Below are 252,059 nucleotides of genomic sequence, written 5' to 3' on the forward strand. Positions count from 1 at the left end.
ACAGCTAACATCATGCTTAATGCAAGGCTCACCTCCTATTATTATTACTTCTAGTCAACATAACATGGGAAGCATTGTTAAGATGCCATTTCTTCCTTATTTGATCTATACATTCAATCCAATCCCAGTCAAAATTCAGGTGAGCCAGTTTATGTATGTTGAATACTAATCCTAAGGTTTATACAGAAAGGCAAATGACCTAGAAGTTTGAAACTGACAGTACCAAACTTAAAAACTTAGTGTAAAACAATAATAGTCAAGACTGTGTTATCAACAAAAGAACAGACATATAGATCAACGGGACAGAATCAAGAATCCAGAAACATATCCACATAAATATAGTGAACTGATCTTTGACAAAGGAGCAAAGGTAAGGCAACAGAAGAAGGATAGGCTTTTCAACAAATGGTGCTGGAATAATCTAGAAAAAAAAATCTAGATATACAGACTTTACCCCTTTAACACAATTTATCTCAAAATGATCTCAGACTTAAATGTATGATGCTATAAACATCTAGAAGGAAACATCAGTGAAAATTTATATGATCCTGGATTTGGTGATGAGGTTTTAGTGTAAAATGTGTGATTATGAAATAAAAATCAATAACTCAGACTTTATCAACATTTAAAACAGCACTGATAAGAGAATGAGAAGACAAATCACAGTCTAGGAGGAAATATTTGCAAAACCTATTTCTGATAAATGACTTGGATCCAAAATATACAAAGAACTCTTCCAAACTCAACCATAAGAAAACAAACATCCCAATTTTAAAATGGTCAAAAGATCTGAAAGAAGACTTCCCAGATGTGATTAAATAAACATTTTTTTATTTTTGTTTTTTCTTTCAAGTTAAGTATTTTGGAGGGAAGATTATCTTAGATTATCCAGATGAGCAGAATAATCACTAAGGTCTTTATAAAAGGTAAACAGAAGTCAATGTCAGAGAAAGCAATGTGATAATAGATACAGAAAGATAAGGAGACCTGAGGATGAATGCAGTGCGCAGAGTTGGAGATCTTAAGATGTTAAGCTGCTGGGTTTTGAAGTGGAGGAAGGGGCTGTGGGCCAAGGCAAGCAGACAGCCTGTAGAAGCTGGAAAAGGAGGGAATGGGTTCTCCCCTAGAGCCCACAGAAGGAACACAGCTTTATCTACACCTTGACTTTATTCAGCCCACTGAAGCCCATTTTTAGACTTGCGGCCTCCAGAAAGATAAAATAATAAGCTTGTTATTTAAAGTTACTAATTTGTTATATTCTCCCAAATCCCATGCCAGCCTCCTTCTAGGAGGGACCCTTTGCTTGGTCTAATTTGAGCAGCTCTGACATGCTACAGTGTTCTAATTTTACCATACTTTGTAACTACACAATAGGAAACTGATACAGTCCCGCAAAACTGCTACACTGTGGACTTAGCCTACTTGAAGAAGGCAGTCGCCTGCCACTCACCTAGGTGAAAGGCACGTTTCTTTGCTCCTTGGTCAGGTGAAGGGCAGAGTATAGGCAGGACAGACTTTTGAGCACAAAGCTCAGTTCCAACTTTCAAACTGTCCTGATCAAGGCCATTAATCCTGGATTTTAAAACCTTAGCATAGGGCTGGGGATGTGGCTCAAGCGGTAACACGCTCCTTGGCCTGCGCGGGGCGCTGGGTTCGACCCTCAGCACCTCATAAAAATAAAATAAAAGATGTTGTGTCCACCGAAAACTGAAAAATAAATATTGAAAAATTCTCTCTCTCTCTAAAAAAATAAAAAATAATAATAATAATAAAAAAAAACCTTAGCCGGCTTGTCTTTTAGGCCCTTTTCCCATCAGCTGTCTCATGGACAGGCAGGGCATCCTCCCCACTTATTTAAAATATCTCACTCTATTTCCAGCTTCTAGAGTCTTCTTTTCCATTTTAGCTGAGCTATTTATTGAAAACATTTTTGTTATATTTTGACCTTTATTTCCAAATAATTGCTATGTTCAAAAGATTGAAAAGGAAACTACAAACTACTTAGAAAAGGGCAAAAATAAAATTTTAAAATGAGTGCAGGCAAAGTGGTACTTAGAGAATCATTTAAAGACACAAAGGTGGATATTAAAAGAGATTAAAAATAAACAAAATATCTAATCATTTAGCTCAAGAATCTAGAAAATGAATTAGTTAAGAGATGTAAAATCTAAAATTAAAGATATAGGAAAATGAGCCAAACGAATAAATTTTATCAATAAAACTTCCTTTTGAAAAAGAAGAATAAAACAAAGAAAGAAAAAACAACAACTGGAATTTTGGCGAATAAGATCAAGAAAAAACAGAAAATATAATTCAAAGCATTAGTAATAGAAAATTGTTTATAACTGTTGGTGCAAACAATATTAATTTTCAGGAAAATGCCACATAGTAATTTATAACCATAAAACATGAAATCTAAATGGCTAATTTTCTAGAAACATATATTATAGTAATTGACTAGATATAAACAGGTTAAATAACAGCCCTCAAACTCAGAAAGTGACATTATGTAAAGAGGACTTTATGAGTGGGTTCTACTCTACCTTTAAAGAACAGATGACTCACGTCTTATTTAAATAGTTCCTTCGACAGAAAAAAATATGTAAAGTTTCCCAATTTATCTTTACTAAAACCAAATAAAATGTATTAATAAATACATTATTATTAACCAAACACAACAAAATGCTAGCCCTCAAACCTAGACAGTTTAATGCATAATATCACATCATTGGAATAAAAGAAACATTCCCATTGATAAAAAGGGCCAGGGAACACAATACATGGAACCAAACCTAACAAGAAATGTGTGAGGTCTATGTGAATGAAATGATAAAGATCTACTGAAGACCATAGAGGAAATACTTCAAAAATGAACAACTCTATCATTAGATAAGAAGTCCCAATGTTGTCATATTGTAATATCTAATTTAGTCTGTGAATTTAATGCAATCTCAATGTCATCTTCAAGTTTACAAGAAAGAGAAAATGCCATGGGGTGTAGTGGCACACCTGTAATCCCAGCAGCTCTGGAGACTGAGGTAGGAGGACTGCAAGTTTAAAGCCAGTCTTAGCAACTAAGCAAGACCTTTTCTCAAAATAAGAATAAATAAATGAAAAGGGCTGGGGATGTGGCTTAGTGGTTAAGCACCCCTGAGTTCTATTTCTGTTGCCAAAAAGACAGTGAGAAAATATCTAAGTATTATCTATTTTTTCTAAATTAAGTAGCAATGGTCAACTGGATACCAAAATATATAAATTCAGTGATTTTAAAGTGAGATATTAAGAGAAAAATAGACAATACACTGCTAGAAATCAGAAATAAAAAAATGTTCCCATCTAAATTAAAATTTTAATTCTGGTTAGTATGCTCTTTTACATTAATCTATAAAGAATAACCTATTAAATGTATGGTCTATTACTTCATATCATGAATAAAAAATTAACTTCTGAGGAATTAAAGAGCTAGACATTAAAAAATAAATAAAAACATGGACGTATTCAAAGAAAATATGAGAGGCCTGGAGTTGTGGCTCAGTAGTAGAATGCTTGCCTAGCATGTGTGAAGCCCTGGGTTTGATCCTCAGCACCACATAAAAATAAATAAGGGTATTGTGTCCAACTACAACTAAAAAAATAAATATTAAAAAAAGAAAATATGAGATATTTTATAACCTTGGAGAAGGGAAATGAACAAATTTGAATACATAGAAACAACTAGTTTTTAAAAATAAATGACCCTTTAACAAAAAGGCCAATGATAGACTCAAAATATTTGCAGCACATATAATATACAAAGGATCTGTATCCAGGGTAAAGCCTCAGTACAAAGCAATAAGGAAACAGGAAGCCTTTAAACAAACAATTCACAAATTCTGAATATACTGAGCATAATGTCTGCTATGCTGTGCTCTGGTACTGAATGAAGGGTTTATTTCTCCAGTGCCTAAACTGTTGCTGGCTGACAGCCCTCTTTGGGAATTGCTATCAGTGGAAAAGACTCGCCTCACCCAAGAGCATGCACTTCCCAGGTACCCCTCATCCAACAACTGGAGGATCTGGGGCTCGGACCACCATGCTTTATCTTGGGCAATTTAAAAAGCCATCTTACCTTCAGAGATCACCAGGGGTCAGCTGAGACCTTAGTTGTGACAAGTGGAAGCAGAACTTCTCCCTCTGCCCATCTTGCTTACTCCCATCTCTCAGATGTTAATGAAGAGAGTACTCCCTAGTAGCTTCCTGCACTTTAATTCATTTATTTCTTAATTTTTATTGCTTAATTCTTCCTTTCAGCCTCTGCTTCCCAGAACTTGAACTATAAGAGTCTGTGAGTATGAAAAGGTGGCTTATCTTCATCCTTTAATTAGGAAAATGTAGATTTTTAAAAACCCAAAGGTCCTATTTTGTCCACTAAATTGGCAATATTTTCTTTCTTCTTCTTCTTTTTTAATCTTTTTCTTAGTTCTTTGTTTTTTATTTTTTTTTTTGTTGTAACTGGACATAATATCTTTATTTTATTTAGTTATTTTTTATGTGGTTCTAAGGATTGAACCCAGGGCCTCCCACTTGCTAGGCGAGCGCTCTAATGCTGAGCCACAATCCCAGCCCAGATTGGTAATATTTTCAAAGACTGGCAATACTAAGGGCTGGTGAGAGTGAGAAAAAACTGCATTTTCACACACTACCATAAAGTAAATTTCCATAATCCATCAATTTCACCTCTAGGTACTTAGATAAATCTAGTATATCTGTATAAAAAAAATCCATAAAACAGTACATTGAAATTTTTTTCTTAGTTGTAAAAAACAAAAACAAAACTGCAAACAATAGTATATGTGCTGTTTTGTAATCTGCTCAGAATTTTTTCCTCTGTGAAACCAATCCTTTCTATATACTTCAAAATGAGATGGTAGGGCTGTCAATCACAATAGCTCCTCCCTTTATCTTGGTATGATGGTGAGCACAGGACCAAATCTTGATCAATTAGAGCATTGGGCTGATTATGGACACAATCCCAAGAGGCCCAATCTCAGACCTGCTGTAGAACTGATAAAGGGATGCTGGAATAAGGAAGCTCTGTGCAGAAGTTTTGATAAGCCAGGGCTTCTTGGCGGCCACCTTCCCTGGCTTGTGAAGTATCAATGGCCAACTGGATAGCAGTTTTAATGTCTGTGAAATGAACTCAATACACACAGAGAGAGAGAGAGAGAGAGAGAGAGAGAGAGAGAGAGAGAGAGAGAGAGAGAGAACACCTGATCTAGAGCTGGAAACATTGCTACCTGAAGCAATCATCCAGTTTCTACAAAACACGACTGGTGTAGCAGGAGATTTCTAAGAATGGGAGAACAGCGGAATGGGCTCTGGTGTGGGCCAGGAGGCATCTCAAAGCAGAGAAGACCTAGGCCCCTCTTATTAGGAGTGTCCCAGAAGGCTGAAAGCTTGACAGAAAAGAATCAGGCAGGACCAAAGCATTTAATAGTGCTGATCAATTGAGGGTCCAGGGGAGAAGCCCCAGGGAATCCCAAACCACGTGACTCTCTCAGGGTGGCAATGGTGGCTAAGGAGAAAGAGCAGCTCTGTCTGGCTGATAAGTTCCAGGAGCACCAGGCCTGAGAGAAGAGAACGGATTGTGATGGGGACACATTTGTAGAGACAAGCAGACCAACAATCCAACAGTGATCTCCATTCCAAAGCCAGAGCATACAGTCCTTCTACCCCCATCTTATGTCACCAGAAAAAGAGAGAAGGATTAACTTTCACCAAATATTCTCTACTGGAGACTGAGAGAAACTCAGAATTTGCCTGAGTTTAAACTAGCGGAGACTCAATCAAGGTTTCTGTAATTTAGCTAGCAACTGAGCTAAATGCCAAATTAAGTTCAGGATAAATAAAGGAAATTACAAAAATTGTGTATACATGACATTTGTGATAAAGAAAGTCATTCTTGTTATTATAATATGGAAAGATCTTCAAGGCATAAGGTTAAATAGAAAGGAATACATATGGTTTCCCTCTTTTTTTATTAATAATATGTACAATACATTCTCATTTTTATAAAAGCAAACATATACTAGTGCATGTACATATATGTGCACAGAAAGGACCTTGGAGGACCTACTAAGAGAGCAGGGGAGCACAGGGAATAGGGGAAAGTGGGAAGCAGGGGTGGAGGAGTAGAAGAGGGACTTTCCCTTTTTAGTCCATGCACTTTCATACTGTTTGTGCTTTTTAAAGGAATGTACTTAATTTTGTGTAAATAAAAAATGAATGACTGTGATCTTTTCCCTATAAGCCACCTTAGGCAATGAAGCCTAGTTTGCACTTTCTCTACCTACAGCCACTGCTGCCCCTTGTAGATAAATTTGCCTATTTCCCCCCTTTATCTTTATTGCCAAGACTTAATGATATTATTTTGCTGAATATAACTTTTTCTTTTTTTAACTCAAGTACCATCATCTCAGGATCTCCTTCTTTGAATGTGCCCACTCTACTTTCCCTCTTTCTCCTACCCCCACAGTTGATCAAGTGGTTCTTCCTTCCTTGGGGCATCCAGAGAACCAACCCTAGGGCCTTGCTATAGCATGTTCTGAAAATGGTTGGCTTATGGGTTTAGCTTCCCCACTACTCTGTGACCCCCCTCAAGAATTAGAGATATGTCTTCTTCATCTTTGTGCTGAGATTCTTCTAGGATTTCAATCTACATGGGATAAATCAATGAAGAAAAAATTATAATAAGCCTATTTCTGACTTCAGTCCCTGAGTTCTATTTTATCAAGTTTTAAAATACCAGTACTATGACCTACTTAAATTTTGATTTTGAAAGCCAAGATAAAAAAGCCTCAATTAACAAAGGCAAAAACAGCATCCTTCATGGAAAGTAAATTTTATAACATCTACCAACTCTCCAAGGGAGAATCATGCCATATTTAAAGATGAAAGCACAAATAAATTACATGAATATGATAAATGATCAACAGTCCCATATCTTTAAAATTCAGGCCTGGATCTTTATGTAACAATGATTTCATCTGTAGCTTCCTTTTAGTTTGACACTTGAATGCTAGCTAGCACTAAAACTATGTAAGGGAATTACAAGGTGGGTTTTTGTTTGTTTGTTTGTTTGTTTGTTTTGAATCTTAAAGCCCATAGAGCCCAACTTCATCTCTCTTGAGATTTTACAAGTCTTGAGAAAGTGGCTGGTGGGAGAGGTCTGAGGTGACAGGAGGAACATTAGATTAGATACATGAAAGTAGATAGCACTTTGCACCAGGCACCCAAATCTGAAATGGTGAGAAAGCTCAGGGACAGAATTCTGAGATCTGACCAGACATGACACAGAAGTTGCAGGGGATTTGTAGGCTCCAGCACAATCAGCTGGGGGTAAGGCCTATAGGTTCCCCAGGTTTGGGAGCAAAGGCTTGAGGGTTTAGATGGGTTTGGGGTCCCATTAAAGCACATCTCCTGACTGATGGTTCTGGGGGCTGCTTCTGCTTCTGCTTCTGCAGGAGGTGGCAGTGACTAACTTCAGGAACTGAGAGCAGTAAGGAGGAAGTGGAAACAGCTTGCGTAGCAGTGAGAATCTCTCTGGGACTCCTGGTTCCTCTTCAACTCTTCACTTCTTACCCCTGGGGTGATGGCCAGGAACGGCAGGGGCGAATCACCGCAGGCACTTTGTTGTACTAGAGGGACAGGCAGACGTTCTTCCTTCACGGACGTTGCTTTGTATCTTCTATTCAGTTCACAAATGGCAGTGAGTCTACAGATCACCCCATCTCTGATTATTAGACACGACAGCACAAAGACGGCTGTGATACTTCTCCTTATGGTGATCTCAAGATACATTTCTTTGGATGTATTTCAAATATATACTTGAATCATTTCTCTAGATTTTCTTTAGTGAAGCATCAGTGTGGTGTATACCATATTTTAAAATAAAAATACCTCCATTAAAGCAGTCTTTAGGGGGGATTTCACCCTCATAAAGAGCAGGGTACCCCTCGGTAGCAGGCATGTTAACAGCACAAAGAAGGAGTGACTGCGATCTTTTCCCTATGAGCCACCTTAGGCAATGAAGCCTAGTTTGTACTTTCTCTACCTGCAGCCACTGCTGCCCCTTGTAGATAAATTTGCCTATTTCCCCCCCCCCCATTATCTTTATTGCCAAGACTTAAGTCCATTCTGCCATCATCTCTTATCTGGATTTCTGTAATCATTTTCTTATTTATCTCCCTATTTTGACATTTAAATCTCTTCAATCTGTTTTCCACATAGGAAGGAGTCACTGACATTCTTTTTGAATATATATCTATATCTATATCCATATCTATCTCTCTCTCTCTCTCTCTCTCCATATATATATATATATATATATATATATATATATATATATATATATATATATATCTTCAGTTTCCTGTTGTACTGAGAATAAAATCCAAATTCCTTGCCAGGGTTTCGGTGACCTGACGCCTGCCTGCTTAGCCAGCATAGGCCTCCTTTGGGTCCTGGTACAAGCTCTCATGATTGGTGACACCTCTGTCCAGGCATCTCTCATTTCATTCCAATTACAAGCAACTCCTTTTCCTTCAGACTTCTAGAGGTCTTCCTTGGAGGGGCTCTTCTTGATCGTTTTACCTATTTTCTCCTACTACCTTTAGAACCTTTATTCCTATTTGCAAACATATGGTTGTTTGCTAGCTGGTAGTCTTTTTCTTCTTAGACTGTAAACTGTATGAAGGAAGAAATCATATGTAGCACCTAGCATATTATCTGGCACATAGTAGGAATAATAAACAAATATTAACTGCACAAATTCATTTTTATTTTAAGTGTAAATGAAAAATAGCTCTGAGAGCAAAAAAGTAAAAACACCCTCCTTCATGGTTGTCACACTTAACTCTTGCTATAGTCAGGAGTTTGGGCAAACTCACAGGTGTTTTCAGGGCTTCCTCAGTTCCTAGTATAATCCTTACCAGCTTTCACAAAGCTGAGGGCCTCTTGCTTCTGGCTTCTAAACAACATGGTCTCTTTCCTAGACCAGGACAAACAACTCAGGCTAAGATTGAATTCCTCTGCTCTTATGCACCATTGACTTCTGGCCTGAAGGTCATACCAATTTGTATGGACATTGTTGATCAACAAAGAATAGATTCTTCTGTCATAGTCAATTTTCTGGTGCTATAACAAAATGCCTGAAAACAGGTAATTTATAAAGAATAGAGGTTTATTTGGCTCACTGTTCTAGGCTGGGAAGTCTAAGAACATGGTGCCTACATCTGCTCAGCATCTGGTGAGTGCCTTTCCGCTGTACCATGAATATGGCAGAGGATATCATCTGGTGAGACAGAGCAAGTGTGCTGGCTTGATGAGCCATTAATCCATGAGTGGATTGATCCATCTATGAGGGCTGAACCCTTATAACTCAATCACCTCCCAAATGTCTCACCTCGCAAATATTAACCTATAACTTGGGGGATTCAATTTTAAATACATGAAATTTAACAGACACATTCCAACCATAGCAACCCCCTTTTCCCCAGGGCATTTAAAAACTACCTCAAGTGATGGGCATTCTTATTTCCACAGGTTCATCCATTTGTTGTATCAAACATATTAAAATACATTCATAACCTACATTTAATGTAAAACTTTTGCTATAAAATACATTAGAAAAGATTTTTGTAATTTTTCTCATGGAATTTTTAGTTATGATTAACTACAATTGGCTGTTAACTTTATCAATTGCTATGTGTACTTATCAAAGAAGAAAAACTATCTTGCAAATTGCTTATAAATATTGTCACTTTTGTATTCTAAATTTGGATTTAATAAACAGCATTATGCTTTGCAGACATTAACTCAAGTGATTATTATTGGTATCGACCTTGAAGTCCTCTTTTGAAGTCAATATTTTTGTTTCTCACATTTTGAACTTTTCCCAGGTCCCTGAAAAACTCAGACCCTCTCTGCACTGGGCAGATGATATCCAATAGTAAAATGATGCTTCTTCTGTTTTCCTGTTTGCAGCCTTCTTTTTTCTTAAGAATTCTTTGCAAACTCAGAGGAGTTCTCCTCCCTCCCACAGAGAGGATAATGGTCTGTTCTGTTACAGGCTTTCTTTGCCTTTACCTAATCGTAATAATAAACAACAAGGAGCACCGAAAAGTCTGTCTTGTACAGAAATTGGGTTAGTATGTTGAGTGCCATTACCATGTTGCTTATTTAATGATGGAAGATGGTTGCATTTTTAAAATTTATTATTATAAAAGTAACATATATTCACCTTATAAAAAATGGAAAATGAAGACAAATATGTTTTAAAAATCATCTATAATCCAAACTTCACCCCTGATATAGCCAACATATATAATCAACACTATGATGTATTTTTAGTGTATTTTTTTAGTGTTTCATATTACACACATATCAAAACAATATCATACATACAATTGTATTCTATTTTCACTTATATTACTATTACTGACTCTTAATAATTAGCAATCAATAATGATTAATGATTATGGCATCACATTTTCTGTGAAAGATAAATTTGGTTTTGATGCACTGGATTGAACTCAGGCCCTCACACATGATAAACACACTCTACACCCCTAGCCTAAGAATACCATTTTTATTGGGTGCCACAGTCTACCATATGGATCTACTGGAATCCTGCACTTAATTTTCTAATGTTGGAATTTTCTGTTTTTATTATGAAAGTGCATGTAATAAAAATATAATGCACTGGAAATTGACTCGTATCTTCCATATAGCTTCCTGACTTTCAAGGGACTAGCTTTAGTTCTTGGGCTCTGCTTAGATGGTGGAGAAGAGGAAACAGGCTGGAAAAAATACACAGACTGGTGTATTTGTGAGCCCCTCATACCAGATCTTTTCCAAGTCCAGCTTCTCAATATCAGACTAACCAAATAGGTGCCAACTAACTGGTAGATTCCTGGAATTGCTACCAAAATTGCTGCCACAAGTCCCAGCCAGCTACCAAAGCCAGAAGAGTCACCATTAATATTTTAATTGAAGTGGAAAACCCCAACCAGCTGGTGCCATGCCCCAGTCAGTCCAGAAGGTGTTTGGATAGCATAGCATTTCCTGGGAACTCCCAGATAGTAAGCTCTGTCACACCTGTTAATATCTCTCCCCAAAGAGTAATTCACATATCATAATTGAATTTTTGAAGTCCACTTACTGTATTTGGATCCCACTTATAGCCTTTTGGCTAAGTCTGACTCTCTCTCTCTCTCTCTCTCTCTCTCTCTCTCTCTCTCTCTATATATATATATATATATATATATATATATATATATATATATATACTTTAAAAATGGTCTTCCAAAATAATAACAATTTCAAATATGAAGGTTCTGGATGACACCACAGAAGACTGAAGAATTATCCCACATCTTGCTCTGTTTTCTACATAAAGCAATGAAAAGCAGAAATGTGTCCAAATAACACTAAATCAAGGGAATTAGTGATTTCCTTTCTTGATAAAGAATTCTAGGTGGAATTCTTCAATTGAGGAAGTATTTTTTGATAAAAGGGTAATATAATAACAATATCATAGTATCTATACTTTTTCAAGCTCCATTTCTGGCTTTATACCTTAGTCATCCTATGACTTTGAGCATTCTGTTTATTTATTATTGTTGTTTTGATGCTAGGGATTCATACTGTTTTATGATATAGTAAGTAAGTTGACTATAGTTAAACAACAACAACAACAACAACAAACAAGAACAAAACAACAGCAACATGAAGCATAATGAATCCAGTACTGGTAACCTTTGCCTTTGGATCTTCCCATTTTCTTTTTTCTTCTTAATGAACTTTGCTGCTGGGGCATTTCTTGCAACTTTGATGACTTTGGTGACTGGGGGAACAACCAAACAGTTCAAATGCAAAAGGGTGTGGCCTGGGGGAGTCAGGGACACAGAGAGCAGGTTCTTGACTGACACAACCACGTGCTTTTCTTGAGGCCCCACTTGCTCTTGTCTCTAATCACAATTCTTTTCAAGACCTTTGGTAAATGCTGGTGGTCTGGGTTCTCTAATCCTTGACAATGTAAGCAAACTGAACCAGATGCATAGTCAAGTACAAGCAGGACACACCAATCGTTTCAATATCATGCAAACATCAAAGGAAAACAGCGATCAAATTGTTAGATTGTTAAATCCATATAGTATTTAGCCATGGATCTGAAACATTATGCCTAACTAGCCTATTTCCCAATTAAGTATTTATAAATCTTGCACAAACATTTCCTGACTGTGGAAACTTCACCTAAAAATGTGAGAGATGAAATTTTCCTTTTCATTTATTCATCACAACTTTGCTTTAGGTGCTATGGGAAGGGGATATACCAGGTTCATGAGGAGGCTCTAGAAATGGGTACATCCTGGACTTACTGAAAAAAGTTTCTTGGGCTGGGGTTGTAGCTCAGTGTTACAGCACTTGCCTAGCATGTCCCTGGTAAGACTGAAATCTCCTGCATCACCAAAAAAGTTAGGTGCAGCAGCACAGCCCTATAATACAGTTGGCTCAGGAGACTGAGGCAGGAAGGTGACAAGCCGGAGACCAGACTTGGCAATTTAATGAGATCCTCTCAAAATAAAAAAATAAAAATAAAAAATAAAAGGACTGGGGGTGTAACTTAGTGGTAGAGGGGTTCTGGGAGTAGGAAGAAAAGTGTCAGTTTCTTGCCTCCCAACAAGTCACATTTCTCTAGAGTTCAGTTGTCTATATAATGTATATAATTTGAGAATTGCATTAGGTATATTTTGAAGTCATTTTTGTGATTCTATAACTCCTGCATTGCATGCCCTCCACAGAACACAAAGATAACACAAAAGATTATTGGCAAAATCATTTAATGATGTATTTGTGAATGACATCATGTTAAATATCATTCAAAACAAGTTAAATCACCCAGAATTATGCCCTTTAAAAACTACCAGTCTCTTTCTATCTAAAAATACCACCCGGATTTTCACTTCCGAGGATTTGCCCCTTTGCCTTTCATAGGAATGACATCAGTCTGTGCTCCCTCTCCATAGATTGCCACTCTCCTGTATGAAACCTTGCCTGACAATGCCACAGGTATCCATTTCCTCTTCCTGTAGGCTCATTCCGCACTTTGTCATCACTAAATTCATTTTTCAGCATTTGCAAAAAGCCCATTGTCTTGCATTATTAATATACAATTAAGTATAATATAGCTATTATGAAACAAATAAAGTGCTATAGAAGCACTGAAGTGGAAAGATTAATTTCAACTAGGAGGATCAGGAAAGCACCAGGGAAGAAAAGATTTGAGCATAATTGTTTTCAAGAGCAGGATCTGGTAAGGGGGTTATATGGAGTGGTGATGAAAAGCAATAATTGATAATGATGTGACACTTTCAAGCCTGGGTCAATGAAAATTTGTTAAATAAATGAACTTCTCATTGGGGTGACTGAATGGTGTGAATACCATTTCCAATATAATACAAGAGATGAAGCAACGTGCTTGATGCAGATGATAAACTTGGTTTTAGATGCCGCAGTCCGGCTGCAGCAAAATAACCGGGGGGGTGACGAACAACTTGTGAACGTTGATACAGCAGGAGTAGGAGCCATTTATTGCAGGACAGGAGCAGTATTTATACATTCCACATAGCTTATCTAATTAGCATAAACTAGATACAGCAGTCAACCAATCAGGAATCTCCACACTTAATGGCTTGCTTTTGTTACTTCTCAAACCACTCCCTCTGGCATTTTGCCAGGTACCATCCAGACTTGTTTAAGAACTCTAACATTCCCCTGGCTAAATGCCAGGTGTTATTTTGACTTGTTTACAGACTCTAACATTTCCCCCTTTTGTTTAATTTAAATAACGACCATAGTGGTTTTTACAGAAACACCAAAAATAACCTGCTACAAACAGAAAGGGAGGATACAAAATGCCACAATACCAAGCCACTTGATGGCTCCATGCAAGAAGCCCTTGGAAAAATTATACCAGCAATGACACTGTTAGCAAAGATACCGAGTAACAATTTGTTGTACATTACAGTTTGTTGTCTCAGTCCAGGTAAAGCAATGTCTCAATAGATTAACTCACAGTCCAGGTAAGTTCTGCAGGCAGCTAGCTTAAATCACAGTCCAGGTAAGTTCTGCAGGCATCTAGCTTAAATCACAGTCCAGGTAAGTTCTGTAGGCAGCTAGCTTAAGTTGTAGCAGCAGAAACAGCAATAGCTCTGAAGTCTCCTCCAGTTTTCAGCAACACTGGAAATTCTTCCACCTTGGTCTTTACCGGCACTGGGATGAAGGCAGGAACTCTGGATGGCTAAAGAAATTCCTGTAGCATTCTACTAAGAAAACAACCTTCTGAACAATTTAGTACATTATCTCAAGGTTTTTTTACATTTGAAATAGGCCTTAATAGTGCTCATTACTCATTAGCTTCCAGGTGTGGGAGAACCATTGTAGTTACTGGTCTTGGAAATGACCAAACATCAGCTGTAGCGTCCTGGGCAGCCCCAGATGGCCCTGGGGAGTGTCCCGGACTCAAACTGCTACTGGGCACAGGGAGCAAGAGCCTGCGAGACTGTGCCTCCAGGTCAGGTCTAGATTTGGGCTCCGGCAGTGGAAGAGTTAGCTCCCAGGCCAGGAGGCGGGGAAGAGCCAGTCGCCGCTGCCTCTTGGAAAATCCTTGCTGCGCTGTGACCAGCTTGCACACTCGGTAGCTGCCTCTCCGCTTCATGCACCCTCCGGTAACGAAAAGTATTTAGTAATAGCCTTTTGTTGCAACTTTTTTCCTGATAATCCTTCCTCCTCTGATAATCTTTCTTCTTCTGAACTTTGTTTTTCTTTCTGACTAGAGTTCCTGGGCTCTTATCGACACATGCCCTAACTATTCTTGGTTCCACTGGGGTGCCTTCTTCCCTTAGTAATTTACTTCTCACCCCTTCCATATTTTCATCATAAAGACAATACAATACACTGAGACAAAACAAGACACAAACATACTGTATCAATCTTATCCATTTTCTTGAAATGGCCATTTTTCCTCTCGCCTTATCTGCCTAGGGACGAGCAGATTTGCTCCCTTCCTATCTATGGACAGGCAGCTTTTTTTCGTCATTTACCCCCGAGTGTCCCGGGGTTCCCCGTACGGGCCACCATCTGCCACAGTCCGGCTGCAGCAAAATAACCGGGGGGGTGACGAACAACTTGTGAACGTTGATACAGCAGGAGTAGGAGCCATTTATTGCAGGACAGGAGCAGTATTTATACATTCCACATAGCTTATCTAATTAGCATAAACTAGATACAGCAGTCAACCAATCAGGAATCTCCACACTTAATGGCTTGCTTTTGTTACTTCTCAAACCACTCCCTCTGGCATTTTGCCAGGTACCATCCAGACTTGTTTAAGAACTCTAACATTCCCCTGGCTAAATGCCAGGTGTTATTTTGACTTGTTTACAGACTCTAACATTTAGACACCTTTATAAAGGTGCCTGAGGACAAATGATGCAGACATGTTCAACCAGGCATTTCTCTGAGCTCAGGGGAGAGTTTGTGGGTTATCTGTGAGTACTCTACATTTTACCTTGTGTTGTATGGTTTACAAAGGGCTTTCATGGCCATTAGCTAATATTGACTTTTATTCTAACAAACATCCTATAAAGTAGTCCCTAACATGATATTTATGTCTAATTATACCCATTAATGCAAAGAACCTGAGGCTCAGAGACGTTAATTTGATTAACCAAATAAAAGCGCTGCACATGAAGCACAGTGGTCTTACTAGAAATTTAGAATTTTTTTTTCTTTAAACCATGAAGGGGGGTGATGAATGATTCCAAGGAAGTAGATATTATTTTGGACAATAGTATGAAGGAAGCCAGAAAGAACATGAGGCCTTCCGGCAACCAAGAACCAAGGAAGAAAGGACACAACCGAAGGTGACCACAGGATCTGCTGCCTCTCCCCTGAACCATGGCCCCCACGAGGGACAATGTTCTGACTTCCTTTGTCTCTCTGATATAACCAAGCAAAACACCAGGGGCGCAGAAGTTATTCACTATATTTGAGTGGAGTAATAATAAGAAATAACACACCTTTTGGTGTATGGGTAGGCTGGGAATTACTGGGAAGCCACGTTTTAGACATGCTTGGAATGGCAGCTTCCTGGGGGTAACCAGGTATTCCTATAATGAGGATGAAGAGAGCAAAGAGATTTCCATCAAAGGTGAGTGTACTGGGAAGAGAGAACGGTTGGCAAGAAGCACGGTGATGCATTCGAAGCATAAGGTACAGCTTGGGGCATGATTCTCTTGGCCAAAGGACTTTCCATGAGGAACCCAGGGGTGGGGTGGGAATAGTAGTTCAGTGTATTAGGTAGGAGTCTCCCTTCTGCATAACGCGCAGTGTGGGAATGCCTGACAGTTAAAAGTCACAAAGGGATTAAGAAGTCCATTTCAGGGTCGTTCTGGGAGGCGGCAGACCACGTGCCAAGATCCTTTCCCTAGGTGCTAGGGAAGCTCTTGTCTCGGTGCAGCATTTCAGGTCTCCCTAGCTCTCCTGGCCCTTGGCACTGGTAAGTCGCGGTTCCCAGGGCCAGCTTCCTTCCGCTGACCCACGCCTCTAGGGACTCCCCTTCTTAGACCTCCCACCCCCACAAACCCATCCTTTTCTCTTTTCTTCCCGGGGAGCGGACGGCAATGTTCCCCCGGAGTCTTCGTGCCACCGCGCGGCTTCCCAAGCGGGCCAGGAGCTGCGGGCCAAGCTCGCCTGAGCACAGGGGGCCGCCTGGAAGCCACCGAGCGGGAGCCCAACCGGGAGGCGGAGGCGGAGGGCGCAGCCTAACGGTCCAGCCGCCGCGCCGCGCCCCGCCCGGCGGCGCCGCAGCTGCTGCCCGCCCGCCCCCTGCGTCATGACGCCGGCGCCCAACGCGGAAGCCCTCGCGGCGCGCCTGGTCCAGCCGCGGGCAGAGCGCGGAGCCGCGGCGGGCGCGGGAGTCGGTCCGGGCGCGAGCTGAGCGCAGCCTCCTGCCCCAGCCGGGCCGAGCGGGCGGAGCGGGCACACGAGCCTCACCGGGCTGAGCACTCGAGCAGCGGCAGCGGCGGCGGGCGGAGCGGGACACTGCGCGCCGGGGCCGCCGCCGAGGGGATGCGGCTGCCTCCCCGGGCCGGTGTGTAGAGAGGGCGGGTCCCCGGCCTCGGGAGCGCGGCGGTGGAGGGGACGGAGGAGGCGGCCATGGCGACCCCTGGCAACCTGGGGTCCTCCGTCCTGGCGAGCAAGACCAAGACCAAGAAGAAGCACTTCGTAGCGCAGAAAGTGAAGCTGTTTCGGGCCAGCGACCCGCTGCTCAGCGTCCTGATGTGGGGGGTAAATCACTCGGTAAGGGCTTGGCTGCAGCGCGCAGTCCCCTTCCTTCTCCTCTTCCTTCGCGCCCCCCTACGTCTCCCGCTGCAGCTGTTGGCGGGGCGGGGAGCGCCGGGTCAGCGGGTCCCCAGCCCTTTGGCTGCTCGCCTTCGGAGCTGCCCGCCCGCCTTGGTGTCCCTAGCCCCACGACCTGCGCCCGCTCCTCCGGGCAGCCCCGAGCCACTTGCGCCCTCTTTGGACATAGGGCCGGGTGCGGAATGAGAGGTCTTCTCTGAATCAGAGCCCTGCATCTGGTGCCTGTGCCGACCCCCTTCCGTCCACCCGCGGGTCGGTCCCAGCAGCTGGGGAAGTGGGAAGTTTGTGTGGGGCACAGCTCCGCCTCGTCTGTGAGCCCCAGCGGGGACCGCTTGGGGTCCGGGCGATCGCTCACTTGCTGGGGGAGGGGGGCGGTGCGGTGTGGCCGCCGGTGTCCTCCACGGGAGGGCAGGTGTAGGTATTCCTGGCTGGGCAGGTTCAGAACCTCCTGCGAGAGGACAGAGGTGAGACTACTGGAGAGCTAGGAGATTTAGGGCAACAGCTTTAGTGCTTAGAACCTTTTTTCCTTTAAAGGCTATATTAGTGGACACGAGGAGTCTTTTGGGCAAAGAAAAAGCCAGTGTGAATATGGCACTAGCGTTGAGCATCTTCTCTGCTCCTCTCCTGAATCGCGCTGCCGCTGTGCAGGCTAAAGAGCTCTTGACGGGGAGTCTTCCTCCCCACACCTCCTCCCTCTCCTTGGGGAACCAGGCAGAAGTCACCTACTGCAGAAGGGCGGCTGGGGTGGTGACAGCTGGAGGGGTCCCGGCGGACGCGGATGAAAGGTGGTCTTGAGTTGATTACATCCGCTTTTGGGGTTTGTTTAAAAGGCCGGAGGAGAACGCTTTGGAAAGGCTAGCTTAACACCACAGCCAGGAGTGGAGGAAGATGCGCCGCTGCGGGCTATGCGGACTGCGGTTTGAGGGTCTGAAATAGCCTCCTGCTGATCTTACAGCAAGAAACTCCTGCAGTTTTAATCTACTTAGATATAGGATCAGGAAACATGATAGGCAGTTTTTGACAGAGCCATGAAAGTTTAAATGAGCTTGTGAATTTTGACCATGACCTTATCCACTGCAGTTAGCATCTGAGGAAAAAGTGTAAGCCTGCTTTCTGTGCTTTTGATTTCTCTGGGTGCCGATGTGTCCTTTTCAGCATAAAGGAAATGACAGAATACCGTCTTGGTTTTTTTTTTTCTCACTCTCAAATTAACAAAGTTGCTGAAAATGGCTCATAAGCATTTTAAAAAATATATTCCTTCCCTGAGTTGTGGAAAAGGATAAACAATATTAGCATTGATACTGTTTGTATGGAGTGACTTTTTTTTAAGTTGATAAATTATTATTTTCTGTCAGATTAATTCCTGTCCCACTAAGTTCATTTTAAGGTCCTGACAATTTAAGTATTAGGAATGTGAGCTAAACCCTTAAGACAGTATAGATTACTGCACCAGGAACTCCCCCAAGTTTTATAACAGGAAACGAAATGAAAGTTTACCTACATAATGTCTACAATTTAGTTATGTTTACTTTTGGTAAGTTTTTGTTGTTGTTGTTTTGCTTTGTTTTTGTTAGTTGAAGGTCTCTTCACTAGAATAGGACCTAATAATAAAAATAGGATGTGTACTGTAGTGCTTACTCATATTTATGGGTCCTTTTTATCTCCTTTGGAGTTCTAGTGTTTTAGTCCAGAGAGTATTTGTGTCTCTGGATTGAATCTAGAAAAGTTAAGTGTCAACAATATGCTGCTGAGGGCTGGGGATTGTGGCTCAGTGGTAAAGCACTTGCCTAGCAAGTGTGAGCTCTGGGTTCGATCCTCAGCACCACATAAAAATAAATAAATAAAATAAAGGTATTATGTCCAACCACAACTAAAAATATTTTTTTAAAAAACAATATGCTGCTGAAAAAAAATGTGTGTGTACTCTCTGGGAATTAGTCTGGACTTCCATGTTACTTTAGAAAAGCCTATAACTGAGCATAATTTGCTGTAATCATTTATGTTGTTACCTTATATTTATGAGTTGCTACATTTGTTTTTTGAGTTTCTTTCTAACTGGAAACATTTTGAAACTACTTAAACATTATAAAAATAATGTCTGATTACCAGATAGTACATTTAGTGTTATTTTCTTTTGCTTAAGTTAGCATTCCTAAGTATACATAGCCAGAGTACTGGAGATTCCATAGTGTACAATGTAAGCATGTTATCCATTCAATAAATATGTATTGGGCACATATAGTGCCAGCCACTGTAGGAAAAGTTGCTAAAATGCATCTCATATTTTTGTCCAGTTATCTTTATTTTGAAGGCTCTGAGTTGACATAAGAAAGGTCTGTTTCAGATGTCTATTTTCTCATATATATATATATATATATATATATATATATATATATATATATTTTAAAGAATGCAGTTGTATATAGAGATGAAATCCAGATTGATGAAATCTGGTTGATTTCATTTTAGGTGGCAAAGTGTGGTACCAGATAGATGTTTTATCATGACCTTCTGTGCACCAAAGTTTACAGAATAATGTGGAGAAAATATGTCCAAAGTATTAAGAATCTGCAAGCTCAAAGGGGAATGAAGGGAAGGGAAGGGGGATAGGAATAGGAAAGACAGTAAATGAATTGGATGTAACTTTTCTGTGTTCATATATGAATACACGACCAGTATAACTCCACATCATGTTCAGCCACAAGAATGGAATCCTAATTAGGATAAGTTATATTTCATGTATATATAATATGTCAAAATACAGTTACTGACATGTGTATCTAAAAAGAACAAATAAAAAAAAAGACTGAAAATCTCAAAACAACAACAAAGAATCAGAGAGCCGAGTGTAGTTTATTAATGGGAACATTTGAGAAAGCATAGTAGAGAAGGAATAGATAATCATATCAGACAGAATATTTTCCCTACAATTCTTCTTCTTGTTTTTTTTTTTTTTTTTTTTTTGTACCAGGGATTGCTTAAACACAGAGCAAAATCCCCATCCCTTTTTATTTTGAGAGGTCTCACTGAGTTACTGAGGATAACTTTGAACTTGTGATCCTTCCCAGTAAATCGCTGGGATTATAAGCATGGGTCACTGTGTCTGGCCCTATATTTCTAATGTGATCAGAATTAATGAAAAATGTTTCATCATGAATATAGCATGATAAATTTTAAAGTTTCTTTGGACTTTTTATATAATATTTAGAAATAACCATAAATTTGGAGCTCTAAACTACATGTTTATTTTATCATGTAGGCATCTTATGATTGGGCATCTTTCCATTGCTATGGTGAAAATCTCACTGGATCTGTGTTTTAATTCTTTCTTTAATTCTAATTGTTGACCTTGGTGTGCTAAGGTCAAAGATCTGAGCTAACCTGTTTTTGCATCAGTGTTTATATCTGTTAACTGAGGTTGTTTGAATGATTTCCAAGCTTTTTTTTTTTTTTCTAATTTCATATTCAACCATTTTTATAGTCCAGTAGGTGCCTGATATTATATTCAAACCCACAGAAGTAGTAATAGAATATAGTAGAAGTTGCATTACTGTTATAAACTGGCAAATGCAGCAGCATTCAGTGAGTTTCCAAGCCTTGACTAGAGGTGAAGGAAATCTATGAAGATTTTAAGAGATTATGAAGTAAGAGTTTGCTAGATTGATTGCAGTTGGACTGTGTTACAGTCTATTAAGTCAAAGTCTATTCGATTGAAATGTAAAAACTTGCAATTAAGGTGAAAATGTTCAAGTCCATTGTAGTGGTAATGAAAATCTTGATTTGGGCAATGCTCAGTGTCGACAATAAGCCTGCCATTGTGTGGTTAATTTGATATGTTACTGCTTTCTAACTTAAAAATACCCATCAGTGAATGGACCAGTGCCAATTTTTATTTTAAGTATTTTAAGCTGAGAATATAATTGAATACATAAAGGAAAAGATGACTTAAGAAGGCAGTTTTATCTTGTTACTTTTGGAATTAAACTAAAAATGATCAGGCGGTTAGCTTCTTAAAATGATATTTTAATAGTGTGTGGAATATGTTGAATGATCTGAGCCAAGACTTGTTTTAAATAGATATTGCAAAAGATTTTTATACACTGAAATATGAGACTTTTAGAAATTAGTATTTAAAACCTTATTTAAATAGCTGAAGAAAGACGTTATTTATCTCTATAGAGAAATTGTGAAGGATGTTATTCGTCACATACTACTTCTATTCTTATTTAAGTATATTGTATATTTAAGTAATATGTACATATTCTTCTAAACTTATTTAAATCAAACAAGTATTTGTGGTTCTATCACGGTAGAAGGGCAGATTGGTAATCAAACCATGAGAAGAAACAGGTACTTGGGCTCTGTTGGGACTTTCCTGTCCATTTTGGCTTCATTCTTCATAGGCCAAGGAACTAATAGTTTCTGAATTTCCCATTTTGTCATTTCTACCCCATAGAAATATTCTGTGTGGTCTGATTTGGGTTAGTTATAGCCTCCTTCTGGAAAAGCAGATATGAAAACCTGGCAGCATCTGCCAGGTAGAGTTGGGAAAGAGCCAACAGGCAGTTTTTATCTTATGTCTCTGGGTCCTGCCTTTGGAGATCTATAAGGGCCAGCCTTCTAACATCGTGCTTAGTTTTGTGTAAATTGAGAATATACAGTTTTCCAGGTATAGTATCCGTAGCTTGTGTTGTATTCCCAGAAAAGATGGGGATTCTAATAGGGTTTGGAGAAATAGTGATTTCTTTTAGGTTCATAGATTCATATCTGGGCTCTGAAAAAAGATGAAAGAAGAAAACTAGGTTTTAAAATGATGTAAATAACTATAAAATTATATCGACTGAATATAAAACAATAAGGCAATTAAAATAAAAAATAGCTTGATGAAATTCATTGAAGGGAATCCAATCAACCATTCATTCAAGAACTTGTCTCCTCACACTATTTTTTTTTCTTTCTTTTCAGAGGAAAGAAGCACACTAAACAGACATGTTTTGTAGTATTTTTGGGAGAAATTGCTTAATGCTCTAAAACATGGGGTTATATCTGGAGAACAGAATACAGTTTCTTTTCTCTTATTAGATACCTTAGCATGAACTTTAGTAATTAGAATGCTCCCCAAAGCTGAAGGATCTGCTGTGCTTTTAGAAAGATTGTCAGCAAGAATTGTGATAAACCAACAAAATGTACTTTCAGTTGATAGAAAATGCACTCAACCAGAGTAATTAATTCAACTAGCATACACTTTGAAATACAAATTTTGGAATTCAAAGGAATTTTTAATGCAGTTTGTAGGATGGTTTGTGGTCAGATTAGGTTCAAATCCTGGCTCCATCATTTATGGGCTCTTTGAAAAAGGTTTTTAGCTGCTTGAGCCTTGATTTACATATTCTTAAAATGGAGACAATAATGATATTGAGGATTAAATGAGATAATGTATTTCAGACCTAGTCCTATAATTGACCCATAATAAGGATTCAGTAGATGATGCCTAAAATGATAGAATTTGGATGCATGTAGGATGGTAGCATGTTAATAAGCACTAGACCAGTGCTTCTCCAAATTTAATATGCATGTAAATTACACAAGTCATATGGGGCTTTTAAAATTACCATCAGTCTGATGGGGGTGTTTTAATATATTCTCAGGTGATGCTAATGCTGTTGGTCCATGGGCTGTACTTTGAGTAGCCAAGCAGGAGAAGGAATAGCTTTAAAAGTAAGGAGAAATGTTCAGAATTTGTCCCCTGACTGGTATGCGACGAGTCTTTAGAAGAACAGGGACCACATGATGGAGTTAGGAAAGTTAGGAGAAGGTATTGTGTATTGGAAAGGTATTAACTTTTTATTATTTTTTTTTAAAGAAATGTTGACTTGCAGGTGATGGTGGGTGGAAAGTCCAATTATAATATGCCATGGGATGTTGGAAAGATGGAATTCAAACTCAGGAGCAAGATGAGGGCTGGAATAAAGAATTGAGAATTATTCATACAGAATTGATAGTTAAAGCTACGGGGGTTAATTAGAACTCTGAGGGAGAGGTTGGGGCCAACTCTGAGGGAAGATCAAAGAAGGAAGAAGAATCAAGAGAAAACCCAGCAAGGAAACTGGAGAAATAGGTGCTCCCGAGAGCTTGCTGTTTGTGGATGTATTCTTCAGAGTGGTTGATTCAGAGGGGTGTGTGTGTGTGTGTGTAATTCTTAAGGAGTGAATAAGTGAAATAGAGGCAGCTCCTCTTTTAGAAGGTTAGAAGTAGAGAGTGAAAGGTGTCATTTAATTTAGGAATTCCCAGGGTTCTCCTTGACCCCGTCTCTTGTCTGTCTTTCTCACCTCTACTTTTCCTAGCCAGATTCATTTTCTGTCCTAGACTGCCATCAGAGCCTCTGAGCTAAGGCTGCTATAGCCACCTTTATCTACCTTTCCTTTCCTTTTTGGTGTTGTGGAGTCTCATGGATGTGTGAAGGTCAGGATTCTATTCTCAGAGTAATGCTCTAAAACAAAGGAAACAGGTTTCATCCTGTCAAGTTCACAGACCCCTCAAGTTCTATCCAGTGACTATTTGGGAGCTCTAAGAACTTGGTGGAGCAGTTAAGAACCGTTGAAAGAATAATATGGGGGTGGAATGGGGTAGGAAATGGGGGAGAGCATGCCACAGCCAGGGAGAATACTATGCAGACCGAACATGCTCAGGTTGAATTCATCCCTTCTGGACTCACAGTGCCTAGTTCGTGGTGGGGATCAGGCCTATGCCTTTAGCCACTATTGGGCTGCCTGTGTCAGTCACATCTTTCAGATCTTTTCGTCCCTATTCTTAGTCTTAAAAGCTGTAATTGGATGGACACATTATTAGCTATTAATATGGGGGGAGGGGCTGTTTGAAAACACTTTTTTTTCCTTTACAGAAAGAAAATCATAGTTATGTACAAAGCAGGTGATAGAGAATAAATATGTAATTTATTCATGAAAAGTGTTTTTAAGAGTTTTAAAACAGTAACTTACCTACAGACAGGCTTTTAAATGCTATGTTATACTTTTCCACTGGAAGTGGTTAAGATCTGAGCTCTGAGGTCAGTGCTTGGTTGGCTGTGTGACCTGCGGCAAGTTATTTATATAGCCTCTTGGTTCCTTGCTTGTGAAACGATGCAAAAGAGTACCTACTCCAGAGGGTTGTTAGGTGGATTAAATGAGCACAGGGGCTCCACTACTCAAAGTGGGGTTACATCCTGATAACCCACCATGAGTTGAAAATATTGTTAGTGCATTTAATGCACCTAACCTATCAGGCATCACAGCCTAGCCTCGCCTTCCTTAGACCTGCTCAGAGCACTTACATTAGCCTACACCTGGGTAGAATCATCTCACACAAAGCCTGTTTCATAATAAAGTTGAACAGCTCATGTAATTTATTGATAGTGTACTGAAAGTGAAAAACTGTATGTTGGGGACTGATTGTATTTCTGAGACGCCTAAATAGTTGCTGGAACATGGAAAGTTCTGATAGATACATGCACAGTTAACTAGGGAATCAAGACTGCTGGGGGTGAGTGGTATGAAATAGGGTAGATAGTGTATAGGCCTAGATTAAGAAGACATTGAGTGGCTGGGAGTGGTGGCACATGCCTGTAATCCCAGTGGCTCCGGAGGCTTAGGCAGGCAGATTGCAAGTTAAAGGACAGCATCATCAATTTAGTGAGGCCCTAAACAACTCGGCGAGACCCTGTCTCTAAATAAAATCGTAAAAAGAGCTCGCAACGTGGCTCAGCACTCTGGGTTCAATCCCTGGTACCCGCCCCCCTGCCAAAAAAAAATGAAGAGAATCTCAGGCAGAGGGATCAGGAGGGATCAGCCCATGCAAAGGTCCTGAGGCTATCTCTTGCTTGGCATGTCCAGGGAAATATAAGGAAGGCTGTGTAGCTGAAGCAGAGTGAGAGAGGGCTAAAGGTAGGAATGAGGACCAAGTGGTAACAGTGGCTGGATCTTGCTTACTTCCACTTGGGAGACTTGGAGAAGACTTGAGGGGAGGTGACACTGAGGAGAACATTGAAGATTAAGTAGAATCTCCCAGGTGCAGAAGACAGGGAAAGATAGGTATTATGAGGTAAAGGGTTGACCACTGGCAAAAGCTAGTGGAGTAGAGTGAGTCCTCTACGGTGGCTGTGGCCATCGCTGTAGTCCAGAGAACAGTAACATCATCGGTCACCCAGGAAGCTGCTAGGAATGCAGGGTCTTGGGCCTCCCTGCAGATTACTGGAACAGAATGCAGTTTAACTAGATGGGCAATTTGTAAGCACCTGCAGTTTGGACAGGCACTGGTTAGGGCAGTCTTTGGTTTCAAGCCCCAGGGTTCTTTGGATGTGCCCCAGAGGCAGGTGGGAGGGAGGCTGAGCTGCTGGGGGAGGGCAGCTGCAAACTCAGCTTCATCCAGAGCAGCTTGTTTTTGTCCTTGTTGTTGTCTTTGGGTTTTTGTTGTTGTTGTTTGTTTGTTTGTTCCTTTAATTAGAGCACTGAACATAATATGTACCAGGAAATGAAAGTTCTAAAGACAAGAAGATTGAGAGCCACAGAGGTAAATTGTGGGGAATGTCAAGGAAATGGTTGAAAAAATAGTTTGAGGCCAGATTGGAAGGGCTAAGTAGCCTTTGCAGGGAAGAGCTATCAGCAGTTATGACAAGTGTTGCTTTACAATTTACCCCAAGGGGGCTCCAGTCCTTTACCTTTGCCTCCTAGTGTGTTCTGTACTCTCTGAAATCATTTGCTTTTCTCCCTCTCCTTAAACTTCTGTTTACTGTCTTGTCCCTTTGTCCTCCTTTGGCTGATTCCTCCCTTAGAAAGCACTGGACAAGTACAGGCTTTCAACTTCTGCAATTCCCACCCTGCAGTCTGCCAACTTCTGGGCTATTGAATTCATCAGTCCACAGACATCTGGTTAGGGAGGTACTAACCACACAGGGCTACTTTGATTTCACTTAGTGGAACTTAAGTTCATTTTCTCATATCAAGTGACCCATACACGTGAGGTTAGTGGCTACTGAATTTGGACAGTGCCACCATAGTCGATTTCCATTGTTACAGCACCTTCTACTGCTGCTCCCTGCTCTAAGACCTCCTATCTTGAAACAAAGTAAAATGCACCTCTTCTCACTATTGCTTCCGCGCAGTCTCTTGGTCTCTCTGCTGTCACCTCTTACCTTTTACCCCACTCACCTGCCCTGTTCTCCTTAACCTGTCCCAATCTAGCTTCCAACCCCCTCATTCCCAGGAAGCTGTTCTTCTCAACATCAGTAGTGACACCAGGTGTTCTAATCCAGGTGGTTCCTTTGTTTTTGGCTTTTCTTGTTTTCCTTCTGCCTTGCTGACCTTCCCTTCTTAGGTGCCTTATCAAACTCTTCTTCCTCTATTCAGTCCCCACATGTTGAAATGCCCCAGGACTGTGGCTGGGGTGGGCCGTCCGTGACTCCACGTGTTTTACCTGCATGATCTTAGTCTCAGAGCTTTTGATAACATTTTATGCTGATTGAGACATTTATATCTTCCGCTCTTACTTCTCTCTCTGACTCTGTATTCGGTTTATTACTACATGTCTTCATGTGAATCTCTGGTGGACATCACAGATGTCGCAAACAGAACTCTTGGTTTCTTCCGCCTCCTCTACTCCCCGCCACCATATACCCTAAACCAGTGTCTTCCTCCTCTCAGTAAATGGACCACCATCTCCCCATGTGCTCCAGACAGAAACTTGGGTACCAGCCTGGGTTCCTCTTTTCCTTACCACTGTGTCTTGAATCTGCATACTTCTCTCTTCCCACTTAAACCCTGTCCTCAACACTCTCACTCAGTAGATTGGTCTACAGTATTTACCCTTGCTCTGCTTCCATCCAGATTCTGCACGGCAGTGACAGAATGACTTTTCTGAAATGTATATATACTGGGTCACTTCCCCAGTTAGACCTTCTGAAGGCTTCCCATTGCGCTTAAAATAAAACCCAAACTCTTTTCTGTGGCTCACAAGATTTGACTAACCTGGCCCTGCTTCCCTCTTTTCCCTCATTAACATCTTCATTACTCCTACTTTCCAGCCACACTGGTCTTTTTTCTGGTCTTTAAATAAATAAACAAACTCAGAACAGCCGCAGAGCTTCTGCATTTACCTTTCTCTTGGTCTAGAATGTTCTTCCTTCAGATTTTTGAACGGTTGGACCCCTCTCTGGTATTTTAATCTCAGCTAAATGGCTCCCTTCTCTGACCTGTTCATCTAAGGTAGTTCCTCTGTTCTCACAGTCTCCCTGTATTTTCCCATGGCACTTAATGTCATCTGAAACTGAGCTGTTTCCATGTTTATTATTTTTTTCTCCCAACTAGAATGGTAAGTTCCACACAACTAACTGTATCCCCACACCTAGAACAGTGCTTCTCCATGGTTGGTGCTCAGTAAATATTAACAAATGAGCTGGACTGCGCACAGTAGGCCATTAGTGCGCAGCTGGTACATGATGAGCCCTTTGTTTTAGTCAGCATTTTTCACTGCTGTGACTAAAAGACCCAACCAGCACAACTGTAGGAGAAAAAGTTCATTTGAGGGCTCACAGTTTCAGAGGTCTCAGTCCATAGAAGTCTGGCACCATGCCTTGGGGCTCCAGGTGAGGCTGAACATCACCATAGGCAGAAGGAAGCTCACATGATAATCAGAAAGCAGAGAGACTCCACTTGCCAAATGTAAATATATCCTAAAACCACACCCCCAATGCCCTACTCCTGCCAGCCGCACACCCAGTTAATCCCATCAGGGGATTAATTCACTGATGGGGTTAAGGCTCTTACAACCCAGTCTTTTCCCCTCTGAAATGTCTCACATTGTCTCACACATGAGCTTTTCAGGGACACCTCACATCCAAACCATAACACCCTTCCACCTTAAATTTTCACCAACACATAAAGTTTATTGTTGTTATGATTGAGCATGGTATTTAGAGCGTTTTGATAAGCAAGTTGTGCAGTGCATTGGAGAGTGGGAAAAACTTGCTGCACGTTGATGATAAGAGATGTGGGATAACCGCAGGCCCCTGCCAAAGAAGGAGCTTATGTTTATAGACCATGTAGGACCTTTGCCTTGTGAACAGAACAGGGAAGGTTCAGAGAATAAGCAGCTTCTCTCAGATGGTGTCAGAATGCCCAAGGGCCATCAGCCAAACTGTGTGAAGACTGTGAATGATTTCTAAACAGTCTGTTATTATGTACAGAAGTGCACTGTGGCTGTTGCTCCTGACTTGCTCCCAGTAGCTAGGGGTCTTTCAATGGCTTAGGATGCCTCTAGAAATTCCAGTATGCAGAAGTGTGCCATAAGCTAAATTTAAAATTCATAAGCATTGAGAGAACAGTGATAATTCTAGTGTCTCAAATCCTTGTGGGTCTTTGTGTATTATTTCTGCTGGTTCTTTCTCATGGTGCCTCATTGCTACGTATGGCATGTTTGGTTCATTTTGGCTATGAGCTGTTCACTGCCCTTGGACAATTATTTGCACAGGAGTCCTCAAGTCTTAGGGCAATAGTGTGAACCTTTCAAGAGGTCTGCTTATTTATGTCAGGTGTCTAGGGGCACTATAGACCTCAATCTCATGTTTTACACTAAATTCACAGCTTAGAGGTTTCTGGACTGCATAGGGATATGAATTTGGGCTTTAGGTCTCTGGTGGGTGGTTTGGGTTTATTTTTGGTTCATCCTTACTCTAGGGTGTCACCCTTTCCAATGTAGTCTTATGGAGAAAGGATTTCCTGTTGGACCCCACATCTTGGGTGGATCCCAAATTCTGACTTCTGTTTTTTTCAACCCACAGGACCATCAGGTCTCTCAGAGCCAAAGTGACGTCCCTCACTAACTTTCAGCTCTCTCATGGAGCTTTCACTTCAGTTTTGACAGGGTGACGCTCTCCTGCTGTTTCAGCTCTTTGATGCCTTTTTTTTTAAATACATTTTTTTTGGTCATAGGTAGACACAATACCTTTATTTATTTTTATGTGGTGCTGAGGATCGAGCCTAGTGCCTCACACATGCCAGTTGAGCGTTCTACCACTGAGCACCAGCCCCAGCCCCTCTTTGATGCCTTTAGGATGTTAAACGCGCGCGCGCGCACACACACACACACACACACACACACACACGTACGTATATAAAATTCAGGATGTATTATGGTTTGATTATGAGGTATCCCCCTAATGCTCCTGTTAATGTGTTTCAGAAGTGAAACAATTAAATTGTGAGAGCTCTAACCTGATCAGTCCACCCTAGATGCAGTGGGCTGGGTGGTTAATCTAGGCAGATTGCCTGGAGGAGGTGACGGGGACATGCCCTAGAAGGGTGCATCTTCCCTGTGGCCCCTTCCCTCCCTCCTCTCTTCTGCTCCCAGCCGTGAGCTGAACAGCTTTCTTCCTCTGGGCCTTTCCCCTTGATGTGTTTCCTTAGGGTGGGCCCAGAGCAGTGGAGGCAGTGGTCTATGGACAAAGAGTTCTGAAACTGGGCCCAAAATAAACTTCTTCTCTAAGTTGTTCTTTTCAGATATTTTGGTCACAGTGACAAAAAGCTAACTAAAACCCAAATCAAAGCTGACAAAAAACAAATGTTTACTTGTTTTCAGTGGCAGTGTTGATCTGAATAACCCTATTAGCAGCATTGGGAATTAGCACCAAAGTTTCTTCTCTTTAATTTTATTATTATTACTATTATATTATTTTGTGGTGCTGAGGATCGAACCCAGAGTTTCATATATGCTAAGCAAGTGTTCTATCACTGCCTTTAAACCTACCCAGCACTGAAGTTTCTTGGGAAAAGGGATGACATGCAGTAATTAAGGGTGACATGTCAGAGCCCTGGAACAGTTCTGGGGCCTTCCCCAGGTTGGGTTAGTGAGGGAAATCCATGGGGCAGAAGGGAGGACTGAAGGAAGGAAGGAAGCCATGCCATCAATTGAGTAGAGATAGGAGAACCTGAGCATGGGCTGTGTGGCAAACAGAAAGAAAGGTGTTCCCAGAGGTATTTCAGAAGTAGAATCAACTGCATTTGGTGACTACTTGAAAGAATAGATAGGAAGGTGTGTCTGTAAGATTTCTGTTACATAACAAAATACCTGGGATAATAAACTTATAAATAGAAAAGGTTTCTTTTGGATCACAATCTTGGAGGTTTCAGACCTTGATCAACTGGCCCTGCTGCCTTCAGCCTATGGTGAGGAGGTGTACTCTAGCTTTATAACCCACTGCCCACCGCATTGGCCAAAGACAGGAAAGAAGGGACTGGAGTCCCCAAACCCCTTTGAGGATACACCACCGGTGACCTGCAAACCTCCCACAAGGCTGCACCTCTCAAAGGTCCCACCACCTCTCAGTAGCCCCACCCTGGAGACCAAGCTTCTAACACACGGGCCTTTGGGGGACATTCAGCATCCAAATTGTAGCAGAGGAGTTGAGGTGACCCAGGTTTTCTAGTTTGAGTCCCTAAGTAGGTTTCTTACCATTCATACTCTACACTAATATGCAGAAATGATTATACTTTCTATTTTTGAAATTTTCACAAATATTAGATTATAAACAGCATTTGATGGGTAATTCAGCATTTGAGATCACCAATCTTAAAAGATCCCTGAGATGTGGTTTAACGATCCAGACTTATCTCGTACTGCATTTTAATTTTGTTTTTAGTTCTAGATGGTCACAATGCCTTTGCTTTATTTGGTTATTTTTTATGTGGTGCTGAGGATCAAACCCAGTGCCTCACATGTGCTAGGCAAGTGCTCTACCACTGAGCTACACCCCCAGGCCCTAGTACCTCATTTTATAAGGTGTGATTTTTAATATCTAAAGTCTACCGATGACCTATAACTTTTTTTAAAAGATATTTTCCAATAGTGTGACTAGTTTGTGATGATCCACATGTAATTCTCAACTAGCTCTTCTACTTCTTGTGTGCTCTCATACACTGTCAGGAGAAGTCAAGAATGGAGTTTGTGGGAGTGTTTTTTTTTTTTTTGTCACACTAACTATTCTGGTGAGGAGGTGTACTCTAGCTTTATAACCATTAGCATGGATAATTAGATTTATAGGGATAGTTATCTCCAAAGACTGGAGATTTTGTCTTAAAGTATTCTTATACATTAGCTTATTTCATTTTCCTATAAAACCGTTTTAAAAAAATCTTAAAATCAAACTAAGACCTTCTCTTTTTTTTCCCTTAGATATGTTTAAGAATAGGCTCCCCTGCCATGTTATTTAATGATCATATATTAGAGGATCATTAAGTCACCTTTAGTCTATCAATGTTGAGACAAAATTAATCTCAGTTTCTTTAGGTATAATGTTTTCTATTTCCAAGTAATTTATAACTCACTTTCTACATGCTTTTTAACTGACAAAACACAAAATTACATATAGTATTTTATAGAATCTGTGCCTACCTGAAAAATCCAGTTTTAGGATATATATATGTTCTAGTTGGCTCATTAAAAATTTTTTTTGACATGTGATATTAAATAAAGATTTTTAATGAATGCATATATGCATTTGCATGAAAATTTCTATAATGAAATAACTATAGATTACGTTAGAATTATTCTTAACTAATAACCTGTACTGATAAGATTGAAATTATTTAAGTATATAAGATGATCTTGGATATAAGGTCTCTGTGTGTATAGTTTAGTGTACAGTCCCTTACATTCCCTCCCCTCAACCCAGCTGGCTGTGTCTGGGTGGGTTGTTGTGGGGGGGGGGGGGCACTGTGAGGGAGCTGGGTAAACCCAGTACTGGTTTTGCATAGCTCTTCTCAAAACTGACTTGAAGCTTCCCATCAGATACATAAAGAGAATTTTTATTACCTCTCCAAAGAAATTTTATTATTCTCCAAAGAATTTTTATTACCTCAAGTAAAGTCACACTGGTCAGATTAGCTAAAGATCTTATGGATGCAGTTGTTATTATTGAATGAGCAAAAATTTATTGACCATTTACTAAATATTAGATATTGGTCAAGGCTTTAGAGAAAGACAAATGAGAAAATAGCCTGTAAGGAAAGAGATCACAGTCTTAACCGGGATATAGGCATGGAATTACCCACATAGGTGATAAATTGGTGTAGTTAACAGAAGTGCTTCATTCAAAGTTTATTTGGTTTCAAGTCAAGTCACACTGGTCAGATTAGCTAAAGGAAAGCACCTGGGGAGACGGTATTGGATAGGAACTTCAACTGAGCTTGACTGTGAGATAATGAGAGGATCCAAAGCAGCTCCACCCTCACTTTCTCTTGGGGCAGCATCGTCTCCAATCTTTGCATCACTTTTCAAGAATCTTTTCTCTGAGAATATTGGTTTTTATGGCACATTTGTACAAGTAGACCCCTTGGAGCTCCTGCGTTTATTTGCCCCCATATCCAGGTACATTCAGGTCATAGTTTAGCTCCCTTGAATACTAATTTCACAGTGAGACAAAAGGTTGGTGACACACAGATCCAACTAATTGTGGTTTTAGGAATGGGTCTCCTGTAGTGCAAGTTGGCTGCTGAGCACCACCTCCATGGACAGAAGCCTTGAAGTCTTCCTGGGCAAGGTGTCCACTCCACACAGACTCCCAAGATTATATAGGTTATACAGATGGTGTGAGACAGCAGAGAACTAATAAACTGGGAATAGTGACTGGCATTTGAGTGGAATCTTGGAATTCTTTAGAAATTGAGTTGGAATTAACCTGGTGAAGAAGCTGGAGAAAGTAGATCATAGATTATAGACAGGGGCTGAAATCAGTATTGCCAGCCGTACACCATGGCAAGGGGCTGCATTGGCCATGGACAGTCACCCTTCTTGTTAACTTGCCCACAAAGAAGAGGCTCTTTTTGTGATGTGCATGCTAGCAGCTGCCCCTCTTGCTCCTGCTTTAGGAAGGTGTTTAGGCTAGAAAGAAGAAAAGAAAGCGGGATTTCTCAAGTCCTCTTGCAGATTTGACTTGACTTTAGGAAATGCACCATTGGGCAATCTTTTCTGCTGCATGCCTGTTTCTGAATTTAAACGTAAGAATGGTAAATGAAAAATGTCACATATGATGCAGGAATTGGACCATATTCAGTCTTCCTTGAGTACATCACTGTTGGTAAACCAGGTCAGAAACCCGACTGTGCACCTTGTTCATCATTGCCGGTCTTCCACTTGACTTCAGTGCCAGGTGCTTTCTTGGAAGTCCTAATTTCAGTGTTCTCTTCAATATTGGGTCATTTTGTTCTAATCTGTATAACTTAGAAATTTAGTTATTCCTTACATTCCTTCCTTCAAGTGATCTTCATTCATCTCACCTTTGTGTTTTTAAAGCCCATCTACTTTATTAGAAATCAAACAATTTTGAGAACTGGTATGTGTATTTTTAGGCTTTTAATATTTTTAGGTTTTTAAAATTTTATTTTAATGATCTGCTTGAAATCTGGGTTTTAGTTTACCTGAGAACTTAAAGTGTTCGGGAATATATACATCACATCACAATAGGAACTTTTTGCATTTGCAGTTTATTTCAAACAACTGTGTGCTCATGCTGGAACCCTCCCAGAGAAACTGTAATCATTGTTGGTTATTTGCTCTAGGGATAAGAAGGTGTAGAGGTGGGGAAGTGGTGTAGAGGTGACCAAGTGGTCTATAGCCTAAAAGAGTAAAAAGATGCTACTGTAAACAGCAGAAAATTTATTTTTATTTTATTTAGTTTTTCAGTGCTAGAGACCAAACCCAGGGCCTCAGTATGCTAGGGAGGTACTCTACCACTGGCCTACACCCTGAAAGTGGATTTCTTGATGGACCCTTTAAATTTCCTTGATTTTTCCTGCCGGACCTCATTATTCTTCCAATTTTCTCACGCCTGGTATGTTCAGATCTTTCACAGATGTGCCTTGACCCTTAAGTTTCCAGGCTCCCAGATTAACCTGGCTGTGTGTTAGTAAGCAACTACCTTTTTCCAAAATTTGCCTCTGTGCCCAGGAATGTTAGAAGAAAGTCTCTTTTCAGCCGGCCCTTTCTCAGAGGCAAGACCTCAGGCTTTTGCCACAGCATTAGAACTTGGAATACATTTCCCACCGAAATAAACAGCCAATTTACCAATGCGTATTTGGAACACAACCCATTTATAAATTAGGTACTGCCTGCACCCAGGTGAGAAGTTCAAATGCTTTGGCATAGAAAGATCTGTTCAGTGATGATTATGATAAAGCCATAAGGCACTTTTTTTTCTTTTTTCTTTTCTTTTTTCTTTCTTTTTTTTTTTTTTGGTGCATTGAGCCAAATAGGAGACAAGAGCAAATTTAATTGACATTTAAAAAAAAGATTGGGGGAAGCTACTGTATTTTTTTTCTTACTTTTCTCTTGCAGTTTGGTATCAGATATTCACAGCTTTAAAACATTCCAATGAATATTTGATCTCGTAAATAGCAAATAATGAATATTTTATGTTTTATAAAACTTCTTTTTCTGTGTATTTAAGTGAACTTTAAGTTCTCATGACTTCAGTGGAATTTAAACTCTAATAAGTACAAATATGTAGCACATTATCTGGAAAATTTGAAAAATAAACATTTTTTTCAATACCTTTTTTTTATTCCATCGAGATTATATTGTCTACATATTTTCTCATATTTTTAGGTATCCTTCACAATGATAATTTTAAACTCTTAATTGCTGCCCTGATAATCTAAAGAAGTTTTAATGGTCTATACATTGGTTCTGATTTTTTGCTGTCATTAATAATGCTCCTCTCAACATCTTTCTGTATGAAACTGTTTCTCATTTTGGATGATTTCCCTAGAACATATTCTCCTTTTGGGGAATTACTTGGTCAAAGTGTATGAATATTTTAAGGCTCTTGGTACATGCTGCCAAGTTCCTTTCAAACAGGGTTATAACAATTTACAATCCCAGTAGTGTGGTGATCACTTCACCCAATCTCCTGCTTTGAGTATTTATTTTTTTTACCAAGGGGGGGTGGTTACCAGGGATTGAACTCGGGGGCACTTGGCCACTAAGCCACAACCCCAGCCCTATTTTGCTTTTTATTTTGAGACAGGATCTCTCTGAGTTGCTTGGTACATTGCCATTGCTGAGGTTGGCTTTGAACTCATGATCCTCCTGCCTCAACTCTCGAGCTGGTGTAATTACAGGCTTGCCCCACAGCGCCCGACTGTTTTGAGTATTTCTAAGTTGAATAAGAAAAATCAAAATAAATAGGTATTATTTCCAAATATATGCTCTTTACTGTATTTTGGAACTTGAATGTCTTCCCAAGGCCCTGTGTTGAACTTGGTCGCCATCTTGTGTCACTCCTGCAAGATGGGGGAACGTTTGGGGGGGCTAGTAGAAGGAAGTTAAGTCATTGGGGGGGTGCCCTTGGCGGAGGTTCAAGACCTTGTCTGCCCCCCATTTTATTCCCTTCCACCAGGAGGTGAACAGCCTCTTCCTCCACGTGCTCCCACTGTGATAGACTGGGCTGCCACAGGCCCAAATCAAAGGGCCAAGCAGCCGTGGACTGAAACCTCTGAAACCACAAGCCAAAATAAGCCTTTCCTCCTTTGAGTATCTCAGGTATTTCGTCACAGTGAGGGAGAGCTGAGGAACAGACCCTTAAACCCTGTTTAGAGGGTGTTACCAGTTCAACAAAAAGAGGTGGTGAGGGGTGTTGGCTGGAGGCTGGCCTGGCTCCCAGGTAGGTGGCCTGGCCAGGGAGGCTGCCCTTGAAGGGGAGCAGCTTTCACCTGACCTGCTTCTACTGTACCCAGCCCAAAGTGCTTGACGGCAGGCAGAATTCCTCAAGTATATGTAGGTAGCGACTGGTCAGCAGTTTGTAGCTGGCTATCCAGTCTGACTGCTTAACATTAGGTTTAATCTGTGGATGATTCAGCTGAAACCATTCAGAAAATGTACTGTGCCCTGCTGTCCACCCAGAGCCGTGTTTCTTTCTAGAGGTTATCACCCTTTTGTGGTCCTGTAGTTGGGCTTGGAGCTTGATTCCATGTGTGTCCACTGTTGTTCAGCATTATCTGATATAAATGTCAGTCACCTCCACTGACCTCAGAGCCCTCCTGAAGCCCAGCATGGCCAGGTAGGAGAGGGAGATGCTTTCCCCAGGTCACTCATGCCCAGGCTTAGGTCTGTGTAGGTAAGAGATCTCTGAAGGGAGAAAGTGCTTGTGGATTTTAATTCTAATATACTATGAAAAGAACAATTTCTTTTTTTTTTTGCTGAAGAAAATGAACCTCCTGAGAACACTGAAAAAAAAAAAAAAAGAACAAAAGCAGAGCTCTCTTAGAAAGAAAGGAAAGGTTATGCATATAAACCAAAGCTACCGCAGCAATCGTTACTCGCTGTATGTGGATGTATTTTATTGTGACAGTAGTAACTATAGCTGCCAATTTCAGAGGGCCTAAATTATTTAGAGGATGCAGGCTTTAAAATTAGCCCTTGGATAATAATTCCTTTTAAAATGAATCCCAATTGATTATCATTTTTTCAAGCTCAAATTAAGTAGGAAATTTAAGGACTCTTTGTAAAAGATGATAATATACACTTAATTTGGATGATTGCCTAACAGAGAATTATTTCTTATTTTCTTACTACTTAAAAATATTGAGTGTTTGACAAAGCCAGATCATTTTGAATAGGTGTTGGGAAGTAGAAGACTTTTTAGTATGAATGAACTATGTGTAATCTTTCACTAATTTAAAATTGAAAACAAAATTATGGATATGACTCTTTCATGTCCCTTCTACTTTTGAAAAAGTGCATTGTTTCCTTGTGTGAAAAAATTTCTGCAAGAGTTGCAAGAATCTTCAGTATAGAGTGATATTTTGAATGGAATTGCTTTCCTGTTAAACAATATTAATAAATACTGTTTTAAAATAATTTTTTATAGTTTTGAACCCACAAAGCAAAGGTCTATTTAAGAACTCATTTCAGTTTGGGTATTTATAAGAGGAAAGGGCTTTCCAATGGCACGTGAAATTGTCTTAATTTATGAGCTAAGCTAAAAACATTTACTTGTAACTGTTTGGTACAATTGAATGGGACCCACATAATTCGATTCCTTTCAAAAACCCAAACAAAAACCTGAACTCAGTTCTTACATAATGATAAACAAGTTGAAAATGATATAAAATATCTATCAGTAGGATATTTGGGCTAATATGATTTATCTGTACGTTGACACACTGTTCATTGCACATTGACAGGGGTTGGTGTGAAGAAATGAAGTGACTAATTCATATGTTAAGTGAGAACCTAGTGTAGATTCAAAATGTTATATGTCTCAGGAGGGAGAAGGGATTGCAGAAGATTTTTCACTTCCTACTTATCTTTTTATAGGTTGAATTTTTAAAATGTCCTTTCATAAATAGCAAAAAAGGTTATAAGGTAAAACAGGTAGTTGGAAGAAATGTTTTGTATGTTGAATTTACTGAGGCAGAAATAACTCATATTTTGGCTTGTGAAATGGGTATATCTGCTTGATATAAAGTATCTGCTCTCAGGAAATCCCTTGATTAAAAGAAAAATTGTTTGCATTTGGAGAAGTAATTAGGTATTAAGTTTTTCTGAGAGTGTCATTTTTGTAAGTTTGGAAAAAACAAAGACATACTCTGATAACCACTAATTTAACTACAGGTGTCCATTTTTATTGCGCATGTCATCAGAGAGAAATTTGAGCATGTACTTTCAATATATGAATGTTTATTAATAATGGATTATTTTATTTGGTTCACAATATACACATTTGTAAAGGAATGACTAAAGATAAATATTAACTAAGTACTTGCTCTCATTAAAAACCGTCATTGAGGTTATAAAAAATTATCATTAAAATATATGGGCCAGGCATGGTGGCAGACACCTGTAATCCCCACAGCTCAGGAGGCTGAGGCAGGAGGATCACAAGTTCAAGGCCAGCCTCAACAACTTAGCAAGGCCCTGTCTCAAAATACAAAAAAAATAAAAAAGGGCTGGGAGTGTGGCACTCGTGGGTAGTTCAACCCCCAGTATCCAAAAAACAAAAATAAAAAAAGTTATAATAGCTAAAAAAGTTATCTCACAGAGCTATACTCATATAGATGAAGTATATTATTGACTATTCTTATTAATTACTGGTTTTCATTTTCAAACTACTCTCCAGCTATGCAAAAATTTTGGTTAAAATTTATCTGGCCAATTTTCCCTAAGATCATTAAATTCTCACAAAATGTGTTTCAGTTTGTATTAATAAGGATGGAGGTGGTTAAAAGTGAAAAACCTTTTTACATTCATTGAAAAGTTTAAGGTAGTTTAGAAAAGTGCTTCTAAGTCCTCTATAAATACAAAAGCACATTTCTTTTCAAAGTGCTTTCTCTGTAGAATAAATTTCCCAGAAAAAGCCATTATTTTCTTGCACTTGATGAAGTGAGCTCATTAAAAAGAAAAAAAAAAGTACCTGATGGGTAGTGTATTATTTGTTTTAATGTTTAGTGTATAAATTTGGAACAAACTGTACTCATGTAAAGAAAAATGTGTTAATCATTCATTTTGTTTTGTTTAATTTTTGGTACCAGTGATTGAAACCAGGGGTGCTTTACCACTAAGCCACATCCCAAGCTCTTTTTTTTTGGTATTTTTTACAAAAAATACAACAGGGTCTCGCTGAGTTGCTTAGGGCCTTGCTAAATTGCTGAGGCTGGCTTTGAACTCGAGATCCTCCTGCCTCAACTTCCAGAGCCATTGGGATCACAGGTGTGTGCCAATGCACCCAGCAGCGCTAATCATACTTAAAATAATTCCATTTTATTCTGCCCTAAGAGAAATAGCTAGAACACCTCTGTATAGTACAAAATATTTTTGTGTCCCACCCTACCTCATTGGGTAAAGGTTTTGTTTTTTTGTACCATGTCCCTAGCATCCTCCTGTAAATGAACCAAAGAATTATGATCTATTTTAAGTTAGGAGTGAGGTGTGGCCATCTAACATATGAATCCAAGTATGTGTGGCCCTTATTGATAAAAGCTGCATTTTTGCCTTTTGAGGTCAGACTGACTGCAGGTAGATGGTCTAGACTTTCCTGGTGCTGTTTCTCGCCCCCTGAGATGGTTTCTCTTACTCCTCCCCTGTACACAGGCCTTTGGAGATTCCCAAGCACATCATGTAAATGAAGGAGAGCGCGCGTGACTCCAGAGTCACACTTCTTCCATCAAGTTCTCTTCTGTTTCTTGGATCCCATTTCCAGAATTATAAAATGTTAGAACCAGATGGTTCTTGTGATCCCCTACTCCCAGTCCCTTCATTTTATAGATGAGAAAACTGAGACAGAGAAATAGAGGAATAGCACTGGGTGGTAGAGCCAGCACTAGAATTCTGTCCCTACGGGGCACAAGGCTTGTGTCTATTAAGTTCATCTGTGAACAGCATGTAGATGACCAGCAGCTCCCAGATGCAAGCCACGGGGGATCTGTTGACGTCTGACTTCCTGAAGACTAATTTCCTTTTCAGATCTCTCTGCTCTTTTCCTTTGCCTCCCAGAACATATGGCCTTGAAATCATCAATAGTGTTTTCTCTTTTTGCTTCCTTCTTATAGACACATGCTCTGTCTAGCTATGACTGAAATGTGAAGCAGGCTCATAAATAGATTCTCATTTCCTGAGAAGTAGCCTTCTAAGTGGATCAAGATGCAATGCAGCATCAATGAATGGCTCTTTGACTTTCAGTGATGAAGGTGAAATCCTTATCATGTGTCTATTCTCAGAATCCTTCAAGACTTAACAAATGAAAGCATAGGTTAGAAGAAACTGCATCCCCGCCCCTCCCCCCCCGAAATCCCTTGATTAAAAGAAATATTGATTGCAAACAAACAAAATGAAAGAAAAGGAAAAAGCATTTAGTTAAATATCGAGTTGTTAAGAGAGGGAGGAAAAAATATCGAGTTGTAAAGAGAGGGAGGAAAAAAATATGTTTTTCCATTTCACTTTTCACAGTCCTGGTGAAGAAAACTGACATTTGACCATGAAACTTAGGTCTCAGTTTCTTAGCTTCCTTGACAAAACTGTGATATAACTATTCTTGTCTTATGTGAGGACAAATACTGTTTTCTTTTCATTCCTGGGTTCTGAGGGAAATTTGTTATGAAGGGTATTAAACAACAAAACAAATGACCTCAGCAAACTAAGAGAGGGCTGAGGTAGTTGGGTAGGCAGGACTATTTAATATCAAGTTCAGTGAAAGCCAAGGCAAAATGTGACACCATGTATCAGGGTGACACAACCCAGGTGTGTGGCTTTACCCCAGTCTGACTTTCTACAGAGATCAGTAAATGATTCCTGCAAGAATCAAGTTTTCCAGCCTGGCTTGGTGACAAATTGAGGTCACCAGCGAGTGCTGAAAGGACATGTTTTCTGAATTGTTGACTGAATTGTCCCTACACTATGGAGGTAATAAAGACGGTATCTTTTTAGGTTGAGAACCTGATTCTTGGCCTCAAATGAGGGGCTGGTCCATCTCTAGGGAAGGCTACTGGTAGGACCTGGGTATTTATGAGAAAGCATTCAACACAGACCTCAGTGGAAGCCCCCAGATTCTAAGTGTCAAAGCACAGAAGATACCAAATGCTTGTCCTTAGTTAGACAAACAGCTCCGTGCAGCCTCTGGCTCTTCTGTCAGAGTCACCTGCTGTCCTGCCCTCTTCCTCACAGGATCTGGTGTGGACTTTAGACTCTTTTCCGTCATCAGAGACACTGACAGACCACCAGTGACAACTAGAGTTCAAAGACGTTTTCAGGAGGGAGCTCTTACTTAGAATTTCTGGAAATGTGTTCTTAAGGGCACTGGCTTTTGAGAAGTCAGGGTTGTGCTTCTTTGGAGTGTATCCCTGAGGCGTTGGCAAAGCCCCCGTGGGTCAGCATTTGGCTGAGAGCCAGGTTTTCTTTTTGTTGAGAATTCATGACTGAAAACACAAAATGAAAACCAAAAGTAGCAATAATGGAAGTGCCGTCTCATCATTTGTGGAATCAGATAGGCCAGATGTAGAGAATGAATGATTTTAAGTGTTTTACACAAATGATGGTGTAGAGACCTCTCTCTTTTTTTTTTTTTTTTTTTTTGGTGCTGGGGATTGAACCCAGGGCCTTGTGCATGCTGAAGCTCATGCTCCACAGAGCCCCAGCCCGGGACTTTTGTTTTATAAAGAAAGAAAAGGAAGGAGTAAAATTTGAAACAAAACAAGAAAAAAACTCCTCAGGAAGGAAAGACTTTTGCTAGAACTTCTGGAGGAAAACAACAGAAATCTCTTGTGCAAAGATGCCTGTACAAAGAAACACAGGCTGGAAACCAATCATCATGAGAGGTGAAGGAGTGAGGGAGGGGGAAGGAATCTCTCTATTGCACATGGAGGAGAAAAAAAATTGATGGGTATGGAAAGCATCTCAGGCTGACTTGCTTTGTTTATTATCTTATCCATTTGTTTGTTTATGTTGTGAGATAGGATCTCACCATACTGCCCAGACTAGTCCCAAACTCCTGGGTTCAAGCATCCTCCTGCCTCAGCCTCCTGAGTAGCTGGGACCTCTGCAGGAGCCACAGCACCCAGTGGAGGCTTTTCACCTTATTAAGGTCCTGGTAGACAATTGGGGTACTTTGGAGGTGGGATGACAAAGACAAGGGAGGATTCCAGCCCGCTCTAGCCAGACTGATAGGAAATCAGCCAGGGGGAAACAGCTCAGCACAACATGGGTCCTGGGAGCAGAATGGAGTGCTCCCCCATTCACCCCCCACAGGGCACAGGTGACAGCAGAGGTTGAGTCCAGAGTTTCTTATAGCTTTGCTTTCTCATTTGTGAAGCAAGGATCCTACAGCTTCTGCATTCCTGTGGGGGACCAGGGACACAAGAGCCCAAGGGGCCCTGCCGCCCAGCAGGTGCCGGGGTGGGGAGGGGAGTGAAGCATTTGCTCAGGGGCCACAGCTAACTGTATGCCACTGCTCTTGTGTTGGATCCCTTTGTTAGTATTTTTCCTTGTTTAGAGGAAGTACATTTCACTAATTTCACAATCGAGGCTGCATTGCATGGGAGGCGCGGGGCTGACATTGGAGCCTGACTATTTAAAATTCTAGTCTATTTTGCCTTTGACTAAGTTACTTGTCTTCCCAAGCTCAGTTTTCTCCTCTGTGAAATGGATGCTATTTCTTGCCATGTGGTTGTGAGGACAAAATGAGGTAAGACTCAAGTGCCTGGTGGTGTTAATGTAGTCACAGGACACCCAGTGAGCACTAGTGACCCTCCCACCCCCTTCTGTGATATTTGTGCTCCTTGAAACATTCTCTTGAAAAAGGAAACACTTTAGTTTTGTATCACTGTCTTCCTCTGGGCAGAGATGAAAATCTTTCAAAACATTATTTAAAATGTTCCAACTTGTGAAAAACACCTTAAGAGAGTAAACAAGATTAAAGATATTAGTGGAGATAGTGATTTCCAAGGAGGGGGAACCCTAATGATTTAAATGTGACCTGATGCTGTTTTGACTTTGGGAGGCAGTTCAGCATAGTACCTGACAATTTAAACTTAGCTGATCGGGCTCAAATCTTGGCCCCAGCATTTATGAGCTGTGTGATATTGGGCAAGCTAATTAACCTCTCTTTGCCTCAGAGGCATACTGTTTTTCTCACCCTCACCACCTACCCCCAAATGAAGTAGTTTTGAGGTTTAGATAAGTTAATATACATGAAACCCTTAGAATCCATGAATAGTTAACTGCCATTTATTGTTATGCTGCTGCTGCTGCTGCTGTAATACGAGTGAGATCAAGATTAATGCAAGTTTAAAGAAATAATTAGAATAAAATGCCTTTTTGGATTAAGCAGTTACAATTTTTCCCCGCTTTCTGCAGGACTCAAGCTTTGAAAAGAGTAAGCAAATTCTGGCCTTATTCAGTGAGGTATTTACAGTGATCCTGCTTTGTGCCTCAGTCTTTTTTGACATGAAAACATTGCTACAGAAAAGCTGGAGCGGTCAGTGGATACTGCAGGGCGTGGTAGCCACAGCGGTCAGTTTGCAGTGGCCGTGCTTTGTTGGGTGGCTCTCACATGCTTCTACTTTTTCCGAGGTAATACCTTTAGGCATTGTTTGTTTCCAAATTGAAGCGATGTATTCCTTTCCTGCTATGCCCCTTGAAATGCACATGTGCATTTCATCTAGGGGATTAGTGTAATGTGCAAAGCACAAAGCATTGCCTTTTCTTTTAACCTTTAAAAAAATACCTTTATATATAGGGAATTTGGTTAACTGAACACTCAGGAGTTAGCTCAGGATGTGTTATAAGCATGTTAAAGAGGGCTTTCTGTAAGGGGAAGAAAGGGACTGGTTCCAGGGCTGCCTGGGCAGTGTGGAGGGGCAGAGGAAGGGCAGGCAGCTCAGGGCCTGCTGTGGAGGAGCCACTCCCACGAAACCACTTCACACCTGTCCAGGAGGAAGAAAAAGATGGCTCAGTGTTTTCTAAAGCTACAGACAAATGAATCTTTAAATGACTGCTTTCAGGAATCTAGTTGTTATATTTTGGTCTTGCTAAGTTGTTTAGGACCTCACTAAACTGCTGAGGCTAGCCTGGGACTTGGTATCCTCCTGTCTCGGCCTCCTGAGTCACTGGGATTATTGCACCCAGCTGTGAATCTAATTCATGAGAATCCATTATTTTGAGATGTGTGATACATTATAAAAGCCCTGGGTATGCGTGTATGTAAGGAATTCACTAGGTATAGGGGTGCCTCTTTATTCAGTCTAATAATAAACAAATGACTAGATTGTACCAGATTTAAAATACTAACCCTCTGACTAGTGTTAAGGGTGAATTGAATACTTACCTTTTAACATGGTTGCCGATGTTACACTTCAGTAAAATATTTCAAGCACTTGGAGCACATGTAGTTTTCCCATCATGTTCCTTCATTGCTCTTAATCTCGAGAAACAAACACAACTTCATCCATCCTGGAGTGAGCCTCGATGTTGTGCTGTGCTCAGTACCTGCAGGGTGGGAGGCAGACATGTGCCCTGTTCCATTGTGGGATGCCTCTCAAACACAGGCCCTGAATGTGATTCCAGGATTTTAAGACATATAAAAATCAAAGTGGGCTAATTTATCTGTGTCAACATGAGAAACTTAAAATATTGAACTATATCCCATTTTATTCATAGAGATTAAAGCAGAAAGTAGGGTTTGCTTTCTTCAGTAGTTGAGCTGCTCCTCAACCAAGAATAACTAAGGAGAAGAAGATAGTCTTTTTGATATCCACTAGAAACCTAGTAACAGTTGTCAGCCCTCTGAAAGCAATCCAGAGATTGAACGTCCCTCCCTCAATTCATTTGTGGAGTTTAATTAAGATGAAATTTGTGGAAATTCTTGGGAGATTAGTGGATAGGAACAGATTTCTACAAGTTCAGTTTGTCCAAGGACGCAGTCAACTCTTCGGGGATAATGACTTTCCTGTTCCTGAAATTTTCTGAGTACGTGCCGGCTCAGCACGTTTCATAGTTGTTTTCCACAGTGACAGAAAAGTTGGATAAACATTCACAAGCAGAGAGGACTCATGGACAGAGTCAGGTTTGTGCACCATTCTTGACCACAGCTGTGGTTCCATCCCTGTCCCATTCACTCAAGAAAGAGATATGATGGCATAGAATCTACTTGGTTCATGTATAAACAGCAAGCGATTAGGAAAGTCTGTTATTAGTACCAAATTACAGGTTGAGTATCTCTTAGCCTAAATGCTTGGGACCAGAAGTGTTAGGCTTTTACCTCCTTTCAGAGATGAAAATACTTTCTTATTTGGGAAGTATTTTGGGAATGGAACCTAAGTCAGTGTATGGAATTCACTTACGTTTCATTTACATCTTGTACACATCGCCTGAAGGAACCTTCATGCAGTATTTTAAGTTCACCTGCATTTTGACTATGACCATTGCATGATGTCAACCTTGGAATTTTTTATTTGTGGTGTCATGTTGGTGCTCAAAGTTTCAGATTTTGAAGCATTTTAAAGTTTTGGATTTCCAGCTTAGAAATGCTTAATCTTTACAAAAACAAAATAGATAATTGAGTACTGTACGGTCACCAATATGTGTGATTGGAGTTGATGTCTGTTGACTTTATACTCTGCCATTGTTGAAGGACATCAGCACCAGGTGGGTGGCAGGATTTGGTAGCTTTAAATTTTTTTCTTTTAAACCCCGAGACTTTGATTTTGCCATGACCAAAATTTTATAAGGAACATTTTAACAATTCATTTTCTTCTGAAATTTATTATTATTGATATTGTGGCATATTGAGAAATGGAGACTTTGATTCTTATGTACTAGTCCCCCTCTCTTTATTTTGTAGCAGGTACTTGACCTGATACTAAATATCAAAAACCTTGGTTCAAAAAACAAAAGAGCAGTTGAAGAGCATACAGCTGTACTTTGTTAAACCCCTCTTAGAAATTATCCACATATAATCTCTTATGCTATGTAATTAGAAGTCACAGTATATATAGTTTCGCACCCTTAGCTTTAAACACTCTCAAATTAAAGCAGAACCATTTTTCAAATCAAAGTTCTATTGAAAATATAAACATCAGAATTCTTGAGAAAAATATATATTTGTGGCAGCTGTGCCATAGTTGAAGATAAATAATATTGTCACCAATAATGAGGTCTCTTTTCATTGCATCTGTTCCACAAGTATAACTATAATCCTCACGGACCCAGTGTTTTACTAGGCTGGACACTTGCCGAAATAGCCATGAATGTGAAGGCTAAGCAGCTCTATGGGGGGGCTTCAGTGGGGCGCACGGGCAAGATGGGCAGGAGCAGCACCCCGAGGACCTGCTAAAGCACAGCTTCAGAGGACGTGGCAGGGCAGCGAGCTGCTCAGGGGCAACCATGGCAGACTGTGCATCTTGCCAGAAATTTTCAACAAATCAAAGGTACCTTATGCTGGTGGTCATCTCCCTTACATTTGAACAGGTTTTTTTTGCAGGTGACTCTGCTTATATGGAGGACTCCCATGGTGACTCTGGCATCCTACAGAAAAGGGCTCCTTTTGATAACAGGCAGCTCTAGCCAGTACTGAGGGAGCTTTAGGTTCTCTGAAAAAACAAATCAGGTTTCAGTGATAAAATTTTTTGTTTGTGCTTGGAAATATTCTCAAGAGGACAAGGTGAACCAGTTGAAATAATTTTTTAAATTATGAAAATATATGTATAAGAGAGAATATAATGAAATGCGGCACACAGGGCAAAGAATATGATAAAACACTTTAGATGGGAGCTGTCGTGGGCAGATAGGCTTCAGCATTTTTTTAAGTGATTTCCCTTGGCCACAGGAGTAGAGGAATGGGCTGTAAGAGAACAAACAGTGGAGCAAGACAGAGGGCACTTACTGTTGCTCAACAGTGCTGGTTTTTAATTAAAAAAAAAAATCACTTATATCTTTTTTTTTTTTAAATACTTATTTATTTTTTAGTTTTCGGTGCACACAACATCTTTTGTTTGTATGTGGTGCTGAGGATCGAACCCGGGCCGCACGCATGCCAGGCGAGCACGCTACCGCTTGAGCCACATCCCCAGCCCATCACTTATATCTTTGAGGTTGCCTAATAATTGTACATTTTGATATTAGGTAGTAAAGCAGCAAATTAACGTGGAAAGTAAACTAAAAGATGGTTTGCCACAGACCCAAAACTGTGAAAGTAGAGAAACTAGCATACTGTGTATAGGAAAATGTGAAATAATGCATTTGGGTTCAACATTGTATTTATCATATATTGGGCTCTGAGCTACTTGGTAGACAGGGAGCATTCAGACCGGTTTCTAATGTTTGTTGGGCCAGTACTCTGCTTATTACAGCCAATAATAGTGAGGAAGTGCTAGGCAGTTCCAGAACAGGTACAAAGAAACTACTCTAGGAGCTTATATTTTTAATTGTGTGTATGTGTGTATGTGTATGTGTGTGCTACTTTACTGTTGGGTAGGAGAGCTGGGAAATTTTAAGAAGAGGCAGCTGGTAGAGGTACCAAACTACAAGAAGAAATTACAGTCAAATAGTCCTTCCTTCTTGAAAGATGAAGCTGTGATTAAGAAACAAAACCAACGGGCTCCACAGGCTTCTTTATCAAGCCCTGCAGAACTGAACAGAAGACAGCTGCTGTTGCTGGAGGAGGAGAGTTCATGGAAGAAGAAGATAGCTTCATCTGCTTCATGGTTTGCAAGGCAGTTCTGCCTTTGTCATCTGAGCTGTCCCATACTGGGGGTGGGGACACATTGTTATTCTGATCTGACGGATGAGAATGCCGCAGTCTGGCTGGGCACAAATGCCGCAGTCTGGCTGGGCACACATGCCGCAGTCTGGCTGGGCACACAATCACGAGCCACCACACAGCTTGTAGATTCAAACAGCAACTCTTTATTCCCGAACTCACACCAGCCGTCTACGATCACGTTCTGGGGAAATCCACGTTCTCTGCCCAAATCCACGTTCTCTGCCCAAATCCACGTCCACTGGGCTTCTATCTCCAAAATATACTGTCTGAATCCCGTGAGAACTCAAGGGGAACTCAGGCAGCAGGATACGCCCTATTCCCAGCAGGAATAATCTTAAACCTTAAACCTGGAACCTAAACTGGGAACGCCCTAAACAAGATTATCTTAAAACCGGGAACACCCTAATCTGCCTTGGTCCTTGAGCAAGGTTAAGTACATTCAATGTCACTGCAACATGGGGTACGCTGGCAAGGAAATTGTCATACTTACTTGGCTAATGGCTCCCAGCATCTCCCCCCTTCTGATTAATTAAACAACAAGCAATGTGGCTTAAGGACCGTGCCTGGTAGGTTGTCCAATTCAACATATGGTTCTTACCCGTCATCGGAAAACTGACCTTTAGGCGTCAGCCTCCTGTCTTAGGTTGATACCACTGCAATTGAATCATACCCGTCACTGACTACCGGTCCAGCATACAGCCATACTTGTGGATAGGTCTATGCACCAGTGGGGGGGAGGTTCTTTGCCTCACCTCTGTTGGCCCCCAAATTTGGCCTTGGTGCCAGTGGGGGAGTGAGGTTAATGTGGCTTATGGACCGTGCCTGGTAGGTTGTCCAATTCAACATATGGTTCTTACCCGTCATTGGAAAACTGACTTTTAGGCGTCAGCCTCCTGTCTTAGGTTGATACCACTGCAATTGGATCATACCCGTCACTGACTACCGGTCTAGCATAAGCCATTGGCCCCCAAATTTTAGACCATCACTAGCAGAAGGGAGGAGGATACAGAAATGCCACGACACCAAGCCAATTGACGGCTCCTTGGGAAAAATTGCATCACTGGTGACACCATCAGCAAAGATATGCCAGCACTACCACAATTAACATGGGGTGCGCTGGCAAGGAAATAAAAATTGCATCACTGGTTAATCACTGTCGCAGATGTAAGAATGGCCAAGCTGGAGTTCTGGATATCAGCTGTTATGGATTTGAGTCAAATCATCTTCTTTTCGATCTGTAGAAATTGTTTTAGTTAATCTCTCTGGAATCCAAATCTGCTGCTGTTCTCCCTGTGGAAACACACAAACAAAACCCCGACTCCAGACAATCACTGGGTCAGGACCTTTCCATTGTCCTGTTAGAATATCTTTCCAAAGTACCTTAGGCTTATGTACATTTTTTGGATACATATGCCTTTCCGCAGCACTAAGTCCTGATGAATCTAAATTTAAAAAGTTTAGAGTAAAAAGGGTTATTTTAAGTTTATCTTTGGGGGGGTATATACCCCTTTCCAATTCCCTCTTTTTGCTTTAATAAGTATATGTCTGTATCTAATAGTTGTCTTAGCTTTTTGCATTTTCTATCTGTGTAATACCTTACTTAAGATTTTCAACCATTTTTTATCTTGTTTCTATCTTCTAGGGTTTGTACATTCACCCTTAGTTGCTTTTTTCCTCCTAGTTTTCCTTTGTTTCCTACTTTGTGGGTTTAAAATTCTTGTCTTCCTACATCTTTTTTATCTTCCTACATCTTTTCTATCTTTTTTTGTTTTTAACTTTCTATACTTCTGTCTTTAAAGTTTTTCACTTCAAATTTTTAATTTTCTTTATCTAAGTATATTTTATCCTATTATCTTCCCATTTTTTTTTAAGTAATGTCTTTACGATTAACTAGGCTTCGAATCACGCAATCTTTTCTCCGTCATGAAGGCATTTTAACCACCTTCAATTTAACCTTTTAAAGCCTTCCAATTATCATCTATACTGTACTTTTAAATGTACTTTTCACCACCTACAGCTTCACTCTTTTAAATGAGGCTTAGATTTTGTTTAAATCGCTTCAATGTTAGTTTACATGGCTGCCCTTCAACCAAAGGCATTTTTTTTTAACTCCATTGAGAAGCTTTGTCTCAATCTGCCATGTACAAATACCTTTTTCTTCTTTCTTCCTTTCTCAAGCTTTTAAAGTAAGTCTAGTTTCCTCAAAATCTTTTAAAATGGCATTTTACACCTTTTTACTTTACCACACACAGATTATCTCATCTAGAAACATTTCTTTTTCCTTTAACCTTTTATATTAAAATATATTTCCACATCTTGAATCTTTTTCTATCTCTTTTTTAACCGTTAACCCTTTTTATAAATTCATATTTTGAAACAACTCTTATAAAATTTCTGATTTAGACAAATTACTCCACTTTAATAAGATGAAAGACTTTCATGTTTTTTGATACTATAATACTACAATTGAAACCCAACTGAAAATTCTTATACTCTTTGTATATAAATTACACATGATAGAATCTTAACACTTAGTAACCTTGTTTCAGCAAAGACATAGACCAAAGCAATATTAAACCTTTTTTCCATTCACCAATTTATGAAAACACACATAATGTTTAAATATATTACCTTATGGAACTTAATAAGTAAAGAGTACTTGATCTTATATTTAGTGGTTGATTTAACACTTTACCTTTGTAAATTAATCAGATGTCTGTAAAAACCAAGATCTTAGACAAGTGTAGTAAACAGAACTAGCCATCTCTTTCTTGTTGAAGAAAAATCCTTCTACAGGATACCATGATGGTCTCATTAATATACTTAATAACTCATCTTTAAAAAGCCATGGGCTACATTTTTGTATTGTATCAACTTATGCCCTAATTGTTCTTGGTCTCACTGGGGCGCCTCCTTCCTCTAACAATTTATCTTGCTCGGAGGCGAACAACTTCAAACCTTGAGTCAACCATTTTCCCCAGTTTGCCTGAGAAAGTTCTAGGAACAGGCAACTTGAAATAAAAACAAAATAAATCAAAACAATAACACATTGTTTTTTGAGTTGGTCACCCATTCTTTCGCTCTTCCTCAGGGGCAAGCAATTTCACTTACCTCTAAGCTTCAGAAGTTCCCCGTACGAGCCGCCAAATGCCACAGTCTGGCTGGGCACAAATGCCGCAGTCTGGCTGGGCACACAATCACGAGCCACCACACAGCTTGTAGATTCAAACAGCAACTCTTTATTCCCGAACTCACACCAGCCGTCTACGATCACGTTCTGGGGAAATCCACGTTCTCTGCCCAAATCCACGTTCTCTGCCCAAATCCACGTCCACTGGGCTTCTATCTCCAAAATATACTGTCTGAATCCCGTGAGAACTCAAGGGGAACTCAGGCAGCAGGATACGCCCTATTCCCAGCAGGAATAATCTTAAACCTTAAACCTGGAACCTAAACTGGGAACGCCCTAAACAAGATTATCTTAAAACCGGGAACACCCTAATCTGCCTTGGTCCTTGAGCAAGGTTAAGTACATGAGAAGATGCTTGAAATTAGTGAGTTGGGTAGTAAATAAGCAGTGGACTGGGATCATACCCAGCTGACCTGGGGCCCTTACACCTGTGCCACTGTGTTAAACACTGCACATTGCACACTCCATTTTGTCTATACCCCAGGGTGGAAGACTCAGAATCTGTATATACCATGTGTCAAGTCTGTCTCTGGTGTCTTTATTCTATAGAATAAAGTAAAAAATGTAAAATGTGGTCATTATTAAGACCCTAAAGAAAAGCTTTGACTTGGGGTTGAGTCCAGGAGAGCAATGTGTCATGTTATAGCTTTCCTTGGCTGACAGCGGTTGACAGGCATAAGCTGATTGACTTGGTCCAGTATAAAGTCCCTTCATGTTTATCTGCCCTGTTTTGTGATGTAAAATAAGCTCCTTGTTTCCTCATTTGTATCAGAGATGGCTTCTGCTGGGCAAAAAGCAGAAGGATCCAAAAGATCAGTCTCGTGTGAAAAAAGGACCACAGGTAACGTGGTAGATGATTGCACATTGCTCACTTCCTCAGTTGCTGGGGGTGCCAGGTTTATCAGACACACACGATGCATATTTAAGGGCTATTGGACCATCTGTGCCTCTTCAGATGCCTGGTGAGAATACCAAGTGTTCCCAACAAGAGTTAATGTGGCTTGTTCCCCCTCGCTAACCCTGTAGTTATCCCTTCTTGAATAAAGGCGTAGGTACCAAATTCAGATCTGGAGGAATTCACAGTTAAGGCAGGTTTAGTGGAAGAACAGATACCTTCATTATTTTAGAAGCCCTTTCATCGTTTATATGCTTTATCAACTTGTTCGTGCTTCTGCCACCTCCAGTACCGATAGTGCTACTTGTTCCTTTTGTGTATTAGCAAAACCAGGAAGTGTCAAATTGTCAGCACTTTTTTTTTTTTTTAAAGTTCGTTGAAGACTGTTAATGGCATAGTCCTAGTAATTCGTTAGGAATAGGGTGATCAGATCAGGGTGCTCTCCTTGTGCCTAGGTTGTTGACATTTTCTAACAGTAAAGGCAAGGTATCTGTATTTGAATTTGAGAACATTTATGGCTTCCTAGCCAAGAAGATGAACACTAAGAAATGATCAAATGGATTGAAAAAAAATAGTAGTTGAAGCACGATACAAGTTTAATGAAAGGTAAAATTGCCTCTTTGACAAACAGTTGAAGAACACTGAAAAATTTAGCTAAGATGGTCAGGCGTAGAACGTGCTTACTGAGGACCTGGATTCCATTTTCTTTTTTGGTTCAGGGTGGTGTACTCTACATAGGAAATGTGTGGATGTGTGTATTTCCTGTTTAGGTATTTGCGTTTCACCTTTTAGATTAACTATAGCCAGGAATTAGCAACCCATGGCATGTGGCCCAGATCTGGCTCTGTTTTTGTCTGGCTCATGAGGTAAGAATGGTTTGTATGTATGTTTTATGACACGTGAAAATTACGTGAAATTCAAACGACAGTGTCTATAAATAAGTTTTATTGGAACTTGGCCACACTCATTTATTTGCCTATTTATAGCAGTTTTTGCCCTGAACTAGCAGAGTTGAATAGTCATGATAGTGTTTGTATTTTTGCATTCTCCCCAGCAGTGTATGAAGTTTATAATTTCACTACATCCTTGCCAACACTTGATGTTGTCTTTTTGATTATAGCCATTTAGTGGGTTTGAAAGTGGTGTCTCATTGTGGTCTTGATTCACATTTTCCAAATAACTGATGGTGTTGAGCCTCTTTTCATATGCTTATTGGCCATGTTTCTCTTTGGAGAAACATCAATTTTTTTTTCTTCAATTTTAATTGGGTTGTCTTTTTTATTGAGTTGTAAGAGTTCTTCGTATATTTTGAATACAGATCCTATATCAGAAATGAAATTTCCAAACATTCTCTCATTTTGTTGGCTTTTCTTTTTACTTTCTTTCTATTGTTTGTAGCATTAAAGTTCTGAGTTTTGATATACTTCAGTGTTTCTGTTTCCTTGTTGTGGTTGCTTCTTCCTTCAGTGCTGTATCTAAGAAACCATTGGCCTAACCCAAGGCCAGAAAGACTTTAGAGAATTTCAAACATATGTCATTTTATTCACTTATTCTTACCTTACATTCCTTATAGCTAGTACTGCATGGGATTTTTTTTTTTTTTTTTAATGGAGATCCTTCAAAAACTACATGTGAAGCACCCTCTTTTAATAGTTTGTGACTATTCTATGGTTTAAGTATACTTTATCCCAGCATTACCTGTTGATGGGCATAAAGTCTTTCTATTTCAGTTTTTGCCACAAACAAAACTTCAAAACTTGTACAATAATTTCAAGACCACAAGTCTTGCAGGATATGTTACCTAGGGTGGAATGGGAAGGTTACCTTAAAATCCAAGTCGCTAAGCTTTGCCTCCCAGGAGAATATGAACACTGATCAGCTGGTTAAGAAGAAAGAATAAGAACCCCCTGTCTAAGAGTTTTCCATGCTGTAAATTCTTTTGGTAGGGCTGGGCTGCCTTCACTGTCTGCTGGGCTTCAAGCAGCTGATTCTCTTAACTTCCTTTATGGTGGGAGAAAAGACTGTTTCCCATCGAGCAAGAGTGAGACAGAAAATTGTGCCAGTGCCCCTGTCCTCCTGGAAATAGAGAGAGAGAGAGAGAGAGAGAGAGAGAGAGAGATTTATCAGGCCCTACTAAAAAGAGTGGAGACTGTATAAAGATAGGCGCATGCGTGGATTCACGTGTGGAGATGTGCAAGCCGATGGGCTCGCGAGGAAAGTGGGGCCTGTGTGCCTCTTCAGTCTGGTCCTTGGCATTCAGTTTCTTGTGTGTTGTTGAAAAGGAGATTGGCAGGGCTGAAACTGGAGCAACTGACGTTTTCAAACAATTATGACAAAATACAGACATTTAAAGAGGAAAAGTCCAACAACTAAAATTTGAGTCTGATTTTTAGATCACTTATTCATAATGGTTTAAAAGAAGTAAAGCCTTACCGGAGCTGTAAGTGATGCCCTGGCCCTGTGAAATCAGTGTTAACATAATTAATGGTCAGCTTCTCATTTAGAAGAACCAGGGTAGCAGATGAGGGTTTTAGTATTTTTAGATTCTTTTAAGAGCCCACAGAGGCCTATCATATTGACTCTCGTTAGAGTACACTTAGCCTCCTTTTAATAAACCTTCAAATTGTTGCCATTATTTAGACTTCAGTGAGAGGACTGCTTTAGGGCCGTAGCAACTGATTGAGATGCTAACCTATATTTTAGCTCTTTTAAAAACATTTTCTGAGGTTTTAGGATCTGTTATTGCTTGACATGAGCTAAACTAAGGCAAATAATTTGTAGGAAAATTGTCAAGAGAAGTGGCTTTGAGGGTATTGTCCCCCTTTTCCCTTTTTATTAATGGAAACCTTAAAGCATTTCAAAGTACAGAAAATAGTCATACCCCACCACCACCCACGGACCCATGACCTAGCTTCTCAGAGCCCTCTTCATTTCATCATTCCATGTGGTCCACAAGGCAGAGGCTAGCTGCTTGTGGCTGCGAGCACTTGCTTGGTGGCTAGCCCCTATCTAGGTGGGTTGCAAATGTCAAACGCTGCCTCAGGGCTACTCTAGCAGTGCTCTTTGTCCTCTGGGGCTTGCTCTTCCCTGGCCCTCATAGCTAAACAACCTCCCCCCATCCTACCTCTGTGGAAGTCCCTTGTTTTCTTCCTTTATATTACTTTGACAAATTATAGTTGTTTCATGTACCTGTTAAGTTTCAGTCTGACTCCCTGAGTCCACACACAGAAGGCCCTGGCATGAGATTGGTGCCAGTGATGACCTAGTGAACAAACACACCCCAGCAGGAGTGAATTCTCAACTCTGGCAGACCCAGTACCTCTTTTGCATAAAACCTATATATTGTAATATTGTTTGTACATGCGCTCGCGCTCTCTCACGCTCGCTCTCTCTCTCTCTCTCTCTCTCTCTCTCTCTCTCTCTCTCGTCTCTGTCTCTCTCTTTCTCTTTCATAGTATTGGGGATTGAACCCAGGGCCTTGTGCACACTAGGCAAAGCACTCTACCATTGGGCTACATCCCAGGTTATAGATTATTTCTGGGGGGATACTGGGTATTGAATTCAGGGGCATGCAACCACTGGGCCACATCCCCAGTCCCATTTTGTATTTTATTTAGAGACAGGGTCTCCCTGAGTTGCTTAGTGCCTTGCTGTTGCTGAGGCTCACTTTCAACTTGCGATCCCTCTGCCTCATTATCCCGAGCCACTGGGATTATAGGCGAGCACCACCTCGCCAGGCTGATTATTTCTTTAAATGAATATAATACCCTAACTGTAACATAAAAGAGACATAGGGAAAGTAATTTGCAATAAGATAATATGCTTTTTTCCCTTTCCTCCTTCTAGTACTGGGAGTATAGATTGTGTAAGACTAACCCACCAGTAAATAATAGTTCTAAACTCTGGCTAATGTCTTTATAACACTAATAAACACACACACAAACAGACACACACACAGAAATGCAGACATTTAAAAGGGAAAAGTCCTGAATGGCTTGCTTCCTTGGTTTCTTCGGGTGTCTGACAGAGATACCAAGGAGGCCTTTCCTTAGACAAAACAACAATCTGTTAATGTCCAATGCTCAACCCCCACACCCCACCAGCTAAGCCTTTGCCTCACAGCACTTGCTATCACTGGCCACTGGTTTTTATCCTCTGTCTCCTCCACTGAGAATTTCCATAAGGGCAAGAAATGTTTTTTTCTCTTCTGTTGGGCACTTACAACAGTGCTCAGAATCTTGTTCATGAGTGACTGCTTTACTTCTTGCTCTCTCGCTTTGATTCTTCAGCAAGAAGGGCCTATAAAAAGCTGGACTGGGGACAACTATCAAAGAAATGTTTGCCATATCAGCCCATCACGAAGTTCAAACATCCCCCTCGTTAGACTGTTGACCTTGTTCCTCTGTGTTGGAAAATTTATATTAAAGAACGATGGTCTAGTAGAGGAAGAAACACACCCCCATAACTTGGTCATCTCTTCATCTGGTCACCATACATTAAATATTAAATGCTATTTTCTTTAGGCAGAAAACAGAGATGATTGGTTTAAAGGCTGAATAAAAGGTTCTGATGGAGAGCTGACTGATTTGAAGTTGGGAGATACATCTTCACTGTGAAGTTCTGTTGATATTAATTCTTAAAGAAGGAGAATACATGTGGGTTGATTTTAATGAGATTAAATCAAATCCAAGCTTTGCTGTTACTGCTACTTGGTGTAAAGCATCTTAACAAGCAAAAGAAAACAGTTTGTTTTTCTAACAGGGTCTCTGTTTCTCAGGCTGGTTTGAACTCCTGGGCTTAATCAATCCTCCTGCCTCAACCTCCAGAGTAACTGCAGGTGCATGCCACTGCATCAGGCCAGAGCAGGAGTTTTTAAGCTTGAGATGTCAAAACAATAGTACATTTGAAAAATGCTCTATATTGAACTTTAGGAAGAGATGAAGAAAAGGAGCCAACCTGCTCACTGCCATCACAGAGCATGGACTTGGAGCAGGCCCACTTTCCTGTGAAGAGAAATACTAGCTGGCATCCCAAAAGCATTTCAGGAAGAGATAACATACAATAAATTGTTATTTTCCAAAAATGTAGTTCGTTTTCTTTTTTTTTTCCAAGTCAGGAAATATCAAAGAAATAGTGTTCAAAGATGAAGACCAAGCATTAGTGAGGCTTTGAAATTTGTGGCATTGCTTGTGTCTCCTCTCACATTTCTTATTTACTATTTTCTTCTCAGTGGTATTCTAAAAGTTAAATCAAAGATGTCAGGTCATGGTGATGCCTATGATAGAAGAATTTCATTTGCTCACCACTGTCTCTGCACTTCTATTATTTGTATTAATACAGATGTTCCCAACACTCAATGTACCATTCAAGTTTGTAAAACAATATCAATAATAAGAAAAATTTCAGGAGGATGTCACATACCGATAATAACCATTCTGAGCTATGTTCTTTTAAGGCAATTAAGTAAGTTCTCTGACTAATGGCTATATTAGCTACCTTCTGGCTGCCCATGAAAAGTATATTTGGAAATTTCTTAGTAAAACAAAACTGTTTGGTAATCCATACACTTTTAAAAAATGCTATAAAGGAGAAAAGCAACAGAAAGACAAAGGTTGTGTATAAAACCAAGAGGATGGTTTATGCTGTGCATAGAAGCATTCTTGCATAGCAAATTTCTGAAGAAAATAAGTCAGTATTTCAATTGGTAAAATAACTTTTCATCTGACTGTAATATTCCTCTGGGATGGTTCTGTGAATTCATTAAAACAAGGCTAAAGAAAAATCTATTCTGTTTGCAGGAATATATAATTAACCCATAGAAATTAGTGCCATCTAGTATATTACTGAGGAAAAGGATTAAATACTGGTATGAATAAAAATAGTCTCTCTTATTGTTCTTCCTAGGATAAAATTATAAGGACTGTCAGTCATCTAGTGTTAAGGTCTAGTTTATCATTGGCTAGGTTGGGAACAGTGCTTTCTATGTCCCTGTTACATAATGGGGCACAGTTACAGGAGAGTGGGATTATTTTTTGTGTTTTCACCTCTTCACAGAAGGGTCTAGTGTGAGGAGCTACAGGAACAGAGAAGGAAGGAGTTATTTTGGAATTACAATGTGTTAGAATAACTTTTATGCTCTCTAAGATTGTATACCCTTTAAGATTTCTTTCTGAATATCACATCCTACTTGGAATTTAGAACAAGACCTGGGACCAGAGCTGGGGCAACTGGTTTTAACCCCAGGTCTTCCTTTCACTGTTGTGGTCATTTCAATGAATTGATTCATAAATATTTATTTTATTCTCCTGCATTAAGTTTTGGACCTATAGAAATATATAAAATCCAGTTCCTACCCATAGGAATCAGTTTAGTTGGAGGATCACAGAGATCAGCAGCCAAGATAGACATGAATATGGACTGTTCTGTGACCTAATGTAAGGAACCCAGGCCATCCTTGGTGGGGAGCAGGGAGGAAGACTCCCTGGAGGATGTGAGACCTGAAGTAGCCCCTCTGGGGGTGGGAGTGGGTCAAGGGCTTTGCAGGTCATCCAGAGCAGAAGCAATCTCATAGCAAGTAACATGGTACCTGGCAGGCATGTAGGAGAGGAGGCTGCAGGGATGAGATCTCTGGGTCCTGGTTTCCTCACTCGAAAAATGCAGCTGTGTCAGTAGTAGAACTCACTGATTTCTCTCAAAAAAGTTTCATTCTGTGGCTTCTGATGATGACCTATTAACTTGCTGGGCAACATTTTTAGGATGTCGAGGGCTGAGTATTGACCTGGCAACATTTTAAACAAGGACATCCTAAATCAAGGTTTGTATGACTCAGGTTTGTTACAAGACTCTTAGGTTTCTCCCTGTGTTGTCTGTTGGTCCTTATCTCCTTTCCTTCTTATCTAGGCTTTGGTGTCTTTCTGTCCCTTTTTAATCTGCCCTGCTGGGATTTATCTCTGCATCCATCTCCTCCAAACTTAAAACATTCATCTTGATTTTCTCTGGCCCTTCCCTATTCCTACCCCTTATGTGTGGATATCCCATGGATTTGGCTGGATTGGTTTCTATCTCACACACATTCTCATGTGCCCCTTTTGGCAGACATGTATTTTCAAAAGTTGGCATTGGTAAGAAATATGCATCTAAAAGATACCAAAATAAGCATGCTTTTAAGGTTAAATCACTTGGATAAGGAATCTATCCATTTTATAATTCTCTGGAGCTAGCTATGAAGGTTCACTGTTCAGGGCAGTGTGTTGAATTCCAACTGTTAGTCCCATCCCTCCTGTAAGGGCTGCTGGAACAGCCAGAAGAGCTGATTCCAGAGGGCTGGTGCTGGTAGATGACTCAGGACATAGTGGCATTAAGTGTGCTAAGTGGCTATGCTTTCTGCTTTAAATAATAACTGCATGCTGTTGACTGCTTTCTACTGAAATAAAAATTAGAAGAAGTCTTTTTGGAGGAATAATATTTGCTTTAGGTTGAGACATACCTTACATGGGTTTTGTCAGGGAGTGACAGTGGGTAAAGCTGCATATTATTGTAATAGTTTTGATATACCTGGAAATATAAACTGTCAGAAGAATTTATTGCACATTAACAAATGTTATTAGTTATTTGACAATTTACTACTTACAGCAGGTGCTAATCCAAAACATTTTTTAATGGTAACGGGTCTGCCTACTTTATGAAAGAACAACAGCTTCTCTATATTTAGCTAGACAATATTATTGGAGGTGAGTCCTGGATCACCTATGTATGTATGTGCATGTGCATAAATGTGTGTGTGTGTGTGTGTGTGTGTGTGTTCGTTCCAACTAAATTCAGAAAATCAGGCAATTAATATTGAGAACATTTGTTAAGAGGGCCTTTATCAAGCCTTCTTGATCTGACCCTACCCACGCACCCCACATACACATCTTTCTGCTGTAGCACCCAGCATGCCTGTCAGAACCCATACAACTCTGTGTGTATTGCTATTTCCCCAGCAGGGTCATGCTGAGGCCTCCATTACCTGCAGCACCCATAGTCTGGTGGGAGAATTCAGTGAAATGGTTTAGGTAAGCCTCTCAAAATGGAGACTGACCAGATTCAGTAATCTTTCAATACCAGCTCATATTAAAAATTAATCAGGTGTGCTGTCTCCATTCAGAAGAGACCAGTAGTTAAGTTTCATTGGGTCTTTCTTCCTTCTTTATTTATTCATAGTTCTTTCTCTAATTGTCTGTAGCCAAAGGCATTCAGTAGTTTTAAAATTAGCCATTGTGATATTTTAGACTAATGTTTACTTCGTATATAGTTGTACATAATACGTGTATAAATAAGCATATGTGCGTACATGTGTGCATGTATGTATGTTTCCCCCAGATCTTCACTAAGAAATGACTTGTATACACTAGTATTCACCACAGTGTCTGCTGGGTGCTTGTAGAGGGAGGGGCATCACATGTCAGCCTGCAGTTACTGGGTGTCCTGTGTGAAGATTTGAGTATCATGGCTTCCTTGCTCTATCACACTTTGAGCCAATTTGTTTCAGAAACTTTGTAATCACTACAGCTATGACTATAATTGCACTCAAATAATAGTTTCCAGTGTCACACACGTACATTGCCATTTTTTAAAATTTAAAACTAGAATTATGTCATTATCCTTAGCAAGAATTTTTAGGGGAAAATTTATTTCGTTTTGGTACTGGAGATTGAACCCAGGGGCACTTTACCACTGAGCTACATCCCCAGTCTTTGTTTTATTATTTTTTATTTTGAGGTAGGTTCTTACTAAGTTGCCAGGACTGGCCTCAACCTTGTCATCCTCCTGCCTCAGCCTCCCAAGTTGCAGGGATTAGAGGCATGCACCAGCACACCCAACAAGAGTTTGAAAGTTAATAATAAACATCAGTTTGTGGCAATGTCAGATAACAAGCAGTATTTTTCAGATTTCTTTGATGTATAGTGAACTAACTTCTTGAGATACTATGGAGAAGTAGAAAAGTAAGTTTTTACTAATTTGTTTTCAAATTATGTAAACAATATAGTCTCACAGAAGATGAAGAATATATGAATGAGAAAAAAACTTTAATTATAACCATTGCTAGTTATACTACTTACCCCCTAGAATAGATCTGGTACCCAGTATGTATGCAATAATAATTGTTGAATAAGAGGAAATGTTGAACAAATGGACCCATGGGCTTTCTAGTGGACACCCTGCAGAATTAAGGGCACAGCTATTGACATGCCAGAGAAATTCATCAGTCAAATAGAACTTAGAAGAGTGGGTATGCAATCGTAGTTTTTTAAATTGTCAAATGAGTTTCAAATTATGTGTGCTATTTTTGATTACTTTCTTTAAAAGTCTTTAATTAATGGAAGCACTAAGAAAGACCACAAGACGTTGTTATGTTAGACAGTAATTTGTAATTGGATACTTCCTGAGATCCCATTTAATAGCATTGAGATCAAGCAGGTCTGCTTCTAGTGACTACCACAGCCTCCCTTTTGGCAGTAAGGATGTGCACTGTGTTCATTCATTCTTACTGCACTTCTGCAAACAATGAAATGTGCAGATTACAAACCAGAAAGCCAAATGTATTTGCAAGTAAAGATTATTTGGTAAACATTTCAAAAGTGAATGTGCTGGGTCTTCCAAGCTTACACTGCCCTAGCACCTGTTTCCAGAACTTGCCAAGTGGAAAACCACCTGTCTGAGCATGAGCTGCCTCTGCTGGGGGCACACTAGGTGTGAGCTTCTATGTCTACATGTGGCTTCTTTGCATCACCAGCCTTGCTCTTTTTGCCATGCACAGGAGTTTTGAGGGAATGGTGCTCCTTTTCACTCTTCCTTTCATAACTTAGTTTGTTGTTATTTATACTTATTTTTTTTATTGGTTCTTCTTAGTTATACATGACAGAATCTATTTTGATATATTTAAACCAGCATGAAATATATTTTATGAAGCTGGGTTTGTTGGTTGTCTAGGGTTTTTGTTTGTTTCCTTTTATATACACACCCATGCCTTTCCTCCCTTGTGTTTTGATCTTCAGCTTCTCTTATTTTCCTTTACACTCATTCTCTTTGTGTCCCCAAGGTCTCCTCTGATTAAAGTTGAAAAATACATGGTTTGTTTATTTGACACTTACTCATTAAAGAATTTCAGAACCGTCTAATTTGAAGTAAAATGGGACTTAAACATACTGTTTTGGGGCTCTGGAGCTCTTGAAACTTCATAGTTGTCTGTCCTCAACAATTTTAAACTAATCCTTGTGTATGGTGTCTTGTTATCAACAGTAACAAGAGGGGTATCAAAGCTAGGCCTACTCTATTAAAAATGAAACACATTAAGACAAACAATTGGATAGCAGACGTGAGATATAAAGATACATCCCTGATCTTTGCTACTAAATTATATTGTGTTTTTTTTAAAATCAAACTGATTTTCTTCAAGCACCAGCCATCAAGAGAAGTAAATGTTTCATAGATAATTTCTTTTATGTATTGTTTAATGTCTCATGTTACAAAGGAAATTATTTATATTTTCTGCATTGATCCACATAGAATTTCTTTTATTTTATGAACGATAATGAATTTTGTGGACTGGTTTAGAAAAACAACTTCTGTTTTTAACATTGAATTTTCAGGAAAATGCATTCTGAGTTTCAAGTAATGAGCTTAGAAATTCCCTTTTGCAACAACAGTCCAGTTTATTATGGGGAGCTATAAACCTTGGGAACTAACAAAGGGCTTTTACTTGGTAACTTTTTGAAATATAGTCCAGCAATTTCTAGTTCATCCAGCATTGCTTTTTGCTAATTACCCCAGAAAGGTCTTAATTTTGCTTTGAAATCAACTTAGTGTCTTTTTAGTGATAGTCTGGGATGAAAAGGCCTACCAAGAAGCTGTTCCAGAGCTGGGCTATAGCTCAATGGAAGAGCGCTTGCCTACTTGTGTGAGGCATGAGTTCGATCCTTAGCACCATGTACAAATAAAGGTGTTCTGTCCAGCTACAACTACAAAAAAAAAAAAAAAAAAAAATCTGTTCCAGAATCTTAAAATTTTAGTGCAGGGATTTTAAAAGACTGATTTTAAAAATACTACATAGAAGTCCACAGAAAACTTTTAAGACTTTTCCGTGGCTCAGAGCCATTATCAATTCTGAAAGTATAACCTAGTTCTGAGCAAATACAAAAGAGTTTTAAACTGCTGTTCAAAGTTTTTCTCAAATACCCTTTTTGCAAGTATTAGTCTCTGAGCAAAACTGTCTGGAAGATATATTTTCTAGTTATTATTTGCAGTGCTGGGGGTTAAATCCAGGGCCTTGTGCAAGCATTCTATCATTGAACTACATGCCCAGCCCCCCCCCCCCCCCCCCCCGCCTGCCCTTTTTAGGTATGCACCATAGATTGACATGCATCAGCTAGTGATTTAAGATTCTACCAGAAACACAAATGTTGGCTATTCTGATGCTGTGCTGGCATATTATTATTTACATAGGATTTTTTTTCTTTTTTTTTTCCTGCAAATGTAATAGAAAATTCTATGTTAGGAGATCAAAGGGGTCAGAGGACTTACCAAATACAAGTGATTACTTGAAGAGCTGTTTCCAAAGGGCCTATAAAGAAAAAAGTAGGTCCCTGAAAACAGTGTGCAAAGTACGTGAGAACAATGGAAACAGTGCTGGAGGACTTGAGAACACCTGCAGTTGGGTTTTGTGCAGGCCAAGAACCAGCTGCAAGATGTTGACAGAATGGCTGTGCTAGGTGTTTGGCATTGTCTTCTGAGTAGGATTTCAGAGCTGCTCTGGTTTTCTTTAAGTATTTGATTATAGCCTTTTGGATTGATAATGTTCCAAAGCGGCTTCCTAAATTAATACCTTCATTCTGCCTAAGAGACCGCTCTTTTTTGGTAAATTGCGGAAAAAGGCATTAAAATATTCTGGTTTCACTTCTGACTTTTATACATAAGTTTCCTACCCCCATATTTAGATGACCAATTTAAAGATGTCTCAGTGTTTTTTGGTTGTTTATTTTAAAATTTATGGTGTAAAAAATTGTGTAATCTTTTCTGTGCTTCACTATGTAATACTAATAAATAGGTAAGAAAGAGTTATTGGAAAACAGTGGAGTAATGAAAGTGGCACAGAACCAGATCATTGGAATTTGGAGAGAATAATTAAAATGTGTTCCATGGGTATTTAATTTCTTTTTCCTGAAGATTTTTGACCAACCTTTACTTGGTCAAATTTATTAGAAACATATCTTAGAGGCTAGGATTGTGGCTCAGTGGTAGAGAACTTGCCTAGCACGCATGTGGCACTGGGTTCAATCCTCAGCACCACATTAAGAGAGAGAGGAGAGAGAGAGAGAGAGAGCGAGCGCGAGCTATCTCAGATGTTGTGGAGGATGTTTGTCTTTCAGGAAAGCTATCTGAAAATTGCTATCAGAATTTTAAAACTATATAGTTTTTGATCTCACAGCCCTCCTGAAAGCCCATCCCATAGGAATTGAAACACTGCTTAGTAAGTACGCACAGACACACGTTTATTTCATCCTTATGTATATTTGAAAACAGTGAATGACCTTCAGTAGTGAAATTGCCAAATAAATTATACTGCATTCATATTCTGGAATACTTAAAAGTGAGTTAGACCAGTTAAGTTGAAGTGATCTATATGATATAACTCATGAAATGCAAGGTTTAGACAGTGTATCTTAAGATTTACAATTTTTAAAAAGAGATATTTTTCATTATAGATGGACACTATGCCTTTGTTTGTTTGTTTGTTTGTTTATTTATATGTGGTCCTGAGGATCGAACCCAGAGCCTCACATGCTAGGCAAGCACTCTGCCACTGAGCCACAACCCTAGCCCCAAATTTAGAATTTTTAAAACACAAAGCATTTCTCTCTCTCTCTGTCTCTCTCTCTCCCTCCCTCCCTCTCTCTCTCTTCCTCTGTCTCTCTCTCTCTCTTGTTTTTAAATCATCATATAAACCAACCAAATACCCACATTGGCTGTGAGGTTGAAGAGTGAGATGAGTTTTGGGGAGAAAAGTAAAGTAATAAAGATGGATATTATAAAACCAATTATTTGCTTATGTAAAAGTTAATGCTTATTTGTATATGAGTATTAAATATATGCATAAATATATACATACAAAAATGATCAGAATATTAATGGTTACCATTAGGTATTGTGGTTACAGGAATATTTCATGTTTTTCCTCAGTTTTCTTTATTTGAATTTATTTTCAAGAACTCCATATTCAAAGGAAGAACCCTATATTTATATAATGTGAAAGAAAAATAAAACTTGATGGAGCAGTGCATGAAAGGAAAATTATGTCTAATTTACAACTTTGTGTTATTAACCTTCTGATATAAACCTCAAACTTCTAATGAAGTGTGCCGTCATGTCTTCATACCTAGAAAAATATTTGTGGCTCTTTGATAGTAATTTGTATTGAAGTCACAAAGCTAAATGTTTCTTTTGTATTAAATCCCTAAAATATTATTTATAGGTGTCAAAAAGTTAAAGTTCAGGATTGTTGAATTTTTGCTTGTGAGCACATAGATACTGAACTGAAAATGCAGAGGGAAAGACTGATAAATTTAACCTCAATTCTTAATATAAGTGAACTGAAAAGAAAAACATGGAGAAAAATTGGCAACATGAAGACATACTATCTGTGTGTGATCAACAAGACAAAACAATTCTTTTTAAAGAAATATAAATAACCAATGAGCCATAGTAATAATCAGTATAAATTAAAACAATAGTTATGCATGGCTTATGATATCTGAACAGCAGTTAAGAAATATACCCACAGTTACACACACAAATCCTTGATCTTAGTTAAAAATTCCTTTTCTAGGAATTTATCATGATTTGTCTAATTAGGGCCTTCTTTGAAAGATGTATGCACAGTGAATTTTATTACGCAACTATGGTCATAATGGCCACATGAGAAAAAACAAATAATATTAAATTATGGTATAGCTATGTAATTTTAGTCATGTTATAAATCATGATGTGACTGTTTATTTATATGGAAAATGAGTGAACAAAATAATATATATAGTATGATTTCAATTTCTGTACAAAATTCTTATGTACACTGCACAAAAAAAAAAAAAAAGGCGAGGGGCCTGTGTATCAAAACATATAGTTTCAGTCCCTGGATGATGGAGTGAGTTTTAGTTTCTTCTTTTAGTATTGCTTTAACATTTTGATAACCCCAGATCTATAATGAAATATGCTACCAACACACAGTACATTTCTCAGCTTACAAATATAATATGCAATTTTTTCACTGTTATAATGAACATGTATTAGTTTATAATAATAAAAAAATTATAATAAGAAAAAAATTTTCTTTAGCCATGTGATAAACTAAAAGAAAGCCAACCTCCCCCACCCAATCACATGGAAATTATATATGAAAGATTTCTTTGAAGTTAGAGGGGAAGAGGAAGGTCACGATAGTGAATATTTGGTATTAATTATATGCCAGTTCTTCATATATATTATTTCAACTAAGTATTCATTTATTTACTAATTTAGCAAATATATATTGGACATCTATTACTGTGTTACAGTCATAACAAATAGTTCTTTTCAGACAAGGAAATAGTCTTAGGAATAGGTCCTTTGAAAACACACAAAGGACCTAGTTCAGAGGAAAGCCAAGGATTTAAATCCAGCCAGGATTGTCAGGATCCTCTCAATTTACTTCTGACATGAAGGTCAAATGGTTGATCTACTAGCAGTCAGTAGGAAGAGCAGAACCTAAGAGAATATGTACCCTAATTCCAGGAATTTGGAGTTTTTCCATCAACTGCCTCTTCTCTCTGTTCATCCTAGGCCAGTTGATGGTGCTGAACTGCATGGGGGCTACATTGCTCATACCCAGCCCATGTAGAGTTTCCTAGCTTTCTCCTAGCTTGGTTAGGTATTTTCTCTATTTCCTAATGGGTGCCTGTGAGTTTTTAAGCCATGCAAGTGGTCATCCAGCTAAAGGCTCATTTTATATTATTAGACTTCATATCTTGTCAAATGAGCTTTTAGCTAACATGGGTATTATATATCTCTCTATATTGAAAATTAATGTGCCCTGCATATTAAAGGGCAGAGCTGAATACTGAAGGCAAGGACCTCTAATTACGTGTAAAATGCTTTCAGTTGAATCTGTTGGTGTGCACACAAATGTCAAATTGAGGTTGCCCTTTGGAAACTTCACAGCACAACATTCCAGAAACCATCTTCAGCATTCAGCAAACCTCCCTGAAATATGAAACCCAAACCAGAGGGAAAACTCTTCTGATCTTACAGAAGGTTTTGAATCATATTTAGGAAGAGAAGAGGATTTGGAGTATGGGGAGATAGATATAACTTATGAAGGAATGTAGTCTGATAAAGGGTTGTAGATTCTTCTGTTTATTAAGCAATTGAGATTTGGGGACATCAAAATATTTTGGGATAGGAAAGTAGCATGTAGTAAGAAAGGTGGTGCAGAATCTAGTATTAAAGGTAGTAAGGCTTTTGCCTCTACTTCCTACAACATAGGTAATGAGTATTATTTATGTTTTCTTATCATTCTTTGCCACCAGCTTTTCAGAATTGGATTTATAATAAACTGTCAAGGCTGTTATTTCTCCTAGGTAAGGAATTTCAGTTCTCACAAATCATGAAGTCCACTTTGTGGTTTCTGGCTAAATTTTACTGAATTCTTTCCATATCAACTTTCTTCATTTTTCACATTTTCTATATTTTCTTTCCTTAGTGAGACTGGTTCTCTAATTTTCAACCTCCTCTTTCTGATCCTCCACCCTAGGATCTGCATCTAGTATCTGTAACTCCCTGTTCTGAAACAATGAAAATAGTATATTTGTTTATTGGTTCATTCATTCAAACATCATTCATTGGGTGCATATACCACATATCAGGGGAATGAATATAAAGCAATAAAAATCAAGTCCTCTGTTTTCAAAGAGCTGATACTTTAATTTTTAAAAGCATATACTTTCTTAGACCACACTATTAGCATGTGGTATAAAGAAAGTGCTGCAGAATATAGAGAGATCATGAGCTGTAATGTGATTGTGGCTTGCAGGGGAGCACGGGTGCACATGATAGATGGAAGGGTTGGGAGGGCCTGGCAGCAAGAGGGTGGTCCGTGAGCTTGTGGCTGCTCTCCAGCCATCTTCTAGTTACCCTGGAGGGAGGATTGCCTGTATCTGGATTTCTCCCCTTTGCTGTCCCTCACACACTGTCCTTCCACACCCTTTCTTTTCTCCTGTGTATTTCATTATTAGGAAACATCCCTTCTTTAGTCTGTGTTCACTCTTCTCTTTCAAACTCCATTTAACATGGGGTCCCTCTGTTGAAGCCTGCTTGACTGTTATCACCTGGCTCTGAGGCTTCATTTCAGAACAAGTGTCACTTCCTGTCTTGGTTCTCCTATAGAAAAAGCACTTGTACAGATAAGTGTAGCCTAATATACACAGTCTGAATTAAAAACAAGATGAATTTGGAGGATAAATTGTTGTGTTTTCATGGGGAAATTCAAAGCAATTAATTTTTAGGTGCTTGCAGGTAATAATGGTTTTGCCTTAATGTGTTTTGCAGCTGTCAGGATGAATAAGTGGTCTGAGTTAAAATACTAACTCTAACAATTTAGATTAACTGATGTGGTTCAGGTTCCTTAATCCTTTTAAATCAGCCTTGTTTTTCAGAGCCATTTAGGTTCATGGCAAAACTGATCAGAAGAATTTCGAGATCCATATGCCTGCTAAACCTTCATATGCATAGTAACCTCCCTCACTGTTGACATCCCACACCATAGTGGTATATGTTATAATTGATGAACCTACATTCATTTTCACCCAGAGTCCATAGTTTACATTAGGGTTCACTCTTAATGTTGTATATCCTATGGGTTTGGGCAGATATTTAATAACAGATATCCACCTTACACAACTTTTTGCTTTAAAAAGTCTCATAAATTTTCTTAAGTTACAAAGGTTCAGTGTATTGAAATATTTATTGGTATCAGGAAGTAGGGAGGATATACAGATTATTCAAGAAAATCTAAGGAGGCACTATATTTGAAATTAAGATAAGAATCTTAGAAGTTGTTAGCAAGATGAATCAACTTTTGAATCTCCTTACCTTTCAGGAATACATCTTTTGTGTAAAATGAGATGGGCCCGTACTTTGTATTTTTTTTTAAATGGGATCCAGATCATAAAGCACATAGATCACCAAGATCTTTTCTTTCATTTAATTTCCTACCTGCCTTTCAAAAAAAGAAAATTAGGATTCAGTAAGCATTTTTTGAAAACCTGTGTGTGTCAGGCATTGTAGCAAGGAGGTGTTGGAGTTAGAGACATGTGAGATGTATTCATGCCCTGCGACTCAGTCTAGCAAGGCAGGAGTCCTGGAAATAATCCAGTTGTGTGTGGGGCTTAAGGACAGACATAGTGTCTGTGCCTCACAGTCAGGAGGGACTGAGTTCTGCTGTCAGTAAGCGGGGTGAGGTCCAGCAGGGATAGCTTCATAAGACATGTTGTTTAAATTAAAGATAACCAACTCTGCCACAGTCATCGTGTCCACAAGAACAACCTCTAGACAGCCCCAGTAGATCTGTCTTTTATGGCTATTAAATAAGAGCCTCTAGTTAATCTTCTTGGTGCTTGCATCATCTTGTGGCTAAAAGGACATGCATTATGAGTATATGGTGTGGTATGTGCTTAGGGAAAGAAAAAGAAAACCATTGGAGACTGGGATGGGGGGAGCTAGAATTTTCATATGGAATCCAATTGTTAAAGCCCCAAGGAGCCAGGACCCATCCATACTACACTGTCTGAATTGCAGGGAAGCTGAGGCCAGTCTCCAGATTTCTTGGATTCTGGTTTGTGTATATTCCCCAGTGTTGAGCTGTCCCAAGAAGGTTGAAGGAGCCTAAAGACTTGCTTAGGGATGCTTAAGAGTTTTTTTCAAGAGGATGTGACAAGCTCTAGGCTTTCTTGTCCAATATCTGTGGGATTAAAGATGACCTTGTGACCTTGGGTGAGTTATTTAACTTCTCTGAATTCAATTTTGTCATCTTTAAAATGGAATAAAAATCCATAACTAATGGAATCACTCTGCAGACTTTATAGGATAATATATGTAAAATGCCTGTGTTATTACTGGACTTAAGATAACTACTTAGTTAAAAAGGAGGGATGCCCTCAATGTCATTTCTGAGATCTTTCCTACATAAGCAACTACATAATCCCAGTGGATTTATGAAATGGAGGAAATTTGGAGAAAATCTGGTTACAGAGGCTAATTTATTTTAAGTTTTTTTTTTATTAAATGTGCACTTTTTTCTAATTCCATTTTCTTAACTCTCTCTGTATTTTGACTGCTTGCTAATTTAAATCTGTTACTCTTCCTATTTTTCTTTTTAATTTATTTGTTTCACTTTAATGTGCATTTTTAGAAGTCTTCAGATTCCTATGTGTACATAAAACATTAATATGCTATGGTTGGATTCTATATCAGAGATGGCATTATTTTGCATAGTGTTTCACTTCTTTCCAGGAATAACCTAGCTGTCCCCAAATCTCTTCCATCTTGGTTTATGTCACACTCAACACTTTTCATTCACTTTCTGTAACTATCATGTTTTCTAATTAGCAATATTTTTCTGAAATGGTGTATATTATGGCATGACATTTTGCTGCCACATAGTCAAAGTAAAGTCAACCTTCAAACATGTAATTCTGAGAAAATCAACAAAGGAAGTTTTTAGAAAACATTTTTCCGGTGGGGTAAGTAAAGTACTTGTGCATTTTATTCATAGCTGATTGCTTAGAAAAAAATTACACGTTTCTTTTCCTGTCTGTACTTCTGGCGCCACATATTTTTGTAGTAGTGACCTCAGTGGAGGTTGTAACCCCCCGAAATAGGAAGGTCCCATTTTATAAGTCCAACTGAAAAATGACTTCCAATTGTACCAGCTTATGTCCATTCCCCCTGCAAATACTGAATCTGAAATTAATGAGCATATCCATTTTAAATATTGGTAGTGTAAATAACAATCTTCCCAGCTAGTATCTCTCATCCCATACATAGAAAGTTGGACATTAGCTTTCCAGCTGAACAAGCTGGCTATACTGTCTACCTTTTCAAGAGTCTTGAATGTGGTGTTTACCAGAGTATAATCAAAATTTGATTTTAGCCTATATTTTTTATTGACAAAGCAGTCTGTCTTTTTCTTTCCTTTGGATTGGGAAGACTAAAGGCATCCTTTTGGAGATCCTTCAGGTGACGAGCAAAATCTGAAATTGCTCTTGGAGAAATTGTTCCAGATCCACAATGGTAAAAAGTAAAATTTATGAAGTTTCTCGAAAAGACAAATATTAGTCCCTTGAAATATGGAAGTGCTGATGGAAGATTGGTGCTTTGTTCCTAAAAATCATTCGCTGCCTGAGTGATTTTGGATGATTCCCAGCTATTCTCTGGGGATGTCTGGAGGTGGATACATCCTGTGGCAGAGGCAGGAAGCACTGTGTTGCCAACAGAGTTGTCTGCACCAGCAGGCTGCAATGTAGCTGATGTTTATGAGGGTGTTTTGTTCCAATTGGATACCTGAAGTCTACAGAATAACAAACAGGTGTTTAATATGTCAATCATAGTATTAGGTGTTGGGACAGTTACAGAGCAAAATAAACCATGGACCCAACATGTGTATTAAATACTGAGCACTCTTCTTGGTACTGTTGGAAACCAGGGGATGCTTAATCAAGCTTCGGGTGTTTAAAATCTAATTAAATCATCTAGGACCTAGTTTGTTAAATCAGTTTTGCAAGTAGCTTAATTGGAAAGAGCGCTCACACAGTTTTCCACTGCCTGTCTCTTGTTTTATTCCTTGTTTTTGCATTATCTTTACCCTTGTGGTGGCAAGACAGCCTTAACATCCCCAGCCTGACTTTTCTCATCACTGAGTGCAGCAAGATAGTGTCTCTTAAAGTCTAACAGTGTGATTAAAGTCTCAAGCCTGGCTGTCACTGATCCACATTAGGGTTTATATCCGCCGGGAAGGTTGCCATGTCCGCAACCAGAAAGTGCTTATTTCCTGGGCACAATTCATCTTCTACTTCTGGAGTTGGATGAGGTGTCAGAAGGGGGCTGGTATACAGGTGAGAACGTGAGAAACTGTTAGCAGAAGGAGATGAGTAGATGCCCAGCAGCAAGAACCACCAGGGACTATCAGTGGGAGACAGACTAATCCAAAAGAAAAAAAAAATATGACATTAAATATACAGGTATATATGATTTCATTGTATGTGGCATAAGGCTGTAGACATTGAGACATAAAAGAGACACTGGAGAAGAGGGATATGAACTTGGCCCTTATGGATGGGTAAAATTCTTGGTTCTACTCTCCGAAGGTGCTAATAAGGGAATGCCTTGTGTCAGAATTGAAGATGTCCACTCCAACCCCTTGTGACCCTCCAGTGGAACAGTGCAGCCCTACATAATAGACCCAGCCCTGAAGGCCAACAAAGGAATCAAGAAACTAAACTCTAGACTTGAAAAAATAATGCATATTGTGAAACTCTGGGGAGTGGCCCAGGACATACATAAATGAGTTACGGTACAGATGCATGTTGGAATGTTTTCTAGCCATCTAGTTATATTTACATTTCAGGAAAAAGTTATTGAGCACCTACTCATTAAACTATTTTGAGTAATTTTTCTAATGAGATAAACTAGTCTATAGGATTGTTTGCAGTACAAGCTCAGCCATCTGTAGACTTCTTAGAACACAAAAGCCTAGAAGAAAGTGCATCAAAAAGATAACACAGTTGCCTCTGTTCTTTATACTTTGAAAAGAAAAGATCACACAGCTGTGAAGGAGTGGAATCAAGAGACAGCAGTTGAAATATGGGGCATCAGGTTTCTGCAGAGAGAACATGAATTGCCACAGTTCTGAAAGCTGTAGCCTTCAGCTCCTACCAAGGGTTGGTCCCCAGAAGACCCTACCCATGTCTGCATGCGCAGGCAGCCAGTACATTGGTTTAAGAACATATCTGTCTTGGAGTCCTTAGAAGTGTGTCTTCCCAGCCTTGGGTCCAGTCATTGCTTTCCACCTGGACGTGCTAGAGGACCTCCTTCAGCTTCCTTGGGTACATCCTTCTCTCTGTACAACACAGTCTGCTTTCCTCCCTCTCTTGAGGCACTGGATCTTTTATCCACTCTTTTTGTGTCCCAGGCATTTTTATCTGTCAGGCCCCATGTCCTCTTTAGCCATAGCCTTTATCACTGACCTTTCATTTGAAGTTTCACAGGCATAACCTTCATAGTTGTCAAAAACATTCTTCTTATATCTCACTTGATGTCTTGTGACAGGTGAATGATGCTGAAGTCCCCATTTAAAATGGGAGAAGAGGATCCAGAGATTTTGCATGCTTGTTTTGGGTTTTTTGTTTGTTTTGATACCCAGAATTGAACCTGGGGACACTTAATCACTGAGCCACATCCCCAGTTCTTTTTGTTTTTTTATTTAGAGACAGGGTCTCACTAGGTTGCTTAGGACCTTGCTAAGTTGCTGAGTCTGGCTTTGAACTCATGATCCTCCTGCCTCAGCTTCCTGATCCACTGGATTACAGGTTTACACCATTGCACCTGGTGCAGAGGTCTTAAAACACACCCAGAATTCCACAGCCTGGGTTTGTGCTTCCAGAGCTGCTGCTTACTGTGGTCCTGTGTTGCTTCATATCTGTGGGAATGCTTGGCCAGAACCAGCTGGAAGGCCAGGTCCTTGGTTAGGAATTACACACATCACCACCTTATGTGGCTTTAAAACTTACTTATCTTTGAAGACTTTGCTTTTCAGACACAACTAGCACCGTTTGGTCTAGTTAACCACCGCGTGTCCTGACACCTTTTTTATTTTAAGGTCTTAGCCCATGTTAAGAATGCCTGTCACAGGTGTCATGGTTAATCGGGCTCTTGAACTCTTAACTTTTTATATCTTGTAATTTGGATCATTTGTCTGCTCTCAAATGTCTAGTTTGTACTTTTTTTTTTCTCTCTCTCTCTTTGCACAGTAAATTCTTGGAAAGTGAGAGCTGTGTTTTCCATTTCCTTGACGTTGATTTTTCTCCTAGGGGAACATTCAGTAAGTGCTGAGTGACTGACTGACCAATCCTGAGGAAAGAAAATAATTCATCCTCAAGGAAATTTTTCATAGCATTTCTGGAAATAATAATGAGATTAAATTTTCCTGAAAAAAATTACTGAGACATCTGTTTCTCCAATTTAAATTGGAAATATTAATGGCCCTGGGCATCTGTGCCGAGCAAAATTATTTATCAGTCCAGAATCCCTAACTGCAGGGTTTCCTTTCCTCTTTTGCATTAAATCTGTCCCGGTAGCAAGCGAGGCCAGTGCAGCACTCACCAACAAGCCACTGTTTACAAAATGCGGGGTCACTTCAAAGGCAACAGCTGTTTTCCTCTTGGTATTAATACTGACCTGCAGATTGTCCAATATTCAGAACACAAACCTTTACCAAAATCTTCACGGACTTTAATTTCCCCAGGCATGGTGGCTCATGGCTGTAGTCCCAGCTACTTGGAAGGCTGAGACAGGAGGATCACTTGAGCCCAGAACTCCGAGACCAACTGGGAAACACAGCAAACTCCTCCCCTCAAAAGGGATAAAAAGGGTACCAATGAAAATCCTGAAGTACCATCTAGCGATGGGATTACCCCAGCAATTTTTTTTTTTTCTGGTACTAGAACCCAGAACCTTCCACATGCTGGGCAAGCACTCTACCACTGAGCTACACCCCAGGGTGTTCCTTAATAGGCCAAACTATAGCTGCTAAAAGGCAGGGACTATTTTACTCTTTTTTGTTTCACACTCCAGTGTTCCCAGTGTGCATCTGTTGAATAGAGACCTCTAGAGAAAGATTAATATGGTGGATGGAGTGACTGTTCTTGCTGAGAGCTCACTTCCCCCACTGAAACTGCCTCAGTAGAGAAGAAGAGATTTAGAAGTTTCAGAGGAATTTTTTTTTTTTTTTTTTTAATTACCGTGGCCCAGGGACTTAGGTGGCCGTCAGTGTGGCTAGGTAGAAGAAGGGCTGGGAGAACAGGAAGGAAATGGCTTCAGTTTGCAGTGGAACATACTCAGCCTCCTTCATTTTCTTATCCCCCACACCCTCCACATGGGAGACCAGAGGGAGGACTTTTCCTTCTTTTCTATAGGTTTCTCCTTATCTGTTCTTGAAAATGATTTTCTTCCTCATAGTTGTCCTTGGAATGTCCCTGAACTTACACTATGATTCATACCCCAGGGATGGCCCTTTCTTTAAAGCATTTTAAAGCAGTATTGAAGTAGAACAAGAAGCAGCATTTTTCAGTGGGGAATTATTTATATAGTGTTCGTTGAATAAATATCATTTCCCACTTCCCTGTGTTGCACACATTAACCATAACCTGAGTTGTAAGACTGAATTTATCCCACAGTGACAGACTTTTTCAGTTTTTAGTTTTCATACACATTTGACTATTTTAAAAGCAAATGTTACCTTCAGTTCATGAAATGCTTATTTTTAACAGTGATGTTTAAACTTTACTGTTTCAGTTATTTCTTAGATTCACTACAACCACAGTTTTGGTTATGGTGAGGACATCGCTTTGCGATAGGAGTCATCCCCCCCATGTCACAGCTCGGGGGTTCACTGTGGGACAGTTACTAAAGTAGATTGAGAATTTAGTATGTGGTTTATAAATTCATTAATATTAGTTAGTGATTATCCAACATGTATTGAGCAGAGTATCAGAGCTCAGTTATAGAAAACAGGATACATTGTAGCTGATTTTGATGGTGAGGAATTAATTGTATTAGTTCATATGAACATTGGTTCAGAGAATCTTTGCAAATGCCAAAGAATGACTGTGGGCTGAGCTGGTGGGTAGGGAATTGTGATGCTGTATCCAGATCACTCAGGTCCTTGCTCGCCACTTGTATGAGAACTATATAACTTTTAGCTCCTCAGCTGAGCAGTACAGGAAGGCACCCAAGGAAGAGCACATCTGCTGTTGGCACCAAGGCAGCAGCCACTGAGTCACAGTCATGCTCTCTGGCTGTCTAGAGGAGACAGACTTCAGACACCTCAAACAAGTAGCAAAGATTCCCATGGTATGAGGCTGCAGAGGACAGTTCTGCAGTGTTTAGAAATAGGTAATAAGGGGATCTAACCCAAACTGGAGGCAGGGTGGGATGCTAGGAAGGCCTTGGAAGTGGAGATGCGATGGTTGCATTGAGTTTGGCAAGTCAAGCAGATTTGGGGCAGGCAAGAGAATGCCAGGGAAATCAAATTAGAGGCCTGAGTTTGTTGGGAGGGCAGAGTCAAACTCAGTGTGACTCAAGTGAGAGGCAGCAGGGCCCAGAGCTGGCATGGGTAGTTCTGGTGAAAACTTGAGGTCACCATAAGGATGTTTTCTAATAGCACTTGTAAGTTAACTTTTTAATTCAAGAATGATAGCAAATGAGTGTTTTAAACTATCAGTGGCTGCACTTGAAGAATAGCTTGGAGGAGGGATGGAGGGACTGGAGGAGATCAGTTAAGATTGCTGTGGAAAATCTCGACAGATGATGGTAGCTTTTATTTAGGGTGGTGGCAGAGGAGCTGTACTCAGAGTGATAGGCAATGGACACTAGAGCAAAAGACTTGCAGGAAAAAGAAAGCCCTTGTTTCTGGCATAATTCACTGGGTGATGAGAGTGCTTTTGAGCCCTCTGAAAGGAGACACCAAGACAGTCATTGGATATGGAGGTCTGGAGCTCAGAGGGCATCAGCAAGCAGAAGCAAGAGCATAGAGAGATGAGGCTAAGAGTCATGTAGTGGGGAAAAGGAGGGTGGCATGAGAGGCCGAGCCAGAGCAAGGACAGCCTGCACAAAGTAGAAAGACATTCAGGTAAAATTGGTATATTCCCCAAGAGGAAAGTATCTAATTTAGCAGGTAATATTTTTATTCTTGAAAACAGACCATTTCTAGAGAGTGTAGAGGTTGATTCATGCATCCAGTCCTGCTGGCATCTGGGCCATGGCTGGGAAAAGCTGATTTAAAATAAATAATGAATTTCTGTAAAGATTATTAACTCTCTTGATATACCACAAATGACACCTAAACGTGAGACTATATGTTTGAGGCCAGAAGTCCAGTTTATTAGCAATAAAATTGAGCTGAAATATACTCTCTCTCTATAGTGCTATTTTATTGTGCTCTGATAGTTCATGGCAAGATATGTAGGACAAATATTCTTGTTTTCATTTTATAGTTCAGAAAACTGAGGCTAAAAAAGTGTGACAAGACAACAAGGCGTTTGTACCCACTTGTAAATTCCTCTGATGGATTGTCAGGTCATCTGTCACCTGAGACATCCCTAAGGGAGTGGGACACAGGGCATATCACTTATGATGGAGCAACAGCCTAGAAGGGTCTTGGGCACAGTCTGGAAGCATGTTAGTTAAGTACAAATGTTTGTTGAGCCAAACCCAGGGATTGGTTCCGGGCCGAAACTTAATCTCTGACTAGGGAGTTTATGGGTTGATGGGAGAAGATAAAACAGGTACAGATGAAGTTTAAACACTGAGATGGGTGTTCCTGAAGTTCTCCTGCAGGGTGTACAAGGGACATTTTGTGACCAGATGGGACAGCAGGGGAGGATGGAATGAATGGCCTTAGGGGAAACAAACAAAATAAGCAAAGCTTGTGGTAATTTACTGACCAATGATTCTATTTAACGTTTTTCTCAGGGTCAGTCCATCCGTATGAGGTCACCAAGGGGATGCTGTGGTTATGGTCTATTCTACCTGGGGAGTTTGTACTATCTGGCTGCCCACCCTGTTCCTGGTGTACTACTCATGTAGCACGCTCACACCGCAGAGGCCAGCTAGATTGGTGTATTCATGTTAACCATCAGCCCACAGACAGGTGCTTGCAAGCCTTTTCCTTCCTTGTGCGTAGAGGTCACCTCTCTAGTCACTTTATTAACTAACTCCTGGAGGACAGGGAGCATGTTTCCTTATGCTTTCTGGCTACCAGCTCTGTGCTGGGTGCAACACGGCACATCCCTGAACAAGAAATGATAGTTGGCCTGTACTTTGGCCCAGGCTGGTGTCTGGAATTCCACAGTGGCTCCAATCACTGCCCATTTATGTGAAAGACAATGCATTTGGCAGCCAAGTTAATAGTTTCAAAATGAGAACTTTAATAAAGGAACTTGTTTTTTAGTGGAAAAAATACAGTTGAAGGAAAAAGAATCTGAGACACATTATAGATCCATCTGATAGTGGAATACCGGAAAACATTAAATTATTCATAAGTTGCCTGATAACTGGTAAATAAATGCATGATGGAACATTTAGAATTTGGCAAGGCCTTTTAGAGAAGCCATTAAACAAATACGCCATGCAGCCCTAAAAGTTTTTGGAGAAATCTTTATTCAGACAAATTGGATGAAAGATGGCCCAATTCAAATTAGAGCTATGAATTAAAATATTACAAAGCCCTAATTAGTGAATTATGAATTATTTTTATTAGGGCTTTTGGACTTATAAAAATGACATTTTGAGGGAAATCAGAGGATTAATTCTTGAAAGTAAGATATTGGTGTGTAGAGGCAAACGGTACCTCTTTGGGCTATATTCTGGTGATCACAAATACCTCTTTGTGGAATTGCTTTCATTTTGTTTGAGGAATGTTTGTAGTCTCCAGCCTTTATTGGCCAAATTGATCTCTCAAAGACATTATGGTCTGGCACAGCTGCTTCTTGCTCATTAGGCTTGGAGTAGGTTTTAAATAGTTACATTCAATTATATTTGTTGCCTTGAAGCATGCAAAGAAAATGTGCCTGTTTCAGACCACAAGAGCAAGGGAAGTTTTTATGTTTGATTGTGGTTAATCTGTTTTCTGTTCTTCCTGGAGAGAAACTGCATACAGAAAAGGTCACGTGTATCAGGGTCCCTCCCATAATATCAGAGAGATGTATGAAATAACAGGAAAAAGTCAAATATTAATGAGGGGTTTTCAGTCTGAGTGAAAATACTTGGAAAAGACTAACTGCTCATTGTCCTGGAACAAGTGGTTAAATACTTTCAAAGATGTTCATAAAAATTTCAATGAAAGGAATAAAGAATAAGAAGTTGTCCCATGGAAGAAACCTCCTTCACGTGATTTTTCTTCTTCGGTACAGTAATAACCTGAGGGTCATTTAATGTCAGCCAACAGAGTATTAACAGAGCCACTGTACCATGAAGACTTGAGGAATTAATTGCTTCCTCCACTTTTTTAACTGTTAGTTTTTTTTAGCTCTCTGAGTAATTTCTACACATAATGGCACTTTTCCCCTCTTTTTACTTAGTATGTTGTAAGATATAACCTTTGCAGAAAAGAAGAAAGAAAACTATGCAGATAAACACACTGAATTGTGTGGCAAGTAACTCTGGAGGGAAAGAGACTGGCAGGAAGATCAATCAGGGGTAGAATGTTCCAGGAAGCCTTTGAGGAGGAAGGAAATCAAACTTGAATGGCCTTTATGGATGAGTAGATTTAGGAAAGGATTCAGGAGAACCTTTAGATAAGGGTGGCCCGTCATAAGTGATATGGCTGAGATGTTCTCCTTGATATTTTGTTTTAATCTTCTAGATTCTTTTCTCAGAACATGGTTTATATTTCTTTTCACACATTGTTTTTGTTTTGTTTTTCTCAGCTCTCTGCTTTCAGGGCTTATAATGCTGAGTTCTCCTGCAATTCGCTGGAGATTTTGTTTTCAAAATCCCAAAGGGTCACTTGCCCGTACTTGTTGTCAGTAGCATATTTTCATTGGGTCATTTACTATAGATTGATCTGGAAGCTCCCTCAATGAACCATGCTGCCTGTCTGCTGTCATCTGTGGGGCATTTCCTTTGCTACTTGTGACAAAGATGAGACAGGCTGATGATCAAAAGAAGTGTTCTGTGCCGACCATCACACCAGTCACTTTGTCTTCTCCATGTTGTTGAATGCAGACTGCGTTATTGTCATCATTTTTTTGCTGTTCTGTCTTCTACACTGTGTAGATCATACAACTCTCAGATGAGGTGTAAGAGGGGACCTCAGCCTTCAAATCCTAGGAGCATGTTTATCTCTCCCAGCTACCTCCCCAGCGCTTTTCATTTTCTTATCTGTATCCCTGCCTGCACCTCTGTCCCAAAAGCCTTGCATGCAAGAGCAATGTGTTTACTTTAAGACAAAGCAGGAAAACCCAGACACACACAGTACTATTTAGATCCTGAATTATCTGGAAAGACTTAGAATTTGATTCTCCTGTCCTGGGTAGCACTACTGAAAGTGGTGTGTGGATACACACATACTTTCTCTCAAGAGGCTTCTAAGAGCCCATGAAATAATGAGAGTAATTATTATTAATAATAGTACTTATGAGGCCTTGTGTTTCTTATCCTGTTTTTACCAGAGAGCAATAAAGCTACTTTTGGTAAAGCAGGATAAAGCAGTTTTTGCTCCTTGTTTGAAAAAGCTTTGTAGTGTGTATAAATGATACATTTTGTTTATCATAATGAGAGAAAACACCCATGTGTCAGGCTGATGCTCTTGTCAGTTTGCATTCTGCGTTTTATTTTTCCTGCTGATTCTGTTCTATGTGAAGAGTCCAAGTTCCACTTAATTTACATAGAATTGAAAGCAGCAATTACAGAAAAGTATGTATTGGCTAGCAGATCTAAGGAATGACTGAACTAGATACCTTTGTCTCTTCTCATAAGCCTGCTTAGATCCCTGGGTAGGTCCTTACCATCTTGCACTGCAGGGTGCTGAGAACAGGCCCTGCCTCCACAAATGTTCCTAGGTGGATCCACCTTGGCTTCCTACCCTGCCTGGGCCAAGGAGGGAAGGAAAAGTGTCCTTCACAGTTAGAAATGCAGTTTAAGTACTATAGCTTTTACTCTCTGATAAACTGATCAACGTTCCAGACAATTATTCTCAGCAGAACTTAAGGGTTGTCTTGATTCTTTGCCATTCAAACCAGTGGGCTTCCTGTCTCTCAGAGCTCCAGGCTGTTTGTTAGAAAAAATATATGTACTGAAAACCACCGCCCCGCTGCCATCTAACACATGAGTGCTAGGTAATCAGGAACTACAAAATGAAGTGCTGGAGCAGTGACAAATTATTTTATGTGAGACAAAAGAGGAAGAAAAATGCCATGAAAGGCTATCCGAATTATTTAAGTAAGAATGCAAACAAAAGCCTGTGGAAATCTTAACCTTCCCTTCCCCCTCCTCTTGGCTCATTCTCAGGCCACATTTGGGGACAAGCAGTGTCTTCAGTGAGAGGCACATCACATGCAGAGTGGTCCTTTCAGGACCAAAGCACCAAAGCAGGACACTGTTTCCTTCCTGTGTCTCTAGGAAAGCTGGCCCTCAGAGGTAGTCTCTTTGTTGACTGGTTACACGTACTGCCAGTCTTATTGGTTTTCACAGGGACTTTGTTCATGAAATTAGAAATGGTTCACCTGGGTTGATTACATTATTAAAACTATACCATATGGGCTAATTGTTTCAAGATATTTTCCACTTCTTACCTATAGCAAAGTTTGCAGCTTCTTGTTTGTATTCTTCTTCTTGTTTGTATTCCTGCAAAACTAATTTATTTTTAATAACTCACAAAATGCATTTGCAGTATTGTAGGTTACTGCTTTTTGTAATCCTCACCCATTTTCCTGAAACAATGAAAATACTGAATTTTCAAAAATGAGTTTCTTTAGCCTAGTATGAAGACTATGCAATATAAAGAAATTGAATAACTAGCTCTCTTTAGGGAATTTGATCATCCAAAAGTAAATTCTGACCAATTGTAATGACTTTGATTACATCAGATATTTTGATATTTCTTTGCCCTTTTAGTAAGTGCCCAGCAGAGGAAGAACAGACAGACAGTAAACCCTGAGAACCAGAATCATGAAATTTACTGATTATAGATCTGAAATTTTGTTCCTTCTGCAATTAGGGGAAGCTGCTGCTAAATATATCATGGGGACTTGGCTGGTTAGTTCATTGAATTCCTTCATTTATCAAATACTTATGGGCTGCCTACTACCTAACTGGCGCTAGTATAGGTCCAGGGGATAATATACACTAGGGAAGTCTCACATTCTAGGATGGGAGATAAAACATGAAAATAAACTAATGGGGCTGGGGCTAGGGCTCAGCAGTAGCACACTTGCCTGGCATATGTGAGGTGCTGGGTTCTATTCTCAGCACCACATATAAATAAAATAAAATAAAATAAAAATATAAAATAAAATAAATTTTAAAAAATTAAACCAATGAAGAATAATGTCAGGCATAGCCAGTACTCAGGAGGAAAGTAACGCTGGGAAAGGAGGTTGGAGTGATGGGTTATGGGGTCAGGGGAGCCTCGGTGAAGAGGACATCTGAGCAGAGACTCATGGTAGGAGGTTGAGGATTGCTCCAAACAAAGGGACTGTCCAGTGCAAAGTGGTGGGGGAGGAACATGTTTGAGAGACTTCAGAGAATGGAGGGAAGACTGAAAGTCTAAGGGACTAACTAGCAAGGTTGTGGGGGCAGGGGGACCAGGCAGGGACTTGGCCAAGGTAAGGACTTTTAGGGGAGTTGAGGCAAGGGTGAAAAATAACCTGATATTAAATTCCTAAAAGATGAGTTGGGTTTGCTGGTCATGGTGGCACATGCCTTTAATCCCTGCAACTCAGGAGGCTGAGGCAGGAGGATCTTAAGTTTGAGGATAGTCTCAGCAACTTAGTGAGACCCTGACTCAAAATAAACAATAAAAAGGGCTGGAAATGTAGCTCAGTGGTGAACTGTTCCCCCCCCCACCCCCGCCCCCGTTAAATTCTCAGTACAAAACAAAACAAAAACAAACACAAAAAAGAGTTCAAAGTGGAGGGCTGACTGATAGAGAGCCAGGACCTCCTAGGGAGCTTTGCAGTATTCTGAGGAGACATGTTGGTGGCTTAGAGGAGAAGCAATGGCAGTGAGAAGTAGTTGGCTTGGAGCCTGTTCTTAATAAGGAGCCCCAAGATTTGCTGGTGATTTGGATGCAGGTGAGAAAGGAGCCAAGCTGGACTGCAGGGCTTGGGACCAGAGCCCTCATGTGTGTGGAAGTGCTACTCAGAGATGAAGAAACAGCAGGAGAGCTTGGAGGAGAAAGCAAGACTCAGATTTGTGTGAGTTGTTTGTTCTTTGAGATGAGTGTTAGATACCCAGCTGGCAATGCTGATTAGGCAGAATATTAGAGTCTAGAATTCAGAGGAGAGATGGGAGCGAGGGTAACAACAAGAAAGCCAGTGCATCATAGAGGGCTTGCTGGCTTTTCTAGAACGATGAGCATTTCCAGGGCAGGGGAGGGTGGCCAGGAGCTTTGTAGGAGGCAGAGGGGGTGTTGTATAATCTGACAATGATACTTCAAAGGAGATGGTGAGTGAGGGAGGAGGGGGAAGGGGGGTCTGGAATGGACAAAGAGGGATACAGAGCCCCAGCCCCACCTCTTGGCCCAGTGATTCCTGGCCATGAAGGAAACACTTGAGAGGGCTGCAAGGAAGCATGGGCCTTGAGAACAGTCAGAATTTGGCTGCAAGATCAAAGAAAGCCTCAGTGGAGAGGTTAATTTTTGCCGGTGCAAATCATGACTTTTGAGAAGTCCAGGGAAGGATTTGGAGATCTGTGATGTAGGGTTCAGCTAGATCAGGTTAGGAGATCTTTGGAGCTAACTCAGTGGGGGTAGGGGCTGTGATTCTTGTAACAACTGAATTAACCAGGGGTAGAAGGTCTGATAGGGTTTGCCTTTCTTCCTAAGCCAGATTCATAGGTAAACTTTTTCTGTCACAACATAATAAATATTTTAGACCCTCAACCCATCCATCCTTTCTCAATTACTCAGCTCTGCCCTTATACCATGAACACAGCCACGGATAACACAGGAATAGACGATCATGACTCTGTTCCAATAAAAACTTTTTATTTACACTAGCAGGAGTTTGCCAAATTGCTCAAAAGTTATAGTTTTCCAACCCTAAACTAGGGCAGTTTGTGGCTGGGAATGAGGAGGTGGTGGGAAGAAGTGGCTTGAGACCTGGAGTTAGGAAAACTAGAGCTTCAGAATCCAAGTCCTTGCCCTGGCTGCATCCTGATGAGGGGCCCACTCCCTCTGGAAGTAGTTGTCATTTCCACCCCTCCTCCCTGTGGCAGCAGCCTTTGGGAAATGGCTTAATGAAAGAGGCAGGTAATCTCGGGCCTAATAGGATTTGTTGACCTTCCTCAATACCTTAAGAAAATGGACTAAAGATTAACAGGAGACACATTATGTATAAAGGAAAATTCTTGGCAGTGAAAATGGTAAAATATACAATTAACCATCTATGAAGATTTGAAGGTTGTAGGAGTTTAATGAACAAGACCAATTTTCTTCTCTAACTTAAACCGCATAATCTTTGCTAGTCTTTTCCCAGCTCTAGATGTTTTCATGTGAATGTGCTGTTTTCTAAATCAGTAAGAAGCAGACCTGTCAAGCACTGTCATAAGTACTCATAATTTTGAGTATGTAATACCATATATTTAAATTTCTCAAGTTATTTATTGTTTGTCTTAGTAAATTGTATATTTAGGTAGATTTTGAGTGACAAACTTGATTTTGCCAGCCCATCCTCATATTCTTTTTTATTAGTATACTTTTGTTTGCCTAAATAATGCTATTTTGCCTGAAAACATACATTAGATGTTAAGTATCTTCAAAGCAAAGTTCAGTGAAATTTGAAGGCGCTGTCTGACTGAGGTAACTGACAGAAACCCAATTCAAGCTAAGCAGAAAGAGGAGTTTGCCTCCAGGTTCCTGGGATGGTTCTGGAGCCCGCAGTTAGGGATGTGGCCGAGCCTGCAGCAAGCTTGAACCAGGGGTGCAGACACTGCCAGGACTGCTCTTTTCCTCTGCGTCCTGCAGTTCAAACTGTGTTGGACACTGACCACCTCTGTACATCTATCTCAGCATTGAGTCAGGAGAAGCTGGCATGAAGGTTCCCTGTTGAGACCCTGAAAAAGAAGACTCATTGTCCCTGCTTGGGTCTGGTCAACCCTGGACTGCGCAGTTATGGCCAGGGAGCAGGGTTACAATCATACAGAATTATTACTCCCATGGGAACCAGGTATTTTTGGAGTCCAGGGAGGGTAGGATATGGGTGGTGAGCTGGGCATTCCAAAGAGGGTGGAATATACATTAAATAAGCAAATATGAAGTCTCTTTAGGAGAACCATAATTCACTCCTCATGTTAAATTCTGTTTTAGTGTCGTCAATGAAAGACCTGTTTTCCAAGATAGACTCTTAGTAGCAGAGTGGCCTTGGTCAGTTCAAGACTATGTCACTCAGACTATGGGTAAAATAGAGGCCTCTGGCTAGGCAGCCCCTGGAGTTTTACCCAGCTTTTCCATGAGTGACCTCGGGTCTCAGTCTCTTCATTTATAAAGCAAGGGGATAGATGAGGTGGTCTCTAGAGTCCCCTCGAGGTGGAAAACTGCTGTGTCTGTCTGCAGCACCATGTGTCATAAAATATAATCGAATTTACAATAAGATTTATGATGATTAAAAAAATACTGCTACCATACAAGCATATATTGTCATTTATCCGATTGATAAGACATGATCATAAAAGATACTTATAGGCATTAAAATATTTTTTCAAGGTGGAACAATAATAAAATTATATTTTGTCTCCAAATCTTTCTCACAGCTCTTAGAACCATTGATTACTTTTTGGCTTGATAATTTTCCCCTAGATCTTACTAGGCTCCACATCCTTGCTGTGTGTTTCTAGAGAATATTAAACCTCATTTCCTTTCATCCACTGCAACTGCTTCTGCTCTGTTGCAGCTGCACTTCATTTCCACTTCACATTAGGGAATACAAAACCGAGCCATGTTTAAGCAACTTAGTGTCAATCACTGAGTCCAGAATCCATTTTCCCAGGCCAAGGAAAGGGTAAATAAATTGGATCTAGTAAGAAGCCTGAATATTAGGATGTGCCCATCATTGTCTCTTTCAGCAGAACTCCATGAAGAGGGCAGGCAATCCCCGAGGCTCTGCACGGGTCACTGGGCGTGTGGCCTTATTACACAACATCAGCATAATCCACTCCCCAAGTCCTTTGTGGGGCAGTGGGTCTTGGCCAGCCTGTTTTCCTGCCCCAGCTGCTGCCCTGCCAGCCAATTCTGCTGCTCCTTAGGCCCTTTCATGCTTCATTCCCATGAACAGGACTTGGCTAAGAGGTGTTCTTTCTTGGATGCTAAAATACCTGGTGCCACCAAAGGAGCCATTGAAGGAGGGATTTTCCCAGGATGCAATTCTATCACCATTCCTCCATGATTTATGAGTTCCTAATAGGCTACGTCAAATACATTTTCTTTCAATATTCTAGAATTAATTTTAAAAATCTAGTGAGATTCATGTAAAGGATTGTGTTTTAATAAAAGTCATAATTCAAAACACTTATTTAACTCATGACTTTCAATTCTAATCAAAGCTCTGTTAATCTTTTGCTTGGGAAAACCTGATTTTTCTTTTGCCTTTTCTCTAAAAAAGGAGAAAAAAAGATGGTATACCCATTTGATTGAAATTTGATTCTTCTTAGTAAAACTGCCAGTTTTAATTAAGTTTGAAAATTGAAATACGGCTGGATATTGGATGAAAATCAGCTTAGTAATTTCCTTCACATGTTCTCCGTGTTTTAAAGCAGGGACTGTGAGTTTGTGTAGATAAAGACCTTACATGACTTTAATTGTGCCTGCTTCTATGAATTAAATACAACCTTTTATTTTCGTTGCTGCTCACAAAAATTCTTTTATGCATATTGAAGGGAAGTGATCACTAAAACAGATAATTCAGATTTTTATATATATTTTTTTAGTTTTAGATGGACACAGTACATTATTTTATTTATTTATTTTTAATGTGGTGCTGAGGATCTAACCCAGTTCCTTACATTGCTAGGCAAGTGCTCTACCCCTGAGCTATAACCCCAACCCCTCAGATTTTTTGTAATTAATTTTTTTTTAAGTACTGAGGATTAAACCCAGTGGCACTTTACCACTGAGCTACATACCCAGCCCTTTTGTTTTGAAACAGGGCCCTGCTAAGTTGTATAGGTTGGCCTCAAACTTGTGATCTTCCTGCCTGCCTTCCAGAGTCAATGGAATAAGTTTGTGCCACTAAGCCAGCAACAATTCATTTTTAAGCTTTGGCTACTTTCTATTAACTGTCCACTTGAATGTTTAACTTTAATTTTATTTTTAATCAACAAATAATAATTACATACTTATGTAGTACAATGTGATGCTTTGATACATGTATACTTTGTGGAATGACCAAATCAGACAAATTAGCATACCATCACCTCAAAGATTTTGTCATTTCTTCAATGTGAGAACACTTCAAATTTTTTCTTTCAACTATTTTTTATTAGTTAATTTTAGTAATACATGATATTAGGGTTCATTCTGCATGATTACAAAAGCATGGAATATAATTTGCTCTAATTCAGTCCCCAGTACTTTCACTTTCCCTCTCTTCCTCCCTCTTGCCATTCTCTTCCCTCTACTGATCTTTCTGTTATTTATTTATAGTTTTTTTAAATTAGTGCCTTGTGGATGTGCATAAGGTGAGATTCACTATGGTTCATTCATATAAGTATAGGAAAATTAAGTCAGCTCTATCCCACCATTCTTCCCTTGGGAGGTCCTTCCTCCTTTGCCTTCAATCCCCTTCCTCCACTCCACTTATCATAGAAAATATTCGACCTTTGACTTCCTGGGTCTGGCTTCTTTCATGTAGCATAATGAGCTCCAGTTCCATCCATTTACCAGCAAATGCCATAATTTCCTTCTTCTATATGTCTGAGTAAAACTCCACCACATTTTCTTTACCCTATGGAGGGGCACCTACATTGGTTCCACAGCTTGACTGTAATGAACTGTGCTAACAACAGTGATGTGCCTGCATTCCTACAGTATGCTTTTTTTTTTTTTTTTTTTAGATCTTTTGAATATATACTGAGAAGTATAGATACTGAGTCATAAGGTGGTCTTATTCCTATTTTTTTGAGGAATCTCCATACTGCTATCCAAAGTGGTTGCACTAATATGCAGTCCCACCAGCAATGTATGAGTGTGCTTATTCCCCACATCTTCACCAACGTTTATTTTAATTTTTTTGTATTTTTGATAACTGCCATTCTGACTAAAGTGAGATGAAATCTCAGTGTAGTTTTCATATGCATTCATATGACTTGAGATGTTTAACATTTTTTTAAATATTGTTCATTTGTAATTCTTCTTTTGAGAAGTATCTATTTGTTTGTCTTTTGCCCATTTATTAATGTGGTTACTTGGGTGTTTTTTGCAGGGGGTATTTTATGAGTTTTTTATGTATTCTGGATATTAATCCCCTGAGGAGTATGTCGAAAAGATCTTCCATTCTATAGGCTCTCTGTTCAAGCTCTTAATTGTTTCTTTATGCCATGCAAAGCTTTTTAATTTGATACCATTCTACTTATTGATTCTTGGTTTTATTTCTTGCATTTTAGGAGTCTTGTTACGGAAGTCAGTGTTTGCACCAATATGTTGTCATACTGGGCCTATATTTTCTTCTAGCAGCTGCAGAGTTTCTAGTCCAATTCCTAAGTCTTTTTTTAAAAAATGTTTTTTAAATTGTCAGTGGATCTTTTTTATTTATATGCGGTGCTGAGAATCGAACCTTGTGCCTCACACATTCTAGGCAAGCTCTCTACCGCTGAGCTACCCCCTCAACCCTCCTAAGTCTTCGATACACTTTGTGTTGACTTTTGTGTCAGGTTAGAGATAGGGGTTGTCTTCTGCTACATGTGATTGTCCAGTCTTCCCAGCACCTTTTTTTTTTTTTTTTTTTAAAGGCTATCTTTTCTCCAGTGTATGCTCTTGGCACCTTTGTCAAGTATTACATGATTATATCTATGTGAGGTTTGTCTCTTGTCTTCTATTCCATTGGTCTTCATATCTGTTTTGGTGTCATTATCAAGCTGTTTTTGTTACTATAGCTCTTTCAGATATTTTGAAATGTACATTATAATTCATGATATTCATCTTGCTATACAATAGAATGTAAGAATTTATTTCTCATAGCTAAATAGAATTTTATATCCATTGACCAGTGTTCCCCTTTGTTTGGGGATTTTAATTAAGACAATTAGAGATATTTTATATTGTGAGAAATTGTGCTCTAATTTTAAGAAAATTTTATAGTTGGGTATTCTGTGAATTGTGCATGCTCTGTGTTCTTACCAATTTGCATTCTTGCATGTATTATCCACTTTTTCTCCTGCTCATTTGCAAATCAATTAGGACCTTAAAAAAGTTGAGAATCGGGCTGGGGCTGTAGCTCAGTGGCAAAGTGCTCACCTAGCATGTACGGGGCCCTGATAAATAAATATATAAAGATATTATGTACAACTACAACTAAAAAATAAATATTAAAAAAAATTTTAAAAAAAAGTTGAGAATGTGCATACCTTTAAAATCACTCACTCACACACACACATACCCCTACACCTATTAATCCTAACTCTTGAATGAAAACATGAGGAAAAATTTTTGTGTCTCTATCTTAATTAAAATATTCATATTTTAAAAATTTCCTTTAATTTCTATTAAGTATAAATAAATGCTCTTGGCGAACTCCACTGGTGTCTTCTCTGCACACTTTTTGGTTTTATCACGTGCCTAGTAAAAGTTGACAGTTACCTAAGTATCTTGTTATTCATTCTTGGCTTCCATCTAACCTGTATTTGTCCTTTTTTGGACTAATTGATAGGCCTTGAACTTTCTCTTTGTTATCTCTTTTTTAAAACATTTTTTAGTCATAGATGGACACAATACCTTTATTTTATTTGTTTATTTATATGTAGTGCTGAGGATCGAACCCAGAGCCTCATACATGGGAGGCAAGCTCTCTACCACTGAGCCACAACCCCAGTCCCCTCTGTGTTATCTTTATTTGATGGATGCTCTTGTTCTTCTCCCACTTCCTGGCCACAGTGTTTGATCATGAATAATTGTGTTTCCTGTCAATATAATCTAACTAATTTGATTTTGCTGCCACCACTGAAGGAGTGAGCCAGTGCTACTGTCTGTGGCCTTCAGAAGACATCTTCCAGCTAAACTCCCATGGTCTTGTTAGTCAAGCACATCCCCAGGCTGGTGTTAACAAAGTAAATGTTTTTAAAATTTTTGAAACATGTGAGGATTAAAAATGAATAGTTACTACATGGGTTAATATTTTTAGTCTTTTAGAAAATCTATAATAAATATTCCGTGGCACCCTAAATTTTAAACCTCCTGCTTCATTAAATTTCAAGGACAACATATTTCTCATAAAACAAAAGCTAATAAAGTGTGTCTTTCAATTGAACATAGAACAATAATAGAAAAGTGGTTTCTTTCCTCCTTTTTTAAAAATTGATCCCAGTTTAATAGAGGAATAGTAAAAAGTTTTCACTCAAAATGTTTAATAAATGAAATAAAAAATGAAAGATAATAAAAAATGAAAGATAAGAATCAAGAGAAAGTAGGGGAAAAGAAGAAAGGGGGAACATAATAATTATGCTAGCTTCTTCCTGCCCCCTTTCTTTGGCTTTATACTTAGGTAGAAATACTTTGAAACATATTTTAGAGAATAAATGAAGACAGGAAATCAGGAAGAATGATTCTGTGTAGAGGGCAGGTAAAGAGTTATTGAGAAAAGCTGCAAGTTTACATCAAACTAACCAAAGAATATGACTATGTGCATGTAGGAACTTAATAAGGAGACATAAAGGAAAGATCTTTCAAAGAAAGGAGGCAGCATGGCAGTGGAGGTCATTTAATATGATGTGCTTTTAATGTTCCCAACTCTAGTTTTATATAGGATGTTTTTTAATCAAAACAGAATACTTTCTATTTTAATTTTGTTCATTCTATGCAAGTATAGTCCACCAGGAAGATGAAACCTGCTTCAAAGTGCAAATTATTATCCAAAATGCAACCCTCCTAGAGCCCCACTAGGGATCATTAGTTTAAATTCCACTGTAGGCCAAGATCCTGGGGGACTGCTCAGGAAGAGGGGTGATGGGAATAAGCTGATCAAACTGCAAAACGAAGGATTTCTAAAGGGCAGATTTTCAGAGATGGCACTCATTTCCAGATCCATTACAGAACTGTCTTCACACTTATTTTCAAATTATCCATTCGAATTTTTTTCTGCAAATTAGAAATATCTGTTTCAAAGTATACTCGTGAGACCCTTTTGGTATGCAAGTACTGTACTTCTTGCAACTTTGTGTACATCAGGATTCAGTGTCAAATAAGTTCTATGGGAGTGTAAGGCTCTTTGTGCCTGAGCTAAGTTGGTGGGGATGGGTCTGAATTCTGATTTTGTCTTAGCAGTGTGATTGTCATGACCTGTTAGCAGGTGTACTTGACACTGTGTGTTCACCCCCTGGATGATTCCATCCAGCCATTAAGCTTCACTCACGGTGCAAGAAATAAAAGACCAAATGCCCGATGTGCATTATGGCAGGAGAAAGACCAGTTTTCTTGAAGATGACAGATCTATAAATAGAGTTTGTAGCAGCCTAAATCATGCAGGGTGTGTAGTTATGACTGGGCATTTTCACAGTCCAGAGTGCACCAGATTCAGTGGTAGCAGGTCCAGAATCTGTTCTTGACACCATAAGTAATTTGTTATGTTACTTTAGAAATGAGTCACTTTTTAAAATTTTATTTCTTCATTTCTTGGTCATCTCTACATTCTTTCTACTCTTAAAATCTTGACTACATATCTATAAATCATTGTGGATGAATCAATAGATGAGGCTATGACAATTTTATAGGATCCAACTGGGAATGTTGCTTCGTGCCAAGGGGACCAGCTTAGGTTTCCAATCATGGGGCCATTTTCAATCTCTGTGGGTTTTTGAATTCCAAATCTAAAACTTGTTTTACTTTTACTCATCTTTGCCTCTCTACTTATATACACTTTACCCCTAACTTTAAATATTATTTATTGTGATATAATAAATCACCCCAAAACTTAGTGGCTTAAAATTACCCCTCTCGGTTGATGATGCAAGGCAATTTGACCTCAGCTTGGTGGGGCAGTTCTTGATCTCATTCACATGGCTGTGGTCACCTGGGGAATCCACAGGATGAATGATCCAGGATGGCCCCACTCACATGTCTGGTGGTCAGCTGGGACTATTGCAGAAGCAACATTTTAGAGAAGTCCAGATCTCAGGCATTGAGACTCATCTGCTGATGTCCCACTGGCCAAAGCCAGGCTCACAGGGAAGATCAGGGTCAGTGTGGGAGGGGGCTGTGGGAGGGTGTGGACACCAAGAGGCCTGACTTGTTGGGATTAATATGTAGTTGGCCACATATTTATACCCTCAACTTGTATGCTGTATGTCTGTCCTTCCAACTTAAAGTACAGGTCTATGTGCCCTGCCGTAGTTTGTAAACACCCAGAAATGAACAGGGTGACTTCCACTTAACAATATCTGTGCCCCTGTAATGAAAGAGGAGAGCATAATAAATGGCCTGTGGTAATATAAGGAGATAGTGTACTTCCCTGAGTGTGCTAGAGAGAGCCTGTTCCCTCCTGGTTCTTCTTTCGATAAAACTTAGTTTCATTCTCCTATATGGCATTGTCTTCTAGAGATTCTGGCTTTTTTTTTTTTTTTTTTTTGTACAGGGATTGAACAAAGGGGCACGTTACTGCTGAGAATACCCCCAGTTATTTTTATTTTTATTTTGAAACAAAGTCTTTCTAAGTTGCTGCGGCTGGCCTGGAACTTGTGGTCCTCCTGCCTCAGCCTCCCTGGTCACTGGTGTTATGGGTATGTGCCACCATGTCCTGCTTCTGGCCATCTTCTTTTTCCATTCTAAATCCCTCTCTGACATCATCATTTCCTACAGCCACAGCTCTTCCAAGTTTAGGTTTGCAGATTACTTCTCTGTATTTATAGCCTCAGAATTACATTTGTAACTTCATGGTAGACATATCTGCATGGATCTGTGCACACTCCAAAATAATGCATCCTCTGTATGCCCTAAACCAACTTCTCTTCTTGCATTTCCTATTTTAGGCAATAGTATAACTGTTCTAGTTTCAAAGGCTTGAAACCTCTCACGCATTCTGAGGCCCTGCCATCCCTTGCCTCTTCCCCCTTTATACTCGCCCTCTGTCCTGTGCCTGGCAGGTGCTCAAGACTGTACTGTGATTCCTGGCCTCCAGTCTTCATCCTTCTTCCAAATTCAGTTCCACACACTGAGCTAAACACCTCAGAGATCCTCATCCCACAATCTCCTATGATCCCCCAGTTCAAAACCTTCCATAACTCCCAAATGTCAAAGAACAGAAACCAGGTTCCTCAGCCTGACAGAGTCTGGTTTGTTTTGAGTTTCTCTCTACTCCCTAAGTAGTCCCCTAGCCCTACTTCTTTAAGTAGTTGAGAGCGTTTTTTATTTGTTTTGTTTTTGTTCTTTTTATTTGTTTATGTGAATATAAATCAGAAGGCTGTTGAAAGCCATGGCTGAGAGCCCAGGTTCTGGAGCTGCAGTGGTAGATCTAGAACCCAGGACACCACCCAGAGGGCTTCATGACTCTGAGCTGGCCACTTAGCCACTTGTAGCCCAGTTTCCTTATCTATAAAGGGGAGGGGTGTGTAATCGCTGTGCCCAGTTCACAGGGCTGCTAAAATGATTTTATGAGACACTATAAAGCAGTTAGCAAATATGTAATAAGCCCTGAATAAATGTTAGCTCTGGTGTTGTGTTGTTATTGTCAGTTTTTAGAAGTGATCAATTTTCAGATGAAAAAGTGATGCACAAATAGAATACAAAACAAAGTATAAGACTGAACTACTTTCTGAAAGTCAAGTTTATGTTTTTCTCCTCCTTGATGGGAAATTACGTATAAAACTTGACGATGTGACAGAATCCAGAATGTTTTATGTCCTGTTCCCCTGCCTTTGTTTCCATAATTTTTATTTTAAAATAAATGTTAGGAATTCATTTATTTATTCATTCAAAGATGAGCTAGGCACTGATCTAGGTGCCTGGAATGGGTGTGTTTTACCCCTGAGTTACATGTTTCCTGCTCATGGAATAGGGCAAATGATATTGCTCATCCCAGTGGGACATGGGAGAAATATTCCAATATGTAAGATGAACTGTGTAGGTGAAAACTGCAAATTGAGCTAAGACCAAGCTGTTAACTTGTGTAAGCACAGTGCAGTTTACTAGGGAGAGAAACGGCGGTACGTGTGCTATAGTAAAAGTACCACTTCAGTGTTCTTACTTTTCATTTTGAAATAATTTCAAACATACAAAAATGTTGCAAAAAATAATATGAAGAGCACCCGCATCCCCGCCATCCAGATGCTCACATCACATATAACCAGCAGTACTTCGTTATGGTGGTGTCCACTTCCTGCACTCTGAAGTTAATTGTCTTTCCCACTATTCTGAAGTGTTGTGAGGAGTTACTTGGAGATTATGTGAATGTTCTATTTCTCATGCTGTGGGTCACCAATTTTAGTGTGCATTGTTAACTGTTGTTAACCAGCAACAGTTATTACTGTAGTATTTACATATAATGGTTTTTAATTTTCATCAATTTGTCTACATTTATTAGTTGGAATTCTATAAGGAAGAGCTTGCCTTTCTTCCCCATTTAATCACCTATAGTTTTAAAAATCAGCATGTACTTCAGATCAGAATTTGGGGATACAGAAAAAGTTAGATAGACTAAATTTCAAAAGATAAGCTCCCATGAGCCACTGCAATGCAGGAAATGCCCATGAGCCTTTGAAATGCAAAATAAGCACTCCCCCCACCCCCACACACACCCACACCCACACCCACCCCTCCCCTGAAAGCCTTGGCCCATGACCTTGCCTGCAAAAAGTAACCAGAGGGCAATACACAAACAAGCCCAGGGAAAACTGGCACAGGACGGTAACTCCATCTCACTCTAGTTCAGCCCCTAGCAACTGTCCCTCTGTAAGTATGAACACCCTACCCAAAGAGGTTGCCGTCTCTCCTTCTGGAGATGGCCCACATTCTCCCTTGCATGTCTATCTGCTTTCTTAAATAAGTGTGTCTCTCTAACTGCTATGTGCTGAAATTCTTTTCTGTCACAGAAGCCAATGACCCCTTTTGTCAGGTTTCTCCTCTCTGGGAACTCCTCCGGTGACAAACTCATTTCTGCAGTATTAGTCTTCTTGGGCTGTCATAACAAAATGCCATAAACTGGGTGACTCAAACCACAGGTATTTATTGTCTCGTGGTCCTGGGGTCTGGAAAGCCCAAGATTCTGATGAGGCCTCTCTCCCTGGCTTGTAGATGGCCACCTCTGGCTGTATGCTCACATAACCTTTCATGTGGCTGTGTCCTTACATAGGTTTGCAGGGGTGGAGGTAAAGGGGACAGTGAGCTCTCTGGTGTCTCTTCCTCTTAAGGATGCTGGGCCCCAACTCTGATGTCCTCATTTAACCTCAAACCTCCTAAAAGTTCCATCCCCAAATAAAGGCACATTGGCAGTTAGGGTTTCTACAATATGAATTTGAGGGGGCACAAACATTAAGGCCAGAACAGTCACAACCCATTATTATTATTTACTTTTAGAAATTATTTAGAAGAGGGAATCTTTGTGAAGCATAGAGTCTGTTTATTGACTTACGGTGCGTTGGTGTACTGTGGCCATACTGTGCTGCTTTCTGGGCAGTGTGCACGACTTGATCCCAATGTGTGAGGCTGTTGTTGCAGTTCTTTCCCACCTTCCTCACCCCCCATTTCCACATTACTATCCATTAGCATTTACTCTTGTAGGAAGAAAAAGAGAGTTGGTGTATCCAAACTTAGGCGCCTGAGTTTGCTGGCTTAATTGGGATGGAGGGCAATGAAAAGTGAAAAGACTCAGACCCCAGCTACTTTGTAGTCATACCTCAAATTTGCATATTCTTTCTGAGCTTTAGGTGGGTGTGGGGTTCCTGAAACCAAGACTTACAAAACATGAGGGTCTTTTTTTGTTTTTGTTTTTTTCTTATTCTCTGTGGCTCATTCTAGTGTTTTGCTGATAATCATATATTTGCTAATGTCCCAAAACAGAACAGTAGGGTCATTGCTGTAAAGCTAACAAACACAACAGTTCTAGAAGCTGCTGAGTTGGTGGATTCACATCGACAAGGGGAAGCAGTTTTTGTTGCCAAATCTCCATTGCATATGTTATAAGGATCATTTCTGTCCAGTCATATTTTAACAGCCATTCAATAATTCTGTATCTTAATATCTAACTATTTAAACACATTCTAACTATCTACAAAGTAGGGCATTTTAAACAATCATTATAACATCTATAGTATATAATAAACACAATCCAGACTCTCCATCTCAGTGTTCTGTGCCCTAAGGTCAGAGCAAAGAGTGTAAACCACAGGGAGAAACTTATTGTGATCATTAGAGGTAGTGTAAGTCATTGTTGGAATTAAAAATTGGGTAGAGGGGGGCTGGGGATATGGCTCAAGCAGTAGCGCGCTCGCCTGGCATGCGTGCAGCCCGGGTTCGATCCTCAGCACCACATACAAACAAAGATGTGTCCACCGAAAACTTAAAAATAAATAAATAAATAAACATTAAAAAAAATTGGGTAGAGGAAGTGGCATGGTAACACTGACAACTTCATATCAAACAAGATGACAGTTGGAAATATGTCCTTATAGACACAGGTTTGTAGCCAGGTGGAGCCCGCTGACCACACACACAGAGTATCAAGTAGATAATGCAAGTTGTGTTGTCAGCCACTAATATAACATCTCTTTGTTTTTTTCCATTAGCTAGTGAAGTTTACATATCATTTGTTAATCGATTTTGAAGGAAAAAAAAAAAAACTTTTAGAAAGGAAGGCTCCCTGCCCCCTACCCTCTGCCTCCTTTAGAATTGAACACATTTATTGTCATAAATAACTATGGACTCTGTTGTCCTTGACTACTTCGAATTAGGAAGTATATTCCTCCTAGAGTATTCAAAAAGAAGAACACTAGGGAGACTGAAGTTAACTGTATCATCAAATTTGGAAATGACATTTCCTAAAGCTCTGATAAGGTTATACCTAGCTCAGTCAAAGTAGTAAACCTCTTTAAATTTAATTTTGGGTAGTTTAGTTTTTGTATTTTAAATTTATCTCCAAGTATTATTTAAAAGTCACTCGGTTTTTGAAATATAATATAGAATTTGTATTTTCATAAATGGATAACCTGATTTTATAATTGACTCAGTGGAGAGATTGCTTTCCTCAAAATAAAAAATGTTATCGTCTTCTAGCATCCTACACCAGTCGGGGTATAACTGCAGTTGTTTTAGAATAACTGTAGGTCCAGGGACCTGTTTATGCATCCACATTTTTGAAGAATGCAAGTAGTTAATTTAACCAGATGTAAGTAAAATAGTAAATAAAACATACTGTTAATTGCTGTTGTCTTTTTCAAGATTTCAATAGTCTATGTTTAGAGTTTGCTAAATTTAAAGGTACTTGTATATCAAGGCTGAACACATCCTTCAGCATTATTAACCCAAGTTCTGGTAAGTGTTCTGCTTTGTTTGATCAGCTGTCAACAGACTGTATGGCAGTAAGAGAGGAAGTTGTCTGTTGTTTTGATTAATGTTTGATTAATAATTTAATATGGAGAACTACTGTTTCCTTAGTATACAGTAACTTTTTAAAGCATTTATCATTTTTCTATGAATTCCCAGACCTGCAGATGGTGACAAAGGTTTATAATATTAAAAAGATCATCCCAGTAATGGCCGTGAATATCTTTTTAAATTAAAAATACTATATAAATGTATAATAATAAACCTTCCCCGAGAATTACTATGCTGATAGAATTAGTGTTTGATAAATACTTTATTTCATTTATTTTATGCAACTAAAATAATTTTTATAAGTTGTCTTGCATTTAAGCAGAACAAACTCTACATACTGGGGAAATAGGAATTTAATCATTGACATTGTAGTTTTTGGTTTTCTGAGAGATCAATATGAGTATCCAGGTTGATCTTTGCTAGATGTAATAGTAAAGTCACTTTTGTAGTTTATAAGTGAAAGAAGTAATTAAAATTTTTTTCAGCAACTCTTTTTTGTAGTTTGTCCCTGGAGATGAGCAGGAACATAGAAAGATGAATAGATCTGTCCCCACCTTCAGAGAAAAAAGACATCTGTAGGCCCACTTTTCTCTCATTATGAAAAATTTTGCTTTATCCTGCTGTTACAGCTAATGATGCTTCTATTCTTGCATTTTCCTTAGACTGTCTTTACATGAGAAATCATTACAATCCTCAAATAATTGCTGTCACTAAATATCATGGGAATTCTTAAATTCACACAGGCAAAACTATCGAATAGTTAGATGGCAGCAAAGAAAAGTGTCATTTGTCGCGTGTCAAGGCAGGTTTTACAAAGCCACAGTGAGAGGCTTTCCTTATCTTTCTTTACATATTAGATTTCTGGTTTAACAAATGCAAGTTTATTTCAAGCATTAGATTTCACATCCTTGATGAGCAGGGAAAATTGATGCTGTCACCTTTGGTTGCCTGGAGTTTAGGTAAAAGAGACAGGCATTCATGGGAAACCTTTAAGGAAACAAAGGCACTGTTAAGATCTGCACATTTACCTCAGAACCTTGGAAAGACCACTTAGGGCAGTTGTGTGTTGTTCCTAGGAATTTATCTGTAATGTTGGATTGCAAATGTTGGAATTGGGTTAATTGATGGAAATGAGCAGCCTGCTGTGATTCAGAAAAAGTTCCAAAAGGTAGTTGAAATATCATGACAAAAGGAAAACTAGGGTATTTTGTACCAGCTAAGAGTATGGTTCAAACTTTTAGAGGTTCCCGAATTTAAAATCTAATGAGAACTGCCTGTATGTGTTCATAGTATATGGAGAATGAAAAATTATGTCCGTTGATCTAATTAAGAATTAGGATTCTCTGTCTTCCAGATCTCTGGTTTATTTTGCTCATCTATTTTTATAGTTGATAGAGTACATAGAATGGTGTGGGAGGAGGTGGGGAGAAGAGAGAATTATTTATGCAACCTCATGAGATGGCAAGTGCTCTTTTTCCTAAAATAATGAATACAAACAGAAGCATTTTTGTTCTTTTGACAGTTTGAGAACAGGAGTATTTGTGGATAAGAGCTATATGTTAATTGCCATGACATGTTTTTGAAAATTAATTAATCATGAAACTGTGACAGTTATTTTTTAACCAGATTAAAAAATGTTATTATTTGTAAAGCACTTAAATACATAATTTGTGAATATACTTGCATCTAAATAAAGGGTTCAGCCAGGTATGGCGGTGCTCACCTGTAATCCCAGCAACTCCAGAGGATTACAGTTCGAGGTCAGCTTTAGCAATTTATCAAGCCATTTTTGTTTTGAAAACAAAACAAAACAAACAAAAAAGGGCTAAGGATGTGGCTTAGTGAATAAGCACTCCTGGGTTCAAATTCTAGTACAAAATAAACAAACAGTTACAGATATTCTTTTTCCAGCTGGGTCTGGTGGCATTCGCCTATAATTCTAGTGACTAGGGAGGCTGAGTCAGGAGGATCACAAGTTAAGGCCAGCCTAGGCAACTTGGCAAGATCTTGTCTCAAAATAAATAATAAAAAGTTCTGGGAATGTAGCTCAGTATAAAGCAATCCTGTGTTCAATCCCCAGTACCAACAAAAAACAAACAACAAAAAAACCGATTTCCAATCATGAAAAAGAAATTGATGAAGCTAATGATTTTTTTAAAACCATATCCCTGAACTTTGCATTAAAACATGAAATAAATTTGTATGCTAAGAAGAAGTGGTGTTCTACAGTTCAGTGTGATGAGATAAGGGGTAGGTATGCTAAAACCTAAGCTGAAAAGTCTTATAACAATTTGCTGAACAGGGTAGTTTATCCTCAATTTTCAGAAACATTTTCAGTGACAAAAGAAAATTATATAAGAAATGTAGTCTGGCGTGCCTTATAAACAATATCCTTTTATTCTGAATACAATAGCTTTGGAATATTGTTTGCTAAACAATTATTTCTTTTTTAGACAAAGCTTGGGTTGCCTCTTGGCTTGCTTTCTTTCAATGCATTTACTCATGCTTAAAATAGTCTTTGGGGCTAAAGAATGTAACTCACCAGGGAAATATGACTAATACAGCATATCGGATAGGAAAGCTCTAAGCTCAGAAGTTTTTGTTTTGTTTTGTTTTTCCCCAAGAAGCAACTGGTGATTTTTTTTTTTATTATTTTCAAGTGAACAGTATTAGTTTCCTTTGGAAATGGCTAATTTATACTTCATTTAGTTTTACGGATCACCTATTCCGTTCAGGACCAGTGGACTCCTTGTTAAATAAGTAAATGACTACCACTTTTTGTTAAAATGTAGGCCTCAATGTCCATTGAAGAACTGGACATTTATAATCAACAAAATTAATCGAGACAGATATCTTACAACCCTAACGAAAATTAGCTCAGAATGGATCACATGCCTAAATGTAAAACACAGACCTATAAAACTCTTGGTCATTGACTTTTTAGATTCAGAAGTTTCTGAACAGAGTGTGTTTTAGAAATTGAGGAAGGAGAAATTATAATAGAAAATTGAAATTTAGATACTGAAAGTATTAATCCCTGCAATTATTTAATATCTATTTTAAGTGTTTTGTTTTGGTGTTAAGTATGTACTCTACCACTGAGCTACACACCTCCTTTCCCAACTCCTTGATATTGGGTTTTGGGGGGGTTTCGGTTTTGTTTGTTTGTTTTTGGTGCTAGGGATTGAACCCACAAGTGCCTTACAACTGAGTTTTTTCTCCTGCCCTTTTAAATTTTTTTTTAGTTTAAGTTGCTAATGGTTTCACAAAATTGCAGAAACTGGCCTCAAACTTGGGATTCTCCTGCCTCAACCTCTGGAATCACTGGTAATACAGGCATGTGCCACTGTGTCTAGCCTGGTATCAATTTATATCCCAAACTGTCAAAAAGTTTTTGCAAACTCATCAAATGCATCCTTCCACAAGCCCACTGAAGGAGACTTAGCTGTTCCTTCGCTTCCTTGAAAAATATCATGGAAACATTCACAGAGGAAACTCTATACGGCACCTGCTTGAGGACTCTAAGGTCCACGTAGAAAGGGCCCTAGGGTCCAGTGTTGGACTCCAGATTTCTTTGTGGATGTGAGGTGGGTGGAAGTATGGGGCTTATCCGAAGGGAATCCATTTGTACATTTTCTTCTCATGACCTGAGAAAGCCATTTATTCTCTCTCTGCTGAGAGAGAGTAACTTCACTTTGTGTCTCTGTTTAGTGAGAGTAATATTACTTCAGTGTTATAAGGGGGAAAAACCATGTCTATGTGAAAGTTTTTGAGCCATCTTTTAAATGGTGATGCTGCGATGACTGAGTGTGGACGGTTAACAGGAGCATGAGGGGATCACTTTCTTTCTCCGAGGTACTTCCTCAGCACCCAGAGGAGGAAAGCATTGTATCAGGAATACCTAGGGAGTTTTCAAATTCCCCAAGCCCCACAGCCAAATATCCTATTCCCAGCCCAGGGGTATAGATGGGTAATAATATCTGTATTGTGGAGAATCTTCCTAGAACAATAGACTCCAAGTTGTTTTTGTTTTTTGGTTTTTTTTATCACCTACATAGCTGTGTGTATGTGAAAGCTGAGCATAGTGACATGCATGTGAGTTATATATTTTATTCATGGATAAATATTAATGTTGTATTCATTTTACAGCATATAAAATCTAAAAAAGCCAGGTGACATTTTTAAAATATTTTCAACACTATAAAAATTCTCTCGCTCTTAAGATTAATTTTTAGTGAGAACAACGTAATTTTTGATATTTTAGAAAATTTTGTTTTAATATTCATTTTTAAAGCCTCGCTCTAAGTTTTGCACATTTAAAAAAAAATTTTTTTAGTTATACATGGACACAATGTCTTCATTTTGTTTATTTATTTTTATACGGTGCTGAAGACTGAACCCAGTTCCTCACATGTGCAAGGCAAGTGCTCTGCCAATGAACCATCACCCCAGCCTAAGTTTTGCACATTTTTTATTCTCGGTTTTAAGGCTCTCATTGTTGAAAAATATACCTCACAAAGATTTGTAAATATGAAAGGAAGAATAGTATCACTGGCCACATGTAGGAAATCAGCATACTATTCTCGAACCATCCCCCTGGCTTTATGAAAGTTTTAGTTCACTTTCAGATGGCAAAATTTTATTTTTCCTGAAAACTTCAAAGGATTCTGGAAGATGTTTGCATTTTTAAACCTTTAACAAAGTATTCAAAACCCATTAACAAATGGGTTGAAACTCTCTGGCCATGTTTCTAACTGGGTTGAACACTTGTTTTTGAGTGTGCTGATGTGAGTTCTCATAAGTGACCCAGTCATATTGTTTTGGCAACCAGATCACACAAGTGGAAACATTTCCAAATATCTGTTTTTTGACCACTGTTTTCAAAGCTTTGGATTCTCTTAAAAAGCAGTTACTTTCTTACTTTAATTCTCACCTTTGACTCTGAAAGGAAGCTTAGGTGTTTATTTTTTTGCTGCTAGGTAGCATAGTGCCGAATGGCACCTCTGACCCCTGCCAAGATTCACCAATTTGTAAAGGAAAATCGCATGACTCATCTTTTAAATTAAACCACTTTTTAAAGGACTTGTGCTCTGTCTGCTTTCCTCTCAACCACACAGTCATTCTTAAAAGATAGCAAGTAATTTAGCAAATGCCAAAGCAAAGTTAGATTCATCTTTATTCTGATGCAGCTATAAAGTAAACTTCCTGTGCTGTGTAACTCATTCTCTTCTTGAATCTTGAAATATTGACCAGTGTTTTCTGTGCATCTGCCAATGAATATTTGCTGACAAAGGAATTCATGTGAATATGATTTCATGTTTTTTGTGCACCTTCAGCCATCTTGACCTCGGTAGGAATAACAAGTCTTTCATTAGTGGCATATGGGTTTTTGTTTGTTTATTTGTTTTTTGTTAGAGGGCATTTTGCTATTAATGAATCTAGCAAGAAGTTCCTGTCCTGTACATTAATCATAAAATTAATACAATTTTGTGAAGCACTAAATTTGATAGTTTAGTAATGCACAAGGTTGGTCGTTATGTTTGTCTTCAGGCCTTGAGTGATGAGATTTTGGATGACTTTCCCATTTCAACAGTTTCTGGCCTTCCTCAGCTAATACCTCGAGGCATAGTATACACTTGGGGATAGTTTATCAGTAATAAAAATGGATGGAAGCCCATGTTTTAAAATAAGTCTTCCTATTTATTTCAACTGGTTTTGAACAATTCTTGTCCTATCTTATGACACCTTCCCCTCATAGCTAAACTGATGGAAAGAACGCACGGGGGAGGGGAGAGGGGAGAGGGGAAAGGGGGAGGGGTCAACTCTGCCTTGGCTCTGGAAGGTCTTTGTTAACTGCTGCTTGTTTATAGTAGTAACTTCAGACTGTGGTTTCTTTGCAGGCATCCTTTTAAGCACTTGTTTGTTTTGTGAGGGTTAATTATAACTTAGTTCAAACCAGATGGTCTGATCTGTGAATCCACTTAACTGGGCACATTTAAACCTCAGTCATTTGCAGTATGTTGGACAAGAACAGTGCACAGGACATGGGAAAGGCCCAGCATGTCCCCTGCCAACCCCTCCAAGTTATGGGATTCCTACCATTTCCTCAGGATTCCTCCCTTGTAGGAGGCAGCTCATGATTGTTTCACATAGGGACTACTGAGGGCATATGTCAAACTGTCTAATCAGTTTTATAAAGATTATTCTTTTGTTTTTTTAAATTTTTTTAACATCAGACAGGTATGTGCCAAAACTTGGAAACAAGGTTTAGAGAAGGCATATTGCACACAACATTGCAAACACCCAATCATCATGCTTATGAGCCAGGAAAATCTAAAGGTTATTCTTTTTTCTTTTTTTTTTTTTTAATCATAGATGAATACAATACCTTTATTTTATTTATTTTTGTGCAGTGCTGAGGATAGAACCCAGTGCCTCACATGTATGAGGCAACAAACAGAGCCCCAGCCCCAGCCCCCTAAAGATTATTCTTTTAGATTCAAAATAAATATAAATGGAAATTGTACTGTCTCCTCCCAGAGAGCATGCACCCTAGCTGGAGCTCTTCCTTAGAGGTAGCTTGTGCCTTTGCCTCACATACTCCTTGGGTGTTTTGGTTTTTCTGTCCACCATTATTATGAAAATAACAATCAATATAGAATTTAAAAGTACAGAAGTACCCAATTGAAGGTGAGCTTCAACTCCACCTCAGATTCTCAAACCCACTTCTCCAGCTCTGTCTGTGCTTTCTGTAAGTTGCATGGACAAATATATGAATGTGTAACCTCTGTAAGTAAGTAGATAGATAGGTAGGGGATCTGGGAGGGTAGCTCAGTGATAGGACACGTACTTAGCACATGCTTCAATCTTCAGTGCCAAAAGAAAAAAAAAAAAAAAGAAAAGATGGAAAGCAAATTAAACACATCTATATCTTGTTTTTTCACTTTACACTCTTTCTTTGAGCACTTTTCATTTTAGTTCACACAGACATATAATTATTTGCCCTGGTGTTTACTGCTGTATCTCGAACTGATGTGCGTGTGCCCAGGCTGCAGATGCAGTTATTGCAGCAGAGAGCAGTGGCTGGAGGCTCAGGTCCCAGGGGTTAGCGTGTAGATTTCATATATTCCTGTGCTCAGCTGGTGCTCCACCCAGCCTGCTCTGTGCCTGACCTCTCCAAACCTGAAGTCTCTTGGGTCTGGGTCTCAAGAAATCAACACCCTGTCTTCCGTGGAAGGGCTGGGGTGGTTGACCACAGGCACTGCCATGGTCTGTGTCCTACCTAGACTCCAGCTGGGGAGACTGCTGAAGTCGGCAGTGTGCCAGCCAACCAGGCACATCCATCGGAAATGCCTCTGTGAGAGCCAGGCATCAAGTGGCCACTGCATGGAGCTGGCAGCTTCCTCTCCTCTCTTATCAGTTAGAAATCCTCTACTTAGTTTCTGCCTTTTAAAAATTATTGAAATTTCTCCTCTTCTGCTGTCTGCTCTGTAGTTGTTCTTGCCATGGTTGTGTGTGTCTTTTTTTTCCCCCTTTGTTTTGTTTTGTCTTGTTTTCCGTCTCTAACTTCCTCTTGTCATTTTAGCATGGTTTCTGGAAGGGAAAGAGATAAAAATGCATGGTCAATTCATCACTTAAAACAGGAATCCGGGAAGGCTGCATAAACGACATAATGGTAACCTTCCTCACATTGTTCTCTTAGAACAGATCTTAGGCAGTGAAACTGGCTGCTCTTCTGTTCTGTGCTCAGTGTGTGTGTGTGTGTGTGTGTGTGTGTGAGAGAGAGAGAGAGAGAGAGAGAGAGAGAGAGAGAGAGAGAGTGGGGTGTGGGGACAATGTCTAGCTCTGACTGAATCAGGAATTCAGTGTTTCCCTTCTGGAACCTTAATATAGGTTCTGACTATGAAGTCTGCTGAAGAAATCCTTGTTTTAAAAATGAAGAACTGTGCACCTCTGTCCCTTCTCCACTGTCTTGCAGGTCTTATTAATGATGTATGAAAGTGATTGGTTTCTAAAGGCATGGCTATCTTCCATCACTTACTTTTTTGAGCAGATGCGGCTCTCTGGGGCACCAGGGTGGGAGGGGACAACTGTGTGACATGCTAAACTCTACCTCATCTTCAGCACAACCAGCCAGACACCACTCCCAGAGGGCTCTGAGAGTTGGTGGTCCCCATCAGAATTGCTGGGGGCCCTGCATCTTCCATTTGTATCTGAGAAACTTCCTCTGAGGGCCAGGAGCTGGCGTCTAGTGGTGGCTGAAACCCTAGAATGAATAAAGTCATCCAGGCAGAGGCTATAGGGAGTGGTAGGAACTGTGCCCAAGTAGGGGGTGCACGCTGCAGCCGCTCAGCAACAGATGAGTAATGCCAAGCTCCGTGCCAGCTCATCCCTGTCCATTTTTAAAAGCCAGAAATCCAAATTTGTATGTAAATTTTCTCAAGTCTGAATTGTGGCAATTAATTCATGCATTTTCTAAATCACTGTCTGGGCCAAACAGCACATCACCTGAGATTTCTTCTCAAACCCATTTTTAAAAATATAAAGTGAGATCAGGAGAGCCAGGGCTTGTTGCTCGAGGTCAGGCAGTGAACAAGTGGTAGGACCAGCACCCAGTCACAGTCTCCTGATTCTAAGCCTGGGGTCCTTTAGAATAGATCATATTGTAAGTGCTTGTTTTCATTGGCAAAGTCTTTTCTGGATATTTTTAAAATCTAATATTACCTCCATAATAGCTCATACATTTTTGGCCTTAGTTCAGTTAGTTTCATGTCAGGTTCTGTGGTTTATGTGAGGTGAAATTTTAATATGACTCCATTCTTTGGATGAGGTTGGCAGTGTGCCAGCCAACCAGGCACATCCTTGGGAAGTGTTTGATCAAGTTTGAAGATACCATGTTGGCGGATGATAGAGTTTGTATCTCTATTATAAATTAAAGTAAGATTTGAAGCCAGAGTTTAAATTTGCAATGTAAGTTATAATAGACATTTTAATTTTAGTTAAGGAGCCACTAATCAAAAGACTGACTTAGGGTTGGGGATGTAGCTCAGTTGGTAGAGTGCCCTGTCTCACATGTGCAAGGCCTGGGTTCAGTCCCTAGCTACACACACACGCACACACACACACACATACACACACACACATACACACACACACAAAAGCAACAACAACAACAAAAAAATGACTTAATGATTCTTGTTCAACAGAAAAACAAACAAAAAAAATTCCTTACGTGGATTAATTTAGATTAAGGAGTTTACAGGTAACCGGAAGGGCAGACCTGTGGTTACATTCACATCTCGGCTTAGCTTTGCTGTCAGGACAATTTTATTTGGCTTATCAAAATAAAGCATTTATTTTCTGCATGTTGGAAGGTAACTCACATTTCAGAAGAAGGTTTTAATTAAAATGTACTCGATCTTTATTCAGTCTTATCTGCAAACACAAAGACATTAACTTTTCCAAAAAGATCTTAGAAAATGAATATTGATGAAGCAGCTGTAGAAAGTTGACCTCCTGCCCTAAGACAAATAAAAGTACATTTCACAAACATTTTCAGCCGCCTGTTTTTTTCCCTGCCTCTATAATTGACTCTAATTTTCTCTCTCTGAAACCTCAGAACTTTCAAATTGCTACTCAACTTGCAGTGTAAGTTATAATAGGAGCCACTCCATTCCAAGTATGGGCTACATGCTTGAGTCATACTGAGAATTCATCTTTAAAGTTCTTAATTATTTGAACCCATATTCATTACAACATTATAAAAATTATTTCCAAATGATGCTCAAGTCAGTGGAGTTCTTTTTCCCTAATATAGAATTTGAAGTTACTAATAGTTTTCAAATAAAAAGAAAAAAAAACTCTGATAAAAAAAATTTTAGGTAGTTTTATCTATCACCAAACTTACTAAGAAAAAATTAGTAGAAAAATGTAAAGGAATATTATGCTCTTTCTTTTCTTCTCTCTCTTTCATACTTTCTTCAGGAGATGGGATCTCTCTGTTGCCCAGGTTAGTCTCCAACTCCCTGGCTCAAGCTGGCAAAAAGGATGGTCTTTGTTCTAAAGATGTTCTCATTGTTACCACTTCACATCAGAAACATGAACTTCGGCACACACCTAGTGGTGATATCCACATTTGAGAGAGAGAGAGAGAGAGAGAGAGAGAGAGATTTTTCTTCTGTCTACTCCCAGGTTTTGGGAGGAGTGGTCATAGTTGTCACACCCAAGGAGACTAATTCTGTGTCAACCAGGCAGCCTGGCTAATTGCTGTTTACAATTATAAGCTATTACATTTCTTCTCTGTCCTCATCAGGCCTCCCTCCCCCCAGGAATAGTGAGTGGAGAGGCCTCTGAAGAAGAGTATGGCAAGAGAGTGTACAATCCTGATGGCTTTTCTAAGTCAAACTGTGGAAAATATTTTCTTAGAAATGGGGCTGAAGTGGTTTTGTATAACTCAGGGACAACTCAGTGACTTCAGTTCTAAAACCTCCAGCTATGATGGATTCTTGCATCCTGCAAGTACCCTGAACCCCTATCTTCTAGTAGTCATGATTTTAGTTTTCTGCTTATCTACTTCCTAAAGTGAATGAACCCCAAAGCAGAAAAATCTTTGAAGTTAGTGATTAGTGGGAGGAATCCTTATATGGTTTATCAACCATGGAGCCACAAAGAATTTGGGGATTTTTTTTTTCCCCTCTGGTTGTATACAAAGTATGTTCACACCAATTTGTGTCTTCATACCTGTACTTGGATAATAATGATCAACACATTCCACCAGCATTAATTACCCCATGCCCCCTCCCTTTCCCTTCAACCCCTCTGCCCTATCTAGAGTTCGTCTATTCCTCCCATGCTCCCTCTCCCTATCCCACTATGATTCAGCCTCCTTATATCAAAGAAAACATTCAGCATTTAGTTTTTTGGGATTGGCTAACTTCACTTAGCATTATCTTCTCTAACTCCATCCATTTACCTGCAAATGCCATGATTTTATTCTCTTTTATTGCTGAGTAATATTCCATTGTATATATATGCCACAACTTTTAATCCATTCATCTATTGAAGGGCATCTAGGTTGGTTCCACAGTTTTGCTATTGTGAATTGTGCTGCTAAAAACATTGATGTGGCTGCTTCCCTATAGTATGCTGTTTTTAAGTCCTTTGGGTATAGACCAAGGAGAGGGATAGCTGCGTCAAATGGTGGTTCCATTCCCAATTTTCCAAGAAATCTCCATACTGCTTTCTATATTGGCTGGACCAATTTGCAGTCCCACCAGCAGTGTATGAGTGTGCCCTTTCCCCCCATATTCTCGCCAACTCTTATTGTTGTTTGTATGCATAATAGCTGCCATTCTGACTGGAGTGAGATGAAATCTTGGATTTAATTTAATTTAATTTGCATTTCTCTAATTGCTAATGATGATGAACATTTTTTCATATATTTGTTGATTGATTGTATATCCTCTTCTGAAAAGTGTCTGTTCATGTCTTGGCCCATTTATTGATTGGATTATTTGGTTTTTTGGTACTTAGCTTTTTGAGTTCTTTATATACCCTAGAGATTAGTGCTCTATCTGATGTGTGAGGGGTAAAAATTTGCTTCCAAGATGTAGACTCTCTATTCACCTCACAGATTGTTTCTTTTGCTGAGAAGAATTTTTTTAGTTTGAGTCCATCACATTTATTGATTCTTGATTTTAATTTTTCACCACAGGAGTCTTATTAAGGATGTTGGAGCCTAATTTTTTTAGGCTAAGTCCAGCAAGTGGAAAGAATTTTCAGATACTGATAAGAAGAAGTTATGGAAGAGGGGGTAGAAATTAATATTAGTGGTGATGTCAGGATCCTCTTGTAGAAGCTGGAAGCAGTTGAAAATCTGGTAAAGTCTGTGGACTCTATATGGCATATTTGTTAGTTGTTAATTCACCTAAGAAATGAATGAAAGTTAAACTAGTATCCAAAACCATCATAGCGTGGTTATGCATTACTGTTCTTTTTCCATTGGGTCCTTGCTGATCATGAATCCTTGATGCTTATTCTGCTATGGTTTATCACCTTGCAGTTTCTCACTTTATTATTAAATTATACTTATAAATATGCACTCATACTTAAGTGGTAGGAATGTTACTTGGGAGATAAATAAGCCCTTTTCAACCTGCATCTTGAGATTTGGAGGAGGGATAAGTGGGTCTTTCAAGATCATCCCACTCCACTGTCATCTCCCCTCTTAGCCCAAAGCTTGCACTGCCACTATGTAGGTCCCTCTATTAGAGTTGATAACAGCAGTGTAGCCAGAAGTTCCCACACTGGATACTTCCTGTTTCATCTCAATAAGGCATAATTTGTTGGGAATCTTCTTTACTATAATCAGATTAAGTATCTCAGTGTCTCCTCTACATGTAAGGGTTTTGTTTTTGTTTTTCCTTTTTGTGTATTCTTAGCTGAATGAAAATCAATTGCTAATTATGCATTAGTCTAAGAACATAGTGTTTAGAGTGAATGTATCTGAATTAATTGTCAATAATAATGCTTCACCATTTATGAACATATTCTTTGCTTGACTTAAAAATCTTACAAATTAGTGAGGTTTACTTTAAAGTGTCACTGCATGGGCTTTGTGGGGATACCTCTGCATGCCTTAATTTCAGAACTGTTGCCAGCTGGGTCTTGCTTATTTATTCCTTGTCCAGTAGCTATTTATTATTTCTATTTTTTTGAAGCTTAATTGCAACCTCTGTTTCCTTACCAGTGTGAATTCGGTCTCCCATCTGCAGGAGTGATGTTCACTGCAGTCAGCAGAGCTAACTCACAGAATAACAAACCTGTGTTTTACAGTGTTGGAAGGAAATTGCATTTGATGTAAATTGGAATGTCTTGCTGAGGAGAGGAATTGAGACACCTTTTCTGAGTTGGGCTATATGGCATTTTAAGAGGAAATACACATTAATTTTGCTGTACTTTGAGTTAAACATGTTAAAGTAAAACTAAGATAATTGTTTCTAATAAATAATTTCTTTGCAAATTGATTTTACATCCTTCAAGGATACTGTTTACGATTCATTAAGGTTTAAGTAGAGCTTTGGGGAATATTTATTTTTCCTTTTTGGAAGTGATAGGCAATGTCAGGGGGATGATAACTGTTCAGTGACCCAGGCCTTTTCCAAATTTAAATGGTGCTATAGAAACCTCTGCTGGTTTAATTATAGATCATGGTGCATATTCAGTTAATTCAATAAATTAAACATGCAGTTACCATTGCATTTCTACTTCAAGAAAACAAGGAATCCTTACAATTTTTAACACAGTAAAGACAAAAATTTCAGGTAGATGCCTAATGGATGCACCATGACTCCCAACCTCACAGGAAACAGATGTTTAAATGGGTCCTGGGTTCTGCCAGTCCTACTCCCTGAATTGTGTATCTGAGGTATCTCAAGTGAGCTGCCTTGACTAGGAAGACGTCAGCTTGGGCTGGATTCCAGGTACAGCTCAACATTTAGAAGCTAGTATCTTACCTGATCTCACTAAGCCTCAATTTCCTTAGCTATAAAATGGGGATAATGACAGTTCTTACTGCATTGGGTTGTGAAGATCAGATAAGATACTGTGTCCAGAGTGTTTAACGTGATGCTTGGCACATGTCCAGTAAGCACAAACAACGAGAATAAAGTGAGGGGAGGCACAGCTAAGCGAAACTCCTTCCTCCACCCCACCATGCCAACTCCTCTCTGCCCTCCTGCTTCCTTCACTGTTGAATTAGAATACAATTAGGGACATGTTGACACTTTGTACTAAACCTTTGCATACACCCTCCCTGCCCATGTTTGGCCTTGTTTCCATTGATATTGACAACAAAGCTGCTTTATTTCATATGTTGGGCCCCAGCATTGTCAGCACCCATGCCCGATGGCTAGGCAGAGAGGCAGTGTTTTGGGGGTGACTGTCCCAACATAAACAGGGTGCAAAAATACCCAGCCTACAGCCTCTCCACATGGAAGTATTTCTAATACACTCACAAAATAATGAGCATTATAGAACTGTGAATATGACTGTCAGCAGAAATAGAGAACCAGAGTGTATTTGCCAGAGTGGTTTGACAACTGTTAAGTACTTCACAAGTATAAAGTGGTATTGCCCTTTTGTTATAAGAGTTCATTAAATATTTGCAACCTGAAAGAACTGTCAATGTGCCTGAATAATATAACTATCGCTTTCCATTTTTAAGCTAACCTAATAAAATTTTAATAAACTCCAAAACCACTTTTATCTCCATAAATTTTGGATTTCATAATGTATGCTTATTCCTAAGGGGGGTATTATTCTTTCCTTCAAAACAGTAACAGTTAATACAAATCTTTTTGTTTCCTTTCATGAATATTATATAACCTACATACATATATGTGTTCCTCAATTTAAATATCTATAAAGACAGACAACGTATGAATTCTTTGCTTAAAAAATACTGATAATAAGTATAAACTAATGATCAATTATTGTTCATTTTGTTATCAATTTTGGAATGGGCCATATAGAATGGTTGAGCTAGGTAGAATACCAAACCAATAAATTATAATTTTCCCGAACTAAATTCTAAGAATTTATCCTGAAAACGTCAAGTTCACACCCAAGCAAGAGCCACCTTATTAATAGGATTAACCCCACCTTATTAAAGATGGTAGGTCATTGTCATTACCTGCACCAGCTCATCAATTTGAACTAGAAACAAGCCACACAGTTTAGTGTATGTAATGAATAGCATAATAATAAGCTAAAAGAGAGTGTTCCCAAGAAGTTAAATGACCTTTCAAAGATCAGGCTGTGGGAGTTACTACAGTTCAGTAAACCTGATGAATGACTGCCAATCCTCATATACAACAAAATGGAATGTGCCTATAGAAAAAATAATATAAGGCTCATAGGTATACTACTAAAATATATGTGTAAATATTTTAAGTGGTAGATTCTCTGTTTCATGAATTATTTGTTCACAGATCATTATATCTAGAAGTTTGAAAGGCGATTTGTGTGTGTGTTGGGTGTGGGGGCCAAAGGAAATTTGAACCTACTGTGAATGAAAGCAGTCTGGAAGAAAGAGAAAGTAGCCATGAAATAAAGAGCATAACTCATCTCAATCTGCTCCTCAATTACAAAGCTATAGCTACAGCTATCCTAGGACATATTGTAATCTGCAAAATGAGAGATTAGCCCATATAATCTGAGGTTCTCTGTTAGTTTCAGCCTTTTATGCACGTAAACCAAGGTGTAAGTGTAATCATCTTTGATTTGTCTTCACATTTCCTGTCTTCCTACTGATGAGGACCAAGTATTCCCTAACTCTGGAGGGAGCCTGATTTATAAGAAATGGGACTTATAGAAATAACTAAAAGTACATATTCTCTGGAGTTGGGTGTGTGTGTGTGTGTGTGTGTGTGTGTGTCTGTATATGTGGTGGGAAGGGGCACTGAGGATTGAATCCAGGGCTCTACCAGAGGCTGTATTCCCAGCCCTTTTTTATTTATTTTGAAACAAAGTCCTGCTAAATTGCTGAGGCTGGACTCAAATTTGGCATCCTCCTGCCTCAGCCTCCAGAGTAGCTGGGATTACAGGCATGCACCACCACATACTGCTTCCCTGGCATTTTTTGGTTTTGTTTTTGTTTTTTTGACCCCAGTGCTAGAGAGTGAAGCCAGGCCCTTGTGCATGCTAGGCAAGGGCCCCATCACTGAGCTACCTACATCCCTAGACCCCAGACTTAAATGGCACCTTACTCATGGCTCACCATTCCTCTAGCACCACATCAGGCTTTGCTCCCTCAGAGAAGCCCTTCACCCTCACTTGTGACAGTACACTTCGTGCTGAGTTCCTGTGGCATTTATTGCCCAGACTTTGCCATTCATTATAGCTGCCTTATATTTGACTCTTGTGATGTCCTGCCCCATTAGCTAGAGTGGAAACTCAGTATAGTCAGAGATTGTATTTTATACCAATTTTCCATTTCCAAGTGATTGTCCCGGGACTCCCTTGCTCCTTTATCTTTATATCACACTTAACCAGCAAAAATCCTTAAACCTGAAGGACTCCAGAGGTCAAGTTCTGCTGGCCTGTCACTCCTCCAGGTTACTTGCTTCTCTAAAAATCAGCTACCGTGCACTGCACTCTCAGCTCTGCCCAGAAGACCAACCCCATTTCTTTCACATTTTGTTATCACTCTTTTAAGCTCCTGTGTTGTCTTTAAGCCTCTGAACCCTTTAACCTTGGCTCAAGAAAGGGTTGAAATTGGCATTAGTCTTCAGGCTTTCTTGACAAACATGATCACAGTCCCTTTGGATGACACTGTGGGAAGGAGAGTGCCTTGGAGACTTGCTTTCTGTGAACCCAGCAATGTGTTAAAAACTGCTGTATCAAGGAACTCATGTTTTGTTTGTTTATTTGTTTGCTCATCTTTACTTTTGGGAACTGAGACTCCTTAGAGTACCTTTCATTCTACTGGAAGTATACATCTTTGAAGTGGCTTATGTTGCCAGCAACAAGGGGAGGTGTGTACATTGGGAACCAAGATACAAAAATGATTAATCAAGGAGAAAGGTCAAGTTTTTCACAGTCCTATGTGAGAAGCTGCCCCTGTCACTCACTGGAATTTAAACAGAACTTGATTCTACCCGGCGTCCTCTGGAACCACAGCTTTGCTTTTGTTCCAAACTCCTGTCCAGTCCGTCTTCCTCTCGTGTAGCCCTGGGCTGGCTGTCTTCCTTGTTCCCTCTGAGAAGGGTCCTCTCTTGGTAACTTATGCCCCACCCCAATATATTTTTTTTAACCTTAGTTCCCTTAAGAATGGTAAAGACCTCCTGAATGTCATTATTATTATTTGAGCTCTCCAAAGTTTAAATCATGTCTATTAATCAACATATATTTACCTCAAAATTAAAAATCCGTCTCAGAGAACAGAGAGGAGTTGTCTTGGAAATATGATCAAAGGAGCTCTGGGTCAAGGGTCTAGAGGGAATGGAGGAGAGTAGAGTGGGGACAAGTAGGGACAGGTGGCCTTGAAGGCTACCCCTCACCCCCAGTATTCCCCTTGGTCACTACCAGTGGCCACTAAGGTCCAGATCAGATAGAGAGATAAGAAGCAGCAGCCTGAGCTGGATGGGAGCCCGGAGGTAGTGGGTAAAGTCAGACGAGGGAGGGAGGAAGAGAGTTGGAGTAGGAGTAGGAGGAAGGAGAGCAGGCAACCAGGTTTTCTTCGCCAGTATGCATTTAAGTCAAGCCTTTCTCACCAGGATGGTAATAACTGCTGCTATTTATTTTCTGTTTTTCTAGATCAATGAACTGAGCCATGTTCAAATCCCTGTCATGTTGATGCCAGATGACTTCAAAGCCTATTCAAAGATAAAGGTGGACAATCACCTTTTTAACAAGTAAGTACAAGTGCGACCTCTCATAGGCCTGCTGGGGCTGCTGTAAGAGTATGATTTTTGTGAATTTCTGTAATCACATAATTTTTTCAATGGGTAGGAGTAAAGTTTTGCTGATGAAGTTAATCCTGTGATAAACATAACCATCTGTCATTTTCAGAGAAGCAACAGCAGGCCCTCTGGGATAATATCCTTTTGCCATATGGCATATTGTTCTCTATAAATATCTTATACGTTAAAAGTGATATTCTCATTACAATTTATAATTTTGAAGCTGTAAATTGCTTGAATTTTTGAGCAGTGATGAACCTCTGCTGTCTTGCACAACACTTGGAAAATGATAACTTTATGAACAGAAATGACTACATCATAGAACAATAACGAATTAAGGTATATTCCTATATCACATAATTGGGTGCCATATTAGATATTAAGAATATTCTTCTTCATGGAATGTTATTTTAGGCATCATCATGGAGCACCTATTAGATCTTAGGTAATCCACTGAGAGTGGGAAATGCAGTGATATATAAGACATTGCCCTGCCCACAAGGGATCACCATCAGACCAGTAGTTGAACACTGACACATGAACAAATCACTGTAACGTAGTGTGCAAAGTATAGTAATAAGGGTGTATCACCAGGCACGGTGGTGCACACCTGTAATCCCAGCCATTTGGGAGGCTGAGGCAGGAAGATCAAGAGTTCAAAGCCAGTCAGCAGTTTAGAGAGGCCCTAAGCAACTCAGCAAGACCCTGTCTCGAAATAAAATATAAAAAAGGGCTGGGATGTGGTTCAGTGAATAAGTGCCTCTGGGTTCAATCCACGGAAACAAAAAAAAGGTGGGGGGTATGTGTGTATATAATTTATGTATTTGGATCCATGGGAACACAAAGAGGGAAGCAATTCTACATGAAGGAGTAAAACTCTTAAGAAATCCCTCCCACATGTGGATCAATTATGAAATTTCTTTTTCATTTTCTTTTCCTTTCTATTTTCTGTGGTGCTAGGGGATGAAACCCAGGGCCTTACACATACTAGACAAGCACTCCATACTGAACCACATCCCAGACCTTCATGAAATTTCTTAATGGGGTCATTGTTCTCTTATGAAACTGACGTGTTTTTACTTCCCGTAATGTTGTGTAGAGGTTAGCTTTTCTAGGAAATTTCTCCATGGAAATGTAGAATGTAGTATCTATATACAACAGGTTATCTGGGGCCTCAGTAACAGAACAACATGGAGACCACTGTGGGGCTTGCTGGGCTGACCCTTTCTCACACTCCTGCTTCTTGTTCTTCACTGTTTCCCTCCACTGGCCTCTCCACCTCCACCTCTTCTATGGGGAATGGCTATTACATGTGGCCAGAGTTAAGGGGTCACACAGTCCAGATATATTTGAGACAGAAGGTGGTATTACTACTCTGTTCCCTTCTGTCTCCCAGATCTTTTTTAATTTTTTATTTTAGTTGTTGATGGACCTTTATTTTATGTATTTATATTCAGTGCTGAGGATCAAACCCAGTGCCTCACACATGCTAGGCAAGTGCTCTACCACTGAGTCACAGTCCAGCCCTGTCTCCTAGATCTTACTGGGTTGTACCTGGTTCTGTGAAATCATCCAGGACAGTGAACTCCAGACACTTCTTGGTACACAAAGAGCTAAATGGGAGCAGATTCAATGTGGCTAACTCTTCTTCTGACTGAGCTTTATGCCACATGTGATCATTTCAGAGAAAACATGCCGAGCCACTTCAAGTTCAAGGAATACTGCCCGATGGTTTTCCGTAACTTGCGAGAGAGGTTTGGAATCGATGACCAGGATTTCCAGGTGAGTTGCTTTTATAACAGTTCTTGGCTGGAAAGTGGGTTCCATCATACCTTTTGCTCTATAAAACGGGATTTGTATATTTTTATTATTGTAAGTGTGTATATAGTACCAATCTGCATTTCATATAAGCAGTTTTCAATGTTCTTTCTGAAGTAAAAAGTTCTCAAAGTTAGGGCCCTGTATGCAATTTCTTATAAGAAATGACTCTTCTTTGGAAGGAGACAAGCCGTGAGCATTTGGTGAATGCTCTCATTTCCAGGTGGAAGTTTCTACCAGAGGAGCTGCCTCCTGATTTCTGCCGTCCGGTGTGTCCACAGCCATGCCAGTGTGTGTGTGTGTGTGTGTGTGTGTGCGCGCGCTGAATTCACAGGAATTTCAGAAATTGTTTTCTAGCTGATTTGCTGCTTGTCAAGTTGGCAAACTCTGACGCTTGCCACAGTGTTTTCATCAAAGGCCACACTTTGCGCACTACAATGCTAAATTGTAGAGTGCCCATGGCACTGTTGTCACCACCAGGAACCCACCAGTTCTTGGCACAGTGCTGTGGAGCATCTTCCTCTTGCTCTCGGCTCCTCCCACATGTAAATAGGCACTGTTGCTTCACTCCCTGTCTTTGCCTGGTCTTGATTTTAACTTTGAAATCCAACTTAACTTTTTAAATATTTCTTGCATGATCATTTTCCTAAGAAAGGACCTGACGTTGGATAAGTTTAATATAGCCAACCAGATGCATAAGGATTTCCTTATGAGCAGAATTCTAAGTACTGACTTATTTTAAATCTTTCAGATACAATAAACACTTTCATGTGGGGCACAGTGGTACACGCTTGTAATCCCAGCAGCTCGGGAGGCTGAGACAGGAGGATCTCAAGTTCAAAGCCAGCCTCAGCAAAAGTGAGGTGCTAAGCAACTCAATGTGACCCTGTCTCTAAATTTAAAAAAACAAAATAGGGCTTGGGATGTGGCTCAGTGGTTGAGTGCCCCTGGGTTTAATCCCCGGTACACCCCCTGCAACAACAAAACAAAAAACCCACTTTCTATTATTTGCCCTAATTTAAAAAATCTTAAGTTATCCTGCATTAAGTGTCATATTGATACTCTCAGTGGCTTTATAAGTTGAATATTAGCATGGCTTTCCCTGAATTTTCTATTAAAAAATAGGATCCCTTAGGCAAGTCACACTTAGTACTCTTTCCTAAAGATCTATTCTCCCACTTCCCACCCAGGCTCTTGTTGAAAGCCTTCAAGAATTTCTCCCATGCTTACTCAAAATGAGATGGTGCCATACTTTGAGAAAGCTGTGCTGGCCAGGTTGCCGGTGACATCCCCAGACATCCCCTTATTGTGGATCGGGGTTGTGGTCTCCACAGAGGCCCAGGCTCTGGGCTGAGGAGAAGTGAGGGGGGCAGGCAGGATGTGGGTGCTCTGCTCTTAAAACTGCACTGAAGCCGACACTCATGGGAGCTTTGTCAGTAAGACTTAGATGGCACTTACACGCTTGACATTTACTGCTGAAAAAACAAGTAATTTTTAAAGAATAATTGTTGGAATAGTAAAAGGGGTTCATATGACATAAGAAGGGATAATTCCATATGATTTAAGAACTGTTACTACATTTAAATGGGCCATATGAAAATGAACTAGCCACTTTAAAAGGAATTAATGGCAGATTACATTGACATCTTAAGGAAATCTCCTCTGCCTGACTCTGGGGCCAAACACGAGCGTGTCCCTCCTCTCTCCCCATCTTTTTTAAAAAAATGAAACAGCTGCATTGGCATTTAACAGAAACTGAGTTTTAAGGGCCCAAGCCCTTCAAAGAGGCCTAAACTGATTACACTGCATTCTGAATTCTGCCCTGAAGCAGAATAAAAAGTAGTTTTGAAACTCTGAAAATGACCAATTTGGTTGCTGAAATACTAAGATGCTACTATTTCCCCCTGAAAACAAAACGGTATAAGTTGGTATTTAAGTAAGTGCAAATTGCTGAGTACAAACTTTGAAGGGAAATGAGGCAAGTGGAGGATGATTCACAAGTAACTAATTGGCAAGTCTGTTAAACTCTTAGCTTGAGAGATCAGTACTGAGGAGAGTGGGTGTGAGTGTGATTGACCATCCCAGCACCCCTCCCTGCCTCAGCTCTGCTCACTGCTTTTGGTATTTAAATTGTGGCTTTTTCTTTGGCAACTGTGTTTCTATTTGAGAGAGAGAGGTGGGGGGGAGGGAGGGAGGAAGAGTGGGTGTTCAAAGTAGCTTTAGTAAACCTCCTATACACTTTTCTTCTCTCCCCCATCCTACCTCCCTTTCCCAATGTCTGTACTTCCCAAGACAGCAGCCCTTGAGCTTCAACTGTAGACAAGATTGTAAATGTGGAGATTAACCCGGTTAGTTGGCTACTTGTTTGGAAAAAAAAAAAGAAGGCAGGTCTGACGACATTGGCCATGGAATCACACCTTATAGGCCCTGTGCACTGCAGGGGCCAAGGCTGAAGGCAGGTGTGGACCAGAGGGGCCCACGGTCCATTCATCAGGGCCAGTTCCAAGCAGCAGATGTGGGTTGGCACGTGAGCACTGAATAGAAGCAGTTTCCTTTTTCCCTTCTAGAGCTGAGCAGAGCCTCCCACTGGCCACTTATACTGCTCCTGAGTTCTGGATGCACAACTCTGTGTTCATTTTCTGAAGCACTTGCATTTTGGACAAGCAACTTAAAATCAATGTAGCATTAAGGAGCTTCATCATCTGATTCAATTTGTATTCAGACTTTTCGTTTAAATCAAAAGGATAAATGGGCTGGACTTGTTTGTGTGAATGCCTTTTTGTTGCACCTGAAAAATGTCAGTATTGATTAATGGAAGTCACTCTAATAAAAGTAGACCATAGGGGGGATAGTAGAGGATAGGAAAGGCAGCAGAACACAACAGACACTAGTATGGCAATATGTAAATCAATGGATGTGTAACTGATGTGATTCTGCAATCTGTATATGGGGTAAAAATGGGAGCTCATAACCCACTTGAATCAAAGTGTGAAATATGATATATCAAGAACTATGTAATGTTTTGAACAGCCAACAATAAAAAATTTAAAAAAAAAAATAAATAAATAAATAAAATTTAAAAAAAGGGGAAAGGGGAAAAAAAAAAACAAGGGAGAGAATTAAACAACAGCAGATGGGGTAGAGAGGGAAGATGAGAGGGAAGGGGAGGGGGGATAGTAGGGGATAGGAAAGGTAGCAGAATACAACAGTCACTAATATGGTATTATGTAAAAATGTGGATGTGTAACCGATGTGATTCTGCAACTTGTATTTGGGGTAAAAAATGGGAGTTCATAACCCACTTGAATCAAATGTATGGAAGATGATATGTCATGAGCTTTGTAATGTTTTGAACAACCAATTAAAAAAAAAAAGATTCCTACAGCTATAAAAGAATAAATTTGTGCTGTTCTGGAAAAAAAAAAAAAGTAGACCATAGTAATCTGCCTACCTAATTGAGCTCTATCTGTCATCTTAAACTTCTTGAAAGGAACTGAAAAACTTTCCTGCTAGCTCAGTAAACATTTGTGTCTTTCCTGTTTTGATTTCTTAATTATCTTTTAAAACAAAAATTTCTTTTCCTTGCTATTGAAGACAAATTCAAACAATAATTCTAGAATATTCATCATTAATAACAGTACCATCTAATGTAGATGTGTAAACCTCTGCATGTGTGTACCTAGTGCTTCTAGATTCAGAACTTTCTCCAAAACAATTAGTACTTTTTTAAAGTAACAAGATTGGTTTGTAATATGCTCAGAGTTGAATTATGTTCATCTCGTTTTTTGGCCACTGTGACTCCACATGGCCCTTTTTTCAAGATGAATGCTGCCCTGGCCGCCTCCACTGTTACCATTGCTGCAGTTTTATTTCTGCCATGCCACTGCCACCTTAAGACCTGGTCTCTTCCGTCATAATTTCACGCGCAATTATCAGCTCAGTGTGTGTTTATTTGTACCTGGTGCATGCCAGGCTCTGTGCTAGACGTTCCAGGGAATACAGAAGAGTGAAACAGTCACTTTGATGGATTCTATATTAGCTGCTAAAGAGATTTACAGAAAACCAGGCATTAAAATTTTTAATGTTCTTCAAGCTATGCCCCTCTTTTTAGCCATGCAGGATTTCAGAGCCCCTTGTGACATTTCCTCTTGGGAAATCAGATGGAGGCTTCAGTTCATTTCTGAGATGCAGAGAGGGTTGCCCACCATAAACCAAAAAGTTCTGCAGGTCGGAGCCAGCTATTAAACCTAAATACACCACATAATTGAAACTGAGCCCTCTTGTTCATTGTGTTGGATAATATCAGGTTTACATTTCCCCTACTGTGCCTCCTGAATTAGAATCCCTCATTATTCGCATTTGATGCTTTTTCTTTGTTTTTGTAACCAAGAATTCTAATTTTAAAATGATTAATTTTAAAAGTTAACAGTTTAAACTTTTGAGGTCCTTGTTTCAAGTTTCAAATTCTAAAGCATTATTTTTTTCAGTGAATTCTAACCTTTGGAGGGGGGAAATCTGCTGCTATATCTGGAATATTAAGTCTATCAAATAAAAAATGTTCTTCAAATGTAGATTTTTCAAATTGACTTTAAACTGCCTGAAGACAGGGATGGTGGCTGTTATTTCCTGGCTGCCTTCCCAGTGGTTAGCACAGAGACAGACCCTCAAGAGAGATTTATGGAAGAAAGGGAGAAGGGGCCAAGGGGCCATAATAGGGGTAACAGAGCTCATACATGTGAAGCAGTTGGATGGCGGTGGAATTGAAGACAAAGCTGGGGGAAAGCCAGACTCACATGGGAACAGGGCTGAAGACCTCAACCCTGTTTTGCAGCCAGCTAACAGCCCTGTGGATTTTGCGCAGGGGAGGAGCCATGACATGAGGTCTGTACTTTCTAGAGATGATTGACTGGTTATATGTAGAGATACAGACGTTAGGAGACTGTGGTGTATTGCACTAAGTAGGAGGAGGCATACCTGACAGGGCCAGGGCACTTGTCACCAACACCCTAAAGCAGAGAGCGGCTTCACAAGAACTAAGACATGTAAACTGCCAGGTTGGAGGGGAGACTGATGGCTCTCAGGGGCCTAGAATAGGAGCCATTGAGTTGGGGGACTGGAGAGCAGCTGAGGGAGCATTAATCCAGGTCACAGAGGGAAGGAAGATCGAGGGTGGGATAGAGAGGAGGAGGAAGTTGAGTTTTTGACACCTTGGCTCTGGAAATGACTGTGAGATGCCCCCATGAGGCTGGTGGTCAGGACAGGGTGAGGAACAGAAGCCCTGCCATGGGAAGGATGGGCACTGACATGGTCACCGAAGTCCCCTGTGGTCCTGTCTCTTTAAAATCATACCAGCATGCTCACTACCCTGTATGTGCTTGCTCCTTGACCTGTCTATGCTCTTTTATTCCTTTGTCACTGGGTTTGCTCATTGTTCACATTTGTCCTCTTGGATTAGCTACTCTGTGCCTCCCAGTGAGCCCTGGAAGGCAGCTCTGCCCTGAGCAAAGATGCTCCTGGACTAAAACCCACAGGATTACTCTCACTGCCTGTCAGCGTCATTAGACTTTTCTGGTGCTTTTTCTCCTCCTCTTTGCAAGCTGAACAAATTACTAGCCCCACCACAGACTGCCCCCACCTATGAGCCTACACTTCCTGTCTGCCTGTATTTCCTGCCCTGAACCTGCTTGGGATTGCACCTCATGCTGTGGACCCAAGACCTGACAGTCAGCCATCCTTCTCACTAGGTGCTCCTATCAAGTTAAATGCATGTTTGTTTTTCATGAGCCTTGGGGACCTGTCTCTCTTGGGGACCTGTGTTTTAATCTCCATAGTTAAGTAGCTCTGAAATTTTAAAAGGTGATCTCATGGTACTCCATGAAGTTCCTGCAACTCTGCTGCTTTCTCTGTTGATCATTACCTTTCACTTTTATGTTTTTTTCTTTTCTGATAAGTTGTTTCATTATTGATAAGCACTAGATTGCTCTGTGTCTTGCTCCCCTCTATAATGAAAGCCATTCTACACCTGGGATCACAGCTCAGGCTTTCTTTGAAATTCCCCTAAGAGCTTAACACAGGGCTTTGAACACAGTGTGCATTGAATAAATCCTTGATGACGATGTTCAAGTTAGCATGTTGGTCTTTAACTCTCTGACGAGGTCAGAAGACCATCTGTGCTCATTCAGAGATGTCAAATGTAAAACCAGAAAGCAGGCTTCTCTAGGCAGTCACTCCCATCTCCCAGGCTGTGTGATTTGAAGCATGTAATCATAATCCTGAGTTGTCAGCAGGACAGTGATTGGTTTCCAGGTTTCCAGTCCATGAAACAGGTAACATGGTTGGGGAGAAGAACATTTCCTAAGAGTTAGAGGCCCAGTGGAGTCTCAGGTCTTCAGTGACCTTAAACCATTGACCTAGCCCTCAGGGGTCTAGGTTTCCTCATCTGCAAAATGAGGGAGAAAAACATAATGCTGAGTCCCTCCCAGCTAAGCTGTCAGATCTCTGAATCTATTATTAAGTCAAGTGAGTACATGACTGTCACTTAGGTTCTTGTATACAATGTTGACATATGCTGTTGCTCCAATGGTGGCTTTACACACTTGAGCATGACAGAATTGATTTTAAGTGGCCTTTCCTTTGAATAACAGAACTTTTCACATGTGATTTTTAGTCAAATGTACAAACTATCAAAATGGGGAGAAAATCTATATATGCAAGACTATGATTAGTTCAAGAAAATTAAATGTGGAGAATGCTTGGTACTAAAAAAAAGTACAGGAGAACGTAACAGTTGCTAAATCGGGACATTTTTATGAGGGGTATAAAAGATTGGCCTTAGGAATGAGCTAATTAAATTGACCTTTATATTTCCTCCACCCTTCTGGAGACTCCACTAATCCTGGACCTCCCACTGCGGAAATAAATATTTTCCACGCAGACAGTTAGAGGAGGGGGAATGGACAGCACCATTTATCCTTTTCTTAGGGACAATAAATTTCCAATTATAAATGTAAGAAGGCCATCAAAGAGGGAGCTTCATATCTCATTATCTTCCTTTATTTCCTGTTGAGGGCCGGCATGGCATCAGAGCTTCAAACACAGCTGTTGAGGTTTGAAGTAGGATGTCATAAGGCCAGATGTTTACATGCCAGGTTGCAGGATAGTCAGGCCAAGAGGGATTGAGCGGTCATATTCTCACCTGTCCTGCACCTAGTAATTCTTTCCTAGAACTTGAACTTATGTCCAACCATTCACTTTGTCCTCTTCTCCCCCACCTGCTCCCCAGCAAGCCTCGGAGAGCCCTTCAAAGTGGCATTTACTGTCTACTACAGTCACATCTAGGGACTGAAGTAAGAGCACCCACAGGGTCACCTTGCTTACCCAGAGACAGTGGGGGACTGTAGCTACGAGTAGGTCACCTGGTGGGGGATGAGTGTTTAGGGGCCTTGCAAGAGGAATGTCTGGGCCAATCACATACACCTGTGTACTGAGGACTACTTTGGTATGAAATATCCAGACAGGGGATTGAACCCAGGGCCTCACAGATGCAGAAAGTAAATTAACTAGTGGCTTCTAGGTGGGGGAATGGGGGAGAGAATGGGAGTAACTACAAATGAACTTGAGGTTTCTTTTGGGAGAGATGAAGTGTTCTAAAAATGATTGTGGCAATATTTATATAAGTTTGTGAATGTGTTGAGGATGATTGAATCATGTACTGTAAATAGGTAAATGGTATATTATGTGAACTCTATCTTAGTTAAAGCTATTAATGAAGAAGAGTGCTTGAGTTTGAAATTAGTTTATATGCAATAAGAGACTCCCTGCCCCACACTGATTCTGGATACCTTTTCTTTTTAATATATCTTTATTTTATTTTTTATTTATTTTTATGTGGTGCTGAGGATCGAACCCAGTGTCTCACGCATGCAAGGCAAGCAAGCACTCTACCACTGAGCTCCAGCTCCAGCCATGGATACCTTTTTATTAAGGCAGATTATAATTGTACCATTTCCACTCTGAACAAGTGAATTTAAGGAATGGACTGAGTGGTCATATTATATAGTTTGTAATATGAAACTATCAAATGTATAGAAGGAAAGGAGTCACTGATGAATAGATTTTCTTTTTTGCAGTTTGTTTATTTACACTTATCATCAGCATCTTGGTCCCATAAACAAATAGTAAATCATTGTCCATTTCTAAATGTCTGCGAACTGACAGAAGGTAACTAATGCTGAATAATTAGAAGAGCAACTAGGAAACTTAGAAACCATTCACTCCAGCTGTCTTACCTCGCAGATAATCAGATGAGAATAAGGGGTGTAGGGGAGGGGGTTGGTGAGGGGCCTGGAGCCCCTGACTTTAACTTGTTGCTGTGGGACTGTGATCTTTATCCCTCACCTTCTGCTCACCTCCTCCCAGGCCCCACCCTACTGTATCTACTCTTTCCCTGTGGTTTGAAAGGGTGCTGGGCAGTGAGGCCAAGGATAGAAGGAAGATCGTATAAGCTGGTAATTTTCAGCTTGAAACTTCTTTGTAGAATGTTTTAAATTCCCTTTTTAAAAGGTAGGTTATTATTATTGAGAGCTTTAGAAAGTAACTTATTACTATCACTTTTTTTCATAAGTACATTATTTTCTTTTTTTCCTGCTATCACTTTTGAACTGATAGGTCCAGAATCCCAGATTTTGAGTTCAAGTAATGTCACTCTGTTACAGAACGTACTTCTCTAAGCTGTGTCCATGATAAGGAATTTAGTTTTTAATGAGAGTAGATCTTTCAGATTTTGGGTAGATTTCTTAGGGTGATTTCATCTGGCAATTGTCTCATAAAGACAGGCAAATGAGGGTAAAGACTTCTGAATATTTTACTTTAAAAAATGGGAAATTATCTTGAAGATAACCAAATGGTGCTGTTTATGCCTTGATTGGATCAGATTTGAATCTGGGGCTTGGTCTTTTAAATCCAGAGATTAAGATGAGAAAGAATTTTTTTCATGTTGCCTTCTGCTTGACCTTGTTTCTTCATGTAGATCTCGAACTAGCTTGTTGACTTCATTTTACCTGCTTTCCCTGGTTCTTTTTTGTTTGTGTTTGTTTCCCAGCTTAGTATTGTGGACAGTAACCTGGAATTCAGCATTCCTGCTGTAAAAGATTACTTAGGTTCTTGCCATCATTTGCCAGCGTAACCCATGCAGTTCTGAGCAAAGAAAGGCAGAGGATGGGATATTGTTCTAAAGATAGAAGCCAGTGGTGGAAGGGGAATGAAAACCTCCACCAATTCTTAGACCATGTGAACTAATTAAATAGACATGATGAAATATGCCACATGGTCAGAAATGTGAAGAATTCTTAGGGCTGACATTGTCTCCACAATCGACAAGACTTTTAAGAAGTACTGAACACTAGGCACCCTTCAGCCCTGTCTTCACGCTGCATGAATCCTCTGACTCCAAGCCCAGGGCTCAGCAGCAGTATTTTCTGTCCTGAAGCCTTGTTCCACAAACACACATCTGTCTCAGCTCTTGCCTAGAGAGAAGACAGCTCCTACTCCTGTCCCCTTCAGTTACAGTCAAGCAATAAACAGCCCTAGAATCATGATAGCTTGGTACACAGGTTCATAAAAATGTAAGTAAAGGACTCTGGATTACATTAGCTGTTGTTAATGATATTTTCTGCACACTTTACTTGGAAAAATTGAAAACATAAGGACAGGTTTGGGTTTTTGCCAGCTGACTCACACCCTATATTGGTATTAGAAGGTGTTTGTCACCATGGAAAAACTGGCATCAACTCTCCCATCATGCTGCCCAGCAGACTGTAGGACCTGGCCCCTCCATGTGTATCATCCCAGTTGATACAGTAAAAAAAGCTAAAATGATCGAGTCATTCATATTTTCTGGGTCTCTGTTTTACTATCTAAGTTAAGTGGTTTGGAATTATTTCTAAGATTGCTTCCAATTCTAATACTTTTTGGTTAGGATATTTAATTACACATGGCAAGACTCTTGGGGAGTGCCGGAAGGTCACCTCCAGGCTGCTTCCCTCAAGCCTCCCCCTCCCCTTCTTGCTGTCCCACCTTGTCCAAGCATCCTGTACAATGCTGTGACTCATTCTTCCTTGGGACAGAACAGAGCACCCTGAGGAGTTTCATATGCAGTTTCTGCTAGGTAGCAGGCTGTGGGGAGGCAGCGCAAGGACCACTTTTAACACACAGACCTCCTTCCTCCCTTTGCCCACGTGCTCCTTCTTGCCAAAGTTGTCCTAAATGCATCTGGACCCAAGGAAGTATTATTTTCATGCAGCTCTAAGAACTAGTGTTGTCTTCTCTGTAACCTTGGCCTGAATGGCCTAAGATGATGGTGTCCTGTCTTCTCACTGAATTCTCCCAGGGAAACATGTACTGAGTCACCTTCAAGGTCCATGCCTTCCAGGAGAGCAATGAGCTGTCTTAGAGTAAATACATTTTTAGAGTTATTGAAGATCTGATGTGAGTTCCAATTTAGCCTGCCATCTTCCTGGGCTTATTATTGTCTATGAGGATCAATGAGGCTAAAGAACATAAGCAAGTGCTGATGAATGGCAGATAGAATGAATGGCAGAGCATGTTCTATGTTCCTGACCATTATTACTGCACTGCCTTTAAAACATAACTCTACCTTATTCCAAAGGCTACAAAAATTTGATGGTTATGGTGTTTCATAATAGCAAAAGTTTGGCCTTATCTTTGCCAATTGGCTGTTTCGTTACCGCAGAGGAAGCCTTAGGCAGGAATCTCAGACATTGTACGTGATTCCACTGTAAACCAGATTTTTATCATCAAATAGAAAACTGCACCTGGCTTCTCCTGCCTCGTAGTAATGTTGCGAATAAATATGAAATAATGATGATTTTTCCAGGCTTTAGAGTCATTCCAAGGATCAGGCATTTTATGTAAAATTGCATTATCTCATCTTATATTCCACTTGTCTATTAGATGATGTTTTTACTAAATTTGATATATTTTATGTTAATAGTGAAATGAAAGGTACATTCTAAATTTTGACAAAATTGCATTGATTACTTGAAAACCAGGAGCCTTAAAATGTTTTTGTTTTTGTTTTTCCCACATTCTGAAAGTACATATTGTGGGTTGAGACTTCTGAAGGGATTACTAAAAAGAACAAAAGTTGACACAGAATCAGATACAGTTTATACCCAAAGGGCTTAAAAACAGCATACTACAGGGATGCAGCCACATCAGTGTTTATCGCAGCACAATTCACAATATCTAAATTGTGGAACCAACCTAGATACCCTTCTAGTAGATGAGTGGATAAAGAAAATGTGGTATATATATACACAATGCAATATTACTCGGCATTAAAAGACAATAAAATCATAGTATTTGCAGGTAAATGGATGGAGCTGGAAAATATAATGCTAAGTTAAGTAAGCCAATGCCAAAAAACCAAATGCTGAATGTTTTCTCTGATATAAGGGTGTTGATTCATATTGGGGATGTAGGGGGAACATGGGAGGAACAGACGAACTTTGGGCAAAGAGGGTGGTAGGAGGGAGGGGGAATGGGGGTAAGAAAGATGATGCAATGAGATGGACATGATTTCCCTAAGTACATGTATGAAAACACGAATGGTGTGACTCTTCTTTGTGTACAACCAGAGACATGAAAAAATGTGCTCTATATGTGTACTATGAATTAAATTGCATTCTGGTGTCATATATAACGAATTTGAACAAATAAATTTTTTAAAAAGGATTAAGACATAGCCAGTATCCTAATGCAAAGTCTGAACTAATTGATTATAACTTTGTCTTTAAAATTGAAGGCAAAGAATTTGGGAGGAGTCAACTTTATTAAATGTTTACTTAATGAATACAGTGAATGCCATGAATTTATAAAGTTCCTCATTTTAACCAAACCAGAGTTGGAGAGAATATAATGGGAAAGGCATTAATGCAGATAAGTGTGTCATTATAACGCCTGGAATACACTACACTCTGATCCTTATGTGCCAGATGAGACACTATCACAATTCAGTAGACCCTTGTATCTCACATGTGGTCCACAGACCACCACGATCAGCATTGTCAACTTCTTAAAATGCCCCACCCCAACCTCTCGGATCAGAATCTGCATTTTAGTGTGGTCCCAGGTTCAGTTGCTCATTGAACTTTATTGAAAAGGACTAGTGATACTGCTTTCCATTTTATTCTCCCCCTTGGCCCATGAGAGAACATTTTACTTTCTTATCTAAGATGTTCAAAAAGATGAGCTATGAGACAGGTGCTGCTGTAATTCCATCTTGGCTAAATACAGTTATCCCTTACTACTCCCCACCCCCCTAAAAAGTTATTTTACATGAATTGTCAGTTTTACAAAGTTTATGGTCTGTTCCACCTGGCTTTCATGAAAGTTGATTGTTCCAGCTTTTATTTTATGCCTGAAGATAATTAAGTCTTACAATTCCTGAAGTTCTTGTTTTATTTGCAGAAGATGCCCCTTTGCAAATTGGTGTTTGGGATGAGAAAGTAAAACAATTAAAAAGAGCAACAATTGGAGAGGTTTGGGGAAACTCACTTAAATCTCCAAAAGGATATTCACTTTGATTTTCTTCCTTGTTATTGTAAGTAGGAAATACAAAGGGAAAATTTTTAAGAACAAAAATAATGTTCATGTGAGGATAGTCATTTTCATCCTGAAAATCCTTTTCCTCATTCTCAATGAATTTCAGTTGTCTTGGGAATAATTTAACACTCTCAAATCCTGCTGGTTAAAGTCACTGGGAGTTAACACTGATTTTTTTTTTCATCTTAAGTTTTCTAATGAGCTAAGGAAAGCAGATTTGGTTAATTGACATTCTCCATTCTGCACTTTGGCAGGTGCACCTGCCTGCACTCGGATCTGAGGTGGGCTGTCATAGAATGTAACAGACCACTGTGGCAGTGCCAGGACACATCCCAAGGATTGAAAATGAGCTCATGAGAATTGAGAGTGCCCCCTTCAAATCTAGGGCCTCCATGAGCTTCTGGGCCACTGCAATTTGATTCTCCCTTAGATAGCTGGACACTGCTGGATTTCATCTAGAAAGGAAGGAAAGGATAAGGAGTCTTCAATATACAAGATAGCAAGGAACACTTTCCTTGAAATCTATGGGGCATAGATGCTACCTTCCTCTTGTTGTAGGAAGTGTGACACTTCCTACGACAAAACAAGGGTGTCATGTTCCCTGAACTAGACAACATTGGGTTCACTGGCCTTTGAATGCCCACTTTTAGAGAGGAAGTTGCCTTTGAATCCCACATGTAGTTCAATGAGGCCCAGCACAAGAGCACAGTTAGCAGCAATGAAGGACAGACTTCCTCAGGTGCCAGAGTTTGTTACTTCCACTAATCTAATGACCAATATCAGAAAGATGGGGAAAGGTGGGGAGGTTCTGCAGAAGAGGAGACACAAAGGGAAGTTGCTTATGGAAGAAGAGGTAGATGTCCCTAGCTAGTGTCAACAGCACAAATGAGACACCGTAATGAAATAATGCCAGGAGAGTCCTACTCAGAGGCCTTCCCTGTTCACCCTCCAGGGCATCAGTAGTGCTCAGAAACATTAGAAGAAGGGTGGGTAGAAGATGGACCCATCTGGAATCTTCTGAGAAGCTCTTATAGAATAAGAGGTTCCTTCCTCCTTTTTAGGCAGCATAGTTTACTAGTTGAGAACTTGATCTCTGAACCAGCCATACCAGAACTGGAATTCTAGCTCTTCCCTTATTAGCTGTGTGACCTTTGCCCAGTTACTAAACCTCTCTTGTCCCATTTTCCTTACTTACCAAAGGATGGTGATAATGATACCACTGCAAATGAATCTTATCAGAATAGGGAGAAGTGCCCTGTGCAAAATGCTGGTACACACTCGTCATGTAAGGGAATGCTTGGTGGCTATGAAATTTTCTTTCATAACTGGAACCTAATCTTATCCAGAAGAAAAATTCGAGTCATGTCTAATTCTGAAAAGAACAGCAAGGTGAATAAAGTAACTGTGACCCTAATTCTAGATATCAGCCTGCTCTGAGAATATTGGAATCACAGTACTTGCCCAAGCTGTTTCCATTTCATTTGAAAGACTTGCAGTTTGAGTTACGATGAATATAAAATAGTGTCAGCCTGCTTGTCAACTTTTTCCAAGCACAAATGTTGCTATCACAACAAATTACTTGGGCATCAGAAATCCCCACCTCTAACCAATTTTCTTCCCTCTTCCCCCTTGCCCTAACCGGGAAGAATTCCTTGACCAGAAGTGCACCCCTTCCTAACGACTCCCAGGCACGCAGTGGGGCACGTTTTCACACTTCCTACGACAAAAGATATGTCATCAAGACCATTACCAGTGAAGACGTGGCCGAGATGCACAACATCCTGAAGAAATACCACCAGGTAATTTTTCTTTATCTGTATGTGAATCTCTGAGAAGGTTAACATCCATGCCCAAGTGTCATCAAGGCCAAAGGTCTCAATATGTAGTTAGGAAATGATGAGATGTGTTTGACATAAAAATCTCCTGTCACCATTGTTCTAAAGGGAATGTGGCCAGATTCCTGACAGTTCATGTTTAAGACTGTGTATGTTATAGAGGTCATTATGTATATAATGCTTTTCCTAAATACCCTTCTGTATGATCGCTTCAGTGATCACCACTGGTCTTCAAATCATTCTGCTTAAGATTTGGAAAATTTCCAGAAGATTTTGCCTGTACCAGAAGTTAAAATGTTGACTTCTGAATTTTTAATCCACCTACATCTCCAAGTCTCATTCTGCTCCCACTTTTCCTTCCTGTCAGAGTTCTAGAAAAATGCACCAAATAGCCCCATTCTACTGTGGAGGAATTTCTCCAATTGTAGGTGTATTGGTCTAGGTCTTGCCCCTTTTCATTCCTAAATATTATCCCTTTGTAATTGCCCTTCAGAATGAAACTACCAGACCGTCTTGGGTTCAGATCTCAGCCTTATCACTTACTGACTGATTTCTGGACTTTGAGACTGAGTTTCTTCATTTATACATTAAGGGTATTAACACCTAACCGCAGAGTCCTGAAAAGTAAATGGGAATGAATACCAAGTACTTAGCACAGTATCTGTCACACAGTAGGAGCTGAGCATATGGTGGATGTGTTGGCAGCCGCACTGTTATCAAGATAATGTCTATTGTATAACAATAAGTCATCTTGAGAAATTGTGGTCTTATGGCATGAATATGACCATTGCTGCAATATTACAGGCATCATTCTTAGATGATTAGAACTGGTATTTGAAACACACAGAAAACACACACACACACACACACACACACACCATCTGTCTTAGTCTCCTTTGTCTGAAATAACAAAATCCCATAAACTGGGTGGACTAAACAGCAAAAATTTACTTCTCAGTTCTGGAGCTGGCAACTTGAAATGAGGGTGCCTGCATGGTCAGATTCTGGAGAGGCCCTCTTGCTGGCATGTAGATGGCTGCCTTCTTATGGTATCCTCACATGGAAGGAAGAACAGAAAGCAAAAGCTCTCTGCTACCTCCTCCAATGAGGGTACTAATTCCATCACAAGGACTGCACCTTCATAACCTAATTACCTCTCAATGGTGATTTGGATTTCAACATAATGAATTTGGGAGGATACGAATATTCAATCCATAGCAGAGTCCAAATTCTCCTTAGAGGTAAAGATTGTCTTTCACAGAGAATATTCAAAATAAAGTGCTTCAAGCCGTGACTGCATTAGGACAATGCTCAAAGACTTTAAACCATCACAATTATTAAGTATCAGCTTCTCAGAATATCTACTTTGAAGGCAGCACTTATTTGTATTTGTGACTGTTTAAAAGTATTACTTTGGGTCATGCTTCATGCTCAAATACTACACATTATTTCCTGGCAGTGCTATTCTTCCAGTCTTTGCAAATGTGATCAGTGGCATTTTACTTGCACTGAAGTCTATAGCAATCTTTGAGCCACGTTCTGTTTCTGTAAACTTGGTACCGCCTCTGATTTATTTTCTTAAAAGCATTAGTCAGTTTCTAAATTCATTTAACATCTCACATGTCTTTTATAGCATTTATTGCCTTTGAAATTTGTTCTGCCAGGCTCAGGCTATTGCCTATGATAAAGGGAATTTAAAGTGCTCAGAGAGTACCTACCAGAGGGAAGACACCAAGGCACTGGCTTCTGAATGAATTAAATTGCAGGTTGCAGCTTTTAACTCTTCACCTGTTCATTTTTCATGTTCAAGTTCCCCGCTCTTGAATTTGATGCATACTCACACAATCTTTTTACACTTCCTTTCAGTTGGCTCACAGCATTCAAAGCAAAGCAATATCTCATGACTCATGAGAACATATTATTCTGACAAAGAGCTGTGACACCATTCTAATAAAATGTGACACACAATTCAGGTAGCCACTTCTTTGATGACAACTTTTGAGCTCACAGTCTTTTGATGTTACAGAAATCACAGTTTGAAATGTTTTCTCTGGGGTACTTACTCTGACCTAACATTACAGATTAGACATACCCCCAGTGTCACAGAACACATTGGGACCAGTCTGTTGGCACACTGCAGGAGCTATAAAGTGCTAAAGATTTCTTTTTGTACCACTTCTACAAAATCGTTATTTTGGGTATTTTTTTTTTATTCAGAAAGTCTCATTTAGCCCATATCTATTTTTTGCCTTCTTAAAAATAGAATATTTTAAATATTATTGAAAGGTTCATGATGATTGAGAATGATTATCATTAATACAATTTACTTAAAGGACACTAAGTTGAAATCAGGAGACATAGATCCTACCTTGTTAGGAACCTGTTGTGTCAACAATCTCTGAACTCAATTTTCTCATCTACATTTCATTCCTTTACCTGTTTTATTCAGGTATTTACTCCAGAATGATGTAAAGTAGCCTTCAAGAAAGTTTGAAATACAAGATAGAATAAATGGGGGATAAAAGGGAAAATAGAATGTAGGAAGGAACAAGTTGGAGCCTGGAAGAGTCTTAGTAGCACGACTGCTACTCTGAGGGCCACTAATGTGACCCAAGCTTCCGAAGCAGCAAGGAAAGAGCAACCTGAGTTAGCTGCACTCTGTTGCTAAGGAGAAGTACAAACAACTATTTTTGATATAAAATCCAACAGGATTGTCTCCAGGGAGTTCCCCAGAGAAGACACAGGACATCCAATCCTATGAACAACATCCTTTCCACAAGCTGCAAAACACACAAGAATGTTATAGATCTTTTTAAAAAATAATCACCAGTCTGGACTGCTAAAACCACAGTGACATGTCATTTTTACTTAGTGAACACAGCTCTGCAGAGAGGCGGGGAAACAATGCTCACTGGCCACCTGACCCTCCATCAGACTGGCTTCCATGGAATATTCTTCAATTGCCCTTCTCAAAAGCACTTCCAGGCAAGGTTTTGATAACTAGTGCATGGAGGGAAGCTCAGTCTACACGCCCTTATGTGATTCCGTGTGCCCAAACACAGGCCTCCCATCTGGAGTCCTCGGAGGTCCTCTCAAGCTTTGTCATTCTCTCATTCTGTTCTGAGATGCTCAGAGACATTTGATGTGTAACTATTAGGCCTTTATTCTTACTTAAAGTAGGTCTAAACTGCTTCTGTCCTCTGCTTCAGTGGTGACTGTCAATTCTTCTATTTCTTTTTGCTTTTTGTTACTTGTACTTTATAATTAGCTGTGCTTCTCAGGTCTCAGCATCCTCAGCCATGTGTTCCCCACTGTGTCTCGAGGGCTGGCCCAGGACACGCCCCAGCAAGCAATTAAGTCTGTCCAAATTGTATAGCAATAGAGGAGATGGGCTCTGGAGAGGGCCCCTCCTGTGGAACATATTAGATGGACTTTCTGGCAGCTTTGGTTGCTCCATAGCCATTTCCTCACCTTTTCTTTTCCTTTGTTGTTTTTTGTTTTAGTGAAATGACATTCACAGTTACAGCTATATTCTGGAGGGTTAAAACTACCACAAAACCAACATCTGGTGAGGTTGCTTGTTATTCAACTAAATTCTTTTGGGATTAATTTTCTGACAAATCATCCTTACCAGCAGTGTGGTGTGGCAGGTAGTATGGAGCAGAGACTGGGAAACATCACATCCCAGTTTTGTCCCTGACCAATGATGTGACCTAACCTTTTGACTTCTGCTTCTTAGTCTAAAAATTTGGATCCTAGTACTGCTTTGTTTGGGTATTGTGCCTCTTAGGTGAATTCAGGCTTATGAATTCATACTTATATAAAGAAGTGCTATAGAAGTGATTGAATAAGATAATTAATTGCCATTCTTGTGTTCCACTTCTTATATCCCAATGCTGAAATGATCCCAATGTCAGTCATTAACTCTTTCAATCCACTAGAGGGCCTGGTTTCTGGCAAAGCCCTGCACTGACGTAGGTTTATGAAGATTTGAACTATAAGGAGTTAGGATTTTCTTGCAGGTTTTGGGCCCTTGCCCTATTCTTTATTTGATGCCCAGATTCTACCCTGATTCCACTCTGTGCTAAGAATGGACAGCATCATCTCTCAGACCACTGGAAAATTCATATTATGTATAGCATACTTCATAAATCTCTTTCATTTAATTTTCTTTAATTAGGAATATAATGTTTTGGTATAAATACCCTTTTTTTTCAAATTTCTGCTTGACTACAACAAACTCCGATCTTATACATGATGATTATCAACTAATTAGCTAAACCACATCAGAATAACATTTAAAAAAATAGGAATCTAATTTTTCCTAAGTTGGCTGATTACCCCCCGCCCCACCCACACACACACCTGAACTATTGGCTATCATATAGCTTCAGCTTAAATTAAAATTAAAAGATAATGATGTTCTGTCCTTTTAGCTAAGATCTAGTATAAAATTCAGAGACACTGTCAGTAAAATTTTAGAACTTTTATAGGACTTACAGCATAACTTTTGGAAAGTTACAAGGTACATGATCAAGGAAGAACTTACAAAAATAGCATTAAAAATAATATTTTAAACTTTTGAAATATACGGTTTAAACAAGAATGGGAAGTTATGCTCCACATATGTATGATATGTCAAAATACATTGTACTGTCATGTAAAACTAAAAAGAACAAATTTTTTAAAAAACAAATATAGGGTTTAAATTTTTTTTTATTTCAAAGTGCCTGAATCAATAAATTGATGAAATTAATAAAACAAGTTCAAAACTGTCCTTAAGTTAGTGCCTTAACTTTCAGTAGAGGATTTTAGTGTGAACATAACTTCCTTAGATTACCTTTGTTTATCCTCCCCTGAGAGACAGTGGCATTGGTATTATTATTTGAAGGATGAGGCATAAGTAGAATAAAACTGAGTCACTAAATGCAAAAGAATAAGGTGGGTGGTTCTAAAAGAGAAAAGGTAATGGGTTACATTAGTGCTTCTCAGACTTTGACTGTGACAGACCTGAAAATCCTGTGGAAATGCAAGTTCTGACTCAATGCCCCAGGACAGGTCAATACCTGCGATTTGAAAACAGAACATTCTGAGCTCTCTCCTGAGTCTGCCCTTGGACTTTCTTGTTTGTTTTTGTTTTGCTTTAGAGACAGATAACTTGCTATGTTGTCCAGGCAGGCCTCAAACTCCTGTACGCAAGCAATCCTCCCACTTCAGTCTCCCAAATAGCTGGGACCATAGATGTGCACCACCACTGTCCTGGTCTTTGTCTTTTCATTCACTCTCTGGAGGAATGGCCAGTTGGAATTTGAAAAGTACTTTAAGATTCTGCATCCTATAAGTACCAAAGCACTCTGAGACCTGAGCTCCCACCAGACCCTCTGCTGCCAGAAAAAGCTGTGACACTTTGCTTGCTTTCTCCTGGAAACCTCGGGAAGGTGTTTGCCATCATGGAGTTTCTTCTGCTCTCAGAATATGTGTAGTCCTCTGGTCTCAGCATTCTCAGCCGTTTGGTCCCCCAGCATCTAGAGGGCTGCCCAGGACACTCCCCTATAGCAGTTTTTCTCCAGTTTCTAGAAATTTCATAGTTCTTTTCTCTTTAAACGTTATCTCTGTCCTGTATTTCCCCCTTTATTCTCTCTGGGAGCTATATATTTAACATTCTCACTGTGGCCCTGCAGTCTTTAATTTTAATTGTTATTTTTACTATTTTCTATCCTGCTCACTTCTGGGCAATTTTCTCTGCTGTATCATCCATTTCCTCAGCTGTTTTAATCTATTGTCTCACCTGTCCAATGAGTTTTTTATTTCAACAATTATCTTTCTAATCTCAGAAGTATTCCTAGAAACTTCTTCCAAATCTGCCAGTTCATTACTGGGGATTTTTGTTTGTTTGTTTGTTCTGTTTTGTTTTAATATGCTTGTCTCTGAAACTGCATCTTTAATAAAGAAAAAAAAAAGTGCTGGGGATTAAACCCAGGGCCCACATGAGCTAAGCAAGAATTCTATTACCGAGCTACATCTCCAGCCATGATGTTTCATCCTTTAAAACATTTTGTGCATAACTGCTCAAAATCTGTTTCTGGTGGTCTTAACCTCTGCAATTCCTGGTTTCTGAAATTTCCTGGGTCTCATGTCTGCTGACCCTCATACAGTGACCTGCCAAACCATTATGCACACCCAGACTTTGGGGGCAGCATGTTGATCATGGATCAATGCCTGTGCAAGGCAGAGGAAAGAAATAAGATTGGGCAGAGGGAGAAGTCACAGTGCCATTGTCCTGACGGAGCCTCAGCCACGCTGGTGGGCACTGTGGAGTATGAAAGCCAGAAGGAGCTGTACCTGTGGGCCATCCACAGCTAAGTGGCAAGGCATCTCTATAGAGATCTAATTATCACTTCTCCCTGGACCACACTTGCCTTGCTGAGTTCATTGCTTATCCTTATCTCTGGAAGGCCTTGGAAGGTCTCAGAGCCTGATTAAGGGGAGCTGTTTCCCCAGAGAGTTTTGTCTCTGCAGAGAAAGGTGCTCCCCATTCAGGACCCAACCAGCCCCCTTCACCCTCCTCACTGAGGTTTTCTGTGATGGGTTCTATCCAGCACCTCATGGCTGCTGCCACCTCTGCAGCCCACACTATCTGGGGCCCTGAACTCTCTACCTGCTCCTGGGCACACCTGCTCCAATATCCACCCCCTCCCCACCTTGGTCCCAGGCTATGTTACTCAGGACACAGCTCTGGGATATTTGAGGGCTGAGGGGACAGGTCTGGAACCAGTCTTTGATAGCAGCTAAGCTTCCTGTTAGGCATTCCCCATTAGTTGTGATGCTCAAGCAGCCATTCTGCTTCTCAATTATAGTAAATTCGATCTGTGATCATGATAAAATACTTTTTGATATGTTTTATGAAGTTATTTCATTCTGGATGCTATTCATAGATCTTTATTGTAGCATGGAACAAATGGTATTAAGAGCAGCATTTGCATTTGCACATATTCTTTCTATCTTAATGCTAAGAATCGCTGTAAGCACCACAAAAGAATGTGTGTTCCTTTTAAGCCTGGTTTTTCTGAAGCTTAAGAAAAGCAGTCGAGTTTTGTATTTACATTTGCTTAAATGAAGTCATCTTTATGTTCTTCTTTGAATTCAAAACTATTCAAAGCCAGAATACATTTTATTAACTGATACTTACAGACCATATCTCAAAACATACCAAAGCAGGAATTCAGGGGGTTTGGATTATTTATTTCTTTGGTCATTCTAAAACAAAGCAATCAGATTGGCTTAAGTCCTTCCTCCCCCCTCCTCCCTCCCCCTGCCTTTCTTCCTTTCTTCCTTTCTCCTTTCTCCTATCTTCACCTCACTCTTTCTCTCTGTTGTTGGGGTGGCCTGTAAACATAGCCAGAGGCACAATAAGGATTACAGATAATTTAACCTTTCAAAAACATTAAGTGAAACAAGACTTTACATTGAAGTATTAATTTGATGCTATATTAAATTGTCACTTCAAGCCTCTAAAAAAAAAAAATGAGTGAAACGTGATAATAACAGCAATTTCCGAAAGCCAGAGCCCAGGTTCACACTATCACGCGGGGATATAAATATTTATCTGTTGGAGCACATCACTTAGAACCCTCTCTGCTGAAACCTTCAGTCAGCTGTGAATCTTTTAATGGCATTTCATTTTGCATGAGAAGAGCAACAAATCAGGGATTCATAATACTTGTTATTCTCAGTGACTGCCTAAGAGCAAAGAGAACTGAGATCTTGTGGCTGTTAACATTTTGTATGTTTTTGAAAGTCTGCTTCCATGATGTCAATTTATCAGTGCATCACAGTTGTAACAAGCCCACAGTTATACCAGAAAAAGTTCTAAGGAAACCAAGGAAGAAAGAAAATTTGCCTTTATTGATGATACCATGACATCACTTATAAATAAATATTTGAAAAAAAGACAGAAAACAGTAATGACTGTTAATGTTGAAAACAGCATTTATAGACCAAACATTACCAGCAAATGTAAGTTTCTAAGAACACTCTTAGAAAAAAACAGAAGCCCCTGCATGATAAATAACTGAAAGAGGTGACATGGCATGCCCCACTATGAAAATAAAAGGGTGAACAATGCATAATAAAAAAAATTTTTTAAATGCAAACATAGCTAATGCAATGAATTTAATGTGGAGAATATGGAAGCTGACCCCAAAAACAATTGTGATTATTGATTGATTATTTGACTGCATATAAGGAGTATAATAAGAACAGATGATGATCAAGTTCACTTTTTAAAATTTGGAACTAAATATTGAGCACCTATTCAGAGGAAAGCTTAGTGTTATTGTTGCATTGCAAGCATCTGAAAGTCACTGCTACAGGTCAGATTCGGTGGCTCACGCCTGTAATCCCAACAGTTTGGGAGGTTTAGGCAAGGAGGATCACAAGTTCCAAGTCAGCCTCAGCAACTTAGTGAAACTCTAAGCAATTTAGTGAGACCCTGCCTCAAAATAAAAAAGTAAAAAGGACTGGGGGTGTGGCTCAGCGGTTAAGTGCCACTGGGTTCAATCCCTGGTACAAAAAAAAAAAAAAAAAAGTTTGAAAGTCATCACTACAGATTCCAGAAAGGGGCTTCTTTGATGTTGGAAAAGAATTTTGCTGCAAGAGACCTGGGGAGCACTGTAGCACAGAGAGCAATGTGTGGGGTGGAGGAAAGCTGGATCTGAGGAGCCACTGACAGGAGCGCTCTTGAATATTACATAGATGTGCCTGTCCTTTCCCTGGAGAATAATCTCTAGTCTAATGTGTGCTCCTAATTTCAGGCCACACATGTGATGCAATGGCCAGTGTTGCTAAATGTTGGCCCAACAGGGGCCTAATCTCCCTTGATGGCACCTGTTGAGCCTGTAAATTGAAATGTTGGTACAACAGGTAGGAAACCCCATTTTGATTCTGCCTTTTTGCCAGTGGAGAAGCTACAAGAAGACAGTGGTTGAACATGGAAGAAATATTTGTACTTTTCTTAAAAAATAATCTTGAGGATTAAATAGTTACTTTTCCATTCTTATAATATAGAAATTAATCTTGCAGAAGGGAGAAAGCAGCCATCCTTAGATTGTCTTATAATTGAATCAGTAATGTTAAAAAGAAGTGGGTAGATGCTGAGGATATTTTTAACTTATGAAAAAATGCTCATGCCAAATAATAGATTATTAAAAGCATAACATTATGGTGCCCCCAATGCACCCTTATTATTTTTGAAGCACTTATTCAAGTTATTTTGTTAATTTTTTTGTGATGTTTAAGTTCTTAAAGGGAACAGTCTCAGTTGTGAGCCTAAAAGCACCAGAAGGTAGAAATAACTTTTTTATGTTTCTTGTCTATGTACAAAAATATTACCTTACTTGATACACAGGTATATCAACATACGCAACATTATTCATCTTTGGAAGGTATTTTATGGAGATTCCTTAAAACTTAGAGTTTGCATCATGCATTTAAAATAAAACCATTTCTCGGAGATCATTTTAGGATCCCATCTGGTGCTCCATGGAAGTCTCCCTCCCTCCCTCCTTCCCTCCCTCCCTTTCCTGCCTTCCTTCCTTCTTCCTTCCCTGCTCCATTACCCCACCCCCACCCCTCCCCCCAGGTCTTGCTCACAGTGTTCTTCTTTTTCCTGCTTAAGCCATCTGTAGTCCCTGGGTCCCTCTCTTCCTGTTCTTAAGAGTGGGGCATCTTAAAAACAGCATGTTACTCCCTTGTTCACGTGCAGGACCCCCTAAGTACCACATCTAAGCAGTATTAAGACAGAAGACCCCTCCTCCTCTGCAGGGGTGAAAATAGGAAGGTGTCAAGGGCAGGGAGCAGACAGCCTTGGATTGCTGTGATCCTGCCGTTTAAAGAGGTCATTATTTATCAGTTTTATAAGTTCACACATTCTTGGGAAAGTTGGGACAATTTTAAGTGTGGATTCTATATAAACCATTGAGCATAATTCTTTGGTCTTATTTAGCAATAAATTATATCCCTCCTTCCCTTAAAGTTGTATTCCTCATGTGTGGCTTTATGGTGCAGAGAGTGCTGAAACACCCAGCAGTGCAGTTTCCCCAGACAGTAAAAGCTCTAGAACATCCGCATTCCTTTCCAAGTTTACCCCTAGGTTAACCATGCAACAGTGGTTTTTATAAGATTAACATCCTTAAAGAATTATTTTGTGATACCTTCTTTTTCTTCTTTTATGATTGCCATATGCCTTTAACTACCCCCACCCCCCACATTTTTCTCATATCATATTCTTCATTTATCATAGCCATCATGCATCATGATAAAAACTCCTGGGCTTGTCTTTCATCACAAATCACGTTGGATTTTCTTCTGTTTTCAAATTCCAGAATCTTCACATTTACAACAGAGGTGAAAGTTATGGTATTAATTACGAACATAGTGGAGAATGTAGACATCTGTAAGAAAATTCTTAGGTTACTTTTTAAATTAGTTCCATTCATTTATTTGTCTAAGTCATTTATTAAGTACCCTTACATACTATGTCCCACCCACTAAGCACAGGAGATTTTACATTGAATAAAATTGACACAGTGCTACCTTTATGGAACTTATAATTGGCATGGAAACCTCATTAAACTAATTTTATTCTTTGTGAGTGTGAAACTCAATAGAAAGATTGTTGACTGGATATGATAAGCTTGGGAGGTACTGATAGAAATGCCTATTAACAGCATAGAATGGGATGAGAGAGCCTGCCGAGGTGGAGGCCCTGAGGAAATCCCACATTTCATGGGTACATACAGGAGGCAGAATTGACCAACAGGTCGGAAAAGGGTTGAGAGAATGAAAGGAAGAAAACCAGGAGAACATGGTATCCCAGAAGCCAAGGAAGAACGTCAGTCAGGAAAGATCCTAAACAACAGGGTCACTTGCTCAGAGAAACACTGAGAAGCGTCTGTACCGATATTTGACCACTTGAGGGTCGCTGATGATCTTAGTGAGAATAGTCACACTGAAGGGGAGGAGGGCACAATTCAGGAAGCAGTATGTTCCAGAATGGATGGGAGATAAGAAAGAACCAAAGTGTAGACAGATCTTTCCACAAGTTGTGAGAGAGAGAAAGTGACACCACAGATGAAGAGATGTGGGGTTAAAGAAAAGGGATTTTGTTTACTTTTATTTTTATTATAAACATTTTCAAACATTCAGAAAATTGGTACCCATCATCAAGTATTTAACAACTGACATTTTACCATGTTCATATTATTTTGGTTTTGTGCTGAATTATTTCAAAGTAAATGACAAACACTATTCCCTCTATGAATACTTTAATGTGCTTCTCTAAAATATATCTTATCACACTAACAACATAGACAGTTAATTCCTGATATCACCAGATACCCAGCGAGTGGAGTTCTCACATGTCCCCAGCTGCTCTCACAAGGCTAGTCCAGTCACTGCCAGACTGTTCTTCGTGTCACTGCATCCCTAATTGAAGGAGTGTTTTGATTTTTGTACTTGTTTTATGCTGAGAAGCTGCCAGAGGGACACAGGTTAAGGCTCCTGGGCTGGGAGGGGATGATGCCTGAGAACCCAATGAGATAGATCCCAGGATGGCACAGAGCCTGGCCGTGGAAGGAGCTCCACCATCACCCCCCCACTAGAGCATGGGGTGGGCTGTGGAGCCACACTGCAGCTGCTGGGAGATTTGGCAACAGGAAACCAAGACTATGTAAACTTCTGGGTGTGAATTTTATTTTATTTATAAGGTACATAGGGACGAGAACCAAGTCTGTTCCCTGCTGTATGGTTGGCACCACTCAGTGCTAGACATTTAACGGATGTTTAATAAGCATTTTTAATATGAATTTATGAATGGATATTAAGAGCAGGGGGTGGTTAAGGTTTGAGGAAAATGTAAAAATTTCAATTTACAAATAATATTTCCGTACTGCTTTTAATGCTTCAGGCTCTGTTCTAAGAATTTTGTAATCAATTTAGTTTTCACAGAGACACTATGCATTAAGTACTATTCTTACCCTATTTTCCAGATGCAGAGAGATGAATAACTCTCACCCAAGTTCACAAAGCTAGTGACTGGTGTTGAGGGCCCAGCTAAAGCCATGAGCTTGAATTTACAATCTCACTGGTTTGGGGATCACCTCTAGCACTCTCTACGTGCAGGAGTCCTTGTAGATATGCTCATGTGTGTTAGGAGTTTGTGTGTGGCATCTCCAGAGTCAGCTGGTGATGAATTTAACAGACTTCTTTTCATTAACACCTGCACATAGCGGCATGTCGTGCTGAAGTACAGTGGACCCCAACCCTGGCTTCACAGCCCCAGCTCACTCTTGCTTTACTAAAAGGCAGCAGTGAATCCTTTTCCTAGTGTCCCCACACACAAATACAGTGAATGGGTAGAATTTTCTGTTCCGCAAAATTTTGACGTTTCAGTGCTCTCTAAACTTTTAACACTAACTACATCTTGGCAGCATTGAATTCTAATAGATAGGCTTTGATATGATCTACGGCTTTGTACATGGGTATACTCAGGAGTTTGAAGTTCATTTAATCTGTATTTTTCAAGATGTTCGCCAAAGAGCCCACAGGTGAGCCATGCCTTTGAGAACAAGTACACTTTGACACACTGTTGACGGATTAGATGAAATCTGATCTGATTTTTCATTGTAGAAATTTATCTAATCGTAAAAGTAGGGAAATTGTAGAATGTAATCTGTATGGGGTGTTTTTCCCTTAAAAAAAAAAAAAAAACATGTCCATAATGTCCCATATAACACTGGAAGGATTGCTTTAATGTATTCGGCATGATCATGGTTAGCGTCCACTGTGAGCCAGGAATTCTGAGACTCTGCAGAGGTTTTAATCAAAGAGATATTCTCCACTGGCAGAACTTCTTACTGGTTGTCCAGGATGAGAATTCTATGACAGAACAGCACAAAAAGGAGTTGAGAAGCCAGTGCCCAGGGCAGTGGTGTATCTTATGGGCCTGAAATAACTACCACATGCACAAAGAAAAATACCTACCACAGAATCCCTCTCAGAGCATACCCCCAGGACAGGGCTGGGTTTGGAGCCAAAACTCCAAAATAGGAATAACATTAAAATTAAAATTTCTTCTTCTTCCTCCTCTTCTTCTTCCTCTTCTTCCTCCTCTTCTTCCTCTTCTTCTTCCTCCTCTTCTTCCTCCTCTTCCTCTCCTTCTCCTTCTCCTTCTCCTTCCTCCTCCTCCTCCTCCTAATTGAACCCAGGGGTGCTTATTTACTGAGCCACATCCACAGCCTGTTTTTACTTTGCATTTTAAGACAGGGTCTGTCTAAGTTGCTGAGACTGGCTTTGAACTTGTGATCCTTCTGTCTCAGTCTCCCAAGCTGCTGGGATTACAGGATACACCCTGAGCCCAGCTAAAATTTCTTAACAGGGTTATGACGGAAAATTATTACCATCATCTGCAGCTGGAGGAAGACTGTATTCAATACACAGCTTTGTATGAGGTATTTTAACATACCGTTATTGTCATCCCCACAACCACCTTCAAGGTGGGATTATGGTGCTTGTTTTCTGGGGAGGAAAAAAAATGAAACTACAGTGCAGAGTGATTTAGTTCCTTACACAAGATTCCACAGCTAGTAAATGGCAGCCTGAAGACATGCGTGCATGTCTCTCTAGTTTGCAAACCTTCCATCTTTTTACCTCACTTACACAATAGAGATGCCCACAATCTCTGTTAAGGCCCATTCGACCACCTTTCTCCAGGTGGGAAACAACAACCCTTTTTATTTTCTAGATCACATGTGAGACATTTTCTTTTTAGCCAAGCACTATCTACCACCTGTTATACATTAGTAAAATGCAAGTGGATTTATTATGTTTTGAAAGGAAACAAATAGAAAATGTTCTATTCATCTGATTTCAAATAACAAGCTAAGATGAAACTCTACTCAGAAAATACATCGAATTAAATATATAGCTCAATTATTGTCAGTAAGAAAAAGTGTGGTGCATAGCATGTTTAAAATTTGTCAAAACTCGGGTGGCCAAAATTAAACCCAGATGCTGATGTTGTTCATCTTCAATGATAAAAACTAAGGCTCTTTAATTCATAAGATAGTTAAATGTTAACAGGGTTTACCACTAAGAAGTTTGGTAGAACATCCTAATTATTTTTATTAAATGTTGATTGTAAAGGGGAAAAAAAAGAAAATTTCAAGCCATATAATTTTTTATAAAGGATCAAAATTTCCCAAAATACAACCATTACCATTAGACAAGCATTCTTCCAGGCATTTCTGTATAAATATGCACAATGCTTATGACGTTCACAGTATAGGAATCATGGTATTCATACTGTTTATTATCCTGGAGATTTAACACACATGTCATGGATATAAAAGGGCTTAATGGGAATCTTCTTTTGTCCCCATTTTAAAGAAAGAAAAATGTAGCTTTCCTTTGAAAACCGTTAATAAAGAGCTACTTTCCAGGAGAAGTAGCTCCATCTTGTGGCCCTTTGGGGTATTATCATTAAAGACTTCCGGTCATGTTGTGTTTTTGCAACTTTTTTTTTTTTTTTTTTTAGTGTGTATGTGGCGGGGTGGGGGTGGGGGTGCTGCACACCTATCCCATATTTTGGCAACAGTGTCAGCCCTGGGGCTTGTCCAGTACACAGGATGGAAACCGCACAGGACCAGAGACTCCATCACTAGGTCTATGGAGCCAGTGTGAGCTCCATGGTAGCCAGGGCCCCTTCACACCCCTGCTCTTGTGGGCAGTTTAACTCTAAGTCTTAATGTCTTGGTGAGAAACAGAAAGCCTATGCTTCTAACACAAGGCTTTCTACAATTTCCTCTTTAATCTTGACGTCAGCAGCATTAAAGAAGCTGATCTTAGTGACCAACTCACTTTCCCTCCACCACATAAAGTCCACCAGGACTTCTGAAGTGGAAACAGAGGCCCCAGGTACAAGGGAATTTCAGAAAGGACCAATTGCTTGTGCTAATACCTTGCACCATCATCAAGTTTTTGACTTGACAAACTAGTTTAGAATGTTATGAAAAAAATCTTTGCAGATAAAATTGAGTTTTCTAACCTGTGTCTGTATCTAATGGGTGAGTAGTACAAATGCAATCATTTTCTGTAAATAGATATTTAATAGTTGCAGGTTTTTGCCTTGTATAAGCACCTGAGGCAGAAAATTTGTGTTTAACATCTAAATGAGCATCTTTTGATTGGAGATTTCCTTTTTCTTTCTCTCCTGTGCAGTACATAGTGGAATGTCATGGGATCACCCTTCTTCCCCAGTTCTTGGGCATGTACCGGCTTAATGTTGATGGAGTTGAAATATATGTGATTGTTACAAGAAATGTGTTCAGCCACCGTTTATCTGTATATAGGAAATACGACTTAAAGGTGAGATTGACTTTATTTTCATTAAATGACTCAAGCTTATTCATTCATGTACTAAATGTTGTAATTGATTATAACGAGTGTTTAGGAGGCACCCAGAGCTTAAAACTACCAGGAAATTAGCAATGCATTCCTTTGGGTAAAACAATCAGTACTTACTGACTTACCAAAGACACTGTACATATTAGAGATGTTGTATCTCTTTACTCAACATCAGCCGCCTACTGGGCACTGTCGTAGGTGCTGGGAATAGCATGATGAACAAAACAAACCGAACCTGCTCTCAAGGAGGTAGCATTCTGGGGGGTAAAGGCAGACAGTAAGAGTAATAAGTAAGCTACATCATCTATTAGGAAAGTGTCAAGTGTTTAGATAGAAACAAAGAGCGGGAGGGATGTAGGTTTAAATAGGGCATCAAGGAAGATTTAGCTGACAGGATGACATTAGAGAGACTTAAAGATGAAGAGATGAGCCAAAGGAAGAACATTCTTGGCCTTAAGCTTTGAAGACTTTTCCCCAAGACTTAGAGTGAGGAGGGCCTCAGGAAATTTTGAGAGTACAGTGATGTGTTCTGACTTCCAGAAACACTGACTCAATGGGAGAATGCCCAAGTTAAAGACTGTCACTCTATGACCTGCCTGCATGACCAATCCAGCTTGGGGGTCATTTTATAATTTATAAAGTTTTATTGGAATGTTGCCTTGCCCATTGTTTCTGTATTATCTGTGGATACTTTTGCACTGTGATGGTGGAGTTGAACAATAACTATAAGGACCATTATAGACCACAAAGACTTGATTATCCTCGGACCCCTGGAAAAGTTTGCCTATCTCTGTTCTATAGCAGTTGGTGCTCAAGATTTTTAGTCTTATAACCCTTTCATGCTCATAAAAGAAGCCCCCAAAAAGCCTTTCCTTTATGTAGATTGTGTCTATAGAGATTTATAATAATAGAAGTTAATATGAGAAATATTTGTTTTAATTTTTTTAAATAGTAAAACCATTATACATTAACATATTTTATGAAAATAAAAGGAAAAACAGTGAGTAGCATTGCTTTACAATTTTTGTAAATCTCTATAATGTCTGAATTAATATGGAATATCATATCTGATTGTACTATCAGTTTAACACGATGTTATTTGATTTCAGTAAAGGAAGAAAATCTGACCTTCCTTCCTGGGAAGGAAAGGGGTGTGTTTTAATGACTTTTTCACATAATTGTAGATATTCTTCTTTAATACTACACCAAAACTTGACAGTTGGTTATTTCTCAAAACATAGTTTCACTGTGGAATCTGATATCATATCATTGAATATTTTGTGCTCTTTATATTAAAATCCATTGGTCTGTTTGTACACATATGTAATTTTCTATTAGGAACATATTAGTTCCCTAAGTTACGTGGTTCTTCCAAATATCGGCACATTTCATTATTTCGTATCAAAAAAAGTCATATTAATATCATCACCAATCTCATTGGGAAAGTCTTTCATGTACTGGGAAGCTGGCAAGCTCAGGGTAGATATCAGTTCTTCAAAATTCTGGTTTTCTCTTAAAAGCTCTTTTATCATTATCAACAAATTGTGAAATGAGAGCACATAGCTCCCCAGCACACACAGGAGTCTGGCAGCTTTGTTCACATTTGAACAAACATTTGCCAGTTTCTCAGAGATAAACAAATATAGATTGTCAGTTTTTCTTTCAAGTAAAAATATTGTTTCATGAAAAAGGTGGCTAGTTCAGCTCATAACTGAAGCCATCACAGAAATGGTTCTTGAGAAACATTCTTTCTTTATAAACAAAAGTGCTTCATGCATGCTTCCGCACAGAATAATGGAGGGGTATACTCCGTGGTCAAGATCTAAAGCAATTTATTTTAGTGCTTCATCAAGGACATTCTTAAGTGATGAGGTTTGTTTTGTTGTTTTTAAATGAGCAATATATCTAGTGCCACTCTGTGCTTGTGGGCTAAGCTGCCGGCAGTTTTGTCCACTGATGTTTTTGCAGTATTTGTGTAAATATCAAGACAGTAAAAAGACTAGTAAAGTCTCCGTATTATAAAAGTACTCGAATCATTAAAATCAGTTTCGACTCTGCAGCCCCCAGGTTCTCAGCCACACTGAGAAATGCTAGTCCAAGTGAAGGAAATCTAGGCTCATCTCTCAGACCCGCTTCATCAATCTATCACTTACAGCCTTGCGCTCTTGCCTCCAAGTCTTAGCTCAAGCCATTTTGTTTCCTTGGAATTGTCCCTTGGGAAATCCCAGTCACCTTCCAGGGCTCCTGCTAGCACCAGCTCTTTCTTGAAGCCTTTGCAGAGCTGCTCAGCACATTCAGTCTGTGTGCTAGTTTGACTGTCCCATGTCAGAAAGCCAGAGTGACCTCTGAAAGCATATATGCCAGGGCTTTCTTTTTGTGTGATCCTAGGGATTGAACTCAGGGCTTTTCCCGTGCTGGGCAAGTGCTAGCCACTGATTACACTCCCTGCCCCACGCATGTGCGGGTTTTATGGGTTGATAGCTGTATGCAAGTTGCTGAACCTTTATGAGTCTTAGTTTCTTCATCTGTTAAAACAGGGATGAGTTTACCTGTGTTTATAAGGTTGTTGGGAGGATTAAATGAGATACATATGTGTGCCATCCAGAGTAAGGCACAGCTTGTAACTGTTATCCCATCCATTTTGCTAGCATGTGAGCACCTTCAAAGTGGGCTGTGGTTGTTGTGTTTTTGTTGTTTTTGCAATGCTGGGGATGGAAGCCTTGGCCTCATTTATGCTATGCAAGCACTCTACCACTGAGCTGCATTCCCAGCCAATCCTATTTAATTTTTGGCCCCCAAAATGCCTAATTTGGGGCCTCCTACAAGTAGGCATCTAGTAACATGTCTTGGTGTAAGTTATAATTGTAGATTGGATATTATTTTTTAAATTTTGCCTTACATTTCATAATTTCATCTCCCTAAGTAAATTCTGCACAGTAGGAAGATTACAAGTTCAAGGCCAGCCTGAGCAACTTAGTGAGACCCTGTCTCAAAACAAAATATAGAAAGGGCTGGAGATTAGCTTAGTGGTAGAGTACTTGTCTAGCATGCACAGCCTTGGGTTCAATTCCCAGTACTGCAAAATTAAATAAATAGATAAATAGATTGTGTGCTCCTCTGACTTGTCCCCAAGAACCAGTAGCATTTTCTGTGCTGCACCCGTAAGGTCTCTCACATCCACAGTGCTGGGGACACTGGGCATCAGGGGAGTGGACACTGACTCTGGGGGACTGCAGCCTAGTCTTGGTCTCCCACCCACCCCTTCAGCCCAAATGTCTTCATGCGTGAATTTCAGGCCACTTGCATCCCTATCAACACCTGAGCTCTCTAAGTAGCAGAGCTGGGAGCTACTTTCATTTTGCCCAAATCAAATATAAGATCCCTCAATGGTTGGCTAACCTTAGTATTCCAAGGCAATAGCTGCAGTCTAGTTAACAAATAGTTTGACTGGCCTATTGTAGCTCAGGTGTCCAGTACAGGGTTTAGGGGGACCATCATTGATCTGTGATCCTTCTCCCACTTACTCAGCAAACACCTGCTGTGGGTAAAACATCCCAATAGAGAAAAAAGAATAAGTAATGATTGTTGTGTTAACATATTTAGGAATATACTGGACCATTTGTGTCTTGGCTTCTCTTTTGAATTAAAATTTTCCACAAAAAAAGAAAGACAAGAAAAGGGAAGTTTCTCTGCTTGACCTGTACCCCCCAAAGCCTCCCTGTTGGCATCTGGGGTGAATTTGGTTGTCTTGGACACCCAGAGCTCTCAGGCATAGTTTTGAAAATGTCTGCAGTAGACTAGACACTGCTGCGATCAAGGACTGTGTTTTCTTCCACTTTGTACCTCTCTGCTCAGCATAGGGCCTGGAACAAAAGAGGTACAAGTAAATGTGTGTCTTTGAAGGAATCTCCAAAGTAAAGGGATCAGTAAGTGCCCACAGGGGACTTGCTTAGTGTGAGCAAGGAGAAACTGCCCCTCAGTAACTCTAACACATGAGAGGAAACAGTGAGTGTTGTAGAGAAGGCAGTCCAAGGGTTAGGATGTGCCCTCATCCAGAAGATGTGATGCAGGGAAAAAGCACTTAATGCCCTGGCAGTCACCACAGCCAACTGATGACCCCATTCCCCTTTGAAAATACTAAGACTAACCGATGTCTGGCAATGAATGTAGTTTTGATCCAGTACTTAAGTTATTGCTCAAGTGATTGTCAGGTTTTCTGACTTCTACTAGGTGGATATGAACCAGAGAAAGATGGACCAGTTAAGGACAACAGGGGTGGGGTTGAAGAAGAGTGTTCAGTAGACAAGAACACCTACAGGGAGGCCCCAGATGAGGCTGAGAGCTGTGTTGGGGAGGGAAGAGGAGCTCATGTGGAAGGAGCCTTGGAGCAGAACAGTACTCAATGAATTCTCAGCTCTGCCCATGACCATTTTCATATTTAATATGTTTGATACTTGCTGCCTGGTGTGTGCACATTTTTTATTATTTATTTGTGTTTCAGGGCTCTACAGTGGCTAGAGAAGCTAGCGACAAAGAAAAGGTAAGCCTTGTGCCATTCTCAGTGTGTGCCTGGCCATTGCTGGCTCCATCCCTCTAGTGTTAATTCTTTTTTCACATCTTCCATCACTGATTCTTCCCATTTCCTTCACATTTTTGAATTGAGGACTATTCTCCTTCAATTCCTTTCCTCGGATTATTGAATAATGAAATAGTTATTAGTTGTAAGTGTAATTGAAAAAACCATTTCACGTGCTACATGTGCTGAAAACATAGTTACCTGCATAGTGAGCATAGATGGCAGCTGTAGCTCCTGTTCTCCTGCAAGTCCAGGACCGAGTCCCCAAGGCCACTTTACCACTTACTACCCAGATGTGACCTTTAATAAGTTTCATGGCCATTCTAAATCTTTATTTTCTCACCTGTAAAGTGTTGGCTTAGAGGAGCTTCCAAAATCCTTTCTAACTAAGATAGGAAGTAGGACATGGTGTACACCTGTAATCCCAGCTACTCAGAAACCTGAGGCAGGAAGATCACAAGTTCAAGGCTAGCCTGGGAAACTTAGCAAAACCCTGTCTGGGAGTGGGGGTGGGAAGAAATTTATATATATATATATATATATATATATATATATATATATATATATATATGAATGACTGCTTAAAAATTAGGGATAAAGAGAACATATTTTTTAAAAATACTTTTCTGATTAGAGGCATAGGCAACTTGAAGGGTCAGTTTGAATAAGAATTTGAATTGAGAAATTTGAATTGAGAAATCGATTCTTATATGTAAATCTAAACTAACCCAAATCAACACATGCTTATATGAAAGGTACTTCTGGATTCTTATCGTTTCCTACCCTCTAGCTTCAGGAGTGCCTTTTCTTAACTATTCCATTTGAAAGACAGATTCAAGATTTTTGTTTAAACTTTCATCTTAAATTAAATTTTTAGCATGTCATTCCGTTTTGATTTAAATTTTATAAATTTGCTCATTTGCTTTCACTTATTCACTCAGAAGTGTTTGTGAATATCTTCATGATTAGTGTCCCAGCTTCAGAGGCTTAAATATTCGGCCACCCAGACATATCCATCAGGGGGCATTGCCAGTAAGTAGGAAATAGTGGTATCTTGTGAACTGTGATAGAGAGCTTAGAGCGTGTAGCAAGAGCATCTGACTCAGGCTGGGCAGGGTCAGGCAAGAACTTCCCAAATGAGGTGATGTTTAGAAACCTGATAAATAAGGAAGAGTGAGCCAGAGGACGAGGTGAGGAAGAGCAGCAGGTGCTGAGGCCCAGGGGGTACTCCATGTTAGCTGGAGAAAGAGATGAGCCCACTGGGAAAAGAGGGCCAGTTGGAGAGACTGATGGGGTGCCCCCAAGAAGATGGGGCCTGAGCTGGTATGATGTACATGTATATAATACAGAGAAATTTGGAGAGAAAGATCAACAGAACTCAGAGATGGAATACAGGTGGTGACTAGGACCTGGGAATTCCAAGAGGGAAGGGAATTCAGGATGACCTCTGCATTTCTGGGTTGGACAGTGAGTAGCGATTCTTTGCACTCACTGAAATCCAGCATAGCAGAAAGGATGGTCAGCAAAGAGAGGAGTACGTGAAGTCACCCATCAAGAATGTGTGGAGTAGAAGAGAAGCATATATAGACCAGCCCAGAAGAACATCACCATATAAGGGGAGGTCCAAGAAGAGAGTCCTGAAAAAGGACAGCCAGAGACAGGAAATGAGCATTCTGGATCATTTGCACAAATACTTCTTGAGTATCTCTGATGAGCAAGCATTTTGCCAAATATTGTAGGAAATGCTTCAGGAACAAGATGGGGCAGTCCCCACCCTCATGAAACTTGCACTCTAGTATAATGTCCCAGAAACTAGAGAAAGAGAACTTTCTAGAATTTGATATTGAATGCTTTTGTAAGGCCAGGTAGGATAAGCACTGAGAGTTGTCCCCTGCATTTATGAAGAGGGAAATTTCTGGGGATCTGGTTGAGGGAGATGGGTGGGAGCAAAAGCCAGATCCCAGTAGTACATGAAGAGGTGACGGAAAGAAAAGGAAATGGGTTCTCCTTTACCCATTTGTGTTCTTAATGTGCTTTAGTGGTATGTGTGCTTTTACACTTCAGTCCCAGTGCAAGTCACTTTATAGACAATGGCTTTAGCCCTAAGAAGCAGCAATGATGCCTGCCAACTTCCAAGCTGCTCTAAGTGAGCATGTCAAGTGCCAAACACTTAAGCAAGCAACCTCTGAGCAGCTCAGCAGTTTAATATCATTGGGATTTTCTCTTAGGAGAAAATATATGATTGCAAGAGCCACACATACTCTTTGACATCCTAACCCCATGCCAACCTAAGTGAGAACTGTGGACACGCTGATGTTCCTATTCCATGTCAGTTGCTCTGTTTTTTCTTTATCCCCAAGTCCCTTAAGATTACTATGAGCAGCATCAGTTTCCTCTGTTGGTTTTGATTTCTTCAGGTTCAATCCACAGGGCCGGATCTGCTCCTATGATAACCAGTGCCAAGAAAAGACAGTTGCGGCTAATGGTATGATAGCCGCTGGAGGCTAAATCATAACACATGAGCATGTAGGAGGGAAAGCCACAACTATGTGATACCTTATAGCTGTGAGATTTCCCCAGAAGCAGAATGTGCAGTTCCCTGTGTCCCTCTCCAGTGTTCTGCCCACAGGTCTCTCTGCTTTCTAGAACCCTGTGCCATTAACCACAGTTCCACTGCCCTGAACCAAAAAAAGTTCAGCCCCTTGCCTAGTGTAGATTTCTATGGAAAGAAATAAGAATATAGAATTTGTTTGAGCAGAAACATTTTCTCAGGACTCTGCTAGGCTGCTTTTTGAATGTGTGACCTTCTTTCCTCTCAATATCTCCTTTGGAGGTAGCTTTAGAGAAAGGGCAAACCCAAGAGGGTTTCAGATCAGGGTCCAGCTTTCACCTTACCTAGGGTAGTACCCAGGCAGCCTCACACAGCTCATGGCAAATGCAGAAACCCTGCCTTGATCTGGGATTTTTTTTTTTTTTATATTAGTTTCAGTGTTTTGAGAATTGTAGAGGTGAGCAATAATAACAGATGTTTTTTGAGTAAAAGCTATATGCCACAGACTATTTTGAATCATACATGAATTTGGTCATGTCCAACCACCAGATGAGAAGGCTTGCAATTATTAATTCCTTTGAGTGCCAGAGTGACTTCACAGACAGGTTCAGTAACTTGTCCTAGGTCCCACAGTTAGGAAGTGACAGAGCCAGAGTTGGATCCCAGTGCTCCAGCACCAGAGCCCATATTTCTAACCTCTGTACCATTCTGTCTTCTAAATATTCAGGAGTGTTTTTTTCCCACCCCCTCTCTCTGTGTCTTCTTTCTTTTAAGGATATATCAAAAATTCATGTTAATTCCATTAGCCATGAAAATGAATGAGGAAAACTTTACTACATTGACGGAAACATTGTGAGAGAGTTAAATACATGCTACAACAGGTCATCCTGGGTCTTTTTTTTTTAAGTAGTAAAATAAGTCATTTAGTGTCATACTATGTTGGCAAAACAACTCTTTTGAGAAGTTTGAGTGTTTGAAGTGTGCATTTTTGGACCCAGAGTCTTTCTTCCTGTATCTTATACTGTGTAAACATTTGAAATTGTCCACACTGTTGACCTGAGAAAGAATCCAGTGCTCCATACTTTTTTGGGGGCTTAGGTTTTTGATAGCTCTTCTTCCCCAAAAGGCAGAGGCTCCACAAGGACACCTCATCTGTCATTGTACATTACAGATGCTCACTGGAAGGGTAGAGGAGAAATATATGTATGGAAAGTAAAAGTAATGCAATTAATAATCCATGGTAGGAGTGGGCCCTGGCAGCAGAGCATCTCCTCTCTTATAGCAGAAACATTTTGTTAAACTGTAATAGATTATGTAAAATTCATTAGTGGAGCTGATCTCTTTTTTTAAAAAAAAAAACTTTGGATTTTTAAGCTATGAAAAAAATTTTTTGCTCACGTTTTCTGCCAACTTTCATGTTTTCTTTTATAATCAGCTAATATTTTTGACTCTTTCAAAAAAAAAACCATAAAATTCTTTTGTCTTCACAAATAAAACCATAAATGCTATCAAAACAATCACTGCTATCTTTGGTTTGAAATATTTGGGGAAGGCTAAAAATATTTGTTTTCTGCATCTTAATCTTTTAGAAATGAAAGCAAGTGATTTGCAAGAAAATTATTCTCATTGCTATCGTTGTACAATGATGTTCTCTTCAAATGATGGTTACAGTGCAAAGAACGATTTTCATAGAGAGTCTCCATTGACATGGCTTAATTAGTAATCTCAATTCTTCTTAGGTTTTCTTTCATTGGAATCATTATAACTGTTTTAATTTCCCATACTTTTCACTTGTTGATGACAAGTTTTGAAACTGTCATTTCAAATATTTAGTGATATAGGTGCAGACAAGTCCCATCCCTTGGATTTCAGCTTGACACATAATTAGTGTGATTTGAATTAGCATAATAATGAAGATGGAACAGAAGGAAATAAAGAAGTTATATTCTAACAATAATGGGATCACTTTCATGGCAACAAGTATCAGAACATGCATGTACAGATGTCTGGAATTTTTTTTAAAAAGAGCAGAACATTACTTTTTTTTTTTTTTTAACCATTGTCAAATTCTGACAGCTGCTATGACTTGTTTTATTCTTTAATTCTTTCCTTTTTAATGGAAGGGCATCTTCCATTCATGGCTCCAGCAGTTTCGCCTCCTCTAAATGAGACAGAGAAATGCGAATCTCCCTGGTGGTCGATCTTTTCACAGCTGCGCTGCAATTCCAGTGTGACATCAAATTAGTAATTATAGCTGAGCAGACTGCTTTTTACAAATGACAGTCTTAGCATGCTGCCAGCTAGCAAGCTACTCAGCAGGGAATCCAGGGAAGTAAAAGAAAACATAACTGGACTCACTTGATCTCTGGGGGATTTGACCTGACTCTTTAAAAAGCCCATGTTCTTGAGAGAGAGAGTCCTGGGGATTTATACAAATATGCATTTTGTTCATCGTTCTGCACAGTTCTTCTCAAAACTCATGTCTGATTTTATTAGGTAAAGTAAAGCCTGTGTAATGGAGTCATAGGGTCACAATAAGAAGATTCCTTTTAACACACAGCCTTCTCCCTGGAACCCATTTGAAAGAAAACAGCTGCCCTGCAATTGGCATTTGTGTAACTATATTGGCAATAATCATTGTTGACACTTTGATAATGGGCTACAAAAAGCCGCCTTGTCGATTCTTATGCATTGTGAATTGCACTAGCAATTAAGAGACTGTCACCATCTCTGACATTTTACCTATTACTGACTGAAGGTTTGGGAGAATTAAGCATTAATACCCTTACATCTAAAAATGCTTTCCTAAACCAGTTTTCAGCATTTCTTTTGTGATCTTTAAATTGTAACAAATTATAATTAATTACCTCTATCTGGTCCTTCAGACTGCAGTCAAAGGCAAGGTAACAAGGGTGGCAGACCCCTATAGAAGGTACAAAAGCACAGCAGTGCTTCCTTCTGGAAGTCTTCCTTTTCCTCTCCATTAAAAAGACCTGCTTTTCCACTGTAGGCAAGTAATCAGTTAAAAAGAGATTGCCACGGTTTTCAACCCTCAATTCAACTAATGCTTTAACCTTGTTCTGTAAAATTTCTTTTCTCCCAAGAAACAGAAGGGAGCATCTCTCTCTGCCAGCAATGTTAGGAACACCTATCCCACCACCCAAAGCACAGGGCAAAGTCCCCCTCCTGGGCAGAGGCAGGACTTGTTTCTCAGACCTTAAAGGCAACCCTAGTGGGGCTGGGGATGTGGCTCAAGCGGTAGTGCACTCCCCTGGCATGGGTGAGGCCCGGGTTCGATCCTCAGCACCACATACAAACAAAGATGTTGTGTCTGCTGAAAACTAAAATGTAAATAAAATATATATATATTTAAAAAAAAAAAAAAAAGATTACTGCCTCTAAAACCTATTTAAAAAAAAAAAAGGCAACCCTAGTAACTTCTGCCTCCTGGACCAGAGATGTTTTATAAAAGGGAGTGGGAGTTTGTGGGCAAAGGCACCAAACAGAAGATCAGGGAATCTGAGTCCCATCCCTGGGGGAAGGAGACATGTGCCATTAATGGAAGTTTGAGATTTGGGGAAAGGTCATTTAATTTTGTCCTCATTTATAAAATTAAAGGATTTGAGTGTATCATTGGTTCTCATGCTTTCGTGTTTATGAGAATCTCTTGTTTCAAATGAAGCTTCTCTGGACCCTCCTTCAGAAATTCCATTCAGCAGTAGACTTCACTTAGGGAAGTCCTAGACTTAACAGTCGCTAAAAACTCCTCTGTTCTACATAAGATTCAAGCGATAGCTATTACAAACGCAAAAGTGTCCTGTACCATTATAACAGCAGATGTCTAAGCAGGCCATAAGAACCCTACCTGCAAACCAAGAGGGTGTTCTAGGAAATGCGTTTTCTGGAGGGTTTGGTTTTGTGCTGGGGATTGGATCCAGGGACCATACATGCTAAGCATGCTAAGTATGGCTGGGGCTACCCCCACCCCCAGCCAGGAAGTAGGGGTTTTCAACTTCAGTGCATTTGGAATTTTTCCTGACTAGTAAGTGTGGCATGTGAACAAAGAGAGAGACTCTCATCTTACAGATTTTTCTCTTAGATTACAGCATTAAAGTCCTCAAGCCTTTTGGACTTACTGGCTTAGAGTGATATATAAACTCTAAATTACCTTAATTTTTATTTCACTAGATGAACTCAAGACACTCAAAAGCACATATGGAACAATGCTGTTAGTTAATGGAATTATTTTAAGATAACAGCTTTTTCAGTTGGTTCTAGAAAATCTTGAAGTAGAAAGAAGACATGAAATTTAATGTTGCCTGAATTTAAGCCAAACTACTACAGATGTATAATCCTTATAATAATAAAATAATTAGTATTAAGCCAGAAACAATAGGACTTAGCAGACTCCTTAAGTTTTCAGCCTTTGATATTTGGATTACCACTGAATGCAACAGTCTTCTGACCAGATGGGAACAAAGCTATTTCAAAGGTTCTCTTTTTGTAGGTCCTACATGCAGATCAGTGGTCACATCACTGCTTGTGGAGGAATACCAAACTATCACTTTTGCATTGCCACCTATACTTACATTTATAAGAGTATGAAAATATCAGAAAAGGAGTCAATTATCACATTTTACATATCAGCTTAAATTTTTTGAAGATTAAGCCATGTATGGTGGTGTACACCTGTAATCCCAGTGACGAGGGAGGCTGACACAGGAGGATCAAAAGTTTAAGTCCAGTCTCAGCAACTTAGTGAGACCCTGTCTTAAAAAGGGCTGAGGACGTAGTTCAGTGGTGAAGTGACACTGGGTTCAATCCCCAGCAGCCTGTGTGTGCGCTCACACACACACATACACACACACAAAGAATTTTTGAGAAAATAACCAACAGTTAGGCCTCACCAGCTTTAACAATTCAAAACAGCAGAATTATAGCAAAGTTTATCCAGTTTTGTGCCTCTTAATTATAGCACTGTTTCACAAGAATTTCGAGGTGTATCTTCTTTCCATTTTTTACATATATACAGGCACACAGATTCAGAATTAGAATCACAGAACTTTCACACATGGATGATGGTCACAGATGTGTACATTCTCACTGTTTTCTTTATGGAAATTAGAAGTTAGTAATGAGCTATTGGATCATATTGCAAACCAGGAACTTATGTAGACCTTCTGTTTATATCGTTAAGGGAGGCTATGATATGTGCTTTTGTGAGAAAACACCTGTTATCTTTGCTGCTTCTGAAAGAACTTTATCCACATTCACTAATTTGCCTTTGCATGTATCAAATTTGTGGCTTAGCTCTTTTGGGAAGCAGAACTGATTTTATTATAAATCTCTACCATCTCTTGTTACCCCAAAATTGATACCACATATATGATGTTATTCCATCAAATTATTTTTATCCTGGCTCCAGTGTAAGGATTATCTGAAATTCTCCCTCTGACAGAAATGCTTCAGGAGTGTATTTTCAAGTTCATAGGCTCTGATTTTTATGAAGTTTTTTGGCAAGCATGGTAAAAGAAGTTTTATTCTGTTTCCCAAGTTTATTTTCATTTAGGTGGACTTGGAATAACAAGTAAATCGGGAACATAAGCAGTCCCTAACATAAGACAATAATTAGTATATATATTTTAAGTCATGCGTGCAGCTGAGAGGGTCACAGTATCAGCCCATCAAAGGGACACCATGCAGCAATCTTTGACATCAAGGTTTACAATTAGATTTTTTTAAATGGTTTACTAAATGAGTACATTGAACAAAAGTTCATTTCATTCTAAAATACAAGTCCTTTAATCACAGAGTATTATGATATATATTATCCTTTGCATTGAAACCTTCTGGTGCCAAAATCCTGTTTGCATTAAACACTCAAGTGTGACCGGGTGCATTTCATCTTCCCAGTAAGGTTTATATCCAGACTAAAACAAAAACTTGGCTCTGTATTACAGAGATGTGGGCTTCGTGCACTTTAATAACTTGTATTTTTTACTTTCTTGTTCTGTTGTTAATGGTCATGTACTATACAGTTGGCTCTTTTTCTTACAAAGTGTAGAATGATAATAAAATCCAGTATTAATTTAGTTTGAATTCTGTATTTTAAAGTCATGTTTCTGACCATAGTCACTAAAACAAAATTCCCTTTCAAATTTCTGGTTTTATGGAACCTTAAGATATCCTATGATGCTATCTTCCACATAAATGACAGCAGTTATACATCAAATCTCAGAACCAAATTGAATAACTGCCACATGCACATGCGTGTGCACGCGTGCGCGCACACACACACACACACACAAAATGGGGTAGGTCCCATTTGAAATAAATATATTTAAATCCTTTCAGTAACACTCTGTTGTGTTGGTTTTCAGAGATTCCACAAAAATTCATAGTAATTTGAAATTTTTAAATATAAAAGTGCTAAGTATTTTTATATTAAACAAATTTTGAAGGTTGTGGTCTTCGTTTCCTTTCTACCCAGTTCCAGTGGGAAGCAAGCAGAGTCCCGCGTCTCTTTTGCCCACGGGATCCTGTGCTCTGTCAGTTCTTGGGTCATTGTCTGCCTAGCTATCCACAGAGGCATATGTTCATTTCTAAAAATAAAAGCACTGAACTTTGTAGCCATTCTGAATATTTTAAAATCTCAAACCCCTGGCCAAATCTGTCCTTAGAGATCATTTATGTCTTTTATTGAACCCCAGGGGATAATAAGTGATTATTTATATTCAGAGGCTTTTGTACATTTTAAAAGTATCCGCTTGCTGTGTACTTCAGGCTCCGGCACAGTGGAGTAGATGTCTGGACCTCATGTTCATATTCATTTGTCTCTTAGTTACACATAAACCATTTTGACCATGAGCAATATTGTTACAAAGTGTGTTTCTTACTATTGAAGAATATAGACTTGCTCTGAGGCAGATTATAATCCTGTACTTTAAAAGAAAAACTTCACAAAAATGTGAAGTATTACAATGTTGCCAGTAAATTCGCTACTTACTCCTTAAGAATGAGTTCACTACTCCCTCATATTTGGGTGGTATTTTCTGGCTTCTAAGCTTTCAGTTCATGGATTTTTTTACTTTAAGTCAGCAAAATATCATTCACTAAATTATCCACTATTATAATGTGCTCACTGAGAAAAATTAACCCATGGAAAATTAAGGTTAGACAAAAGTCAGCAAATTTCTGTCTTTGACCCTATATAAAATCACTAAATGTTATTCCATGCATTTAATAAATATTATAAACTATAGATAATTTGTTAATTAAAAAAGCTAACTTATCCCATTTTTATAATCATATAGCCACATTTTCATTTGGTTTTCAGTAAAAAAATTTTTGAAAGATATTTTTTGTCAGTTTTTCCATTAGGACTAGAATGTGAACCAGGGTCATAGTAGGGCCCTTGGAGCAGCTCAGGAGTCCTGGCCAAAGACCGGGCACTGTGGGAAGGGTATGGGGAAGAGCAGGAGAGCCCAGAGAGGACAGTAGTCAGAACACATATGGCCCTGCCACCCTTGGAGTCTCCGGATCACCATGAAACCAGCCAGGAGAACTGACTTCAGACAAAGAAATAGAGTTGGCCAGAAAGACTGCTGAGTGCAAGCTGGAGGCAGGTGGGGGAATTCCCAGTGAGGAAGCTGTTCTGTGTGTCTTCAGTCAGCCCTCTTGGCTTGCTCTGCCCTCTGTTTCAGGTTTTAAAGATCCAGACCTCAAAGACTGCAGCCTTGGAAAACTGAGTACAAACCATCAGCATTCAAAAAAAAAAAAAAAGGGTAGAATCCATTGCTGCATTAAGATATCACTGCCCAAAATTCTGTGCTGCTATCACCTTTGTGGGCAGCTTTACACCAAGAGTTTATTAAGACCTTTAATTCATGGTAGTGTTCCTCCTCACTTTTAAAAAATGGTACATTTCTAACTGCTATTATTATCAGTGGGGTGTATTGAAGATTTTTTTTTTTAAATGTTTTTTAAAAGCTAAGCCATAAACTTTCCTTGAGTGCAAATCACTAGGGGATGGAATTGTGTGGGATTGGAGGTATTAAGGATTAAATGACCATCTCAATCCCACAACCCACTTGGGACTTGATCTTGATCATTTAATTCTTAGTAAAAAAGGGAAAGGTTTTTAGAAACCTTTTTAATATTTTTAACCTTGTAAATATTTTTAAGAAAATATTTTGAATGCATTCTCTCAACACGTAATACCAGTTTTAAATCCCTACAGTTTGTTGAATGCTAACAACAATAATAATGGTGGTGGTGGTGATGGTCATGGTGATACTAATGGTTGTGATGATGATGGTAATGGTACTGGTGGTGATGGTCACAGAGATGGTGGTAGTCATGGTGGTGGTGATGGTGCTTATGAGTGCCGGTCATGGTAATAGGTACATTCAGCATTTAAATGTGTCATTCTGTTTCTGGTTGAATTCTCAGCATAACTCTCCCTTAGTAGAATGATTGAGTTAGGCTACCTGGATTCCTAGCTCAACTCATCAGTTACCAAGCTGTGAGACATTGATAATATTGCATACTTTTAGTTTCCTTGTCTGTAAAATATGGGTAAGAATGATGGTTTCATGTGGAGTACTTAGCACAGCACCCATGGGTGCTGCAGGGATAGTGGTGTTTCCTCATTTCTCACATTAAGAAACACCCTGGAGAAGCTCAGAAACTAATCTCCAATTCTGACACGTAAATGGTAGAACCAGAATTGGAACCTCAGGATTCATGACTTCAAAACCCTGATGTTTCTAAGCACTGCCTTAGGGCAGACATTTGGGAGGAGGGTATTTGTTAACTAGTGTTGGATTCCTCTTGCTCAGCTGCCCTGCTAAGGACCCTTCCTTGCCTCTTGATCCTTTCAATAAGCCCTTAAGTCTTTTAACCAATCTGGTGTGCCCTTTTTTGAACTTGATCCAATCTAAATATGTCCCTAGTGCCTGTGAAATTCACAAGTAAGCTTAGTAATACAGTACACTGTCCACAGTTTTATGAGGCAGGATTAGACTTTCCCTGTCACATGAGGTAATTCTGCTGGGGTGAACCTGAAATGGCATTCATCTTCATTAATGTGACTAGTGTTACAAACACATTTCTAATGTGTAATTTACTGTCTTGGCTGTGGTCTGTCGTCTAAGCCTTCACGTTTGTCAAATACACACACCACACACACACTCTCACACTCCCTCTCCCATCTTTTCTTATACATATAAAGTGAGTTGTGGAATTGAGATGGATATCCTTAATCCTTAACACCTACAGTCCCATACAGCCCCATCCCCCAAACATAGTTACCCAGAAACACCCAAGTTGTCTGTTTGGAGAATCAGGATCCTTCTCTAGTTCCTCTTCTTTTGTGTGTAGGTCTGGCTGCAACCCTTTCTAGCATGGTTGAGGCGAACCTTTAACATTGATCTTAAAGACAGTTAGGATTTTTACTTTTTTACATTGATTACATTATTTGTTAATTATTAATGATCAATTTAGTGAGTTATTCTACAAGGCCCATCCTGAATTTTATGACGAAGGGTATTGCATTTATTTCCTCAAGACTCTCATGACTCATCATAAAAGTGACAAAATCATTCAGTCTCCCCTAGAATCTTACTTATCTATGCCTCTTACAAGCTCACACTGCTCTGTTTACTGGCTCTCATGGCTTTCTCTTATACAGTTCTACAAATACCTAAAATAGAGATTTTTACCTGTTCCTATCCGTTTATATGACATTAATGCAGTAACTGCCTGTTGAATCAAATCTTTGGATTTCTGAGCTTTTCTGTACCTTCTTTGTAAAGATAATTGTTTTGACAGTAGTCCTACATAATTCAAAGTTACAAATGTTCAAATTTTTCCAAAGTTAAAAAAAATTAATACTCCAAGCTATTAATTCAGATATGTATGGTGTACACATACGTTTATATAGGCAGATGTGAATATGTTGACATACGTGTGTAAACTTTACAAGTGAAAGGGGAAATTATTCAGTTCAAGCAATCGAAACATGATTCAGTAGATATGCCCCGTGCGTTTTCTTTAGCAGAGAACAAACAGGGTGGGAACTAGGAAGGAGAATATGTTGTTTCCTTAGATTTGTTTGTTTGTTTGGTTGGTTGGTTTGGTTTCTTAAACTTTCCCAGAATGGATAATTCTATTTCAAACTACTCTATTTCACACTATTTTAAAACTAGGTGTCTATATTATCCTGTATGGCACAGCACAAGCTGAAGCTTTTCTCTGCCATGACCCACATTTTGAGTCACCCATTATGCTTCATTGGTTGGCAGAGTGCTGTTTACTTGCTGGCTTACCCTCTTGTTAATTTGTCAAACATAGAGCCTTCATTTTAATATGTGTAACATACTTAAGAGACATTTTCTTTGACATTATCCTAGCAACAGAATTTCCTTTCTGGTTGAGTGTGCAGGAGGGTTTGAAGGGGCAGAGGAAGCTGACTCAAAGAGTAGATATGATTACAGATGGAACTTCGTGGGCAAGATAGTTTGTTATTTGTAATCAGAACCCAGGGAAGGCTACTCAAGAGTCCTAGGAGGGGTGGAGTTGGGTTGTACCAGTAAGAAAATTGAGGGTTGCTGACCAAGTATTCCAAGAATACCAGTTCTAAAGAGGACCTCTCCAAAGAAAGTGAAGCCAAGAAAGCAATGGGGTTCATTCCTATGAAGAATATGAAAGGTTTTGCAAAAAGCTTATAATAGGGAGTATGCCAGACCCCTATTCCTAGGGGGATGTGTCCAGAGACCACAGTTCACTGGTGCCCCCTGGCGGCACTTGAGCCACCCCACATTCATTGCCTTAAGTGAGACCCCTGCAGTGAGCAGGGCAAAGTAATTTTCAGGGCCCACGGGTATGCAAATTTTTATATTTTATTCAAGCTTCTTTATCATTCTATTTCTCATTTGTTTTAGGCCAAAGAACTACCAACCTTAAAGGATAATGATTTCATTAATGAGGGCCAAAAAATTTATATTGATGACAACAACAAAAAGGTGTTCCTGGAAAAGCTGAGAAAGGATGTGGAGGTAAGAAAAATACCTGGGAAGGACAGCTGCACATGTCTGTGTCAACACTGTTGGTTGTTTAGGAGCTTTTTATCCCTTCTATTTAAATCTGCAACCAAGGTAAAAATATATATATCCTATATTTCTCCAACTTAGATTACAAACTGATATACCTCTTGTTACGGGATCTGGTTCTAAGATGAAGTGTGCCAGTTCAAGATGGCAAACCCCAGAAAGGCCTGCTATCATCTTCTGGGTATCTCCACCCTCAGGTTCCCCTGTGGTGGTTGGGGGGCTGGCCTTAGGAGTAGGTACCGCCCATGGCGGTCTTCCTGCCCACAGATACCAGTACCGAAAGGGTGGGGGAGCCCTGGGTTCTGTCAGACAGCAGAGCATGGCAAAAAAAAAAAAAAAAAATGTTTAGTAACTATTAGAATCTTGGCACTCTTCCCTCTAAACCACATCTCAGTGTTGGTAAACGCAGACACAGTCGCTGGTTGCTTTTCAAATTTCTACCAGCCACCAGGCATATTGTCATGGGGCTAGAGAGCCAGCCTTGCCCTGGGGGAGGGCGGGAGAAATAAGACCTGCTTTCCACTGGGCTTTCAGGTTGTCATGGAGGAGAGCTCTTTGTAAATACTGTTAAGAATTAAAAATATACCTCTTCCTATCGTCTTGCTTAGTATAAAGACATTGCAGCTGTCCCATTGGGCTTCCTTATTTCATTATTTGAGAAATAAGCTCAGAGAAAACCTTATTTTCTTAGAATTTGTTGAGTTACAAGACAGATAAAGAGAATTCTAATTTAGGCAATTACTAAACTAAGTTTCTCTAGGCTGTTCCTCTCCTTCGTGTGTGCTCTTTTTTTTTCTTTTTACTGACGTACTGTTCCCCACATACTAAGATCTGCTACTTAGAGGGAGGCTTTGTGGAAAGATTTTCTTTTTCATGTCATTAAACAAAAACAATTAAACTGGCTAGAGCCAAAGAATGAATGTCATGCATTTGATTCCCATGAAGGCAGAAGCAGTATTTTAATTTTCTTTTTAATCTTCTAACAGTTCTTTTCATTGCAAAACACTCAGGCTGACCAAGTTTGTTCCTAATTATTTTTAGATCATTTAACAAAATTTTTTCACATTATTTTAACCTCCGTGGTATGCATATTTGGATTAGAACATTAGTATTGGTTACTTGTGAAGTATACAAGTGTCTAGTTAAAAGAAAAATAGTGTTTGCTTTTATCGTGTAACATTTTTCTCTGATCTTTTATTAATAAACACGTATTTTTTCTCAGTTGTCAGTGGTTATTATTAAGCATTTCCTCTTTGTTTGGGGGTCAACTTGATTTAACTAGTAATGAAATACAGTACCACAGGGAAAATATTCTCTTTTGGATTTCTACTGATTAATCAGCAGATCTTTGATCCTGAGAATAATATTCTTTTAGCAATGATGGTAACTAGCCCTCAGGTTATCTGTGGTCTGCCCCCAAAAAAAAAAAAATTTATTTTTTTCTGTTGGCTGTACCTCTCTATGATATTTAGCCTCCAGAAATAATGTAACTTGGGCAGTTGAAACTTACAGTTGAATTACACAAGGATCCTCTTTAGCCTTTTGTTGTCTCTAATAATGTCGTTGATTAAAGGATTGGATAGTTTAATCCCGTTCGTGGCTCTCACACTCAGCGGTTTTGTTGAAATGAAGGCAGAGCATAAAGCGTTCTTTCATTTAAAAATTTCTCAATGGCTGATAACAGTGTCTTTAGTTGTGAAATTCATGCAGAAGCATCATTAAATTTTTAAGCAGGTAATTATGGTGAAGTAGCTTGACATCTGATCTAGATAATGAGACCAGAATTTAATCTAGTTTTCTTTTTCTCATCAGTTCCACACTTTCTAATTTAGCTGACTGGCCTAGCCACTGAAGTTTGAGTAGAGTTTGTTTTGTTTAGTCTTTTTTTTTTTTTTTTTTGTTTTCTTTCCATTCTGCTTAAAAGTAAAATGTCTGAACCTATTATGACTCAGTAAATAATCTATTTTTCCCCCTAAAAATGGAATTGTCATTTGAGAATCTGTTGCTTTTTTTCCTACAATTGAAATCCTATCCAACTAGTCACTTGCCAGGCTGGGGACTTTAGTCCAGATAGCTTTACACATAACTAAACATACAGGGGGATATTATGTAGAAAATGAAAGTCACTTTCTGCCCTGCTTCTTGACCACTCTGGTCATGACCCTGGAGAGTCACCTGGATCTCTCCTCTGTTGGCTCACACTGAGCTGATATTACACAGTGCAAACTGTGCTCTCCACATGGGATACAGCGCATCTCAGCTGTCTCAGGTTTATGGACCCAAAACCATGGCAGTGAGCAAGAGGTGGATGAGGTAGGGGGGTAGTGGCATGGGTGCCATGAAGCACACAGAGCCTAAGTCCTTTCTGTGCAGTCATTATCTCTTTTTATGCTTAAAACAGCTCTTGAAAGGTGGGTACTATTACTATCCCAGTTTAATGAATGCAAAAACTGAGTTCAGAGATCTGTGTAATTTGCTCAAAGACACAGAGCTACTAAATTGAGACAGAGATTTGAGACCATCAGAGACCTCACTCCTAAATATGCTGGAAACAGATGTATATTCAAAATGGTTCTGAAAGCAGAGCTGAAACTTTCTTTTCTGAAAGACGAGAATTAAAATTTTTAACAAGTGATCAAATGTTGAATAGGGTTGACTAGAATTTTAATTTATATCTCAGGTGTGTTGGGAGATGGTAATTTATTAAAGCAAATGTGTGACTAAAGTTAGAAAGTAAGGTTCATTTAAATCTGTTGTGAAGGATAGTACATTCACTGTTCCTCTGACATGTGATTTGGTAGAAGAGTTTGGGATGGGGCTCAAAGAGTGTGAGGAAGGTGCCAGCATCCAGATTTGTTATAGGCTGGGAGCATAGTTCAGTGGTACAGTGTGTGCTTAGCAAGCTCAAGCCCTAGGTTCCGTTCTATCTGTATCTATATATATCTGTGTGTGTGTGTGTGTATTTGATATAATGAGGAATTAATTATTAAGGAATCAGTCTCAGTGGGATATTCTGAAAGAAAAAGAGGTAGATCAGAGATCTGGCGGGTAATTGTGAAGACCTTAGAAAGGAGGAAAACAGGGAACCTAAAGACTTAGAAATCTTCATACATTGAAATCTTTTGTACTTGAAAAGCAAACACATGAGTTAGAGGCTTGAAGGAAGGAACAGGGAAAACAGAGCAGTTGTGTCTCGAGTTCCTGTCATTAGCTGGAGGCCAGTCCCACAGCTGAGCCATCCTGTCTGCCTTCCTTGCCCCTGGGCTCCCAGCCCACAGAGGTTTCGTGATTTCATGTTGCAGATCTTCTCTAACAGGAATCTTGGTTTCAACAGCCCACTTCATTTCACTCTACCTCGGAAGAATTTGAAATGAAGTTTGTGAAAGACAAGAGCTAGTGAGGCAGGCTTTTCCATGATTCTCTTCCCAGCCCATCAGCTTAAGCCAGTGTCCCTTGCATGTTTGATGACCAAAGGCCTTCTACCATAGTAGAAATCAGATTGGCAGTTGTAGTACCGCTTCCCACTGTTGTGCACAGGACATCGTAGTCTTGTCTAGGCTACATTATCTATTTTATCCCTTCCACACCCCTGGGAGGCAAATGCTATTATCCCATTTTATGTTATACTAACTGAGGCTCAGAGAGGTAAACTACTTAAAGCACAGAGCTAATGAGATATAAATAAGACTTACTCTCCTTTCTGACTCCAAAACCTAGACTCTGCTTCTTTATTTTTTTAAGAAAGAGAGAGAGAGATAATTTTTTAATATTTATTTTTTTTAGTTTTTGGTGGACACAACATCTTTTATTTTTATGCGGTGCTGAGGATCGAACCCAGTGCCCCGCATCGAACCCAGTGCCCCATGCATGCAGGCGAGCGCGCTACTGCTTGAGCCACATCCCCAGCCCCTAGACTCTGCTTTTTAAGGTCATCTGAGGCTGGTCCTGTGGCTGGCTCAGTGATAGATCATTTGCCAGTAAATGCAAAGCCCAGGGTTCCATCTCCAAGAAGAAGAAAATCGATACTTAAAAGATTGATACTTTTTTTTTTTTTAACCAGGGATTGAACCCAGGGGCACTTAACCACTGAACCACATCCTCAGCCCTTTTTTATGTTTTATTTTGAGACAAGATCTCACAGAGTTGCTTAGGGCTTCACTAAGTTGCTGAGGCTAGCTTTGAACTTGCCATCCTTCTGCCTCAGCCTCCCGAGCCACCAGGATTACAGGCGTATACCACAAGGCCTGGTGCTTCTGTCTACTTTTAAATAATTCTATTTCTCCATATCTGAGTATAATATTTATACAAGTTCTTTTTTTCTGAGTTCTAAACTCATGGGGCAGTTTTAGCTGGCCCAAGGGATCCATGTAGGAAGGTGCCCACATGGGAGCTGGGAAAGGACTGGTGGCAGAGCAGGCTTCCTGGGCCTATGGAGAGGAAAAGGCATGGGAGGCAGCTAGTCAGCAGCCCCCTGGAGCAGGTGCACCCAGAGGTCCTCCATCCTTGCCAGTGAGGGAACGTGCCTCCTCACTCCTCTCTGAGATGTCTCAAGATAAAGAAATGGCCTGCAGGTCTCCACAGATTTATTTCATTTTCAGCCAGAACTTCAAGGCCTGTCATTTCTTATGCTTGCCCTTTGTGTATGAAGTTTGTCTCCTCAATTCTGTCAGAATGACCCAGAAGCCTGTCAGCCACTCAACTCAGTGATCAGGAATGGTTCTGAGTTCTTCGAGAGTCAGGGTTGCACACCTTCTTGGACCTGGAGCTCAGAATCAATCAGAACTAGAATCAAAGCAGAGCCACCAGCTGGGGGATCAGGAAGCCAGCCGTTTAGTCCCAGCCAGCAGATGGACCGCTGCCATGCGCACCCAGTAACCCGTCCACACCAAGTGAATCAGTTGAAACACTGCACTTAAAAGCACAGACCTGGGTGTATCCACCCAATAAAAAAGAAAGAAAAAGAAATCATGGCATAGAAAGTCAAAGAACTTGGCATACAGGAGTAGCCAAACCCACAGAGCTAGGTCTTGCCTGACAGTGTATTCCAGCCAGGGCTGCATCAGAGAAAAGGGGGTGAAAGGAACCACCGGGCAGAGCACTTCAGCTTCTTCCATCCCCCTCCTTCTACCCAGAGGCCTGACAATGGTCAAGACAGAGGAACCCCACTACTTGTGATAGCACTAACAAAATTCATTTGCTGGTTGACTGGGACACTTGGGCTTTTACTTATTCATGATGGACCACATAATAATCTCCTCTGCAGGGTGAGCTGAATTTCAGAATGCTTTCCCAAACCACTCTGAGACACTGCTGGAAGCCACTTGGGAGGTCCCTGTGTTTTCCTGTTAGCCAGTCTCATTGTTGGGAGAAACTTTCCCTTCCCTCCCTCTGTGGCTCTTTCTGGCCAGTCATGCTCTCTGCTCTCTGGTATAACCCAGCCTCATGTGAGAAATGCATGCCTCAGCATGCAACTTTGCATTTCAGGGAAAATAACCCTAACTCTGAACTGGCCCCAAGTACAAGGCTGTGTTTTAGCCAGAGAAACCGTCTTAGAGTATGAGACCCTCATGCAGGGGGATTGGAGGACCCCTTTGGCACTCCTGCCTCCCCCTCCCTCACAGCCTTCCCTATATGTGAGTTGGTCTTTAAATCTTGCTTAAGATATAACTGACTGTGTCGACTCCTCCCTCCAGTTCCTTGCCCAGTTAAAGCTCATGGACTACAGCCTTCTGGTGGGAATTCATGACGTGGAGAGAGCCGAGCAAGAGGAGGTGGAGTGCGAAGAGAATGACGGGGAGGAGGAGGGGGAAAGCGACAGCACCCATCCAGTTGGGACCCCACCAGACAGTCCCGGAAATACACTCAACAGCTCACCACCCTTGGCACCCGGGGAGTTCGATCCAAACATCGATGTTTATGGAATTAAATGCCATGAAAGTAAGCTCAGTTACTGTCAATTCTTTTTACGGGTGTAGTGGTTTGATTTTTTGCACTGTGATCCATCAGTAATCAGGACCCCAGTTACAAGTGTGCTGTCCTGCAAGACTTCTCTCCAAAGTGCAAGTAAATTTGTTTGAGAACAAAAGTATGTTAAAGGGAAATGGAATCTTTCTGATGTTAGAATTAAATGTAATCAGATCCTTGAATTTTGTGATGTTGAGGGAATAGGGCAAAACCACCAACTATTTTAGCTTTATAATTTATACATTTACAGATATAAATATCTATATACACACATGTACACATTTATAGGTAAGATATACAAGAAATATTTTTAAATATTGTTAAATATTTTTTCTTAGCTGTCTTTCTTAATTATTTATTTATATTTATGTGGTGCTGAGGATTGAGCCCATGGCCTTACACATACATGCTAGGCAAGTACTCAGAGAAATACCCGCATCCCTCTCTTATCTTTTAAGTAAGTCAAAAGTATCACAAATCTATCCTGAGTGAGGCACATGTGTTGAGCCCACCATGACCTTCAGGTGGCCTTCTTGTGGGAATAGGACCCTCTTCTATAAGTCAGATTCATCTTAATCCTTAATATCTATGTAATTGAATATTTGAAGGAATATTATATTCTTCCTTAGCCATTTATTCATGAAAAAAGTCTTAGTTATATTGTTTTTGTTGTTTGAACAATACAACATGCACCTTTTTTTGTTTATTTTGTTTTGTTTATACTAGGGATTGAACATGCTAGGAAAGTTCTACCATGAAGCTACACCCCTTACAGCATTTTCTAAAATCTCAAACTGCTTCTTAACCAAGTGGGTCTGAGTTGTTTTAGTCTTTTTATTTTTCTCACCAAAATTGTTTCTTTAACATAGAAAATTACTGTCAAATTCACGTTTTTTACCATTTATCATTTGAAACATATTTTTGAAAATATATAGAAAGTAGATAATGGAGGGAAAGCCTTCATCAATTCTGATACTATGTCCAATGAGAATTATGAACAGTGTATCTAAGAGTAGAAAAACCTTAATGAACATAATTAGTTCTACTAGTTAGAGCATTTCAAAAATAGCATTTTTCTTTATACCAAATCAGTACACTATCGTTAAACAAAATAAAGATTAACAAAAATATAAACACTTGATCTCACCCTCAGACCTCTGCTGTTCACAACCTCATCCTGAGGCTGTGACGTTGATTTTTGTTTGTTTGTTTGGGGTTTTTATTGTTGTTACTTTTTGGATTGAAAGAAGATTGAGTCCAGGGAACGCAGCAGAGATGCAGGAGAGACGATGAGCTGGTTTTACTGCCCCTCCTGTGACTCTCCCTCACCCCAGCTCACTCCTCTGCTCTTCTCCCTTTCCAGACTCGCCTAGGAAGGAGGTGTACTTCATGGCCATCATTGACATTCTTACTCATTATGACGCAAAAAAGAAGGCTGCCCATGCCGCAAAAACTGTTAAACATGGCGTAAGTGTCTCAGCTTCTTCCCTCTCTCTGCCCATCAGTCCCAAGTCCTCTAGGTGACGATTGTTCCCTGAGTCTGAATGCAAGGCTCAGAGCCAGCAAGGTCCACTGCGACCCCTGCACTTACCATGACTTCTGTGCCTCAAGAGAGTCTTTGGAGTTTCTGTGCTGGGGATGTGAATAGCCACATGCATCACTAGAATATTATACAGATTCTTCTGTGTTTGAAAAATACCCCAAAAATAAAAGTTAAGGGAAGATAGTTTAGTGTTTTAATATGAAATGCTCCAAGCTAAAGCAGGATTCTCCTGAATATGCAGGATTCTATTTCATTTCTCAGTAAATTGTATTTTGTTCCTATTACAGAAATCTCTTGAGTATAATATCTAAGTTTTATAACAGCAAAACCCCTCATATTTATCCTTTTTGCTCAGAATTATCATTATCCTAGGCATATTAACTTGTATTGCAGAGATCCATTACAGCCTTCCAGGTACTAAAAAGTCATGAAGCCCCATCCCACACAGATGAACTTGGGTCCTGTTTGTTGACGTGGAGGAGAGGCGCCTCCCACAGATTGTGTGGAGTTAACCAAGATACACCAGGACCAGCAAACTCAATTAAAGGCTCTTTGTCATCCCAGAGATGGAACCAGCCTAAAACCATATTCCACTGGCCAAAGAAATATTTCAGTCTTATCAACAATAGCTATGGTGGCTCTGCCATATGCAGGCCACAGACCATAGACCAAGGCCCAGTGAGCACATCAGTAAGAGAGGTGTGCAGTGGGTCACCATCAGAACCTGCTGAGCACCGTTTTCAAATTATGCACATGACAGGCACACTGTCCTTTTCCCCCTGGTCATTCCAGCTCATAAGTTGAGGTTAAGGTCTTCAGAAGGCTCCATGTTGGTTCTCATGTTCTGCTCAGATGAAAACCATCGGTAATTTCAAAGACAGAATTGGAGCAGAATCCCTGTATCATTTTCCCACTTGTATGACCTTGAAGAAATATTTTTGGAGCTTTAGTTCCCTGGGCTGATAAAGGGATTCTAATGCCTTGCTTGGTAGGGAGTTACAGGGGGATGTATGAGCACACTATGAAATTGAAGTGTACCATGGCCAACATGGCTCTGACTTAGTCTCCCAAGTAAATTACCAGTTTAGCTCTGTAACATGGCCTAAAATCATGGGCAGTTTGTAAGAACAAAACATTACTCTTAGCAAAGGGGCGCTATGCTAAGCTGGTGTTAGGGGTCAGCCTGCCATCATGGCCTGCTCTTCAGTGGAAACCCTAGCAGGCCAGGCCTGGAAATTACCAGTTTGCCCATGAACATGAGTGTCTAACCATAGCACCTAGGGACTTAGTTGAACTCTGGCCTTACCCTTTGTAGTTCAGGAAGCTGGCCAGTAGCTGCCTTGAGTGTGCTGGTCAGCACTGTTCATCTCAGAATAAAAAATCCCCCCTGGGCTTCTGCAAAGGGTCATGCTTCCTGACTCTATGCAGGTCTCTGTGAAAGGAGAACAGTGGCACCCCTGTCCTGCTGCCAAGACACCACCCCCTCCCCCTTGGGGTGGCAGGGAGTCTCACCTGGCTATGGTACCAGGAAAGAGCTTGGGGCAGTGTCCCAGGATCTGTCACTGCTATCACTTACCTCTTGTAAACTGAGGAGGTCCTGAAAAATTAACACAATCCTCATTGTTATCAAGGTTTCACTTTTGCCAATTGTTCATTTTTGTCATCTCCAGTCTGCTTTCTTGCAACGTAAAGGCATTGTCCCTTTGCCTCTAAATGTCAATCACATCAATTTGATGTTAATGTACCAAACATGGCCAATTTTATTTTATTTTTTTTTTAGATTGTAAATTTTCCCTTTTTTTTGGTATGTGATAATAGTCTCTAGTGCTGCTGTGAGCCTTTGCTTCATTTTCAGACATAGATTCGTAGGCATCTTGATTACTATGCCAAACAGTCTAGGTAATTTGGGTTATGGTGGTTCAACGGTAGAGACTACATAGATGTGAACATTGTTAGCTGGAAGGCTGGGGGTGTAGCTCACTTGCCCATCATGCTTGAGGACTTTCATTGGATCCCTAGCACTACAAAAAAAAAAAAATAGCATTATATTCATCTGCAATGGGAAATAACTGTAAATATCGAGTAGTAATGTAGGGAAACCATAAACATTATATCAATATTCTTTTCCTCTAAAACTGCCCAGGCTGGAGCCGAGATCTCAACAGTGAATCCAGAACAGTATTCAAAGCGCTTTTTGGACTTTATTGGTCACATCTTGACGTAACCTCCCACACAGCCTTGGACAGACATGAGCGTGGGAAGGACAGAGGTGGCTTCGTGTAGGAAAAATGAAAACCAAACTCAATGAAGCACTCATCTTTCAGGAAGCAAACCTCCTTGTTTACATCTTCAGGCCAAGATGACTGATTTGGGGGCTACTCGCTTTAACAGCTACCTGATATTTCCCAGCATCGTTCTAGCTATTTCTGACTTTTCGTGTGTGCGTGTGCGCACACACGCTCGCGTGCACATTTTTAAATAATCAATTAATTAATTAATTAATTAAAACCCATCAGCTTGAATCAGAATGTGTTACCACAAGGAAACCCTCTGATTCGGGCTGTGGCCGAAGGAATGAGTGAAGGAATGAATGAGCACGTGGGGGGAGGGTAGAAGGAAACGCACGTCAGAGCAGCCAGGTGGGCACACAGGATAAACTGTGGATCGGTTTATTGTTTTGAGTTGAAAGATGTGAGACAGTATTCATAATAATAATGAAGATAATAATAATGATGATAATAATAATGATGATGATTAAAAGGAAAAAAGAAAACCTTACTGCGAATGTTACACTTCCACCCCGCACGCAGACACTCCTTAATAGTTGTCACCTGAGCCCCCGGGCACTGGGTGGGAGAATGCTGGCGTCTCCATGTGCACTGGTTTGAGGTTCCATCCCCACAGTTTGGGGACCCCCAGTGTCCTGGAGTAACACCCCTCCTCCTCCTCCAAGAAGCTGATGCCGGGACTCTGTCTACATTTTCACCTCCCTAAATATGTGCAGGAAAACTGCTTGCTTCCCTTCTCTTGCCTGGAGACTCACTGTTACACCCTATGTTGCAGTCTAGGAATTAATGCTACAACATAAAAACCAAGCTTACCTGAGAGGCGCATAGTTTGGGGCAATGGTAGCTACATCTCCTGCTGCAGGAAGATGAGCAAAGAAATAAAACTGAATTCTCCCGGGATCGAATGCAGATCTGAATTATAAGAGTTTTGCGTTTGACCACCGTTTAAACAACAATGGTGTTTTGTTACGAATTATCCCTTTAACTGAAACCCTCAGTTTTACTGTTTACATTATTAGGAAAACAGGGATATTTTTGAATCTAAAAGTTTAATATACAGCATGTGATTTTTGAAGTTTACATGTAAAGTCATTTTACAGTGTAGGTGAAATGATGTTTGTTGTATTTTGAGATGTGTCCTGCAGTTGTGTTTTTGAGTGAATGTTTTGTTCAAAGTACATGATAGACAGTCTTACAATAAAAAGAAAAGGATTGTTTTGTCTCCTCCAGATGTACATTTATCAACCTAATGATTTAAAAAAAAAATTTAACCCAAATCTGGTTATATAAGTTCATTGCCCTAAACTGTGCTGATTGTGTTTAATCAGGTGAAAAAGTTCCAACATAAACCATGTACCTACCAACTTCTCTGCATTTTCTAAAAGGCATCAAGTTATAAATACTAGACTTGCTTAGAGTAGGTTATCAACTTATATGCTGTGCTAAAAGCTGTGCCTTTAAAACTCTTTGTTCAAAACATGAGATGGTTTTTGTAGGCAGTTTCAGAAAAGGAAAAATAAATCTACCCTTTGATAATGACCTACAACCCAACCCCCCCACCCCAAGCTGCCTCTTCCCTTTACTGGAGGCTGCAGGTGTGCCCAGGGTATGTGGGCTGCCTTCACAGCGTCTCTGGAAGCCAGCAGCAGTGTCATCCCATTACCATCTCCTGACTTTACATGATCTGTTCTCCAGTGATGTTAGCTCCACTGTAACATAGTTGCACAAGTCTGTATTTTATGTATTTAAATTAATCAGTGCTATGATTTGGTTCCCCACTACCACCATTAATTATGGCATCAACCCCACTTCAGTGTCCCAAAGTTGTACCATGGTTCCTTTGACCCAAGACTTACAGACATGAGACCCTGAAGTAAAGACAAGGTACATATTCATGATTTGAGTAACCATTTTCTTTGTCGCCAATCTGTGTATGCTTTTAGAAGTTTACAAAATGCTTTATTTTTGTCTGTAACAGCCTCTGTCAATCATTTCTGTTGTTTGGACAGAGTGAGGAAGTTTGCCTTGTATCTCCCAGTGCTAACAATACACTCCAGTCATGAGCCAGGCTTTACAAAATAAAGCACTTTGATGACTCACAAGGTGGATCCTTTGTTCCTTTGTCTCAGCTGTGTTTCTCTGTGCTGCCAACGAATTTTAAATGCTCAGTACCCAGAGTATCTACCTAATCCATGAAAAGGTAAAAGTCAAATTGAATTTTTTCAGTTTCAAGAGCTTTGCCTTCAATGTGTGAACTATTTTCTCATTAAATAAAAATAACTTTTCTAATAAAACTGACTTTCTTCAAGATGGACAGGTAGAGAAAAAAAAAAGTCTCTGGAGAATATCCCAGAAGCCACATGGGTCAGCATTTTTTAAAACCTTCATTGGGGTTGGTGCCTGTAAGCAAACATGGTGCTGTGGTAGCACTTGTTCTGGAAATGCACGCTCTACTTCATTGATACTAGGAGATGGTTTAAACATGGTGCATGTTTCACGTTGTTTGTGTGCAGTTTGGTCCCCAAGGAACAGGAGACCAACACGGGAAACTGCACCAGCTGCACTGAGCCACACGAGAACACACAAGACACACCTCAAACATCGCCAGCGCCTCGGCTCACTATGGTGTGATGCATCACGCACACCCACCTCTGGAGCCGAGACTTTCTGCCTGGCCTCAGGTCACCCTTCTTTCTCCACTTTACAATCACCAAGAGCTGCGATCCTCTGACAGCCATGATCACAGGCTCTACTCAATTTTTCAGAGTTATTTGTACTTACTTTGGTATTTATATTTTCCAGCCATTTAGCATGTTGGAAACTCCTGCCATTTTTATTGAATTGGGCGGGGGGGGGGAGGGGCGGGGGGGACCATGAGTAGTGTAGTTTTAAGGTGTTGTGCCCCTAGTTTAATTTTCCTGAGAAGTTGTATGATTTTTACTGTATGCTTTTGCCTAAAACTAATTTCTAAGGACACTTCTGTCACATTATTACAGAACTGATTGGTCAGCGGGGAGCTTTAATTCTGTTTTCTTTGTGGGTGATTTGAGTGTTTTTCCTTCATTTTTGTTATTTAATTTCCTGAAATGAAAAATTTCCTGGTTCCAGAAAATTAGTTCTTTCTAACTTAAAAAGCACAAAAGTTGTTATGAAGCATTAACCCTTGACACAACACTTTAGAAGTAGTAGTTAGGAGTTAAGTGCAAGCTATGAGGAGCTCTGTGTCATGAGCAGTAATGGCCATAGCGTGCGCATGTATATAACAGGCCCAGAGGTTGAGCAAAGAATTAAACTCCCGGAACTCTTGCCATCAGAGGTCTCTGAGGCCTCTCACACTACCCCACACGAGTTGGCACAAAATCAGTGATCATAGTCACTATTATACATGTGTATCCTTTGATCTCTCAAAATAAATGGCTCCATCTCTTCCTTTATCCCCATCTTCTTAAATAGCATTTTATTAAATTTCAATTACATGATGTAGAGATTACTACATTAACAACATAAGAATTAGACTTCATAAAAGACAGAAATTCTGCTATACCTTTTAAATTTCTATGATAGGAGTGCCCTGATACTACAGGGATCTTGGATCTTGACTGTCCCTCAAAGGCCATGTGTTGAAGGCTTGGTCTCCTGTATGTGGCACTATTGGGAGGTGGTGGAACCTGTAGGAGGTGGGTCTAGTGGAACAAAGTCGAGTCACTGAGGGTGTGCTCGCAAAGGAGATGTGGATCCTGGTCCAATTCCCCTGCCCACCATGTTTCTCTCTCTCACTCTCTCTTGCTCACTTGCTCTTTGCCTCCACAGGCCCAAGTGACAGGGCCAAGCAACCATGGATGGAAACCTCTGAAACTATGAGCCAAAATAAACCTTCTCTCTTTTTAAGTTGCTTATCTCAGGCATTTGGTCACAATGCAGAAAAAGTAACTAGCACACCTACACAACCTTGTTCAGCATCTGGCCAACCTTCCTTTGCTCCCCTTTCCGTTATTCTGAACTGGTATCTTTAAACTGTCGGTATATCAAAGAGGCACTCATGGTGAAGTGACTCTGAAGACCACAGAAGCAGGGAAATTAGAGTTGAAAACTTAAAGTGATTGTTGAAAGTTCTTTCATAAAAAAAAAAAATACCCTAAAGAGTAGAGTACCATTTTTCAAAACTAATGGCCCTTCCGAAGTTTGTTTTAGTTCTGTTTTTTTGTGATTCTGTGAAAATCCTGTCAAAGGTTAGTTAAATGCCACCATCTGTAATATTCTTTCACTCTTAAACACTGTGTCAGTTTAATTTCATAAGAGAGAGGATAAAAGATTACAGTTTCCCAGAATGAGCTGCAATAGATCTGTGTTTTCTAAAATCCCACACTCGGTGTTGTAAGAGGTGTTACAGATGAGGAAATTGTCAACCTATATAACAACAGAGAATGGCTCTCTTGAGATCTAAAAAAGACTTTACTCAGGAATGTTCAGAAAAGTGCAAACTGGAATGTGTGTGCTATAAATAATTCAGGGAGACAAAGACAAGTTTTTAAAGGTAAATGAGAGAGATTACATAAGTTGTTCTGAAGCAGTTACCCTTGACTACAAGGATTCCTAACCCAGGTGCTACTGGCCCAAGACTAAATAGGCAATTGCTAGGCAGACATCCCTGTAGAAATAGTCACTGTGTAAGGTTGCAGTGGCTTTTCTGCAGGGAGTCTTTGCAGTGGTTATCATCACAGTGGCTTGTGCTTGAGAGCCCCGCCCTCCTGGCCTCCCTGCTCCATTGTGTTAGGTCTGTGTAAGGTGACTCCATTTTGGTATTGGTATCTTTCACTAAACCTTTGCCGGGAGAGACCACAGTGGTTAGTGGCAACACCTGGGTTTAAACTCAGCTCTTCCTCCAACTCAGGAGTGGAAGTTGATGTGTGGCCAGTGGGCCCAGGCGCTCCTGAACAGTGGACTCCCCATTGCCCCATGAGGCTCAGTACACAGTAGTCCTTTCCCTCTCCTCCTGGCTTGGTCTAGCAGTTCATTGTTAAGGATGGTGATGAGCACTCAGTGTTTAAAAATCAAGGAATCTCCCTGGAAATATGAAAATATTCCTAGATCTGCTGAATGACAGCCTCTGGAGGCGGAACTTGGAAATCTGCCATTAAGATATGCTTCGGAGGTGCTTCTCATGAACAGCCAGGATTGGAAACCACTGGCTGAAATGGTTCACTGATTACTAATTTTAAATATTTTTCCTAATATCTTTATCTCCTCCTCTCTCCTGCCTCCGTCCCCCACCTCCTTTTCCCATACTTTCTGCTGGTATGTGAACAAGATAGCCTTGCCTGAGGGCCAATTCCATCCTCAGTGTGGTTTTTATTACAAGTAAAGGTTTCTTGGAACACAGCCACACCTATTTATTTAGTATTTTCTAGGATTACTTTCAGGCTATAATGTCAAGAGTTAGCAGTTGTGACAGAGATTTTATGGCCCACAAAGCCTAAAATGTTACCATCTAGCCGGTTATAGGACAATTTTGCTGACCCCCGAAGTAGAGCCTCATTGTACTATCACAGTCATTTGCAGAACTGTGAGCTTCAGCTACACTTTCTTCACATATTTCCTCATCTGTGATATGATATAAAGCAAAGTTTGACAAGCACTTCAAAACTTGGCAGCAAAATTGAATGTTAAAATTTTGGCCTATTTTATAATTGAATTGTCTGTGCTTCTTAATACCCCATCATAAATACATCTACAGTGATTGCCTTTGATGAGTGCTTAGTTCTGGGGTCCCTTGGTTTTCAAATCAGGATGATAGATTGGGGGGTTGATTGTTTGTTTAAGAAAAGAAAACAACCCCTGAAGCTGAGAAAGCCTGGAGATCAGATCCCCTGTCTTCATTGTCGCACTGTAACTCCTATATCTGTGACTATTCCTGCCCCATGCCATTTCTAATTAAATTCCCTGTCCTCATTATCATCAGTATAGAAATAAATCAAACTCTGTATCGGGTGATTGTCCCCTGTGTGTCCAATTCCAGGTTTTTCTGATCACATAAGAAGAGCTACGTTCCTGTTTCCTGGTCACAAATGTTCCTGGAGACCTGTGTCCTCCACAGAGAACTCCACCTTCTATCTGGAGTTGAGATGGTCACAACTCCACAGTTTTTGTTGAAATTATACCTCCTTTTGCATTTGCATTTTAGTAAATTGCTCTGGTTACCTTAAACCAACAGCACAGTGACCAGTGGCATTGTGGATCCAAGAAACCCACTGACAAAGGGTCATAAACTTAAATGATTCTGTCCATTTGTTAGAATCCCATAAAAACAGATGACTGAGCTCTTCAACGTGTGACATTTTATTTTCTTGAGAAGCAACTTTAATATCTCTGCACAGACCTTTTTTGTTTTCCACCATGGTGGGCATCCAACACAGAGCCTGCCACATGCTAGGCGGTGTTCTACCCCTGAGCTACACCTCAGCCCTGGTTCCTCTTTTTTTAATCGGGTCTTTTAAGCTTCCTCTCCCCTGCTCTCCACACCCGCAGGCTGGCAGCAGGGGTGGGCAGCACAAGTTCTGTTGGCATTTAATTTGGTTTGTTTTTCTACTTAAAGGTAATTTGAGTCCCATGGTATTCTCTTGTCTACTCATACTGCAGAAGGTGAGGGTCATGAGTGATTTTATAGGCTCTTCTTACTGGATTTATGGGCATTTTAGGAGTATAAATAGGAAGATTCAGGATTAGGTGGTCCCTATTGTCCTTCATATGGAAGTTCCTATTGAGCTTTAAATGTGCCTCTGGTTTGGACCTGGGTGTTCTACTCTCTGTTTAAAATTGCTTCTAGTTGATTGCAACCACTTTCGACTTCTGTTTTCAATGATGTCATTAATGCCTATGGATATATCTCCTGCCCTTATCTCTCCTTCAAGATCCCAAACTTTCCTAAATTGTCTGTTCTGCTTCACTTGGATGTTTCAAAGGTCCTTAATCCCCAAACCCTGCAATACCATCCTAACTTCATGCTATTATCTACCCCAAGCCTAGGCTGCCTTCTGTTTTTCTGCTTACCCTCAAGTATTTAGTTAGGCAAAACAAAAATCTTGGAAATAATTCCTCCCTAACCTCAATTCCATCAACCCTTCCCACATCCACTAATGTCACATCCCCTTAGTTCTCCCTCTTAAATAGTCCCCAAATCCATCTACTTCTCCCCAAACAAGATGTCATCATCTTGTTTAAGTACCCAGAATCCATTTAGTTACTCAGCCAGAAACCTGGGAACATCCATTCATGATATCCTTTTCCATCCCTCCCTTCCACATTTACTGTGTCTGCCAATCCCAACTGGCTCTTTTCAAAATATCTCATTCCTTTAATAACTGCTTGTTCCCACTGCTAGGAGGCTGGTGCAGGTCACTGTCACCTATCATTGTCTGCCCTCTTGCTAAAAAGTCAATCAAGTACATGTCACTCATATATTAAAACCTTTCAATGGCTCCCCATTGTACTTAGAATAAAATCCATCCTCCCCACATAGCCCGCCTGGCTAACTCTTCTTGTCCCCTGCCTACTTCTTAGATTCAGTCCACTCTTCCAGCAGCTCCCTCTGTGCTCCAGCTACACCTGATTTATTTCTGTTTCTCAAACAACCAGAATCTCCCCACATAGCGTCTTTGCCTGTGCCCTTCACACATCCTGGAATGTCCTTCCTTGGCTCTTCACAGGACTTGCTCCTCCTTATGCCGAACATCCTGTGAAGAGGACATTCTTCTATTCGCTATCATAACTATTTATTTCCATTATCTCAGCAGTCATTTTTTTCCGCGTGTGTTTGTTTGCTTATTTACTGTTAATTTTCTGTATGTTCCTTGTGATAATGTAGACACACAGGTGTTGGGGGGTGGGGGACCCAGGAAAGGCCTTTGTGCCCTCCAGGGAGGAAACAGCTGCCAAAAGAAAGTGATCCACCTAATCAATCTAACTTGAGATCCAAAAGGTCTTGTGTTGAAGAGGGGGTGGGGTTGAGGTGGCTCGTAAGAAGAGACAGTTTGGTCAGAAAAAAACCATAGATAGAGAGATCCAAGACAACACAGCACTTTCAAGTGGTTTCCTGTGACTGGCATGTTAGTTGGAAGCCAAGAATATCGGGAAGTTGAACAAGATGGGGTAGCACATTGCATCCTGTATCTGTAGATGATTGTATTTAGAACTTACTCCTTTGATACATGGCAGTTCCTCTGATGGGAATTTATCCTACATTTAAACTCAAAGGGGTAAAACAATCTCTGTACATTTGTGGAAGCACTATTTGTATTGGCATAAGTGGGAAATAACTTCACTATCTGGTGAAGGATACTGTTAAATACGTGAGAGTTTAATGCTGAAAAGGGAGAACCATGCCACTTGTTTTAATCAGCTTTTTTACTGCTGTGACTTAAAGCCCTGACCAGCATTATTGTAGAGGAGGAAAGGTTTATTTGAGGGCTCACGGTTTCAGAGGTCCTAATCCATAGAAGGCTGGCTCCATTCCTCGGGACTCCAGGTGAGGCAGAACATCATGGCAGAAGAGTGTGGCAGAGGGAAGCAGCTCACATCATGGCAGAAGAGTGTGGCAGAGGGAAGCAGCTCACATCATGGTGATCAAGAAGCAGAGAGAGTTCTCTGCTTGCCAGATGCAAACACATATACCAAAGCCACACCTAAATTCCCACCTCCTCCAGCACACCCTACCACTCAGTTAATCCCTATCAGGGGATTAATTCACTGATTGGGTTAAGACTCTCACAACTCCAATCATTTCTCCTCTGAACCTTCTTGCATTGTCTCACACATGAACTTTTGGGGGACACTTCACATCCAAACCATAACACCACTCATAACAAGAATAAAGGAGGACTGCCAAAGGCCGGCTGCAGCAAAATAACCCGGGGGGGGGGGGTGACGAATAACTTGTGTAGATTGATACAGCAGGAGAGGGAGCCATTTATTGCAGGACAGGAGCAGTATTTATACATTCCACACAGCTTATCTAATTAGCATAAACTAGATACATCAGTCAACCAATAAGGAATCTCCACACTTAATGGCTTGCTTTTGTTACTTCTCAAACCACTCCCTCTGGCATTTTGCCAGGCACCATCCAGACTTGTTTACGAACTCTAACATTCCCCTGGCAAAATGCCAGGAGCCATCCCGACTTGTTTACAGACTCTAACAGAGGACCTCAGTGTGTGGAGGTTGAAATGATCTGTTCATGTACTGACAAACGAACAAACAACAATAAAAACCTGTTGTCAAACAGTAAATAGAGGATAATTCCATTTGTGTGTGGGGTTTTGTTTGGTTGGTTTGGTTTGGTACTAAGGATCTAACTCAAGAGTTCTTTACCACTGAGCTACACCCCCAGATTTTTTTATTTTGAGACAGGGTCTCACAAAGTTGCTAAATTGCTTAAGTCCTCTCCAAATTGCTGAGGCTGGCCTTGAACTTGCAATCCCTCTGCCCCAACCTCCTGAGTCACTGAGATTATAGGTGTGCACCACTGAGCCCAGCATACACTTGTGTTTTAAATGGATGCCTACTGTATCTATGATGCATGATGTAACTGGAGCAAACACAAGAAACCAGTGGCAGTGATGTCCCGTCGGGAGGGGAAGTGAGTGCTGGGAGACAGAGATGGGAAGGAGACTTCCTCTGTACTACGTACGCTTTTGTAAGCTTCCCATTCATTTACCTTTCCAAAGAGAACTTAAATCATAACCCTTTAAAAGAGAGATGCTATTGAAATTGAGGGGAAAATTGAGACTTTCAGAGTGTTCTTTGTTGTGACTTGGAGTACTCACAATTTCTTGTTCTTCAAATTTATTTCCATTAAATTAAAAAAGCCAGAGCAAGGGTTGAAAGTCCGGGCATCAGGGAGATACCCCAGCTGCCCACTTCTACCTACATAAACTACAACCCCTTCCAAGGGGCAATGGACAAAGTTGTTCTCAGACTGGGTAACCATTCCATCTCTCAGAGCCTGCTCTGCAGTGGGGGAGTGATCCAGTACTGACACTTCACAGGGCCGGAGAAGGACACAGAGAGCACAGAGATGTCTCCAGCAGGGGCCAAGTGCGCGGTTAATTCTCCTCTCATGGCAGCATTGCTGCAGGTACGTGAGGTAGGGAAGACAATGCAGGGCAGCTTTGCAAGCCCTTTCTGGAGAATGTCGTAGGTTCACCCAGAGTTAAATTCTCACTTCCACATTCTCAGCACCCCAAGCCGATTTCGTAAAGGGTAACACCTAGGCGATGATTGGTTGATGGGTTGGGCATTCTCATGGCTGAATTGAATCACACTGAGTCGGTGATGGTACCAGACGTCAATTCACCTCCTCATTATTCTTGGAGTGTGTGTCCATTCGGCACTTATAACTTGTAAAAATACGATGTCAAAGCTTCCCACCGCCCTGCTCTGCTTTCTCATTTTTATTTCTCACTTTTTATTTATTTATTTTTTTTATTTATCCCAACCATAATTCCCACAGGGGCAAAAACAAATGAGATGTGTGAATCAGATGTCAACAGCAGCCGGATGTCTATGCAGGCAGCAGCCATAACAATCAGCAGAGGAAGGAGAGGGCAGTGTGGGCGGCTGTGTCTGGGCTGTCAGGTAGGTGTCCCAGACGCCTATAAAACTAGGGTTAGCACAGTAAATGCAGCCAAGATACAAGATCTCTAGATAAATGGAAAAAGCAGACCTCCGGGACTTGATTATACAGAATTTACATCACAATCTCTCATTTAACAAACTTTTATTGGGTTTCTATTATGTGTTAAGCTGTGTGAGCCACTGACAATGTGAAAGTCAATGAACTAAAGAAGCTTATGGGCTGGCGTGCCAGATAACTCACCAGCATGCCAGAACCACAGCACAGGGGGCACCATCTCGCCAAGGCTCCAGGCCCCTGCCTCTGCCTGCTGCCTGGGGGTAGATGTGTGTCATACACACACACACACACACACACACACACACACACTCCACATTCTCAGCAGAAAGCCCTAAGGCTTTGGACAGACTTAAACACACTTCATTCTGAAGTTGGATCCCACCTCTGTTTTGTGACTGTGAGCGGGCTTTCAAACTTCAGTTTCCACGTATACAGAAAGGGCAGTGTTGTACAGCTGATGGAGTTGTTTTGTACTAAATGAGGTCATATGTGTCACACACTAGCTTTTGGACTTGGCACATGGAAGGTATTAGTGTCCCTCAGCTCATTAAGGATTGTGGATATTCATCAGATACTCCTCATTCACAAGTTGGAAGGGACAGTTGAATCCATGTTCATACCATCATCTGACATGATAGATGAACACAGTAGCAAAGATGCTGAATAATTAATAGGCATCTCAAGTTTCTGTCTTCATGCTTAGCTTCCTTTTCTTCCTGTTGATGAACCATATTGTCAGAAAATTGTCCTTCCCTCTCATTCATTTTTTTTTCAAACTTAATATCTTTTTTTTTTAGATGTTGATGGGCCTTTATTTTGTTCATTTATTTTTATGTGGTGCTGAGAATTGAACCAGTGCCTCACACATGCTAGGCAAGCGCTCTACCACTGAGCCACAGTCCCAGCTCCATCAAACTTTATATCTTCACAGGATGTTTCAGAGAAAGGTCAATGTTAACTATTTTGACACGTCAGCACAAGGTCAATGCCTGGAGGTTATAATTTGGTTCATAGCAAGACAAGGTGGGAACCAAGGTGGGTCATTCATTGATCAGACTGGACTGAGCCCTAGGTGGAAGGATGTCTCTTGGGGCAGTTAGAACAAACAACAGGCTGATGAGAAGCTCAGACATTTATCAGGCATATGAAACAGCCGAGGAAGCCAGGACTCTGGGAGGAGAGAGGAGGAGGAGGGGCCACTAAGGAGTTCTTGCTGATGATGCCCTACACACCAGCCTTCCACTGAGAAGTTTCTCCCAAGCAGGTGACTGGTGTACATTCAGGCAGCTCTCGTGGGTTTTCTGTTGGGCTGAGAGGTGTGTCAACGACACATTAGAGAGATTCTCATCATCCTCAGTTTGTCTCATGAGTCACACCTAGCTAGTCACTCGGCATCTTCCTGAAACCTTTTCTGGCTAATGGTTTCCACCCTGCTTTTTCTATAAAGGTAGGATGTGCACAGACCTCTGCCGGCATATTCTTTAGAGAATCTACAATCTAACTAATTTTAAAATAAACTGTATTTAAATAGGAATCCTGGGAAAGCATATTGGTTTATAGGTTGTGTCTGGGGGAAATGGAAGGATTGGGGGGTAGGGACAGTTTTTGGATGAATTCTCAGCTTCTTGGCTGCAGTGAATAAGTGATCCTTAGATGTTTTACTAAATTAACAGAGTTAAATAATGAAAACTTCCTGAAAATATTTTTGAAGAGCAATGAAGTTTAAATAACCTAAAGAAGAATTAAAAGTGTCTATCCCATTGAATTATAAATGGAGTCAAGGTCACAAAGAGAAAACTCAATGACAGAAATTCCAGAACCTCAGCTTTTTGCTTGTGGCTTAGATCAGCCAATTCTTCTCACTTGCAGAGGGTGCCCTTTCACAGAGCCCCAGCTGCCCACAGAGGGGAATCCCTCTTAGCCAAGGTCAAACCCATCAACAAAGGTCAGTACTGGTGGCCCCCTATTGCAAAATTCCCTTGTCAAAATTTTAAGGGTAGATTAGATAAGTGCATGTTTCATAATCTAAAATTAAAATTCAAATAAAAGAAATGCCTATTCATCAAGAATCCAAGTTATCTGAAAACAAGAGTTTGCAGAATGCTTCTGCCGCCCTGTGCAGTGATAAATGACGCTCAGGCTGTGCAGTGTCCTAAAGGGCTTTGTGACTCACCAGAGAATCACATAAATCATGGTTGACTTGATCTGTGTGGCGTGAATGTTATTAAGGTCTTCAAATGCTTTTTTGTAATTAAGTGGCTCTTTTAGGGCATATTAATCAACTTAATCAGAAGTCCCAATTTCCCAATCATTGGGGGGTTCCACAAGAAAAAGTAGGGAATGACCTCTCTTTGTGACCACAAAATCTTTCCCTCCCCCTGTCCAGTCATCTATCCAAACCACAGACCGTCAATGACGCCTGCTGTAGGTACTGGGCCTCTGCCTTACATGTAATTCCTCTGTTCATCCAGCACCCCTCCCCATCCATCTGTCCTTGTCTCCCCTCCATTTCTAATTTCTTCCCATAGGTGTACAAATTTACTACTAAATTTTCAAGACTGAGATGTTTTGCTCAATGCACAACTTTCTGTGAGAAGTATTGGAGGCTTTAATGAAACAGTGTTCTTTTATGCCCTGCTTCCAAAAACTCATATTTATACAGTGATTTCATGCTCAGATCCAAAGGTAGACATCACCTCATTGACACAAGTTTCACATATTCACCTTCTGATACATGATCCTCATTTGGCTGCTAAGAACCCCTTCCTGATCAGGGCTACTTAATGTTGAAACATCTATGGAGAGCTCTTTCAGAAATATACTTTCCAGAGAATCTCTTTTTCCTTTTGTAATTCCTCAAATTAGGAAAAAGGATTCATGATGCATGAAATCTGAAATGATAGCTTTACTTCCTAAGCAATTGAATACTTAACCATTTTAGCCCTTGGATAGGAAACCCAGCCAAATTCCTCTTTCACAGAGAACAGTTTTTTAAAGGTGGTGTCTTAACTTCTTTGGATGGATACTCTTTAAATTAGCTTCAAAACAACTCTTTATTTGCAAACATTAAAAACAGCCTATGTAAATGTTCACAGAGTTGCAAGCCTATCTTTTCTCTTTGTTTTGTTTTTTAATTGAAAGAATCGGAACTCTTCCTTTTACAGCAGTTGGTGCTTTCTCCCGTTAAATGAATCTTTACTTTTTTTTTCTCTTTGAAATCCCAACCTCACTGAAAAATGTGTCCATGTTCATCTCTGCTTGCTTTGCTAGTGACTCCAAGATACTTGTTAGTACTTGCTAACTTTCCTTCAAGTCTTTTAAGCTCGTCTCTTCCCTCCTGTCTTTTATTGCACATTGACTTGGAGAAACTGATCAAGTTATTTTCAGGCATTCTGGAAATAAAAACTTGTATCACAGGTTAAATCAGTAACCTTGATGATTATGGAAAGATCAATTAAATCGCAGCTAGACCATTTGCCCTTGACCTCCTCGTGTTAGGTTGGGGGTGTCCAAGAGTGTGAGCAGTTTCCTTAGTAAGGCAACTTTTCCTCCAGAAAAAAATAAATCATTTCTTATGTTTTCTTTATAAGTTGCAACAGTTATGCCAGTAAAAAATAATTGTTATGCCAATAAACAATAACTGTTAACTCTGATTAATAATGTTTTTTATTGACATGCATGTCTCTCAGTGTGGCCACCTTCATAGCACAGGGGCTTAAACTGATCTGAAAAGTGTTTTGTATGGGAATATGACATGTCATAATAATACTTTAGCAATCTCTTCCGACTTTCATGTGAAACTCTTAATAAAGGTTCATAATTCTCCTGAGGGAGGTGGGTTTTGTGAGTTCCAAACCCAGCAAATGAGGCACAAAAACATAAAGGGATTCTCCAGCATTGCATGAGAACCCTCTGCCTATGGTGAAGGTTGGAACTTCATGTGTCTGATTCCCAGTTTTTGCCTCTTGCTCAAACCTGCTCTTTCCATTTAGGCCAAGAAGTCATATTAACCCCAGGATTGATGTTGCTATTCCAGTCTAACCATAAGGTTAACTTCCAGTAATGGGAAAAGGACACATTTACCTATATCACACATAGCCCATTGCCCTGTGAACAGTGCCCCAAGCTAAACAAGGCCTTCCTCATCCAATGTGATCACAAGGGATTTCAGAATTTTTATCTATCTCGTTGGTCCTGAATGTATGGTCCATGTCATAATATAAAAAGCGCAAGACAGGTTTGTATTGCTCCAAATGCCATGGGAAGAGTGTGTGCGTGTGTGTCCAAAGCTATTATTTACTCTAGATAATGACAATCATTTTCCCCCATGACTCTCTGTATAATTCCTCATTTTAAAGGGGGAGGGGAGACAGGTGATTGGTGTTGGTGTACCTGTGTGTGGAAAGTTCATTGGTACACACCGATGATTGTGAACTATGTGGTTGGGTGGGTTGGGATTTTTTTTTAGCAGCTTATCCCTGCTGGCAGAAAGCAACTCCTGACAGATGAGAAGATAAACATCATTGAAACATGCCACCAACTTCAGTCTCTTTTCAGCGTGACTCTAGTGAACTGAAGCGTGACAGACTTCCCACGAAGCCCGGGTCAGGACGCTGGGCTCAGAATGCACTCCAAGCTTTCCTCACTCAGCGTCTTTCCTGATATCTATTTCCTACCAGTCTCCAGGCCCCATGTTAAACTTCTGATTTGGGAAAGAACTGGATTGGCTGCTAGCCCTGGAAACTTTTCTCCATGAACACTTTTTATATGGCTTTGGCAGGCACAGATAATACCGGCAGAGAGAGAAATCCCACTGGCGAAGGAAAATAAAACCTTAACATAACTGTAATGGCCCTGAGTGGTGTTTTACATGTTATGCTTGCTCAAGATTTATGGTAAAATCAACCTTGCAAAAGAGGTTTTTTTAAAAAAGTCTAGCAAGCTGCCAAAACTTAAACAGCTCTTTCTTTACTATCCAATGACAGTGAATTTTAACAACTTAAATGACCTGGTACAAACTGGCATTTTCCAACTTTCAAAGATCTTTCAGACCTGGTCTAATTTCACCCCATAATTTTTATTTTATTTTATTGATGTCAGAGTCTTTGGATCCCTCTTTCTCCTCCTCTCTTCTCACCTCTCTTCTCTTTTTCTTTCACTCTTATTCTATATTCTTTCTGTCTGAAACTTGGGAGGGATCCAAAGGAAGTGATGCTAATTAATCCACAGTCACTGAAAATTAATTTTCAGATTTGGAGACCAGAGTTGGCAGTGCTCTTTCTTCACCCCCAAAATTTTCCAGACTTCTCTGCTGGTTCCGCAAGCCGTCATTGATCACTCCTGCACCACTAACCACCCAAGTTAAACAGTCGTCACCGTTCCACACACACCCCACCCAGGTCAGCTCCCCATGCAGGTCGGGTCTTTCCCCAGAATGGTCCCTTCAGTTGCAGCTCTTTCATTGCTGACCCCACAGAGCCAAGTCCCAGCATCTGGGACTTGAGTCAAGGCTTCTAACGTGCGTAAGTGATGCTTAGACCTCCCTGATCCAGCTAGTTAATTTACCTGGCAACTTACACTATCACTTCCTCTCAGAGCAATTGTCAGAACTGCTGAAGAAAAATTACTTCCACTCATGATGCTCCTTCATGTGGCTTAGAATATACATGACCAGAATGAGGATGTGTCTCTGATAAGAACCGCTCTTTCAAAGCTGATTCCACTTACAAAAGGTATCTAAAGCAGTCAAATTCATAAAAGCAGAAAATAGAATGGAAACACAGGATGGGTAAGGAGGATGTTGAACTTTCTGTGAAATGGGTATAGAGTTTCAGTTATGCAATGTGAGAAAGTTCCAGAGATCTGCTTCACAACAATGTGCATATAGTTAGCAATCCTATCCTATACACTTGAAATTTGTTAATACAGGATAGATTTCACATTTTGTGGGATTTTTTTTCTTTTTAGCACCATAAAAAAGAATTCCTCTTACTTCTCATGCTTGCCAACACTCGCTATTCATTTATTTAAGTCATTATTTTTGGCATGTACTTCTTATGGACATTTTTGTTACCCTTGTGAGCCATTTTGCCTTGCTTCTTAGATAACTGAAGTTTAGGTTAATTTAGTTTTATGAATCCCACATTTTTATGTTTTACCTCCACCCCAGATATTATTTTTTATATTTCTGATTCATATTGATTTATTAAATGGTGATAATCAATCAACTATTTACCAACAACAGAAAAAAAGCCAGTCTTTCACTTTTTCTTCTTTCTTTCTTCCTTCCTTTCCTACCCCATCCCCCTTAAATGTATCCAGCACCTAGAGCCTACAGGCCACCTGCTGCCAAGAAGGTGCTGAGCCTGCGGAACAGGGCATGCAGTCACAAGTTTTCATGCTAACACAGTGCCTCAGATGCCCAGTTAGTGATAGAGGGCTACATGTACGGAAAATTAAAAAGAGCAGAACTCAATCACTGCCTTCCATTCTGAGTGAAGACAGGAGAGAAAGAAAGATGCTGAGGTAGTGAGGTCCAGAGAAGCAAGACTTTGTAGTCTCCACTGCTCCAGGTCTGAGGCTGCACTCCCTTTCCAGGGAGCTCACCGGGGACCAACCAGCCAGTGCCTGTCAGAAGAACTGGCTGAGGCCCATGCAGGAATCTGTGCAGGGTCTCAAGATTCCTAAATGGACTGTTGAGTTTATTTGAATTTTCAATATTTTATTTTTGTTGCAATAGTTTGTTGGCAAAGGGTGATGACCATCAGGATAAGAGAAACGGGCTGCTGGCCTGGCTGGCAGCCTTGCTTCCCCCACAGCTGGGCACTGTGACCAACCATTCTTTGTCTTTAAGAATGCTCTGCACAGTGAGATGGGAAGATGATTATTCCCTGGGAATATATCAGATTTTGAGAGGAAGCTTGTGTCTTTTGAGGACAGATCAAAAATGCAATGGTGCAAAAGGCACCATTTGTCATAGTTGGAATGATTCAGTCTTCACTCCCTTCACCCCTGTGTCTATTCTCGGGAGACTTGCACCCCTTCTTCCAAAGAATCTATGAGCCACTCAGAAGAACTTCACATACAGAGCTGTAGTCGGGTGGTCATTGTCATAATTTTACAAGATGCCCACTGAAAGTCATGGCTTCCACGTGTCTAGGAACTCCCAGGAGTCTGGTGAACTCTAAATCACTGTGCCAATGTTTCTTTTTCTTATCAGTGGATAACGAGTATTATCAAATTAAACTCAACTTGCTATACAGTAGTTTTGCTCCATTGGTGATGGGGTCAGGTCAGAGAGAGAGAAAGCCATCCAATCTAGGAAAACCACACATCATCAGAAATACACTGAGGGTATCTGTAAACGTCCTGAGGAAATATTGTTGGGGAGTGGAACCCAGTCAGCTGCTAGAGGTAGGAAACCTTTCTGAGAGGTCTATAGACAGAGAAAGGTGACCATGGTTAATGTAAGGGCTCAGGCTTCTGGTCCTCTCCCCCATTTGGTTATCAGGATCTTAAAATATTGACCTCCTCTCTTTTACTACCTTGTTAAACATACATAAATAAATAAACTGTCTTCCCTCCTTAACCTCAACCTCCTGCCTGTGAAGCAAAATTCAGTCTCCTCCACTGCTATAATTTGAATGTATACTTCAAAAAGTTCATGTGTTGGAAACTTGATTCCTCTGCCCGCATGAATAGATTAAGGTCACTCTCACAGAATGAATTCATTATCACGATAGTGGCTTCATTATAAAATCGAGCTCTTTCTGGTCCCCTTACACTTGCCCTTTTTCCATAGGATGCCCCTCTGCCATGGTATGAAATTTATGAGATTCAGAGTGAAGTTTCAACACATGTATATGTTATATAATCAAGTCAGTAATTAGCTTATCTTTTACCTTACTTTTTTATTCTATGATGAGAACATAAAGATTCCTTTATTCTTGTTATCTTGGAATACATAGCCCATTCTTAACAGCTATAGTCACCCTAGTATGTACTAGAACCATAGAACTTATGTATATTAACACCTCTAAATTTCACTTCTTCATTCCCCACACTGGGATGACCATGGTTCTATTCTTCTGCTTTTATGATAACAACAGTTGTTTTTTTTAATTTTACACTTGAGAACATGCAAGGGAACACACATCAAGAAGACCCTCACAAGATGCTGGTGCCATGCTCTTAGACTTTTCAGTCTCCCTCTTAGACTTTTCAGTCTCCAGAACTATAAGAAATAATTGTCTTTTCTTTATAAATTAACCAGTCTCGGGCAATCAGTTATAGCAAGGGAAAATGAACTAAGATATCCATAAAGCATACTAGAACTCCACTCACACTCCTAGCCCCAGTTGGTAATGGGCCCCTCTAATCAATGTTCTCTGGTTTTCCAATGGGAACCCTCAGCTTACTGTGCTGTAATTAGGTCCTACACGAATAGGCCAGATTTATGTCCACGATCCAGTTTGGGCAGCATGAGTTCTATTTCCAGGAACATCTTTCTGCTGTCTCTCCATCCATCCAAATGCTGTCATTGCTTCAGCCTCATCTCAAGTTACTCCTACTCTTTAAGGCATTGCTGGATTATTCCATTCATAGGACCTCTCCCCAGAGCTATCTGCCACATACCCTCAGAACTTAGTCAAAGTACATGCACATGGCAAGGATTTGAGAGGTTCTTCTGAATGAGTAAGGACTTTGGTGGGCACAGAGTGAGTCAAGACAAAGCCTCAGTCCTCTAAGGCCTGCTCTGTTTTGCTGTTTCATAGCCTGCAGCTGGATGGATCATTGCCTTTCTTCCAAATGCAGGCCAAACACCTACAGAGAGATGAACTACACCAATCCACTCTGTGAAGCATGACTGAGTGCATATTTTGATGGAAGGTGAGTTCAATCAATTAGAAAACAGTAAAGTCATGATTCATTTGTCATTCTTTCAGGAAACAATTCTTTTCTCTGTGCTAGGTTGGGATTCAAAGATGTGAACACTTCCTCCCTCTCCCAACTCCTGCCATTGAACTTGGAGTTGAAAGGAAAAGACAGGGGTGGAGGGGAGAGTCAACAACCACAGAGGAAGGGCAGATACATATGGGAAGAGTGTCTGTGCAAGGAAGCCTGCTCAGACTTGACAAGAGCAATGTTATGGTTTAGTTGTCTCCAAAAGCTCACATGTGAGACAATGCAAGAAATTTCAGAGGTGGAATGATTGGACTATGAGATCCTTAACCTAATCAGTGCATTGATACCCTGATTGGGATTAACTGGGTGTTAACTGTAGGCAGGTAGGGTGTGGCTAGAAGAGGAGGGTAATGGGGGTGTGTCTTTGAGTCTTACATTTTGTCCTTGTTGAGCAGAACACTCTCTTCTTCCTGGGTGCTGTGTCCTGAACTGCTTTACTTCTCCATGCCCTTCTGCTGTGGTGTTCTGTCTCACTCAGGCCCAGAGCAATGAGTGACCATCTATGGATTGAGACTTTTGAAACCATAAGCACCAAATAAACTTTTCCTCCTCTGAAATTTTTCCTGTCAGGTCTTTTGGTCACAGGAGTAGAGAAAATGGTAAAAAAACAATTTGCGGGATTCTTACATAAACTTCTATACAATGCAGTAATCCACCCTGGGTATTAACATCGAATTTTAAGCACATGCTCACAGAGACAGGTACAAAAATGTTCCTAGCAGCCTTATTCAGAATAGCAAAAAAACAGAAAATAACCCAAATGTCCAGGGTGAAACAGAAACTAATTGTAATATATTCACACAAAGGAATAGGACTCAAGCAAAAAAAATTTTTGATACACATGTTATGAAAAATTATCAAAAACTTTGTGATAAGTGAAAAGAAGCCTCAAGCTAGACACAGAAGACCACATACTCTATGTTTCCATTTATGTATAATTTTTTAAAAATACAGCAAAACTACAGTGACAGAAAGGAGATCAATGGTTTCCAAGGGACTGGAGACAGGGGAGGGGCTAGAAATTAAGGGCACATGATCAGATCACCCTCTATCCTGATGGTGGAGTAGAGGTTGCATGGATGAATACATTTGTCAAAGCCCATTGAACTGTCCATGGAACACCAGTGCATATGTTCTATGTAAATTATACTTCATTAAACTGATTACAAAGAGAAAGACTTGTGTGTCTATGAAAGAGATGCACTTTACCCAGGAGATGCACAGTGGAAAGCAAGGTAAGCAGAGGCGAGACAAGATGAGATTTGTGCTTAGGAAGAGGATCTGACAGCAGCGAGGTGGGCTTAGCTAGGGCTGCGCTAGAGACGGTTTCCATAGCGCTGCCTCTTCCCCTGACTGGGAGGCACCTCACCTCCAGGAGCACAGAGGGAGAGTTTGCATGTGTGCATGTGTGGCCTCCCCAAACCAAAAGGTGCTCTCCAAAAGACCCTCCATCCCCTCACCTTCCAAGAAACACACCTTGATTCAATGCCCAAGCTATATCCCAGCCTCGGAGCATCTAGCAACTAACTTGTCCTAGGAACACATTTATGCCCTCACTAGATGCCAGGAAAAGGCATTCCAGGCCCACTCACAAGCAGAAATGCCTGAGGGCATGGTCTGTTTGGAAAGAAGTTCTGAATGCCAGGGCAGGTAAGGGGACATGACGTTAAAGTCTTTGGGGCTGGAGTCTCCTCTTCCATCACCTCCTCTAAGTCTCCTAGAAGGACCAAGGGGCCAGCTGCACACAGACCCTTATCTTTGGCAATGGGACTACTATGTTTCAGGAACTCTCTTTACTTGAGGCCCAGATACAACTGCACCATGCAAGTTTGCCCTCACCTGGGGAAGGAGAAAAACAGCATGCCCCCTGCCCGTGTTTTCCTGGATGATTCCTACTCATTAACACTCAGTGTAAATGTCAGCTAGATTTACTTTTCATGATAATGATCACGTTATTTGACGAATATCATGGAGTGATGACAATGTATGCTTCTCTGTCTGCTGGTAAGAGCCCAGGCAGAGAATATGCAGGACACACGCTTCCTCCAGCTTTGATGGCAGACGTGGCGCCAGTGGGCCCCAGTACTTGTGGGGTGCAGCACTGTGGGTAGAGTAGTTGCACGATAAATCTTCCACACCTAGTTGGGTAAGTTTTCAGATCACTTTTTTCCCATAATACTTATAGACAGGCACTGAGAGGCATTGCTCATTTATGCTTTTAAACTTCAGCAAGAATGCACTAAGATTTTTGCATTCATTAGTCATAACATATATATCATATATATATATAAATATTCATTAGTCATAACATATATATCATATATCATATATACCATATATATCATATATCATATATACCATATATATCATATATATATATATATATATATATATATATATATATATATATATAGGAACTTCCCAGAATCTTCCACCAAGCCCAGTGGGCTTTTCAGAATTTTGTAGCCAAACCTAGGAAGCTTTGTAAAATTTATAGCTACAGCTTAATTATAGTCAGGGACTTTGCTCTGATGCTATTATACTAAAGAAAATATTTAAAGTCCCCATTTCTGGCATATTTCTTATTTGAGAACATTGAGTTACCCACACTCCTTGAGGAGTCTACCTGTTCTACATGGGCTCATGAATGGTCTCTGTTATGTCAGTGACTTTTAAGTATCTGAACAACCCTGCTGTTCCTTTGGGATTATTTTTGCTTTTCAGTGTTGGGAATTGATTGAACCCAGGACTGCATGCATTCCACCACTAAGCTACACCCCCAGCCAAACCCTGGCACTCTTTTTTGAGTGTGTGTGGTGCTGGGGATTGAACCCAGGGCCTTGTGCATGTAAGGCAAGCACTCTACCAACTGAGCTATATCCCCAGCCCCAACCCTGGCATTTTTAATGCCAGTTGTGGTTCGTGTATTTCTACTTCTTTCTTCAGGAATCAATTTGCATAATATATTTTATGAATATGAATATGAATGTGTTTTGAATATGTCCCCCAAAATATCTTGTATTGGAAACTAAATCCCCAAATTCATATCTTATAGGTACTAGGAGGTCAGGCCTTTAGGGGGTAGTTAGGATTAGATAAGCTCATGAAGGTGGGGCCTCCCATGCTGGTATTATATAGTGTCTTGGGTTTGTTTGTTTGTTTGTTTGTGGTACCAAGGGCACTTAATCACTGAATCACATAAGACAGAGAGATCCTAGCTGGCACACACTTTGTCTTACCATAAGATGCCCCCACCCTGTGATGATGCAGCAAGAAGACATTCATGAAAAGCCAAGCAGATGCTGGAGCCATGATCTTGGAATTCCTAGCCTCCAGAACCATGAGCTAAATAAATCTCTATTTTTCATAAATTACTCAACGTCAGGTATTTTGTTACTGCAGCATAGGACAGATTAAGACATTTTTAAGGTATGAAATATCATTCCACAGTACAGAATCAAAATGAGATGATTTTCTAGTGGCAAACTCAATGAATATTTTGAAAGCACTAAGGCACAGACATTTCTTATAGCTCATCTCACAACTTATTTTTGAATTCATCTTCCCTGCTCACCTTCTATAAAGAAACACCAGGGGCCGGGGGTAGAACTCAGTGGGTAGAGCACTGGCCTAGCAGGCATGAGACCCTGGGTTCCATCCCCAGCATGAAAGGAAAAAAGAGAAACTGCAGCATTGTGGCAGAATACCACCACCACCTACTTTAATCTGAGTAGCTTTGGTCACTCACTAGACATTTGGGGAGACTATATGAATTAAGGTAGTCTAGACTCCAATAACAGAGATCCAAAACCAGTGATGACTCAAACACTGAGAACTTAGTCTTTACTCAAGTAGCAGTCCCAGCCATAGGCGACATTCCCCATGAGACTGTTAGGGGCCCAGGTTCCATTTTTCCCACCATCTTCTGGGGACTCCTAATTGTCTGCTTCAAACTGAGGGAGGGGAAAGAAAGTATGGAGAAGGCATATCCACTTCCTGAAGTCCTGGGCTGGCAGATGCTGCATTTCATTTTGCTGAGGACCAGTCACATGTGCACTTTGCACCTGGCTGAAAGGGAGCCAGGAAATGCAACTCGTCTATGGGCAGCTGCTCCTCACTACAAGTATGTCTTATGAAAGTGGAGAAGCGGGTTTTAGTGAGTAGCTAACCATCTCGGCCACAGGGCTAACTGCTTTAGTAATTGATGCAAAGCTCTATTCCAAAATGGATTACAGGAGCCTAAATGAGACCCTAACCCTGGCACTGTGTTGGCCATCAGGGAACATGACTATAATGGAATAATCGTGCCCCGCTGGGGTTGTATGGCTATGCTCCAACCTCATGGCAGCAGACAGGGTCTAAGTGTCAGCAATGTTAACTGTTAACTATCTCTAGATAGTAAGTCATGGATCAGATGCTTTCTTTATAATACCTATGCTTTTCAAATGATTTATAATGAACATATTTTACTTTTATAATCATAGAAAAATTATCTTTCTAAGCCAAATTATTTCCAAAAAATAAAACTAGCCTCCAATTTACAAATTTTAAGAACTAGGGCTAGCCCTTAATTCTGCAGCCAGACAACACAGCTCTTGACAACCATGCCCTGGGCTTCCACGTGGGCACCACACAGCAGCACCTACCATGCTGGTGGCTGCCTTGGAACTTCTGCCTGCCAGCCCTCTGCTAGCAAGCTACCCTTGCATGTTGGAGGTTGGGTGACAGTGGCCATCATGGGAATAGGCAGTGGGTGTGAGATCAAAGAGACAGAACAAAGCTCTAGGAAACAGAAAGCCACATATCCAACAATAAGGGCAAATCAAATAGACAAAGTGGATCTGAGGACATAGACATACAGGGTCTAAGTGGTGACTGAGCGGTAAGTTGGTGCTGGATAACTGCCCTCACCTAAGCACAGAGAACCCAAAGGTCAAGACAGGACTGAGTTTCAAGGGCAGGTTTGCAGCCAGAGAACTGAAAACCTGAGACAGCAGAGACCTGAATTCGGACAAGTACAATTCATTTAAACTTTTATGCTCCTCCTGCTGCTTAGAGAAGATGAAATGTTTGCTATAGTGTGGCAACCTACATAGGAGGCAGATCCTGACATCCAACCAATCATTTAGATGAATGGGTTCAGTCAACAAATGTTTAATGAGCACCTATCACCTGATGGGGACTACACCAGGTACTACAGATACAGGGCAAGACAGACAAGTTCTTGTCTTTATGTAACCATAAGATATGACCCAACCTTCTGGCCACAAACAGGTCTAAGTGTCAGCAGGGCTATTTCTAGATAAAAAGTTATAGTACCTTACACTTTCCACATCATCTATAACAAACATGTTTTACTTTTATAATTAGAGAAAAGTTCTCTTTTTTGAAGCAAAATTATTACCAAAATAATAAAACTAGATTCTACTTTACAAGAGAATACTGGAATTTGTGTTACTTTGGAACCTCATTCCTGAAATGTGCATTATAATTCCCATAAGAAAGAGAAATCTGAAATTCAGAAAGGCTGAGAAACTTACCCTTTATCAAACACCAGAGGCAAAGATGGAACACAGATCTTTCTACCTCTAATATCTATATTCTTTCTATTGTCATGCTTTCTTTTGTATCAGATATTTTTATTTGTTGTATTATTTGTTTATTTACTTATTAATTTTTATGTGTGTATATTTCTAACACACACACACACACACACACACACACATTACTGGGGATTGAGCCCAAGGCCTCACACAGGTCAGGCAAGCACTCTACTACTGAGCTATACTCCTCTGCCCTTTTTATATTTTATTTTAACATAGGGTCTCAGTTACAAAGCCTGGCCTTGAACTCTCAATCCTCCTGCCTTAGCCTTCTAAATAGCTGGAATTACAGGAGCATGCCATCATAACCTGGCTTGTTGATTTTATTTATTTTTAAGTTGAAATTTTGTCCCACTTGCTTCATCCCTGAGCTGTGGTAATCCAATTTTAATTTGAGGAAAAACAAAACAAAATTCAGGACTGTGTTTAATTAATAGCTCTGCTCAGAGATAACGGGTGTCATTTCATCAGCAACAAAAGGATCAAACTGCATTTGGCATGTGAGTTTTAAGTCTAAGATGTCGTAGATAGAGGAAGAATGAAGCTGATGTTCTGGAAGTGAACAGAAGGAACTCTCCACTCACACCACCAACCAAGCATCTGCCTGCTCCACTGCAGCCCCTGGAGATAACAGCTGTGTCTACTTCTTATTGCTTCTCCAGCACCTAACACACCACTTGGCAAATAACAGGTGCCCAATATAGGTTTGTTGTTGGACAGACAGGTCAAGAATCAGTTGGTTTATTCTACTAATCATGTCTTCCCACACGCACAGTGTTTTCCTTACTTCCTCATTGCTCTACCAGCCCTGGGGATATTTTGGTGTGCTTCGGTATATTTTTAGGATTATGATTGTTACTTCCCCATCACATTGATCAAATAGCAGTGCACTTAGAGGCCAGGGCCAGATTCAGAAAGTCTTTATGACAAAGAAAGAAGTTAGGTCTGCCTTATCTGATGACTCACATAGGTCTCATGAGCAAAACCCTGTATTACATGAAGTGTTGTAAGTGAAATAGATTTGCAAATCTGTTTTACTTTGCATGAAAGGCTCCCTTGACAAGCAATCCTTTTCACAGGTGGGAATCCACATAATCTCAAAATGCCCTCAGAATTGAAGGGAAAATTTGTACAGTCAAATGAACACATGGGTTTTGAGATTCCACAGAACCACCTCTCCTCCAGCCTTAAGAGATGGGCCTAGGATTGAATTCCATGTGTCAGAGAGCCATCTGTTTCCAAAGTGACTCATGATTTCTGCGACAGGCTCTGTCATCTAGCTGTCTGTGACAGGTTTGGTAAAGAAGTTAAACTGTGACTTTTCATGCTTCCTTGGCATTTGAAATGTGACAGTGAATTTGATAATTTACTTTCCATATAAAACATTTATCTGGCTTTTATGAACCATGGACCTCATTTCTTTCAGGCTGGCCTTTTTGGGAGATTAACAAACTGACAGTGATTTTCAGTCAACCCTTTCCACCAGCCATGGTCTTGCTATTCCAATAGAACTTAGCACATCCCGAAGCTATTGGGCCCTTTTCACCTCTGTGGGTTTTCGGAAGCAGTAAGCAGTGCTCCTACAGTGAGCAAATATTTATTAGAAACATAACACATGAAAGGAACTAGACAGATACAAGAGAAATGTACCAGAGAGGTCCTGTCCTCATCGCCAATACAAAAGGAATGTGGAGCAACATGCAGTGACATGGGCCAGTGGTTGTGGTACGTCCATGGAAAAAGAGGACAGTGTGACCTGAGTGATCAGGGAGGGCAGCTTGGAGAAGGAGTCAGATGCAAAGTAATAAAAACCAATAAGGACTGATGATCAGAGGCCTAAAACAATAAATTTACTAACATTTTAGATTAAGTATGATGAACAAGGTGTCAATAATAAAATCTGTGCAGTAAACCAGCAGCCACAAACTGACAATAGATGACACGCAGCAACTTTAGTTCACATCTTTCATATTTCCAGATTCAACCCTCTTATCTTTATTCCATTCCTAGAATCATTTCAAAGGAATACTTGTCAGAAACCTGAAGTGATTCAAGGCCCAAAGTTGGAACTAAGCCAACAGGGGCCAGCCCCAGCTCTCTTGTTATCAGTCTGGGAGAGATAAACCATGTAAGGTTCAGCATCCTGAAGTTTAAAATGAAGATAATAACCCATACCTGGACAGATAGTTCAGAAGATTAAGTAAAATGATGTGTGTAAAGTCCAGTATGTGGGATGCGCTCAAGTAAATGGCAGCCATTATTGCACGGTCGGATTCTCTGGTTTAGCAAGCAGAGTGACAAGCAGATGTTTCTTCCAGTGGGACATGCGACAGGCACATGATAAATGTTTTCTGAATGAATGACTGAATTAATTAAACAAAGGTCCTTCACTTCATTTAAAAGCTACCATCTATTAAATCAATGTGTTATTCATTTTGTAGTACAGTGACACTTGAGCTTTATTATTTTGAAGAGAAGCTGTGACAGAAAATGTTTTCTCATCTACTCGACCTCAGAGAAGATGAGTGAATGGTTCTGTTCTTTTACAAAAAAAAAAAAAAAAAAAAAAAACTGCAAAGAACTGATGTGAGGTCTTCTGCAAATGTGAGTAGCCAAGTGTCTAAGAGAATATGAGAACCATTTAGGTGCAACAAATAGTGGTGCTGGATTCAAACTGAAAGAATCACAGATTATCTCCCTTCTCCTTTCAATGAGCATTTTTTTGTGCCTTTGCAACAAGTGACACCTCCACATTGAAACAGGTGAAGCTTTAAAAGTGAAAACAATACATTTGTTTAAAATAAACTTGCTTTATTAGAAAGGAAAATCCATCACCATGCAAACAGCTTTCTAACTCCTCTTTCCCAAACAAGAACTTTGAAACTGGTTTAATATGTGAATGCTGAGATTTTAAAGAGATATTTGAAGCCCTGGGCATATAGTCAGCATGTTGGCACATTTTAGGAAGAATAGTATCTGGAAAGATGTCAATACTAGAGAAGGAAAGCAAAAGGATACATTAAATAGTTTAGCACATCAGAATATCCAGGGGAATGGGAGACAACACATTGTAGTAAACTTGCCCTGCCTCAGGACTGATTTCTCAGCATTCTGAACACCACATGGATTAAATTAACTTCATGGTTCAAGGATATCCTGTTTTCTGAAGCTACTGTGCTTTGAACAGCTTTGTAGTATCCATTGGAAGTAAAATATAACCTGTACCAACTCATATTTTTGGAACTTTGCCTCCAAACTCTCCAGGAAGCTCCTCAGATGTTCTAAAAGTATATAATCCATTTTTGACGGCAGAGCTTTGGTAAAAGTTGATATTCACCAAGAGAAATGAGGGGCTTCTGCTTTCCATCTCCTTCCTGGGAAGGATGAGTGGGAAGGCAAGAACTAATGGTGGCCAATAAGACAGCGAGGCCATACGTGTGGGACCCCTCACCATTTTATTTTGCCAACTTCTTTGTATACTTAGTTTCTCTTTTGTTTGCAGCAAAGAAACTTTCAAGGTGGCCAAAGACACATATTCTCCTGCATAAGAAATGGAAAAGTGAGCCATCCTCTGACTCTGCACAAAACACTGAATTCTGGTACCAACAGGACCACAGCCAAGGTGATGATGTCATTCTTCGGGGTTCTCGGAAACTGAGGGTGATTCAGGCTCAACTTTTTACAAAAGGGGATGCAACTCTGTGACAGAACACTTGCCTTATGTGTAAGGGGACCTGGGTCAGTCCCAGCACAGCAAAAACAAAATCAAACCCAGTATGCGAGTGTGCAGTGGGAAGAAGCGGGAACTCGGCAGGTGAAAGAAACCTCTCCCAAACATGCCCTACTAATGGGTGTATTCCTGGGCCTTGTTAGCCACCCAGGGGTAGATTAAATAGATTCAAAATATTTTCAAACCCCTCTGTGAATAGGTTTAAAAAGATTCAGTGAATGTGAATGTGGATGAATGTGCTAAAATATTCAACCTTAAGACCTATGATCCGAGATTGCACCTTAAATTTGAGGAAAATTTCCAGCCTAGAAAACCTTTATAATAGGGCAGTAATGTGGAGTCCCCAAACGTTATCTGGCAAACCACCTAAAAGATTACAGAAAGTTTTTTCTTTTCCATTTTGGGAAAGTACAGAAGTGAAAACTAAATCTGAGTTGACAATAAAATCTGCCCTTCCAGATTATTCATATTGACCTGGATGATATAATTCTATTCTTTGCTTTAAAATGTTTTACAACTAGGGGCTGGGGCTGTAGCTCAGTGGTAGAGCACTTGTCTCGCACATGTGAAGCACTGGGTTCCGTCTTCAGCACCACATAAAAATAAGTAAAGATATTTTGTCCATAAAAAAATTTTTTTAATGTTTTACAACTAAAAACATATAAAACAAAGATCTCCATGCTGGCATCTGTTAAAATAAATTTAAATTATTATTTTTAAAGAAAAATATAAAGGCCACATAAGTTTTACATTGTTCTATTTAAGTACCTTAATTTCAATGATAGAAAATGACAAAATGTGTGTGTGTGTCTGTGTGTGTGTGTGTACGCACATGCACGCATGTATGCCCTGCTCCAACCAAGCTTGTGCTTGGCTACTTAGAATTAAGATGCCTTACTCCCTAATTGAGGTCATAATCATCAACTTCAATTAACTTTGATAAATAATATAGTATACTTAAATTACCACTTAGTTATCTGGCAATGTTACAAAACTGATCATTTAAAAACATGAAATTATGTTTTTAAATATCGTCTACAAAAATGTTACAAGGCCAACAACAAACTAGGACAGTGTTTTAATCAGGTATAGAAAACAAAGATTATTCTGTGTTAATATAAAGGGATCATTTCAAATATTTGAAAAAAAAAACATTGACACCAATAGATAGGTGGAAAAAGTCTCTTAACCATAATGCACACAGACAAATTAGCAAACACCTAAAAAATACATTGGTCCTAAGGCAGTTGTGGTGGCACCTGCCTCTAGTTCCAGCTAGTCAGGGGGCTAAAATGAGGATCACTTGAGCCCTGGAGTTGGAGATCAGACTGGGCAGCATAGTGAGACCCCATCTCAGGGTGAAAAAACAAAATATTGGTCCTCATTAGCAATAAAAGAAATACACATTTAGAACAATCTCAGGATGCAATGTTACAACTGTCACATAGCAACTTTTTAAAGTAATAACATCCAATGCTAGCAAGGTAAACACAAGTCTGGTTTGCTTCTTCATGCTAGAAAATGTGTACATTACTGCAATTTCTAGTGATATGGTAGGACAGAGAAAGAACCTGAAAGACATGTTTTTTCCCTAGGAATTGATCAATAGAGGACCAGAGATATGGGTGTGACAGCTTGGAGGGTTATGGGATGTGGTAACTGAGAGCACATGAAGAGGACGTTCAGCCTGAGATGGCTGAATCCCAGCTGAGCCTTTTCATGTGTCTGTCATCATTACCCCATACCTCAGTTTCCAAATCTGTAAAACTGGGGAATAAATCTACCCGCTAGGGCTTTTGCAAGCCTTAAGTGATATAAAATACACACTTCCAGGGCTGGGGTTGTGGCTCGGTGACAGAGTGCTTGGCTAGCATGTGTGAGGCTCTGAGTTCGATCCTTAGCACCACATAAAAATAAGTAAAATAAAGGTCCATCAACAACTAAAAAAAATATATATATATTTTAAATATACAATTCCAGATAGAGTGAATGTTTAATATTTACAGACTACATAATACATACACATTATTATTATCCATTAAAGACCCAAAATTAGAATTTAAATAATTTTTTATTTTCAGAGACATGGTTTAATATATCATGGCAAAACATTAAAATAGTTTGTGCAGTCATTTTCTTAATAGTCTTAGAAATAATGAAATGTGTATACAATAATACATAAATCAAATAAAATAGTAAATAGTATGCTTATTATTGAAATAATTCACATGAATGCATTATTCAAAAATAAAAATAGTTATATAAGGGTGGGAATATTGTGGTTGATTAAATATTATTTTAATGTTGTTACATTTCCATTTATAAATTTAAGCACTATACTAAAATCAGGCCAGGTAAGAATGATTCCACACTTCAGCATATTAAATAAATTAAATGCGATTTTATAAAGAAGAAAATAAAAGAATCACTTTCCTAATTGTTCATATCTACTTAATCCAAAATATTTCTGTCTTAAGAGGCCCTCCACTCATGTCAAATAAATACTTTACAGGTTGCTTATTATGGTACAAGCAAGCAAAGAAAAAAATTTTGGAGTTATGTTGATTAGATATGGAGACATAAAACAGTTTTTTGGGTTGGGTTACACCTGTAATCCTAGCAGCTTCCAAGGCTGAGGCAGTAGATCCCAAATTGAAAGCCAGCCTCAGCAACTTAGCTAGATCCTGTATCAAAAGAAATAAATAAATAGGTCTGGGGATGTAGTTCAGTGGTTAAGTGCCCTTGGGATAAATCCCCAGTACCAAAACCCAAAACCGAAACCAACCAACCAACCAAACAAACAAAAAACAGAATAAAGCTTCCAAGTCTAAATGTTCATTTTTAAGTTTTTCCTAACAAAAGTACTAAAGGATACAAATACACTTTTTAGGAAATATTCTAAGAATATTACTAGCTACTTAACCAAACAATGCCCCTAGATTTCATTTCTTGATCCATAAAAAGGAGCTGATCATATCTATAACTCAGGATTATTTGGGAAATAAATAAGAAAAAAAGTGAAACACTGCTCCTGGTGCATACTCAAAGAATGATTCTTCCTTGTCAGCAACCCCCCTTGCCCATTTTCTGAGAAAGTGTAATGTCTCTTTACTCATGATAATAAATTAAATGATATGCCCAAAAAGTACTTTTAAAAATAAAGAAGCACTCTTAAAATACAGAATACTGCTACTAAAAAATTGATTCAAAGAACTGAGAGAAATACATAGTACCTTTAAAATGCTTCAAACTATTGCAAGGTGTTTAATAATTGCTGAAAATAAAATGATAGTTTGAGAGTCAAACAGTTCCCTATGAAAATCTTTAACTGCCATTAATAAAAAAACCATTTACATATTAGTCACTCACTCTTATTTTACTTTTGGTTTCAGTTGCTCACATCTACTTCCTCCTGTTTTTTAGGGGGATTTCATTTATCTTTATCCCTGCTCATTTCCTATGATATATCTAATGTTATTGACCTACAGCATATCCAGTGCCAAATGACTGATATCAGCCCGGTCAGATTCTGCCTGGGCCCTGCTACCTGTAGCTATGTGGGACAAATAAGTTACTTGTCACTTTCTTCTAGGCACCACCACTGGAATCTCAGTTCTAATATTCTGGGGAAGGAGGGAAGGAGAAAATAGCTTGCAATGTGTTATTGCTAAGAGAGTACAGATTTATTTGCCAAATGAAGCCACCTGGCATTAGCGACCACAACTTTGCTGAAACTGACTTCACCTATTTGATTGATGGCCTGTGCTAATTCACAAGTAAGCAAAATTGAGCCAAACCCTGACTCTGCTACTTATCAGCACTGTTACAGAAAGTCTCTCTGCCTCAGTTTCTTCACTTTTAAAATGGGTAGAGTTACAGAATTACCCTACAGGGTTGCTATGAAGATTAAATGAATCAATACACATCAAATTCTTAGCACATTGCCACACACTTGGTAAGAGCCCATAAATGTCAGCCATCATTACCAATTAGTAATGTAAAGGGCAATCAAGCACTATTATACATCTGTAAGTAGTTTTCAAAACTCTTCAAATCCCCAAATTCTCATTAAGCCCAGCCCTACCCAACAAAGAATGCCACCTCACCTAACTACTTCTTTTCATTATTTTCCATGCTAGCAGGTTGAGGACATGAACTACTCTGAGTAGTAAATGTTTAAACCCAAGCAAACAAGAGAAAGATTATAATTCTTCTAGATCCCAATCCCATTGTCTCAGGCCCTAATTGGGCATGAGGTATAGATTAGGGTTGGTCTTCGTAAGCATGAATGACAGATTTGTCTGGGTGTCTGTCCTTCATAAAATCTAGTAGGTACTATACATTCAAGATGGTTGAATGTCTAGGCTAATGAATATCACACCCTGCAGTTTCTGAAGAAAAACAAAACTGCCCAAGTCTATGGCTGCCGTTCTTAATCAGATCAGTTGCTAGGGCTTATGTCCAGTGAGCAAGGTGAGATGGAATGGAGAGAGAGGGGAGGAGAAACATGGCACCCATCACCACTACAGAAATGGAAGTGATTCCCCATCTTGCTGCTATCTTTGTTAAGAGGCTTCCAGAACAGGAAGTTGGGGGTATTGCTCAGCAGTAGAGCATGTGCTTAGCATGTGAGAAGCCCTGGGTTCAATCCCCAAAAATAATAAAGTAAAATTTTAAAAAGATAAGCAGCTTTCTACTAATGCATATAATACCCTCCAGCTGGAAGCCTTTGTCCTGTGGAAAGACCTGGCTCCCTCTTGTGTCTGGCTCTGTTGCCTGGACTACGCACAGGTTCTGCATAGGCACCCAGTAGTTCCTCTGCTGCTGAGAGTTGTGTTGTGTACACCTCCAGAGATACAACCTGAATTCCAGGGCAAAACCATCATTCCAAATACAGACTATGGCAAAGAGCGTCTCCTGCTCTCTTTACAGCTACTGGTGAGGGGGCAAGAGCCCAAAGACACTCAGGAGACTCCCATCCTTGGCCTACATCTGAGCACTTCATCTCCCTGGGCTATAGCTTTTTTGTCATCAGTGCAGGCATTGTAAGGAGCTAGTAAGAACTGGTCAAATCTGAAGTCCTGTAATAATGGAGTGTTTTGTTTTAATTTTTGTGGTGACTCCAGTGACTGACAGCAGAGCTCTTGTTTCATCCAGTTCTCTATGGCACCTCTAGGCCAGTCTCAGCCAGCTGGGGCCCTGTTCTAGTATTGCATTATCCTGGCAGTGCCCGGGTGTGGCTGAGTGAGCAGAATTCAAAAACAGCTTTACGACTTTTACTGCCAGGGAAGATGAGGAGTTGTGTATAGGGTTTCAGAGACGAGTTGGTGCGTGACTTTGATGTTTATCAAGCTAAAAATTTTATTACAAATACAAGCCAGGCAGATTCATGAGTGTAAAAGGGAGAACCGAGAAAGAAAGGAGAAATCTCAAGACTGTCATCCAGAAAAGAATCAGTTTTAAATGCCTGTCTCTAAACTGGGCATAGTGGCAAATGCCTATAATCACAGCTACTTGGGAGATGGTGGGTTTAAGTGCAGCCTGGGCAATACAGTGAGATCCTCATCTTAAAAACAACAACAAAGTCAATTGTCTTCATCTGTACAAAGAACAACCAGTTAGAAAATATAATAAGAGAGCCAGACACAGTGGTGCACACCTGTAATTCCAACAACTAAAGGGGCTGAGGCAGAAGGATCATAAGTTTGGGGCCAGCTTCAGCAACTTAGAAAGATCTTGTCTAGAAAAATTTTTTAAAAGGGCTAGAGATGTAGCTAACAGGTAAAGCACCTCTGGGTTCAATCCCAGGTATCAATATGTTTATGGGAGCAGGGGGATAAAGACTCAGTTTGAAAAGGGAAAAAAAGAAATAAAAATACCTAAAAATAAATAAATGCCTGTCTCAGCCTTGTGCAACCCTTCTGGGTTGACATGAATTTCCAAGACTGAGAATACTCCCATTAGAAGATTGGCAAAGGCCATTCTGTGCTTTTAAAAGGACAAGAGGCCTTTGTGGCTGCTCAGCTCCCACCACTTCCTGCCTCCACCCACTGTAGTAGAAAGAAAAGTGAGATAGAACTAGAGTTACTCCATACAGCTTGAGGCCTGCCAACAGACAGCTCAAGCTAATGCCCTCTTAGAGAACACCAAGTCCACACTGTCTCATTGTATCTCTGGGCCCTTTAACATTAGTTGAACACTTCTCAGTGCTAGGATAGTAATAAATCAAACACAGGCCTGTCCACTGCTGCCAATCCCCCATTTGTCCTGCTGCCCATGTCCTCACCTACTATACCTCCTTCCTCCACTGCTCTTGTAGCCTATTCCTCTAAGGTGATCTAGGGGCTGCGAGGTTAGAACACAGGGGAAGATGCAAGACCCAAAGTTCCATGGTGGTTATACTGACCTCCTGTCTGACCAAAATGTGCCCCTCCCCAACTCCAGGCCTCAGTTAACTATTTGCCTTGAACCTATGTTAATTACACAGGAAACTGAGTTGGTCAGGGGGAAAAGCTGATTTTTGCCTTGAAACCTCCACCAGAAACTATCTTGAATACCTGCCGTCTTGAAGTATCTGAGGTGAATCGTCTTGGTCATCTCAGTGGACAGTTACAATTCATGAAACTCTGACAACTACAGTCAGATCCCTGACCTTTAAGTTTGTTTAACACATAGTTTCTCTTAGGTGGGCCACTGCTAAAGATCTGCATTTTAAGTTGAAATATACTGGGTGTTAATTTAACTACTGTGGGTGTTTAAATACTCATTTTGTATTTTGAACTTTTTTCTTGATGCAATTCAAATGGAAATGTATGAAATAAATGGCTGGTTATATTTTTAAATCATCATAATAATAATCCTTAGGGGGTGGGCAGTACCTTTCTGTTTGGGGTAGCTGTTTGTGGTACACAAGGCTTCGGACTGAATAAGTAGACAAATAATTCAGTAGCTCCTATTGGCCTTTAGTGGTACCCTAGAAATCTGAACGTCTGGGTTTGTGCAGAAAGTCAGAAAATGGGGCCTACTGAGGTGCTGACAGGAGTTGGATCCTCAGGAAAGGCGCCTGGCTTGCACCACTTTCCCAGAAGCAGCATGGTTGGCTCTGGGTTCTGCAAGGCCTTGAACCTCTCCTGGTTCCTGCGACAGAGAGCCTCCCCAGGGCTCTGCAAGGGTCCCAGGACCCTGAGCGAATAGAATACACTGGTGAGAGAGTGGCCTGAGCAGCAGAAGCCCGTGGGCCTGCAGAGAAGCCGGTGCCTGGATTTTGCTGCTCCTCTAAGGCCCCAGAGCACCGCGAGGCGGGTCGGGGGAAGTCCTGGGCAATGGGCGAGGCCAGCTCCGGGCTGCTTCCCACGACCCACGTCGAAACCCCTACTCTGAGCTTTAATGTAGCGTCCAGGAGACAGCGGTGGATGGCGATGGCGAAGTACTGCAGCTACCCAGGATTCCCACCCCAACCTCCAATACCCCAAGAGAATGTCCCAAGCCCTTGAACATCGACGTTGTTGCGATCAGGTGTCCCTTCTCAACTGAGAGCAGCCTTAAACGAACAGCCCTCGAGGAGGAAGCAGATTGGCAGGGGTGGTGGGTTAGAGGGGTCGCCCATGCAGTGGGGCACCGGGCAGACCGAGCCTGTGGACGGGACCGACCTTGGCTGTGATGGAGCCACTAGGGCTATGTTCCTCGGCGCAGCCAAGCTGAGACCGGTCCTGTGGCCCGCAAGTGTCTTACAGGTCAAGCCAAGGGCGAAGCCCACCAGCGGATGCCCCTATTCGCCAAACCTCTCTAGCTTTAGTAGTGTGGGGACTCGGGGAAGAGGGACAAAGGCGGGGTCCTCTGGCGGCGGAAGGGAACTGAGGTGGAGTGTGGCGAGACCGCCGGGACGCAGACGCCCGAATGCAAAGCGAAGAGGCGTCATCAGCTCGAAGGTGGGTGATTTTAACCCGCGGAGAGGCCCAGCATATGGTTTCCAGGTTGGGCAGCGGAATACAAAGAATGACTTTGAGCCGAGGGAGACTTCCGACCACGAAACCAAACGACCCTGACATAAGGAGGCTTGAGTGGCAGGAGGCTGGATTTTTGGTTGAGCTGCAATTAAAGGGAGATAATTAAGCCCGGAGCCGTGCAGCTTATTAATATTTATAGCCCGGAGCGACAGGGCCTTGGCTTACTGGAGGCGGATTTGAGGTCCAGGCCCAGAGCCGGGGTCTCTGGAGCCTGGGGTTTCGCAATGACTTGGGAGGAGAAACCTTGATGGGTAAAATGGGGAGCGTTCGCCTTCAGCATTTCTTGTAATTACGCGAGCGGTAAAAATCCGAGTGGAGGCGTTTGGCGGGAACCGCTGTCCTTGAGTCCCAAAGGCCTTGAGAGGCGCCAAGTACTCGCGCAGGGCCACCAACATGGACCAGCAAGCGTTTCGAAAGCCCCGATGCTGTCTCATTAATAGTTACCCCAACATTGCCATTCTGAAATATGTTTCTAGTTTCAGGGACAGACGGCGCGCCGTTAAGGAATTGGTCCAACAGCATTCGTGGGGATGTCTTGTTTTTTCTTCTCCGCTTTAAGAGCATGCAGGGCAAATGAGAGAGTGATTACACGAGGCCCAGGCTTTGGGGAAAATTCTTTGAAAATGCCCTGTGGCCTCAAACTTTCTCAATTCCAGGTGCGCGGGGCGCGGTGTGCAGATCCTCCCCTAGGCAGGGTCCCAGAGCGTCAGTGAAGACCGGGGATTGGCAAGAGGGGGTTCTTGGTGTCCCCAGCTGGATCCTGGCAGTGGGTGAAGGGGAAGGAGGGGCCGCGTAGCTGGTCCCTCCTCGGCCTCCGCCCGGGGCATCGCGCGGGTACCCTGGGTTTCTAAGCATGCGAATCCCGACCCGCTTCTAGACGATAGGTCACCAGGAACCGCGTATGGAACCTGTCCTTCTAGCGGTTTTGCGAGTTCTGCTTTTTCTGCACCCTCGATGGGGGCAGGGAGCCCCGCGCCGCTGAGCCGCTGCTAGCTCCTGCGCCTCGGAGGCCCCGGCGCCAGGCGCGGATCGATTCTCGCGTAATAAACGGAGGGTTCCGCTGGAGCGCCGCCGCGGTTCCCATGGCAACGCGGCGCTTCGCAGCAGCCCTGGAGTCCGGATTTCTAGAGGCTGTGCTGTGGATGGAGCTCTTCGCTGTGGCCGCCGCGGCAGCCAGCCTCTTCCTACTCCTGGTCTTCCTCATCTTCATCTCGGTCTACGTTGGCTCTGGACCTCTCCATCAGCCTCTGTCCCAGAACTGTTAACTGAAAAAAGAGAAATTTGTCGTTGTCGCATAGGTTGTTCCTGATGGAGCAGCGCGCCACAAAGGAAGGATCCTGCTTCATCTTGTGTGTACCACAACAGCCCCCGCCTCCAGCACCCAAGCCCAGATGTGGAGACCCAAGACATGGCTTTACGGTTGCGCACAACTCGACTGAGCGGCTCTGAAGGCTGGCTAGCACTAACACCAACGAATGATGAAGACTCCCTGTATATCAAAAGGGGGATCGATGGGGCTTAATTATGATCATGGCTTATAGCATAAAGACATATTTAACAAAGAGACATAGATGGTATTGTAATCGAGTTTTCTTTACACATGTATACACAACCACCTGCAAAAAAAAATTAGACAGGCACAAAATAAATTTTTCGTATATAAATAATGTGTGTACCTCTTGGGTGGAGGAATTAGGCAGGAGGAAATGGTGGCATTAGGTAATTTACAATGAGAATAATACTGATATTGACAATAAAACTATATTGTTTAGTTAGCTCATTGCAATTTTCATGTATACAACTTTTTAACATTAGCCCAGCTTAGAAAATGTGATAATACAATCTTAAATTGTTTTATCAAGAAAGAATAAATCTGATCAAAGGGTATTCAGTGTCAGTGTCCAGTAGATTAAAGAAAAACCACACACTTAATGACTATACTTACTGCTTAAAATAGATAATATACACTGACGATTTCACGTTCCTGTCAGTTTTCTTGACCTTTGTGCAATGTCTTGGGGTAACTGTCATCATTTCCCCTCTTGTTCTGTGTGTTCCCATTGTCAAAAATAAGAGTTGTTTTTTGGGGTTTTTTGTTTTTGTTTTTGTTTTTTAATTTAGACCAGGGGGTAGGGAATGTAGTTCAGTGGTAAAGTGCTTGCCTAGATTGCATGAATCCTGTGCTCAATACTCAACACCTCAGGAAAAAAAAAATTAGAGTAGTTTTAGATATAGAAAAGTTGCAAAGAGTCTCTTATGTCCCACCCCAATTTTTCCTATTCTCAACATATTGGACATTAGTTATGATTAACTGTCTTACATTACTATGGTACATTTGTTACAACTTGTGAACTAAGATTATTAACTAAACTTCATACTTAATTTTTGTTTCCTTCATTTTTAACTTTCTTTTTTCTGTTCTTAGATCCATTCCAAGGTATCACATTACATTTAGTCTTCACATCTCTTTAAAAAGGCTGACAGCTTCTCAGACTTTCTTTGCTTTTTATGACCTTGAAAGTCAGGATTGTTTTGTTTTTAATTGAGGTATAGTTTGCCTATAGTGCAATGCAAAGATTGAAGTTACAGTTGTATGAGTTTTAAACTTTGCATACACCTCAAATAATTTATTTTTGCTTAGCAAAATCACACCTGTATTTAAAATATTGACACACCAATTTTGTAGATGTATAAGTTGCAAATTGTATAGTTTCTCCCACATAGATCAATTCTACTAAACATTCTCTTACCCCTATACAATTCCAACCTAATATTTAAAATTGCTCCATTCTGAAGGATGTTAAAGAGCTATTAACCTGATGTTAGTTTAATGAGTTGTTTGTTGATTATTTACATCAAATAATCTTTTGGACACAATTTAGGTACCAACTATTCTGTATTCTAGAACATTTTCTCTTCTGTAAAGAGCATAGACCAGACAAATCAGGGGATGAGTTGGTTTGGAAAGCTTCCTGCGGTGATTGGGCAATTTTAACAAAAGCTCTTTTGACTTTTAGTTTTTAGTATTGAAGCAGTAATTAATGCATTCATTCATGCACAGCTCTTAGGGGAATGGTTTTAAGTACCATATTGGTAATTTGGTTATAGACCATTGGTTCTACTAATTGTAAAAACGTTTTCCACATTTCTTTAAGCCCTTGAGAACTTGTCACATAGTAACCCCCAAAGATGTATTTTTAAATGATGTTAACAAACTTAGAAATGAGAAAAAAGCAAACAGGGGTCTTTCCCATTGTGAATATTAATGCTATCATCCAGAACCTGAAGCAGACACATTTAATCAGGTAAATAAAGGGCTACATTAATAAAATCTAATTCCCTTTTTATTTCTGTGGTGTTTCACACTAGCAGGCTTGGTGGATCCCATTTTTCTGGTTGGTAATAAGAGTAGTGGCCATCAAAGAGAAAAGGTAAAATTAAAGGTGTATTTTTCATTCACGCACAACTGTTTTTAAGAAACTCATGAAACTTCCTATGTGGTGGTGACTCTTTGGTTATGCTCCATTGGAGCTGGTCAAGTCAGGGGATATTTCTGTGAGTGAGTCTTCATTTTTTTTTTTTTTTTGCCATGAGAAAAGACAGATAAAAAATCTGTAATTTAGCATAAGAGTAAATATATTTTCCATCCATTCAAGATAAAAACCTCAATTCCTCTACAAATCAAGTAATGTGAGCAAATATCTTACAGAATGATAATTTGGGGAAAGAGAAAACAAAATTTTGAACAATGTATTTTTAATGAAGTCTACCTTTAATTGTAGAAAGAAAAAAGAATGTTAAACACCTTCATGTGTGTGATATTTTAAGTCATTTGCCTGAATTTGGGCAAATAAATAACTTTAATAGAAAAGATATCAAAAAGCAAAAATTTTATTCCAGCAGTTTTAATTCACTGGCTATGAGTTCCGCTGTCTACTCAAGTGGGCATGACATAGATTTAGTCCCATGTGTCAAGCAGTCATGATAAACAAATGTGGGCTCTGAAATTAGGTCCAAATCTGGTGCCACCACTAATTTGTGGGTGACCTTCTGCATGCCATTTACATCTCTGGGCCCCCAAATGTCCTCAATTATGAAACAGGAATAACAGCATAACTATATAAACTCAGGATAACTGTATAAACTCTATAAAGTTTAGAGGATTCAATGAGATATTTACATAGAAAGCATATAAAATATAAGCACTCAGTGATAACGTATTATTGTTCATTGTTTTTAATACCTACTATATTTTATACTAGATTTTCAGTAATATTCAAAAACAGACCTTTTACTGCACAGACTGTAAAAACTGAATCCCTAGGTTTGAGTACTGTTTAACCTGTCCATTTTTATTTAACAAGCTCTTATTTCTGGCCTATAACATGTATAACATTGTGCTAAATGCTGTTGCTTTTGCTGCTGTTCTCATTCATTACTGCAAAAGGGATATATACCAAAAGGGAATGTAGCTCCTGACAACCCTACCCAAAACCCAGGTATAGAAACTGTGTAATCATACTCAGGCCCTGATGAAGAGTCCCTAGGTACACAGAACACAGGACCAATGAAAATTATCTTTCATTTCCTCAGTAGACATTAATGAGGACCAATCATCATGTACCAGGCACTGTTCAGGGCTGGCCATTCAATTAAAAAAAAATGTTCCTGAAGAAGCTTACAGTACATTGGGGGAAGATGTAAAAGAAAATGTAGAATTAGTAATGTACATAAAGCAAGATATGGTGCAAACATATTGCGCATCTATCCCAGACTAAAGAGTGCAGGTGGGTAAGAAAGACCTCCCAGAGAAGACGTCTAACATGAGTGAGGAAGAGCCAAGGTGAGAGATGAGAGTCTGAGCTGAGAAGGGTGTCCCTGAATGGAGAGAAGGGATTCAGTTCTAGAGGGAGAAGAGGCAAATCCTAGGGACCAGCTGAATGTGGGGAATAAGAGAGAGGAAAGGGTGCAGGAGGGGTTTCTGTTCCGAGGCCTGGATGGATGGTGGGGCTCTTGCCCATGGGGGAATCCTGGAGAAAGAGCATGTTTGGGGAGGAAGATGTTTTGTGTGATCTCTGACACAGGGTTTGAGGGACCCAGAGGACATGCTAGTGGAGATATCTAGTTGATAGATGGATGCAAGGTTCTAAATGTGGCTGTGTGAGTGGCAGCAACTATAATATTGACGTATGGAGTTACTAGGAGACCACCCCTATTGGCCATCTGAAAGATGGGCAGTGTACCCAAAGAAGGATAGAGTAGATGTGCTCATGAGTGTCCATGGTGGTTGTGTACAGTTATCAGCTCTACAAAGTCAGATATATACTCAGTCCAAAAGAGAGCACCAAGAATTTTGTGTGAAGCCAGCTGATCCCCTGAGAGAAATCCCTATAGCCTACGAAGAGAGAAGACACAAGAGTAGGCAAATTGACCTGGAAACACAATTAAAGCCTGCTACAAGGTTTTCTAGGGTGTACTATACCATCATTTCTGTCATCTTAACCCTTTTAGGTCAGTATAATTTCCTGTGAATTAGACTCTTGGTTTTCTTCAGTGAGAAAGCTCAAATGGAAAATAGCATCCATTCCATAGAAAGATACTTGAGATCCAAATTTAACATATATTTCAATACTAAAATAAGGTATGCACAGAATTATAGTTAGTTCCTTCGTCTAGATTACAATATTTAACTACTATAAAACTTCTCAAGGAGTTTTAAGACTTATTTTCCTTGAGTGGAAAAAGTTATCTGGGTGAATGGCCTCACTAGTCCACATTGGCTGTGGGATTAGGGAGTGGAGGGTCCAAGGACCTGGAATAATGCCAATGACTATTTTTTGGCACAAGAGTAAACATTTACCAATAGATATTGCTGAATGCTCAATCACTATATAGACAAGTGTCTGAGTCCCTAAGCATTAAATATAGCAATGCTGTATCTTTTATAACAACTCTGAGAAAGACTCCATTTTGGGCTGGTTAAAGTGAGCCAACCACAATAAATTAAGGAATTAATCACAGTAAAGAAGTCATCTAAGGGTTAGGGATGTGGCTCAAGCGGTAGCACACTCGCCTGGCATGCGTGCGGCCCGGGTTCGATCCTCAGCACTACATACAAACAAAGATGTTGTGTCTGCCCAAAAACTAAAAAATAAATATTAAAATTCTCTCTCTCTCTCTCTCTCTCTCTCTCTCTCTCTCAAAAAAAAAAGAAGTCATCTAAGAAAGAATTTCAGATGCCTTATTTATGAGTTGTACCAATACACATATTTTTCAATATCAAAAATTCTGAATCTTTTAGAATGAAATTTTGGCATTTGCAGATGAATGAATGGAAATGGAGAATATCATACTAAGTGAAATAAGCCAAACTCAGAAACTCAAATGTTGAATGCTTTCTCTCATATGTGGAAGCTAGAGTAAAGAAAAAGGAAAGGGGAAGGGAAGGATAGGATAACATAAAGAGGAAGGAAAGATCCATAGCATAGAAGAAGATTGAGAGGCAGAAGGGATGGGAAAGGGGAGGCAATGCAGAATTATTTAAAAATCACGTTATGCGCATATGTAAGTATACAACCAGAACTTTCACCTTTATGCATAAACAATAAAGTCAATCAAATGTAAATAAATAGAGAAGTGAAAGGAAGTCTAGTAGAGCAAGGAGAAGGGGAAAGAAAACGGGGATCATGAACTGAAATCAAATTCCATGCATGTATGAGTTTGTCAGGATGAACCCAATACTATGAATAAGTATAAAGCTCTAATAAAAAAAAATCTTTTAGATTTTAGAATCTTGTCAAAAAGGCAGAAAATAGGTGATGGGTAACTTATAATGTAAAATTGGCTCCTATACCTTTATATTAAGCTCAAAGGGCAAAGCAAATCACTAGAGTTCTGAGTTTTTATACAGTATATGTCTAGAATCATTTTTATTTCTTAGGAAACATAATCTGAACAACGCAGACTATAAACTTAGTTATGTTTTTAAGATCATTTTCAGTATAACCCCAGCATATTGTGAGGTATTTTCAGTATTTGTCATGTGGGATGAAATATGGAAAGAGGCACAAGCTCATATAAGAACAAGTGTCAAGCAAACATCCAGGTTTCGTTGTTATTAGCCTATTACATATAGTGATTACATTTCCTAAACCCAAACCTAGCATGTGACCTTGTAAATACGTGTTGGAAAAACAGGGCAAATATTTGTTCTATTTTATTTTTTTATTTACACATGATAATTGTACATATTTTGAGAAAATACTTAAAATTATAGTTAGTTCCTTCATCTAGCTTATAATATTTAACTACAGAACAGTTTTGGAAAATTTGGGTGATCTCACTGTACTACTAAATGCAAGGAAAGTATTTTGGGATAACTTGGAGCATTCGAACACTCTCCTTTTATGTTCATGTTGTGTATATTTGTCTTATCTCTTACCTATCTAAAATTACTACAAGTAATAACAATTCAACTTCAAGTCTTAAAATATTAAACTTCAGATACCAAAGCTCTAATATTTTCCAAGCTAAACTTTGAATATTATGCCTATAAAGTCACTGGAAAACTGCACATTGCAAAATGTCAGTATAGGCAGACATAGTGGGGAGTCATCTTCCCCTCAATTTAAAAATTCCTATTTTTCCTAAATTATGTAATTGTTTTGATCTATTCTGTATGTTAATCACGGCCAGATATATCATTATTTGTCAGCTTTGAAAGAGAAATGAAAAGAACTCAGAGAATCAAATCTGGAAAAACCTACTTACTTATTGAGAACTTAATATGCCAACGAATGGCAAATTGGCTCCTGGCCTCATGGAGCCTCTATGGAACCAGAACAGGAAGCAGACAATTGCAGTACAATGAAGTAAGCTTGGGATGTGGACAGTCAGCTGCTTGTCTTTGTCACACAGCTGGTAAGTGGTTGAGTGAAGCCAGCCAGCCAGCCATCTCCCTCACAAGTTTAATAAAATACATGGAGGAGTTGAAAACTTTGGGGGAATAAAGATAGATGGTTATCTTGAGAATAAGCATTTATCATCCCATATGCTTCTTATAGGGATCTGTTTTGTCAAATGAAACATTACTTAAAGTCTTAAGAATGTACAAGAATGAAAGGTTAGGAAAGCATGCACTATTTGACAAACTGCAAATTGTAATACAAATATGCAGCTGTTTCAGTGGTCAGATTAAGTCAGATACAGAACTAAAAACAACTCGTTTTCCCATTTACTTTTTGTTGTTTCGTGGGGCGCTGGAGATCCATTCCAGGCAGGGCCTTGCTCTCTACAACTGAGCCTGATTCCCAGCATCCCTATTTACATATGCATGTGCTTGATGTTGGTCAACTAACCTCCCTAGGCCTCATTGTCCTCATCTGAAAAAGGAAATAATGTTAGGGTTGTTGTAAGGATTAAATGAATAATACATGCAAATTTAGAACTTTGCCTTCTATATAGTAATCATGTTTTTTAAATTAAAAAAAAAATTTTAGTTGTAGATGGACACAATACTTTTACTTTATTTATTTTTATGTGGTGCTGAGGATCGAACCCAGTGCTTCAGACGTGTGAGGCAAGGGCTCTACCACTGAGCCACATACAACCACAGCCCCATACTATTATATTTTAAGCTAAAATAAAAATCATGTCTGAAGTGAGGATTATCAATAGAAATGAATAGAGGCCTTTTAAAGAATTTTTGCAGAGATAAAAGCAGAATTTGTATTCTGAAATCTTCCTTCTTTTATTATTCATGTGAATCATTTATTAAAAATATAGTCCTTATCTTTCAGAGATTCATATTGAAGTATTTGCAGATGAAATGATATGATATCCAGGATTTGTTTAAAATGATGCAGTGGGGTATATTCAGTGGTGGAGTGTGTGTTTAGCATACACAAGGCCCTGTGTTCAATCTCCAGTGCTCCAATGATGACAATAATAATAAAAATACAGTGGGTGGGGCCTGGAGAATGAGGGAGTATATAAATGCAACAAGATTGACTAAATGCTGATCATTCCTGAAGGTGGGCTAGAGGTACATTAAGTTTCATTATATTATTTTCTCTACTTTTGTATATGTTCCAACTCATACTAAACAGTTGAAAGATTAGATAATTAAGTCAGAATTTGTAGCTATTATTTGCTCCTACGTATACATACCCTGGTAGGAATTTAATGTCCAATTTTCTTTTCAAACCAGGCAAGCATGAATTTGTGTCAACCTGATGCATAATCACGTTGCCACGGCAACTCTTCATCACTTTAAATGGTTGTAGAGTCAAAATGGCAACAGGTTTTTTATTTTTGGTGTTTGGGTTTATTTTCCAGGAGGTAATCAGCATATCAGAAAAGGAAACCCAACTCAAGACCCTTGCCAGCCACTCCCATGCCCTGAAAGAGCCTCCATCCCCTGCCTACTAGGAGAGATGGAGGTGTAGACTCCCCCAGAGTTTCAAATATTAGGGGTTGAAGAACCTTGGGGACAGCCTCCTAGAAGAAGCCACCTCAATTCAGAGTTCTCACTCTGTTGACTGGACCTCATTGCCCAGGTAGGGCAGCTGGTGACAAGCAACGGGATCCTCTTATCAGGAAAACAAACATCAATGAACATCTGTTTCTTTCCTTTTATACCCTTTTCCAACATGTGCAACTGATCAATGACAAGGAATGGGGCCCGAGCCCCACTTCCTGCACGTGGGACTCTTTCCTTAGAGGCCCACAATGCATTTTTAGCAACAAGAGAAAACTCTCATGTGGCAGGGGATCTCCGGGCATCATTAAGTCCTTCCCTCTGCCTTCAGAGAGACTTTCTCTAAATTATTCCATATGGTGACTTTAATGGCAACATAAAGGCAGGAGACCCTGAACAAAAGAGTTAGAGGGGTTAAATCCACAATATAGAATTCGCTCAGTAGTAGGGCTGGCTGTGGTCCCCACAGTCTGTTTGCTATAGCATCCTGGGAAAGTCATTTAACTTCTGTGTGTTCATTCCTTCTGGGATGTGAGGATAATGAAACAAGATAAAATGTGAGGACATGTTTTGGAAGAATGTAGGGGTGATTGCTACTCATGGGAGACTTAGATTAGGAAGCCACCTGAATTATTGCTCTTTTCCCCTTCTTACCTTCTCTGTCTCCATCTCCCTCCCTCTTTTCCTTCTGTCCTTCTCTCCTTCCTTCCTTCCTTCTCTTTGTCCATCCTTCCATCCATCCTTCCTTCCTTCCTCCCTTCTTTGTTAAAAATTCCACAAACCATGACACTGTGGCACTTGCCTATAATCCCAGGGACTGTGGGGTCTGAGGCAGGAGGATCACAATTTCAAGGCCAGCCTGGGCAACTTATCAAGACACTGCTTCAAAACAAAAAAATAAAAAGGGTTGAATGTGGCTCAGTGGTAAAGTGCCCCTGGGTTCAATCCCTGGCACCAAAAAACTAAAATTACACAAACCAATCTGAGGCTTGTGTTTTGATGTGTCTCATGGAAACTGTCTCTTCACATTTTCAACTATTAGTTCATTTTTAAGTACTGAGCACTCTCATTAAGCACTGCACACTGCGTACTAGTGGGCGGGCTCATCATTCATCAAATCCCCTAAGAGTACTATATTACACTAATTCACAATACTTTCTCCTTCAATCTCCCTCCAACCAATTGAATTCAATACTTTATCTTACAAACTATTATTGAGTGATACAGAAAAATGTCCACACGACCCAGTCTAGAAAGCTGTTCCCTGGAATTGCACCTACTCAGCCAAGAAGTTCTCTTTAATGTATTAGGAAATGCTTATTTTGACTAAGTCAACATGAAGGATTGTTTGTTTCTTTGTTTTTATATTTTCCTGACACTTGATGCTGGTTACTAAAAGCCCCCAGCATCCAGCTTGGCATCAGGAATTCAAAACATTTTTAAAGTGACAGAAAGTCTGTGCTGGCATGTATTTTAATATATCCCTGTGGTTTAAAACAGACTGCTTTTCATGAGGGTACTTCTGTTCTCTGGCTTTTATTTCAGGTAGAAATGCCGACCTGTGAACAGTCCTTATTCAAGAACTTTGTTTTTTTTTTGCATGCTTAAAAATAGTAATGCAAAATCCTGTCTCTGTTTTCTGAATGCTTGATGTTTGTCAGGCCATTGAGCAGCATGTTGATTGACAGAGCAAGACTTCTAGTCTCCAGTGTGCTGGTGCTGGGACTTGAATCACATTTCTCCTCCTGAGCACCCCAAGGCCCCTGAGCAGGTAAGGGCTGAGGCATAGGGAGCAGCACATAGGAGCCTAGGGGAACAAGAATAATATAGGGTGGACTCTCAGGTGAATCCAAAGGTCAACATGGAGCCACAGTATGTCCTAGCAGAAAGACATAATGAAAGCCTTTCAGACCCATCCATCTGGTGGTCTCCAAGTTACTTTGGTGGTCTTAACCATCGGGTCATATTGTGAAGCAGTATCCATGGTGACTGAGCAGCCAAATGGCCTTAGCACTAAAGCTAAGATGTGTCAGTATTAGACAAAGGAACAAACAAGCTGAGAATAAGCTCAACCCAATGAGCTTTTTAAATGGCAGAGTTTGCGCTGGGGCTGGAGCTCAAAGGTAGAGTTCTTGGTAGCACCAGTACTGGGCAGTGGGTTAGGGAGGGATGGAAGCAGTGGAACATCTTCCTCCTTTCTTGGAAAAGTATATCAAGAATTAGTTACGGAAGGATTGGATACTTAAGAAGCTCTTTCAGCAATATTCATGATCATAATTTTAAAAAAGATAAAAAAGTTTAAATTCATTCAACACTTTGAAAAATCCTATACAAAGTAGGTAAAGTCTTTGCATTAAATTTTTTTTTTAAAAAAAAAAAAGCTTGAACTCCAAGTTTGAGAATACCTATGTCAAGATGTGAGACACATCAGCCAGACACCTATTCTCACACTAAAATGTAAGCCATATTCCCCAGCCCCACAGGTTTGTAAGTAAAATTGGTGTCCAATCAATGGTCAGAATTTTATATTTCTCGAGACACAGTGTCACTTACTCAGACTGAGCTGGAGCTCCCTCCCTCTGATTCCCAGATTCCTCCCAAATACTCCAGAAACCTCAGAGTAGGAGGTGTGGCTGGTGTGAATGGAAATCTGGTCTCCTTTGGTTCCCAGGCCATTATAGAATTTTTCTTCTCTTCCACCTCAAATCATAGCAAGTTGTTATATTTATTTGGCTACAAACTGGGGGAAGCAGGGTCCTCGAGAGCCTGCCTCAGTTCATCAAGCCTCCAGATTTAAGGATATCTTTACCCCTGTGACCACTTAGATTGCTTAAGCTGGTCTCTACATTCTGTGGAAATTGGAAAAAAACTGAAGAATGTTCTGTTCTTATAAGCAAGGGCTCTGAAGTCAGACAGACTTGGGAATTGGGTCCCAGATATTCTTTTTTCTAGCTGTTACCCAGGGCCAGTCACTGAGCCTCCTTGTGTCCCACTGTAAGATGGGGATGATCAGAATAGTACCTCTAGAACAGGGATGTCCTCAGGATAAGCTAATCCATTGATCCATACAAGAGTCTTACAACAATGCCTACTCTGAGACATTTGGCATTTGCTTTTTAGGGATTGGCTAGCTTCACTTAGCATAATCTGCTCTAGTGCCATCCATTTCCCTGCAAATTCTATGATTTTGTCATTTTTTAATGCAGAGTAATACTCCATTGTGTATAAATGCCACAATTTTTTAATCCATTCGTCTATTGAAGGGCATCTGGGTTGGTTCCAAAGTCTTGCTATTGTGAATTGAGCTGCTATGAACATCGATGTAGCAGTGTCCCTGTAGCATGCTCTTTTTAGGTCTTTAGGGAATAGACCAAGAAGGGGAATAGCTGGGTCAAATGGTGGCTCCATTCCCAGCTTTCCAAGAAATCTCCATACTGCTTTCCAAATTGGCTGCACCAATTTGCAGTCCCACCAGCAATGTACAAGTGTACCCTTTTCCCCACATCCTCGCCAGCACTTGTTGTTGTTTGACTTCATGATGGCTGCCAATCTTACTGGAGTGAGATGGTATCTTAGGGTGGTTTTGATTTGCATTTCTCTGACTGCTAGAGATGGTGAGCATTTTTTCATGTACTTGTTGATTGATTGTATGTCCTCCTCTGAGAAGTGTCTGTTCAGGTCCTTGGCCCATTTGTTGATTGGGTTGTTTGTTCTCTTATTGTCTAATTTTTGGAGTTCTTTGTATACTCTGGATATTAGGGCTCTGTCTGAAGTGTGAGGAGTAAAGATTTGTTCCCAGGATGTAGGCTCTCTATTTACCTCTCTTATTGTTTCTTTAGCTGAGAAAAAACTTTTTAGTTTGAGTAAGTCCCATTTGTTGATTCTAGTTATTAACTTTTGTGCTATGGGTGTCCTATTGAGGAATTTGGAGCCAGACCCCACAGTATGTAGATCGTAGCCAACTTTTTCTTCTATCAGACGGCGTGTCTCTGATTTGATATCAAGCTCCTTGATCCATTTTGAATTCACTTTTGTGCATGGCGAGAGAAAGGGATTCAGTTTCATTTTGTTGCATATGGATTTCCAGTTTTCCCAGCACCATTTGTTGAAGATGCTATCCTTCCTCCATTGCATGCTTTTAGCCCCTTTATCAAATATAAGATAGTTGTAGTTTTGTGGATTGGTTTCTGTGTCCTCTATTCTGTACCATTGGTCCACCCGCCTGTTTTGGTACCAGTACCATGCTGTTTTTGTTACTATTGCTCTGTAGTATAGTTTGAAGTCTGGTATCGCTATACCGCCTGATTCACACTTCCTGCTTAGCATTGTTTTTGCTATTCTAGGTCTTTTATTTTTCCATATGAATTTCATGATTGCTTTCTCTATTTCTACAAGAAATGCCTTTGGGATTTTGATTGGCATTGCATTAAACCTATAGAGAACTTTTGGTAATATCGCCATTTTGATGATGTTAGTTCTGCCTATCCATGAACAGGGTATATTTTTCCATCTTCTAAGATCTTCTTCTATTTCTCTCTTTAGGGTTCTGTAGTTTTCATTGTATAAGTCTTTCACCTCTTTTGTTAGGTTGATTCCCAAGTATTTTATTTTTTTTGAAGATATTTTGAATGGAGTGGTTGTCCTCACTTCCATTTCAGAGGATTTGTCGCTGATATACAGGAATGCCTTTGATTTATGCGTGTTGATTTTATATCCTGCCACTTTGCTGAATTCATTTATTAGCTCTAATAGTTTCTTTGAGAGTAACTAAGAACAGAGTAGGGACGAAGAGCATGAGAAGAAGATTAACATTAAACAGAGATGAGAGGTGGGAGGGAAAGGGAGAGAAAAGGGAAATTGCATGGAAATGGAAGGAGACCCTCAGGGTTATACAAAAGAACATACAAGAGGGAATGAGGGGAAAGGGAAAAATAATACAAGGGGGAGAAATGAAGGTCAATAGGGGGGGTAGAGAGAGAAGAAGGGTGGGGAGGGGAGGGGAGGGAGGAGGGGGGATAGTAGAGGATAGGAAAGGCAGCAGAACACAACAGACACTAGTATGGCAATATGTAAATCAATGGATGTGTAATTGATGTGATTCTGCAATCTGTATATGGGCTAAAAATGGGAGTTCATAACTCACTTGAAGCAAAGTGTGAAAGATGATATATCAAGAACTATGTAATGTTTTGAACAACCAACAATAAAAAAAAAAAAAAAAAAAAAAAGAGTACATTAAAGCAATGAATGACATTAAAAAAAAAAAAAAAAAAAAAAACAATGCCTACTCTGGCCGCTCAGTAAACATTAGCTGTTATTGTGGATGCTGTTGCAGTTGCTGTGACTGCTGGTGGTATTCCTTCTGCTGTCCCTGTCATGCTGGGATTCAATCCATGGGGACAAAGCAAGAGAACAATATGAGTGATCCACACCCTGCTCTTATTAGAAACCTAACCCTAAGAAGCACCTAACACAATGCCTGGCATGTAGCACCTCTTAGTAATGCAGATTTCCCCTTTCACATGTTTTTTTTTTTCCTTCTTTAAACATATGTCTATACCTTGTGGTCTGAAGAACACATTTTCTCCTTTTTTTTTTGTTATTTTTTTTAATTTTTACTATCTTAAGCCTTTTAGAAAACAAATTAAAAATACATCTTTATAGTTTTACCTTTCTCTCTTTTTTGTTTTATTTTGACCTTTGTGTGTAGCTTCATTAACTGGTTCCCATTCATCTCTTCAAGAACTTTTCCTGCCCCAGGAAACAGATCAATTCCTCATGTGGGGTTCCCACCATCCAGTTCCACTACTTCTCTTTAAATTGTGCAAAATCCTGGGCCCAAGAATGCCATTTTCCCATAGCATCTCCATGGGCTGCTCCAAGCTCCCTTAGTCACTAGATTTCTTTTCTGCCCAGCAGAACAGGTCCCAGCTGGTCAGGTGTGTTCCTTACAGAAAAAGGAGTCCTCAGACTGAAGTATTTCAAGAAGTCTAACTACAAGTCACAGATGGGCCTTCTCGAAGGGTTGCTGTGTGCATGAAATGCCCTGAGTCTTCACATCTGGCTAGCAGTACATCTGCTTTTTGCTTGTCACTCCCGCTGATGGTAATCTCTGAGCATCTAATCAAAGTGGAAAAACAGCCAAGCACAGTGGCACAGGCCTGTTAATCCCAGCTACTAGGGAGGCTGAGGCAGGAGAATGGCAAGTTAGAGGCCAGCCTTGGCCATGTAGCAAAACCCTTTCTCAAAATAAAAAGCATGGGAGATGTTGTTCAGTGGCACACCATCCCCAGGTTCAGTTCCCAGTGCCACAAAAGCAAAAGTGGAAAACCCATTCATAATGACTCCCTTACCATAATGAGAATTAGAAATAATAAAAGGATTCTTGGTGACAAAAACTGACTCTGCTCTAGTCAATTTCATATTATCAATATGACTTTTCATAAAAAAATCAAACCAAAAGGTGCAACACAGATACACAAGAATGTAAGAATATTATGAGACTTTGAAGTCCAATGCCTAGTTTGCATGAAGCCCTGAGGTCTGGTTTTCCGTAGGCTGGAGACACCTTGGGGGAGTGCTTAATTTCTTGGACAAAATATATTGTACTTTCCAAGAACAACATACCCCAAAACTCTTTTTGGATTTTTGACCACCTGGTTGGTGGGGGACAAAGACACCAGGAGGAATATTCCCTGCCTCTTTTCCACTGCCTTCCAAACTGTGTCCACTGTAGCCTCACTATTGTCTATAAGCCCAACTTTCTTGTGTTTGACCAGTTATAGTAAATGAGTGGGAATTGTCTCCTAACATCAATTTCTCATCTATCCCTGAACCATATGGCAGAACACAGATCAGTTATTCTGGCCATACTGGAACTTTATGTGTATGTGTGGTGCTGAGGACCAAACTCAGGGCAAGGAGAGAAGCCACTACTAAGCCACATTCCCAAGTCCTAGAACTGTTTGATTTTTTAAAAACTTTATTTTATCTTAATATTTGTATGGTTTCTCTGACCATATTGTTTGATGAGCCTTAGGAATCAATGCCACTTTGAAACCACAGAAGAGGGGCTATTCTGGAGAGACTATTTCACCATTTGGCCAAGGTTATGGCTATTTCCAATTTCATGCTCTTGGGCTTCATTAGTGTTTATCCTGATAATGCTTTATCCCCACCACCACCACACCCCCGCTTGACCATATTGATAAATAAAGCATGTGAGGGAGGAATCTCTCCTGAAAGAGGAGCTTACTCATCCTTGAAAGTGTATAGGATTTTTTTTAACATGTCTGCCTTGGGGGAAATGCTTCGGTAGAATTAATTAGTAGACAATAGCATTTTAATTATGAATCTAATATATTTGTATCACAAAACCTGGCAATTTCAACGATAAAGTCCTGTGATTACACAAAGCACTTTTAGAAATAATAAACCTCTGTTGAATATGCTCATGAACCACATTAAGATTCAGTTTTAGCTCTCCTTAGAGCTAAATATCAAATAATGTGGAGGTTGCTATTTTTAAATGTATTAAATGTAAATTGATTTTGTATTGTCAGAAATAATATCGAGAGACATTCTGTAGTCCTGTCATAAACCTTGCCTGGTTCCTGTCTCGGATGTTTCTAATCATGGAAGCTTTGTATAGCATTTTAATTTTCATTATGTGCTCTCTTGGCTGTCTGATAGACACTGCTATGCTTTACTTTCCACCAATCTTGGACTCATCTGTTTAATAGGAGCCAAGGTCCAGTCTGGGGCCAAACACTGAGCATCAAGGCTGGATGGGTATAGCTTGGGGAGTGTGGGGCAATGAACCCAGACGCAGGCTCAGGAGGCAGCTCCATCACTTCCAAGTTCTCTCACAAGATCTCTGGCTCTGCTTCTACAGGGCCAGCCAATTCTCATCTAAGCCACAAACATAAGTTTGTCATGCAACATGAATTAACATTTGTCAAACAACTTCATTCCTCTTCTGGTAGGATCAGGAAGCACTGATTGCAAGACTCCCCGGGGGTTGCACCAAGGAATCTGGGTAGCTGCAACTCTTTGGTTTGTTCATGAAATACATTTTGTAAACATGACAAAATAATAGCATGCCTCCTAGGAGCTTGCATTTTGTTAAGTTACCAGAAATCTACCCCAGATGAATATGAAGAGCATGAAAGTACTGGAAAAATTAAAGAATGCAATACCTTAAATTATCAACTACTATGGCATAGGAAACACTTGTCAAGGAGGATTGGTGGGGCGCCCAGAGATGAGGAGGAGAGAAGCATTGTGTGGGTAAGAGAAACAGCATGTGCAAAGGCCAGGAGTTAGGATGCACTGGAGAACCAGCTGCTCTGACAAGATCTCAGCAGTTCGAGGGTATAGGAGAGGCTCCGCCCAGCCCAGCTGGGATTGCCTCCAATTTCAGGGCTGTGTCTTATGCTCAGAAAAGCTACTGAAGAAGGTGCAGGGTCATATCTAGAAATACGTTTTACACATAGATTTTAAAAAGTAAAAACAAAGGTTGTCCATACCTGTGTTGTATCCTACTTATCTCTTCACAATTCTTCAAGAGAGCTGTTTTCAGTCGCTAAATGGTGAGCCATTCAACCATTCCCTTCTAATTAGATATTGACTTTTTTCAACATTTCTCATTATTATAAATTAGAGTAGTATAACTTCATACATAACACTTTTCCTTCTATTTGGAGTTTTAGGGACTGGGAAGGGTGATAGAAGGATGGGGACAAGGTTAGAAGAAGGGCATAAGGACATGATCAATGAATGACATATGCATGCACGAAAATATTACAGTGAAGCCCATGTACAATTGATAGGTGACAAGAATAATTATAAGAACTTTTAAAAAGAATGGAAACAAAGACATTCCTCCGATTTAAAAGTAATTCTGTGGCAGGACATGTGCCTGGATGTTGCACTAGCCATATGGGACAATATTAATTTCCTTGACTATTTCATGGGCAAAAAAATCATTATCTTTTAGTTTCAGTTTCAGTTTATATCCTTTCAATGGCTACTACGATTTAATAGGTCTCTGTGTTTTTCAACAAGCATTCTTAGGGCATCAAATAAAGTTATAAAGTAATTTAGTGAACAGATAAAGAGAATGTCAATTTGGTATTTTATACCCTAGTAAATCTGTGGCCTGTGCAGACCAGTGAAACAATTATAGACTGGGCCTTTATAAAAGCTATATTGTTATTTAAAAATCAATGTGTTTTCTAGAGACTAAGTAAATTGTCCTTTGGAAGAAAAGCATTAAGACAGGTGCATAAACCTTATCTGTAGACATGTATAGATAATGAAATTAAATGCCTATGTGATTTAGATACCAGAGTAATCTGTTTGTATGGCTTAGTCACACACCTCTGCCTTAAAGCAGCATCCAAAGATCTCAAAACTCACCTATTCCACTACTAGAAACACATGTTCAAATTCTTTTTATTGACCTCAGGAAGCATCTGTATCGATCTCACTGGAGGGTGGCTCAGTGAGGAGCTCCAGTGGTTTTAAAACAGTAACTTCACTGAGCCACTCCAGACAGGAAAACTGTGTTTTCAAGCCCATTAGGACAAACCTCCGAATCAATTTACAACTATATTCATGAAAAGCTCTGAGCCAGATTGCTGTCAGAATCCACTTCAAAGGCCAAGTTCTAAGAGGGGATTTCTCTCCCTCCAGCTGCCTCCAGGATAGGACCCTACTCTTAAAGGATTTGTTTGAAATTTACATAAAATCTAACTGATTCTCAATGGCTACCACTGAGTCAAAGTCTGGCCTCAGATGGAGCAGACACCTGATGTGTCTGACCCTACCAGATGGAAAAGCAGACTTCATGGGTAGTGAAAGGTTCTGGTGGTGAAGCAAACCAGTCACCTTCTTAGGGGTTGTTTCCAGGGGCAACCTGTGGAGAGCCATCATGGGGAAGCCCCCACAGGCAAATGCAGAGCTGGCCCTTGGCAGGTGTACTCAGTAAAACCCAGGACCCAGACTCTCAAGGATTTGGAGGCTCTGCTGAGACCACCCACTGAGTTATTGACAGGGAAAGCCAGTGGAGTTGACAAATTGCCAAGACAAGAAATACCTGTTGGGTCTGCATCGACTCTTCTCTATTGCTAGGGACCATTCTTTCATGTAGCATAATTCAAATGAACACACCTCAGGACCATCTATAACTCTTTCCTTAAAGCCACAAGTGTTCTAGCCACAACAGTCCAATGACTATTTAATACCCTTGTAAAGCTAATCATCTCAAAACTAGTCTTACAAAAGGCTGTCAGAAATCCATGACACTCCATACTAAAGCACATACTGAGCACAATTACTAGTTTAAATCTAGTTGGCATTAAGCCATAGGGATAAGGCTTAGCTTCTGGGTCATTGTAGCTTGTTCTTTTTATCTTGGGGTCTCTGACAACATTTTGGGTGAACTTCATAAAATTGACAAAGAGAGCATTCTCCTGAAATCCTCCACACAGAAAGCCAGTGTGGCTAGCTTCGTGATTCATGATTGACTCAGGTATAGACAAATAGAGCAGCAAGCAGAGGACCTGTGGAGAGATAAAAAGGTCTTTCCAATGTATTTTCTGCCTCAAGACTTGAGGACTGTTCATTTGGGGACTTACTGTTCTCTCCTGTGCTCCTAAACTGGGCACTACTCCGGTGACAGCAGATTATAGAGAGCTGGGACAGCACAAAGGGAGGGATAATTAATCAGGTCGTTACTTGGCACATGGCCAGAGGTTCCTTGGCAACGTGGATCCTTCAGCTGTCAGCAATCAGAAGACAGGCAGCTTTCAATTATCAACGCTATTGGAGGGGGCAGTGATGTGGGTAATCCAAAACAGCAGATAATCCCTCCAAATCATTTAATTTATCTTTTGAATGATTTTCACATGTATACACATGATTTCTTCCTCCCTCATTATGTTCCATTTAGGCTAAAAATAAAACTGATGTGCATTCCTTGAACATACGCCAATTGATAAGAGGTTGGCCGAAGGAAACTCATTCTCAGTGAACATTTTCTGTGGATCACCCACTCGTGGATGATAAAGGGTTTGATATATTTGATTTCATAGACATGTAACACTGGAACCAAGAGATCATTTATTTCAAACTCTGTCCTTTGCAGATGAAGAAACTGGGTCAATTTCTTAAAACCCTCGATAGGTAGATGTCCATCCAGTTGTCATTTTTTCATTCCCAAGAATTCTCCTTCCAATGTCTGTCTACTTAACCCATTTATTCCCAAGGTGGAAGAAGTCTCAGGGACCCCGATGTACCATCAGCTCAAGTGCTTCTTGTGGGCTGTGTGGTGTGAAGCTAAGATGTCAGGACCCAACCCTGGCAGCTCATTGCCCAAGAAGCATTAAAAACATTCCCGGCCAATTAAATTAGAGTCAGGAATGGGGTGAGCGAACACTGTGGGTGAGACCTGGGCAGCAGAATTTAAGGAGTTCTCCAGGTGAATTCAAAGTGCAATCAATGTCAAGAATCACCACCCAGAATCCTGATTCCTTCTTTTACCAGCTAAATAGCCTCAGATAAATCCCCTTACCTCTCCATGCTTCTGTTTTTTCTATAAAATGAAAAATGAGGATAGCTTAATACTTGCCTTGCTAGATTATTGGGAGGATTCAGTAAATGATTTGATATATACACAACACTAAAACATATATATATATATATATATATATATATATATATATATATATATATAAAACATATATATTTCTAAAGCATATGTATAATGTAACATATACATACAACATATACACATAACATATAACATATATAAAGCATTGTATAAATGTTAGCCATTACTGTTATTACTACCCTACTACTATTATGTATGTGTGTGTGTGTGTTGCCTAAGGAATATGATAACAGTCTGTCCAGATACATTGGGCTAAATGGGGACCCCCTTTCAAAAAATTGGCTTGGGAACTTGGGATATAAGTTAACCTCTTTAACTCAACAAAATATCGAAGGAGTGTGTAGGAGCCAGGAATAAATAAATCAGTTCTTGTATAGGGGTTCACCACTCAACTTGGGGGAGAAGACAGAACATTTTAATGGGTTGAATTTGAGTGATATCTCTGGGTTTTAAAATTACCATAACATTTGGCCATTGTTCACTTAACAGTTACCACTGATTATAATCACTCAGCAGATCTGGATAGTCTGAATTTAAAGCATTACTGGGTACCCCAGAATTCCTCAGGCCCAGTCACAACCCCCACATAACTGTGATTTCTAACACCATAGACTGGTTTACCTCTAAAATTTGTTTTCACATTTCAATATAAACAACTTTATGTAATTATCCAGTATGGACTTTCTTATGTCTGACTTCCTTGTGCTCAACATTGTGAGATTCATTAGTACCACCGCCTGTGGCTGTGGTTTCTTCATGTCATTGCTGTGCAGTATTCTAATTCAAAAATATGCCATGATTTAGCCATTCTCCTGTAGATAGTTTGACAATTTCTAGTTTGAGGTTAATATGAATACTGCTGCTATGAACATTCTAGTGTGTGTGCACATCTTTCTGTTGGTGATGTGTCCAGGAGTAGTATTGTCGACTTAGACTTTGTGTATGTTCAGCTTCAGTGGACATGTCCAGTTTTCCAAAGTGTTTACACCCCCATCAGAAGGGTATGGTCATTCCAAGCGTTCCACACTCTCACCAACATTTGATATTATATACCTTTTTCATTTCCATTATTCTCCCACTGAACACTTTAGAAAAACATTAAGGACCTTACAAATCATGATATTTGAAAAAGTTGATCTCAGGCCATGTGTCTCAGTCTGCAGTGGAGGTAAGAGAGTGACCTGCATGGCATAACTGCAGAGTCACTGTCCCCTCATCACTTTCCCTTGTTCCCTGGGAAATGGTAAAAGGCTGAGCTCCTTAGGCAATGGGAAAAAGAAGAACGTAAGAAAGATGGCTCCAGTTCTCACTCAGAGTGCTCCCTTGACAATAGGGGCTTATTGAATTCCTGGAACAGTCCACAAGTATTTACTCAGAAGCTCCTATACTGGAATCTTCTCAGGAATCCAGCCCCTTCCCTTAGAGTTTGTAGTCACCTCACTGACTCTGGCATCCAAAGAGGAGAACCTAAACTGGAACAAGGGAGGATTTGAGGCCAGGAAATGCTACAAATCCAGACTTATAGAAGCAGGTGCAGGTTCCCAATAGTTTTACCTGCTCAATTTGCACTTGTTGGAAGTGAGTTTCCTTTTTTTAAAAAAAAAGCCTTCAATTCTTAGTCTAAGGAGGTTAAAACTATGGGACATTGATATGTGATTCCCTGAGATTATCTAACAATATTTATTATACATCCACTTGGGTTAAAGAGCTGTGAAGGCCCTGAAGACTAATGAAAAATTCCTCTCAAAACACACACAATTGGGCTGGGGATGTGGCTCAAGCTGTAATGTGCTCGCCTGGCATGCGCGGGGCAATGGGTTCGATTCTCAGCACCAGATAAAAATAAAAATAAAGATGCTGTGTCCACCGAAAACTAAAAAATAAATATCAAAAAATTCTCTCACTTTCTCTCTCTCTGTCTCTCTCTGTCTCTCTCTCTCTCTCAACACACAAACACACACATACACACAATCTTGGGCTAAGGACATCACTTAGTCTGTGCAAAGCCCTAGGTTCAATCCCCAGCACTGTAAAAAAGAAAAGGGAGGGTGGTCTCTTAATTTTGAGGAGAAAATGAATAAGATGGGGCACAAGGAGAAAAAATATAAAACAAAGTAACCAACATTGACTTCCTGTTCTACCATGTACAAATTGTGTGAACTTGGGCAAGTTTCTTATGTTATGCTTGAATTCGGGACCCCCAAAAGACCACCAGAGACCAAGATCGATGTAAGCAGCAAAGAGGTGTTTATTGCAAGCTAGCTCGGTCCTCCTCGCACACAGCAACTGGTGACGCTGAGAGGCCCGGAGCCCAGGGTTTGCAGCAGTTTTATACACTCTCTGGGGAAGACAGGGACTTCACATACATCATAGCATCTCTTAGCAAATCATCACACACCGGGGGAAAATCATTAAACAACTCTAAAACATGATTAGCATATCAAGTGGTGGGAAAGAATCTGGAAAGGATTATTGGTTAGTTCAAGGGTTGACGCACTTAAAAATGATTGGTTTAAACCGTGAGGATGTCACAAGGAGGGTAGTGTCAAGCTTCAGGGCTTCTAGTTTAGATATTGGTCACCACACCTAGGTGGGGGCCATCTGGAATTTCAGATATTTCAATATCTTGGCCTCTCTTAGGTGATCACCATCTGCAGCTTTTCTGAGAACGGTTTCCACAGAGCTTTTCTGTGGTATTTTCCTGACTTTAGGACTGCAGTAGGTCAGAGGTTAAGTTTCAGAGAGAAATGAGGACCCAAGTAGAATGAGGTTACTTACGTCTTTCACTTACTTTCCTCATCTGCAAAGTAGAATTAGTAAAATTTCCTGACTGAATATATTGGGAAGAGTAAATGCAGGATATTTGAAAAGCACTTAGCATATTAACTGGAAATATAATAATTCAATAAAGAGTGGTTCTTACCCTCTACCCCTACCTTCCCTGTTAACAGCAACACACAGACCTACAGGCACAAATTTCAGATACATTTAAAAGTGAGAAATATTTTTAATTAACTCCAAAGCTAAACTTTTACATATAACATTGCTTTGTTAATTTAATGCACACATTTAATGGCAATTGTCAGTTCTGAAGACTGGCCAATTCAGAGAGTCAGGGGTTGGGGAAGAAAGGCAGGGTAATGAGATCTCATCCTCAGAGTCCACTGGGCAGGTCTGACCAAAGAAAATGTAAGTTTTTACATACAATCTTTAGGTTTTGAAAAATATTTATCACTAAAAAATTCAAAGGCAATGTTAAGTTGAACATGCAGATAATAAAATGCTCTGAGTAATTAACATTTTACAAACATAGAATACAGTTGTTGTTTTTTTTTTTCTAAATTTCGGTACATGTTGATATCACCACACCTTGTTTAACCATACTGATAAGCACCCTTGGAAACCCAATGTTTTAACACAGAACTTTGGACTTTGTGGAAATTAACAAACTTCCACATATAGTTATTGGTAATGTTGTTAGTGATTGTGATTAGAAACCATTTTTCCAAATTTGTTTTTCACCTAAGGCCTGGCTGCAACTGGTATTATTAAGATGTTATAACTTCCTAAATGATAGATTGTATGCCACTTTGAAAAACACATTTGTTCCTAATAGTTTTACTAATTTCTTTAAAAATAAAATGTCCTGGGGCTAGGGTTGTGGCTCAGTGGTAGAGCTCTTGCCTTGCATGTATGAAACACTGGGTTTGATCCTTAGTACCAGATATAAGTAAATAAAGGTATTGTGTCTATCTACAACTAAAAAAAAATGTTTGAAAAAAAATGTCCTTTTTGGGAAATACTTCAGCCACAAATACACAATAAAATTACATGTGTGCATACATAAAAACTAAATTTTTTTCCACATTGAGGTGAAGATTAATCATTTTAATTTTATTATTAAAATTATTATATCTGAAAAGGATTTTTGTTTTCTGTTTTTAAACAGTACAATAAAATTCTAAACACATATACAATATGTATATAGATTCTTTATGAATCCATCACTACAATAATCACCAGCCTTAGAACTGACTCCACCCCATTCACACCCTTCTTCCACCTTCCTCCCTCCCATATTATTTTGAAGAAAATTTCAGACATTATATAATTTTATTTGTAAATATTTCTGTACTTAGCTCTAAAGTATAATAACTACTGTCTTATAAAAATAAGCATAAAGCTATTACCATGCCTGAAACAACTAACAATGAGTCCTTCATGTCATCAATATCCAATGTTCAAATTTCCAATTGCCTCATAAAATTATAATTTTTAAGAAATATCAAGATCCAGATAAAGTGCTCGCTTTGCAGTTGGCTGATATGTCTTTTAAGTCTTCTTTAAATTATAGATTGTTCTCCATCTCTCTTTTTTCCCCTTACAATTAATTTTCTCAAGAAATTGGGTTGCTTGTCCTGGAGTTTCCTCACTTGGGGTTTTGCTGATCACATACTGAGGTGACATTTAACATCTATTTCTGGACTCTATTTTTCGTAAATTGGTAGTTAAAAGCTTGAACCACATGCAAGATTCTTGAATGTTTGGCTTCCTCTCCTTTCACTCATTCAACTTCTGCCTATTATCTACTACAAGTCCCAGTACTGCAAGTTGCTATGGAAACAAAAATGCTTCAGGAACTTAGATAAGAGTGAAGGAAATATAAGCAAACAGAATCATAATCAATGTGTTTGGTGTTAAAGTTTAAAATAGCTGCTAAAGCAGCTCCAGAGTGTGCTAATTAACTGGCCTGAGGAGGCAGGGGAGGCTTCACTGAGGAGATGACTTTTAAACTAAACTTTAAAGGATGAGAAGGACTGGGAGAGAGGAAGAGAGGAAGGGTAGGCAATTACCAACCAAAGGGACCAGCACATCTGAAGACAGAAAATCATACAAGAAAATAAACACAGTTGAAGGATTTGCCTATCTAAGGTAGGAACATTGATGACAGTGCCCCGAACTGTCATCTCACTCTTCCCTTCACCTCATTCTTCCCTATTTCTACTCCAGGAAAATTATGTGCTAAGTTCCTGCCTTCTTGGCTTCTAGGGTTTATGTTTTTTAGAAGGAATTGGTCATTTTGGCTAAGGGTAGGAAAAGCAGCATGTGGGGAGGATTCCAAGAGCATCAGAAAATGAATGCTAGATGAGTGGCCAGGGGATCTGAGTACTCCATAACAAAGGTTTGGTCAGTGGCCAGTTGGCCTGTTCTGTTACTGGGACCTTTAGCCCATTCAATGTCTGCCATATTTCACACATATATTTGAACAGCCCTTGGTAAATGGTCCTACAAGGGAAGTTTATTCTATTTCCCCAGCTCCCTGAGCATGTTTTCCTCATCTCTTCCTGCTCCTCCTCCCGCACCCCCACTCCCAACAATGACCCTGATCAAAAAAAGGGCAGAATCAGATTCTACAAATATGGGAAGATGCCTAGGGGAGAAAGAAGGACCAGAGGAAGATAGGGGTGGGTAGGTGGACAAAATGAAACTTCTGGGCAGCCCTTCTGAAACAACACCCCAATTGTCACAGGCTGTTCTCTGTGATATGATGCCTTCTTCTCCAGCTGACAAAACTCTTGCTCATTCTTCTCTGGCTGACAAACTCCAGCTCAGGGCCCACTGTCCCTCATCCCTGTGAAGTTGGAACAAACTGCTCCTGTTACTGTATCTCATAGCACACATGCAGCTCTGTGATCCTGAATTCCTCGCTCTGTATTATAATCATCTACTCTTAACCTTCCATATGTCTTCAATTTGGCTCTTTCCCAATTAAGATGTGGTTCATTCTTCTTCACGTTTCTGGGCCTAGCTTAGTGTTGACCCATGAAGATATTCAGTTGACTTTTGCTTTGTGATTAATTGAAAATATTAAATAAAAGTTTTGGACCGAATCCTTTGTCACTTTATCTCCCCCCCCCCCCCGCAATTAAAAAATGGCATGTAAGTAGTAGCCTAGAAACAATTTCCTGGCTTTGCTATTGTGAAATAAGGCCTAAAGTTAAGGTTCAATATTATGTATGCCTTGACACCTGGGAAAAACCAGAAAGACCTCAAATGGCCTAACAGAAAGATCTTCCCCCTCTGCTCCAGTGGATAAGATCCACTAGCCAAACAACCCTCCTCATCAAATGGACTTGGTACTATTTGTGCTGATGCCTGAGTAGTGGGTTTTCAGCCTGTGAATTCAAACAAGTCTATCACATCCTTCCACAGAAACCAGGGACATCTTTATCCTCTTGATAGTACAAAGCCTGCCTCACATGGTCCCAGCCTGCTTATTCTATTTCCACCATTTGGTCTCATGTTCTGTATCCTTCTCCCCCTGGCAATGAGTATACATGACTAATAAACTGCTGTCGATTTCATTTGTCAAGTGTTAGGTGATGTGTAACTGGCCAACTCCATAATCCCAAGAGGGAATCCTCCCTCACCAATGTGGTAAATAGGAAGTGACTCAAACAACCATTGATCCCAGAGGAATAGCAATCAATGGCTGTGGGAAGTAGGAGCCAGAGAGGCAGAGCTGTAGAAGACCTACAAGTCTTGGTTCATACCCCGTGAGTCTCATGTCATGTTGGGCTCCTGCATATGTTCCTTGGGTAGTACATGATCCCCAGTGGCATTGAAAAAAGCCTCACCAAAGTTTGCATTTACCAAATAAAAGCTGCATGGGTTGTGAATAAATGATACACGTTAGTCCAGATATTTCAAAACATGACATCCTCAAGAGCAGAAATACAACTTTTTAAAAAGTCTTTGAGACTTCTGGCCTAACCTAAGCTAACTTTTGTGGGACTGTTAAACTCTAAGAGAGCCCTGGGCTGATTCCTTTATGTCCCATGCTGTTTTTTTCCCTTCTTATAGCATTCAGTACCAAGCTCTAACCAGCTGAGGTAATTCAAACAAGAGCAGATTTTTTGTCTTGGGTTATTTCCATAAATGCACCACTTTCCACCTGGATTTAGTGTTAGGCTAGTAGTTATTCTGCAAATGCATTTCATATTTATGAAAGAATAGGCTCCTTACTGCCAACAGCTATGAGGTAGAAACCAGGACTCCAAGATGTAAACCACTGTCTTCTTTCTCATTTAATACAATGCTTATTATATAGTAATTTTTAAGACACAGGTATCAGAAAAATGGGAAAGTAACAACTAAAAACTAAATTGAAGAAAAATCCAAGCTTCAGAAATATTTTTAAAAAAGATGAAGTTTTCTTCTTTTCTTTTTTTTTTTTTTTTTTTTTTTTTGAGAAGGGAAAAATTCTCTGCTGAATCATTCATTTTCCAAATGTGACTTTGTGTAGCAAAAAGTTCAGATTCCATTCTCAGTTCAAGTCCATTGTTCTCTGGGTAATTGCCCCAAGTCAGCGGGGTACTGCTCTCTGATGTACCAGCCGCAAATCATTTCAGCCGACAGCATTCTGCCATCTCTCTTGTAGATACTTTTTAAAAGGTTCTTTGGCATCCAAAGGAGTTCAATACATCTGATAAATGTCTAAGACAATTTAGACATGTTCAAAGTCATTTTTTTTTCTGAGTGAAAAAAGTATATTATTAAAAAGAGTGGGTTTGTTCATATTTTTAAATTCTCCCATACTAAATTTGCGTATTATTATGGGTTGCATTACTATTTCTTAGTATTTCAACTCTAGCTAATCTGTGGATCACTTTACAAAAGCTAGCAATAATTCTCAGCTTACAAGTTTGTGTCGTAAAACCTAAGCAAATAATAATGCTCCAATAGTTCCATAGCCTCCTGTCCTCTCCCACCGATTCCCTCCCAAGAAACTCAGAGATGGCACTGTACAGAACAGGCGGCCATGACGTAGCTGCTTTTTTTTTTTAATGTTTTTTAAATAAATATTGTTCCAGGCTGAGATGTAGCTCAGTGATAATGCTTGCCTTGTATGCTCAAGGTTTGATCCCCAGTTCCAAAAAAGAAATGACAAAAACATAATAATAAACATTGCTCCATTTACTTTTACTGTAGACATCAGTTCATGGGGAATTACAGGAGCTTGTCCATAGTTCCTCAGAGTGAGGAACAGAGCACAGAATCTCTACTCTTAATTTTTCATACTGACCACTAGAGGACCACTAGAGACCCCTGGAAACATCCAGGGTACAAAGGGAATTAACTGATGGCTTACGTGGTTCAGTCTTTATTCCCAGACACATTCACATCTAAGTTAGTCTCAGCTAACACAGGCCTAGTGAATTCTCTTCCTTGACCCTAATGGGGATATGGGAGGAGTAACAGGAAGACTGGGTTCCACTCCTGGCTTTGTCACTGAATACCAGTTCCTCTTTCTAGGAGGAAACTCATTTGCCTTATCTATAAAATTAAGAAACTGGAACTTTTTAAGTTTTCTTCAGATCTAAGTTTTTATGTATGGTAGGTTATTCCTAAAGATGGTCTCCACAATTCTCCATACCTACTATTTCCTACCTTTTTTTAAAGGCATACCACCTTATAATTACTGCAAAAATGTACACATTTTGACAAAAGTCTACATTTATATGTATATCACCACAATCAGGGTACACAACATTTCTATCAATCCCGAAAAGTTTCCTCATGCCCTTTTTCTGGCAATTCCCACCCTCCAGCTTCAAGTAGCCAGTGATCTGCTTTCTGTCACCAAAGCTTGCCTTGTGTAGAATTTCATATAAATAGAATAATATATAATATACTCTTTTGTGTCTGCCTTCTTTCACTTAACCTAACTGCATTGCTTTTGCAAAGTGACTATGCCATTCTTCCCTCCAGAGTAGAATCCAGCTGGATGCAGTGGTGCACACCTGTAATTCCCACTACTCAGGAGGCTGAGGCAAGAGAATCGAAAGTTCAGGGTCAACCTTGGTAACTTAATGAGATCCTGTCTCATAAAAATAAAATAAAATAAAGCCCCTAGTTCAATTCCCAGTTGTCCTGCGCGCCCCCCCCCCAAAAAAAAAAAGAAAAAAGAAATCCATTTTCCAACTCCAGGATGGCTCTGACTTGTTTTGAATGGCAGCATACAATGAAAGTAAGAGATGTGATCCTTTTCACACTCTTGGAAGACAGCTGCCTTATAAAAATCTCATTCTGAACTACCAAATTACACAAGACTATGCATAGAGAGAGGCCACATGGAGAACCAAGATGCCCCACCCAATACCACCAAGGCCCAGACCTGTGGGTGAAGCCATCTTGGATTCTCCAGTCCCAACTGAGGCACCCTAGCTAGTCAAACCACATGGAGAAGAGAAGAGGCATCCTCACTGACTCCTTCCTGAATTCCTAAGCCAAAGAATTATGGGCAAATAAATACTTTTTGCTTAAGCAACTAAATTTGGGGATGGCTTGTAACACAGCAGGAATTAACTAAAACCATGAGTCTTCTGCCTCATCATCTTCCTTTGAGGGTCAACAGAATTTCTTTCTGACCCCAGGACTATTAGCTAACTATCCAGATGTTTTACCTAAAAGCTTTTCTACTTCTCTTTATTCCTTTTTCATGTTATACTTCCCTCAGGTATCATAAATTGCATCTAAATTCTTTTTAACCTTATGATAACTCTGCTTCATTAACTTGAAAATTGTAGAGTATCTTTTTTACATTCTACTTTACAGGGTTAAAAAACATCAAATTCTTTCCTCCTCCCTTTAGATCCGTGTTCTGGCATTTGAATTACAGTATGTTCTAAAGAAAAGAATGCAGAGTCTGGAAGCCAAGAGCACTCACTTCATACCTAATGAGCTGTATGGTTCTGGGCAAGTTTGAAAGCTTCCTGCCCCCGATTTTCTCCATATGAAATAGAAATATTTCCTTGGATGGTAGAGAGAGCATAAACTGAAAAACAGATGGGAAAGTTATATAAAAGCAAAAGTACTTTTCATTTTCATAGTCCTGACAGGTCCTCTGCAATGATATTTGCATGCCCTCCAAGTACATCAATCAGGTTCTCTGCCATAGGCTTGAATATGCAAGACACCTTTTACCTGTTGTCTGGAAGACAAAAGAAAGACTCTTTCTGACTTATGGCTTTTTTTTTGGGAGAAATGAGAGAGGCGTGTGTGTGTGTGTGTGTGTGTGTGTGTGTGTGTGTTCTGAGAAAGAGAGAGAGAGAGAGAGAGAGAGATTTTGCTATTCTTCACGTAGTGTTTTGTTGTGGGTTACTACAAGACTCATTATGTTCAGGGAAAATCTGGGTGAAAGTATCATTCTCATGGAAGGATGAGAGCTGAGGGTTTATATGAAGAAATGCATTAATATACAGGGGACTAACTATAGAAATTTTGACTTTAGACTCTAATGATGAAAGAACGATGGCACTCCCATTTCTTTCACGAAATACAATTCAAAATTTAGACACACACACATACACTTCAGAGGAAATAAGCCAGACACAGAAAGCAAATACTGCATGTTCTCATTCATTTCTGGAAACTAAAAAAATCAATCTTACAGAAGACAGAATATTGATCACGAGAGATTGGGAAGGGAAAGGTGGAGGAAGGATGGAGAGAGGTTATATAAAGAGCACCAAAACACAGATAGGAGAAAACAGTTCTAGTTTTCTGTAGCCTCATAAATTAACTATAGGCTACAAGAAGCTGTGATATATTTCAAGATAACTAGAAAAGTATGAAGTTTCTCAATACTTTGTAGAAATCATGTCTTGAGTAGATAGAAATATTAATTATTCTGATGTGATCACTACACATTGTATACATGCACCAAATTATCATAAAATAACCTGTAAATATGTACACATATATCTCAAATAAAATTTAAAAATAATAACACACAAATAAAGAGGCCGGGCAATTTTCTGATTTGTACCATAATCACTTCAAAGCTTTGAAATATCAAATCTTTGAAATTTTTTCTCATTTTTCCCCTTGATGTCCCTGTTTTTTATTGGTGTCCTGGAACAGTGATTCTCAAAGTATGCTTCTTAAATCAGGAGTACCAGCATCACTTATGAACTTGAAAGAAATGCTAATTCTTGGGCCCTGCCCCAAATCTATTGACTAAAAAATTCAGTGGGTAGGCCATAGCAATCTGTGTTCTAACAAACCTCTGGAGTGATTCTGAAACACTAAAGTTTGAGAACCACTGCCTTAAGTAGATGATTGGGCTGCCCAAGTCAGAGCCAACCTGGAGTTGGAAAATGGATTTCTTTTTTCTTTTTTTTGGTGGGGTGGGGGTGGGGGGCGCAGGACTACTGGGAATTGAACTAGGGGTTTTTGTTTGTCTGTTTTTGTATTGGGGATTGAACCCAAGGGCGCTTAATCACTGAGCCACATCCTCAGTCCTTTTTATTTTTTGAGACAGCCTTGCTAAGATGCTTAGGGCCTCAGTTGCTGAGGCTGGCCCCAAAATTGCAAGCCTCCTGCCTCAGCCTCCAAGTCACTGGGATTATAGGCATGCACCACCGTGCTCAGCTGGATCTGATTTTTGTTCTGTTTCATTTCTTGTCATCCTTTTCTGTCAATAAAGTCAAGTTCCTCTGCTCAGCTCAATGGAACACTCATCCTATTTTTTAGAATGAGTTTTTGCCAAATTCTAGAATCGCACACATGCACACACACATGTGGGAGGCCACGCCTGAGCTATTTGAATAGCCTCCACTGGGCCTTAGAGCCAAGGAGAATTTGGTCTGGCATTACAAGTCATTTTGTGGCTTATTACAAAAGCACGTGGTGACCTCAGTCTTTGATCTAGAGAGGCTGCTCTGTGTCTCCAGACTTGGACATTACCCATTGGGCTTGGACAGCCCTCTCCTACCTTATTTGGCAAAAGAACATTCCATTGAAATCCTTTGAATCCCCCTTGTATAAATAAAAAAAGGCGGGGGCCTCTTCTCTCTCTCTCCTTCCAGTGTAGAAGCAGGACCCCTAAGGTTGTAGAGCTGTGTTCCCCCACCCTTTTGAAAATTATTTTCTGTGTCGTGTGATTTTTCGCTGTATTTCTGAGCCAGGACACTTCATGCAAAAAAAATCCAAGATTCATAGCCCACACAGGACGTGGGGAAGACACACACACACACACACACACACACACACGCAAACAAAAAGCCAATTACATCTTTAAATTTAAGGGGGGGGAGGAAAGCACTGGGACTCTAACTCTGTAATTCTAATTTAATTGGTCAGGGATGGGCCAGCATTTTTAAAAAGCTTCCCAAGTGATTCTAGTATGCCAATCAGCATTGAGACTCAGTAGCATGTTGGGTAATCCAACCCTGATTTCTAGGCTTGTGCAATTGTGAGGGAAAGGTCAAGAGGAGGCCATCTTTCCTCAGTATGAGGATGAGCAAGGAAGTGGGGATAATTCAAAAGAATGTTTAAGCAAGTTTGAAATAAAATACATTTAAATATGAAATGGGGAATAGGGAGAATAATAGTTAAGCCACATCCCTTCAGGAGGTATTTGAGGCAGTGAAAAAGACTTCTTTTAGACTGTGAAGAAAAAGGAGAAAATTTACAGAGCTAGTGGAAGAAAGTCAGAGATAGTGCAACTGAGATGAATAAGTCTTGAAAATTCTTCTGAGTCTATTTTGTGTTGTGCACTAGAATTCTGTTGTACATCTATACAACCTCTAAGCTAATATAATTTATAACTTTAAAAAATCCTGAAGAGGGACATTTCTATTTTTAAAAATGTTTAATTTGCTATTCTCTATATTTTATGGTATGCTACTGTAAGATTGGTTATGGACTGGCAAAGTCTGGGTGAAGGAAACATTATCATAGAAGAGTAGAAGCTGATGGATAGTAATTATATAATAGCCAACTGAAGAAAACCAAAAGATCATTTTTAGGTTTTATTTTAAAAATATAAGCATAAAACAAAAATTTAAGAAACTGACATTTCTGCTAAAAAGTCAGCTTTTGAAAAGAATTTTATTTTAAAATTTCTTTCATCATATTTGATATGTTCATATTTTGGATGAGTTGAGGGACAGAAAATAAGAACAAGTTTTGAAAAAATTAGTGAAGGGATGAACCCAGATGTGAGACAAATAAAAAGAGGGGAAAAAAGATGTAATCAAAGGATAGAAAGGTCTTGAATGGAACAATGTAAAAGAGTTGAAGGATTCCTGTCTGTTCACTGCTATGGCATGTGGGAACAGTGTCAGACATATTAATGAATGCTCAATAAATATTGAGTATATTGTAATTTTGAGTATAGTGTATTTATTGAACGAATAAATGGCCTCCAAGGGATACATCCAGATTTACATATCAGAATGCTTAATTAGTGGATGACTGAGGCATTTATGTGAAATCTTAATTGTTTGTTTTTTTTTATGAAGAGCTTCCCAACTATATTCCTAGTCAAAGTATGGCACTTTCCTAAACAAATTTCCAAAGAAAAGGAAATTGAAACAGGAGTAATTCTTCAGAGGAGCGAGCCATTTTGATCCCCTTCATCCCAATAAAGTACTCCATTTTACTTTCCTCAAATTTTCCTCATTTTACTTTCCTCAAAAAAGCCACCTGGGTGCTATTTTTGAAAGGGGGTTTAGATCGTAGGAGGATGTGATCAGCCAGTTTTCATCTAAAACACACTCCTCAGAAGTGTTTCCAAGTCACTCTTATAGGGGTTCTGAATCCCAGAGCCTCAAGTCTTGCTCATCAGGCATGCCACCCCAACTCCCAGATACCTGAGGTGAGCATGTACCCAAGGGTTATAACTGAAAATTAAAAAAGGACTTTAATTCTCCTCATAGATTTTGGATGAGTTCACCCCAGAGAATCAATTTCTAGAAAGAAGTGGAAAGCAACATGGAAGCGAGCGCCCACTTCATTTCTCTCCTTTGGAATTTGGAGAGCTCAATTTTTCTTGTCTCCTGTGGCATTAGATTTTGTTCCTAATCTCCCAACACCTTTAAATAACGTGCCTTTTCCTACACGCTGACTCAGCCTCTCTCCACAAAGCCCAGGTATGCCGCCAGGGCCAGGCTCCAGGGAACCAGGAACAGAACGCCCTGCTCCCAGAGGTTTATATTAAGTGCGGGAAAACACCAAAATTGTGTAAAATATGTTCATTTATCAGGTGATTTTAAACGCCATTGTGGGAAACAAATGAGAACTGTGGGAGGTAATCAGTAGCAAGAAGCTCTAAACCCCAACTTTCCTTCAGTGCTCTCAAAAACACTTTTTGTTTTGCCCTTGAGGTTGACTGCAGCCCCCCCTTTCCCACCTAGTCTGACCAGGCACTTTCATTCGTCTTTCTTAAAAACCATAGGGTAACCCCAGGCAGCCATGTCCTCCCTCCCTCCTGGCCTGGCTCACATGTCCCTCGGTGGCTGTTGCTGGGAGGGCCGGTGTCCCAGGCACAGGGAGGATTCCACAGCACCGGCTCTCCGTCTGTGTGAGAGGCTTCTCATTTAATTATTTCTGAGGGGAATTTTTTTTTTTAAGGGACGTGAAGATGATTCCATACCATTTTTAGACTGGCATGAAATCCAATAAAACCGAAGGAATACAATACTAAGGTTGAAGGGGGATGGCAGGTGACTCGGACTCTTGCCGACTCTCGGGCTCAAATGTCAATGCGAACGCTGTGGTAAAAGCAAAATAATAATAATTATATATTATATATATATATATATATATATATATATATATATATATATATAAAACATTCCCCCTCCTTTGATGTGGGGTAAGCCTCTCGCGACTGGCGGCCATTCGGGAGGTCGCGTCGCGACAGCGCGTTTTCCACAGACAAAGCCGCCTTCCCAGTCCCCCGGCTGCGTCCGATAACCACGTTCCGTTCGGAAGGAAACTAACGCTGCGGCAGCCCGCCAGGCAGCCAGACCGCGGCGGCGGGAGACGGCAAAACGCCAGCGGCCTTTGTTCTCCTCGCGCCCTAAAACGACGCCTCCCGACGCTATTGTAAGGAGGGAGGCTCAGGAGAGAAAGCGACTCGGCGCCGCTCAGCCCCTTGTCCCGGTCTAGCCGGGCCGCGCACACCGCGTGCTGACTCCGCGCCCCGCGGGCCTCTCTCGAGCAAGCGAAGGACGCAACCACCAGCGGAAAGCGTCTGCTATCCTCCGGGCCCCGCGGTCAGGGCAGGAAACAGCGCCGTCCGCGCGCGGAGGGAAACGCCCGCGGCGACGCGGAGGGAAACGCCCTGCGTGGTGCGGCCCGGCTCATCTTAATAGCCTCGCGGCGACGGGCTCCAGAAACGTCGTGGCGCTGCTTCCTGCAGGTCGTCTGCGGTCAGGGTAATTGCGCTGGCCGTTCAGCTGGTCCAGCAGGCGGTCGCCCAGGCGGGGGCATCCGTCCGAACTGCAGCTTGGGCCTCTCGGGCTTCTCAGTCTCGCGCCCGCCCAGACCTAGGCCTGGGAGTGGAGTGTGTGACGCTCGCATTTCCTGGGCGTCGTGTCAGTCAGCATTTATGCCTCTCCACGTCGCCAAGCCCTATCTGTCCCCTCAAGCTTGATGCCCACACGTGGACTGTGGAGCGTGCGCGCCCAGCCAAACTGACTGATGGCCACCCAGAGCTCCCCGCAGAGTCAAAACGCAGGGGGCGCTCAGTCTGTTTCCTCTCCGGTGAAATAGGATATTCTGAGCATTGGAAGGGAGATAATGCAGATGAAGTTGCCAAACAGCATGTAGCAAGTTCTCCAAGGTGGAGCCACCGTCAACTCATTAATACAGGAAGCGGGGATGGATCTGAAAAGCGTTATGCTTGGAGGGTGGGGGCACAAAAGGCCTAATTCCGTTTATATTGAAATTTTAGAACAGGTGAACTGTAGTAATAGAAACCATTCGCTTGGGGGTGGGGGTAGGTGAAAAGGGAACCAAATGAAATCCAAAGAAGCAGGTGGGCACTTCTCTGTTTTGGGTTTGTGTGTGTGTGTTGTTGTTGTTTTTTTTTTTTTTTTGGGGGGGGGGTCGGGGCAATGAAGGAACAATTCTTGATTGAAGTGGCAGTTGCCAAAATTCGTCAAACTGTAGTCTCTAAATGGGTAAGCTTTATTATACGTATAGGCAAAATAATTTTCTCCAAAAAAGTTTGGGGAAAATGAGTTAAAGTAGTCGTTGCTAGGGATAGTTGGGGATAAAGGACAAAATGGTGGGTAAAAGTTACACTTTGTACAATCTGAGAGGTAAATCAATGCAGTCTTTGAATTAATGATTGCTTCCAGCCCTCTAAGGATTGGTGGACACCAATATTAGGAATAGGTTAGATCCAAGAAGGGAAAACCACACCAGACCGGTTGATGCACCTCCCTGGATTTGCTCAGTCTTATCTCCCACCACCATCTCTAGACAGCATGCCCCTGAAGAGGGTCTGATTTCAACACTGCCTCCTTGACGTAGAGGCTCTAATGGTGGGATGTTCTGACCCTTTCCACTTTCCCCAGGCTTCCCTGGCAGTTGCATGGAGGAGTAGGCATTACGAATAAAGGAGGGAGAAAGTTTAAGCCCCCATGAGGGCTTTCATGAAAAAGGAGACAGAAAACTAGTAGTAGCCAGCCTATAAACTCTTCTCCCTTTTTATGGAAAATCCCAAGGCATGATGACCTGCGTGGAAGCTGTCTTTTGGAACTTGGCAATTGGCTATACTTTATTGCAAAAGTTGCTTTCAGCTGAGTAAAGCACCGTCTTCTATTTGCATTTCCCCTCACCCTTGTGATGTACCTTCTGCTCAAATCTTAGCAGGTAAACTGGGCCTCAGGCTCAGCTTTCTAGGGAATCTTTTAGCAACCTTTGGGCTTTAGGTCCATGCTTTCCTAAAAATTTCAGTCACAAGCAAAATTAGGACTATTTTTTTTCCTGGTGTACCTCTGACTCTACTGTCCCATTGAAGTGTTATTTTAAAAGGCAGTCCCGTTGAGACCAATGCTGGATACATACATTTTAATAGTTAGGCCCCTATTTGAAGTTGGTAGAGATAAAAGGCCAGGCTCCCATTTACTGGTTTCTCATGGTGTTTCAAGTCAATCCCTAGGTCATAGGCACTTATTCGTTATAAACATTTAAAAGCTTGAAAAACTTGAGACACTTGTGGGTGCAAAACAAAACTCTTTCAATTATGATCATAAAGCTCTTAGTCAGAGGATCTAGTTATGTTTTTGATTTATTCACAAACTATGTTCTGTCTTTCCTAAAATCATCAGGGGAAGATATAATAAAGACTTTTTAAGCAGTTTCTGATTCACAATGCTTTGCAAAACAATTTTTCTTTTTAGCATATATCTAATATTTCAGTAAGTTCATGTTTTTAATAACAGCCACTGACTCTGAGGCCTACTGTTTATTGTAGATTTGTCAGGCCTTACTCTGGGCTTCCCTCCCACCTGGTTTGCCAACCAGCTGTAACTTGATCAACAGTAATTTGAGATGGGACCAGCCAGGGTCATATGTTAAATAGGACATTTCCACTTTTCTGACCACAAAATCCTCCCTTTCCTGGCCAGTTAAAAACTGTTACATAATCTACAAACACATGGATCTAATGATTTCTGCTACATACCTTGGCAAAGGTCACACCTGCAATTCTACCTTTCCATTGGCAGTGCTTTTTGTTAGAGACTTATTTTTATTGCATACAATTCTAGCCTGTCAGGCACTTAAAAATTACCTTTAAAAACATGTTCTTAAGAAAAAAAATAATAATAAAAAAATGTTCTGACCTTAATTCAAAACATCATACTGAATTGATTTTCTCAGAGAAAACTTTGTCCTCCTGCCTTGCTTATAATATTTAATCTTTACATTTGAAAAATGTTTCATCTGAGATTAATTTTGATTGCAAGCAAAAACACACCAGGCTGTAACATGATGTGTTTAAATACATTTTTACACACACTCATAGACATTTAAGAATATCTGAGGTTACACATGCAGTACCAGAGGATATTCCAATAAGCAAACATGAGAATTCCCCCTTTAAATACTACCTGTTGATTCTTTTCAAGTATATGAGGGCAGATGATGTTCGGCAAAGCCGCAAATTTTATGTTTACAAATAGGTATTATCTTTTTCAGAATAGGTCATAAGCTTGCTGCAACTGTACTGCTGTTATTCAAACATTTTTAGAATTATTTAGAAATTTTCCACAAGAGTCTGAGTCAGTCTTTTAAATGACATCATCAGTGGCAGCAAATCTTCCTTCTCTGAGAGCAGATTTTTAGAAATACCCAAAGGTCATCTGAAACCACACCAAGTTGGTGATGTTAATCAGCAGGGGAAAATTGAACTAGAATAAAATTTACTAACAGTCATTTAAAAAAAAAATCTCCAAGAAAGAGGGATTAACTACAGTAAAAATAAATGAATTAGAAAACTTGTTAATTTGTTGGGAAAAAATCAAGAAAATAGAGAAAACTCTTTGATAAAACTATTCATATTATTAAATACAGTCGTAAAGGAGAAATACATAATAGTTGGGCATTTTTTATAATAACGTGAGACTATGATGGGAAGTTAGCTATGTGCTAATAATTTTTTTCTAAAAAAAATCATAAAAGAAAAAGTAGAAACATGAAGTAGATCAAAGCCAGGGAAAAAATTTAAAAATTTTTTAAGCCTAAAGATTTTATGGGCAAATTCCTGCAAACTTTAAAGAACATGTAATTCCCTCTTAAATATATTAAGAACATGTAATTCCCTCTTAAAGGTATTAAAGATTAGTTTTATGAGTTAAACAATTTTTATGATAAAACCTGTCAAAAATAACACTTCAAAAATATAAATTTCCAGGACTAGAATTGTGGCTCAGTGATAGAGTGCTTGCCTAGCATGTGTGAGGCACTGGGTTTGATTCTCAGCACCACATATAAATGTATGAATAAAAAGTTCATCAACATCTAAAAAAATTTTTGAAAATATATATATATAAGTTTCCATAAGAAACCCAAAGCCATAATTCCCCCACGCCATTAGCAAATTAAGTTCAATAAAGCAAGTTGTTTTTAGTACAATCAGGTACGCTTTATCCTAGAAATGGCAGGATATATATTAATACTAGGAAAATAGTTGATAAGGTATGGCCTATCTCAATAAGTGGTAAAAATCTAACACCTACTCCT

The 252,059-nt window shown here is 40.0% G+C and overlaps 1 protein-coding gene and 1 non-coding gene across 2 annotated transcripts; one reads left to right on the forward strand and one right to left on the reverse strand.

The window, feature by feature from the left end:
• The first annotated feature begins 16,995 nt into the window (after window positions 1–16,995).
• Window positions 16,996–176,969, forward strand: Pip4k2a (phosphatidylinositol-5-phosphate 4-kinase type 2 alpha). Its single transcript, XM_046423027.2, has 10 exons — window positions 16,996–17,403; window positions 114,950–115,047; window positions 116,781–116,877; window positions 131,184–131,336; window positions 146,649–146,795; window positions 151,336–151,374; window positions 164,905–165,018; window positions 170,766–171,009; window positions 172,400–172,503; window positions 174,723–176,969. Exons 1-10 carry the CDS (start codon window positions 17,260–17,262, stop codon window positions 174,801–174,803), a joined length of 1,221 nt encoding a protein of 406 aa, XP_046278983.1. The 5' UTR covers window positions 16,996–17,259; the 3' UTR covers window positions 174,804–176,969.
• LOC124078323 (small nucleolar RNA U13) lies at window positions 103,864–103,966 on the reverse strand. The gene has a single exon (XR_006846877.1). It is a non-coding gene; the product is annotated as a small nucleolar RNA U13 (small nucleolar RNA).
• Window positions 176,970–252,059: the final 75,090 nt, after the last annotated feature.

This window comes from Marmota monax, unplaced genomic scaffold (assembly GCF_021218885.2).
Source record: "Marmota monax isolate L192 unplaced genomic scaffold, Marmota_monax_Labrador192_F-V1.1 WCK01_AAM20220418_F8-fsc00098, whole genome shotgun sequence".
Classification (NCBI taxonomy): domain Eukaryota; kingdom Metazoa; phylum Chordata; class Mammalia; order Rodentia; family Sciuridae; genus Marmota; species Marmota monax.

Coding starts and splice junctions, on each gene's coding strand:
- Pip4k2a (XM_046423027.2), top strand. CDS start 17,260: ATGGCGACCCCTGGCAACCTGGGGTCCTCCGTCCTGGCGAGCAAGACC. Junction 151,375..164,904: donor AAGCTAGCGACAAAGAAAAG/GTAAGCCTTGTG, acceptor CATTTGTTTTAG/GCCAAAGAACTACCAACCTT. Junction 172,504..174,722: donor CAAAAACTGTTAAACATGGC/GTAAGTGTCTCA, acceptor AAAACTGCCCAG/GCTGGAGCCGAGATCTCAAC.